Below are 202,832 nucleotides of genomic sequence, written 5' to 3' on the forward strand. Positions count from 1 at the left end.
GTCTCCCAGAGACCCTGACAAGATAAAGAATGTCCATGTCAGTTGGCGATATAGGAACTGACATCTAAGGGACAATAACAAGAAAAGGACTGACCCCCATTGCATTGGGGATGGACAGGAACTGGGAGGAGGAAACTAGAAGTAGACATACTCTGTGCAGTTTTAAAAATATATATTTTTTAATGTGTGGAGAGAGATGGTTCAGGGGTTAAGAGCACTGGCTACTCTTCCAGAGGACCCAGGTTCAACTCCGCATTCCTACATAGCTGCTAGAAAACATCTGTAACTCCAGTTCCAGGAAATCCAATGTTTCCTTCTGGTTTCTGTGAGCATAAGGCTCACACATGGTGCCAAGAAATACATGCATGTAAAATACCATACACATAAAAAATCTTTTAAAAATTAAAATTATATTCGATTATGTGTGCTTGTATGTGTTGGTGGTAGGTGTGTGTGTGTGTGTGTGTGTGCAGATGTTTGTAGAAGCCAGAGGCATTGTTACCCCTGGAGCAGGAAATACCTGTCCGTGTGCTAGAGCCAAATTCAGATCTTCTACAAGAGCAGAGCCTGCTCTCAGCACTGTGCCAACTCTCCAGCATCCCACTCTGAGTGGTTCTGAGGGATAGCACTCGGTAGATCAAGGTCAGAGATTAAAAGGAAGCAGAACATATGAAAGAAAGACAGTAGTGGTGTGAAGAGATGGCTCAGACATTAAGAACAAAGGTTGGTCTTCCAAAGGGTCCGAACTTAGTTCCCTGCAGACATAGTGGCTCACATCTGTAATTTTAGTTGCAGGGGATCTGACGCCCTCTTCTGAGAGCACCAGGCATGATCGTGGTGCAGGACAAACATGTAGGCAAAACATCCATGTACATTAAATAACAAAAATGAAAAAATACAGCACTTTGAATATATATGCATACACACGTAAACACATGTATATACACACTATATATAATAAACAATTTAAGGATAGGTTTATTTAAAGATTTTATTTTATGCATATTAGTACACTGAAGCTATTTTTTTTTGATGCATTTATTGTACACATGTGAATACACTGTAGCTGTTTTGACACATACCAGAAGAGGGCATAAACAATTTAAGGATAGGTTTATTTAAAGATTTATTTATTTTATGCATATTAGTACACTGAAGCTATTTTCTTTTTTTTTTCTTTTTTGATGCATTTATTGTACATATGTGAGTACACTGTTTTGACACATACCAGAAGAGGGCATCAGACCCCATTACAGATGGTTGTAAGCCACCATGTGGTTGCTGGGATTTGAACTCAGGACCTCTGGAAGAACAGTCAGTGCTCTTTACCGCTGAGCCATCTCTCCAGCCCTACGTGTATTTGTGAAGTGGTGGGCTTGTCAGGTCAGAGGAGCTTGCCTGCAGACGGCCATGGGTGAGCACACTGTTCTTCCAATAACTAATACCATGTAGTTGTGCTTCCTTCCTACCTTGGCTCTTACACCAGGGTTGTGTCTTTGTGGACAACAGCCAGAACGCCCTGCCCTGGGCTTATCTTGGAGAAATCTTCACCACACCAGTAATTCCAGGTTGGAGGACTTTCTCCTCTGAGGGTGCCTCTGCATGCGTCATCTGTTAGTCAGGACTTAGCCTAGTGTGGAAGTCTCTCCCAACTTAGTGCAGGTACCCCAAGGCTACGGTTTTACTGACTCTCCTCTGTCTCACCCCTCAGTGTCTCACTCAAGAAGGTACGTGTTGTACAAGGTTTGTCGATGAGTGCTCAAAATCCCAGTACCTAGGAGATGAAAGCAGGAGGGTCGTGAGTTCAAAGTCATCCTTGTCTAAATAGCAAGTTAGAGGGCAGCCTGGGATACACGAGTCCATGTTCTATTATATATATATAAAATCTTATTTAATTTAAGATTCTTATTTATATAGCATACAGTCATTGGATATATAATTTTATTAGGGCTTCTATGGAATTCTTTTTTTTTTTTTTTTAATCTTGGGAGGGAAGGTATGACTAAGGGGCCACAGGATCTGGCCTGCCTCCGAGGTTCTGTGATGAGACACGTGGTACGGAACCTGAAGCTGACTTACCGATGAATAACTGGGGATTACTCAGGGCCGGGTTGACTTACTGCAGTGGACAGAGAGAGCTGCATCTCCTTCTTGCTGCCCCCGAAGAGCCACACATCAGAGAGCAGTCTGGGAGAACGGAAGCCAACAGAACACTCCGAGATATAAAGTGGAGTTACTTCTTTTCAGTCACCGTGCCTTCCCAAGTCCGTAAGGACACCCCTGTGTGTGTGTGTGTGTTTCTTTTACAGTGTTAACCCCTCCTCCCACTCCCTTTCTCCCACTTTGAGGACTCCAGAACCTTCAGGGAGAATGCCTCCCTTGCTTTTCCCTGTGCCCAACAGCACGGCCCTCTCAACATACAGCTATCTTGCGAGAGACCCTCAAGATTGGGCTTGCTGACTGTTGATATTCATGCATTGAAGTGGGAGGGTCATCGACCCTTCACTGGACCCCAGTGACTTCCTCCATCTTCTCCCAGCTCACCGTTGGCAATTTTGCCCTAGCTGCTTGAGGTTTTGTGAGAGTGTGTAGACTATGGAAGTTTAACTGAACTGTGTATGCCATCTGCACACAGCTACGGGGACATCATCCATGCTGGAGTGCGACTTTTTGGCGGTCCCGCTGCTTTGGGGGCCAGCCATGCTTTCTTAGCAAGCCTAATAAACTCATTAGTTTTTCAGACTTTGGGGCAATCGTACTTCCGTTTATCCGGTCGATGGTGCCCTAAAAGGAGGAGATACACGTTTGTTTATATCTCCCCAGGGAAAGTGTTTCGGAAACACCATGGCACCAAGTCCAAATTATTTCTCCTTTTCAGAGCTCTCTCCCTTTGTTGGAGAAAAGGGTGGCGTTCCAGATTGGCTACACACCAGCAGTTCAGAATTTTAAAGTTGGAAGAGCCGCCCAGATTCATTTAGCGCAGTGAGGCCCCCGGATAAAATCTTCTGGGTTCATTCAGCCCTTTCCCTCCAGCTGCAAGCATTTTCGCTGTTGATAAATGATCTCAACATTCTAGGCAGGTAGGTGTCAGTCCTTTTACCAGAAGAGAACCGACTCAGAGAAAGAAAGCGCTTGGCCACGTAAGGGCAGGGACATGACAGAATTCAGGGCTCCAGGCCAGAGCAGAATTTATTGTCTCCTTTCGGGAAACGTGAATGTGGAATAATCGACTTGGGAGTCCCCGCGGAGCATAGACAGGCGAAAGGACCGAGATGAAGACTACAGGATTTTTGCAGTAAATCTCCAGGCTGGGGACCGAACTCTGGGTCTCTCTGCAGTCACCCTTCCTTTGACAGGGTGATCAGGTGGGCTACGGTCTCTTTAAGACCCAGACTCCGCCCCCGGCTCAACGCCGACCTCCTCCCACCTCCTGGCCACAGCTCCGCCAGTTCCAGACTTCCCTCAGCGATGAAGTCATCTCTCAGTTACCTATTGGTTGTGCTATGCTGTCAGTCACAGGAAGTCGCGCCGCCGTACTAGCCTTCCCCGAGCCTCTTCCTTCGGCGAACGCCCCCTAAGCCGGTCCAACCCTGACAGCTCTAGGCTTTTGATTGGTCGTCACGGCTGTCGCTCCCAGGCTGGGCGTGCGGAGGCGGGACCCACTGTGGTGGGAGGGCCCGAAGCTTCCGTGGCTGTGTGGAGCCGGCGGCGGTCGAGTCTGCGGTGTCCCCGGCGGCGAGAACGATCGTCCCATCCTCCCCACCCCCTCGTTCTCGCTCGCCACGCTCCCTCGGCTCGCGCGGACCTCTCCCCATCTTGGTGCAGCCTGACTAGTCCTTGAGGCTCGGGAGGATACGTGAGCGGCTGGCACCGGAGTGGGGCGAGCCGCGGAGCCCGGGCCAGGACGCGAACGAGGCGGTGAGTGAGAGTTCGGGCAGGGTCCCCCTCCCCCACCGGCCCCGCCCCGCTCGAGCATCCTTTCTCCCTGCGACCCTTCCTTGTGCGCCCTGGACTGGCCGGGCGCTGCGGGCTCCGAGCCCCGGACTGCCTCTTGCAGTCCTCCACTCCAGTCCCGCCCTTTCCCTAGGGTCTGGGGTCGCAAAGCCCTGGTCACTCGGCCGGACAGTCGGGTGCGACCGTGCATACCTGTGCACTGCCTTGTGTGGCTGTGCTTGTTAGGGAGCAGCTAGGTTCCCGCCCTGGGTGCTCCCCGAGTGTGTGTAATCTTCCTGGGACCGGTCGGGCGCTTTCTCCCGGCCCTTGTGCAAACCTGGAGGATCCAGGTGCAGTCCTCTGGCTTCTCACGGCAAGGAGGTTCATCTGGACCTGACGACCATATAGCAGCATGGGTGCCTCCAGATCTGCAGGGCTCCGCAGATTTGAAACTTGACCGCCAAAGAAGTGTCCGTCTCGTGTGTGTGTGTGTGTGTGTGTGTGTGTGTGTGTGTGTGTGTGTGTGTGTGTGTGTGATTGTATACTTACCTTTGATGACTTCTGCCCTCTTTGATCCACTAGTACTATAGAGTGTTAATGCTGGAGCTTTTCCTGTTAGATTATCAAACCTACGTTTAGATTGCTTATCTAGAAAATGGAACTAGCAATGCCAATTACATTGGAATGCAGATAGTAAATGAAGGAATTTTCATGAAACGTTTGACACGGTGTTCAGCACATACAAAGAAGGGGTCCAAGAAAGGATGAGTATATGTTGAGAAGAACCGCTGGATGGGTGTGTAAGTACAGCACCGCTTGTCTTTGTCAGGATTTCTCTTTGTTAAATGACATAGCCAAAGGACAGATTGGTGGTCAGTTTAGTGTTTGCCCGCATACTTGGCATAAAGTGTGGGAATACTAAGAATGTGAACCTCATTACTTCAATATGATGACGTTACACCTATGCTTCATGGGTTTGCATAGTTTTAAAATCCATAAAGTGTCTGGAATGTCCCCAAATTGTAAGTTTTTGAGGTCTGAAGCCAAAGCCCGCAGCTCTATAGAAGTACCTTTCACCAAAAAAGTTCACTTATGAAGTTTTATTGTTGAAAATGAACTGCCTTCCAGGGGTAAAATGGTACAGCCAACTGGCCCACAGCCCCATCACTGTAGGGAGGGGAACCCTTGGCTGAAAGTTAAACTGAGTTTCATCTAGTGGTGTTTGTCTCTTTCATAGCAAATCAGAGGGCTTTCTGATAGTTAGCTGATTTTTTTTTTTTTTTTTTTTTTTTTTTTAACGTGGGGGTCTCACTGTGTAGCTGTGGCTGGCCTGGAACTTTCTAAGTAGACCAGGCTGGCCTTGAATCCACAAGAGTACTGCCTGCCTCTGCTTTCTGAGTGTTGGGATTAAAGGCCTGCTCCTTAGAAAGAAGCAGGCTGCTACTACTTTCTTCAGAGAGATATCCAAAGAAAAGTGTCTGTAGTTTAGTGCTAGCCTTTCCTTCAATTGTTCTTCTTTTTTTTAAGATTTATTTTTATTTATGTGAGTTCACTGTAGCTGTCTTTGGACACACACCAGAAGAGCAGCACATCAGATCTCATTACAGATGGTTGTGAGCCACCATGTGGTTGCTGGGAATTGAACTCAGGACCTCTGGAAGAGCAGCCAGTGAATGCTCTTAACCACTGAGCCATCTCTCCAGCCCCCTTTCCTTCAATTCTTTGCCAATACTTTTGAGAAGTGTCCTGTTTAGCAAGGCTTTCCAGAGTCACTCGGGTAAGTTTTTTTATTTAGAGTTAAATCATGAGAGAGAGAGAGAGAGAGAGAGAGAGAGAGAGAGAGAGAGAGAGAGAGAGAGAGAGAGAAATGTGTCTCCCATCATCTAAAGGTATTTATTGCAAACTTTCCATGTCCTTAATACTCTGCCAAATGCTGTGAGGGAGGGAGTCAAAAAAGCATAAAACAGGATCTTAGCCCATAAAGGGCAAAACCATAAAGTTTGGGTCACCCAGTAGTAATTATGGATACTTCTAAAGTAATGACTTCATTTATTCATTCAGTAGACTTTCTGTTCCAGGCATGTAATGTGCCAGGTGTTCTGAGCTGAGATCGAGATAAATCCTTGGTCTGGAGGGGCAGAAAGAGTGACAGGTGGTTGTTTGTAATAAGGTGAAATCAAGTCTAGGTGCAAACTCAGAATTGTAACAGAATGTCAAGACAGCTTTTTTTTTTTTTTTTTTTAATTGAATTGATAGGAAAGCTTAAAGAGAAGATGGTGTTTGAGGTTCATCTTAATCCCACCAAACAAGATAAAAACCACCCCAGATTGAAGGAACTGAGTTTGGCTTCATGACAAAAGGAAGAAAACCTAATGTTCTGTAACAGTGGTTCTCAACCTGTGGGTCTTGCTTGACCCCTTTGGCAAACCGTCTCCAGAAAATATTTACATTACAATTCATAACAGTAGCAAAATCACAGTTATGAAGTAGCAACACAAATAATTTTATGGTTGGGGGGAATCACCACAAGATGAAGAATTAAAGGGTCCAACCATTAGGAAGGTTAAGAACCACTGTTTTATAGCATTTTTGATGCCCACTACATAAAAAGTTATTAGTTCAGGCTCTTTTGCCCCCCTCTCAGGGCTGGTGTTTGAACACACAGCCTCATGCTTGCAAGAACACTCAACCAGCCATTTGGTTAACAGATGTGGAGCCTGGAACTCAGGGCAATCTCCCCCTGCTCCAGACCCCTAAGTGCTGGAGTTATAGGTATGAACCACCATATCCAGCTTCATCTTCTCTCCCTCACACTCCCCGTCTTGAGGAAAGTTCTTGTTATATTTATCAGGATGGGTCTTGAACTAGGCTACCGTCATCCTTCTGCATTAGATTCCTGACCAATGGGCTACAGTTCCCAGATGCTCAGCTTGTTGTTTTCCTTTGTTCCTAGCCTCAAAGGCTCTTCTTGGGACATGGTAGGTGCTCCGAAGAACCTGTTGAATATAAAATTAACATGAATTAAATATTTATTATTAAATATGATTAAAGATAGATGCACACAGGAGGGAAGGTGGTCACTGTCGATGTGAGAGGTCTTAATGCAGTCTGGAGATCAAGGAAACTTGCCGGGCATGGTAACTTGTCCCTAGAGCTCCATAATTCAGAAACCCAAGACAGAAAGATGGAGAGTTCAAGAGCAGGTTTTCTCAAGAAAAATTTGAAAAGCTGGAAAGGTGGTTCAGCAGTAATGAGCCCTTGCTTTGAAAGAAAACAAGAGGAGACCCAGGCTTGGATTTCAGCACCTATGAAACAAGCTGGGCATGGTCCCACCTATGTCAGTAACCCCAGAACTAGGCAGAGGCAGACAGAGGACCACTGGGGCTTCCAGTCTGGAGTGGGGGGAGGGAAGCAAGCTTCATGTTCAAGGAGAGGCCCTGCCTCAAAAGCACAAGGCAGAGAGCAGCAGCAGATCTCGGACAGCAGCCTCTGTATACGTGTGCACCTACTCACTTATGCACACACCACATTCACACATGCATACATATTGAAAAGAGAAAAAACAACTGCAAAACAACCCACCAAACCCCTAAATAAGAAAACTATTTAATTAGTCACTATTCTTTTTTGGGGTATGGGGGAATGTTTCAAGATAGGGTAGCTCTGGCTGTCGTGGGACTCACCCTTTAGACCAGGCTGGCCTTGAACTCATGAGATCTGCCTGTCTCTGCCTCCTGTGAGTCAGGCATTTGGGGACAGCTTGGTGAGTGTGTCAGAGTCTTGAAAGAGACTGCAGTATGTTAGGTGGTGGAGTGGTTATCTGAAAGCTTAACTAAGGTTGGTAGATCCTTCTCCTCTGTTGTGACTACCCATGTAGCTGACTGTTTGGTGCTGTGTGCAGGCTTTCTAGAGAGTTGACTCAACGCCTCATAGGCCCTTTTCTATAGAGGTTTAGAAGTCACATACTATAACGTCTCAAGTATTCTGTTTCTTATACATTGTGGGAAGGGATGATATAGGAAATGAATGCCAGGAGGTAAGGATTCTGAGATGCTGGAATCAGGACCCAGAACTTCATGCGTGCTAGATGAGTAAGTATTGTTCCACTGAGCCACATCCTCAGTGTATATGGACCATTTTAAGCAGTCTATCACCATTAACATTAAGGGCAAATATTTGGTGTTCTCTGTAAAGTGAGGTGGAGTTGTTTGTCTGATACTGGAGAAATACTGAAGTTATCAGAATGATAGACAAGCAGCTGAAGAGTATTAATAGTTAATGTAAATACTGGAGTCAGGCTGGCTGGGCTGGAGCAGTGGCCCCGCTCCTGGTTCTGTGGCTGTTGCTCTTCTGCCTTTTTTTTTTTTTTATGACTCACTATGTGTAAAATGGGGATGAAGATAATATACTCTTGATATTGTTAAAATGGGGTTAAAAAAGTATAAGCTTCTCAGAATAACTTTACATCCCATTGTCATGTGTCATTTCTGTTCTTGGCAGTGGCATATATGTTGACATGAGTGCATGAGGCTGGAGTCTGGAAGATGAATAAAGACTGTTGATTTTTTTATTCAGAAGGGGGCATTTAAATGTCACCTCTTGGTACTTTAGTTTGTTTTTCTAGTTCAACTAGTCTAGATAATTCCTCCCCCTCCCCCCTGTGTGTGTGGTGTGTATGGCCAGGGACAACTTGCAGGGTTTTTTTTTTCCTTCCACTTGTGGATCCTGGAGATTGAACCCAGGTTGTCAAGACTTGGAGGTAGATGCCTTTATCCCCTGACCCATCTCGCTGCCTCCCATAGGATTGATAATTTTGATTTTTGCAAAGTAGAGTGCAGTGTTAGTTTGTTTACTTTATTTGAAACAGGGTCTTGTCCTTGTCCTTGTAGTTAGGGTTGACTTTGAACTCTTAAGAGCCTATTGCTTCTACCTTCTGGGTGTTGGGAATAGAGGTGTACACCACCACACCTGCCTCCCAGCAGCTTTATTGAGTATAACTGCACAGTTAAAGCCAGGGCACAGTTGCTTGCTAAAGGTGTGCATTTCCCTTAGACTGTCCTTTGAATGGCTGAGTCATCCTTCTGCAGAATGGGTTCAGCCAGACGCAGTACTTGGAAGTGCTGGGAAGGAAAATAGAGGTGAAAGAACACAGGATGAGAACAGGTGTGGCAGTGCTTCAGGAGAGGTCAACCTGAGGAAACTTTAAAGGCACAGGAACTTAAAGCAAAAGATGTTGCCAGTACGGAGTGTAGAAGTTAAGGACAGATGGTGTGACACCTCCACCCCCAACCCCACTAAGGGACAAACCCCTCACAGACATTTGTCCTTTCCCATAGGTTGCCTCAGGATGAAACTAACTCGTGGAAACAGAAATGGATTAAATGTTCTGGGTCTTTGACACAAATATATATTTTAAAGTCTAACAAGAAAATATGGGTCACATTTTTATTTTATTTCATTTTGGTGTGACATGATCTATGTACTTCATACATAGACCTGCTGTCATTTCTCCAGTATCCTGTTTCCTAATCCTCCTGCTTCCACCTTCCCAGTGCCAAGATTATAGGCCTGAGCCACCACACGTTAACTCTATCCTTTCCGAACGAAACGGGAAGATATTAGACTCATTGTCTGTAGGTGTTAAGGCAGAAATCGAGTGCCCTGCCTTAGTGTCAGGAGGGGAGCTCCTGAAGTGGTCTCAGTTCTGTAGTTGAGGTATTAAAGTTCAACTTTATCATGGTGTAGTTTCCCAGATGAAATGATTTGAGGGTCCAATGGCTGAGCCTGGGCCGCTCCCCCACCATGGTTATGTGGACCCAGTGATGAGGGCACTGTACAGTCCTTGGAAGGAGTGCTCTGAAAAGTCCCCCTTTCAAATATCTTATTTTTGTGTTTGGTTTGTTGCTCCTCACTCTTGTGTGTGTGTGAGTGAGTGTGAGTGTGTGAGGGGGTATGGGTGTCAAGACAGGGTTTCTTTGTGTAGCCCTGGAACTGTTGACCAGGCTGGCCTGGAACTCAGAGATGCACCTGCCTCTGCCTCTCAAGCTCTGGGATTAAACGGATGCTCCGTCATGCCTGGCTCTCTCTGTTAATATTATATACAATTAGGAATCCCTTTTGCAAATGAGACCTGATGCAGCATAACATAGATTTTTTTTTTTAAAACTCAGATTGGCATTGAAGTTAAAAATATGTCTGAATTTAGCCTTGAACCCAACCCTCCTACCTATGCTTTCCAAGTGCTGGGGTTACTGTTCTAGGAAGTTCATTTGAAACCTAGAGTGTTCTTTGGTTTTTAAATTGAATTTGAATATAGATGTGCTGTTTACAGGTCTTTGTCATCTTGGTGGCTTTGATTCTTTGACATTTTGCTCAAATATTTTTAAAAAATTGAACAATAATGGGTATATTATGAAAAATGTCTGACTCTCCAAGACCAGTAGCCAATAAAGTTATGTCAGAAGTGTAAGGACTGGGGGCCTGGGTACAGGGCTTAGCAATTAAGAGCACTGACTGCTCTTCCAGAGGACCCAGGTTCAATTCCCAGCACCCACATGGTGGCTTACAACTATAACTCTTAAGATCTGACACCCTCCCACTGATATACACACAAGCAAAACACCAAGGCACATATAATAAAAATAAATAAATAATTACAAAAAGCCAAGGGCAGCACTAGATTAACTCTTCCTGGTTGGGTGTCCTGTGATTGTCATCTCTTCTCGTCAACTCTGCCCAGCAGTTCCATGACATAAGAGGTAAGCAGTTTGGACCTTAGTGTCTGAATTAATGAACTATTCCCCCCCCCCCCCCATTCCCCGTCTCTGCATCTTAGTGGGAAATGTCAGAGTGAGAGTTCTCTGTGTCAGTAATCAAGTGTCATAACTTCCAAGACACTCCAGGTCTCATTCTTTGTATGTGTTTAATTGTCATTCCTACAGTGGAGACTTCACATCTTAAACCGCTCAATAAATACTTAACCAAATATGGGCGTGCTATAATGTCCGAATGTTTAGAATATAGAAAAAAAAATACACACACACACACACACACACACACACATATACACACATATTTTGTTAGTGTTTCAGTGTCTTTAATTGTAAGTTGTGTAAGTGACGCCAGGGTCTCTGTCATGGTTAGTTTGTACATATTTTCACTACCACAAAAATGTCCAGGGACTTGGAAGGTTTTCCTCTCTTCATACTTGAGGATATACCATGTTGCCTTGTGTTAATGATGTCTGACACTTCAGTTTTTTCCCATTGTAGTTTTGGGGATTGAACCCAAGGTGCATGCTAGGCAGTAAGCTACATCTGAAGTCTAAATCTTAACCTTTTTAATTTTTTGAGATAGGGTCTATCACAATAGGCCAGGCTGGTGTGAAGCTTGTGTTGGGTAGCCTAGGCTAGTTTAGAAACCCAGCAGTCCTCTTACCTCGGCCTCTCAAGTGTTGAGAGTCCAGACATGAACCTGGCTCTTTTATCTGTAGTAACATAATGGATATTTTTGAGTTTGCCATACGGATGCTGTCTTTCCTTCACAAGGTAGGAGGAAGGAGGTGGGGATATAGTTCAGTTGGTAGAGTGTTTTTTTGGGATGCACAAAGTCTTGGGGCCAGTCCCCAGTAGCACATACATCAGGGCTGGTGTCACAGACTTAGAGTTTTAGTACTGGGGAGAAGAAGCCAGCCTGGGCAATGTGAGGTTCAGAAGGAAAAAGCTGAGGCGAGGCAGAAATTTAGGCATCAAAAATGTGTTTGTTTGGAGGCTGTGGTGCAGGCCTTTAACACTGTAGAGGCAGGTGGATCTCTGAGTTCTCCACAGTGAGTTCTAGGACAGCCAGAGCCCCACAGAGAACAAACAACAGCTACTTTCTTTTAAACTCTTGGTATAAGTGGTGATTACTGTTTTGGATCAACCTTCCTTTGCTTCCTGAATGCTGGGATTAAAGTCTTATGTCCCCACACCGGTTATATTGTAGTTTTATCTTGATTGATTGATTGGGGCAGGAGTTTGCTTCATAGCCTTGGCTGACCTTGAACTTGCTAGCCCAGCCTGGCCTTCAAGTCTGTTTTCTTGCCTCAGCCTCTGGGTGTGAGTCTCAGGTAAAAAAAACTTCACTCTTTCGACCTGAAGGTAATGCCGTTCACTGAAGGCAGTGCTGCTGCTGCTGTTTCTTTCTGCTCAGACTTTTCTTTTCCTTCCTTTTCTAAGGTGAAAAGGGATGGCCTGGAATGGGAGTGCAGCAAATGAAAGCATGTTATTAATATTTTGAAATGAAATAAATTTTAGTAGAGGTTCATAGGATGGTATTTTGTGTCTCTTGATCTCTGTACATTGAATCAGGCAGTTATTCTAAACCAGAAAGGCCGTGACACAGTTACGATGCTTTCTGTTTTAAATGTTTATCTAAAAGCTGATTCTGAAGCTGAAAAATCAAAATGTTTGAAAACTGGACATAACTTTGACAATCTAGGCATTTTATTTTCAACACGTCTAGTTACCTGTTGGGTGCCTAAATAAAACTGAGTTAATTATAGTGTCATTTTTGTTCTGTTTGGAGAGTGGTACGGGATTTTTGAATGCTCTCCAACAGTCCCCTTCATTGAGTGTAGAAAACTTAGAAAGCTCTTCCTAGAGCAGAAGCTGTCAAAAGTTAGCGTTCTCCTTGCTCTCCCACTTTTCTGCATAGCAGGGTTCCCCAGCGATCAGTGTGGGATTACATGCACCTGTTTTCTGTCCTGGCTTTGCTGTTTACCAGCTCTGTGATCGTGGGCAAGGGCACTCAATGCTTAGAATCTCCATTTCCTCATAGGATAGTTGTGAGAACTAAATAGTTACACGTGAAGCATTTGGTGCATGATGATAGTCATTTAATTCATGTTTTTCTTAGCCCCACTAGAGTTTTTTTTTTTTTTAGTAGCACTAGCCACAGTCACTTTTTAAAAGTTTTATTTTACATGTGTGTGCATGTTTGTTTGTATGCTGTATGTGTGTACTTTTGTATGGAGGTCAGAGAATCATGGTCTCATTCCTCAAGTACTGGATTAGATAGGGTTCTCTAGAAGAACAGGACTTAAAATATGAATCTTTCTCTCTGTGTGTGTATATATATGTGTGTGTACATATAATGTATGTACATATACACATGTACATACACATGCATGTATATGTGTACATCTGTACATATGCATATGTGTATATATGAACATATACGTTTATACATGTGTATGTACATATATATATGTATATATAAATCCCCTATACACACACACGCATACACACACACAAAGGGGATTTATTAGAGTGATTTACAGGTTGTGGTCCAGTTAGTCCAAAAATGACTTTATCAATGGAAGGTCCAAGGATCCAGTAGTTTTTTAGTCCACAAGGTTAGAGGTCTCAGAGGCCTTCAGTGTATGCTGGAATCCTGAAGGCGTAGAGTCTAATGCCGGTGAAGGAATACTCTTGCCAGCAAAAGCCAGAACAAGCAGGCAAAGAGCAAAAGCCTCCTCCCATGTCCTTTATATGGGCTGCCAACAGGTGTGCCCAGATTAAAGGTGTATCTTTCCGTCTCAAAAGATCTGGGTTAAAGGTGGGGTTTCCTACTTGAAGTGATTTAAGAAAAATTCTTCACAGGTGTGCCTAGCCATTTAGGATTGAGTTAGTTCCAGATGTAGTCACGTTGACCACCAGGAGCGGCCCACAGGTGTCCTCCTCCTTTTGTTTTCCACCGGGTCTTATTGGTCTGGAACTTTGCCAAGTAAGGCTATACTAACTGGTTAGTGAGCTTTCAGTAGTTTGCCTTCTCTGCACCCAATTTGTACTCTGCTAGGCTTATAGGCATATGTCACTGTACCCAGTTTGTTTGTTTATTTGCTTTTTAAAAATATGGGTTTTGTAGCGTGAACTCTGGGTCCTTACACTGTAGGGTTGTTGGGTCCTGAGTCTGCTCCACCCACAGGGCTTAGCCCCTCGGGGAAGCAGGATGCCCGGAACACCACTTCAGGGGTGGGGGAAGCACAGTCTGAGGAGCGGGACAGAGGAGCTGGATTGGGGGTCCCCGGGCCTGCAAGGAGGCCAGGGTCATCTGGTTCTCAGGCTCTTGGACACCCAGTTGCTGCTGGATGCCACAGAAGAGCTGAGGACAGAGTTGGGGCCCATGGGCTGGATCTGGCCTGGGGCGGGAGAGGGGCTTTGGGGGAGAGAATCCTTGGCTTGATGGTGACTGTGGGCTTGATCTTGGCTTGGTGGTGGCTGTGGCTGGGAACAGAGAGGCCTTCTGCGGGAGATTAGAGGCAGCTCTGTAGGCAAAGGCCTTCTCTATTGCTCCCCACAGCTGATCCCGATGAAAAGAGACAGTCCATGGTTTTAAGGCATTTATTGTCATGGTAGAAAGTGGATGGGTAAAACCACTTCTCAGGGTGGGCCTGAGGTTAAATACCTTTTGTAGGGAGGAGTGTCTGGGAAAGAAGGTTCATTGGCTAAGCCCTCCAGGCCTTTAGCTAACTCATTAAAATGGAGATCTGTCTCGATCCTATGTGACAGGTCATGTCCTGTACAAGTGGAGGGGCTTGGGGCATTGCCCTTATGTGACTAATGACCGCAAATCTATGGAGGGCTGTGGCTAGTGACAGGAGCCTGGTACCCTGGAACAGGCGAAGGGCTTACCATTCCTTCAGGGTTTCTGGGGCTTCAAGCCTTAGGTCAACCAGGAACCAGGCTGCCTTTCACGGTTCTACACTCACACCTTGGAGGCCAAAGGAAGTTAGTTCCTGGAACTAACTTCTAGAGTCAGCAAGCTCTCCCTAGTTAACTTCAGGCTAGAGCCTCGCCCTCTCCTCAGTGTCTCCCACTTCACAGCCAGCCCTCAGCTGTGCTAATGCTGTCTTCAGCACACTCGTGTCCATAGTCACACCACTTCTCCCCTCCCCCACAGTCCCCTGGTGTGAGCAGGCTCTGTTGAGTTACCGTGCTACAGTGTTGGGACAGATCTGTGCACTTGCCGTTCTGACACAGTTCATGGGGTCAGATGTGGGAAATCAGGTTCTCCGGTCAAAAGCTAAGTGTCATAAGGGCCATATTCTTTCTGACGCTTTAGGTCAGCCACTTCTGGTGGCTACTGGCATTCCTTGGTTTGTAGAAGTGTCCAGTATATATTAGCCTTGAAATATTTACTACTTTTCTCTCTCTTTTTTGTCAAAGTTCTTTCTTCCTTCTCTTTTACAGGACCTGTGACTGTTTAGGCTCATGGGCCTACCTGACAGTCCAGGCTGATCTCCCCCATTGCAAACTCTTTAATTCAGTTATAAAGATCCACCTCCTATTTTCTTTGTCCCCTCGTCCCCTTTGACATAAAGTCCTAGGCACTGGTTATAGGAATTTGGATGTGGCATATTTGGAGGCCATTTTCAGCCTTTTGTAGTCTGTTCTCTGGCCTCTAGTAAGTTCTCTCTGTCCCACATGTAAAATGCATTAATTCATTCCAGTGACTCTGAAAATCTGAACCCAGCACAGCTTCAGTCTGAGCTGATGTCTCTGCCATCTCATTTGTGCATCAGCAACTCCGATGTCAGCTCTTTAAAATTGTTACAAATTACCTTTTTAGCATGCATGTGTGTGTGCGAGTGTGCTTGTGTGTGTGCATGTGCTGTGGTACAAATGTAGAGTGCAGAGGCAGTTGGCAGCACATGGTTCTCTCCTTTCACCATGTGGTTCCCAAGAATTGAACTCGGATTGTCAGGTTCTGGAGCAGGTGCTTTTACTTGAGTCATGTTGCAGGACCCCAAAATAAAACATGATGTCATCAGAAGGGAGAAGATGTTTGTTCTCCCGGGACAAGTGTAGTAGGCACAGTATAGCAGTCCTGAAGGATGGAAGTCGGGAGGGAGAGAGAGGGAGAGAATATTCGAGGTTCCCAGGCATTTTCAGAATCTTATAGGGAACCTGACTTGTTAGGTTCCAAAGTCTGGAGTACTTCTCGGTGACTGCCCTTGTGGCCTATGGCTTTGGTGTCCACTCTTTCTCCTCTATTCCTGAAGGGTAGTATATCTTTGCAGCTGAATTGGGTTTTTCCCTCTGTTAAGCAGTAACATAAGTAATATTACTACCAAATTATAATTGCTGAGAAGCAATTAAAATATAGTTAGCATTTACCAGCATCACTATCTTCTAGTGTATTGCTAGTGGTATCAGGTACACTCTTACCATAAAGCGGCTGGCTGTCCGTCACCACCTTCCACCCATGAGCCCCCTTATCTTGCAGGATTGCAGCTCTGTGCCCACTAACAATAACTCCTCTTTCTCCTCTGTCCCCAGCACTGGCAATCAGTCCTATACTTTTGTTATGATGTGTGTGCGCATGTGAGTTGTGTACACACTAGTGTATACAGGTGCTCGTGCCTGTGGAGGTCAGAGGAAGACATGATGTGCCCCACTCTCTCACTTCCCATTCATTCTCCGTATCAGGAGTGATGCTGCCTGCCACAGGGCCAAGTAGTTCTCTTGTCTATACCCACAGTAGTACCAGGGTTGCAGGCGTGCACACATGCAGCTTTTTCTGTGGGCATCGGGGTCTGAAGTTGCATCCTCATGCTTGTATTGCAGGTGCTTTTGCTCACAGATCCATTTCTCTAGCTTTTGTGCTGTAAGTACCTCATATTTATGAAGGCATGTAATATTTGTCTCTTGAGGTTGGTTTATTTCACTTAGCATAATGTATTCAAGATTTACCCATGTCACACTTTCCTCCCTGCTGCTCTGATAGATGGCTCAGCAAATAAAGGCACTTACTTTCAAGTCTAATGGCTTCTATTTCATTTCCAGAACTCACAGGCTAAAGGAGTACCCAGTCCCTCAAGATGTCCTAGTGTCCACACATGCTGTGTCATGAATGCATGCACACACACATATACTAAATAAATGTTAAGAAAAAGTTCTGGGTGTGCTGACTAGTTTTATGTCAATTTGATACAAACTATGGTCATCTGAGAGGAGGGAACCTGGGTTGAGAAAATTCCTCCATAAGATTATGCTGTAGGCAAGCCAGTAGGGCATTTTCTTTCTTAGTGATAGATGGGGAGGGCCCAGCCCATGGTGGGTGGTGTCATCCCTGGGCTGGTGGTCCTGGATTCTATAATTGAGCAAATCATAAGGAATGGGCTAGTAAGCAGCACCCCCTCCATGTCCTGTGCATCAGCTCCTGCCTTCAAGTTCCTGCCCTGCTTGAGTTCTGTCCTGACATCCTTTGGTGATGAACTGTGATCAAAGCAACAGTAACCCTGACTGTAAAACACTGGGCCACAGAGGTGGGTGGGTAACATGGGTAAAGGCATTTATCTCTTTGCCTGATGACCACGTGGCAGAAAGTGAGAATGTATTCCTGAAAGTGTCCCCTACCCCCACATGTATGCTGTGGTATGTGTGCGCCCATATACAAACACAGTCTCATACTACACATATGATAAATATAAATACGTACTCCTTAACCAGCTGGGCAGTAGTACTGTATACCTTTATGCACTTGGGAGGTAGGCAGGTGAATTTCTGAGTTTGAGGCCAGCCTGATCTACAGAGTTTGTTTGGTCTACAGACACAAAGAAACCCTGTTTTTTTTTGGGGGGGGGAAGATGGTGTTCTTTAAATAAAATAGGTCCCTCCTCCCCCTGTTAGTGTTCTGAGTAGTTTCATTGGTCTGGTTCTTCCTTGTAGAATTCTGATAGCCACCCGTGCTGGGTGGAGCCCGTGGAGCTGGAACATGACTGCTCTTCGTTTCATTCTGTCCTTTAAGCTCAAGCTTGCACTCTTTCTGCTTATGAAGCATCTTAGAAACTTTGTGGGTCTCCTGTGTGTAGCTCAGGAATCGTTATTAGTCAAGAGGGTCCCCCATAGAACCCTGCTGGATAATCTCATCTCTGTTCTTAGCGTCTGGTGAGGGCTGGTAGAGGGAATCTATGAGTCACAGTCTTTAACCCTAGTAAAAGGTTGTTCCGTCACGCCCTTCGCTTTTTTTCTCCATCAAATGCTTTCATAATAGTGAATCTCTAATTTTAGCATCTTTTGTGATCAAGAGAAACTGAGACTTTTCTATATCAAGTCCTTTATTTTTCTTTCTTAAAGATAAATTAAAAATTTTAATGTGTATTTGTGTGTCTGTATCATGTCATCTGTGTGCAGGGAGAAGGTAGCCTTGGAGGCTAGAAGAAGGCATCATATCATATCCCTTGCAGCTGGAGTTCTAGGCAGCTGTGAGCTGACCAGCATAGCTGGGAACCAGATGTGGGTCTTCTACAAGAGTAGCACTAGCCAGCACCCAGCCTTCTTTCCAGCCCTTAGTCCTGCTTTTCATTTAACATTTCCATCATCCTTTTATTTTTCCTCTTACATGGTATTGTAAGCAGTAAGATGAAACTAGTCTACAGATTTAGCATATTGCTCAGAAATCTCACTGCTCTGTGTTGGAAAGTTCCACTTCTTACAGGTCAGCTCTATTTTTCTTTTCTGCAGATTGTTTCTCCTCACTTCCTTCTTAGTCTCCTGGAGGTACCCATAACACTCATTTTCTCCTGAGAGTTGTTTATATCCTGGCTCCTCCTGGTGGAGGTGTTTTACCTTTTGTGAGACATGGTCCCACCATGGAACTCTGGCTGGCCTGGAACTCACAAGAGCTCTGCCAGTCTCTGCCTGTGGAGCCCTGAGATTAAAGGCATGTGCTACCGAACCCGGTTAGATGTTTATATGCTCTAAAACAGAGTATGCCTTCTCTGCTGGGCATCTGCTTTCTTGCTTTTGAGCCCTTAGAGAGTCCTTTGCATGCGTGTACTTCAGCAGTCTGTTCAAGGCAGTCTGGACTCTTTCTGTCATGCTTCTGAACATCTTCCCAGCGTCTTCATTTCCAAGTCAAAGACACTAACCATTTTTAAAGTATTTTTTTACAGCAACATCTGACTTGCAGGTACCAAAATCAATTGGTTAGCTTTGGAGAAACCGAACCAGTAAGAGAGATCTCCTGAAAGGCTATGGCAGGGGGCTGGGTCATGTGCTCACAAGGGCTGCCTTTACAAGTTTGATACAGACTTGGCTGTCAGAAGGACAGGACAGAGCTCTTGTCAGGAGGTAAGGCTGCTGCTGCTGTCCAAAGGTGGAATTTTGTCTAAGAACCTCACATTCTGCCTTTAAAAACTTTTATTTTTAGATAGGGTCTTGGTGTATAGCACAGGCTGGACTAGAACTTCTGTCTTCCTTCAAAGCCCTTAAGTACTGGTATACACTTCTCAGTGTTGTCCATTGCAGCTGCACGAGCGTGTCTAGCAGTCTGCTCTTAGGCTTCTCAGTGAATTGAATCCAGTTCATCCAACATTATGTAAGCTGGTTTTCTTTCCCAGTGTTGGCTGATTATGGAGGTTAACTGTCTGCAACCTATCTTCACAAGAGCCTGAATGTATGCTTGAGGAACTGGGAGCTTAAGCTTAAGAGTTCACTGTCAAGTCATCTGTCATCCCAGCACTTGGGAATTAAAGTAAAAAAGATCTTAAGTTCAGGGCCAGCCCAAGCTACATAGCACGATCTATCTCTGAAAACCAGAGGCTGGGGATTTTTCTCACTGGTAGAATGCTTGCCTAGTTCAAGGACTTTGCTGAAATCCCTCATACTTTATAAATCAAACCCCAAATCCTAACCGTATTCATATGAACACCTCACTGTTATTATAATAACTTTCTTTGAACTGGATTGTTCATTTTTCCTCTTGATCTCTGTACGTACGTATACATGTATGTAGTATGTATGTAGTATGTATTTATGTTGGGGAGGTCTCATGTAGCCCTGCAAACCAGAAAACCCAAGTGCAAGAAACCTGATTATACAGAAGTTGTCCTCTGACTTCTGTGTGCCCATGCACACGAGAATACACACACACACACACACACACACACACACTTATTTACAAAAGAGTGATGGTCACACAGAAGTGTAACGGATCAAACTTAATTGCACTTATACATTAAGACTTTATTTTTTAAGGTTTTTAAAATTTATTATATATAAGTACACTGTAGCTGTCTTTAGACACACCAGAAGAGGGCATCAGATCTGATTACAGATGGTTGTGAGCTACCATGTGGGTGCTGGGGTTTGAACTCAGGACCTCTGGAAGAGAAGCCAGTGCTCTTAACCACTGAGCCATCTCTCTAGCCCCATTAAGACTTTTTCATTGTATGTAAGTTATACCTTATGTTTTAAAGATTATTTTTGTGCCAGTACGTGTTTTGATTTATGTATATGTGCACACGTGTTTACATAGTCCAGAAGGGAGTGTTGGCTCTTGTGAGTTAGAGTTACAGGTGTTCGTGAGCCCCCTCATGTGGGTGCTTGAATCTGAACTCCATTCTACTGAAAAGCAGTAAGCATTCTTCTGAGCCATCTCTTTAGTCCTATTCAATAAACCTCAAAGTTGGTTTAAAAATCACTCTGCAGGTCAACACTTTGGACTATTAAAAAAATGTTTTAAAAAATATCTGTGTATATGCACAGGCACGTGTGTATTACAGCACACTGTGATCAGAGGACACCGTTGCATGCTGGTCTCCACCCTCTAACTTATTTAAAGCAGTTTTATTGTTTGCTGTTGTGTACACCATGTGTCCCACAGCCTGGAATTCTCCTGTCTCTGCCTCCCATCTTGGCATAGAATATAGATACATCCAGCCACCTGATGTTATGTGTGTTCTGAGGTTTGAACTCAGGTCTTTACACTTGCTTGGCAAGTGATTTACCCATTGAGCCATCTCCCTAGCCTCATAAAAGATGTTTGTGTGCCATTTGGTTTTGGTCCTGTAGTTTCTAAGAGCTGATTTATACTTACTGCACACGGCCTGTACAGAGACCTCACATCCTACTGAATGAAGGGGTGTGTGAATGACATGCCCTCTTGCAGCTTCATTGGGAGAATGCAGCTTATCCTTGAGTTTTCCAATGCTGGTCACCCTAATGGAGATGTGTAGTTTGGCTTCCTTCAGCATACATGCAGGGACGCAGATAAAACACCCATATACATAAAATGAAAATGAATAAAAACAAGGTGGGTATATCCGCGTGAGACGCTACATAACATGTTCAGAGTCCGTAGAGGATACAGAGTGCTAAGTAACTGTGGACCTGGCCTCTTCTCCTCCACCTTTGCTTGGCACACTTCCTGAAAAGGGAGCCAGGGAGATTAAGAATGGCTCCTATCTGATAATAGCTTAGTAACCTAAGAAGAGGCATTTCCCACGGCTGCAGTTGGGTCCAGTAAACTGCCTTTTCCTCTGCAGTAGTCTGTCTCCACTGACATACATCAGAGGGCCTGAGCGAGAGCGTTAGAACAGGAATATGGAAATGAGGAAGAGAGAGAATGGTGCTGGAATTCTGAATGTGTGTAACTTAAGTACCTCTAATTTACAAAAAGCCATTTGTCCTCAGGATTGTGTCTACTCATGCACAAGCTTAATACCATGCTAAAGGAGGGGGAAATGGGTTCTGTGTTTTAAGTTACCAAGGATGTCATGTCAAGAAATGGCAGAGATTTATGTCATTCAGAGTGTGTTTGATAGTTTCATACCTTGTTATTTTGTGCTATCAAATTGTCATACTACTAAGTGCCCCACAACATTTTCTATAAGGTATCCAGTACTTCCGTTTTGACTCATTACTGTGAAGACTGTAAATGTAGGGAAGGACCGTGTCCATGTTTAGCACTGACACTGAGTATTCAGTAGCTGAAGGAACTGCATTTGGATAGCAAGTAGTGAATGAGTGGAAAATAAGTAGCTCATGGTCAAGACTTGGCTAGACTCTGGCTTACTCGTTAGTAAGATAAATTTGATAATGTCACAAGGAGTGTGTGGGATGAGATGAGCACATACATGTAAAGCACCATTCTCTGAGATGTGGCGGCAGTTATTAGAGAGCTCAGCTGGCCAGTGGATTGTTAGTGCCCTCAGGGTTTAAAATCCTCATTCCGAGGCTGGACAACTTTTTCAGAGAACCAGGGTTCAATTTCCAGCACCAACATGGCAGGTAGCTCACAACCATCTATAACTCCAGTTCTAGGGCATCTGGTATTCTTTCTGGTCTTTGAAGGCTACAGGCATGCATATGGTACACAGACATACATGCAGCAGAGCACCCATGTACATAAAGTAATAAAGCAGAGACAATTCTCATTCTGTGAGTGATAAGCTTTGGGATATTGATATCGTTAAGCGTGTTGCCTGAGTTCTGTGTCTCAGGTGTTTCCTCTGCTCAACTGGACTGTTATGTTTGATGTCTGCTGGGGGCCCTTCTGTGGTTTATATTGATCTTTACAGTTTATTGTACTCCCTCCAGTCATGGCCACATCATGCTGTCTCGGCATTACTTACATAAGAATTGTCAGTCTCAGAATCAATTTCAGAACTATGTAAGTAGTAGAGTTGACTTAAAATAGCTTTATAAAATAATTTTTATTTAATAATTTAAGATTGATTTAAAATTTTTTATAGATTTATGTGTATGAGTGTTTTGCCCGCTTGTATGAATGCGTATAGCTTGTACATTTGGTGCCCAGAGATCAGATGAGGGCATCTGATCCCCTGAAATTGGAGTTAAGTATGGTTGTGAACTACCACGTAGATGCTTGAAACAGAATCTGGGTTCTCTGCAAGATCAACAGCTGCCTTTATTCGCTGAGCTATCTCTCCAGCTCCTATTTGATATCTCATACATATACATACAATAATATGTATATTCATTATCATTATTTTACTCCTTTCATCCCCTCTGCACCCTCCTTCCAACATAGTTTCCTTTTATTTTCATGTCTTTTTTTTCCCCCCTGAAGTAAGTCACTGAGTTTTATCAAGGCTGCTTGCTTGTGCATGGTGTGGTATGGGGTTATTTACTGGGTTACAAATAGTTAACAAGCATATATACTATTGAAGAAAAATGAAAGTTTAAAAGAGTAAAAAATTTGTGAGTATATGTGTGTATTATGCTACTTGAGAGAGAGAGAGAGAGAGAGAGAGAGAGAGAGAGAGAGAGAGAGAGTGTAGGAAAGAACTTAAGAGTCTAGAAGAGGTCATTGGATCTCCTGGAATTAGAATTTCAGATGGTAATCACTGCCTGATGTGAGTGCCGGGAACTGAACTGGTCTCTGAAGAGCAGCACGCACTCCTGCCTGCTGAGCCATCTCTCCAAACCTGTGTGTGATGTGATTTGTTTTGAGACAGTTTCATGTAACCCAGGCTGGATTCCAACTCCTACGTTCCTTGAACTTCTGATCCTTCCTTCACTTCTCAAGTATTGGGACTAAAGGTGTATATTACTGTCACTTAACCTTAAAAATATTTTTATTGAGACAGAATCTAACTCCTTAGTCTTTGCTGAATTGGAACTCACTATGTAGATTGATTGGGCAGGCATCAAACTCTTAGAGATATGCCTGTCTTTCCCTCTCCTGGGTTCTAGGATTAATGACCTGTTCTACAATGCCAACTTTAAGGAAAGACTTCCTTTCTCCCTTCCTCCCTCCCTCTCTCCCTCCCTCCCTCCCTTCCTCCCTCCCTCCCTTTCTTCCCCCTCCCTCCTTCCCCCTCCCTTCCCTTCCTTCCTTCCCTCCTTTAAGGCAGGGTTTTTCTGTGTAGCCCTGGATGTCCTAGAACTTGCTCTGTAGACCAGGCTGGTCTTGAACAGAGATTTGCCTGCCTCTCCTTCCTGAATGCTGAGATTAAAGGAGTGTGCCACCGCTACCACCACCATGCGCAACAGTATCATTTTAAAAGTTAAACCGTTGGTATAAATGAAGCATAATGATTTTTGTGCCAGGCTGTGAATTGGAGTGATCATGGAATTGGAGGAAGCAGGTTGCCATGGTGATTGCAGTGGTAGCTTGGTGAGTTTTTTAAGGGGTGAGGGATGCACAAAATTGAGCAGCAGGCCTTGCACATGTGAACTACATGCTGTGTCATTGACCATTCCTCCACAATTGCTGGATGGTTTTGTAGAGTTAATGTTGGTCTTAATTGTTGAGTAGAGTTGCTTTATCTGTCTATCTGCTGTTCTGCTGATCCGTGGAAGAAACAAAATTCTTAGAGCAGATCTCTGAGTTTTAAGGTGTGGCTAGTAATGCCTTTCATATTCTTTGTAAATGTGGGATACTTTTTCAAATTGTGGGACTAGGCTTGATTGGCCAGTTTGCCCCTTAAATAGAGGTTCGATTTCACCTCGAATTTCTGAAGTTTAGATCTTGGTTGAAATGTTTAATGAGAAGAGTGAAGTAATGTACTGAGGTAATGTAAGTTGTGTCTCTTCATCAGTGCCTGGAGAGACACTGTAGGCTGCTGTGATTGTGTGCTCAGCACACTGAGGTGTTTTGGGTCTTCTCTGCTGGATCTTAGGTGCTTGCACACCAATGGCTTAAGAAGCAAAGCAGTCAGGTGACAAGGTGCCATGAGAAGGGAGTGATGAATGCTGAGGAGGTCACTTAGCTCGTTCAGCAGTGGGTTGTTAGCGAGGCTCCCCCGTATGCTTACCCTTCTAATGCCACTGCATTTTCATATCCAAAAGCTTCTCATTAGAGGCTACCACTGATCTTGGACATTTCCTCCAAAATTGGGAACTAAACACTATTTTTCTTTATAAACAATTTTATTATACCAACAGAAATATTTTCTTTACATTCTATTTTTTAAGTAATTTGAGTAAAATTCTTCTGAGTATGACTTTGTTGGGTTCTTTCTTAAGCTCGTTGAACTTCATGCCCTGAGACTGGCAGTGGAGTTTATTTTTCTTATCATTTGTAAATGCTGTTGGAAATTTATTCTTGTACAGACTTTGGAATGTGAAATAAATTTTATACAGAATTAGTAAGTTTGCTTTAGGCAGCTTCCTGAGATCTTGCAAATTCAGACAAGAAAATGAGAATTGCTTTCATAGTGGAGTCCCCACCTGGAACATAGTTGGCAGAAGCTAGGAAAGGTTGCACAATCGCATTCCTTATCAGCTGTTCAGTGACGCTGTCTTCAAATGCTCTGAAGGAAGTCCCTTGCTCCTTTTCTATCTGTCAAAAAGCTGACTGTGGGAGGGGAGGGGTGTGTGTGTATGTGTGTGTCCAACAATAAGGAAACCTGTTACTGTGCATAGTAATAAAAAAGCAATGGTGATTTAAGGCTAGATAAGTAGATGAAAACCAATTCTGGCGTTGGCGGAGAATTCTTTTTTTTTTTTTATGATGTCAAAACCACAAATATTTTAATGTTTATTTTTATTCTATACACCCAGCACTTGAAGAAAATGACTTCTGGTGTTTTAGAAACAAAACCACTGGATTAGACATAGTTCTTCATGATTATACCTCATCAATACCTCAGAACATACAAGGACACTGTGAGTTAATGACTACAATAAAAAACAATGGGAAATTCTGCATAATTCACAGAAATTCAAGAGGAAATTTTAGGACCTTGATCAGAAGTTTTCGCCAAGTGCCGGTGCCATGTGCTCCTTCATTTCACTAAGTACAGGTGCTATGTACTTCCTCACTGTAGACCAAGGTTCAGGGCAGGCTAAGGGGAAGAATGCTTACCCTCTGAAGACATGATCTAAGAAATGGGGACCAAGCACTTGTGGAGAATTGGTTAGCAATAAAGAAGTCCCTACTAAGGACAGCTATGGAAGCAGCTAGCCGCCTTTAGAGAGCCTGAATCTGTCTTAAAATTACAAAGCCCAAGGAGCAATACTTATAAACACAAGCATGATGAGGTTTTGCCAGTCTATGAATAATCTTCAGGGTATTGGAAGGAGAGTTGGAGAATTCTAAGGGTGGAGTCTAGGCATGTGCACTTGTTTCAGCTTCTCAGAGACCCAAGAGTCACGGCCTGTTGGTTGTAAGCGTTAAACATACAGAAGACAAACTACACAGGTGAAGGCTGAACTAAGTGGCTGTTTGCCTAATTATTATAATTATTAATAAGCAGAGAGTATTATTTCTGCTTATTAGTAAAGTGAGAAACCTCAGATCTTAGAACAGCGATGGATCAGAGGTGATTTCCCACAGCCACGCTCATTTTTAGTGGTTTGGTTTGCTCTTCTAGAAGAAATCTTAAAAAAAACATACTTGTAATGTATTAAGCAAAGATCCCTTCTCCCTTCAGACAGGGTTTTTTTTTATGTAGTCCTGGCTGTCCTGGAACTCACTCTGTAGACCAGGCTAGCCTCGAACTCAGAGACCTTAGAGACCCGCCTGCCTCTGCCTCCCCAGTGCTGGGATTAAAGGCGAATGCCGCCACCACCACCTGTCCATCATCTAGCATTCTCTAAGAATAATTGTTAACAGTATTTATGGTGTGTGTGTGTGTGTGTGTGTGTGTGTGTGCGTGCGCGCGTGTGCGTGTGTGCTCGTGTAGGTACACATGTGCTACAGAGCATGGAGGATGAAGAACAACTTGTGTTTATTTTCTCTTTTTACTATCTGGGATCTGGGGGTTAAACTCAGGTCGCAAGGCTTGCTGGCAGGTACTTCAGCTGCTGAGCCATCTCAGATGCCCCTAAAAAAATCTGACCTTCATAAGCACACATGCATGTGTATATACACATGCTCACACACATGCATACCTGAACGCAGATCGAGCCTATGAATTAAATCATAGCTTTTCTGCTTAAAGCAGTGGCTCTCAACCTTCTGAAGCGACAACCCTTTGATATAGTTCATGTTGTGGTGACTCCCCAACCATAAAATTCTTACTGCATAACTGTTACTGTGCTACTGTTATAAATTGTAATGTAAGTCTCTGTGTTTTTTTAGGCCGTCTCCATGAAAGGGTTGTTCAATTTCCAAAGGGGTTGAGGCCCACAGGTTGAGAACCTCTGGCTTTAAAGCCTCCGCCTCTAGCAGTCCCCGCACTGTCCTTTGTCTGGCATTCAGGCTTCTTCATATGACATCTATGATGTCTGCAGGCCCCACCTCCTCACCAGCCGTCTCTTCTCCCTCCAGCTGGACACATAGTCATTCATGAGTCCTGTGTCTGTTCCTTCAGCGTGGGCACTTTCTGCTGCCATGCTCAGTCTGTTTTCTCTGTGACTTTGACAAGTTTGGAACTAATTTTCTACTTGATGGCATGACTACATCTGTCTGTCTGTCTCCCTGTCTGGACCGGGTCTTACTATGGAGCCCTGGTTGGCTGGAACCCACAGTCTGCCTCTGCCTCCAGAGTGTTGGGATTAAAGCATGTGTCACCATGCCTAGCGGTTTTTTGTCTTCCCGCATCAGAAGTCATGGTTATCCTTTCTGACTAGCACATACTGGCACTTGGTAGGAATCTGAACAGCAGTCTGCTAATTTCTGCATACACTTTAGATATCTGTAACAAAACAGAAAATAGGTTAAAAGACAAAACAAAAAGTTGTTCTGAGGTTAAAATATTTTAGAATTTAATGTATATGTTATCTCCTTCGATACATGTACTTTTTCTGCTATTGTTTTTGAGGCAAGGTCTCAGTCTAGCTCTCAGGCTGCATAGCGTTTCAGACTTGATGTGTAGCCCAGGTTGACTCTCAGTAGCAATTCTCTTGAGTTAGCCTGGGTGCTGGGCTGTAGGCATGTGCACCAGCACATTTATTGGGGGGGGGGTTTCTTTATTGATCATAGTTGGTCTTCTGTTGTTTGTTCTGTGATATTTCTTTATTGATCGTAGTTGGTCTTCTGTTGTTTGTTCTGTGATACTATGTATGTCCCTCACCCATGGCAATGGTTAACATTTTACATAATGGTAAATTTTATGTAATAATGAGTTTACTCCTGGAGGGAAAGGGTTTGGTTCATCTTATCCATAGCTCTGGTTGATCAGTGCTCAAGATAGCTGACCTTATTACTCTTTGTTCAGAGAGGAATAACTGTTGAAATTGAGGTTTATGTTAACAAGCTAACAGCTCTGACTCTGGTAGATTATAATGTTCATTGGTCCCAAGGATCTCATTGTTCCTTACAAGTTTTTAAAATTCCCTAGGTGATGACATTACCTTTGTAATGGGTTTTGTTTTATTCTGTACTGTTCTGTACATGCAGAGTAGTCTGAGTTTTGGGCAATTTCATCCTGTATTCACGGTCTTCTGTTAGAGCTGTCAGCTCTCCCCATTACCTCTGTATTAACCTCCAACTGTGGAGCTAACTTCTCTTTTGAGAGGTGGAAGACTTGATTCTGGGGCTTAAATCCAGTGCTGCCTACTCTCCTGTGGCATGAGTGGCAGTGGGCGACTCCACCACTGAGCCCTAGGATTCCCAGGCCATAAAATTAATTTTTAATCTTTGTTAGGGCAGGGTCACATGTATTCTGGGCTCGGCTGAGCCGTGGTGTAGCTGAGAAGTGCACTGCTCTCGCTCTCCTGGCCTCTGCTTCCCAAGAGCCTGCATTATAGGTCCATGCCACCATGCCTTACCTTCAGTCTGTTATGGAGAAGTAGAGACTGAAGTGATGGACCAGCCTTACCACTGTCTTCGGCGGTGTGCGGCACATGCCAGTCTCATTTAACGCTGTTCCCTCCTTCCTCTTCCATATTTTAAAACAATATTTGTAATCCAAGACATTCTACCATTTCATCTGTAAATGCTTTGGAAAGATATAATCAATTTAAAGACTAGTTAACTCTTGGAAAATCTGACAGAAAAATTCCATTTATCTTCATGAATCTGAGTCTACGTGCCAACTGGTGAATTTCCATGCCTAAACCACTCCCAAGGTTTGACTCACTATTAAAAGTATATGCTCGATTGTACTTGCTCAAGCAGTGTGCAAGAGTATGCTGTGGTGGTTAGGTTTCTGTTGTGTGGAGGGAGGGCACTAATAAGAAAAAGCACACATTTTTCTCTCTGGAGATGTACAAAGACAGATGACAGACAGTCTTTGACATTATGTGTTCTAAATATTTTAAGAGTTGTCTAGAAAACAACAGTGAAATATGCATTGTGGATTTAATAGAGTAAATTCTCATAGTTCTTTGGGGTAAATTCCTGAGAGTCATAATTAGAAGGGAGAATCCAGAAGATCTGGAACTAGAAGGAGTCCTCAGGAGGTAGAACTTGACCCAGAGCCAAATTACACAGCATCTGTGTGATTGTGCTGGGTTGTGTTCTGAGAGTCAGACTTGAGACCTCTGTTAATTGCCTGTAAATGAAATTTGCTGTAGGACGGAAAGTGAAAGCTCAACTTCCCCCCCCATACATTTTTGAGGATTATTATCTTGTAAAATTAAGATGTTGGCATTGAACTAATGGTTGCACTAGGACATTTCCCTGTGGGGAAATGAAGGAGGAATAGAAACAATCGTAGTCAGGTTAGATTAAAAACAAAAACAGCCATAGAGTCAAGTGAGTCATGATTCCAAGAGGCAGCAAGTCCCAGGCCTGCGGAACACAGCTCCGCTGCCCCCTTATCCAGAATTAGCAGGGCTTTCACCTATAAGGTAGAGAAGTGGATGTGGTGATCTTTGGTAATTCCTTAGAAAAAGTACACTTTACTCAGTCTCTGTACTCCTGTAACTTCTAGGTAATTCCTCTGGTAAAGTCTTCATCACACGGCCTTAGGTAGGGGTTTACCACCATTTCTGTGGTCTTAGCATTTAGACCATGATCATTTGGAAAATATTTGTCAACACGCGATAATAACCTTCCAACATTATGATGGTGTGATTTTGTTATTTCTCCTGTGGCCTTGGCCTAAAATGCGCTAATGGTTTTTGTAATATGTAGATTACCTCTTCCTAGAAGTTCTGTTTCTTAGAGTCCGGATTATTCTCTTTGGTGACCTTCCAGAGAACTGAGAGAGAGAGAGAAAAAAAAGTCTGTGTAGAACAACATGAGTGTGTAAACTGGAATTAGTCATTTCTCTTTTCACCAGGGTCCTACAGTGTCAGTAGCAGCTGTAAGAGCTCATTTTGTTTTTTGTTATTGTTCATTTCCTGAGGTTTTAGCCTTTATAACTGTAATAGGGAAATGTTTAAGTCTTAACTCCCATAATATTTACATGATTACCTCTTCAGAATTAATCCCATCAGAACTGTGTACTCAGTCTGTCTGTCTGTCTGCATCACGTTACAGCTGCTGCACCGAGAGTGTGTGGGGACAGTGGTGTCCCACTAGCCTGTGCTTGACCATCTGTCACAGTATTCCAGGGTGAGGGCTACAGCTGTTTGTGATGTATGCAGGAGGCTTTGGGTTCCATCTGATGTATCCCTGCCCCTGAGAATTGTTAAAAATGTGTTACTTTGTCTGGAATGGTGGTGAACTTACACCATGCTCTCACCAGCACTCAGGAGGCAGAGGCAGGTGGATCTCTGAGTCTGAGGCCAGCCTGTCCTACAGAGTGAGTTTCAGGACAGCAGGGCTACGGAGAGATGCCCTATCTTAAAGCAAACAAAAAGGGTATTCATGCGCTTAAACCTCTATGCCTGTTGGGAGAGCTGGAAAACCCTTAACCTCAAAGGGATCGTATGTGAAAGCAGAAGTCCATTACGGCCATCTTCCTTGTCCCAGGGGCTGTGCTCCAAGGTCCACAGTACATATCCATACAACTTTTTAATTTTGCTGTTGTTGTACTGGGAACCTCTCACATGCTAGGTAGGCATTTCACCACTGAGATATATTCCTTTGATAAATTTGATTTCTAAGTTAGATGCAGAAAGGGATTAACAATAGTAATAAAAATCAAATAATTATAACTTTTCCTAAAGTTACCAGTATCAATATTAATGGGCTTGGCATCTTTGCTAAGTTATAAGGATTATTTGACCATCAGCACTAGGACAGCACGGGGAACTAACCAAGATGGTTGCTGAATGACTAACAGATGGATAGCATATGTAAGTGGGTGCCCTGGGCAAGGGGAGAATGCATTTCTTCAGAAGGACAGAACAAAACAGCCTATGATTTTATTACCCTACTCAGAACAAATGGGGTAGTTTAAATCTTATAATTTATTTCTGTAGTTTCTAGTTTTTCTTTGGAATTTAGAGAGTTTTGTTGTATAGTCTGGGTTATTCTTAAACTCTTTAAAGATTTTGTTTTGTTTTGAATTGTGTGTATGTGTGTATGCCTGTGAGTGCAGGTGTCTGAGGATGCTTGGGGCACTGGGTCCCCTGGAGCTGGTGTCACCGGCAGTAACTCCTGCCATGAGTACTGGGACCTGGAACTTGGATCCTCTGCAAGAGTAGTGAGCACTCTTAACTGAGCCATCTGTTCAGTCCTTTAAAGTCTCTACATTTTAAATTTTATTATTGTGTGTGTGTATGAGTTTATGTAAAAAAGCACTCTTGTTGGTACTTTCATAGTACTTAGAGCTAGTACCAACAAAATGGCATATTTAGTTGAGTATACTTCCATTTACACTCTATAGTCTTTGGTCACTCTCCAACATAGGTGATAATAGTTCTCAATTTTGTTTCTTTGAGACAGTGTCTCATCATCTAACATAAGCTGTCCTGCAGCTTCCTGTATAGTTGAAGCTGACCTTGAACTCTTTTTTTTTTGACCTTGAACTCTTGATCCTCCTGCTTTAGCTTCTGAGTGCTGAGATTATAAGATGTGCTACCGTGCCAGGCTCTACCAACAGCAACAACAATAATGATTTGTTATTAATAATAATCGTGAGTGTAGATTAGAAAATCAGCATAGAGAGCCTCCTTGGCTCAGGTCCTGTGACCAATGAGAACATGAGCTTAGATATGAAATCCAGATCTGACCACAGAGCTTGTAGCCAAATGCATTTGTTCACCCTCCTTCCCTCCTTTCTCTATTACCCTCCCTTTCCTCCCCCTCCCTCCCCCCTTCCTCTCCCTCTCCACCAACTTCTCTGTAAACATGAGAGTCTCCGAGCTGGAGATATGGCTCAGTGGTTTAGAGTGCTTCCAAGTTCATTTCTCAGAACCCGCCCCAGGGAACCCAGCCTCTCGTGGCTCTGTGGGCCCTCTTACACTGTGGCATCCACTTGTGCAAAAGGAGAAAGACAGTCCTCACCATGTAGTCCATGCTAGCCTCAGATTTTCTATCCTCCTGCCTCAGTTCTAAAGAGCTAGGCTTACAGGTGTGTATCTTGCCAGATCATAGCCATCTTGACTTATTTGTTAGCTGTTACCTCATGCCTACCATGTTCCAGGCATTGTTGACCGTTGAATAACAATTTATTGTAGATTTTTATTTATTTGTTCTTTTATAACCTTTTTTATATTTATTTAGGTGTATTGTGAGGACACACTTGTGGAGGTGAGAGAACAATTTGTGGGAATTTTCTTGTTCTACTATGTGTGTTTGAAGGATCAAACTCTGGTTGTCAGGTCTGGTGACAAGCACCTTTACCCACTTAGCCATCTTGCCAGCCCATACTGTGGATTTTAATAAAAATATTTTTAATATTGTCTAGGAATATGTGTTATTCCTAGAAATGAGAAAAGTAATGTATTTATCCGTGAACTCTGACTAAATATGGGTGGGAAGGGCTGTTGTCAAATTTTGCTTGTCCAGAGCCTAGACTATTGTTTTCATGCACCCAGCTCAAAACCTGGGGGTGGGTGGGGTAGCAGGGCACATCCCAGGGGAGGAGCCAATGAGAGTGAATGTGGACTAGCTTTAGATGACCGGGAGGAACCAGTGTCGCTGGCAGTTCTAAAAAGATGCGAGGTGCCAGAAGTGCTCTGAGCAGAGGGTTCCTTCACCAGAAGTTGGAATGTATTCATTTAACTGCCACTGTCCAGTTACACATAGCTCTGCATTGCTTTTGAGAAGAAAAAAAACAAATTTTATTTGAGAAAAATTGCAAGCTGGTGTAGCATACTCCTGTAATACTAATACTTAAAAGGTTGAGGCAGGATTTTGAGTTTGAGGCCAACCTGGGATTGTGTAGGAAGACCCTGTCTCAAAAACAGGAAGGGGCAAGTGATAGAGGAAGAAGAGAGAGGAGTACAGGGTAATAATCCAAGGCCTGAAGGAAGCAGTTTTGGGGAGGAGAGAGAGAGTTTGACTCACAGTTCTAGCCCATCATAGGGAACTGTAACCATGGGCTTTTCCATCCTCATCCAACTTCCCAAAATAACAACTCTGAGACTGAGATAATTCTGAATAAATACCTAGGCCAGAAGCTTTGACTCGCTCCCACTAGCTCGTAAATTAGCCCTTTTATTCTGTTCTAAGTTACCTCTCCTCAGATTCATGCCACTGGCTTCCTCAGTGTTCAGTGCATCTGACTCTCTCCCATAATTCCTCTCTGTACAGGAACTTCCACCTCCCTATTTCCTGCCTGAGCTAATGGGCCAATAGCATTTTATTGACAGGTAATGCTTCCATACATTGCAGAAGGATTTTATAGGGAATGGCTCATGGCAGTAAGAGGGTATGGGTAGATTGTGTTAATAACGCAAGGTGCCAAGAAGTGGAGTGAGCTGCCGGGACAAGTCTGTCCCTAGGGATGCACTTCTGCTTGCTGGACCCTGCTTTCTAAAGATCCCGGCTTCCTGAAATTGTGCACCAGTTGGGGATTGAGTCTTCTAACAATTCAGTCTCTGGGCTGGGCAGGGTGGTGCCTGCCTTTCATCCCAGCACTCAGGCGGCAGAGACAGTCTGACCTCTCCAGGCCGGTTGGGACTACATAGTAAGGTTCTGCCACCAAAACAAAAGAGCTTCCAGGTCAGCATTGGCTGACCCTTTCTCCAAAACAAAGCATCACCAAAAACCTTCTGGCCTTGTAATGTGCTGTGATCCCATTTTTCTGTTATAAAGCAAGTCTGCTCAGCACACTGGGCCTCTGGATGGAGTTGAGAGGTTGGATACATTAGGTCCAGAGGCTTTAGTTATAAAAGTTTGACCAGTCCTCATCTCGTCATTTTTCTAAAGCTGATGAAAATAAGAGAAGAACGTTGCTTATATTACTGCTCATATAAAAATAGAATTCACTTCACTATGAAGTGAAGTTCTGAAGAAGCTTAGTCAGTGGGTGACTAAAACAACCTTTACATGAGATGGCCTCACGGTCAAACAGTTCCAAAATACATTCCTTGATAACTTTCAACTAAAACCCAGGATTTCATCTCAAGATGAATGTAAGGAATTTACCATTCGCTTTGTGTTCAGACTTTTGTTAAAGCACATACCCCGCTGTTTAGGAGCAAACCTTTCCAGTCATAGTTTCCAGTGAAATCCTGTTATTCTTAGTCATTCTCCTCTGAGTCCTTCTCCTGTGAATAAAAGATTGGGCTCATACCTTTCCACAAGATCTGGAGAGTATTTTAAGCTTGGCATGTTGAGACCTGGCAGGCTTGATTAATATGTGGATAGACCAGCACATTAGAACATTTTTAAAGTTCCAGGCCACAAACTGTGTTTTAAATGAACATCGGCATGTATAAAATTAATAAGTGGTGAGCAGCACAGGCATTTCAGTGCCTCTTGCACTGGGTGGCTGGCTTTCCTGAGGCTGTTTGCTGGCCCTGCATTTGCTTTACACAGTGCCAGAAGCAGGGCAGCAGGGGGTTTGCTCCTCTGCACTTTGCTGCCCCCTGCCTTCAGCAGGCAAAACGCTACTCTCTAGGTTCTCAAACTTGGCCATTTGGAAAGTCTCTGAAAAGAAACTGGATTGGCTACTGTATTTCTAAATGTGACTCCCACAGTTCCTGGCAAAAACCACCTTACATACTATGGTTGCTGGGAAAGAATCCTGCCTCAACAGGTAAACCCATCACTTAATATACTACCACTTTCCCGTTCAGTTGGCACGGGTGAAGGTTAGTTCTGTTGTCTAGCAAAAAGGAACCAGTCTTCCAGAGTATGTATGGGTTACCTGGGAGGTACAGGGGGAGCCTGTTGAGCCTCAAGGCCAGACTCAACCTCATAGCAAGACTGAGAGAGCTTTCCAACAAACCAATAGTACAGAACGAAAGAAAACAGAAAAACTGCTCAATGTTTTAGTGATCTGTTTAACCTTTGTGTCTGATTGTTGGCTTAATAACGTAGCAGTCATATCCATAAAATTATAGATGTGTATTATATTTTGACTCAGAATTGTTTACATCTACTAAGAAAATAAATCCCAGTGTAGTTCATTTTGTAAATTTGGGCCACTGGGGCCTTCAGTCAACAAGTAGAGAACATCAAGGTTGTGCCTGGCCCTGCTAAGCAGAGGTAGCAGAGGTGTTTAAGGAAGATTGCTGATAGAGCAGTGGTCAGAGCTGTGGGAGCATGGGGGTGGCACAAATTAACTCTAGGGATTTGGAAGGTTTTAATAAACTTGTTTCAGTTGAATCTGAGGTAATACAAATTGTTAGTTGGATGCGGTGGTGCACACCTTTAATTCCTGCACTCTGAAGGAATGGGCAGAATGACCGTGAGTCTGAGGCCAGTCTGGTCTACTTACCCAGTTCCAGGACAACCTAGCCTTGAGTTTTTAACTGAATAATGGTACAAAGAGGCTTTACCTTCTGACAGGGCTTCCATGTCTGAGGCCATTTTTTTTGTCATTTAGTCTGATGTGGCTGATGGGTTGCTCAGCTCCTAGAGGGCAGGCACTGTGTTTTCTTCACCCTGTGTGCTGCTCCACACGTGGCAACTTCAGAAACACAGTGGGCAGATGAGTATGGAGCCTTCTAGATGCCAGCCACTGAAGTATGCCATGGGGGAGGGGTGTAATGGGGAGGGGTGGCGCCCACAGGTCCTTAAAGGCAAGGTTCAGCTTCCTTCCAAGAGTAATTTTCAGAGATAGGACTGGAGTTACCTCACAGGGCTCTATAAGTAAGTGCTGAATTGTTGTTACCTGTCCTTTAACTCCACATGACTGCAGTGACAACAGCTCAGTCCCTGTTGTGATATATAGAGGACAGGAAGGATTTAAGTAGCTGAGGAAATGCCCTTTGTGAGTTGGAAGCACTGCTTATAGTGTATGAGTTTTAATTTTTCTGTTTTAGCAATTGCAGGATGTAATTGGTACCTACTTGAACTTCTGTGAGAATTTTGAGCAGGGTAAGCCCCACGCTGACTTGCTCTTCCCTGCTTTCCTAACCGGTGTGTATGTGATGGTGTTTTCAATTAGATTTAGGTAGGATAGGTCAGATTTGCAATTGTTTAGGGAGACACTATTTTGCAGTTTTATTGAGACCCAGTGACAGTCATGGTTTGTGCAGTGTTGGGTGCTGCATCCAGCACTGAATAGGTAGATGTGGTCACACTCACCTTTAATCTCAGCATTTGGCTTACATATTAGGTTCCAGGAGGGCTACGTAGAGAGACCCTGTCTCAAAACAAAAAAGGATTGAACTGTAAGAAACAGTATAAACGACTTAGAAGTTTAGTGCTGAGAGCAGACTGAAGGCAGAAGCTCTTGTATTGGATTCATTTTATAAACCAATTGAGGTAGGAGTAACAAAGAGGAGTCACGTTAAAAATGTGACTGGTAGATTAAACTGAATAGAGAGAGGGCTTAATACTTGCCAGGCTTGCAGTGACAACTGTAGCCACTGATACAGGTGATGGCTCTATCCACGTATCTGTAACCACCAGTGTTTGATCTGACACAGCTTGCTTGTGTTCCAACGTAGTCCCTGAGATTTTAACAGTATATACCGAATATGACTTTGACTCCTGTATCGTCTTATATCAGATGCTCACAAAGAGTTACAGACAAGGGCTTCATATGGGTCCCCAAACCTTTTTCTACGTGACTAGTTACCATTGTTGTACATGTAGTGTGGGTTTTTGTTATCTTATGTGTGGTAAGACCCATTGGCCATCAGTGTGGGGGACTTTCTAATCAGCGAGCTTGATGTCTAAAACAGCAGTACTTATCCGAATCCCCCAGAGGACCCTGGGAGCTGCCCATGGAGTTCTGTGGGTCAGTGTCTTCGTGCATATACACTTGGAATAGCATAGGCTTTTGTTTTTGCAGTTTTGTTTTGTGGCAGGATCTTACTTCATAGCTCTGGCTGGTCTTGAACTCACAGAGATCCACCTGCCTCTGCCTCCCAAGTTCTGTGGTGTCACCATGTCTGGTATAGCATAAGTTTTAAAAGATTATATTTGAGTATGTGTATGGTGTGCATGCATCTGTGTGTGCATGCTTGCTTGCATGTATGCGTGTGTGTGTTTCTATCTGTTCATGTTTCTACTGTGTGCATGTGCAGGTCACAGGGCAATCATGAGTGTTGGTCTTTGATTTCAGTCAGAGTCTCTCGTTGTTTGCTGCTGTGCTGTGTGTCCTAAAGTACCTGGCTCTTGAGAAATTGTTGGGTGGAAGGGTGGATTCTCCTTCATGTACCTGTATCTCACTGGAGTCCAGGGCTTACAGGCATTCACCACTATAAATAGATTTTATTTCAACGTAGATTCTGAGGTCATCAGGCTGGTGTGACAGTGTTCTTACTCGCTGAGCCATGAACCATCATTTTAGCTCCTAATATAGGAGTCCTTTTTATACTGTAATGTATGTGTACTGGTGTTCACACACATGCAAACCATGTGCACGTGTGCAGAACATAGTACAACTTGTGGGTATTGTTTCTCTCTTTCCAGCATGTAGACCCCTGGGATTGAACTCAGATCATCAGATGCTGCAGCAAGCACCTTTACCTGTTGAGCCATTATGCTGGCTCCCCGGTGTAAATAAGATTTTGTCCACCCCCACGTGCCCCCAGGGTTGGTGTTGAACCGAAGGCTTGCAATGTAGTGGGCAAGTATCCTGTCACCGAACCACTGAGACTGGCTTTCTCAGTCCCACTAAACAAGAACCTTTAGTCCTGCTACAAGGAAGAGTTGTTGAGGTGCTTCCTGTAGCAGGAGGAGCATGCTCTTAGATTAGGAGCTGCTGCCTAGGAAGGGAGAGGGAAAGGGAGATTAAAATTTAACTTCATTGCCTGGTACCTGCTGGTCCGAGAATTTGACTGGTTGTCACTCAGAAAATTGCCTTCTTTGTATTGATCTGCATTTCTATCAGGTAGATAGTAGTTGGGAACTACCTTATGGAAATACTGTAAGGATTAGTGGAAGAGAAAGATCCCTTGGAGCTGAGAGTTAAACAAGGCCCTGTAGCTGTCACATGTCCTGTTTGAATTCTGTCAGGTTAATTGACATTGCGGTGTTTTAGATGTAGTTGGATACTGCTGCTGTGAATGTCAGTGTTGCACTGGTTTAGATGTAGCTATGCCGGTGAAGTATCTGCTCATTGTGTTCTTTTGTGTGTATCTACTAGGACATTGTTTTATAGAAAAGGAAAGAAAATTCCCACATGAGCTAGATTTTTAAAACTTTTGTTTTTAATCTTCTAATCTTGCAACTAATTTAGCCACAGGCAGGGAGGAGGAGCCTCGGAGGTTTGAAATTAGAGACACTGGTGTTTTGCGAAGTTGAAACTCTTGACCCAGCGTTTGCTGAAGTTGATGCAGAAGAGGCCATAGTAGGTTAACATTTTTAGAATTCAAAGTGAGTGTGAATTGGGGTTGTTTATAGGTGTGGTTTACTTCATGTCTGTCTCTTTCGAAAATGGAGTTAGTAAAGTGTAAGACCTCTGTTTTGAGAAACTTTGGCAAAAGTCCCCGAATCAATGCAAATTTATCTCTTAAAAAAAAATACCAAAAAATTTCCCCATTTGGCAGTTGTCAATACACTTGCAAAAGAATGAATATTCACTCAAAGTAATTATAATTGATTTTCTACTCTTAATTTTTTTTCTTGGAAACTCTTCCTTTGTGTCCTTCAGCCACAGGCTTATATGGGATCAGCATGGTTAATCTACCTTGTTACATGGAACCGACTTCAGTGTTCTGTGGTTCTATCTTTAACGATTTCCGACTTGTCGTCTTTCTGCTCTTAGAATGGTGAGCTTTCATTGTAGTTTGAACAAAGTCTACAGAGAATTACCCAGAGACATTAGCCACATTGTGTCCTTTCAAGGACTGGAATGGACATGTTTAATATTTCTATCTTATGAAATTGTGTATGTTTCCTTCTGGCTGCTTCCCTCTTTCACATAAATCGAGAAATGATTAGTAATTCTTCCTTCTTGTTTTGACTAGAAAATACCTAGAACAACATTGTTGAGTCTTTACTGTGTAATTTGCCTGATTGAAGTGTGCATTTCAGTGATGCAACCATCACCACACTCTCCTATCACTTATCAGTGCTGGGACCTGACCAGGCCTTTGGGGTTGAATGGTACTGGGTGGGACACAGTGCCAGACTAAGGCCAAAGACTAATGATCTCTGGCCTTATAATCTTACTATTTGCATTTTAATAAGCAGTAGTTTCCTTTCTTTTACTATTTTTTTATTTTAATAAGTGTTGGTTTCTTTTTCTGTAGCTCTTACTATTTCGTGCTAATAAGCACTGGTTTCTTTTCTCTCTTGGTTCAAGGACCTCTTGAGCTTGGAGAGAGCTTGGAGAGGCTTGTAACTTATTAACTCTTTGTGAACCAGAGGGAAAAGAATTAAAATGTTTTACACAGGCAGTATGCATGGATGCACACTCATACACACATACATAACATACATACATACATATACACACATATACACACATACACACTCTGTTTGGGTCTGACCTCTTATCAATTCCAGGAGTGTTCATGGATACTTCATACCTACATATACATGTATATGTTTGGTGAATGGGGCTAAGCACCAGATGCCACACTTTTTTCTTCCTCTCTGATCTTCTTATACCTTCTTAGACAAAAGTTTTTTACAAAATTACCTCATAGATAAAATGTTACACAAAAGGGAATTACAGAAGGATGTTGATACTAAGTTCAGAGCAGTGTTTTATTCTGTAAGCTCATTATAAGTTCAAATCAATAGTTTCACATGGCCTTGCTTTATCATAGTGCACTCCTGTGGCTTCATCCTTGAACCTGGCCTAGAATAAATGCTTTTCCTTGGTCACAGATTTGTCCCAAGCCTATTCTATTGCTAGTGTAATTGTGAAAGCTCATTGCATTTCTTATTATGAAGCCTTTACTTATTATTCCATGAGGAATGGGCATATTCTGTTCTTGATTCTCTCTTTATTATATCTTTCTGGCAAAGTAACTAAAACCATCTCTTTTAAAACTTTCTAAAATTATTTGAGTCAAATCAGGGATTTTATAAAATTATTATCAGGAATTATGAAGTCACCAATTTGTCTACATAGCATTAGTGCATAATATTATGTATTTGTTGATTTGCAGAAAATCTGCCCAATAGGGTGGGAATCATTAGACTATATAATAGTGACAGGAAAGGCATATCAGTAACAAGAAGCAATCCTAGGATAAAAATCTTTGAAGGCCCTGCAATTCAGAGTTTGCCCATGGAAGCCATGCAAAGCTGTGAGGCATCCAGAAAACTTCCATGCCTTTAGCCTTTCCTAGGTGACTCCTGACATATCAGCATCTGCCAAAGATTGCTTCTGAGTGCTTTGTTTTTGAGCTAGGGTCTCATATAGCTCAGGCTGGCCAGGATCTCTTTGTAGCTGAAGAAGACCATGAATTCCTGTTCTTTCTGTCTCTAGCTCCCAGTACTGGGATCACAGGTGTATGTAACACCACATTTACTTTTCTTTCTTTCTTTTTAAAATTTGAGTCAGGGTTTCTCTGTGTAACAACCTTGGCTGTCCTGGAACTCTCTTTGTAGATCAGGCTGGCCTCAAACTTAAAGAGCGCTGTTGGCCTGCATTTACAGAGATCTGCTTCTGTCTCTGTAACACTGGGATTAAAGGCATTCACTACTAAACTTTCTGTAAATACTTTTCACGTATTTTTATTTTTTTTAAAAAAATGTATGAATGTGTCTACACGTGCACGCACATGCATATGAGTTTGGGTGCCCACTGATGCCAGAAGAGGCATCACATCCCCTGGAACTGGACTAACAGGAGCACACGAGCCTCCGTGTGGTGCTAGGAACTGAACGTAGGTCCTCTGACCACCGAGTTACCTCTCAAGCTCCTGTTTGCTGCTGTTGTTGCCACCAGCACTGGTATTATCTTACTCACCTTTGAGGTAGGATCTTAGTAACCCAGCCTCTCCTCCATCTCACTAAGAAGATGGTCTTCATCTTGTGAGAGTGCTGGGCTCACAGGCATGCTACCGCCTCTGGTTTATGCAATGCTGGGGCTTGAACCCAGAGCCTTAGTGCCAGGAAGATGCTCTACGAAATGAGCTGTGTCTCCAGACCCACCTAAGGTTTTTTTGTTTTTTTTGTTTTTTTGTTTTTAAAAGGCTCATAATGTTGCTTTGTCTCTTTGATGGCGATATCAGTCTCATCATTTAGTTAAGTTCCTACCTAGCCGATTTACTCATTTTAAGCATGCTCCCTCCCAACATATAACCTGTAAGGTGATACTATTTGACACATTTTGATATCTTTTGTGTACAAGGTCCCATAGTTATCAGAGTAGAAATAATGACTTTTCTTTGAGAGTGTTGGGATGCACATCTAGTTTTCCTTGGGTCATGGAATTTTGCTGATAATCATTGCAAATTTCTCTTTATTAGAATATTAACATTTTCTGTACTTTTTAGTCAAACTCTTTTTTATTAACTTTAAAATCTTATTGTATGTATGTATGTATGTATGTATGTATGTATTTATTTATTTAATGGGAGTACACTGTAGCTGTTTTCAGACACACCAGAAGAGGGCATCTGGTCCCATTACAGATGGTTGTGAGCAACCATGTGGTTGCTGGGAACTGAACTTAGGACCTTTGGAAGAGCAGTCAGTCTTAACTGCTGAGCCATCTCTCCAGCTTAAAATCTTTCTGCTTTATATGTGACCTGGAACAATAAAGCTCTTAGTAGGAGCCTGGACATCTCTGAACTTTAATTCTAGTGTAGAAGTTGATCTCTCAAAACCTCAGTATTTTCTTCAGCCTAAGTGGAAAATAGTGGCACCTAATATGCTTACTCCAAGAGTCAAACAGGCATCTTGTCTCTTCTTAAATGACTAAAACTTACCATATAACATTTGGTGATTTCTTTTTCCTTAAATCTGTGCATCCTATATATACACATATATAGAAATGTACTTGGAGTCTTTGCTCAAGGAAATTATCTTTGCTATTTCTTCTCTAATAGTCTCTGCTCTCCCCTTTCTCTGTGAGACTTCATAAAAGTAGATTCACATCTGAGGTAATGCTTTGAGTCCATTTACTAACCATTTCTTGCCCTTTTATCTGTGTCTTCTGCATGATGGATGTATAAAGGGAAGCAAAGGAGGGCAGGGCAGCTGCTAGCTGTGGGTTTATTGTAGATATGAGGGCGAGAACAGCCTGAGGCAACTGGAAGGGTCCATGACCAGCAGGCTGAACTGGGCCCTATGAGGAGGTAGGGAGAGAATAGGGGTGAGTCAGAAACCAAGAGGCCAAGAGAGTGGCATAAGCCCAGATGGCTGGGTTATATAGGGAAGAACAGCTGGGGGAAGGCCAGCCCAACTCTGGGCTGGAAATTTTAGGGTAGGGGGTATGTCAGCCAGGAACTGGCATGCTGAGGGAATCTGGTGGACAGGTCTGCTTTAGTATGGCACCTCAGTTAGCCATATGTCCCTGGTTTGAGACCTAATGCATACCATTTTGAAAATAGTATATGTGGATTCCCTGGTGCTGTGTAGAATCTGGAAAGAGCCTTTCTGTTCCAGGCTGCAGAACCTTACTGCATTCTTAGCATCAAGTTACCAGCTATTACTGCCTTTCATCTCTGCCCCCGCCTCGAATCAGGCTGTAATCTATTTGTTGTTTTACTGTTTGGCTTCTCAAGACAGGGTTTTAGTATTACATTCGATTATTCAGGTGCAGAATTCACAAGCTGCATTTATACAGTTGTCTGGACATACAAGACTATGCAGATGACGGGTTTTGTCAACATCTATGGGAACAGAGGATGGAGATAACCAGGCTTTTCCCGTTTGCTTCGGCAATCATTGTTACCAGATAAAGGTTTTTCATCTTCTTAAAGGAAAGAATTGAGTCAAGAGACAGTTTCCAAAGAGCAAAGAAAACAAAGCAGTTCAGAGGAGGCTAGAGTGGGGTGACCCAGAGGCTGAGGTAAAGTAGTTCATTGCACTGATTATTCTGAAGAAGTTTATGTTGTAAGGGTGTTGTACGTGGGGTAAGGTGAATCTTTTTCCCTCTGCGTTGGAAATCATGGGAAACTAGCTATTCCCTTCTAGGTCATTTCTTCCCATGATCCTCTTGAAAAGCCTAAAGGGATCTTAACCACAATATAGATGATATTATAGTGGACCTGGAGTCTTTAGAGAAAGCAGACACTCCATTAAAGTACATGTGTGGCAACTGGGAGAGTTCCTTTATGCCTGTGTTTCTGATACTATGGCAAGAACCTTTCACCCTCAAAGATGTTCAACCACAAAGTGGCATTCTTCAGGAGACAGAGCTAGCCAAAACTGCAGAGTCGTTAGCTCCCTCACACCTCGCTCTGACTAACAGGAAACACTGAAAGATACCGCTACAGCTTTCTGAGGTCACCTCATGACTAACTCCTTGCCTACAGTGTTTCGGTGTCACGCTCTGCATAGAGAGTCTGTCTTTCCGGCTGTCCTGCAGTGCTCCTCTTGACTTGCAAGGCCAACTCCTTGCAGAATTCCTTGTGTATGATCTTTTGTACCTTGAATGTGTTTGGTTCATCAGAGTTAAACTGTAGGATGTTGTTTGGAGGATTGGAAGTCTTCCTCTTTCATTTCAGGGAGGTTTTTTGTCTGTTTGTTTTAACAAAGAAATACAGCACCGGAGGAGATAAGGCTACCAAAGTTATTATAGCTGCTCAGTTTTTTGAGCTGGCCCTTAGGCCTCATTAAGAAGCTATGGGTTTCCTTTTTTTTTTTTTTTTTTGAAGCTAAGAGCCTGCTTTATTCCTTGGGTAAGTCTCCTGCTCCGACCTTGGCCCCAGCCAGCCATCAGACCACAGAGGCCAGGAGATCCAGCTCCTGTCTGTCCCTGGCTCCCAACACTGCAGCTGGGCAGATCCAAGGGACAGAAGTTAATTCCAACACCCCTGTGCTGTTTGTGGAGGACAGTGGTTCTGGTGGGAGGGGCAAGTATATCTTCTGGAAGGTTCTTCAGCAGTATTGCTCCCATTAATGCATCAGCTTCAGAGGCCTCCCGGAGTAGCAGACATTGTCTTTCAGGAGTTGCGACCCCACGGCCATGCCCACCTTGTTCCAACGGTGGCTTGACGGATTTGGGAGCCCAGTGAGTCAGATAGAGGTTGAGTTTGGGTTTATCCTTTGGTACGCATCCTTCTGGAAGCCTCGGTCTGTGATTTGGGAACAGACCTGTTCAATGAGCCATCTTCACGCACTCCTCAATTTTTCGGTGTTCTTCCCGGCACAAGCCTGTGACCGTGAGCTGACTGAGCAGCAACACATCCTCATAGCTGTATTTGTGCTTCAGATTCCAACGGCAGACGGGGCACTGGCCTGAGGGGTTGGGGGATCTGGAGTCGCCTTGGGAGTTTCTGTGATTCGGCCTTCAATTACAGTCATCTTCCCTTCTTGGATCTTCACTTCTCTCAATCCGCGAGCTGGAAGCCATAACCAGCCGGTCACGGCGGGGCCTGACAGGAACGCTTGGAGCTGCCGACCACAGCCGGACACCAGAGCCCTGAGGGCCGCCATCTTGGAAGCCGCTATGGGTTTCCTTATCACATAGTGTTTCTCACTAAATCGTAGTTTTTTCTCTAAGGTGCTTTGGGGCTATCCTGTCACTATATTTGCCTTCAAGTAACTAGGAGCCTGTCCTAAAACATTGTATTTTCTATGTCCCCATATTTTAGTAGTATAGATTATATAAATCGCTCAAAGGGATATATTTCATACCTGCATCTAATGTAATCTGATGGTATTAACCCCTCTATTGCCTCCTCTCTCCCACCATTCCTAATAGCTTTCCTTTAGCTGGTAAGATGCTCAGTAGTAGACATGCTTGCAGCAGCCTGAGTTCGATTCCTGGGACCCACATGGTAGAAGGAGAGGACCAGTCCTTGAAGGTTGTTCTTTGACTACACACGTGCTGTGACAGACATACACCAAAACTGACACATCCAACAACAGACAATACCTCCCTTTTCATTTCATATCCTTCTTTTCCTCCTCAATTCCACACGAGAAAAAACACACAGCTCTTATCTTTGTGACTTGAATTTGTCTTATTTTGCTTGGTGTAATGATCTCCAGTTCCATGTGGTTTCCAAAAAATGACATAATGCCATGTTTTAATAGCTAAGTCAAACCTGTTTTCCTTGACCATGGGCACCTTGGCTGACCATAGCTTGGGTATTGGAGCTGTGCTTTGATGAGCGTGGGTGCACAGCATCTCGGTGTAAGCTGGCACTGAGTCTTTGGAGTGTGTAGAGAAGGTGGATTATGTGGTGGTTGTATTTTCATTTTTTGATGATCATTTATTGATTTACACCCCCTCAGTGGTGTGCCAGGCTTCTTTTTGCACTTACCCTTGCCAGTGTGTGTTTATGTTTCTTTTTTCTAATTCTGACAGCCATGGATGGAATCTCAATGTAGGTTTTTGTTGTTGTTTTTTTTCCCAATGTGGTTTTGATGTATGTTTATTGGAGATAATCTGTGCTGGGGATGATAGAGTGCTTGGTTGGCATGCATACAGAGCTCTAGGGGTCAATCCCCAGCACCATAAAACTCACCATAGTGGTACATCTGTATGTAATGGTACACACTGAGAAGGCCAAGGAAAAGGGCGAGAAATTCAAGGTTATCCTTGGCTACAAAATGAGATCAAGGTCAGCCTAGATTACATGAGTCAGATAGATGTGTGTGCATGTGCATTCTTGAGAGTGTACACACTGACACATACACACGGACAGGCCTGTGTGTGTGTCTGTCTTCCCCTTGTAAATATATATATAAAACTATCCAGGGATGTAGCTCATAGCAGAATGCTTGCCTGGTATTCATGGAGCTCTGAATGTGAGTTCCCAGTACTGGAAAATAAACAGGTAAAACAATAATGACAAAACTCACACCACTAAAGAATTGCTGTATGAGTTGCATATGTGGTGGATCCACAGGTAATAAATAAATCTTAAAAAAAAAGTTAATTAAGTTCCACTAATACTTACTAAGAAGTTGAACATTTCCTGTGCAAAACACTGAACTACTTAGGAACACAGTGGGCATGGAATCTGGCATTTATGAAGCACAGTTTCAGATAATCGGTTTTCTTTTCAACTTTATTTAAAAAAAAAAAACAGATACATGTACATATTTTTAAAAGCATTTTTGCATAAAACTCTATGAATATATTTTTGTCAGTACTTGATTTTTTTTATCAGATAGTCTTAATTTACGTTAGCTAACCACCTTGTTTAATCCATATAGTGATAGTTCTTAACCAGATATTATCTCATTTTATAGCACAGGAAACAGACATTGAATTTAAGTTTTTACTATAAACAGCAGCTCTGGAATTTGAACCTAATTCTCCCTGACAAACAGCTGTGTCCTTTCCTAATGCACTGTGTTGCTTTTTATATAAATGTGATGTAGTCCTTGTTTCAGGACTTTTGACTTTAGTCTAGGGGTTCCCAGAGATGTATCAGAAAAGTCTGTGATTCACTTTCAGGAAGTCACAGGTTCAAACTAATTTTTCATAATAAGTAATAATAAGGTGCTGTTTCACTGCTGATGTTGAAGCCATCATGGGTAAGGTTCTGGTGTGTCTGAAGACAGTTACAATGTATATAATAAATAAAAAAATAAGAAAAGATTAGCAGAAAACCATAAAAAAATAACCCAACTTTATTTGTTTTATTTTTTTTAATTCTAGGGGGCTGGAGAGATGACTCAGTGGTTAAGAGTGGTTGCTGTTCTTCCAGAGGACCCAAGTTCAGTTCCCAGTATCCACACGATGGTTCACAAGCATCTGTAACTCTAGTTCCAGGGAATCTGGTACCCTTTTCTGGCCTCTGAGGTCACTAGCACACATGTTGTGTACACACACACACACACACACACACACACACACACCCTTATCTCTCTCTTTCACACATACATTCTCACATTCTCACATTCTCTCTCTCTCTCTCTCTGTCACATGCACACATACGCACACACACGGCTCTCTCCTATGATGTCTATTCTAAGGATCAAGCTTGGGTTATCAAGCTTGTCAGCAGCAAGTATCTACTGAGTTGTCTGACTGGCCTTATCCTTTTTTAAAAACTTATTTTTATTTTATATGTATATGTGCTTTGTCTGCATGTGTATCTGTGCACTATGTATGTGGCCCAGGGATGCCAGAAGATGTCAGATTCCCTGGAACTTGAGTTACACAAGTGGCTATTAGTCAGAATGTGGATTCTGGGACTCAATCCCTGTTTCTCTGGAAGAGCAACAAGCACTCTTAACCACTGAGCCATCTCTCCAGCCTCACTCTCCATTAAATCTTTTGTTTTGTTTTGCTTTTCAAGACAGGATTTCTCTGTGTAGTCTTGGCTGTACTGGAACTTGATCTGTAGACCAGGCTGGCCTTGAACTCATATAAAGATCTACCTGTCTTAAAGTGCTAGGATTAAAGGTTTTCTGTGCCACCACTGCCTAACCGATTAAATATTTTTAAAAGTAGCTATACAGAGACAAAATTAACAAACTATGTAATTCCACACACTTAAAAAACTCAATGCTTCTTAGTGAGTTTATAAACATGTACAGCAGCGATCACCACAGAAGATTTTAGAACTTTTCAATCACTTCGTGATGAGCCTGTGCCATTTCCCTTTTGCCCCTCATTCCCCAGATACATCCCTTCCCTACTATCTGCTTTCATTTCTGTGTGTTTTCTTGTTGTGAACTTTTGTAGGATTGGGATCAGACAGTGTATAGACTTTAATTTCTTCTACTTGCTCTGCATCTGACTTCAGCAGCTGTAGTGGCTATAAGATGGTCTTTGTGGTTTTGTTTCATCTTCTGATGTACTTACTTATTGTCTGTTTGTATGATTCATTTCAAAGGTGAGGGTGTTTCTTTTTTAATTCTTAAATCTTAAGATTTCCTTATATATGATCTTACTTTCTTACTAAATGATGCTTTGTATTTTCTCTGTGTGGATTTTTTTCCCCACCTCTGTGGAGCCCTGGCTGGCCTAGAACTCCTTATATAACTTGGATGAAGTTTCTGCCTCAGCCTCCCTGGTGCTGAGGGCCTAGGTCTTTTCATTGCTCTTGATGTTATTTGAGAGTAATCTTTAGAGTGCCGCCGGCTTTTGAATTTTGATGTAGTTCAGTTTATCTATGTAAAAATTTATATTTATTTATCTTGGAGAGGTGTGTGTGTGTGTGAGTGTGTGTGTGTGTGTGTGTGTGTGTATTTGTATGGAGATCAAAGAACAACTTCTGAGGAAGTCCGTTCTCTTCTTTTTTCGCCTTTTGGGTGCCAGAGACTGAGCTCATGTCCTCAGCCTTTGTGGCAAGCACTTTTACCTTCTGAGCCATATTCCTGGCCCTACTTCTTTTTTCTTTCTTTTTTTTTTTTTTCTTTTTTTTAGTGCCATATCTATTAACCTTGCCTAATGAAAGCTCATGATTATTCATACCTGTTTTGTTGGTAGCATTTTTTAGGTGTTGTTTTATATTTTGTCTCTCGTTTGTGTAATGCAGTGTTTCATATGGGTCCGTTTTCCTGCCATCTTACATTGAACAGTAGAGTCTGCCTTCCCAATACCCATGCCAGGATTTTTTTTTCTCCACTGACTTGTTAGTCAGTGTGATCATTTAAATTAGAGATGAGGTCTTAGAGGTTTGTTCTGACCCTAGAGGAGTGCTTCTAGCTGTCTCTCCTGGTTCTCACTGCTGAGCTGGCTACCCTGTGGTTTAGATTGTTGTTCCTAAGTAAGAGGAGCTGTTTTTCAAGATGCCTTTAAGCTTGAGTCCCCACGTCTGTTTAAATAAAAACAGTTCCTTTGCGGAGAACTTGGAGCTTCCTGTGGATAGCCTCTGCTCTTGGGCTGATCTCTGAGTCATTCCTTAGGACACTGTCCAGGGGGTGGTTTGTAGTCTTTTTGATTTGCCCCAGAGTGTGGAATTTTTGCCTGGTGATGAAGCTGGGGCCCCAGCATTTTGAGACTTTAGTTGCTTGGGTTGAACCTCTGTACTGTGGTGCCCTAGGCTCTTTAGTCTCACCAGGAATTTAACCTCTTCATTCTGAAGGGGATGACAAAGACTGGCTACTCTTTCTGGTGTTTGATCTGGAGCTAGAGCAGGGGAGATGGGGTGTGAGCTGGTCAAGGGGATGTTGGTTCACACTCAATTGCAATCTCTCCTGAGGAACATTTGTAGAGCTTTTAAATGGTTGCTTCCCCTAGGTGGCTTTTCTTGGCTTTGCTCATGAGGAGTATGCCTTTTGAGCTCTTGTGAAATCGTGGAAGTAGGACTCATAATATCCTGGTTGGGATCACTTTTTTAAAAAATATTTTTTAAACTTGTTTTTGGAGACAATATTTTGCTGTATTGCCCAAGCTGACCTGGAACTTACTGTATATTCCATAGTAAGGCTGGTTTCCAACCTAGAATTCTCCTGCCTCAGACTCTAGGCATGTGCCACCATGCCTGGCTTTAATATCAGTTCAACTTCAATACCATCTAACTTCCCTTCCATATAACTCCATATTTTTTTCTTTGTGTTGAAATGGTGAAAAATTACAATTTACCCATTGTGTCCTAGTTATACAGATTTAACTCTTGGATTTTGTGCTTTTTATTTTGATAAGACAGAAGAAAACTGTTAGGAAAAAGATAAAGAGAGTGGGGGGGGTATGGTCTATGGAGATGTGGTGAGGTGTGGGTGTAAGAGGGATGCCTCTGGGGGACCCACGTTCGAGATTCCTTCCCCGTGAGATGGTATGGTATAGAATAGAGTTTATTCAGGGCACGGGGAGGGGAGTTAAGAGGGTAGTAGGGGCAAAGAGAGAGAGAGAGAGAGAGAGAGAGAGAGAGAGAGAGAGAGAGAGAGAAAAGAAGAGGAGTAGAGGCCAGCCATGAGCACATGGAGAGACGGGGGTGGGGGTGGGCAAAGGAGGGACAAAGGGGTAAGAGAGTAAGAGAGAAGAACAGGAGAGGAGAGGGAGAGACAGAGACAGACTGGCTGTTGCCAGGTAACTGTGGGGTGGGGCTTACAGAGTCCCAACAGAAAGCAAATTAACTTACACTGCTTTTGTGTTCACGTCTGCCATTCACCTTTCTGTGTTTTGCATTGTTGTGTGTATGCGTTTGGATTGGTCTACAATTTTTTTTTACTTCAACCTGAAGGGCCCCTAGCATGTCTTGTAGGTCAGGTCTGCTAGCAAAAAGTTTCCTTCTTTGTAGAAAGGTAAGTTTTGATAGAACTGTTGGCTTTGAGTTTGTCGTCTGTGTCTGGTGTCCTCTGAGTGAGCAGTCAGCTCTTCACTGTGTTGAAGATCTCTTGTGCATCATAACTGTGTGTGTATATATATATATATATTTTCCTTTGTTGCTCTCCAAGTTTTCTTTCTATTGTTAGATTGAAGAGTGTCTAGGTGTGGATCCTTTACACATACTTGGAGTTTATTGAAATATTTAGATGTGTAGGTTTATATTTCCATCAAAATAGAAAGGTTTTCAGGATCATTTCCTTGGATGTCCTCTCTCCTTTCTCTGCTCTCTCTGAGACTCCACATGGATCAGCAAAGCCATAGTACCTCTAGGTCTCTACGGGAAACGGGTTCTTAGTTATCACAGGTGTCAGTTTCTGTCTTTTGAACTGAAATGGCGGCTCAGCCTTTAGGAACTCAGCCCTATTTGGCCTCAAGAGAGCTATGTGTATTCTCCTCAACCATACTTCCTAAAAGTCTCCTGTGCCACCTGAGCTTAGAGCCCACTGGCCAGATGTCATATCACTGCAGTTGTAAGGGGAGCTGGATATTGTAGTCATTAAGTAAACTAAGGTTGCCCTTTGCCTAGGTTTTTTTTTTTTTTTTTTTGTTTGTTTTTGGGTTTTTGTTGTTGTTGTTAGTAAGAGAGAAGAGGAAAAGAAGTTTAAGTTTAGGGGTCACCAGTGTGTTCCCCTTTTCTGCGATTAGCTTCAAACCTTTTCATCTGAAGTATTTGGCCATTCATGACACTGGTGTGTATGTACCCACTTTTGCTTGTTAGCTACACAATGCTTATTGCCTGCACAGTTAACTTAAATACTTAGTGTTGACTGGTGCTGCTGGGCTTGTACCTTTTTATGAATTTTACAGTAACTGGACTCAAGGGCTGGGGAGTGTAGTTCAGCTAGTTGGAAGAGTGCTGGCCTAGCCTAGCATGCCTGAGGTTGTAGGTTTGACCCCTAGCACTGGACAGAAAAGGTAATAATAGTTGCTGTTATTGCCTGCTATTTTAAAGAGTACTGTTGCTTTATATGTACTGTCAGGGATTCTCAGCAACCTTTCAAAATACTTACGGACTAATAGTGATACTTCACATTTTTTAATTTACATTTTATTTGTATTTTTGTATGAGACAGACAGAGAGCAAGAGCCTGGGGGAGAACGAGAGCAAGTGCACCCATGTTGGTGCACATATGTGGAGGTCAGATGACAATTCTGGTGTTCTCTCCTAAGACTGAGGGGTCTGGGGGTTGAGCTCAGGTTGTGAGGTTTGGTGGCAAGCACCCTAACTTGCTGAGCCATTCCACTGGTCCAGAGTAATACTGTTTACAGCAGCAAGCGGTCAGAAACAAAGAACAGTACGTCATGGCTGTTGTATCTCTAGAAGTACTGTGTTGATCAAAGGTCTTTAATAAGCTGAAAATGAAGGTGACCTGAATATCCAGTCTTCTGTATAGTAGCCTATCATACCAGAGTAAGTTAGTTTAATTAATAGGCTCATTTGGGTCCAGTGAGATAAAGGTGCCTGTCTCCAAGCTAGATAAGAAGAATTTGATACCCAGAATCTACAGGATAGAGGGGCAGAATGGACTCCTCCCATAGATTGTCTTCTGGTCCTTACACTTGCTCCATTGATCTGCATACACACAGATAAAATACAAATTTAAATAAGCTAGTTTTGGGTTGTGGAGATGGCTTAATGAGCAGAAGGCACTGGCTAACTGGCTGCCACATCTGAAGAAATTTGTTTAATGCCCTGGGCCCGCAAGGTGGAAAGAGAAAACCGACTTCCAGAAGTTGTCCCCTGACCATGCATGTGCCATGGCATGTGTGCACACACAGTAAGGGGGGCACTTAGAGCTACTTTGTACAGCTAAACTGTAATTGAAAGAATGATCCGTGACTCCAGCCACAATGCTGCAGTGCAGCCTCACACTGTCCTGATGGTTAGTTCTCTCTCCACACAGCACCCACAGGCGCTCAGGCGCTGCGGGGCTCACTTCCTAGAGTGCCCTCCAGAGGCTAAACACAGCCAAGGGTAGATGCTCCCTGTGTTTTATTTGGATATCCCTTCAAAACTGCAGCAACTCCATTCTTTTTTATGGCAAGATACTTTTTTTAAAGTGCTTGTAAATTTCGGATCAAGACTTTAGGAAACCCCTTGTGGTTTCTTTTGTAGAGCGTGAGCGTGAGCGTGTTCTTGTGCTGGGAAGGAGTTCATTGAGAAACCGAAGGATAAGAGGCTGCTGGCACCGCAAAATGCAGCTTCTCCTTAAATGCTCCATTGTAGTGGGAAACAAAGCGCAGTACTGTAGCTGGCTTCCTTCCTCTGCTAGGTGAGGTTTGTCTCAACAGGTTTTCATTCCAAAGTTACTATGTTAAAATAATAAGTCTCACTCATGTGATTCCCATCTGAACAGGACTGCTATGGCGGATTTTCTGTAGTGCAGGTTTTTCTGTGACCTGGCCACATTTCAGCTTATGCTTGTTTTTAGTTCTGGAGATTTAGTGAGGGAGCAAAATTCCGATCCCGAATGCTTTCTCAGAATAGACCACATAGCTTTCAGGTGAACATAGACACAGAGACTCTGGTACACAGGAAAACATGTCTAAGTCCATGGCTCCATCTCTCATACAAGTCTCCAAAACACAATGGAAATCCCACTTCTAAAAACTGAAGAACTTGACCACCACAGAAAGGGAATTGCTTGTGAGTCATTGGAAGCAAACCTGGGATATTTGTGAATCATTAGGAGCATACCTGGGATATTTGTGGCCATGAATAAAGTCCATGAGAGGATGTGATGAGTTCATCTGCTGAAAATAGTGCTTTAGGTTGAAAGCATTTATTCTCAGAGGGGTGTGTACCAAGGGGTGATTTAATGTAAATTGTAAAATGTATGTTAAATGTTGTCAGCAAAACACCACCTTCTGGTTAATATTTCTGTACTTTTCAGAATACTTTCTTGTTGGACCCTCTATGATAAAAAGGTAGATAACAACAATAGTATCACCAAACATGGTGATGTGACTTATTTAGGTCACACATCATAGCTGTGATCTAAAGAACATTCCATTGTTGTTTGGGGACAGGCTAAATAGTAAATTAGACTTAAAGTCAGAAGCAGGCTAAAGTAAATAGCTTCCCTATGGTCATTTGTTTGTGTACCTTTGTGTACCTGCTAAAGTGGTTTCAGAAACTACAGATCAGGCCTTGCGCTCTGTCCCTGTCATCCCACCTCAGTGCCTTTCGTGTATTTGCTGCTCCCTCTGCATTGCTGTCTGTTTCTTATCTAGTAGAATCAGGCAGAGAGTGTTTGTGTGGTAGTTAGAGGCATAGGTTCTGAAGCTGCGTGTGCAGGGTCTAATAACGTAACCTTTCAGCATCTAGTTTCCTCAACTTTAAAACTGACTACTATAAATACATAGCTCTCAGTGTTGTCCAGATTGAATACAGAGGTAGGGACCTCTTTTATATCAAGTGGTCATTAAGTGTTTTTTTACTGTTCTCAATTCAGCTCAGATAGCATTTCCTCAGACCCCAAGCATACAATGTTTATAGTTTATTTAGATTATCTTGTTGTTTAGCTGTTTACTTTTATTTTAGTTCTATCATTTTGAGATAGGGTCTTATATAGCTTCAGCTGGCCTCAAATTCACAAGAGATCTGCCTGCCTCTGCCTCACAAGTATTATGGTGAATCTCGGTGTACTACCACACCCCCCCCCCCCTTTTTTAAACGAATCTCCTACTATAAGTTTCAGCACAGCAGAGAGTTTTGTTATCTTGATCTTCAGTGCCTAAACAAAGCCTTATGGAGAGTCAGGTCCACCCGTTCTTTAGGACAGTGTTGCTTAGTCAAGGGAAGATGGTGCCTTGCCTACCTAACACCTATAGGGTATACTGTAAGCTGTGATGGGAGTGATGTAATCAGTGGGCCAGGAATTGAACCTGGGGATGGGATACATATTTAACTTCTCTTCTGTTTTTATTTATTTCTGCTGCTTCCAGCTGGTGAGCTTATGCCCTTTATATAAGCCCTCAAGCTTACTCGTGTCTTTACGTTTGGAGACAGCTGGTTCCTCTCAGCATTATAAAGTCACAGCTTACTGCATGTCTAAAATAGTATGAACAGACAGCGCTGATATGTAATTAGATACTCATCAGTATATGATAATTTAGGAGTCTGAGGGATGGCCTGAGTGCCCAAGCAGGCAGTGAGGCTGGGAATGCCTGAAACTTTCAACGGAGCCAACTTTGGTAGTGATTTCACCCTCTTAGCAATTCTGTTACTGATTTATAAACTAAGATCCATTAACCTAATTATCCCCTCTGCCATTTTATACCTGCTTGTTCTCACAGTCTCGCTACCTTTCTGTTGTTCTCTTTTGTTTCTTTCCCTAGGTAATGTTTTTTAGAAGTTATATGTTATGTCTGCCTTATTGAGTTTATGTGCTCCACGTGCATATAGGTGCTCCTGGGAACCCTCTCCAATCCCCTGGAACTGGAGTTACAGACTTAGATGGTGCCCACTGTGGAGACCAAACCCTGGGTCCTCTGCAAGAGCAGAAGCACTGCTGAGTCACCTCTTCCTCTCTTATGTTGTTTATAATTTCTCTTGTGCTACCTTCATTTCCATTTTTTCCTACTCTGATACTTAAAGGAAACCTAGTGACAGTTTTAGAACTTGAAGGGCCCAGAACTCAATGTACTAAGTCAATTTTACCTTTTCCGATAAAACCCCGCCCTTTCTTTGTTTCTCTTAACAAGACTACCTGAATTCTATTCATTCTTTTCTATACAGTGCATTCACTGGTGCCTGGCTTGGTTAGAGTATACAGGAAGACTTTGCTCACATTTCTTACAGCTGTAGGGATGTCTGGAAATGTTAGAGCCTAGTCCTTCACAATTGGTCAAGAACATTCCACATGGAAGCACAGCATGCTTAAGAATCTAAAGTAGAAGCTGCCATTTCTTTTAAATATTTTTGGTTAATTAATTCATTTGAGACAGGATCTAACTACATAGCTCAGGCTGTCCTCAGATTCAGTATCTTTTTGGCCTGTGTTTCCTAAGTGCTGGGATTTTAGTTGTATGACACTGTGCCTGGTCTGCCTGTCCTAAGACCTATGATAAGAATTGGCCTAGTGTTGTTTTACTGTACTCTGCTGGTCAAGGCAGAAGCCAGCTTAGATTCAGGGGGAAGTGACCTCACCAGTCACCCAAAGGGAAGTGTGTCAGAATTTGTAGCTGTGTTTTCTTCTGCCACATCAGTTCTACAAGCTACTTTCCTGTCTCTCTTTCCTTTCCTTTCCTTCCTTCCTTCCTTTGTATCTTTGGTTGGTTTGGTTTAGGTTTTGGTTTTGTTTAATTTTAGACAGAGATTCTCTGTGTAGTCCTGGCTGTCCTGGAGCTCTGTAGACCAGGCTGGCCTCCTGAGTACTGGGACTTGAGGGTTACGCCACTGTACCCCCCCCCCTTTGATTTTGGTTTTCCTGTGACAGGGTTCCTCTGTGTAGTAGTAGCCCTGCCTGGAACTCACTCTGTAGAGTAGGCTGACCTCAAACTTATGGAGATCTGCCTCAGCCTCCCAAGTGCTAGATCAAAGGTATGCACCGCTACTTTTTAAAGATGGTCTCACCACACAACCCAGCCCAGGCTAGCCTGGAGCTTACTATAACTCTCCATCTCCTCTTCCCCCTAAAAATAGTTTCCTTGCTACTTTGCAAAGTATTTATTTCATTAAAAATATTTTTATTTGTGTGTGTTTGATCTGAGGGCACTTGTGACATGGGGTGCTTATGATGGTCAGAGGACAGACAGCGCTGTTTAGCTGGCTCTCCCTTTCCAGGTGTATGTGGGTTTCTGGGGTTGAACTCAGATCTCCAGGCTTGTACAGTAAATGCCTTTAACCGCTGAGCATTTGTGAAGCCTGTGTTGGGTTTGAGACCCTCCTGCCTCTGCTCCTGAGTGCTGGATGACAGTGTGAGCTGTCACTCTAGATTACTCTTCTTTTACTGCTTGTTTTTCACCACTTCCAAAATAAAGATACTTTCTTGACTATTGTTTAGAACTCCTGAGTAGTTTGTCAGTACTGTAGAGATGGTAGGGTTGGAGGTGACAGTAGTAAATGAGACTTGTTTTCCTCATCTTCTCTTGCAACCAGAGAGCATCTCTAGTAAGTTCCCACTGAATACTTGCTAAGGTGATTTGCATTCTTCGTGTCAGATTTTTTATATATGTGTGTATACACACAAACAATTACTTAGACACAGTTTTCTAGATTTGATGTATCATCTTTTAAAGATAACTTAAAAGTGTGAGTCTATTAATTGATTAAAACATTTTCATGCAGAAAAACTGATGCTCAAAAGAGCTGGTCCGTCCTCAGAGGAGCCATAACATTTGGTTGTATGAAGCCAGCTTTGTCACTGGGCGTATAGACTCCACTAGTCTAGTATGTCTGTTTAGAGTTGTCAGCTGTCTCCCCAAGCTCTTCCATACTCTGACACATTTTGTGCTGCTGCTTCTGGGTACATATGTTGCTCAGACAGAAGGCATGCAGCCTGAAAGGGGGTGGGGTTGGGTGGGGAAAGATAAGTGGAACCAAGAGAGAGAACAGATGGGTTGTGGGAGTTGACCCTGCCCCCGTGTTGTTTTTGTTCTAGCTGCTGCTGATCATACGTGAAGCAGCAGGCCAGATAATATTCTTGGATTCCGTAGGATTATAAACTTGCAACATTGAAACATTCAATTTAGGGATGTTAGGAACCAAGAGGACACTGGATCCATAGTGATTACCCCTGCACAGTTTCAGTGTTGTTGTTAATGGTCATGCTGTATTTGGGACTTTCTATACATAAGCTACTTGGCTGCTTGAAGATGGGTAGAGAGTGATATTTGCTAGAGAAGTAAGTCCGTGACTGTGTTTTTATGCTGGAGTTCTTTTTCCTTTGTCATTCCTCATCCTTTACTGATTTCTAGTTTATTTCATATGGTCACGATCAAGGGAACCTCTTATGCTTCTAAGTCTCCCCTTTGCCTATGGAAGATCTTTGTAATCACTATAAAGGGTGCACCTAGGGTGCCTCCTGCAGCTAGATGCTCTACCACAGAAGCTTTGTTTGTTGTTGACCGATTACGTACTCGTACATGCGCATGTGAGCAGGCCAGAGTAGGGCATCAGGTAGCTTCCCCCATCATTCACTGCTTATTCTTCCAAGTCAGGGTTTCTTTCTGAACCTGAGGCTTGTGTTTTCTCAGTCTGGACTACCTGAGAAGTCCTCTCCCTTACCCCTTTACTGGTGTTGCAAGCCTGTGCAAGAATCTTGGCTTATTGTTGTTGAGTATTAATGTTGAAATCTGGACTCTGGTCCTCATGATTGCACAGTGTTTGCCTTAGTCAGTGTTCTGTTGCTATGAAGAGACACCATGACTACAGCAACTTTTATAAAAGAGCATTTAATTGAGGCTTGCTTAAAGTTTCAGAGGTATAGTCTGTTATCCTCATGATGGAAGCATGCTGTATACAGGCAGACATAGAAGCTGAAAGTTCTACATCTGGATCTGCAGGCAGCAGGAAGAGAGGGACACTGCCTGGTTTGGGTTTTGAAGGTCCAAGGCCCACCCTCAGTAACACACATTCTCCACCAAGGCCTTATAATTCTTTCAAATAATGTCACTTCCTAATGACTGAGGATTTAAGTCTACAAGCTTCTGGGGGCCATTCTCTTTCAAACAGCCGCTGAGCCATTTCTCTAGATCCAAGAATCATATATAAACATTTAAATGGGGCCAGGTGCTGACTTGGTAGGTAAAGGCACTTGCTGCTGAGCCTGACAACCTGAGTTTAATCCCAGGATTCTATATATGGTGGCAAGAGAGAACTGACTCCAGCAAGTTGTCCTCTGACCACCACAAGTGCACTGTGGCTTGTTCCTTTCTCCACACGAAACTAAACAAGTGTGATTAGAAAAGCTTAAATATGAGAACATTATCAAGGGAGCTAAAGAGATGGCTTCTGTTAGGAGCACTGGCCACTCATGCAGAGAACAACCTGGGTTTGGTTCCCAGCACCCACCTGGTGGTTCACAAACATCCTTAACTGTAGGGGATTTGATGCCTTCTCACCACCACCGGCACCACATGCAGGTGGTGCACATGCATCTGTGTAGACAGTATGTTATCAGGCATACACAAAGGGAAGAAATACATTTTCCCTTATGACTCAGTCTCAGCAGTTTGTGCTATGCTCATGTTTTGTCAACCTCCATCCAATCTTGCTGCCCCGTGGCCCTTGGGAAAGAATGTTATTGTAGGGCTGGAGAGATAGTTCAGTGGTTAGAACACCGACTGCTCTTCCACAGGTCCTGAGTTCAATTCCTAGCTTCATTCCCAGCAACCACATGGTGGCTCACACCATCTGTAATGGAACCTGATGCCCTCTTCTGGTGTGTCTGAAGACAGCTACAGTGTATTCATATACATATAACTTTTTTTTTTTTTTAAAGAATGTTATCGTGGTATATTCTAATGTGTAAAAAATTAAATCCATTTTTTTTCTTCTGGGCATTTAGTTCCCAGCAATAAATACACTGAGATTAATTATTTATTAATAAATACCTAGACTGTAAGCTTCAGCTTATTCTCTGACTAGCTCTTAACTTACTGTTCCTTTTATTCTAACCTGGGCTCAGCTACGTGGCTGGTTCCTTCTTTTCCTTGTCTTCTGACATCCATCTCCTCAGCTTTCCAGGGCAAATCCCCCCTTTATTCTATCCTGGGTTCAGCTACCTGCTAGTTTACATCTGTCTCATCAGAGATCTGGGGAGAATCTTTCAGTCTGTTTCCCAGAATTCTGTCCATCCCTGCTGGAGGCCCCACTTCCTATTTTCTGCCTCAGTTCATTGGCCATAAGCTTTCTAATTGACAGGTATTGCTGATAAGAGATTCTCTCTACACTAATATGGGCATTTTAAAGGATATATCATGAAACTTGAGAAAATGCCATTGTAACATATCATTTACTCAATAACATACAATAACAAAGTATACATTAATTTTTATTTCAAACACTTAATGGTTCTATAAATGTGGATTGCTTTGTTTTGTTTTCAAGAATTTCTCTGTTTCCTTGGCTGTCCTGGAACTCTGTAGACCAGGCTGGCTTCAAACTCAGACAGAGATCTGCCTGCCTCTGTCTCCTGAGTGCTGGGATTAGAGATGTGCATCACCCCCCCACCCCTGTACACATAGACACGGACCTTAATCCATCACTAAGCTATTAAAATCAGGGTAGGGGATCAAGAAAGCCGGGAATTTGGAGCATTTGGTAGAGTGTTTCCTTCCCACGAATTCAGGAAGCACTGGGTTTGATCTAGTACTGCATAGAACTGGTTGTTGGCAGTATAGACCTATAATCCCAGTACTAAAGAGAAGGACCAGGAGTTCATGGCTTGCCTTTGCTGTATAGCAAATTTGAGGCCAGCTTTTGAACTTGAGACTCTATTTAAAGGGAGAAAAAAAAAAAGAGGACAGAAACGCAAAATATTAAAACCTTGTTAAAACAGTCTTTCAGTTTGCTATGTCTTACTCTACATAGTAAAAAGGCACATTCATGACCCAAGTCACAACAAAATTTGGTAACCTTCATTAGTAATTTGTGTTCTGTGGAATACATCACAACTGTATTCTTTTGTTCTAATATGAAAAATTGGCAATGGGTGTTGTCACACACCTGTGATGTAATCACACACTTGTGATGTAATCACACACCTGTGATGTAAGCTGCTTAAGAGGCTGAATCAGGAGGGTTGAATTCAAGGCCCACCCAGCAGCATAGCCAGACCCCTACTTTCCATCTCGTTAAAAACATAAAAACAAAAGACTGACCTTCAGTTCTCTTTTATGAGAAGCTCCAGTTTTTTTGGGGGTGGGGAGGCTCACTTTCCCTAAAGTTTATTTTAAACATTATACATATGAATGACAGAATTATGAACTCATACAGTCAGCTTCATGTTTTACTGGGGAAAAGTCATGATTTCATAGGATAGATCTTTGTTGTATATTGGGACTAGTAACACACCAGTGTCAAAGCTCAGAATCCTAGCAAGTTGTTAATTTTCTAATCATTTTAGGGAGAGTGGCTCAATTGCTTGCTTGTTCCCCTCTACCCCTGCCCTGTCAGGAAGGTACCTGTATGTAATGTGATGTTGCCCAAGTTGACCTTGAACTTCTAGACTCAATTATAGATTGCCTTAGCCTCTTGAGTTTTACTGTAGGCAAACAGCACTGTATCTTGCAGTAAAATTATTTGCATTTATTTTAAAATGTGTGTGTGTGTATGTGTGTGTGTGTGTGTGTGTGTGTGTGTGTGTGTGTATGTGGGCATGCATGTTCTTGTTAGGAGGGTGTGCCTCTACTGTGTCCCACAGACACCTTCACAATAGTCCCAGAGCTTTACAGGTTCTGTTTATACATCTGTTTCCTCACTTTTTAGAACCAATGTTTTATTCTGTTCTATATCTTCAGCTCCATAAACACTATAGAACTGTATTAAATGCCAACAGAACGAATGAAACGGAGGCCCACTGGCTGTTTATTAAGCCTCTTGCTTCAGTCTTGCCAACCTTGTTTGACTCGAGCCTGACATAACAACCAAAAGGTGGCTCTAGCCAAGACCTGGCTGTATAGCCCTTGCAACCTAGTCAGGATGCAGTTACTAACCCAACTGCTAGGAGCTGTTCTGGATAACGACTGCACAGTAGAGTCATCCACGGTGTAGGTGTTGGACTGGGCATGTGGAGGTCAGAAGACACCCAGTGTGTTTAATCTTCTTTTCTACTTGAGACATGTCTTTATCACCCTGGAAGCCAGAGTAACAGGCCTGCTACACAACTTCCTGTAGGGGGATTACAAACTCTTGTGCTACTATGTTTTATACCATCTTTTATGAATTTAAAACCATATTTGTTTATTTGTTTATTGAAAGGGGATCTCTAAATAGATAGCCCAGGCTGTCCTAGATCTCACTGTGTAGACGAGGCTAGTCCCAAACTCACAAAGATCCACCTGCTTCCTGAGTGCTGGAATTAGAGATGTGTGTCACCACGTCAGCTTAAGTACTTTTAAAGAGGTGGTGTCTTCCTGAGATGCCTAGGCTAGTCTAGTCTAGATCCTACCTCAGCCTCTTTAGGAGATGCACTACAGGTGTGCGTCTCATCCTCTGATAGACCTTGCACTGGGTTATAAAGGAAAGCGCTCTCGAGTTTCCTGTCTTTGTGGTGGCCCAAACTGACTGGGAGAATGTCTGTGTGGTAGGAAAGTTATGTGCTGAGGTGGGAAAAGCCCTTACTGTAATCTTGTTTTGCAGTAAGGAGTTGATTACTTTGAGTCTGTCAGCTGTCACCGTGACTGGCTGCTGACTGCCAGCCCTACAGCACCTGGACTTAAATTTCATAAGTTAGCATATAGAGTACTGAGTTTCACTATGACATATTTATTAAAAGGCCATTATATTTCATCTCACTGCCATCCCTCAACCTTCTCCCCAATTAAAAAAAAATATTTATTTTGAGGCTGGAGAGATGGATCATAGTTAAGAACTCTGGCTGTTTTTCCAGGGAACCTGGCTTCTTTTCTAGCATCCACATAGTGACTCACAGTTGTCTGTAACTCTAGACTCAGGGGATCTAACCCCCTCTTCTGGCCCCCATGGGCATTTGGTACACACATGGTGCACAGACATTTATACAGACAAAAAAATAATAATTTATGTGTATGAGTGTTTGCAAGAGCCAGTGTGGGTCAGAAGAGGACATGGATCCTAGAATCCTGGAACTGGAGTAACAGATGGTTAGGAGCCTCCATATTCATTCTGAGAACTGTTTGAACTGGGAACTGAACTCAGAGCCTCTGGAAGAACAGCAAGTGCTGAGCCCTTCCAGTTTATACCCAGGGTTTTCTGAGCAGAGATTTTTTTTTTTAAACCTAGAATGCCTCTTTCATATATAAAACAACTAAAACACATCAAATTAATCTCTTTCCCCCTTGGCTTTGTTTGTTTGTTTTGGGGACCATTCACTATGCATCTCTGCCTGGCCAGGACTCACTATATAGACCAAGCTGGTCAGGAACTCAAGAGATCTACCTGCTTCTGTCTCCCGAGTGCTGGGATTAAAGTTGTGTGCCAGCACACATAAACCTTCGGTTTGAATCATGTCACATCTGCCGTCCTTGTTGCTGTCATCTTTTCCCCTTTTCAGTCCATTTCATATTCACACGCAGGTAGGTTTCTACCTGTCAGAACGGAACCGCCTCTGAGTTTATTGTGTAGCACTGCAATCTAAGCAGAAGTATCATTTTAACCTTCAAGACCACACACGCTGACTGTTGATGTTCCCTCATGGGAGAGGTCGGGGTTATTGGACCTTCACCTGAGATTCTGTCTGTTGCGTCCTGCACCTCCTGGCCAGCTGTGTGCAATTCCCTAATTGGCAGAACAGTACAGTTGCAACACAGGTTTCTGTGCCCGGTGAGGAGGGGTTGGTGTTTTGTCTCCCTACCCCCGAGTGAAAGAATCCCCACAACAGATGCACTGTTACTTAAAGGTGGGGTAGAATGTGATCTTGTGGTTTTCAGTGCCTTTTAAAATTTGGGGGCTGTCTAGGATTTTACTGGTTTCTAAAGTCTTCACTGTAGTCTCAAGGGCACACCAGTTTCCCTTTCTAGACTAAAACCTAGCCTTTCATTGAAAACCAATATAAGTATTCTAGAAAAACTTGGAATCTATAAGAAAGCAGACAATCATTTTATAATTATATTTGCTTTAAGGCATAATGTGTACATGGTAAATGTATACGATTTAATCTGACTTTAAAATATGTAAATATCTGGGGGAAGAAGAGAACATTAAAACTTTAATAGTATAAGCAAATACAAAATGATCTGAATAACACATTATTCAGAGAAGACATGTGCTCTTTATTTTTTATTTTTTGGTTTGGGGGACAGGGTTTCTTTGTATAGCCCTGACTGTTCTAGAACTCACTTTCTAGTTCAGGCTGGCCTCGAACTCAGAGATCCGACTGCTTCTGCCTCTTGAGTGCTGAGACTAAAAGCGTGCGGCACCACCATCCTGAGAATGCGTGTGTTCTTAGCTGATTCAAACACCAACTCTCATTTGTTGGAAATGCTTGTAGGTTGTATATGTTGTTTGCTTTGTTTTGGGTTCTGTTTTGGTTCTGATGTTTTTGTAGCACTGGCTGAACCCAGCAACTTGTGCATGCATGCTGGTAAGTGTTCTGTTACTCAGCTGTGTCCCTGACCACTTCTTTGATCTTACCTGTTTACTCACTGTGCTTGACATTTGTTGGAGACTAGGTTAAAAAAATTTTTTTTTAAGATTTATTTATTATATATAAGTATACTGTAGCTGTATTCAGAGACACCAGAAGAGGGCATCCAATCTCATTACAGATGGTTGTGAACCACCGTGTGGTTGCTGGGATTTGAACTCAAAACCTCTGGAAGAGCAGCCAGTGTTCTAACCACTGAACCATCTCTCCAGACCTTAGAAGTTTTTTCTTTGTTGAACAACTTGGTCCTGAACTCCTGGGCTTAGTGATTCTCCTGTCTCAGGCTCTTAGTGCTGGGACTACAGGTGTGAACCACTTAGCCAGGCTCTTTGACATTAAAACATTTTGTTGTTTTGTTCTTTGTCATTTTAAAAGATATTTTAATTGTGTAAGGACTTTTGTTTTTGTTTGTCTTTTTAAGCAAAAGATCTTGCTTTTTATTGTTTTCATAAAAAAATCAGCTTAAGACTTGATCACTTGGCCCTTCAAAGGGTTGGAATCCCTTGAATAACCAGCCTTTTAGATCCGTGGTCAGGCTTGACACACTGCAGCCTCAGCCCAGCCATTGCAGTTTTAGCCTTTTTTCAGAAGCTAGACTTAGTCTGCCCTGCTCCTCGCTTTCCCTGGGCATTCAGGCAAACCCTTGCTGTTTTTGTCACTGTGTCACTTTGTGTGGCTGGCACTTGCCATGTTTCATGCAGAAAGTCCAACGGACCTTAGGGCCATTTGCCGTGTTGGTGGAAATGCTATCAGCACAGAAAATGGGATTGTTGTTAATAAGCTGGTTCTGGGTTCTGTGACTGAATGCCCATGTAATGGTTGGCTAACTTTAATACCAATCACCAGACAAATCTCTATAGTTTTTTACAAAGAAGTTTTAACTCCCTACACTAGATATGGTAATGCATTATGCTAATTCAATGGCTATCCAGTCTGTCATTTCTCAGGGCACTTTTTCTTAGTAGCTGGAAGGTAATATTTATTTCACAGCTGTTTCTCTTTGATTAACATTTCCTTTTAACCTATTATATGTGTACATGTGTGTTGCTTTTATTTCAACTGTATGTTGTCCTTCTAATTAGAAGTCGGCACTCTGGGAGTTTAATACCCTTACTCACTCACTTTACAAAAACCTCTTAAACTGGTTGCAACAATGCATGCCTATAGTCCAAACACTCAGGAGGCTGAGGCAGGAGCGTTACAGGTTTGAGCTTCACCTGAACTGTGTAGAGAAATGTTACCTTAAACTTGTGAGCATGTTGGTGATATCCTAGGTCTGTAAGTAGAGCATTTGTATTCCTTGTGTGGTCAGTGGTCCAGTTTCTTCATTGTAACATCTAAACTTGTATTTTCTTTCTCAATTTCTAGGTTGCCATCACGAAAGCCAAGGTGGATTTCTCCAGTGTGGTGTGCCTGCCCCCTTCCATCATTGCTGTGAATGGGCTGGACGGAGGAGGGGCTGGCGAAAATGATGATGAACCAGTGCTCCTGTCTCTGTCTGCGGCCCCCAGCCCCCAGAGCGAAGCTGTTACCAATGAACTGCAGGAGCTGTCCCTGCAGCCCGAGCTGACTCTGGGCCTCCATCCTGGGAGGAACCCCAATTTGCCTCCACTCAGTGAGCGGAAGAATGGTAAGTCCTTAAGAAATTTCTTTATTGCTTGCTTTGAACCAGAGTTCTCTTGTTTATGATGTTACAGATCCTTGCCTTACTTCACATCTGGTAAAAAATTTTTGTTTTAATATTTCTTATAAAATAGAGAAATAGCTTATTTTAGCTATGTGTTTATTATTTATATATAATATTTATATAGAAAATATTTATTATATTCATAGCTTAATTTATCTTACTTAAAATAGCTTAGTTTGGGACCTGGAGAGATGGCTTAGAGGTTGAGAGCACTGACTGCTCTTCAAAAGGTCCTGAGTTCAATTCTCAGCACCCACATGGTGGCTCACAACCATCAAAATGAGATCTGGTTCCTTCTTCTGGCGTGCAGGGCATATATGCAGGTACACTGTACATAATAAATAAATGTTTTAGGAAAAAATTAGCTTAGTTTAGGAATTTATCATTTCCTACTATAGTTGCTGTGGCTGCATTACTTTGGCTTCTTGCTGCTCTGTTGATTCCAACCCATTCTATCCACTAGTTCATCAGTTCAGCAAAGACTGGCTGGTTATCAGCAAAGTAGCATCACCAGCTGAGGACTAAGCACCAGGCACATGCGCCTGTCAGGAGCATTTCACAGCCAAAACCACAATATAACGCAACCTCCCTAGCACATAGCCCCACCTAACTTAGGCTCAGGACACTTCTGTGAGTTTTACAGCTGGGCAGAGTGGCTAGTAGGTTCTCTGACATTGCTCTGCCTTTGCATCACCATAAAGTCAAAAAGATTGTAAGTTGAACCATTGTTAGTTTAGTAACTGTGTATTCTTCTACAACCTGTGTTTGTAGAAGAAATAAATATTTAATAATATAATTTAATAAATATTTAATATATACCTATGAGTTAGTAATGATACATATTTTCTGATTTAGTCTCTTAATCAGTGTGTAATTTGCCTTCAAAATACCAGGCTTATATCTACCTTCTGTGTTGATAACATTGTTTTAATTAGTCTTATCTATTAGGATGGTCTTTCTATGTTTCTTAAATTGTTTTGGCTGCTCTTAACCCTTTAAGTTTCCCATGATTTTAAAGTTGCTTAATTTCTGCAAACAAAATAATGGTAACAAAAGAGATACTTTTTCTCTAAAAAGATATTAAAATATATAATAGAGTTTTTTGATGAAACCTATTTGTCCTCTGCTTAGAGTCCACCACTGCCTTTTTAAGGACCTGTTTTTATTTTATGTGTGTGTTTTGCCTGCATGTATGCATGTGTGCCCTGCGCATGCCTGGTACCTGCACAGGCCAGATGAGGTCTATCACATCCTTTGGAACTGGAGTTGTCGGTGGTTGTGAGCAACCATGTCAGTGCTGGGTCTTCTGCAAGAGCAGTGTGGTAGTTTGAATAAGATCTGCCCCCTTAGGCTCATATATTTGAATGTTTAGTCATCAGGGAGTGGCACTACTTAGTAAAGACTAGGAGCTGCCAATGATACCGTGATGATAGTGAACTATCTCTGGGGCAGAAAAGTCCCAATTAAATGCCTCTTCTATAAGAGTTACCTTGGCAAGAGAGCAGTTCCTAAGAGAAGCAGCACCTGTGCTCAACGACTACACCGCCTCTCCAGCTGTACCCCTGATGTTTTTGGAGGGTGAGAACTGGGAGTTGGACTGGGTCTCATCCTGTGTTGGCCTTTAGCCTGTTGTGATTGCAGGTGTGTGCCACCTTGCCAAGTCCTACCTCACATATTTGTTTGTCCATCTCTTTTACCAACCCACTTTATGTGTCTGATGTACCTCAGTGTAAGGATTCAGATGCTGGCACACTCGCTGTTGCTGAAATGGAGCGTGCGTCTTCTCTGTTGGGTTATCGAAGATTAAACACACTTGTTTGTAAAAGGAATGATTAAACATTGCCAGAGAAGCTCCCCTGTGCCTCTTTCTAACTGTGTTCTATCTTCTTCCTGCCTAAAGGAAATTATCATCGTTCTTTCTGATGTCTATTTTCACTTTGCTCTGTTTAATTACTTGTTTGTTGATTCGGAGATGCTGGTGTCACTATGTTAACCCAGGCTGCTTGAAGCTCAGGCCTCAGGCAGTCCTCTGCCTCAGTCTCCTGAGTGGCTGAGCCTGTGAGCCTGACCTTCTATGCAACGTATTTTACTTGCTTTTATACTTCATTTAGAAATAGAATCATCCTGCGTGTTCTCTCTTGGTGGCTTCTCTGATATGTCTTTGAAATTAATGTTTCTTGTTTACAGCTATAGTTTCTTTCAATAGTGTATAAACATTTGGATTGTTTTAATTTAGGGCTACTATGAACCATACTTTTCTTCTGTAAAACTTATTTCTTTTGGTGTGTATCTCCTGGGATTTGGGGTTAAACTATATCATTTATAAGAAAATGGTAGAATTTGTATTTAAAAATAAACGGATCTTGGGCTACTGACATGGCTCAGTGTGTGGTAAAGATACCAGCTCCCAAGCCTGGGAATGTGTGTTCAGTCCCTGGGACCTACATGGTGGAAGGAGAGAGGACTGACTTCTACAAGTTGGCCTCTGGTCATTATTCACATGCCGTGTACATACACACCAAATAAATATAATAAAAACAATATATATATATGATATATTTATGGCTCTTTCTGTTTATTGATTAGCTTTATCTCTGATCAGAAGTGTTTTCTGGACTATCTTAGTCCATTTTACAAGCTTCTCGAAAAGGATCATGTAAATATATAATTAGATCTACTGTCAGGTATGGTTTTTGGCTTATGTTATAAATGGTATTTTTTTTGTGAGCTATTTTGTTTGAAGCTAGACTATAGAAACGCTAAACTTTTTCAAAACACATTGCCTTTTTTACACACACGTACATACTGACATGGGCTTTCTTCTGCTTTTCCTGATGTTTCTGTTTGTCCTTTGGGATTCTGTTCAGACATTAATGAGGATTCTCTCTGAAGCCATGCTGAAGTCAGGAGCTTCTCTCCATTTTTTTTTTTTTCCTGCTTTAGTCTGTTGATCTTTATTGTCACACCCTGCCCTCTGCTGTAATCAGAATTCTCCACTCAGCAGTGTGAGTGAGCCTTTGAAAGCCGGATCAGTTTTGTACCATTCCCTAAATTCTGCAGTGCCTTCCCAAGAGGTCTGTGGTCAGATTAGATTTCTCCACTGCTGTGGTATCTCTCTGACTGCATTTCTTGCCACTTTGGCCCAGCCACACTGACCTCCTTGCTATTTATTTCCTCTTTCCCACCCACTCAGCCCCTTACTTACATCTGTAGTGCTGGGTGTCAAACTCAAGACCCTTTGCATGCTAGTGAAGTGCTGTGCCGCCGAGACCTCCTTGGTTCTCTTGTTCTTGCACATGTGGACCTGTGCTGTCCCAGCCTGAAAACTTTGCTGCAGGACATCTTCTCTTGGTGTCCTAGTCAGGGTTTCTATCCCTGCACAAAACATCATGACCAAGAAGCAAGTTGGGGAGGAAAGGGTTTATTCAGCTTACACTTCCACATTGTTGTTCATCACCAAAGGAAGTCAGGACAGGAACTCAAGCAGGTCAGGAAGCAGGAGCTGATGCAGAGGCCATGGAGGGATGTCACTTACTGGCTTGCTTCCCCTGGCTTGCTCAGCCTGCTTTCTTATAGAACCCAGGTCTACCAGCCCAGGGATGGCACCACCCACAATGGGCGGGGCCCTCCCCCCTTGATCACTAGTTGAGAAAATGCCTTACAGCTGGATCTCATGGAGGCATTTCCTCAACTGATGCTTCTTTCTGTGTTGACAGAAAACCAGCCAGAACCCTCAGGGGGCCCCTCCTTTCCCCTTTTCTCCTGAATAGCCCCTCCCACTATACTTTGTCCATTTTTAAAAATCAACTCTCATTTAGTATATGTTTATTATTTGATTGCTTACTATTGATAACACATTTTATAAGGGCAGAAACATAGACTGTTAGCTCACAGCGGACATCCAAGTATTTATTAGATGAGTGAATGGTTTATTTCTCTTTTCTAATGGGCAACAACTATTTTTTATTTATATAGCTTTGTTTGTTTTTTGTTTTAAGATGTGGTCATGCTTCCTGTGTATTCCTGGAAGGCCTGGAGCTCCCTATTTAGACCAGGCTGACCTTGCACTCTTTAATTCTGCCTTCCAAGTATTGGGGTTAAATTCACGCACCACCATACCCAGCTGCAACAACTGGTTTTTACATTCATAGTTTTAGCAGAATGTTTGGGAAATAAGGGCACCCACAAGATTTTTGTGTGTTCTTTTCTCATTTCTAATCTCCTGGTCCTAAATGAAACTTACATATTTGACAAGGGGGCGGGTATTAATCTATAAAGAAAGATGGAAGAGAGGAAAATAGAAAGAGGCTAGTGAGATGCCTCATTGCTTACTATGTAGTCATGAGGACTGGATTTAAGATTCCAGCGGCCATGTAACAAGCCTGACAAATCCCTGTGACCAACATGGAGAGATCTGACAGCCTGATGCTCTCCATGCACCTCCACATGTAAATGAAACAAATCTACTTAATACACTAGAAAAGATTGGGGTTCCTGTGGAGAAAAAAGGATCAGCCCTGTGGTGCTGGGGGGGAGTCTGGACTGTGTGTCCTGAGGAAGAAGGAACGGGGAGGGATGACCGTAAAGCCCTGAATGTGGACTGCACGAGGAGGAAGTTGGTGCTGGAGAGGCACCAAAAGTCACCTCAGTGGGACAGAGGACCCCTGGAGGTGTTGGGCTGAGGTGGGGGTAGGTGTGGTGTGCTCAGCCTTGCCTAGCAGATTCTCAGTGCTCCTCTTAGTCACTGTCTCTGCTCTTCACATCCTAGAAATTTCACTGCTACACTTTGATCTGAAAATTGCTCTTCCAGGTTGTCAGTGTTGTTCTTGTTACAGATGATGTAGGCCCTCTCATCCTGTTCTTGATCTCTCTGCAGAGTCTGCCATGGGCAGCCATTCTTGCAGACATTTTAGAGCCTTCCTCTACTAACATTACTCTTGGCTTTTTCATTGCATCTGTCCACTACCTTTTCTGCTCAGACCCTTTCCTCTGTCTTTCTACCTCCTCCTTCCATTGTCTTCTGAGCATTCAGCCCGAGGCAGAGGCTGGGTGTGCTGGTGAGCAGACACTCGTAGGTTTTACACCTTTGAAGGAGGTCAAGGCAGGAGCAGAAGTGGAAAATCCCTGAAGTGACTGTGACGCAAGACAGTGCGCCATTCTAGAGCAGAGGAAGTCTGGGGTCTGAGATGTACACAGCTGTACTGTGTGTAGAGAAGTGAGAACACTGTGTTCTCAGATCTGTCTGTCTTATGTCTTACATGGAAGAGCTGTGGGTTAGAAGGCGTCCTTAAGGGGCAGTTGGTGGTCAAGCTCCTGGTACCTGTTTACTGAAGAGTTAGTTCCCTTGGGTCAGTGCTTCTCAACCTTCCTGATTCTGTGACCCTTTAATACAGTTTCTCATGCTGTGGTGACCCCAACAATAAATTTTCTTAATGCTACTTCATAACTGTAATTTTGCTGCTGTTATGAATTGTAATGTAAGTATCTGACATGTAGGATATCTGGTATGTAACCCTCAAAGGGGTCATGACTCATGGCCATGAGGACCACTAACTTAGTGCCTTTGCTTCACCTAGACCTTGGTTACCTAACTTGGAGATAGCTGGTAAGAAGAGTCCATGGTCTGTTTTCATAGCCCTCTATTATCTACTTTGAATCTGAACATCTAGGTCTAAAAAGACACAGTGTCCACTCTGAGCTCAGAGAAGCCTGGAAAACCTTCCCTGTGATATGCAATCCTGACTCTAGCTCAAGAAGCTTTGGCACCCAGTGAATGAATACATTATAATTTTCTTTTACTAACTATGCTCATTCCTAAATAATATATATTGGTTAGTTAAATATATGTGACTGAAAAGATTTTTTTATTCATTTTTTGCTCGTCATAGCTAGTATTCCATCATCTTGTATATATCTGTGATTTATCCATTTTCATTCTTGGGTATTATATGCTTTCAGGGATAACTATTGCATAACAGAAACATTTGTTTCTGTTTCCCTCATACCCATAGATAGATAGATGGGTGGATGGATGGATAGATAGATAGATAGATAGATAGATAGATAGATAGATAGATAGATCTCATTAATCTGTTCCACAAGATGAGTGTGGTCACACATGCTGTTAGTCCCAGCACTCACCCAGGAGGAAGAAGCCCAGGAATCTTCTGAGTTTGAGGCTAGCCTGGTATACAGAGCCAGTTCCAGGGCAGTCAGGGCTCCACAGAGAAATGTTGTCTCAATAGATAGATAAATAGGTAGGTAGGTAAGTAGATAGATTGATTCCTCTTGTGGATATTTGTGTCATTCTTAGTTTCAGACTGTTGATGCTTTATGTATCTTGATATGTGTGCAAGGATAACTTATACAGAGGACAGACAGTTTATATTTCTCACAATTTGAATTGTGCTAACTGGAATAAGCCATGTTACATGGAAGAAGCAACTCCTACCTTGTTCTTTTCCAAGAGTGAATTTCTCATCTGTGCTTGTTTTTTTTTGCATTTTCTTATGAATTTCAATATTTCTGTAGGGGTTTGGTTAAAATTATGTTAAGTCTGTAAACTAGGAGAATTGTATTTTTAGATTATTGTCCTGTGACTATATTCTCTGGTGTATCAGCGCTTCTGTATGAAGTTCTAAAATTTCCTATGTGGAGATTATAATTTCTTATTTCTTACATGTGTTTTGTTCCATTTACTTTATTTTTGTGGCCCTGAGAATTGAGCCTGGGCGCTGCATGCTAGCTATAGTTTTGGCCCCGCATTTCCCTTTAAATGTTTCCTATATTAAATATGTTGCAACTGTTCCCTTTTCTTTGAGTTCCCTTTTGCTAGTTGATCCCAAGTATTTTCCTGAAAGAGTTAGTCCAGTCTACTTTCTGGGGTGCTGGGTGGGGTGGGGAGAGCCGTGTGAAGGCAGTGCAGGAGAGAATGGGTGGGAAAGGTTATATTTACTCCCTTCCATGTGGCTTTTCCTTCTCTTTGTGAGCGATTTAAGAAGTCCTCATTTCTGTTTTGCATGTTTTTACTGGCAGGGGAGAAAGGGCCAATCTTGCGTGTGTTTCCCGTGTGGGATGCCTGTGTGCTTCTGCACACAGAGCTGCACAGGAGGTACTAATTAATCGTTGAGAGAAGTAAAAATCTTGAGTGGGCAGTTTCAGATCTAAATTATAATATTTTCTTGGGTAAAGAAAAGAGGGTTTTAAAACTATGTTCCTCAGGAAGTCTCAAAGCTTTTCCAGATTTAGTCTCACTTGAAAATGTCCAAGTCTTAAGATTCTTTAAATGACTATTTATAAAGTGACTTAGAGACATTCCTAAAACTACTTTATCCCAGTCTTAAAGACAGTTTTCCATCTCACTCGTCAGCTGTTAAGCCAGGCTCCTAGTGAACAGACACCAGTTAGAACCCCTACTCCAAGAAAATAAGCATTAGAAACAAAAAACCCCGGCTCCTCATAGGTCCACCCACATCCCAGAGAAAGCTGCTGTCAGTGTTTGGGGCGCCTCCTGCGCCATCGCTGCTGATTTTTGTGTTGTGTATCCTGCTTCCATTTAGCCTTGTAGCTTAAGGTTTTTCATACTCTGTTGAATATTTTTTTTTCTCTCTTCTCAGTTGGGTATTTAAAACAGTTTCTACTTTTTACAGTGTTTGACCACTTTAATGTTGAAACATTTATTCCAAGACACTTTTTGACTGAGTTCTAAAGTATTAGAGAATGATCAAGGTAAAAGAGGATCTCATTGTCTAACTTATAGTTAGACAGATAGACAAACAGAGAGATTAAATAAGTTATATAAGCCAATTCATTTACAAATGTTGATAATTCTTTTAAAAGGAAAAACACAAGATGTTAGGATAACAGATCAAACCCCTGGCAAGGGGGCATCTGCACATGTGTGGTGTATTCTCAACAGACACATATCCGTTGAGAAATATAGAGTTAACAAATTTAAACAAATAAGATAAAGCAGAAAAAATGAATGACAGCAAAAGAGTCAGATGGTAACAAGGACTATCTTAATACAGGAAGAGTGGACAGGAACAGCACAGTTAAGAACTTACCTCAGGGGCTGGTGAACACACCTGCTGCCTGAGATGGTTCTCAAGACCAGCGAAGTCCTGCAAGTGATCCTCCGACCTCCATTTAGATACCAGGAAAAGCACAGCAAGTGACTCATGCTTTTCTTACGACCTCTAGGAGGCCGAAGTAGAATTTACAGAGTCAAGACCCTGCCCATAAATGAATAAATGGATGGTTACTGATGTATGGGGAGTGGATGAAGTCCTGAATGTGTGTTGTTGGCTTGGCCATGTCAAGAACCCAGTGCCTCAGACCCATGGGAAAGGTCATGCCTCCTTCTGGTCCAAGTACAAGTGTTTATGAACAATTTTACAATTGACCTGAGTATATAGAAACTACCATAGTTTTTCTCTCCCAGATGTCTGAGACCTGAGACTGCTCTCTATGAAGACCTCCTGAGTGTAGCTAACCTGTCTACCTCCTTGTTCCGTGGCATGTAATACACTTGCCTTCTTGTTCAGCCACATGAATGTGCTAGCTGCTGCTGGGCCTAGAGTGCACAGCCTGTCTAGCTGCATTTGTGTATATGTGTGTCTTCCTTCGTTCCCTGTCACCCCATCAGGTCAGCCCTGCTGTACAGGCTGTGTAGGTCATGCCCCTGTGGCATCGCTGAGACCAGAACTGCAGTTTAAGACATTTCAGCCCCAAGCTTTAACTTAACTTAGATTGGGGCTCTATATGTAACTCAATAACTGGAAATGAGGAGGGATATAGATCAGAATATATGTTTAACTGCAAACTCCAAAATGTAGAAAGCCAGCCTGTATGCAAGACAGTGCAAGATTAAAGAAACATTAGAGACATATAAACGAGAGGAAACATGTTGTCACCTATGAACTCCAATTTGAATAAATCGATTTCTGAAAATGTATGAGGTAACTGGGAAAATTTAAGCACTAGTTAGATAGTTGATTATATTAAGGGATTAGAATATTTTGGTGTGGTATAGTAAAAATTCAAATACCAGTTAGGTGATCATATTAAGGGATTAAAATATTTTGGTATTTCGTTATACTGGATAATTTTGTGTTTTCTATATATGGAAAGTTAAGATGCCGTGGATTTGCTTTGGCATGCCGTGTTGATTGGCACTCTGTGGTGATGGGACTCACAGAAAGTCTAATGGAGCAAGTGGCCACATGGGTGCGAGTTTCTGTGTAAATGATGGGAATGTAAGCAGTTTAATACACAATCCTTTCCTGTCTTTGTAAGTGCTTACATTTTCTGTAAGTTAAAACTATTTGCAGACTTTAGGCAACATTAAAAGGCCTGGAGCGAAGCACTGGTTGAAGGGGTAGAATAAAAAATGGCTGTGAAGAATATATTATGATGTAATCAACTTCATTTCTAACTAATTTTGCATTTTGTAACTCATTAGTGGTTCAGGGCTGGGAGGAGCTTAAGTATGGTTTGGGATCTATGTAATCAAGAAGGGGAAAGTCATGTCTTCCGGGGGCAGTGCAGGGTAATGACACCAGAAGTTTTGCTTTTTGGACGTGTGTGCTTAATTAAGATATCTGGGTAGAAAGGTATAGTTGCGGACTTACAGGCCATGTCACAGTTAGACATGGGCTAAAAGTTTAGTTGGAAGTTAAAAATTTTAGGAAGGGTGAAATAGCCCTGGGCATGTGTAAAAGAAGGGAAGGGTGTCCTGAGAGGAGCAGAGAGAGAGGAGTCATTCGGAACTCTAAGGGGGATGCTGAAGGAGGTAGGGAGAGCACTGATGCTCTCACGGGTATCTGTCTAAAAGCTTCTGGACTGGGCTGCTCTTCTTCCCCTCCCTCCCACACCCCCATCCGTCTGTTTTCTTCCTTGAAGTCACAATCTCACTGTGTACCCCAAGGTACCTTTGACTTTTCAGTCGTTCTGCCTTGTTGCCAGGGTGTTGGGTCCTGAGTCTGTTCTTCCAGGTTTGGAAGAACAAAGGCCTTTGGGGGTTTTGGTATCTGGTGGGGTAGGAAGGAAACCTATATGTACTATGTAAAGTTATTTAACATCCTTTAAATGTTTTAAGGAATTACCAAAGTCAAGCATGTAAGAACTATACTGGTAGTATCATGCCCCTTTAGTGAATTAATAGAGCATGGGTCGTGTTAAACTTGCCTTGCTTAGCTAGAGTGTCAAGATTGGCAAGATGCAAAGCTTTCATTTTATTTCACATTTGGTTGTTCTTCGTCCCCTTGTGGCTCTCGCCTAAAGTAGAGAATGTATACTTCAGTTCTGTATGCTTTATCAATGTATCTTTCAGTTGTTTTTATAAAACATTACCAATTTACAAAAAAATGTGGAACTAAAGCTTTCAATACCTTGAATCCAATACTTTGGAACTGAGGGGCCTTTCCTAAAGTCTGTGTGTACAGGTACTGTGGATGCACAGCAAGAGTGCAAGCAGGCAAAGAGCAAGTTACCGTTTCCATGTCCTTCATGTATTAGGATTCTCTAAAGGAACAGAGTTTATAGAATGAATGAATGAATGAATGAATATCATCCATCTACTATATCTATCTAAAGGGGATTTATTAGAATAGCTTTCAGGCTGTGGTCCAGCTCGTCCAACAATTGCTGTCTACCAGTGGATGGTTTGAGAGTCCCATAGTTGTTCCAGTATGAGGCCTGATGTCCCGGCTGGTGAAGAAGTAGCTTCTAAATGCCAGTGAAGGGACGGGCTTGTTAGCAAGAGTGAGGGAAACAGGCAAAGAGCCAGTCTCCCTTTTCCATGTTCTTTATGTCGGTTGCCAGCAGAAGGTGTGGCCCAGATTAGAGGTGGATCTTCCCACCTGGAGGTCCAGATCAGAAGTGGGGCTTCCTACTCCTGGAAGTAGGAATGGGTGTTCTAGCCATTTGGGTTTTAAGTTGATTCCAGATATAGTCAGGATAACAAGTGAGAGCAGCCATCACAATAAAAGCAAAATCTGTTAGGCAAATATCTTACTTTCTGAGATTTAAAAAAATCATACTTTAAAATTTCTGTTTTAAAAACAGCTTTTCTTTACCGTGTTCCTTTTGTTCCAAGTTCATATGCGTAGGATTTGCTGTAAATAAATGAAACCAGCTGAAACCTGCTGTTCCCATTACTGTCCATCACTATATAACTGTTGGTGTCTCCGGAGGGCTGAACACTGACTGTGTGGCATTGTGAGCACTTTCTAAGGCAGGGAGGTGCGTGTGCAGGAAGGGGACAGGCTGTGCCCTTCTTTTGGCCTCTATGCAGAAATCTTGTAATTTGTAATTTCCTCCAAGTACAGCACTGTGAGTGAGAACTTGCTTCGTATGAAGGAAACAAACCAAACCAACGTCTCCTGGCATATTGTACAGCTCCAGAGGGTCAAGGGGATGACTCGGCCTTTTAGGGATGCCTCTCCCAAAGTTACTCACCTCTGAGCACTCTTCAACGGTCCCAGTTGAAATTCACTCCTTTTTCATATTGGCAGTTGGAGCTTGGTTGCCAGAAGGGGGCCGTGAGAAAGCTGCTGCCTCCCTAAGCAGCGTGCGCCCACACTGGCTGCCACTCCGCTGCCTGTTGAGTCATTCCTCGCCTCTATATAGAGCTGAGCTCTTAAACATGATGTTCTTGGAGTGAGAAAGAAAGAGTTTTTCTTTTGCAAAGAACCTCCCTGCTCCAAATCTGCATTGCCTTCTCTTTTGTGCCTTGCCCTCTTTGTGAAACTGTTCCTTTAAAAGGCCTCCCAGGGCTTTCGGATCACTTGTTTGACTTTGTAGGTATCAAGGCATCCCCTGGGCTGAGACTACCCTTCACCAGCAAGAGTCAGGAATTCTAGATAACCACCCAACAGCTTCCTAGTTTTCTGGTATTTATTAAAAGTCCATCAAATTGCCCAGAAGCATCTTAATATCATGTTATTGTATCAGTTATTTAAAAAAAAAAAACACTGCAAAAGGGATAAATTACCTTTATTGGAGCAAATGAAATAATTTCCATCTGTAATTGAAAAGGATCTTAGGTTTTAGGGTTTTTTTTTTTTTTTTTTTCTCCCTAGGGAAAGAAAAATGCCCTTACCTGTTCTCATTTCTAAGAGCTTCTGCTTGTTGCAGAAAGAGGCTGAGGTTTATCAGGAAAGGGACTCTTCCCATGTGTGCCATACATCCATCGTGATCATAGAGCATTTTAGGAAGGTTATCGGTAACATTCCTCTGTCTATCCACAGCTAGCATGTCCCCCCATGGGCAGTGAGTGGCTCTCCAGTCGGACTGGCAGATGTGAGAAACAGATTACCGCTCTGGCTTTTACAAACATTTTTTTAATTGGAGAGGGGGTGGGGAAACAGTTGAACTGTAGTTAAATAATCAGCTTTCTTACTGTTGCCTATAAATACCACGTATGAAAGGCTGTTAGAATCTTCAGCAAAGTTATGCTGAATATGTGTTTATTTGTATCATATGTTGATGTGTGTCTGATCTCCGAGTGTTTCTTTCATGAGATTGAGTTTGGATTGCAATTGCTTTATTGTCCTAAACTGCATCAGCCCCAGAGTTCCTTTTAGCAGAGTTTTGAATAAAACCTGTGTTCCCATTTTTAAGAGAGGGAAGCAGTTTGATCTGTCTTCTGAAGTCTTTCTATGCCCCTCCCCTCCCCCTAGAGAGGAGGGGAGGAGCCACTGCTCTAACCACGAACTTCAGGTCTTCTCTGGAGCACAGGGCTTCCTGTCTGCACTCACTCAACTCTGGGCCATCTTGCCTTGCCCCGGAGAAGAGCGATGAGATCTCACACTCTCCTCTGTGCACAGGCATGAGACTGAATTTGTAAAGCTTGCTGTGGCCTTTTTAGACTTTCTCTGTGACTTGGACTTTCTGTATTTGTGATCTGTTTCTGTGAAGACTCGGTCATGACTCTGCTGGAGCCTGAGATGCTAATGATGGCTGTGCAGTCAGGTAATTCCCTTATTTCCTGCAATGCTCATTTGCCACAGGCGTCTTTAAGATGGTTGGACACGTTTGTATTAGCACTGGCTGATGTGGGAAGCTCAAACATAAATTATCCTCTATTTTATTTTCAGGGTTTTACTGCCTTTAAATTTGTCTGTAATTGCATTTCCTAGTTATTCACACATAGCTTTGCGTTTGATGCTCACCGATCTGAAGAGTACTCAGCAAGGAGACCTATACGTTTTTCTTTAACCGTTTCATCACTGTTTTGGTAGTGCTTTTAGAGAACGATAATTCAGTTGCTTTTGCTGCTTCATATGGTATGTCTTTAATCAAAACCTACTCTCTATGTCACTGACAGTGTCCTTCCTGGTCTCCTCCACGGTTCTTTCTCTTCTGTGTTAAACCTTTTCATTTCGTCTGTAAGCATCTGTGGGGACACTCTTGATAAAGCACAGGATCGGGGTTAAATTTTACAGATAGAGAAGCAGTTAACAGGAAGTATGCAGGATTTTTGAAATTCTATCTCTAAAAATAGTTTTCTAATTCAAAGCTTCTCTTAAAACATTTTAAAATGCCAGATAGGTTTTTTTTTTTTAATGGTTTCTTTTACTTTTGGTGTTTTTAAAATTTGTAAGTCAGATATCTAAAAATAGAGAATGTTCCCTTTCTTATTTTTAGACTTCTACTAAATTGTAATCTGTAGTGTTTTCTGACAGATGCATACAAGTGGCATTTGTGCCCTCTACCCTGTTCCCTGGCCTCATGCAGAGGAGAATGAAATCTTTGGTAGGGCTGATACAGTCACTGGCATGGTGGTCTCCATTCTCCCGGGGGGGTGCTTGGAGGGAGTGTTCTCAGGCCCAGGGACACATCAGCTGAAGACATTACAGGTTGTGCCTGTGGACAGGAAGGACCAGGGAAGAAGGATCCACTATCATTCTCTTCTTCCCGGTTTACAAACAGCCATAATGAGTCATTTATCATATGGATTTTTCTGTTATGTGCTGTGCATTTCAGGTTCTCTTTCCTTTCGTGCCCACAGATCTCTGGAGCTTTGTGTTCCAAACAAATAGTGTGCTTATCTGAGTGTTTCCATCTGTCTTTGATGATGTCTCAGTAGCTCCCAGGTAAAACTGACTGCATTTTCCCCATCTATATTCCAGTTTCCTGTGTGTGCAAATAAATGTGTATTTTACTTCAGGGGGCAGATTTTAATATTTGAACTCTTTCATTTTGATCATGTTTATTTTTAGTTATCTTAGACAATAACATTTCACAGTGCGAGTTAAAGGCTTCTTTTTCCTCTAAGATAACTTCAGTGTTCCTAGCTCTAAAGGAAGAGAAAGGACTGCTCTTTGTCATTTCTTGTCTCAGAGTAGGTTTCCTATAGCATGTGTTGGGCAGGGCTGGTCACCCATCTGTCACACCAACTACTTCATAAAACTTTCAAAGGACAACCGTGTGTAAGACAAGTGTGGGTGAATTGACAGGCCATGGATACAGGTTGGACCAGGGGTCGACCAACAAGACAATAGATATGGACTTTGTCTTTTTGCTGTGGTTGTAAAAGCAGAGAAACTGCATTCAAGGATGACCTTCCCATTACTTACACTAGGAAAATGTTAAAAACAAACAAACAAACACATTAAATGTTAGCTACTGAAGGTGGGTTTGTGAAATTTACTGTTCTGTTCTGGAGTGCCATAGCCACAAGCCCATTGTAGCAGTAATTCATTTACCATCTTGATCGGAAATGAACAGAATCTGCTATGAAATGTCAGTAAACAGTGAATCTTGTTACAAGCCACACACTATGTTAATCTGTGCCGTCATAGCTTTCTAAGAGACATGCCTTCCACTTCATAAAATAAATCCTTCAGAAAGAACCGAAGATGCAAAATGTTAAGGTATTGGATATAATAGTTTGCGGCACGCTGTGCTCAGCAACAGCTTTGCTCAGTATTTAGAGCTTGGAGACTTTGGCAGGATACTCTTGAGTGTCTGTTAAGGTTTGCCTCCTCCACACTGCCAGAGGTGCTGCCTTTCTGTGGAACCTGTCTTAGTAGGATCCCTCCACCTCCTCTCACTCCTGTGGCCTCCGTGTACCCGGGTATCACTTGTATGTGGCATCCAGATTCGGTCACTAGCTTCTTTGAAAAAGGTTTATGTTTAATTATGGGTGTATGTATATGTGTGTGGCTCTGTCCTGTAAGTGCAGGAGCTGTTGTTACAGGCAGTTGTTTGCCACCGTCATCTGGAAGGCCCCCACTTACTCGTTTCTTAAGAGCAAATCACTCAGCTGAATGTGGATTCCTGCGGCGGCACAGGATAGACACTAATTTATTTTCTGAAGAATGGCAGAATTCTGTTTGACTTCATTTTCCTGACTAATATGCAAAGCCCTTAAGGTTTTTATAAAAGTATTTTGTAATCTTTTCTTCCATAAATAAATTAATCCAGCGACCATCATCCTTTGTCTTACCCAGTCATTATCCAAAGCTTTGTGGCTTTCACAGTTGACATTCTTTTTCCTCTCTGAATTTGTAGTGTACCCTGTCTGTGAGGATGCATGTTTTTATATGAACCTCAGTGTTTCAAACAGGCCACAACTAGAGTTTGTGTCACTGCCATAGGAATCTGTCTGGACTGTCACAGTTAGAAAATGACTTGAATGGCTATTGTAGAATTTCTGAAGCTGGCCCTAAGGGAATAAGTAATATAGGGCCACAGTATTGACTGGTGTCTTCCAGAATGGGGGTGTGGTGCTAGGGCTCAGGCCTGACAGATGGTGTATGTGTGGCCCCAAGCAGGCAGCCCTCTGCCTTTTTCAGCCAGTAACACTCCATCAGTTTATTTCTCTGTAACAATGAGACAGACTTCTGTGGAAGAATTGGTTGAGATGGCCCCCAAGTCTGCTTTGGTCCCATGGTGCATGCCTGTTCATGTTGTTCTGCAATTAGTTGGCTTTTTCTCCTGTTGCTTGTGCACATGTGTTTGTCCCCAAGGCCTCACACTTGCCCAAGTGTAAGCTGACTCAGGGTAAAAGGATGACAGAATCCTGGGAGACTGAAGTGGAAGAGACTTTGTGTTCCATAAAGCAATTGAGTTTTGTTTGAGCTTAACTCTGAGATTGCCATAACTGCAAAGGGATGCCTAGGTCTGCCATAGGTAGATAAACTTTGACACAAACCCATGAATCCTACTACTCAACCTAAGGAGCAGAGCATAGCCCATGTGATCACACTTATTGGTTGTGCTAAAGAAACAAGATTGCTCTTAATGTCCTTTGTTTTTTTTTTTTTTTGTTTGTTTGTTTGTTTGTTTTTTAATGTTTTACACCACTTACATATTGTCTCTTGAAAAAATATCACAAATTTAAAAAGTTTCGCTTCTGTTTCTTAACTTCCTTTTCCTTTGATATCTTTGTACCTAATTCCTAAATATTTCCTTGACTTCTTGTTCCTTGGTCATGGCAGTTTTCCCCTTCACTGTTCCTTTTAAAACAGAATGTGCAGAATAGGGGGAGAGCAGTCACTTCAAGGGAAGCCGGGGAAAGTGCTAAGGCGCAGGGACTAAGCAGACTAAGCCCCGCCCATTTTGGTACATGGTACTCTTTTAGGACCTCCCACCCCCACCTCTTGGAAGTATAGAGAGCGGATAAAAACATCAGAACCTTCAGCCTGGGTCACCTACTTTTAGATTTCTGAATGCTCTCAACACTGTGGGCTTCAAAACACCCTGATTTCTTTTTAAGGAACTACAGAGCTTGAAGGAAACCCTAGGTATTTTCTTGTCCTCTTTTTCTCTTGAAAAGAGGAAATTGGCCTTTGGGGTTAGTTTATTTCCTGAAGTCATGTAATTAATTTGTGACAGAGGTGGGAGGAGAATTTGTGTCTTCACTGTCTTCCCAGTGTTCTTTCTGTTTCAAGATATTTACAAGAAGACACCGAAGATCTCCAGTGTATGAGGCTAGATGTGAACCTCCAGAGATGGTGCCTCTGTTGGTTTAAGAGAGAAAGTAAAAGCAGGATTTGGTGGCACAGGCCTTTAATACCAGCACTGGAGAGCCAGAGGCAGGTGGATCTTTGGGAGTTTGAGGCTAGCCTGACATAGTGAGTTCCAGGACAGCCAGGACCAGATAGATTCTATCTCAAGAGAGGGAAGGAAGGAAGGAAGGAGAGGACTGGAGGAGATAAAAACCTGATGTCTGGGTACCTGCTTCCTGTCACTAGGAAGTAAGGTCACAGTGCCACAGACTTGCCTTGCCGCTCTCCACCCTCCATCTTGCTCTGACTTCTTTGGCCTGAGTAATGATCTCACAAGACAGGTAGCAGACAGACAGCTGTTGTCCTCAGAACTCTGCTTATACTCACGGCCCTCTCTCTGACTCACTGATTTATCTGGGCTCTCAGAGTCAAGATCCAGATCAAAGGAATTAAAATTCTTCCTTCACTTCTCTTTTCTCCTTCTCTTTTGTTTCTCTGGATGAAGCAGGCTGACAAGACTCTGAACCACGATTTTAGCCTCATTATAACAGTGCCAAATTAAACAAAGATGAGCTGTATACACTCTTACTTTTTTGGAGCCTCACTTTTATGAATACCATAGGCATTATTTAAATTTTTTTCCTTTTAATAACAAGGAAAAATACTAAGGGCCTTGTGCTGCTACCAACACGCAAACCCCAAGTTTCTTTGCCTTGTATTTTAGGGTTGTGCTGAGCTCAGGGGGCCTGCTTCTTGTCATGCTGGCACTGAGTACGAGGCAGCAGCAGCGTGAGCACAGAAGGGTTATAGAAGAAGAGAGATGCCGTAGTGAGAATATGTACTGCCACGACCTTGTGTCACATCTGTAAAGGAAACGTGAAACTCAAACGCATGAAGACACGTAGTAAGAGATGGAACACATCTTGGGAGGCCAAGGGAGGTGGCTTCCCAAGTTCAGATCAAGCCTAGGCTACTGTAGTTCCAGGCTGGCCAGAGCTACAGTGTGAGACCCTCTCACAAAAAAAGACCAAAACAGTGCCGGCAAGATGGGTAAGGGAAGCAGCCATTAAGCGTGATGATTTGATTTTGATCTTTGGGACCCACGTTGAAAGGAGAGAACTGACTCCCACAAGCTGACCTTTGTCCTTAGCTTGCATGAAATGGGACTAAATAAATAAAAATGTATTTTTAAAACTCCAACAAAACAGCCCTCTTCATATAAATCCAAGCTGTTTAGATTTTCATGATTCATTTAAAGTTAAGGTCAGATGATCTCCTCTCAGAACCTGCTGGCGGCCATCACTCCGGCTGCTTCTCTCCCTCGCTCATTTTGCACAAACGTGCAGGCTCAGTGTTCCTGCCACCTCAGCCCATGCTAATCTCTCATACTTGGTTCTCCTAAGTGGAACACTTCTCACTTGCTCCTGGCTTCCTCCCTGCAGAGCTTTGCTTAAGCATCAGTTTCTCCGTAAGTCCTTCTCTGGCCAAGAACATAAAAAGCTTGCATCATCTTCTTCACACCATTTATCATTTGACAGACTCACGACTTGTTTATCAGTTTCTTCGTGTGGCTGTCTTGAAGAATGTGTCACCAAGTGGGGGGCTGGTCCTCAAACCCCTGCTCTCTGTATGTGACTGTTGGATATAGTTAGTGTCTTATGGTCTTTAATAAATGATAATAAAAATTTGAAGGGTCTTTTAGACAAGTACGTTCCTCAGAATGTGGCTTTTTTATGAATGTGTTTAGTTGGTGTTTAAAGTAATTGGTTTATTATCATATTTTTATTTAGTATCAAAATACTGACTTTACTCATATTTGCCCCCCTTCCTTCCTCCAAATATCTTTACTTCTGCTGTCATCTGTTTTGTTTTGTATTTAGAGTCTGGGGCTATTTCATTTAGCATTATGATATTCTATTCCATCTGTTTACCTGGTAATGACATAATTCTGGGGCGTGTGTATGTGTCTTCCTTCCTTTCTATTTTGGAGTAAGATCTGTCACTAACCTAGAGCTCACTCACTGAGCTGTACCAGCTGGTCAGAGAGCTCACAGGGATTCTCCTGTTTCTGCCTCCCCATCACTTGAACCATAGTCACAGTTCCTCACTGGGCTGGGTTTCTAAAGGTGCTCATGCTTGCATGTAAACCTCAGTCCTGTTTGGCTGTCCTTGATAGCTGAGTAAAATGCCTTTGTCGTGTGTGTGTTTGTGTGTGTGTGTGTGTGTGAGAGAGAGATCACATGCTTCTTATCTGATCATCTGTTGATGGACACCAGGGCTGGTATCTTAACTTGGTTTTTGTGACTGCCGGAGCATGCTTTTAAATCACTGTGTGACAGGCCCAACTGAGTCTAAAGAGTAGTGTAGTGGCTTTCAGGATGTGGTTGAGGATGCTTTAATGTCCTGAGCTCTTTCAGAGGGCGCAAGATCAAAATGTTTATATTAATTCTAAATTGTGGCTTACCTTTTGTTTCTTAGTGTTATGGTCTCATGAGTGTAAAATACATTTATTCTAAAGCCCCATGATGGAGTTTTTCAGCAGATGAATGCAGAATTAAATGTGAAAGCTAATCAGATGTGAAAAGTTATTGTGCTTTCTGTTTTACATTCTGGCAAGATGAAATACTGATAGGTGTAACCTGCAAAACAAACGCTCTGTGAAGTCCCCAGTGACTAGAAAAGAGAGAAGAAAAATGCCAGGAAGTCGTGAGAAGTGCAAATACAGAGCCCAGGCTGGGGCTGCAGTGCTTGCCTTTCCAGGGTGCAGCCCTCCCTCCTCAGTGTTCAGGCCCCAGCACTTAGGGTCTGGGGGTGGCAGTGATGGCCTGGTTACTGACTCTAAGCTAGCAGCAATGGACATTTATTGGCTTCTGTTCCCGTTACCTCCTTCATAAACTAGGAATGCAACATTGCCTGTCCCAGAGACTGTTTAGTGTGTGAAGTGCTTCTCACAGTTCCTAACACAGAGAAAGTACGGGTGGGTTCAGTTTTATTTAATGTGTATAAGTTTTAATTCTAGGGCTGTAGAGATTACTCAGTGCTCAAGGGCATTTGCTGAGCAAGTTTGGTAACCTGAGTTGGATCCATAGAACCCACTTGAAGGTAGGAAGACTGGATTGACTCCACAAGTTGTCCTCTGACTTCTGCATGCATGCAGTGATGCATGTATCTATATGCACACACACACAACTATAATAATTTGAAAAGGTTTCTTCCTGGGTTTTCTAATAACTTACTACAGCTCCCTTGGTATTTGACAACTCATACATTTAAAAAATGTTATTTTCTTTAGTCTTAAAATACTTTTAAGAAGTTGTTTTAAGGAAACTAAAAGATAGGAAAATACTTGTTTTTTAACAAGTATATTCAAAGTATAGAAAATTTTTTTTTTCATGTTTCCATCTAATTTAAAATAATAGAGGCTTGAGATGTAGTTCAGAGTGTTTGTCTATCGTGGAAGAAACCTGGGTTCAGTCCCCAGCAATGCGGGGAGAAGGGTATTAGCCTCCAATCCAGTCACTGGAGGAGGCAGTTAGAAGGATCACAAGTTTATTATCTTCTGAAGCAACACAGTGAGATAGAGGCTAGCCTGAGCTACATAAGACTGTGGCTTGGAAGTGAGATAGAGGTTTACCTGAGCTACATGAGACCCTGACTTGGAAGTGAGATAGAGGTTAACCTGAGCTACATGAGACCCTGACTTGGAAGTGAGATAGAGGTTAGCCAGAGCTACATAAGACCATAGCTTGGAAGGAAGGAAGGAAGGAAAGGGAGTGTGGGAGGGTGGGCTGGTGGGCTTGCTGGCTCAGAGTCTGTCTACCAAAAACTAACAGATCTTTCAGAAAGTAGGATTTGACTAGAGATTTTCTTTTTGGGCCTTCGTGTTTTCCTGAACCTTTCTGATTTTCTATGGTGTACATTTCTGTTCATATAAATCCCTATAGACGTTCCCGTCTATGTGCATGTGTAGTTGGCAGAACGAGGAAGACATGGCCAGAAAGCAGGATGCCTCACGTTAGCCCGAGCTGTGGGTTTGGGGTGGCTTTGTGAAGTCAAGTACTGCACTGAGCAGACATGCGTGATGCGGGTATGCTGTCTCAACGCTGTGTTCCCACTGACTTGTTTGTATAAATCCCTTTTACATTTTTCCTTTGTTTCTATTTTGTAAGATTTATTGAAATTTATCTCTGCAGTGTTTGTGTTAGGCTGTGTTCTTGGCAGAGCTGTGGATCTTTCCTCTGCATACTAACCTACTCTCATTCAACCGAACCTTTTAGAAGGTTTTGTAAGTTGAAATACATCAAGTTATATTTTAAAATTTTGATGGGTAATCATAATGCAGCTCCTTTTAAGCATAAAATGATGACATTAGTATAATAGGCTTTAATTATTAAAACTGAATTTCCAAATTAAGTGTTGTTCTTTGAAAATCTTTCCCCCCTCCATGAGGCAAGGTCTCTCAAGTAGCCTCAGATGACCTTGAATTTTGATCCTCCTGCTGCTTTTACCCGCTGAGTCCTGGGACTGTAGGTGTGTGCCACCAAGCCCAGGGATGCAGTTCTGGGGATCAAACTGAGCCAACGTCCCCTGCCTGTGAGCTTAAAAATTTTAATCCAGGTGCTTTTTGCCAGAAATCTGTTTTCAGATTGTTTGCCTGTGCTTTGTACGGAATTATAAGGACTAAAACAAGGAATTAAATGTTAATGTTAAGTAAGTTGCCTTCCTTTCTTTTTTTTTTTTTTTACTTTTGGAGGGAGGGGGGATGGGGAGTAGGTCGACACTCATGGTCTCATGTAGCCCGGGCTGGCCTTGAACTCACTGTATTAGAGGAGGAAGGAGATCTTGGACTTCTGTTCTTCCTACTTGGGCATTTTGAATGCTAGAATTACAGTCACTTGTTACACGTTCAGTTATAAAGGATTCTCAAAACTCAGTAAGGAATGGTTAGAACATCTGAACCTAACACTTCAGTGTATATGATGCTGGGCAGGTGTGGGCTGAGGCAGCAGATCTCTGTCTCCACATTCCAGGTGAGGCTGTCCCCAAAAAAGATGCTAACCGTCATCTCTTCAAAGTCCCTAAGTATTATTGGTCAACATAGAAATGCAAATGAGAGCTACAAAAAGAATCCAGTACACACCTACTGGAGTAGGTGAGATGGGGAAGATGTTGATTACAAATGTATGGAATGTGAAGCATTGGGGAGGCACAGTGTGGAATATAAAATGGCGCATAACGACTTGGTTGGGCAATTCAGCACAGTGTTGACTATATTTAGTAAATCACCCAGCAGTCCAATCTCTAGATCTTTACACAAGAAATATAAAACACACATTTGTGCTGAAGGATCATAACAATTTCATTTCCAAGGACTCAGACTGGAAACCATGGCAGTTGGTTGGCAGGTAAGTGACAGTACCAATCCAAACTAGAATACCCCAGTAACAGTGAACAAGTTACCAGTCCATAGGTTACCAACACATCAGTGTTCTATGAATTTAATAAACACTGTATACAATGTAAGGAACCAGATTTAACTAAGTACACACACCCAATTCATAAGACATTCTTAAATGGAGGCTGTGGGACTGGAAAGATGGGTCTTTCAGAGGACCGTCTTTTGTTGTAAAAATTTCCAGTTTATATAACAAAAACAATTGCCCTTAATTCCATTTCTTGGGAATCCAGTGCCTCTGGTTTCTGTGGATACCAGCATATATAAATAAATTAAATATTTTAATTATAATTTTATATTTAAATGGGGGTTTGGCCAGCATGTATGTCTCTGTATCATATCTTTGCCTGGTACGTATGGAGCCCAGAAGAAGGCATTAGATTTGTAGTTACAGATGATTGTGTGGGTGCTAAAAATTGAACCAAGTCCTTTGGGAGAGCAGCTAGTGTTCTTAATCACCACGTCTTTTTTTTTTTTTTTTTTAATATGATAGGACTGGAGAGGTGGCTAGATATTCAAGAGACTTGTTGCTTTTGTAGAGGACCTGAGTTTGGTTCCTAGCACCCATGTAGGACAACTTCAGGTGTACAGTGCCCTTTTCTAGCTTCTGTAGGTATACACACATATGGGCATGTACATGCACAGGCATATATCATCTTTTTGTTTAAAAAAAAATGCTGACTGGGGGCCTGGCAGTGATGATGAACGCCTTTAATCCCAGTGCTTGGGAAGCAGAGGCAGGCAGATCTCTGTGAGTTCGAGACCAGTCTGGTGTATAGAGCAAGTTCTAGGACAGCCAGGGATACATAAAGAAACACTGTCTTGATAGAAACAAAAAATACTGACTGAAATATTGCTTCAAGTTCTTAAAAATGAATGACATATTGTGTGTGTGGGGGGGGAAAGTCCCTATAAGTAACTCCCAAGACAGTTATGGCATGAAAAAAAAGGTACATATTGTATGATATTTGTATAAACTTAGCTTGGTTTTGTTTGGGAGCTGGCCTTGCACTCTTAGAGATCTGCCATGATGGGATTAAAGCCTACACCACCAGGCTTGTCAGAAGTAAGACGAGATTGTGGTTGTCGGAGTCTGAGGATGTAAGGGTATAATTGTACACCATCTGTAGGAGGCCAGGCAGTGAAGGAGGAGGCCTTGTCTGAGTGTCAGTCTCATTGGTCACAGTAGCGCATGTGGCTCTGTAATGTGTGATTAATAGGAAACTGGTGTGGGCCGTGTGGATCTCCCTATTCTTACAAGATCTATAATTAGATCAAAATAAGTTTAGTTTTAAAAATGCAGACAGTTTGGCAGCTTTTCAAAAAATTAAAAACATAGCCCATATGACCTAGCTTCTACGTTCATTCTAAGAAAGTCAAAACATTGTGCAAAAACTTGTACACAAATATTCCCTGCAGGGCTGGCAAGATGGTTCAGTGGGTAAAAGCGCATGTTGACAAGCCCTTGTGTCTCAAGTTTGATCCCTGAAACCCACGTGGTAGAAGGAGAGAACTGACTCCCACAGTTGTTTTCTGACGTCCACACATGTACTACGCACTCATGTATTCAAATTCACACTCACACAGAAACAAGTACATAAGTGTTTAAGAAAAGTTTTTGGCAACATTAATCATATAGCCAAAAGTGGAAACAACCTAACTGACCACTGTGGTAAAAAAGACTGATGTGTGGTCTGACCATGTAGTAGACTGTTAGCCATGAGAAGGAGTGAAGAACTGACATTTGCTACAAAGTCAGTGAACCTTAATGCTACTGTGCCAGCTCTGGGGCGGCGGCTCAGCTGTTAAGAGCACTTGCAGTTCTTGCAGAGGACTCAGGTTCTATTCCCAGAACTCATGTAGCAGCTCACAGCTGTCTTTAACTCCCAATTTCAGTTCCATCGTCTAACTTTCAGGGACACCATGCACATTCTTGATGCAGACATCCATGCAGGCAAATCGCGCATACACATGAAATAAAGTAAATAAAGCTTAAAAAAAAAAAAGTGTGCCAAGTGAATGAAGACAGGTACAAAAGGAGTCACGTTATGACTGTGTTTATATGGAATGCTCAGAATGCATTAAATCCATTTTGTATAGGCTAGTTGAACAGTCGCCAAGCCCTGAGGAGGGCGAGGCTGATTCTCTGGGTAATGAAAGTGCGCTGTGTTTATGACACTTGATGAATTGTGCAGTGTGTAATTAGGCTAGTTTTAAATTCTGTGCCAGCTAGTTTTGGTTCTGGATGTGACTGTAGTCCCAGCTACTTGGGAGGCTGAAGCAGGTGACCAGGAACAGTATGGCCAACACAGTGAGACCCATCTCAAAAGGAAAAAAAAAAAAAATACGTGAGGAAAATTGTGCAGGTTTTCTGGGTAACGAACAAGTGGAAGGAGGAGACAGTTCGGAGCCGGATGAAATGAATGACTCTGAGAGTTACCTGTTGTCCTGACTGTCCTGGAGTTACACAGCCATGCGCATATGGCCATGGGCCCTGAGCTGCAACGTGGGTGGGTGTATCTAAAGTTAAATAAAGTTGATTTTTAAAAATTTATCAGACTGCATAATTGCAAGTTTAAAGTGACCTTTAGGTGGGAACACTCACTCTATCTTTAGGAACCCAAACCAAGGAAAAGTCAGGTCAGGTATGCTGCGTTCTTTCCCGAGTTCAGGGTGGCTGGGGTGTCAGCCCGTGCCTTCTGACTTTGGCCTGGCATGGCTGTGTTGCTCTACTTTTTAGAATCCATGAATAGGTATAGTAGCTCTATTTTTTGTTTTTGTTTTGTTTAGGCTATTTTGTTGCATTCTTTGCCTCTTATGTGCAGGTTGCTGAATATTCTGTTGGTTTAACAAATGGAGGTGGTTGCCTCAGTTAATCTGGGCGCAGGAGGTTTGTTAGAATTTCTTGTGAAGAAAGGCTACGGGTTACACTGCTGGGTAATGTTAAAAACAACCACAGCCAAGTGTGGGAACTTCTTTCCCACCTACATTGCCTCTGGCTCTCACCCCAATCTCTTGCCAAGAAGTAGGCTGTCTAAATAAATGTTATAGAAAACATACCACAGTTTGAGAGGGGTTCTAGAAGGGATCTCTGAGAGCCTCCCGCCTCCCTCCACCCGCCTTCTCAGTTCTTAAGAACCTCTGTGTCCAAGCCCAGGGTAGACTCTGCCGCTGGTGGATGGCTGTTTTCCTTGTTGCCTCGGTGCTGGGGATTGAGTTTAGGGCTTAAGGGATGCTAGGCACAAATCTTGTTTCTGTTGTTTTCCTTACAGGTTTGATGGGTTAAAGACTGCTTTTCTTAAATAGACACCAAATAGGAAAATGCAGAGGCAAGCAAACAGCCTTAAAACACAAGAGGCACATTCTAGAATTAAGTGCACTTTGTTAGGAGTCCCAGCAAGGTCTATAAAACTGTGGTAGCTGGTGCCTAAGTGAAGTTTGCCATGTGTGGGAAGGAAAATCTCACCCTTCCTATATTTCACTTCTCAACACCTGACAACAGATTGAAGGTCCCTGGTTCTCTCTTCCCACAACAACCAGCCACCTGGTTTTGTCCAGCTGCCTAGAGTGAGTATAGACTCCATGAGCACAGAGCTTAGGCCCGCAGACTAACCTCAGTCATGAGTGGTGGGGTTACAGTGTACTCATGGTCTTTGCATAACTTGCCTGTGAATCAGAGATGTCCACAATCCTCTATGCATATTGGATCATTTGCAGAATGGTCCACAGAATTAGGTAAGTCCCTTCACCTACAGTTACATTTATTTAAAAGAATATAATTCAGAAGCAGCTAAAGGAAAGGGTATACAGGACAAGGCATGAGCTGTGTATGAGAGTCCCTGGCTTCACTGGGCATGTCACCTCTCAGCATCTCCATGTGTTTGCCAGCCCAGAGGCTCTCTGACCTTGTCCTTATTCATGGATGTTTGTAGAGGCTTCCTATGTAGGTACAATTAATTAAATCACTGGCTATAGGTGATCCCCCACTCCCACCTTTCCCCCTCAAAACATAAACCTCAGTGGCCTCCAACTCATGATACTCCTGCCTCAGCTTTGCAAGTGTTAAGATTATTGAGGCATGCCACCACACCCAGCTGGCTGTTGGAATACTCTGAATGTGGTTCCTCTAAGACCTAGGGAAAGTCTAGTCTTTTAACTGTGTGGTTGGTTCTGAGTACAGTCAGCCTCCTTCCTAAGTACTGTGCCAGCCTGCACTCACAGCACAGGCTTGCTGTGATTCACAAAAACTGCCTGTACCTTGGTCACTCTTACTGCTTAGGAAATGCCAAGCTCCCATTAATTAGTAGCTCAGTGCCAGGAGTAGGGAATTGAGGGACAAAGTGGGTATGAAACCTATCCAGTGCCACACACCTGGAGAGGTAAGATGGAGCTAAGGGTCTATCCAGGGGATCTGACTTCAGAATCCATGTTCTTTACCTCTAAAGAAAGTGTCTTTTTCCCTTAGAACAAACTTAAACCGCTTTATTCCATTTTATGGTAGCTCTTGCTAGACAGTCCTGATTATCTGGGCTACTTTGCTTGTAACCTGTCTTCTTTTAGACTTCTGTGGCTCCTGATGTATCATCCGACCCCAACACACACACACACACACACACACACATTGTTCCAACCTCCTCTCCGCAAAAGGACAAGCCTTTTTTCTACACTTGAACTTGCTTGGGAATCAGTGGGTATACAACAAACCGTAAGCCTCACTTAGAATGAGGCTTAGAACTCTTTACATGTTCACGGTGAGGGATGATGCTGTTTGGTGAGTTAGCGTTATGTGTTTGAACCTGAACACAGTGCCTGTGGATTGGAAGAGGGGACTTGTCCTGTGTGGGCTCTGGTTAGGAAGGTGTTTCCAGCTTCTTCCCTTTTATCTCAGAAGGCTCTGAGATGCCTCTTAACGGCTGAGTTAAGGAGGGTTGGAAATAACCGTCCATTTTGCATTTAGGCTTTTGGACCTTTGTGATTAAACCTGGCTTTGGTAGTTGGTCTGAGTACTTCTAGAAAAGTCTGTGAATTTAAAGAAAAAAAATATTTTAAATATTAATTAACGAAATTTAAACCATACAGAATATTTATTACATGAAAGGCATTTTGAGAACCTAGAGGATAAAATATGGACTCCACATGCATATGGACTATATTATGGTTGGTTTAGAATAAAATTTTAAACTGAACCATCGTACCTTTAATTGCAGCACCCACGAGGCCGAAGCAAGGAGATCTCTGCAAACCAACCTGGTTTGCAGATCGAGTTCAGGACAGACAGGGCTACACAGACAAACCCTGTCTTGAAAAGAACAAGCAAGACTAAAAATATGAATAATTTCTAGTCTGGAATTTGAGTTCTGACACAGTGAGTTTGCTAGTGTGTGCCTTCTCTGTCCTGCCCACCTCTGACTTTACCTCCTGCTCTCTTTCTTCTTGTTTCCTAGGCTTCATCTCCTTCCACTCAGTTTCCAACCTGTTTATTCTTTCCTGCTTACCTTTTCACCCTCCCACCTTTTCTCCTTCTCTGTTTCTTCATTGGTCACATACTTTGAGACTAACGTTTATGAGATTTTTCTTAAAGGATTTACTTTTAATGTATGCATATGGGTGTCTTGCGTGCATGTGTGTATGTGTACCATACTGGAGCCTGAGGAGGCAGAGGAAGGTCTTTGATCTCCTGGGACTGTATTACAGATGATTGTAAGCCACCATGTGGTTGCTGGAAATTGAACCTGGGCATTCTGGAAGAGCAACAAGTGCTCATAACTGCTGAACCATTTCTCCGGCCCCTTGTTTATGAGATTTTTGTTTCTTGTATATTTTTTGTTTGTTTGTTTTTTTAAGACAGGGTGTCTCTGTGTAGCCCAGGCTGTCCTAGAACTCATTCTGTAGACCAGGCTCAGCTTGAACTCACAGATATGCCTGCCTCTGCCTTCCTGAGTGCTGGGATTAGAGATGTGTGCTACCATGGCCTGGGTGTCGCATGTTTCTTTTCATTTATAAACATTAGAAAGCTCAGGAGGCACCCAGGTATCTTCCTCTCTCCCTATCTACCTCTGCCCTCCTTTTTGAGAAAGGTCTCACCAAGTATCCTTTTGCTGGCCTGAAACTCATTATATAGACCTCAGACTGATAAAGACCCACCTTCCTCTGCCTCTAAGGTGTGTATCACCACACCCTGTTTCTGCTTTATTTTTGCAACAGGAGCTCTCATTTTGTGGCTATGCTTGGCTTTTACATGGATGTTAGGGATTTGAACTTAGGTCTTCTTGCTGTCATAGTGAATTTTAACTGTTTAGCAATCTATTAGGGTTAAACATTATATAAATTTTTATTATGAATGAACAGATTAAACAAAGTATTATAGAAATTGAGAAGAAGAAAGTCAGGTGTCTAACCCAACAGTTCCTATAGAATAATGCTCCCCCAAACACCAATATAAGTTGTCCTGTTAGCAAGGACTCTTTAGTTCATACAGTTGAGAGAAACAGAAACCATTAACTTCTAATTCTATTTGAGAAGCAAGATCCTTGTTTTTTGTGAGATTGTGAAGGTCTCTATATACATAGTGACTGTGCTGGCATTATTAGCTTCATCTCTGCCTGGGCTGAACTCAAGAGCTGACTGTTGTATCCCTAAGACAGTAGTATGTAAGTTCTCGGAAGCATTTTGTGTTTTGATTGGGGCTTTAATAGATCCCTTTGGTTAGGTCTTTCATGGATTTCTTTTCATTGAAGAGTGATGGTACACTCCTTTAATTTTAGTAAAGATAGGAGGAACTCTGATTTTAGGCCAGCCTGGTTTTGCACTAAGCAAGCCCTGGTCTGGGCTAACTAATAAGACTCCATAGTAAGAACCTATTTTTTTTTTTTTTTTAAGTTTCTCTTTTTGACATACTTAAATTTGTCCAGGCCTTGGGAGATCACTGTGGCATATTTAAGTCAAAAGACTTAACAATTTTGATTGATATGCTCTTTTGGAAGCTGAACCATTCATGCTCAAACAAGAGTGTTAATGTCCCATTCCTCTGCTCTGAGTCGGCTGTGGCTCCCCCCAGCATGGCAGAATGCTGCTGCTGCTCGGGATAAGGTCGACACTCTCTGTAAGATATGTGGGGCTCTCGGGAACCTCTGGCTTAGACTGTTTCAAAAGCTGTTTTCACAAGAACACAGGCATCTTTAACTCGCTGTTCTGGCTGTGGATTAGTATGCCACGGATAGGCCTTACTCCTTGGAAAACTTCCCTTTCTTTTAATCCTTTTGTTACTTTAAGCTCTCTAAATTTTCTTTGTCCTTTGGAAGTTCTTCAGAAATGTCTCTTTATAGCAAAAGAGTTACATAAAGTAAGATTTAGAAAATTTCAGTTTAACAAAAGCCTTTGTAAACTAATCATGAAAAGATGGATCAGTTCAAGTTTACAAATTACTCTTAAATGTGGATTGTTGTGGGGTGGTGTTACGAGTTATGGTTTCTTGGCTTTTCAGGATGTTATCCCTTCTAGCCCCAGAGCTAAATATCAAGAGGCTACATGCTCAACCATAAAATGTTAGCCTCTGCCAACATTACATCAGTTCCACAAAACCTCACTGGCAAACTATCCCTTGGGATTGGACATGGATCTGGCAGCTTGTGAAAACTGCTTTTTCCGACTTCTGTCTTCCTGGCTGTGACATATCCCAAAGGAATGAAGTTGAGAAATCATCCTCTTTTCAAAACTCGACCTCTCATTCCCACAGCGGTTCTCATGGCCAGACAGAAAGTTGCTTCTGAACTTGAGGGCCTTTTGTCCATGAATGACGAGCCCGGTCGTGTGTTTGGATGCTAGAGTCTGGCCGAGTTCTAGTGCTTCTGCAGGCTCCGCTTTATACCAAGCCTGAGGAAGCTGGATGGACAGATGCAGACTAGCATCTGTGGTCTCTGTGTATCTGTTGGCTTTGGTGTGAGGGCCGCTAGAGGACTGGTCACTACAGTGAGCATCACTCTTGCCTGAGGACATCCTTTGGGAGGAAGTGCTGTGTGACAGCAGACAGTCCCCTTGAGACCTTTCAGCCGCGGCCTTAACCTGACCCTGACGCACTGCTGACGCTCTCCCTTTGTTCTCTACTTAACTTAAAAACTAAGCATGAGGTAAATTAACTGAAAAATCAGTGAACCACACCTTGTTAACCAAGCTCGGGCCCTGAGCAGAAACTGAGAGAGCTGAGCCAGGTTTGTCTCTGCCCTGCTGCTTGCGGCACCAGTGCTACGGGCAGCTCTCAAGTGTTTTCCACTTTAGTGTAATTTCTTCATATTCCAAGTCCCTGATGGAGATCTGCTCATCTGGCCTTGGATTATTCATTTGCTTGTGAGCTTTGAGGCCAGGGATCCCAGAGAGGGGAAGTTTGTGTTTCTGTGGAAGGAAGAGGGTTTCTCTTGGCATTGAAAATTTTCCAAATAAAAGGGGTTCAAGTGCTAGACAGCTAAACTCTAGGATATCCTCTGCTCAGTAACCGTTTTCCTATCATTCATGGCCGTGGTTCATTCTCAGAGTGTATCCTTGGTCCAGGCCTTGACCCTTGCTGTATGTTTCCTGGGGAGTCTACTTCTGCTTGCCCAACACAGAGCAGTGACAAACTGAGGAAACTGTCCCCTCCAAGTCCAGCTTGGTGAACAGTGAACTTGCTGGGGCTACTCACGCTGGAGCGTGAGTGAGGGGTCATTTGCAGGCACATGGGTGACAACTCAGGAGAGCTGTGTTAGTCCCCTGAACACATTGTAGCAGCTGTGTCACCAGGGGGTCCTCTCTCCAGCAGTTGCATACAGATTATACCACCCTGAGGCTGCAGGGAAGTCTCCTGAGTCCGGTGAGTTTCCTGATCTTTGTTAGGCCAGAGCAATAGCCATGTAGACAATCCTAGCCTACACATTCCCTCTCACCAGACCAGGTGGCATGTGTACCTACGTCTGTGGTCCTGACCTAGTCCTTACTCTAGGCTCGGCTTACCTACTGCTTTTTCCCACTGGACACCTAGATGATTCACAGGCATTTAAAGCTGATGTCACCACTCTGTGACTATCCTGTAATTCTAACTTAGAACCAGTTGCCTACCAAGAGTGGGAGGAGTCATCTTTGATTCCTCTCCTTTCCTGTGTTCTTCACACGGAGTCTGCTCTTTGACCTTTTCGTTTGTTCACTGCCCCAGATCATAGTCTCACTTTGGCTTTTTAGCTCCAATGGTCTTCTGATTGGTTGCTCTACCTAGAACCCAGCTCTGATCTGTCCTTTATACAGCTGCCAAGAGTCCCTCTCTCACCTCCTAGTCTTTGTTTTGTTTGTGTGCCTTTGTTTAAAGTGTGTGTGTGTGTGTGTGTGTGTGTGTGTGTGTGTGTGTGTGTGTATCTAGTCAGAGACAGCCTAGGAGGAGCATTTCTTTGCTTCTGCCATGCAGTTCCAGTGATCAAATGTAGGTTTAGTCTTAGTTCTTGAAACCTTTATTTACCTGCCAGGTCACATGACCAGCCAGTGTTTTGTTTTTAAAATTGTTATTCTTTTAATTGTTTTCATTTCAAGTGAATGAGTGTTTTAACCACATGAATTATATATGAACCACATGTGTGCCTTGTGCCTGAGCAGGCTAGAAGAAGGTGTCAGATCCCCTGTTAGCAGATGTGTGAGTACTGGTGAACCAAAAAAAAAAAAAATCCTCTGCAAGAGCAGCAAGTACTCTGAACTGCTGAGCTCTCTCTGTGGCCCCCGTGTTTGTTCATTTGAGGTAAAGTCTTCCTTTCTTCATTGTTTGCTGGAGACAGCATTTTACTACATAGCCCCTTCTGTCCTGGAACTTGCTGTATAGATGAGGCTGGCCTCAAACTGGCAGAGGTCCATCTGCCTCCTGAGTGCTAGGAATAAAGTCATGTACCACTACACCCAGCAAAACTAACTTCTTAGCGTCTGACAACTTGAACTTTATAGCAGATGAACCTCTGAAGTCTGGGATTACAGGCATGAGCCACTGCACCAGGCCAACATACTTTTCCTAAATACCATTTGACTCTCCTACCCAGAGTTCTTAGGTTTACTGTCAGATTTAACTGTCCTGTGCATGTGTTTAATCTCTTGTTTGGCTATTTCCCTCACAGTCTTTGTGAATATTAACAGCTTTGGGGTCCTGGAACTGCTGGTGCCTTTGCAGTTTTCTGTTCTTGGCCTCTGCCCTGGCTACTCCTTGTGTGCATTATTAGGCTGTTAACATCCACTTGTCCTTCTAGAGCAGGCCTAGCTCTTGAAATGTGTGCTATGTGCCCTCCTCCCACGCAAGTGTGAGAGGTTCTTTCCTCTTCATTTTCCCCCCATTTTTATTTTATGGGTATTAGTGTTTTGGCTGCACATACATCTGTGTACTATATATGCAGTGCCCTAGGAGGCCAGATGATATTGTCAGAGTACTCTGGAACTAGAGTTACAGACAGTTGTGGGGTTATTATATGGGTACTTGGAATTGAACCTGTGTTCTCTGGAAGAGCACCTAGGGCTTCTAAAGCACCCTCCTTGTGCTTTTTTAATAGTTGGTTCATACCATAAAGAACTTGACTAAGTGCATCCTTAGCTGGCCTCATAGTATATAGGAAGCACATTCTTGCAAATAGAGGGGGATCTTGTTTCTGTATCCCTAGGTTCTACCATGTAGGCCTTATGTAATAATTTTATTTAAGGACTGAGGAATAGAAAGCATTTTGAAAAGTAAGGCAGTGTACATGTGTTATGATGTTTGTATAATTGGTATTTCTTGAAAGCATTAAGCATGGTCTGACTTTTAAAGATCTATAGTCTGCAAGTCAATTCCAGGGGAACAGATTTGATCTTACTTCATCCTGTTATCTGAAGGCGGCCAGAAGCCCAAGAACCTTATCAGCCCATCAGCTGTTTTTTTCCCTCTGTGATCGGCTTACGCCTTTCCTTTAGAAGTTGATCAACTCAGGTTTCCTCAGCTTTCCCAATTGTATGTTTTGCTCCTAAACAGTGATTCACCTCATCGTGACTTCCTCACCCTACAACTACCAAGTCAGTCTCTGCTTTGTGTGTTCTAGTGGCGTACATTTTACATGTTACCTACATACTCAAACTGTTAATACCCTGGAAATAGGGAACGTTGAGGCTTACCCACCATCCCTGCTCTGCAGTTACCTTAGTCCCACTCTATGGCTCTCATTTTGTTTTCTGTTTGCACTACAGATCTTGGCAGCTCACAGTGTATAGTTTAAGTTGGCTTTTTTTTTTTTTCTTCTCTTCCCTCTCCACCCCTTGCTCTCGATTTCGATCTTTCTCTCAAGGCTTTGACCACTATCTTGATTTACTGCACTGGGAAGAAAAATTTTTGATTTTTTTTTTTTTTTTTCCTTTTTTTCTGGTTCCTTCTTCTGAAGGAGCCTGCGTCATTGAGAAATGTTTAACCTCATGGCCTTGTGCTAGGGCTGGAAATTTGCCTAAGGGAACTGGAAGCTGGCAGTGTTTTTACTTAAATTCCCCCTTAAGGGGTGGGGGTTTTTAGCAGAATCAACCAAAATAGCTAGATGCCGGGAAATTTTTTAGTAGCAAAGTTGTTGCCATTAGGTTACTGAAAATATTTGAAAAGTTTTCTAGAGATAAGTGTAGACATTTTGGATTCCTCTTAGGGAAACAAAACAAAACCTTAGCTTTTGCCAGGTATGAAGAAGACAAACCCAAGCAGAGGGCTGGCATGGTGGTGCACGCTCACAGGGGAGGCTGGGGCAGGCAGATCTACATAGTGAGACCTTAGCAGAGAAACAGATTTTTTGAAAGGACACTGGGAAGAGACAGTAGCAGCAAAGCTAGTGAGGGACAAGAAAAGGCAGGACCCACATGTGCATGTGTGCATGAAGAAACACGTGTACATGAAAGGCCTTGTCTCTGTGCAGATCTGAAATAACTTATAAGTTAGTAGAAGGTAAGTGTTAGTTTCATCTGTGTGTGGTATTAACAGTAGATTGACCCCCATGAGAGGTACGTCACCAGAGTGAGTTGTATAAACTCACCAACTAGGGAGTAGCCACAGACTGAGGCTTTGGTCTGTGGGAAGAGTTTGACTTTTCTCAACTTTGGAATTGTAGTAAGTGTAGATCATAGCAGGGCCTTTTTTTTTTTTTTTTTTTTTTTAAAAGCAAATCTTGGAACTCTTACTAGTGTTTTGTATTTACAAAGCACTTCACTGATATAAAAAAGATATTTGCTCACACGGGATATTGTGAATTATCTTTGATGTTTAAAAAAGTGAACTGTTTTGGTAATAGGGAAGATATAAACCAACAGATTAAATGTAACTACATGTTACATATAACTTTACATTTGTTTTGTGTCACATATAGACATTTGTCAAATGCAGTCATAAGCTGAGCAGGCACTTGGCCTGAAAGACAGGCATTGTGTAGTTAATTTGCAGTGGCTTTGTGACGTTGCAGAAAATTGCAGGCAATTACATTGTGCTCAGTATAAGTACAGGTTATCTTGACACCTTGAAGGACACTTGGACTCACCTACCAGTTTTCTATTTATACTCCTTTCTCCTGTTGGTGGGAGAAGTGTATGACTGGGAACTGGTGAGGATACTCAGTTATCAGGTTTCTTCTAGTTTAGCAAGTAACAACTCTTGATTGTATCTTTATTCCTATTTATATCTGCTTAACCCTTCTTAGGAATCCCAGCCTCGCTGTACCTCAGGGATCTCTCAGATTCCTAAGGAGTGATTCTAAAACACAAGAAATAAACTTATGTTATTGTTGGATATATGGGAGCCAATAAATAAATAAATAAATAAATAAATGCCTACAAGGTCCTTAGAAAAGATGAATAAGAGAATGAGATCTGGACATTTTGAGGTTAGATTGGCACTAGACCAGAAAATAAGCCAATTTGATAGATAAAAGAGTCGGAGGAAGGAAAACGAACCTAGTGGTGTTGGGATGGGAAGGGAATCCAAAGCAAGCATCTGGGAAGCAATACTCACGGTGTGTGACTGGGAGTAACATTTCCACCTTGATTAGAATAGGAGGTGTTGGAAATTTGGGTTGAAGATGTAATTAATTCAGAGCCTCATACTAAATTAGAATTTGGCCTTGGCCAGTTAAGTCTTTTAAGCTCTTGAATAGTTATTTCTTTTATTAATTTTCAGTTGCTATCTATATTAAGATGGTTACAGAGCTTCAGCAGTCATAAACAATGCATTACTGAACACTCTTAGCAAGGAGCTTAGCCTCGCTTCGAAGTCTTTTTTATGAGGGAAGGGTTGAGTTAGCGCATAGTTTTAGCAGCTGAAAGTCCAGAATCAGGAGGCCCATCAGTTTGGCCTTTGGTGAAGGTCCCTTTGGCTATATGACATCATGGTGGCATGTGGGAGCATATGCAGAAGGGAGAGATCCCATGGTGAAACAGGAAGCCACAGTAATTACCTCTTAAGTGCTAAGCTCATGAAAGTCGATGCAAAGGTCACAGATACATAAACTACTTTTTGAAAATATGCAGAGGAAGGACATTATTTTAAATAAGTCATAACAATAAACATGAAAGTTAAGATGTATGTCATATGTGAAAGATCTTTAGGGGCGTGACATACTACTTTTGGAAGGGAGTGGTCTTCAGTGTGCTTCATGGTGCTGGTGTCATGCAGTTACCCATTGCAGTCCTAGCATACCTAGCTCATGGCAGGTACCAGGGTACAGTAGGCCACCAGCCTGACTTGGTGGGTGTTTGTGCACAGTTGGAGTTTTTCAGTGAAGGCAAGTTAGCCGAAGGGTTTATGGTAAGCTATTCAGACTACTGTGAGAAAACAGGACAGAGACTTCCAAGCAAGTTAGGAAATATTCTGAGAAGGCTTCGAGGGGTGGGGTCCAGTCTTTAACCTGTGACCTGAGAGAGTCTAACCAGGAAGATACGGAGAATGATGATTTGGAGAAAAGTAAAAGAGCTTATTTGAGGGATGGTTGAAAGGAAAAAGAGATATCGGTCGTGAGGAAATCTAATCTCCTCACATGGGGCACCAATGTTGTTAAAAGATGACGTCCCAGGTTTCAGCACCAATGTTAGGAAAAGGATGAAGGGGGGGGGTGGGATATGGCCCATGGAGGTGTGGCCAGGCCTGGGGGTGAGAGGGATGCCTCTGGGAGGCCCATGCTGGGAATCCCTTTCCCCTGAGGGACCAGCCACACGACTAGAGTTTATTTAGGTCATGGAGGAATTAAGAGGGTAGTAGAGGCAGAGAGGAATAGAGGAGTAGAGGAGTAGAGGCCGGCCATGAGCATGTGGAGAGGGGGGAAGGGAAAGAGGAGGGGTAAGGGCAGGAAAGCAAGAGAACAAGAGAGAGAGGAGGGGGCAAGCAGCCCCCTTTATAGTGTCAGGTCACTGGGACAGTCACTGGGACAAAGCACACCAGGCTATTGCCAGGTAACTGAGGGGTGGGGTTTACAGAATCCCAACAATGGTTACAACTGGTAATAGAACAGCACAGTGTAATAGCTACAAGTGAAGCCTCCAAAGGACAGGCGGACACCTGTCCTGACCACTTCCTGGCTGCCCCATATATTTTTGCCTGCCTCATTTTCCCCATCTGAAAACAGGTACAAGAATAATCATTTTAAAGATTAGGGCTAAATAACTGAGGATGTATGTCTTCAGACTGGTGTTTGGGCAAACAGCAAGGGCTCAGTATGCTTTAGTTCTTACTGCTAGGGCAGCAGTAGAAACTGCAAGTGTAAAGTGTGAGAAGACAGTCTGAGACCATAGCTTGGTGATACAAGAGGCATTTAAGATCATTGAGAAGTTGATGCAGGGGATCTTCATTTTAGAGTACTCTGGCTTCAGGGTGGAGGCCAGATTGAAAGGGCTAAAAACAAGCAGCAGAGAGATGAATGCAAAGTCTGTATGAGACATGGTCGTTCAGACGTGCACAGGTGTGCTTTCTAAAATTGTAAGTGTCAGTGCAGGGTATGTGCACACAAGTGCAGAGGCATTGGAGCCCCTGAGTTACAGGTGGCTGCAGGCTGCCTGAAGTGGGTGCTGGGAACCAAACGCCTGGTCCTTTGCAAGAGCAGTGTGCATTCTTAACTGCTGAGCCATCTCCAGCCCCTTGGTGCTTATGCTTTGTCGATGGTGACAGTGGACAAAGATAAAATATTAGTAGTAAGTGCTGGTAAGAAAAACAAAACCGCAATAGGGAATAGATGGAAAACATCTGTAGGTGATTGAGAAGGACCATCAAGGAAGGAAGGGCCTTTGAGAAAGAGCTAATTGAGAAGAGACTGAAGTGAAGGGGAAGGGGTCCTCCATGGTATGAACACGCTTAGCATGGTCAAGGACTAGAGAACATTGTACATGTGGCTCTCCCATCCCACTCACCTGGAGTTAGGGTGAGTGGCTGCTGGCTCATAGTGGGTGTTCTGTGAATGCTTGTTGAATAGACAGACCAGATAGTGACTGCGTCAACAAATGAGTCATGCTCTCTAATAAGCCTGAAATCTGGGAAGGGGAGAGAAACAAGCAAGGCTGGGAGAAGTTGCAGGTAAACTCTGGCTGTGAGAGCTCAAGAGGTTGGTCACTGGAGCTCAACTGGTTGGTCTCCATCCAGCTATGCATACCCTGCATATGTAAACCATGGCAAGTTCCCATCTTGTGTGCCTCAGTTTCCTTTTCAGAAAGAAAATGTGAATAGTCATACCTACCCTCCATAGGGTCCTGGTGTGGTTTCTGAACTACAGCACAGTTGACAGTTGGGTTGAATTTTGGTTGGTTGTTTGACTCGTGGTGGGGAGATGGTGTGCTACCTACTATATACCAGCAGCAGCCTCTAGCTGTAACAAGTAAAAATACCTCCAGATATTCATATATCCCCTCGGGGCAAATTTGCCCAGGATTGAGAACCATGTGGAGAGTAAGAGTGCTGATGGTGCAAAGCACACACAGCAATAATTGGCATGTGTCTGGGTGAGGGTTGGGGTGGGAGTAGGTGGGGGTGGGGTGCTGTCTTTCTACTAACAGCAGTTAAGAGCAATTCACTGTCTTACATTAACTAAATAACCAAATATACGTGTACGCCTATGGTTGTGTGTGTATGCATACATATGTGTGTACACCTATATTTGTGTATATGTATACATATAGACATGTGTGCATAGCCCTGTGTGTGTATGTATACATATAGGCATGTGTGCATAGCCCTAGGTTCTGTTACCAGCACTGCTACAATTAAATAAAGAGGGATGGAGGGAGGGAGGCTATTGGTGTTAAATAAGGAAGGAGGGAGGGAAGGACGAAGGGAGGTTGGTGGTGAACAGATGGGCTAGTCTCAGACTTATTTTTACTCACTGATACCCTCAACTGGAAGTAGTTTTGTTCTTGTTTTTTACTTAAATTTGTCTCTCTGTTTGGAGGATAGAGTCTTGGGGGCCTTATTATGCCTTACTCAGGCTGGTCTTAAACTACTGACTCAAGAGACCCTCAGCCAAGTAGCTAGGACTGCAGGTGTAGGTACCATTGGGTTCTTTAAGGCACAAGAGTATTAGTGATGTGTTCTTTGCATAGAAACCAGGGTTTGGAGCACTTCTAAGATTGCAATTACTTCCAGGTAAACTAGCTTCCAACCACCATGTGTCCTAGTCAGAACACTCCAACCTTAATAAGCGCTCATTAGAGAATAAAATGATAGTATGTTCAACCATACGTATAGTCATTTTGTAGAAAAATCTTTTACTGTGAGCCACTGTGTTTGCTGGCAGAGAGTGCACTGAGCAGCCATGGGTCTTAATTCTGTCTAAACTATGAAGGTTGAGGCTTGGGTTGTTGGTTTTAGAGACACTTTATATAAAACAACAGTTGACAAATGCCACAATCACAATAGGGCAATTGAATAGGTAGTTTGAAGTCATCTTCTTTGCTCTAGTTCAGAGATTGTTACTGTTAAAATTTTTGCTTAAGAAATTTGTATTTATTTATTTGAAACAATGTACATGTGTGTATATATATTTATATACATACACGTATACATGTATACACACACACATACACATATATGTGTGTGCCTCTGCCTGCCTCTGACTCCTGCATGCCAAGTGCTGGGATCAGAGATGTGCACCATTATGCCCAACCAATTGAACTGTTCTTAAAGGGGATTGTATTTTATGTCTTTATCATCTTTCCCTTGGTCTCTTTTCCCTCCTTCCAGCCCTTCCTGTTTCTTTCCTTCCTTCATTCTCCCTCTCCCTTCCATCTTGCAGTGCAGAGGGGTGGTGTAGAGATTCACCAGACCAGGGCCTTCCACATTCAAGGAAGCGGTTGCTCTCTGACTCCATTAAACCCCTAGGTCAGCGTCTGACTGTGTAGTTCAAGTTGGCTTTGAATTCACTGTGTAGCCTAGGATTATGTACTTTCTAAGTGCTGGGGTTATGGGCACATGCCAGCATCCTGGACAGGTTTGTGAACTGCCATATGTATTTCAGTTTAGTGTATCCCTACGACTGGGCTTGATGGGTTGAATCTTTAAGTTCAGAAGATGTTATTGTCAGATTTGGGGCAGGGTCTCATGCAGCAAATTTTTTTTAAATAAAAATTTCAGAAATACAAGAAAAGAGAGACTTTTTTAGCTGCCATACCTCTAATCCCAGAATGTAGGAGGCCGAGGCAGGAAAGTCACTTCAAGTTCAAGGCCAGCCTGGGCTATGTGATGAGATTCTGCCTCAAAGGGGGGAAAATGTAAACACATGGTGTTTATAGCTTTTGGCAACCAGGTATACACAAGAGCCCCTCCCCCTCTTTGCCTGGTGTAGGTATTATACAGTCTTTTCTGTTCTTGGCTGATCTAATGGATGCTAAATCACAACTCATTGTTACTTTATTATCCCTCCAGCCAGGAAGTAGGTAAATCTTAAGAAGAATAAACTTTTAAGAAGACTCTGCCTCTTTGGGCAGTGGCCATGTCTCTCTAAAGTGCCAGAGAGACATGGAGCCTTACTTCTTTTCCTTCTGCTGTGATAAATACTCTGACAAAAGCAATGTAAAGTGGACAGGCATAGTGGCCCAAGCTTCTTACTCCCAGCACTCAGAAGCCAGAGGCAAGTGGATCTCCGTAAGTTTGAGGCCAGCCTGGTCTACAGATCGAGTTCCAGGACAGCCAGGGCTACACAAAGAAACTGTCTCAAAACAACAAAAGGGGGAAGGCATCTTAAGGTAGAAAGGGCTGGTCTTATTTTGGGCCACATTGCATTCCTAGTCAAGAAGCAGAGAAAGATGGATTCTTATGCTCTTCCCGGTTTGTTCTTTGTATACAGGATGATGCCACTCACAGTGGGCGGATCTTCTCACCTCAGCCAATCTAACTGAAATAGAGCATGGGATTCTCTTGGATAGATGGGTTATGAAAGAGATGAGTATGGCTCATACAGAATTGAATACAGTCTTGACATAGTCCACCAGTCTGGGCCTAATCAGTACTGGGGGTGGGTAAATTTGGTCTCTTTCCGCTTCCCTCTGTGGTCCCGCACTGATGGTGTGAGTATTGTTACTAGTGAGAGGTCTGTTGTCAGTGACTTATGCTAGTTCAAAGACATCTGATCAGAGGATGTGGGTTAGAGGATGTGGGGATTCAGTCATACCCTTTGGAAAGAGCCTCATTTTGTTTTGTAACAAAGTAAAGTGAGATACTATGCCTTCCTCTCAGAGAGTTTAGCATTCATGTGCAGATGGAGATAATCATTTGCTACAGAGTCAGGGGAAATAGTAAATAGTAAAGAGTAAGTACATAGTATAGCTATTGGAACTGTCAGTGTTTTGAGCTGAACCAGGGACAGTTTTGTGGAATAGATAGATTTTGATCCAGGGTTTTGTTTGGTGTGCATGAATGTTTTGATTTTTATTATTTAAAAGTTTTTATGTGTATGGATGTTTGCCTGCATGTATGTCTGTATACCGTGTGTGTGTCTAGTGCTTGAAGAAACCAGAAAGGGGTATTGGATCTTTTGGGACTGGAATTAAAGACAGTTGTGAACGACTAAAATGGTGCTGGGAATTGAAGCTGGGTCTTCTGGAATAACAACCAGTGCTCTTAACCACGGAGCTCCCGCTAGGCCCTGAACCAGCTTTTTAAGAAGGCAGACCAGGTACATGACCAGGTAGCAAGACCAAGTTTTCTAAGGGATGACATCATCACAGACTTAATTCCAGTTATGGTTGACTCAGTCTGAGTCTCACTGTGCAACTAGGTCCAAATGATCCTGATGAGCCTCCAGGTAGCTGAAATTGTAGAATAACTAGACAGAGCCAGTATGTGCTTCCAACATGGGTAGAATCTTATGAGTATGACCTTTGTCCTCTGCCCCACTCAGCATAGGGAATGCTGTGATTTGTAGGAGTGCCATTTAAATATAAAGTCTGGACCCAAAGAGTAATTTTCAGTTTTGTGTTTGTCATTGAAAGAAGAGGTAAATTTAAACTGTTTGCATCATTTACCTAGCTTTATTTATCCAAAAGATTGCTGCTTCCCAATGGAAAGGCTGATGCATTGCAGTTCCCAGAACCAGCCATGGTCTGTGTTCCGAGCATATGAGCATTTGTCTTGACATCTTAGAGCTTGAGCTGGAATGTCACAATACATTTAAAACACTGAAATGACTAAATTTCACACAGATGCTCTAGTTATAGTTTTGCTTTATCACTGTGAGTATGTGTGCATAATTATGTGTGGCTGCACATGTGTATGCATGCATGCATGTGTACATGTACATATAGAAATCAGAGGTTGACACTGAGTGCTTCCTCATTAATTTCCTCTCTGTTTTACTGAGGCCAGAGCTTGCCAATTTGTCTAGTCTAGTTGACTTGTTCAGGGAACTGCCTTGTCTCTGTCTCCTGGGGCCTTGGATCTCTAGTGAGCCTTCATGACCACCCAGCATAGAGAGATGTTAGGAATCCAGACTCTGGTCTTCATGTTTGAATGGCAAAGCACTTTACATGCTGGCCCATCTCTGCAAACCCAGTTTTGTTTTAAATCCTGGAAAATGTTAATTTTTTATAAAGCAGTACTTATTCTTTAAGATAAATGTATTCTGTCTTGTTTTGTTTGCATGTATTATGTACACCGTGTTCATACCTGGTGTCTGAGGATATCAGAGTAATACATCAGAGCCCCTGGAACTCAGGTTATGTAAGATTGTAAGCTACTATGTGCATTCTGAAATTAAAACATGGGTCTCTCTCTCAAGACAGGATTTCTCTGTGTAACAGAGCCCTGGCTGTCCTGGACTCACAGAGATCCAACTGCCTCTGCCACTGAGTGCTGTGATTAAAGGTTTGCACCACCATACCCAGTGAATTTTGGTTTCTTTAAAAAACACAAAAATATAAAAAGTATAGTTTCACTTTAATTCCAGGTGTGAGGAGGTCGGGCTGCTTCGTAGCAGCTGACTGTGATTTGCCTCATGCTCTAGCAGAGGTGTGGTTCTGTCAGCTGTAGATAGTTTCTGTGATTGTGTGATGTTTGGAATTCTGGGAACTTTTCAGAGGGTAGATAAAAGATGGGGCCCTGAGAGACGAGGCTGGTGGTTGTTGCTCATTCAGCAGGTGGGTTGTGGTTTGCTAGTAGTCATACTCAAAGAAGAATCAAAAAGAAATTAGATTCAAGGATCTCTTCTCTCTCTCTCTCTCTCTCTCTCTCTCTCTCTCTCTCTCTCTCCTCTATTCTTTCTCTCCTATGTAGTGGTAGGTATTGAAACCTGGGGGTAGGGTGGAGTGAGAGGAGAGGGGGAGATAAAGGGTGGGAAAAAGAAGAACCCACAAATCAGCTAAGCCTGGCTACATGCTGCTCTGGCAGGAAACTCTAGTTTGGCTCCCAGCACCAACATGGCAGCTTACAACCATCTATAACTCCAGTTCCAGGGGACCATACACACTCCTGGCTTCCATGGGCACCAGGCATGAATACAGTGTACATACATATGAGGAAAAACATTCAAGTGCATAAAATGAATAAATATTTTTTAAAAAATGGATGTTGAACTTGAAAACCTGTGCAGATTTCCTTTGCTTCCTAAATTTTTTGTGTTAGAGCTCATGTATCACATGGTTGATTTCAACTCAAAAGAGGAAGTTATAAGGGGAAATTTTAAGTAGAATCAGTTTGGCTTATAGTCCATTTTCTATTACTATAGCAAAACACCTACGTCTGGGTCATTTGCAAAGAACAGAGGTTCTTGTAGCTTATAATTCTAGATTTTCAAGAGCATGGTGCTTACTTCTGTTTGGCCCTGGTAAGTATTTTTTGCAGCTACATTACAACATGGATGATTGTGTGAGTATTATGAGAAAGATACCATAACAAGACAAGACAGAAAGCAGACAAATTTAGGTGTATTTTGTCCTTGGAGGAACTAACCAGAGTCCCATGAAAGCTGCGTCAATCCCCTGTGAAGGTAGCACCCCTAATAATCTATCTTTTACTAGGCCATCTTAGAGCAGTGGTTCTCAACCTTTCTAACAACCCACCCTTCAACACAGTTTTTCAAAGAGTTCTTCAAAGACATGCATAGTGATGCACTTGGGAGGTTGAGGCAGAAGACTGCAAACTTTTGTTTCCCGAGATAAGGTCTCTCTACAAAGCCCTGGTTGTCTTAGAACTCTCTATGTAGATCAGACTGGCCTCAAAGGCACACAGATCTACCTCTGCCTCCGGAGTGCTAGGATTAAAGGCATGAGACCCTCTTCCTGGCTTTAAGAGTGCAATTTTGCAGCTGAACTGGACTGCATAGTAAAACCCAGTCCCACAAAACAAAAATGTCCTTGAGTATGTGACCATCGTGAGGCAGAAGTCTTTTTAATTGTCATTTGCTTAAGAAATGTTAAATTTGTGCTGAGTTTTCTTCTGTAGATGACATACTCCTTTCATCCTGACTTTGCTCTCGGTCTCCATGTGCGGGAAGTGGTCTGTGCGCTGGCAACACTGCTGTACAGGCCTGTGCTCAGAAGGCTTGCCAGTGCCCTGTACTGCCTCTAAAGTGACTCACTGTTAGTCAGAGAAGCAGAACAAGAAATCCCAAGAGAGAGAGTGTGACCAGCTCCTATTTTGGGTGATGTTTTTTCTTTAATTTATTAGGTCATTTGATGTGGGAAGATGTTAACAGCTAGAAAACTCTAAAAGAATGTAAAGTTTCAGGCATGATGTCTTTATGAGGATTGTCATGAATTCACTAAAATATTAATTTAGTGGTGTTAACTCTTTTTTTATGCCTTGTTCTTTCCCTGTTTTCCACTTCATGAACATTTTTGTCTGTGCTGTAGGAGACCATGAGCTGTCGTAAAGGTAAAATGTCAACAATTAAATAAAAGAGACAATTAGTTCAATATTTTTAATACTGTCAATACAGATTATTGGCCAGTTACCTCATTAAATTTACCCTAAAACTATATAAATGTGATGTTCCAGTTTCCAGGTGCAAAAATGATTTAGCTAGAGTCAGAGCTGAGCAAAGGGTACCTGGTTCCCAGTGAAACTCAGCCTCTTGATCACAGTCTTTTGTCCAGTTTCCAAGCAAGATATGACCTGGGCAGGTCTCAGTCAGATGAAGAACAGTGTGCGAGTCTCAGTTGCTCTGCTGTTCGTATGTCTTCCCTCCCCTCCCACCCACCATACGTGTAACTCGGGATATTTGTTTGTTTGGTTTTTGAGACAGGGTTTCTCTGTGTGACTGTGCCTGTCCTGGAACTCACTCTGTAGACCAGGCTAGAACTCAAGAGATCTGCCTGGCTCTGGTGTTTTTTGAATAAACATGTATGTGCAGTTAGCTGTGGAGAGTAAAAATTACTGACATTTCTGTTCGTAAACTTTTGTATGTAGGGACTAAAGAGATGGCTCAGTGGTTGTGAGGTCTGGTTGCAGTTGCAGAAGACCTGTGTTCATATTCCTAGGACCTACATGGCGCTACAACAGTTCCTAACTCCAGTTCCAGGGGAACTCATGCCCTCTCTTGGCTTCTCTTGACACTGCACACATGTACATACATAATTGCAGGCAAAACATTTAAACACATAGATCTAAATCTTGAAATTTGCAACTAAATGCTGAATGTATAACTTTGTAATGTGTGTCTCACTGTTGACATTGTCAGGTTTATTGTAGCATATGTACCTTTATTTCAGTTGGGTTCACATCTTTCCTCAGCCTCCCAAGGGTCTGGATCATAAGTATATGCCACCATGCCCAGTGTGTACAGTGCTGGGGAGGAAACCGGACTTTGTGTGTGCTAGACAAGCCATCTGAGCCACGTCACCAGCCCTCTCTTAGCCTTATACATAAGAAAGAAAAGACATCTTGTCTGTTGTTTCTGGAGATTCCCAGTGGCCTGGAGTGCTGCTTTCTCATTTCCTGACATACCTCTGTCTTCTCTTTCCCGTTTACATCCACGCTGCTGAAAACGCTTCTGTTTCTCTTTGTTCTCCATTCTCAAGTGGTTGTTGTTGCCCCTTAACTTTGTGCATTTCTTTTCCTTTGGTTAGAATGCTCATCTAACCAAAACATTCTGTCTTTTGAGGGTGTTTGTTTTTTGATAAGGGGTCTCACTATATAGCCCTAAGTGGCCTGAAACTCACTGTAGACCAGGCTGGCCTTGAACTCACAGAGATAGATCTGCCAGCTTCCTGCCACTCTGAACTCCTCTCAGAGGTGTCCTCTTGATAGAGGCCTGCTCTGAATTCTCCCAGCATGCAGGCACCTGTTTCTCAGTTCTAGCAGAGTACTGTTAGGTTGAGGGGATGGTACTAGTGGGGACATGTCTTCTTTGTGTCTGTCAGCCTAGTCAACTGTCAGGCATGCTCAGAGTGGGCTGAGGTGTGTTTTTCTGTCTGTGTCCACAGTGCTTGATACTTGATAGGTAGACAGCAAGATGACTTAATGGGTAAGAACACTTGACCTGCAAGCCTGAGGACCTGAACTTAAGCCCCAGAGCCCATGTGAAGGTGTAAGGAGAAAACTAACTCACAAAGCTGTCCTCCAATCACCATACATGCACCTTGGTGTGTGTGCTGCCTGCCCAATCACATATGCAGAAAGTAATAATATAATTAAAATAAGTAATGCAGTTTGCCCAATGCTATGGTAAGTGGGAAGCATTCCGTTTTAGAGACGGGACCCCTTCTTGTTCTAAGCACTCTTTGGAGATGGAGGTGATACCTTAAGAGGCACAGCTGAGCAATAAACAGCCCAGCTAACGCTGAGAACAAGATCTGTGACTCCTACCCAGCTTCCTTTTCTCCTATTTGTTTTGGGGGGGCACCCCAAAAACATGTGTTTAAAAGGTCAGTGCTTCTTACATGGAAATCTGAAGACACATAACAAGGGGAAGAAGAGGAAAAATGAAGTTTTTCTCTTTCTGCCCCAAATGGATCCTTCCTTCCTCTGTGCTGTGCATGGCATGTCTGTGTCCAGGTTACGTACACAGTGACACCAGCTCTCATGTCCCGATGACTATAGAGTGGGCACTGTCTAAGTGCTCCACATGTGCTAACTTGTTGATTACAGTGACCAGAACTGGACTGTCTCATCCCTACTTTATGAGTGAGGAAATGGGGACACAGAGGTGGGAGTATCTCAGGATCTCATAGTTAACAAGTGGTAGATAGGACAGCTAAATCAAGGCTCTAGAGCTTGGTTTTGTTGTTTCGTTTCTTTGTTTTGTATTTTAATACTCAAGAAATGTTTTGTGTACAAGTAATGGGCATGTGTTTTATCTAAACATTCTGGTGTGGTGTTTTGTTATGCTTTCTTATGAGCTTTAAAAGGGAAAGAAGATCACAATAAATTCTGTAAAACAGTCCGATTCAGCTTCTAGGCGGCTGCTAGGAGAAGGAAGGGAAAGACAGTCTTACAGAGCCTGAGTCCTCATCCCACCATTCTGATGAGTAACATTGAGTCTGCTTTGTGAGGAAACAAGAAAAAAAGAAGTCAGCTTCTATGTGGTGGTGATCTTCCCTTTCAGGAATGTAGTTCCGCGGGTTCTGAAACAGATAACCCAGCACTGGAATGGCTTGTGGTTTGTTTGTTTAATTGCTGAATATTTACTATTTCTGTGAATTGGTACACCACATTTATTTTATACCACTCACAAGTCAAAGAACATTTAATTTGTTTCTAGTTTGAAGAAATTGCCAACATGCATGTTCATGTATGGCTCTTATGTGGACATACATTTTTATCTTTCCTGAGTAGGCGCTAGTTTTATGTCAACTTGACACAAGCCAGAATCACGAGAGAGAGAGAGAGAGAGAGAGAGAGAGAGAGAGAGAGAGAGAGAGAGAGAGAGAGAGAGAGAGGAAGGAACAGCATTTGAGAAAAGGCCTTCATAAGATTTGGTTGTAGGGAATTTTCTTTGTTTGTGATTGATGGAGAAGGGCTCAGCCCTTTGAGGATGGTACCATTCCTGAGCTGGTGGTCCTGGGTTCTTTAAGAAGACAGACTGAACAAGCCAGTAAACAGCACCCCTCCATAGCCTCTGCATCAGCTCATCCCTCCAGGTTCCTGCTCTGTTTGAGTTTCCATCCTGACTTCCTTGAGGGATGGACTATAGTGTGGAAGTGTAAGCTGAATAAAGCCTTTTTTTTCTCAACTTGCTTTTTAGTCATGGTGTTTCATCACAGTAGTAGAAACCCTAAGGCACTTAGGAATAGGATTTCTGGCTTGGATAATAGAAAGTTTAAGTTCATAAGAAACTTTTAAACTGCCTCTAGAGGAGCATTTATATTCAAGAACCCTGGTTGTTCCCCGTCCTCAGCACTAGATTATTTTTGGCTTTTTTTATTATGATGGCTGAGTAACCCACAGGTGGTCTTATTGGAAAGGCTGTGGCTGAACTGGGAGTTTCTGATGAGAGGATTGTCTTTGTTCTTCCCGTTCTGATTCACTAATACTTATCAACTTCCATCATGTGGAGTGGAAGAAGAGAGGCTGTGATAGCCCACTTCCCAGCTGTCTCTAGGAGTAGGAGCTGTGGCAAATACAGTGATATATTAGATTCCCGAACTTCCCCTATTTTCCTTCCCCTGGAACAAATTACCTAGCATAGAGGTTTGTGTTCCTATACCGTGGCATGTCTCTGCCAGCCTTACTATCTGACCTGTTATTGTCTCTGTTGGTCAGTGGTTCTCAACCTTCCTAATGGTGCCCCTTTAATACAGTTCTTCATGCCGTGATCACCAGCCATAACATTATTCTTGCTGCTTCTTCATAACTGTAAGTTTGCTACTGTTATGAATAGTAATGTAAATATCTAATATGCCGGATATTTGATCTGCAACACCTGTGAAAGGGTCATTCAACCCCCAAAAGGGTTGCAAGCCACAAGTGGAGAGCCACTGCTATCGGTAGAAATGACAGTAAGTGTCATGGTGGCAGCTGCTTCTACAGTTAGCTGGATAAATATCTTAGTTCATCTTGATGGTATAGCTCTTCTGACCACCTCCTCACAGAATGACTGATGAGACAATTCTGAGTGAGTAAAATCAAGTGATAAGGGAAGGTGAGGGTGACAAGACAAGGTGATAAGTCTCAGGTGTCTCAGGCTGCCATCACTGTCTCAGTCTCTGGTCTCAGACGTAGCCAGCTCTTAAAGTCTTTTATTCTAGTTAGTCATTGTGATGACTTTTCTTAGTTGTCAGTTTGACTACATCTGGAATTAACTGAACCCAAACAGTTGGGCACGTGAGGGATTTTTGTTCTCCTTACTTGAAGCATTTGAAGTAGGAAGACCCACTTTCTGGCTCTTTGAGGTGGGAAGACACAAATGTCAACCCATCCTCAAAGATGGGAAGGTCGCCTTTAGTCTGAGTCTCACACAGATTGGCAGCCTGTAGAAGGGCCACGGAGGAAGGAAGCTCTTCCTGCCTGCGTGTTGCTAAGCACCACATCAGAGTCAGTACTAGGCTGTCTTGAAATCTCCTCTGCCAGTGCCATTAATCCAAAACTCTTCCAGTTAGCCTCAGGCAGATATTCTGTGGAGAAGGGCAGAAAGCTGCTACATTCTTTGTCGGAATATTACAAGAACAGCCGCGAGGCCACTATATTCTTCCCCTCTAAAACTGAACTGGGCCCCCATAGTTCAGATTACTCTCAGTACTGTATTCCAAGACCCCGATAGGATGGCTATCAAGTCCCACTTAAAGTGTCCAACTTCTTTCCTAGTCCAAAGCCCAGAGTCTTCCATATTCTTCATCAAAAAACATGGGCAGGTCTGTCACAGCAATACCTCACTCTCTGGCGCCAACTTCTTAGTTACTTTTCTATTGCTGTGAAGAGACACCATCACCAAGGCAACCCTTATTTATTTATTTTTTTTAAAAAGCATTTAATTTGGGGCTTGTTTACAGTTTCGGGGCTTAGTCTGTTATTGTAGGGAGCATGGTAGTAGGTAGGAGGGCATAATGTTGGAGAAGTAGCTGAGAGCTACATCTGAAAGGTAGGTACATCCTGATCCACAGGCAGAGAGAGAGAGAGAGAGCCTGGTCCTGGCTTAGGCTTCCCATTGACACACTTCCTTGAATATGGCCATCCTTCTAAGCCTTTCAAATAGCACCACTCCCTGATGACTAAGGATCAGATCTGTGAGTGTATTGGGACCATTCTTGTTCAAACCATCACAATCATGGTTGGGTACATCTGTGATCCCTATACTGGGGGCTAAGGATGGAGGGAGTGTTTGTTAGGCCAGCCAGGGATTGCTTTTTTAAAAGGGAAGGTCAGCTTTTGTTTTCTTTTGAAATGAAAGATTAAATATATAGGCTGTCTTGAAAAAGATATATCTTCTTTTATAGTTTATCAGCACAGTGCTCACAGTTTGCTAAGAAATGTCCCTTCATTCATTCACTGAGCACATTCGCCTTAACTGTCCCTTCATTCATTCACTGAGCACATTCGCCTTGTTAACTGTCCCATCTTATCTCATTGCTGGGATATGGCTTTTTTCAAAGCTAGTTCTTTCTGAATTTCTATTCCCAAATTTGGTTATCTCTCTCATCTACAAACATTTTAAACACAATTGTCAAGTAAAATAAAATAGTGCTGTGTTTTAGCTCCTTGTTTTACTTCAGTACAGGCTCTGCACAATAAGGGAGGCAGAGGCGAGAAGAGGGAACCTGGTCATGTGATATCGCTTGTCTGGCCAGAGCCTTTTGGTTCTGAGCAGAGAAACCAACTGTTTACTATTTTGGGTGAATGAGGTTGGGTGGTTGCTACGAGCGTTTTCTCTGAGGGAGCCCTTGAGTCTTCCAGCTCTACACACTGAAACCAATCCCAAAAACCTTTTGGCATTTGGATAGTGGAGGAAGGTATTGGTGTCGAGTCCCAGTGCTGACAGGAAGAAATGTTTTGCCAGGGACTTACTGATTCTGCCCTTCTGCTGTCAGTGCGTTAATGCTCCACTCCCTAAGGGAACCTGGGATCTCTCTGCTCTTGCAGCCCTCTGTACCGCAACCAGTGAAGTGCCCACATTAACTTAAAGAGCAATGCTAATCAAAGCCTCTGCAAATAACAAATGGCTGCCCTAAGGACAACAGACATGGAGACTGGCTGCTTGCAATATTGGCCTCTGGAGTCTTGTGTCTCCAGCCCACTGGAGAAGACCAAGATTTGTCAGCCTGCCTGTAGGATCCTGCCATTCTCATGGATTGTCCTGAAGCCTGGGAAAGACAGCTATTCAGCTGTGTGCCTGACCCCTTACCACAGTTTGCGGGAAGGTTAGCATATTTATCGATTTGGTGTTTGCATGCTTCTCCCCCAGCTTAAATGTACTGCTGTCATTTACCCCTTCCTGTTAATCTGTTCCACTCAAGCTTTAACTTTGGATAGCTTATTCTCCCAGAGTTTGTTGAGCATTCAGCAAATGAGTAACTGGACATAGTCCTGTAGCATGCATCTAAAACCAGATGGGGCAATGATGAGGGTCTCATTCCCCCCCACTTAACAACAGGCGAACCCAGGTTGTAGAAGTAGTGAAAAGCTGCGGCTCCGCCTTTTTGCAGGTCAAGAACAATGTCTTGTCTGTCAGTCACCCTAACTATAAATAGATAGGGAGCAATGGATGATGGCTTCATTGTCTGAAAGAATGATCAGTCTTGTTTCTTAGCTTGGAAATGATCTACAGTCATTAGTTTCTGACATTAGCCCTGTGAGTGTTGTGTTAAAAGCGTAGATGTTTTTTGAGTTCCTGCGCTCTTGTGGGGTCTTTGCTGGCTTCTCACAGGATGACCTGAGTGTGTGGAATCGGCAATGAATGAATCAGCTGAAGAAGGGTTTAGTCTAAAGAAGTGTCCAGTTTGGAAAGAATTTAAAGAGTACATTGAGAGGCAGTTGTTTTGTTTGTTTTTAAAATCCATAACTGTACTGGATCTAAGTGAGAAATACCATGGCCCTACCAGGGAAGATTGCCTGAGAAGCAGGGAGACTTCAGTCATCGGGCTGCTGCGTTCAGGCTCCAGCCTTAGAAGTCAAAGGGAAGAAGGTTTACATTAGTGTGAAAACCTGCACAAATGGGAATGTAGACTTGCTTATAAACAGGTTCAGAGCTGCAGTTGCACACATTCACTCTAAGCACTAGACATCCTATAGCTTGTGGAATTCTCTACATCTATCAGGTGTGTTCAACCTTTTGATGTTGCAACACAACACTATTACCTACAAAGTAAGTCATACTCAAGAACCATACAGTAATAGAATTCTCCCCCCACCTCCAAAAATACCCAAAACCTCACCTCATCTGTAGACTTTTGACTTTGTGTTGGTCTTGCATTACACCACTGGACATGCCTCTGACGACTCAGATCATGTCTACTCTAACTAATGTTTTTATTAAAGCATCATTTTGAAAGCTCAAAAAATAAGTGGATTATGCTGAATGCCCAAAGATACCCAGTAAAAGTGGTGTATTTTGCTTTTGTGTTTTATTATATAGATGATAAATTCCTAATAATATCCATTTTCTTTCCTGGTTTTCTTTAATAGACTTTGGCAAGGATCAGATCTGCCTGGCTACTGTGTTTTAAGGAGTGAGCAGCGTTAGTGATAGTGTGTCCTGGTTTTACGGCACCGTCTGGTACAGCACCGTGTCTGTGCTGCCAGCATGGTGGGTCCAGGGCAGATGTGGCCATTATGACTTCATGTGGGGCTGACATTACTGAGAAACGGAATGTTTCGTTTTCCTTAGATGTAGATAGCAGGTATTGCTGTTGGCTGCTCCTTAAGATGGTTCTCTGCCCTCCCTGGTTCTCTTCCAGCCTTCCCGCCTTTATTCCTCTTCACTGGCTTACTGTTGCAGCTAACCCCGAGTGCTGGCTGTGTTCCTAGTCTTAGAGTACTTCCTAGCTCTTGGCCTTGGCTCTTGCTGTTCATCTCTAGTGTATGAAGTATGTCAAAGGTTTCCAATACACCGCTGCCTCTACGGACAAATCAGAATTCCTTTGTTCTCTAGTAATTTATCTCTGGGCTTATTTTTAAAGATTTTAAACATTTACTTTGTGTGTGTGTGTGTGTGTGTGTGTGTGTGTGTGTGCGTGCGTGCATGCACGTGTGCACGCATGCCAGGACACCACAGTATATATGTGGAGGACACTTTCTTCCACTTGTGGAATCCAAGAGTGGAACACAGGTCAAAAGCATCTTTGTTGCTGTGCTGTCTCACAGCCATTTCACACCTGTCTTCTCCACTGTAATTGTGAGTCCCTTGAGGTCTTGTGTACTTTTGTGGTGTTTTTTTTAAGACATGTTGTAAGCCAGTCCTTTCTCTCTGGTCCTCTCAGGCATTCACACCAAAGCCTTTTTTACATCACCACCCATTTGTGCACATGTAGCGGTTTACTGAGCCTTCTGATAATTACTGTTACTGGGCACTAGAGGGCAGTATTGTATCCCTAGGGAGATGTGTTTATTCTAAAGTAGCTGAGGTTTTTTACTAGTATCCTAGTCCAGTTTTAGTCAGTCTCGTGTGGATAATTCATAAATAATTTGCTTCTATTTATTGTCAGTGATATTAGTAATGTTTCTGTAATGCCTTTCAGCTACATTCAAAATACGAAGTTGGAACAAGAGATGTACAATTTTGTTACATCTGAGAGACGTCAGTCAAGTCATTGGGTGTCATACATTAATATGGTAGGCAGTTAGTGTCTTAACACAGAGCAAATTGTCTTGAACTTGCTGTTCCTTGCCAGTTGTCTGTCTGTCTCTCTCTGTCTATCTCTGTCTATCTCTCTGTCTCTCTCTCTCTATGTGTGTGTGTGTGTGTGTGTGTGTGTGTGTGTGTCTGACTTGCTCAAGCTTAGTAAACCAGTTTCTGATTTTCTAGTGTCTTCAGTCATAACTCAAGAGTCAAATGAGGTCATGTGTGAGCTCTCTGTGAGGTGTGACACATGTGTGAGCTCTCTGTGAGAACTGACACATGTGTGAGCTCTCTGTGAGAACTGACACATGTGTGAGCTCTCTGTGAGAACTGACACATGTGTGAGCTCTCTGTGAGGTGTGACGTGAATTTGTGCTGCTTTTTTTTTTTGCTTCTGTCTTCACCTCTGTATGGAGTGTGCAGAGTAAGAGAAGAGTTGTAACACATATAGCGGTAAGTTTTTGATAACAGGTGTGAAATACAATTCTACCCACCTAAGCTGCATAGTATGGCCAACAAAGCTTGTCTGCTGATGCTACTGCCTCAGAATGAACTCTGTTAACTGTGTGATCCATACCCTTTTGTTTTTAGTTTCAAGTGGATTTAATATTTTAACATCCTCTGCCTTTTTTTATTAACTTCAAATATTCGGAATCAGCCAGTTATTGTAAGGCACCTGGATCATTGTGGAAAACCAGGTTCGAATGTAATTGTTAAGAGAAGGCTGCATTTTGGAAATAAGCGTGAACACACTGTGCTGTGGTGGTTTGTGGTTAGACAAGCAATAGGCTAGCTGTGCCGCAGACCTTCAGTCCCAGAAGGATTAAATCTGGGGAGACAGAGGCAGGTTGATCTCAGAGTTTGAGGCCAGCCTGGTCTACAGAGCAAGTTCCAGGACAGCCGGGGCCGACAGTAAGATGGGGTTTTCATCAGCAGATCCTCCTAGCGTCATCAAATAAAATGTCCAGCTGAATCCATGCAGGTTCACACTTACAGAATCTCTTACCAAAGACAGTTGCAGCATATTATTTACACTGAAATGTTCCTTGCGGGCTTTCAGGTGGGAAACAGTCTGCAGTCCTGTGTAGTCAGTTACAGAACTGCCTGCTGGGAGGGGTCCTAGTGATTATGAGTGGACACCCTGACAAGTGCGGTATGGAGAAGCTTACACCATTCTGGACCTCATCAGAATTAAACGTGCAGATCAGGATGTGCCAGCCTACTCCTTTGGGAGTGATCTGAATAAAGCTCGTCCAGGACATTCAGGTATGGGCTGAACACACTTGGACTTCGGCCCAGGCAGATGGCACATTCCTGCACCAATCTCCTGAAGCAAGCTGGGTTCAAAAGCCATTGGAGGGGGTGAGGTAGACATGGCTGGGGCTGGACATGGCTAAGTCCACCTAAGGATTGTCATATATTCTCACAGACCTTGTGCCTGCCCTGTTGTGGACTTGGTTTCTACTGTCAGTACAACCCTGGGACTGATTCGTCTCCTCTGAAGGATTCCTTTAGACTGAGGTAATTCAAGGCTAGACTTGAGCACTCTACAGCTTCCCTCTCCAATGCCCAGCCTGCCACATTCTCAGGTGTGACTAAGCCTTCCATCTAAGAATAGGGGTGAAGCAGCTTTGGTATAGTCAGTTGCCTCTTCATTAGTTATATCCATCCTGGCTCTAAAGGAAATGTAGGCAAGATACTCTTCTTAGGTTTCACCTCTTTCCTGCCTCCCTACTTGCCTGTTGCCCTTTGATTTTTTAAATCTGATACTCAACCTCGCCTTCCCCCCTCACACTGCCGGAGTCTCCTCAGCTATTTCGGTCGGTTTAATGATCCCCAGCTGTTGCTGCAGCTCTGACTGTTTTCATGTTCACATCAGCAGAGCCAGTAGGGAAGGGCTCTTGCTTGAAGTAGATCTCACAGGTTGTCAAGCAGGTCTCACCCATTTTTCTGAAACCACTAGAGTAAGACTGTTCAGGGATGCTAATACAAAACTGCTCAGTGACACAATAGTGAGACCGTTTCCTCTCGGGGACACTTTAAAAGTAAACAGTCTTCGTAGATATAGTTAGCAACAATACCTTAGATAGACCCAAAGAGGAGGAATTTTGAGTGTTCTCAGCATAAAGAAATGGTAAAAGAGTAAGGTATGCTAATTTACCCAACTACACAGGAGTAAAAACATCACATTTTACTTCATAAAAATGTACAAATCTTGTGTGCCAAACAAATTTTAAAAATGTATGACATTGTTCTGCATTATATTTATGCTCATGATCTGGCCTGTCCCCTTTCAACTGTGCAGTGTGCTGACTAAACAGGTTGGTCTCATGACAGCAGAGATGGAAATCGTCCCTGAAGTGACGGAGGCATCAGTCTCATTTCATGGTTGACCCAAGGCAGGTTTGTTCAGTAAAACTTTGTGTAAAACCTGTAGCAATAGTCTGTTCCCTTTGCAGGTCCAACCACAGAAATATCAAGAAATAGAGCTGTGGTTTTTAATGACGTGAACACCCCTAGGGCTGCACGTGCCTTGGTTCCTTGTCCATCCTTACTAATCATGGAATAGTGCTGTGGGAAATTTTAACAGTTGAATGGCCCAGGCTTCTCCTACATGGGCTTGACTGAGAAGGAGTCTCCTCAGCACTGTTGGCTGCCTGCCGTGTAGGTCTAATCCTCACGCACCACGTGGACGTTTAATTTTACAGATTTTAACTGTACACGTTTTGCTGCAGCCTTCCCGAAAGTTTGTTTGTTTGTTTGTTTGTTTATTGCATCTCCAATTCTTTTCAGTTAGGAAACTAAAATTTTACACTCCCTACAACTTGGGGTGGGGTTCTCATTGTTAATTATACATGTCCCCAAACTTTCTCTGATCAGAAGTTCTTTGAGATGATGCCATCTGCCTTAGCTAAGCAGAAAATAGAATCCTGACTTGTCTGTCCTGCAGTAGCCTGCAGGTGGCATAGGCTTTAAGCTGGCCATTAAACCTGCCTGTGACCTTGTCAGCCTTGGCCACATCATCTGGATGGATGCCTGATCCTTGGCACCAATGATTCGGTTGCTCAAGGAGAATTTTCACGGCACATATAGGTCCATGAACCAGCCCGTGTCTTTCTGCCTGTGCCTTTGAAAGGTGTGCACCACAGAGCCTGGCTGTGTTTGAGTATCGCCATACAGACCCTCTGGAAAGTGAGTCTGATTACACTGAAGTAGTTTGAGTAAATGCATCGCTATACAGAATGAAGTTCTAAGCCCAGATTTGTTTTGTTTTTCCATTAATTTATTTATTCACGTTATATCCCTGACCACAGCCTCCCTTCTCCTCCCAGCTTTCCCCTCACATAGTCCCTCTCCCTTCCCCCTCCCCTTCTCTGAAAAGGGGGAGGTCTCCCCTGAGTACCAACTCACCCTGGCACCTTAAGTCACTGCAGGACTAGATATATCCTTTCTCACTGAGCTCAGACAAGGCAGCTCAGTTAGGGGAACAGGATGTACAGGCCACAGAGTCAGGGACAGCCCCCACTCCAGTTGTTGGGAGACCTGCATGAAGACCAAGCTGCACATGCTACATATGAGCAGGGGGCCTAGGTCCAACCCGTGTATTGGTTTTTGGTTGGTGGTTCAGTCACCGGAAACTGAGGGTCCAAGTTAGCCAACTCTGTTGGGCTTCTTGTAAAGTCCCTCTCCCCTCCAGGTTCCTCAGTCCTTCCCCCAACTCCTCCACAAGACTTTCCGAGCTCTGTGTAATGGTTGGCTGTGGGTCTCTGCACCTGCTTCTGTCAGCTGCTAGGGGGAGCCTTGCAGAGGAAAACTTTTTGGTGTTTTTGAGACAGTTTCACTGTGTAACCCTGGGTGACCTGGAACAACTGACTCTGTAGACTGTACGGGCCTCTGATTCACAGAGATCCACCTGCCTCTGTGTTCTGGAACTCCACTGTGTGTGTGTGTGTGTGTGTGTGTGTGTGTGTCTATGTGTCTGTGTGTGTGTGTGTGTCTATGTGTCTGTGTGTGTGTCTGTGCATGTGTGTGTCTGTGTCTGTGTGTGCGTGTCTGTGTGTGTGTGTCTGTGTGTGTGTGTCTGTGTGTGTGTCTGTGTCTGTGTGTCTGTATCTGTGTGTGCATGTCTGTGTGTGTGTGTCTGTGTGTGTGTCTGTCTGTGTCTGTGTCTGTGTGTGTCTGTGTGTCTGTGTCTGTGTCTGTGTTGATGCCACAATACCCATGTGTAGGTCAGAGACAACTTGGGAGTTTCGACTCTCCATCTACCATCTTCATGTCTGTGGACTGAAGCTGTGGTTGCCAGGATTGGCACAAGCACCTGTACCCAGTGCACTGTCATGCAGCCCATGCCCAGATTTTGGAACGAGTCAGAAAGAGTTTTTACTCACCTGTTATGTGTAATAATGAACATTTTGATTCTGGCAGTGAGTGTGATGTAGTAGAGAAGAGCACAGATCTTTGTGGTCAGGCCAACCTGTATCTTAGCTCCTGCACTGTCTGGCTGGCTCTGCCCAGTCACTTACCTCTTAGTTGCCTTCTTCATCTATAAAACAGAAGTAATGCATGGCTCAAGTAGCTGTACCTGTGTATGGAACCCAGTGACCTCGCAGCCACCCTGTAAGAGTTCTCATTTTGTGTATCATTTTCTTTAAGACAAGTCTTTCCCATGCCTTTGCACCTGCTAGCTCTGCCCTCTGGAACCCAGTTTCTCCGGCCTTATTCCTGGCTTATGTATATTGTAGGCTTCTGCGTGCGTCACGCTGTATTCTCAGAAAGACATTGTTTTCCCCAGTCACTCTCTGCCCTCTTACAATGCTAGATTTTCCTTTTCATAAAGTCCTTCTAGACTTCTGTGTGTAGGAGCCCCTTGAAATGCCTTTAAGATGTGTCCAACATTGTCTCGTTAGAGGATCTTTTTGCAGAGGACTGTGCATGCTGTAAGCCTAGCATCCTATTTGTTGGAGTTTCTTGATCCCCTGATGCATCGTTTTGATTGCACTGATGTGTCATTCTAAAATATAATTAATCCATTTTATGAAGGAGGGAAGGAAAAGTACAATATAGAAATGTGCTTAAGGCTTTGGATTTGGACACAGCTGGCTCCCAGCCTCTGTTCTGTCTATAGTTACTGTGCCCTTGGACAAGTTGCTTAATTGTTTCAAAACTCAAGCCATAAAATGATGATAGTACCCTCTGCATAATTCTCTTAGAAGACTTGGACCACAAGAGAATGTTCTCACCATTTTATAAGTATTATTATACAGCACCGATCTTTTATTTTCCATATTTGCTTAAATTCGTTTTCTTGACCCCATCCTTTACAAATTGCTAGTCTAGGTGGATCAGTAGCCCAGGTTTCTCATCCAGGAGGGAGGGACGCTTCAGCAAAAGCTCTGCTTCATTCCTGACAGTGTCAGATTAAGTGGAAAATACTTATCTCCTTCAGGTGGCTGTTATTTCTGGTTTCCAAATGGGTCTGTAAAAAGGCTGATGGAACTTCTCAGTCAAGTTTGAAATCTCAGTTTGTGAGATACATCTTAGTATTATATCAGGTAGAATTTTTCCACAGTATTGTATTTACAGTATTACATTGTAACTGGTTGTATTTGTTTATGCTACAGATCACGTTATGCTTTAAAGCCTCTAGAACCTGTTATTCTGTTCTTCATAATTAGTTGTTTGTGGAATAGTGATTTGTGTCCAAGAGCTGGCATCAGTTCAATCAGAAAGCCTGACCCTCAGTGTGATCCACTAATTGATTCATAAACTCTTTAGAAGAAATAAGATCCACAGGGTGTTGTTGTTATTTATTTTTTTTGTGTGGGTGTTTGACTACATATACATCTCTGTACTATAATGTGTACCTGGTGCCTGTGGAGGCCAGAGGAGGGCAATGGCTCAGCTAGAACTAGAGTTGAAAACGGTTGTGAGCCACCATGTGGGTGCTGGGAATCAATCTTGGGTCATCTGGAAGAGCAGCTAGTGCTCTTAATCTGCTAAGCCATCTCTCCAGTCCCAGATTACATCTTTTTAAAATAAACTTTTATTTTAGAAAGGTTTTTAGAGTTCCCAAACGAACCCCTCCACACAGTTGTCCCCAATGTAGCCTTTTACATTTCTGTCAGTGTGAGAGATGAACATGCCCTTGTAGCTGTTGGGTGAACACAAGCTTTATAGGGATTCCACCCACTTCCCACTGCTGTCATTTTTCTGTACTAATATCCAGCAATGCATTTAGCCAAGTGACTTTCCTCTCCTTTCCTCCACACACCCCTCCCCTTCTACTGAGTTTCTCTGTGTAGCTTACTTAGTTTGACCTTTCATCCTAGATCCTCCTGCCTCAGCCACTTCGGTGCTGTGATCACAAGCATACTTGGTCACACTCAGTCCTAGCTGAGTGAATCAACAGGACCCCAAAGACAATATGCTTTCATTGTCTTCTGCTTTTTCATCTTTGCCTTCACACTGGGCCTTGAATTCACTCAGCCCTTCTTTCTCTAGCAAAAGATAAATGGATCTTTGTGGGTCCTTCAACCACTACTTACTCACAGACATCTCAGCGTTTTAGGAGCATACTTTGAACATTCACTGTACGTTTAATTTCAGCATTGAATGTTGCTGATACTTCTGCTCTTTTCCAGGTTGATCTGTAGACTTACAAGAGGACTAGAATCTAGGGACAGAGTGCCTTGACCATGCCTTCCAGAGGGAAACAGTGGGTGGCGCTCTGCCCTGCTCTTACCCTTCCTTCTTTTTCTTCCCTTCCCTGCATCTGTCTTTACCCTTCATCCCTTCTCTTTCTTCCTTCCTCCTTCCTTTCACCTCCCACTACCAAGAAGAACAACTTGGGATGTGATTTTTAAATAAGAATGCTTTGTTGGGGCTGGAGAAGATGGCTCAGTGGCTAAGAGTGTTTGTTGCTGGCTGATGTTATATTAATTTGACATGAGCTGGAGTCATTTTAGAGGAGGGAACCTCACTTGAAAAAATGTCCCCACTAAGCTGGCCTGTGGTCAAGCCTATAGATGTATTTTCTTGATTGATGTGGGAGGGCCTAGCTCATTGCAGGGTGTTCTCTCTCTCTCTCTCTCTCTCTCTCTCTCTCTCTCTCTCTCTCTCTCTCTCTCATACACACACACACACACACACACACACACACACACACACAGTCACCGGTACTAAGTTCTATAAGAAAGCATGTTAAGCAAGATAGAAAGAACAAGCCAGTGACACTCCTCCATGACCTCTGCATTAGTTCCTGCCTCGAGTTCCTGTCCTGACTTCTTTAGTGATGAACTGTCATGTGGAACTGTAAGTTGAAATAAACCTTCTTCCTCCTCCAAGTTGTTATTTTGGTCAGTGTTTTATCACAAGATAGAAATCAACTAAGTCACTCTTCCAGAGGAACCAAGGGTAGTTTCCAGACCCATGTCAGGCAGCTCACAATCCAGGTGTTTTCAGTTCCAGAAGATCGGACACCGTCTTCTGCTCCACTTATCTGTGGGCAACAGTATACATGGCCTTTACGCACACAGACACACATTCTAATAATAATAATAACACCTGTAACAAATATTCCACTTGGTGTGGATGGTTCACATCTTCAAATTCCAGTACTCAGGAGTCAGAGGCAGGTGAATTTCTGTGAGTCCAGCCTAGTCTAGACACTGGGTTTCAGGTCAGCCAGGACTACATAATGAGACCCTGTCTCCAAATAAACCATTTATTTCCCCAAAATGGTTTGCAATAAGTAAGAAGACACTTTTATTTTAAATATTGAAGTTATCTTTTTGGAACTGTAGTACCAGCAGTTCTGCTATAAAGAAATCGATCGTTTGAAAGCCTCAGATCCGTTTTGCATGCACACAGTGATTTCCATGTACGTTTGTGGAATTTCAAGGTTTCAATGGGCAGAGATTAGTTTTCAAGATTACATGATGGTAAGAAAACCGAGGCTAACAGAAGTTAAGTGATTTGATTTGCGTAGCAACAGAGTCAGTGCTGCAGTCCACATCTTCTGCTTCTTTAAAGTTTTTTAAAGTCCTTTGACTGCATTTGCTCAGAACTTAAAAATCTTCCAATTAGCTCTCTCTCATTCCCGAAGCCGCCAGCTGCCAATAGTTTCCAACTACAGGTGGGACTTTGTGAGCCCCTCCCCAGTCCACATCAGGACAGTGACGTGCTTGTTCTTCTGCAGGTAACCGCAGCTCTTACGAGGTTGAGTGCAATGACCACACCATCCATAAGATAGTATTTTACAGAGTTCTCCCCATCCTTTCCTCTTCCGTTATGTCTGCTGAGCCGTGGGGGAGCTGAGCACTCACTAGTTTTTGACCCCCAGCACTGTGACTAGTTGAGTCTTCATTAACTGTGCCCACTGCAGAGAGAAGTTTCTCTGACCAAGTCGAGAACAGTTCTAATCTGGAATATAAACAAAAAATATCTCAAAGACCATTTGACAATATGTCTACTTAGTGACACAGTTGTAGCCTCCACCCAGGCCTGTGACCTCCCCCACCATGTGCTTTTGTACAGGTTACAGAAACTTCCTCCTGTGCAGGAGGCCTCACATCCAACCAGAAAGTGATAGTTTCTCCCAAAGCAATCATGGCACGTTGTACCAGGGAGCACTTCTTGTCTGGCAGGTCAGTATTGGACACACTGTGTCTTCAAAAGGCCATTTCATCTTTCTATCAGATCAGCTGTTTTAGGATGGTAGGGAACATGGGAAGGCCAGTGGATTCCATGATCATGGGCCCACTGTTGCACTTCTCTGGCTGTGAAATGAGTTCCTTGGTCAGAAGCAATACTGTGAGAATACCATGATGATGGATAAGGCAAATTCATAACCAGAATATTATATACTCCAGTAAGAACAAAACATTGTCTTTTCCATGGAGGAAGTGGTCCAGTGTAGTTAATCTGCCACCAGGTTGCTGGCAGGTCACCTCAAGGAATGGTGCCATATCTGGGGCTCAGTGTTGGTCTCTGCTCTTGGTAGATCTGGCATTCAACAGCAGCTGTAGTCAGGTCAGCCTTGGTGAGTGGAAGTCCGAGGTATTGCGCCCCAAGCATAACCGCTATCTCTGCCACCGTGGCCACTTTGTTCATATGTTATTGAACAGTGACAGGGATGCCTAGGGAAAGGGGCTGACTGTCCACAGAATGAGTCATCTTATCCACTTGATTATTGAACTCCTCAGCTGAAGTCACCTTTTGGTGAGCATTTACATGGGACACAAATGGGACACACCCTTTGCCCATTCTGAGAGATGTGTCCACGTACTTCTTCCCAAGATATCTTTCTTGCCAATTTTCCAATTGTAATCTTTCCAAGTCTCTGACCAGCCAGCCAATCATTGACTATAGACCATGAGTTAGTGAACAGTTGTACATCTGGCCATTTCTTCTTCCAAACAAACTGTAATACCATGTGTACTGCCCGAAGTTCTGCCCACCGTGAAGATTTTCCTTCACCTGTATCTTTCAGGGTTGTCCCGGAAAGGGGTTGTAATGCTGCAGCTGTCCACTTCTGGATGGTGCCTGCATAGCATGGACCATATCAGACTTGGAGGGTCTGATAGCACTCAGCTCATGATAGGTAGTTTGGGTCACATGGTAACTTGGTGTCCCATTGTCAAATGTCCAGTTTCCGCTAAGGTCCAACACTAGGCCAAGAGCTGTTTTTCAAAGGAAGAATAGTTGTCTGCAGATGATGGTAGAGCTTTGCTCCAAAATCTCAAAGGTCTCTTCTGTGATTCATCTACAGGGGCCTGCCAGAGGCTCCAAACGGCATCTTTATCTGCCACAGATACAAGTACCATTGGGTCTGCTGGATCATCAGGTCCAAGTTGTAGAGCAGCCTGCACAGCAGCCTGGACCTGTTGAAGAGTCTTCTCTTGCCAGTCACTTGGTGAATGGGCCTGAGTAACACACCCAGTGAGGATGTGCTGTCTCCAGAATCCAAAATGGCCCACTAAACATTGTGCTTCTTTCTTGGTTATAGGAGGGGCCAGGTGCAATAACTTACCTTTCACCTTAGAAGGACTGTCTCTGCATACCACACACCACTGTGAAATTCCTAAGAATTTCACTGAGGTAGTTGGTCCTTGAATTCTGGTTGGATTTATTTCCCATCCTCTGATATACATATGTATTACCAATGAGTCCAAAGTGGTTGCTACCTCCTGCTCACTTGGTGTAATCAGCAAAATGTCATCAATATAGTGCACCTTCTAACTAAGTTATGACACAGAGCAGGAGAGTTAATATACCCTTGAGGCAAAACTGAAAAGGTATACTGCTGGTCTTGCCAACTGAAAGCAAATTACTTCTGGTGGTCCTTATAGACAGGTACCGAGAAGAAGGCATTTGCTAGATCAATAGCTGCATACCAGGTACCAGGAGATGTGTTAATTTGCTCAATTAAGGAAACTACATCTGGTACAGCAGCTGCAGTGGGAGTTACTACCTGATTTAGTTTTTGGTAGTCAATTGTCATCCTCCATGATCCATCTGTCTTCTGCACTGGCCAGATAGGAGAGTTAAAGGGAGATGTGGTGGGAGCCTCCACCCCTGCATCCTTCAAGTTCTTGATGGTGGCAGTAATTTCTGCGATTCTTCCAGGAATATGATACTGGTTTTGATTCACTATTTTCTTTGGCAGAGGCAACTCTAAAGGCTTCCATTTAGCCTTTCCAACCATAATAGCCCTCACTCCACAGGTCAGGGAACCAATGTGAGAATTCTGCCAATTTCTGAGTATATCTATCCCAATTATACATTCCGAAACTGGGGAAGTGACCATAGGATGTGTTCAGGGACCTACTGGACTTACTGTGAGACAGACATCAGTCAAAACTCCATTAATCACCTGGCCTCCGTAAATCCCTACTTTAACTGGAGGGCCACAATGTTTCTTGGGATCTCCTGGGATCAGCATCAAGTCAGAACAGTATCCAGTAGACCCTGGAAAGTCTGATTATTTCTTTTCCTTCAGTGTACAGTGAAAGGGTACTTGTAAAAGGCATAGGTCCACCTGGAGAAAGGCTAACAGCAAAGCTTTTAGGTGTCTTACCAAGATCTGTCCTTAGGGGAACGTGGCCACCCCTTTATTCAAGGGGTTCTGGGTCTGCAAAGTGGCTCAAATTTGGAAATGATTCACTGTCTGAGATTGCCTTTTGCCACTACCCAACGCTGCCTTTCTTTTTTTGTTTGAGAAATGTTCTGCTTATACAGATCAAACAGATATGCAGTAGACTTTTTATCTATTTCATGTCTGGAAACACAAGTACCAAAGGTCCGTGTAAATTGTGCCATTATAAAGTTCACCTCCCCTGTGCCACCATCATAGGCTGTGTCATTATGAACACTGTTTAGTCTACACTGCTCTTTATAATAACTGTGAGGAGGAGGAAGAGGAGGTAGAGATAGGGAACTGAGAAGGAATGTAAGATGGGGTGGATAGAGGCAAACACACACACCAGCACCTGGCACAGGAACCTCAAGCAGCCGAGCCGAGAAGGGTGAAGGGTGTAAGCCATGGCTCTGGCTGGCTGGCTAACTTTTTTGTTTCCCCCGAAATGTGTTTTAAACAGCTGACCCTGTAATATCTAGCCAGCAGAGTGTTAGAGGAGAGATGGGCTCAGGCTCTGACTGTGTTGCAGGGCTTCCTGTCAAACATTTATCAGGACTTGGATTGATTTTCTTGTTGTCACTGACGTGCTGGGTCTCCCATTTTCCTTTTTGTTGCACACGGGGCACAGGCCTGTTGTGCAGTGGCTGTACGACTTGCTGATGACCGAGTGACGCGCTCTCTCCGCCCAGCTCCCACTTCCTGCTCTGAGTGTGGATGCTGGAAGGAACACCTACAAGCAGAACTCGGGAACCATCTTCTCAGGGGACCTTCAGCTGCTTCCCAAAGTCATTTATTTTGTTTAGTCTGAAGCAGGATCTCACATGACCTTGAACTGAGTATATATAAGCCAAAAATGACTTTCAACTTTGACCCTCCTGCCTGTGCCCTCCAGAATTCTGGGACTGTCACCACACCTAGTTTGTGTGCTCCTGGGCCTAGTGAATGCTAGGCAAGGATTCTACCAACTGAGCTTCATCCCCAGGCCCCACTTTCTACCCACTTAAGTTTTATTTTAATTGTATTTTATATGTATGGGTGTTTTCTCTGCATTTATGTCAATGTGCCACTTAACATGAGTGGTACCTGAGGAGGCCAGAAGAGGGCATCAGATCCCCTAGAGCTGATGTCACAAGTGGTTGTGAGCCTCCGTGTGAAATTGAGCCTTGGCCAGTGTGCGCAACCACCGAGCCATCCCTCCAGTCCCACTTCACATTGTAAGACTAAAACTAGTGTGTTCAGAGTATCTGGGTCTAAATGATAGGCCGTATGCTTTTATAATTTGAACACCACTAAGTGAATTTAAGGGTATGGGGTCAACTAAGTGTAGAACACATGGATAAAATGGATGTGACTCACTGTTGCAAGGGTGATGCTCTGACTATCACATACTAAGTTCTAAGACTAACTACCAGCTGCTTCTCTAGTCCTTCCCCGTAAAAGACGTTCTCTGGTTTGAAGCTAGAGTGGTGGGGGTGTGCTCTAATAAGCTTGGTGCTTAGTCCACTCACTCCGAGAAATATTTAAAACCAGTTCAAATGATTTGCACATATCCTTAAATTTGTTTGGTGTGTACATGTGTGTGTGTGTAAGAGAGAAAGACAGGCAGACAGACAGACATGGAGTCTTAGGACAGCTTGGAAGAGTTGCTTTTCTTCTTTGGGTCCCAGTGATCAAACACAATCCTAGCAGCAAGTGCCTTTAACTGTGAGCCATAGGTGGTGCCAGTCTGGGGAGATTATGTGGAAATAAGGATTTGTCATACTCTCCTGTTTGACTATGCATCATCTCAATTTAGATCCCTTTATCATTCCCCAGATAAATAAAAAGCCAACAGAAATGCCTGCTGTACACAAGCTTGTCTTTTACCTTTACCATTACCAAATCCCACAAACTTAATACAACATCTGTTTCTATGTGGGATCGTGTGGGCAGCCTGTATACAGGCAAACAAATGCATCCATAGCTCACAGAAGGTGAAGCCGTTGACTGGTTGCCAGAAAAGACCTGGAGGACCCAGCTGGAGAGACTGCCTGTTTGTGAGGAGCACCGGCTGTTTTTCAGAGTATGGAAGTTTGATTCCCGGCACCCACAGTAACTCCAGTTCCAGGGAATCCAGTGCCTACTTCTTGTCTCCACAGGCACTGTGTGTGTGTGTGTGTGTGTGTGTGTGTGTGTGTGTGTGTGTGGTGCACAGATAAGCATTCAGGCAAAACACCCATACACATAAAATATTACAATTTTTTTTTTAACAAAGAATTGGAAGAGAAAGGAAAAAACCAGATTAGAATGGCCATCCCTAGTGCTCCCAGTCTCCCATCTCCTAAACAACAGCACACTTGCCTAGTAACCACGTGACCCTGGCTGTGGGTGCTTCATGAAGGACTATTAATTGGCACTTCAAAATTACCCTTGACTAATAGCTGTTTCACTAATTATTCTTTGTTTGAAATGTTCATGTTTAATTTCGTTGGTTCTCTGCTCTCTGAAATCAAATTAGTTCGTTATATTTAAGCAGCCCTTAATAGTTTATCTTCTGCCAGGTCTTAGGAACACTATAGAAGATGACGGACCTGCCCTTTATCCCAGTCCCGTCTGGCCTGGCTTTCCCTTCTCTTTCTTATGAGTAGGTATTGCGTGCTAAGTGCCCACACATGAAAACTACAGGGCAAGCTGGAACCAGCTTCTGTTCTCTTAGGTTTTGTGGCACAAAACAAAAAATGTAAAGGGCTGTGCTCTAATTTTCTTCTTCGTGATAGGAGGGAAGGATCACGCTGTCTTCGAAGAGCTACCCACCTTCTTTGTCAGTGCTGAGATTAAAACCGAGGGCCTTTCACATGTTAGCTACGCCCCCCTGAGCTATAAGGCCTTCTCAAGTGGTGGTTAAATAAGTTAAAAGCACACCAGTCACTGAGCACAGAAGCAACTGTAACAAACGCAGTGGCGCCTGGAGGCTGCATCTTACTGCTGTGCTGCTGGTGCTTACGTTAACGCTGCAGTCCAGCTCCTAGGTGAGATTCCTCCACTGAAGTTATTACCTCATCTCCTTTGACCCTAATCTGAACCAGTGGTTTCCCTCAGCACCAGATAATGAACCCAGAGGTCTGTTATCTCAGCAGAGCTGACTTGCAGAAAATCTTGGGAGAAACAAAGTTAGGAGCTCAGGTTATGACATCAGATTGTTTGGGTTCAATTTTTGTTCCACCCCTTATTACTGAGACAAACGAGGTGAATTGGTCTCTATAGACCTCACTTTCCTAACCTGTGAGGTGGAATAAACCATCTCCTTAGGGATCTTAGGAAAATTAAGTGATTTTTACAACACATGTGTATAGGACAGAGCCATAGCTTGTGAGCATTTGCCTGCTATTCAGGGCCCGGCCCGGGGTTTGATCCCCATTGTAACAAAACAGCACACACACACACACACACACACAGAGAGAGAGAGAGAGAGAGAGACATGCACACCCCGAAGGTGTGTAGAATAGGGTCTGGCACAAAGCACATGCTATAAATATCAGCCACTGGTGTGGTTGTTGCTTTTATCTATTTAGTTAAGACTTTATTTTAAACAATGTTAATTTGTAAAATAAAAACTTCTTTGTTAGAATCCCAAACCTTGTCTGTCATCATTTTGAGAGTCAATTTAGTTCTCTCCTCCCTCTTTCTTTCTCAAGACAGGGTTTCTCTGTGTAGCTCTGGCTGTCTTGGAACTCAGAGTTCTGCCTCTGCCTCCCAAGTTCTGGGATTAAAGATGTGTGCCAATTCAATTCTTTATAGCCAAGGTATGCTTTGAATTTTTGATATTCCTGCCTCAGTCTTCTGAGTAGCTGCCCCCCAGATTCCTGTCATTAAATGCCTACTGTAATAAAAATACAAATAACATTTGTTTCTTTTTTGAAACAGACTTTTACTTTGTAGCAGCCCCAGGCTGATGTGGAATTTTTAACAATCCTTTGCCTCAGCTTTCAAAGGTTTAGGAGATTCAGGAGATTATAGGTATGAGCCACCATGCTCAGCTTAACAAGGTCCTTAAAAAAAAATTAAACTTAAAAGAGTTTGCAAGAGAGAGAGATTTGGAGGTAACTGCACACAGCAGAAAGCACCACTGTACATGGAAAGTAGCGTAGGTGACCCAAAGGGAATTCTGAATGAAGGGAAGACCAGAGGAAGAAAGTGGCATTTTCAAGGAAAAACAAAAGTTTAAAGGTGGGGGGAAGCCTGTGGTACTTAAGAGTAAAATTTAATGTTCTTGTTGGGGTGTCTCACCCTAGGAATAGAGCCTGAGAGTCACCAATGCAGTCAGATATGACATAAAAGCAGGAGACAAGCCTGCTAACCGGTCAGGGAAAGGAATTTGGAACACAAATCGTAGTTTTGAGAGAAAGAAGTTTTGCTTTGTTCCTGTGGCCTTGAGACACAGGCAAGGGCCCAGACATTGTCTTCCCATCCTTGGGTACCTCTAAAAACCACTGTGTAGAAAAGGCCCGTGTCAGTACACCACTATTCCTAGTTCCCCTCGGATGTGACTTCCGGCCCTGCAATTGAAACCTGTTATACGGAAGGGGACTTGCTTTGAGCTGTGGGATCCGCCTAACCCTCCCTGACATTTTCTTAGCATGGGGACCACAGCTATGCTAATTGATCGTTTGAGTAGTATGTAGTTGTAAAGATGATTGAGGTGTAATCTGATAGAAATCCCTGTTGTTTCATTAAGCAGTGTTGCAGAACAGAGCTGGGAGTGACACCTGTCTCCACTAGCCCGGATGTGCACCAAGTCATCCTCTTGGTTGTCTCATCTCAGCAGAGAAAGGCCTCCGTGAAAACAGACCCGTGTAGATGGCTAGATACCTTGCAGTCTAGAGGAACATGGTGCGTGGTGAAAGTAGCCACAATTTTTAGATCCTGGTCTCTGTGCGAACACTTGCTAAGAACTTACATAGCAACCGGAAGCTCATTGTGCTGCTGTTCTGGGCGCTGGCCCCTTTAGACTTTCTTTGAGCTTAGAATTGGTGTTTCTCAGTCCCAGGAGGAAGGCTGGGTTCTGTAAGGTTTAAGCAAGAGGCAAGACTGGTAGTTTGTGGATTGTTATCACCCTGCAAGACTCTTCGCAACTTCCTCTTGCCGCCCACAGCAGAATGCGGAAACCCTGCTGTGTCAGGCCACTTCTGCAGTTGCCCACGGTTGCAGCTTGGGATCCTCCTCTCCCATCATAGCCTAACTGTTAGACAGTTTCTGCATTTGAGAATGTGTGCTGAGGTGGAATGGCTGACTAACCTGCATCTGTCTTCTCTTCTTGCTACCATGCAGTGCTGCAATTGAAGCTCCAGCAGCGGCGGACCCGGGAGGAACTGGTGAGCCAAGGGATCATGCCGCGTAAGTGTCTCGGCGTTTATACATTTGCTCTTTGTATTAGCATCGCTTCTGTGTGGCACAGGAGCATCCCACAGAACAAGGGTCACAGGTCATCTTTCCAGTCTTACCCGCCTCTTACTTTTCAGTCAGGAGTCCCTGATGGAACAGGTTATCAATCACCCAGATCCATCACGTTCAGCGAAACAAGTGATGTTAGGCTTCAAGCAGGTCGGCAGATAGCCCTTTGTTTTTGCCCCTTTCCTGGGTCTGCAGCGTTCCTTCATGGGAAGAGCAGGGGCTGCTCTGTACACATATACTTTCTCTATGCTCAGATGTTAGGAAGAAACCTCTGCTCTTCCATTGCAGACAGGTACTGTCGGTGAACTACAGCTTATTGTAGAGGTCTGAGGCACCATGGCGGATGTGGGTGTGTGTATGCCTGGATGGAGCTGTTGGTGAGCTGCTCTGACACTGGGCCATTGGCTGCATCCCTGGGGTAGAAATGAAACCAAACCTTAGAATCTGTTAGAAACAAGAAAGCCTGCTTTGAATACTAAGAGCACTGTAGACAGTGAAAGCTGGAACCAGGGGTTCGCTCTTCTGACATGTCTTCTCTAGTTCTCAGCAGACCACACAAGCTTCCGTCCCCTGGTGGAATGTCATCACCACTTGACTCCACCCTGAGAAAGAAGACAGTATACACACACACACACACACACACACACACACACACACACACACACACACCCCAATCAGCAACATCTGCTTTCATGAGAAAACTGGTCCCCCCCCCCACTTTATTGCCTGCTGTCCCACTGCCATCCATGTTGTTGGTCACTCATTCAGGGTAGTAATGTGTACAGTTGACAGTGAATCTGCCCCTGCTTTCAGGAGAGCTGTGCTTAGAAAGACAAGAATGAAAGGGGGATGGAGACAAAGAAGATAAAAGTGCGGTGTAATAAATTAATAGTGGCTAGCAGTCAACAGGAAAAGTTGGAGTCTCTTTGGATAAGCTGGCAAAGAAACCTGTTGCCACAGCTCATTCCTGTAGTTCCAGCATTTGGGAGCTGAGGCAGGAATTTAAGACCAGATTGGGTTATAATGTGAGACTTATGTCAAAACAAAACAAACAAAATAGAAAAGGAATATCAGGAAAGACGGTGTTGGGAGTGTAGTGAGCCGGGAGTAAGGGGCATTGGTCTGTAGGCACAATAGGAAGCCACTGAGGCTTCTAAAGGGTGGAACATGGTATTTGATTCGTATTGTGTGTTGAGCCTTTTGTTCACTGTCCCTGACTATGGTGTGACTCACTTGCTGTTCTCTGTGGTCTGTGAACCTCCAGAGAAGGATTCGCACCCCAGCCCTGACTATCAGACCTCTGCAGTAGAGTCTGTAGTAGCGTTATTGGTAGGGCAACAGTGTGACGAAGCCTCGCACATTACATCACTTCAGACATTAAGCACAGTAGAGTTTGGGTGGCCGCGGTCGCCTGCGTGGAGCTCCATAGCAGCTGCTGTAAGACATCACTCATTCTGAGAGCCTTGACTTTAGGGCTGTAGGAGGCTCAGGGTCAGGAGTGTGTGCAGGAGTGAAATGCCCACATCCCCACATTCTACTTCCCAACTTCCATTATGCTGGGACCATTGTCAGGTAGAGCTGAACAGTCATGGCTTCCCTGCTTGGCACTTCTTTAGTGTGGTGCTCAGAAATTGCAGTTGTCTGTGTTTCTGGCCCTGGATGAATGATGATAGCTGATTGCAAAGTAGGGGTGTGTGTGTATGTGTGTGTGTGTGTGTGTGTGTGTGTGTGTGTGTGTGTCTGTGTGTGTGTGTGTGGTCACAGCATTTGAAACAACCTCAGTAACCTCTCCCATCTCCCATCTTGCTGGGAGCCCAGGTCTCAAGCTGTCCTATATCCCTAAGTGCATGCTTGGGTTGTCTCTGGATTGGGAACGCTAACCTCTGCTGTCTCTCCTCCAGGAGCTCTCCCCTGTGGACAGTTCTGGTTTTCAGCCTTTCTCAGAGGAAAAGGGAGCAAAGAAGATGGGGGGGGGGGGTATAGACGAGTGTCGGGTGTGAGGTGCGTCCCTCACACACGTGCGCGAACACACACACTGGGTAACACTGATATGCCACACAGTCCCAAGAAGTTCATTGTTTCTGCTGCCCGCAGAAGTGAGCAGTAGTTCAGTGCCGCCCTGCCTGCTCCCCTCATCCTCTACTGTGCTGGTGCTCACCGCTCTCCTCACTTACCCCAAGTCTTTTAAGGGAAAGATGGCCGTGCCAGCAAGCAGACTGAAAAGTAACACCTACCCTGAAGTGTCCGCTTACAATCATTGGGGTGGCCTGAGGTGTTTCCACAGAATCCTTGCACTTAAGTTTGTTGACTGAGAAGGATGGCAGTAAGCAAAGCCAGAGAAAGGAGCAAGGCCCCTGGGGCTGTATTTTATTTCTGGTTTATGTCTTAAATCTTTTATGGCTGTGGAAAGGAAAAGTCAAGCTAGGCTGTTTATTTCCCAGAGCACTCTCTTGCAGTTCCCATGTCGGCCAGGCTGCTCCATTGAGCTGGGGCAGCACGTCTGCAGGACACGGTGTGGTCGGTGACTCCTTCCCGACACGGCTGTTCCTGTGCTGCTCAGCACTGAGAGCAGCTTCTCATAGGATCTAAGGGATGAGACTCCTCTAGTTCCCACATACCTTTCTCTGCAGCTCATGTTCCCTGTCTCAGCTGTGGCTATGGAGCTGGTTTCCAGTGTACTCTAAACAGGGCCATTTCCCAGTATCCTTGAATCTCACTATGTAAACACGTCTCAACTATAACACCGCTTAAAACTCGCCAAATACAGAGTGCCAGGAAGTAGGGGCCCATGCAGTCTAGGCTCTGAACTGTCTTTATCTAGTGCTTTCTGAGGAATAGGGAGGACGGCACATGCAGGAAGCAAGCGGGCCTTTCAGCCCAGAACCAGGAATGCCCTTGTGATCAGGAAAAAGACTCAGCCAGGCCGTGTGTGGGCCCTTTGTTTTCCGCCCCTGTGCCGACAGGTCCACACAGAAGAGTGAAGGTCTGAGGTGGTGTTTTGACAGGCCCGCTGTCAAAGAGGCGTACCATTTTCCAAATGCAGGTGTGGATGTTGTCCTGATCTAAGCAAATGACAAGGAACTCCTGTGAAGTCCTGGGTGTGAGAGAAGAGCCACAAGTCTTTCCTTCTCAGCCTATTCCACCGAGACTTCCTGACAGTGAGCAGAGAGGGAACGTTTAATCTGGTGCTGCAGCCGACTCTGTTTATCTGTCATCGTGAGCTAGTACCGAGCAACCATGTTCCATCACAGCAGTGAAGGAATACATCTCTGCCCTTGAAGTGCTCTGGGGGCTCAGCCTGGCCTTCCTGAGCTTTCATGGTTTTTCTCCCTCCCTGCTTCTCTTCCTTCGTTTTTGGTGCTGAAAATCAAACCCAGGGCCTCATGCTGGGCAAATGTTCTTCCTCCTGAGCTCTATCCTAGCCCTGTCCTTTTTATTTTATTTTTTGTGTGTGTGTTTCTGTATGTGTCATGTGTGCATGTATGTCTGTGTGGTGTGTGTTTCTGTATATATGTCATGTATGTGTGTGTGTTTGTGTGGTGTGTCTGTATATGTGTCATGTATGTGTGTGTATTTGTGTGGTATGTGTATGTATGTGTCATGTATGTATGTGTGTATCTGTGTGGTGTGTGTGTATATGTGTCATGTATGTATGCATCTGTGTGGTGTGTATCTGTATGTATGTATGTTTCTGTGTGTGTGTAGATTTCAGGAATTACTTCTTTGCTTCATGTAAATCCCAGGAATTGAATTTACGTCATCAAGCTTGGCAGCAAATACCTTTACCTGCAAAGCCACTTTGTACCATGTCTTAGCATTTTAATTCCTGTTGAGCCAGTGCCATTGGTGACTCTTATGTCTGACTGGTTAGAATTCAGGAATATGAGGACAGCTAGTTGGTGTCACCCAAACACAGCCTCAGCGGTGCTCAGATACACTGGTAAGCGGAAGAGCGACTGGTTCCACCAGCTGGCCATGAATGGTTTTAGGTCTTCGTGTAAATCCTGTGTGTCTCCTGCTGACCCTGCCAAGAATGGTTGTGAGCAATGGATCCTACAGCTCTGAACAAACACTGACCCACCTTTGCTTTCTAGCCCTCCAGTGGCAGTTCGGTCCCATTGTGCATCTTGATCTAAGGACACTGGCTACCTGTCTACACAGGGGCAGCTTGTACTTAGTGCCCCTAGCTAATCTAAGTGATCATTTTGTTAGGCCCCAGTGTTTGCTAAAAAGTTCCTGCTCATTTGACCCAGACGAGATATCTGAGTTTAACAAAAGGTTGCATGCCATCCTGTGAAGCGGTGGCCTTTGTTCTGTATCCCCTTTCCACTCAAGTTAAAGTCTTACAAAAGACTAAGGTAATGAAGTTGTAGGTTTATTTTTTTAGCCATGTGTATTAGTGTTTTGTATGCATATATGTAAGTGCATCACAAGCATGACCGCTGCCCACAAAGGTCAAAAGAAAACACTAATTCCCTAGACCTGAAGTGGCAGGCAGCTTGTGAATGGCCATGTGGATGCTGGGAATCAAACCAGGTTGCAAGAGCAATGAGTGCTCTTAACTGCTGAACCAAATCCCCAGCCCGAGAATACTGATATTGTTAGGGACCTCTGTCTCGGTACATACTTCATAGATTAGTGCCATTGTGTGGGCCAGGAAAGGGCAGACCCTTGTCTGTCTAGGCTTCTGCTGTCCATTTGGAAGGATGCTTTTATGTTAGTCTCAGAATTGCTACCCTATTAACCAAAGGTTTGGCCAAGATATACTCTTTCCAGAAGGAGCTTAGAAAACACCCCACCTCCAACACAGCTTCTGCCCATGGTTAGTTCTCGTTGCCTTAGGCTCTGGCTGCTCCTGGGCCTCTCAGAGCCTCAGCACAGCCCATCTGCGCTCAGATACAGAGGTGATTTTGGCTGAAGATACTCTTCTCTTGTCCGCCCCAACCTGTTCTTCCTTTTCCCTTCCCTCTCTTCCTTCCTCCAATTCCTCTTCTTCATTTTTTTGTTTTTTTGTTAACAAAAAGAACCCTATGAGATGGTGTGTTCTTTCCACAGGAATGTTATTGTTTAACTGTGGTTACAGCCCTAGTTTGTTTGGTTGGTTTTGGGGGCGGTATTTTATGTTTCAGGAATAAGGCTGGACAAACCGTTAGATTTGAAGCCCAGGGAAAATTGTGTTAGGTGTGTGGGCATTTGGTTCCTGAAATGCTTTCTTTTAACTCAGGAAGACCACCTGGACCCATGGCTCCTAGAAGTTTCAGGCTGTGCTCTTGATAGACATCAGAATCCTTGTCTCTCTTCCTACTGTTCCAGCGTGTGTGTGTGTGTTTGTGTGTGTGTGTGTGCGCGTGCCTCAGTGGACACTGACTGGCATAGAGGCCCTCCAGAGCCAGCTGCTCCAAGTCCTAAAATCAAAGTCTGGAGTTCATGTGTGTGCCTAAATCGAAACAACAAAGCAACAACAAGCTTTGCTGAACAAGGTAGAGAGAGTCTTTTTAAAATTATCATTTGTTTATTAGCCAGGCATGGTAGCACACACCTTTAATCGCAGCACACAGCAGGCAGAGGCAGGTGGATCTCTGTGAGTTTGAGGCCAGCCTTGTCTACAGATGAGTCCCAGAACAGCCAGAGGTATATATAGAGAGACACCTTGTCTCAAAAGCAAAATTATTTATTTTGTGAGTGAGTGTGTACATCACAGTGTGGGGGGGTCAGAGGATTGGGAGGAGTTGGGTCTCTTCTACCATGTTCGTCTTAGAGATGAGACCCTGGCCTAGAAATTGCCATGTAGACCAGGCTAGCCTCAAACCTGTAGTGATCTGCCTGCCTTTGCTTCCCTACTGCTGGAATTGTAGGCATGTGCTGTTATGAGAGGCTTCCAGCTAATCTTTTTGGTGAAGTTTTATATATAATTTTAATGTCTTCTTAAAAACAGGAGGGTGGTGTTGCTTTTCACATAATTTGTTCTTAATGTTTGGGGTATAAAGGACAGTACTTTCCGGGGTAATAATGAGTGGGGTATAGCATGTCAGGTCCATCTAACAAAACCCAAGCGATACTAAAGGAAGAAGGGAAGACTGTGAAGCTTCCTCTTGGCTACTTTAATTGTATAGCTCACTGGTAAATGCTTGCCCAGCACCCTCAGCACTACACATGGATAAAAGATAGAGGTCATCACATGCCAAGCAGAGCCCTGGGACATATGATGATGGGGCATGCCCATGTGTATGTGTGCGTGAGTGTGAGCACTCGTGCATGTATTGTCGTTTTGAGGATCCTTTCCAACTTTGAGATTATTCTCTCTCATCTTCCAGTTGCTTGCCACCATGCCTGGCTAAGACTTTTTTTTTTTTTTTTAACTGTTTTGGACTTTACCGAGGAAGGTGTATTAGAACAATAGTCCAGTCTAAGACCTTTGGCTGCAAAATGATGTGAAAGTCACAGGTAAACACCTGTGGCAACCATAAGGACCTAGCACTCTTAAAAAGTTGAGTATAGTGACATGTGCCTATAAACCCAGCCTGGGAAGGTCGAGACTGAAGGATCCTTGGGACTTGCTGGCCTGTGTAGCCCAGCCTTCAGGATCAAGGTTTAACAAGAGACACTATCTAAAGAAAGAAGGCGGAGGGACATCAAGCCGCCTCAGTGAGTAAAGGCTGATGCCAAGCCCGATCACCCATGTTCGACCCCCAGAACCTACAAGGTAGAAGCAGAGAAACCCAGATAGTTGCCTTCTGACTTTTACACACACACCATGCTGTGTGTACCCCCATCACACACACAGTACACAAAATATATAAAATAGAAAAGGGAAAAGAAACTTTAGAATGGGTGAGTGGTTAAGAGCACTTGCTGCTCTTGTGGAGGACCAGGAGGACCACAGTTACGTTTCCTTCGCTCATGTTGGGTGACTCACAGCCAACAGTAACTCTGTCTCCAGGGGCTCCAAAACCCTCTCTGCCCTCTCAGGTGTGTGTGTGTGTGTGTGTGTATTCACAAATAGAAATAAATCTTGAGTTTCTGGTGATAAAACAGTTAAAATAATAAGCTGCAAAGTGGTTGAAGAAGATACTAGATGTCGAACTTTGACCTCCACATTCACAAAGAAATATAACTGCATGTATGTCAAGAAGAAATCTGGAAAACCAATGTTTATCATATTTCTGTTACCATAACAAAATATATAAAATAATCAATTTATAAAATGTCATTTTTGCTCACAGTTTGTTTTAATATGTATGTGTGTTTGCCTGCATGTATGTCTGTGTGCCGCATGTGTGCCTGGTCCCCATGGAGGCCAGAAAAGGACATCAGAGTCCCCAAGAACTACAGATAGTTTCGAGTCACCATGTCTGTGGTGGGAAGCTGGTGTGAGTCTTCTGGAATAGCCAGTGTCGTGGATTCTGAGAGTGACAGGTGGTTGACGGCCTATAGAGACAATGCTCAGGGGTCAGTGCACAGTCTAGCTGTGCTGTTCAGCTTATGCAGCTGGGAAGTGAAGGAAGGAACAGGGGAGGGTCATTATGCTTTCCAAAGCCCTCTGAAGGGTTTGTCACTGGTGGTAGCACAGGCTGAGGACCAAGTCTTCAACATGTGGACCCCAGGAAACACTCATAAGCCATAGGAGTCAGATCCAAAGTGTTTGGCACTGGTGTTTTATCCCTTAGCATACCATACCTTCGACATGTATGTACTAGCCTGTGTACCCCTTCTCCTAGGTTTGGTCTTTCCACCACTGGAGGGTCAGGTGGGAGCTTCTCGAGCACCTCACATCTCTGCTTCTTGCACTTGTCCTTTCTAAGCAAGAGTGTGTGTGTGAAGGGCAGAAGGTTCCTTAGGTTCCAGGGCCTCCCGTCTCCCAGCCCTGGGGTTACAAGCATGAAGCCACTACATTCAGCCCTTTTTTAAAAATGCATATTCCAGAGATTGAATTCATGTTCTGAGAAGCTCCTTACTGACTGGGCCATCTACTACTGCACCCCTTGACCTTCATTTGTGATAGTTGGTTTTTATGCTGGTCTGGGTGGGAGTGGCAGCCAGGTACCAAAACAAGGGTGGCGTCAAGCCTGCATCAAAAACAGGATATGGGTTGATTTGACTTAGTGTGGACCTTACTTGCCTTAGATGCTTGGCTTCTTCTAACTAAGGCTCATCTTTGGTTCTTATGAACTTATTGTCTTCTTCTTACTATTTTTATTGTCATAGTCAGGCCCAAGAGCTGCTGACATGACTCTTTGAGTAATGGCCTTTGTTGCAGATATTTTGATAGTCATAGACAGGTGGCTGAACACAGGGACACAGCGTAGAGGTTGGGCCAAGGTAGCACTCGGATTGCTTCACGCACTTGTTCTCTCCAGTGGGTGAGAAGGGAGGAGACTGCCACAGTAACAGCGCCTTCACCTTAAGCCGGCAGAGAGATGGCGGAACACTTTCACTTTGCTTAATGCTAATAATCCCTGGGTGTGGTGTAGAAAGTGCAGCCACCGATCTGTGGATGGAGACTGAAACCTCGGGAATCACATGACTTGCCTTTAGTTTCACTGTCTCTTAGAAACAGAGGCACACTCTTTTCTAGCTCTAGACCTGCTGGTGATTCCTCAAGGAAACACTTTGTCATGGTGCTTACACACACAGGAATTTTGAATACTTGAAGGGGCTGGGGACGCAGCTCAGCTGGTAAAGTATTTGCCTGCTGTGCGTGAATCCTTGGGTTCAGCCCCAGCAGCACATAAACTAGGTGAGGTAGCGTATGCCTGCCATCCCGGCCCTCCGAGGTAGAGGCGAGGACGAGCAGGAGCTCAAGTCTTCCTCTGCTCCGTAAGGTCAAAGCTCTGAGCTGTTTGAGAAAGAAAGGGCAGGGAAGGGGGTTCCCTGGAAAACTGAAACAGCATCCAGTTGAGGTCCTGCGATTGCTAAGGTCAGGAGGTAGAGGTGAGAACGATTCTTGGTTTTGGCCTTCTGGATTGCTGTCCATGTCTGCTGCTTTGAGAGGCAGAAAGGCTGCTTTCTGCTTCGGTCACGGGGACCTGTAATAAGTCAGGAGCGCTTAGTTTCTATGGATACTTCTTGAGTGTTGCATGTCTGACTGGACAGTCGTCTATGCAAGCACCTGCAGACCTTACATGAGTTCCAAGCCTTCAGAACTGCTCCAGCAGACCTACTGTGCCCTGAATGAATCTCCTGTGCCTGGGACAGTCTCAGAATTATCCCCTTGATGCTCATGTTGGTGTGGCCTTGCTCGAGAGCGGTGTAGTCAGCTCTGCTCTTCTGTAGAATATGAGAGAGGGGCCCTTTCTGTTTCCTTTTTCTGTTCCTCTGCTGCTGGGCAAAAGGCCTGAATGTGATGGCCACAGCCCTGATCCCAGGCAACAGGAGGTGGGTGGGATCTGTCTCAGCAGGAGTGGGTTCTAGCCAGGGTGTGAGGAAAACAGCAACTAGACCAGATTTATTTGTCAGCACTTCATACCCAGTCCAGGACCTCCCGTGTGATAGGCTCTGCTGCTGAGGTGCCTCCACCCAGCCGGATTATTTGACTCCCAGGAATATAACTCTAGAAATTGGAACTCTTTAGCTATGAAGTCAGTGCAGTTGAAATGTCAGCCTTGGCAATCAATGGGCTGGCAGATGTCAAAGGCAGATGGCCCATATTTCAGAGCTGAAAATTCAAGATATACTATGAGAAGGTTAGAGAAGTCCTTCCACTTGTTCATCACTTAGGACTGTGAGAAGACAGACATTGATAAAACCCCCATCTTCTCCCTTGATTTTGTTCTTGGGACTAGTGAAACAGTGATTTCCAAATTTCTGTGGTACCGAAATTGCCAGCCCACCAAAGATAAGACTTGGAGCCCAAGACTCTAGAGGCCCCTGCACTCTACTGGAGTACCCCTGTCTTGAGCTGCACTTGGAAACCCATGGTTTCTAGATTTACTTTGTGGAAGATATTGCTGTTCTTTTCTCCCCTGAGTGGAAGTAGATCCTGTTCAGAGGATTTAAGAGTTGATGGCAAAGGTAACTTTGCTGCTGCATGTGAAAGAGAGAGCGCCTGCACACTTCCCATCCCTCAGACTCCTCCCTTGCCTGTCTCTCAGACCTTGTTTAGTGTCTGTAGCAGTTCTGAAAAAGATTAACTCCCCTCCCTGGAGCTGTGTGATTCAGTTTCCTCTGGGTAGTTTGATTATCCTTTGGCCTCTTGTCCTCTATACTGGCCTCTTCAAGAAAGGGCAAAGGAATAAACTAGGAGACCGCACCTCTGCATTTGCTCAGGCTGAAGTAATAAAATGTCATGGGGTGGGGGGAAGCCAAGAACTCTTAGGGGAAAGGTCTCCTTGAGCTCAGTCCCTAACTAGAGTCACCATTGTTTGTGGTTGGAGCCCCAAGTGGCTCGTCACACTGAACCTACAGTGATGGAGCAGAGAGGAGTTAATCCATGCATGCCTATACTCAGCTGATGAAGCTCAGGATCCTGTGCCTAAGGATGGTACCACCCACAGTGGGCAAGTCTTCTCAACTCAATTAGCATAATCAAGAGACTCCACCCCCCACAGACAGGCCAGCCTGTCATAGACAACCTCTGATTAAGATTCTCTTCTTCCAAGTGATTCAAGATTGTTTCAAGTTATCGATATTAACCATGGGGCCTAGGAGATGTCTCCATGAGTAAAGGCACTTGCCACCAAATCTCATGACTTGTTCAATCCCTGGACTCACGTGGTAGAAGGACCAAACTGATACACACAAAGAATTTAAAAATAAGTGTGATTTTAAGAACAAAAGTTAAAGGGCCTGGAGAAGGAGCTCGGCAGTTAAGAGCACCTGTGGCTCTTCCAGAGGCCTGTGTTCAATTCCCAGCATCCACATGGCTGCTCACAACCATCTGTAATTCCAGTCCCAGGAATTACACCCTCTTCTGGCCTCCAAGGGTACTGCATGCAAATGGTACACAGACATGCAGGTACACTCCTAAACATAAAATAAAAATATTAGAAAGATATTATAAAAACTAAAAACCTAACAATCACAACTAGGGAAAAAAGTTTTGAATACAGAAGTGTACTAATGTGTGTTAGTTACAGCTTACAGCTCCCACGTACAGAGTTGTTAGTGAGCTTGAAGTGTAGCCGGAGCCCAACAGCTGTTGCCTTTCTTCTTGATGTTAGCATCTGTGGAGAGACCCAGGCCCACACACACACACAGACAGACACAAGGTGGGTGGGTCAGGGGGATGAGGAACTGAGCTTGGTGGCTAAGAGCTGTCAGATGAGAAGCATCTCCAGAACTTCCTGGTACCCTAGGAGGCTCAGTAGCCTGGACGGCTAAGTAAATCTGGAACTGGCCCCAGAAGGCGCTGGTTATACGCTTCTTGTTTCAGCTCACGAACAAAGCCTCGCAGGTACCTTGAACACGGCTTTGAGTCTGCCTGTAAGGGTTGGATGGTGTGTTCCTGAGAAAATGAAAATCAGAACTCTTATTTTCTAAATTTGCAAAGGTGCTCATTTAAAGCAGCAAGTTTGCAGAGAGGAAGAAAACAGGTGCTAGCCAGAGGCCCAGAGTATCAACTGGTTACAGCCAGCTGGGGTGGAGCCCGCTGGGACTGAGGCTGTGTAAGAAGGAATGCCACTCTCTTGGCCAGTGTGTCGTCGGTGTCTGAAGCGTCCCTGCTCTTCCTGCTCAGTCTGAGCTGTGCACTTGCCTTTGCTCAGAGGGTCACCAGGTCCCTAGGGCGGAGAAAGGATCAAGAGCTGCCCTTTGCCACCAGAAATGTGTGTTCGTAACAGCTTTGGTGTTTGCATGGGTCATAAGGGGCTTCTCTTCACAGAGACTGCCTTCCTGGAGTTCTGGGAACATGACACTTGGGATGAGTAATGTCCTGGACTTTCCTGGCAAAGCTGTAAGACGGCAAGGAGGGAGGAGAGGGAGTCCACCATGAGCGCATCCCTCCTGGCTGAACACTTAAAGTCTGTACTTTCTAACTTCCAAAGGCCAGTATTTTAAAACCCATTTCTCTTTGCTCTGCCTCCTTGGGTCTAGTCTCCTTGGAAGCTCGGTGCTGTGGGCTCTCCTGTGTCACTTGATCCTGCATCAAAAAAGCCCGGGCTCTACCTCTATCACCACGTCACACACTGACATGCTTTAGCAAATCTGGCTGAACCAGCACTGGAGCAGCCCAGCCTCAGCCCCAGGGACTCTGTCGGATCCCTCCCACATGGGTCTGGGGCAGGGAAGCTAGAAGTCTTCACAGACCTGAAGGAGAAGCCGTTGGCCCTCTCCTCTTGCCTGGAGGAAGTGACTATTGAAATGGCCACGCCTGTTGTCAGGAAGTAGGATTCAGAATGGGAGAGAAAGAACCACAACCTTAGGTAGGCTGCCCACGGGCCACATGAACCAATCTGCTGGTCTGGGTCAGTTGAGGGAAGAAGGGGAGGCGGACAGTGGCCTGGGAGGGATCCACACTCCATGGTGACTGCATATAAAGCTGGAGCTCCTTTGAGACTAGGATGTGTTGTTATGAATGGGTAGGGCCTTGTCGTTGTTGTCGTGAGTTCTGGTCACTCCTCACTCTCCTGCCCAGCCTCCTTCATCCTGGTCTGTCTAGTGTAAGACTGCTCCATGGTGAGCAAGCCCTGGTTTTCAAACTACGGTTTTCTGGGTCTCAGATGGGTCCGCAGGCCCCTGTGTGCCGGTGTGTGGCTGTGGCTGTGGTCAAGCCTGCCTTTCCACACGGCCTACATCTCACTAGAGCCAGTCGGCACAGCCTTGACATGTCACCCCCACTCCCCCCTGCACCAGACAAGTTCTTTTCTGCTTTTTTGAAGAAGTTGAAAAACTAAGCCAGATAAGCAGAATCAGTCAGAAACTAAGTCAGGATAACGGAATTAGGTTGTAACTATGACTGTCATTTTCTAGTTTTTTCTAACTTTTCTGAGCTTATTAAATGGCACATTACCTACCACAGGTGTATGTGCTTCTGTGTGTGCACATGAGATGACATCCTCACGTACTGGCCTCCCCTTTCACCTGGAGCAGTGGTTCCCAACGCTCCTGATGCCGTGTTGTGAGCCACAGCCATAAAACGATTTCCATTGCTCTTTCATAGCTGCAATTGTGCTTCTGTTCTGAACTGTTGTGTTAATTTTAGGAGACCCCTGTGAAAGAGTTGTTAAACATCCCCCAAGGGGGTCATGACCTATAGGTTGTGAACCATTCACCTGGAAGCAGGGTTACCCACTGTTTGCCACTGTGCACTGGGCCCCCAGCCTGTGAGCCTCTCCTATCCTATGTTCCAGCTCACCATGAGGGCACTGGGGTTACAGAGAGTGCTCATATGGGTGTGGGTGTTGAGGACTTGAACTCAGGTCCTTACACATGTGTGGCAAATGCTTTACTCACGAGCCTTCTCTGCAGCTCTCCCTAGGTAAAATGCAGAACTAACTAGCATGTTAAAATACCGGAGTTAGTCGCTGGGCACGGCGCGACATGCCTGTGTTTGTGCCCCAGCACTTGAAAGTTGAGGCCGAATCTAGTTTGAATCTAGCTTAGGCTTACATAGTGAGACCACATCTTAAAAAACAAAACAATCCGGTCCAGTCCTGCCACATGAGCAAGCACTGGGTGGGTATTAGCTTCTGTCTTGCTGATGTGAGAACATGCCCTTAAGTCAGAGGGTTCTGACTGTCCACCATGGCTACTAGACCTCTCACCATCTTGCGCTGGTGGCAACTGTTGTTGGTACATGAAGACCTACCACCCCTTTGTGTACCACCCCTTTGTGCTTGTGAGGCGTGCTTCCAGAGCCACGTTTGTGCATTGCCCATTACCCCTGGGGCGGCGAGTGTAGGATGTTCAGGTAGCCAGGGTTTACATAATCATCTATGGTTGCAGCCCAGGCCCAGCCAGCCAGAGAGAATCAAGCTAGTGACTTGGCTAAGCAGTGCGTTCCAGTGGGTGGGCACGTCCGGACATGTGGGCGTGGATTTGGCTCGTTGTTAGTATGTTGACAGAATCTCTCTACATAACCTGACTATCTCATAACATAACTCACTATGTAGACCAAGCTGTCCTGGAACTCATCGAGACTCTCCTGCCTCCGCCTCCTGAGTGCTGGAACCACCACACTCCGGCCTGATTCTTTTAAAATAAAGTTTGCTGGGCAGAGGTGGTGCAGCACTCAGAGCTAAACAGAGAAACCCTGTTTGGAAAAAAAAAAAAAAATTATAAGTGAGAGGGAGAGACAGAGAGGGGAGTCTGTGTATGTATGTGCACACAGATGTCATGAGCTGCCTGAAGTAACTACTGTTAACCCATCTCTCCAGCGCCCTGATTGGAGTCTTTGTGTCCCAGGAGGTGGGCGGAGTCTCAGTCTCCAAAAAGCAGCCACACCCTGAATCATCTCAGTTGTTAGGACCCAGCACTGGGGTTCAGACCCTTCGACACAGGAACGTTTCCAGGATTCTAACCTGCATCTGAACTCTAGGTCCTGGTTGTCAACATGAGGTTTCAGGATCCAGCACAGACCCCTCCTGCCGCCCCATCAGTGACCATGTAGACACTCTTACAGACACCCACTAGCTACTGAAGGAGTGACTATTAAACAGCTCTGTTGTGTGAGACGTGGTATGCTCCTGCGGGCATGTAGAATGCTGGTGTGCTTCCATGTTCTGACCTATCCTACAGCTAAAGGTGTGTGTGTGTGTGTGTGTGTGTGTGTGTGTGTGTGTGTGTGTGTGTGTCGGGGTCGGGGGGGGGGGGGGATGGAGGGGACTGACCTACCACCCTCAAGACCAGGCTCCGGCTTTCAGGCCCTGAAAGCCAGTTTTGGTACAGCACATCCTTGCACAGTGGGACCAGGAATGAGGGCCTGCTTCTTTCCCTCTGGGCAGCCTGGGTGGTTCTCTGGAATAGGTTCTCTAGTTGTGCAGGTTAAGGGAACCTGTACTGGTTTGTCTTGAGGTTGCCTGCTGAGTCTAGAGCTCCCCCTGCTGTCAGAAAATGGAAGGGTTCTTGTGGCCTTTAAAATAAAGTTTCCTTTCTTATTAGTATTCTAAAAGTTGTCTTTAATTTAAACAAAAATGCTGCTGGGAGGTTGAAGCTCCTCTGAGCATGCTGCTGGGAGGCCCGCCCCTGGGAACTGAGGGGCGGAAGCACAGCGGCCAGGCAGGACAGGTCCTATCTGGGTCTTGCTACTTTTAGCGGCTCCCACCCTGACCCTCTACCACAGGCAGCAGCCTGGAAGGTTATCTTCGCACACAGCCTTACACTGTCTGCAGCCCTGGGCAGAACTGAAACTGACCGCAGCCTTGCACACTTCTCACCTACTGCCATTGTTCCCTAGTGAAGCGAGCCACACACTCCCTGTCCTCCCCAGTGCCTTAAATTGTGATGTGTCACCTTACAAGAGACTTGGTGTGGTCATGATGCATTTTCAGAGGAACTGAGCCTGGGCTTGTCATTAGAGACAGAAGCTGAGGCCCCATGATGGCCTCAAACCCCAGAATGGGATCCAGCCTTCACCAGGGCCAGCCAACAATGACTGGAGTTTTTTAGTTCTCAGAGATAAACTGGAGGGTCATTCCAGCAGTGCTGCTGGTACTGAAGAAGGACGCCACCCCGTGAGGCACTGCCCCTCCGACCGCTGCAGCGCCTAATGAGACGGAAACAGTAAGGTGGCTGCAGCTCACAGTCTGCCTGAGCCAGGTTTAACTGAGACTGAGGATGCTGTCACACTGAACTACTGTCCCCAGGGATCTTAAAGTGACCAGCCATAAAGACACATGCTTCCTGAATGTCAGGTCGCACTTCCTGTCTGGTACCGTCTCTCTTCCGTGGTGGTGCTGTACCTGTACCTGTACTAAGTAGGCACTCTAGCCCGGAGCTAGCCTCAGCCTCTAAATGTAATTCTTCTGTGGTTCTTTTCTCAACAGCTTTGAAGAGTCCGGCTGCATTTCATGAGCAGAGAAGGAGCCTGGAGCGGGCCAGGGTAAGGCTCCGTCCCCGAGGACCTGCCATGTCACCCACCAGCGCTCTTGCTTCCAGTCTGGCACAGCTTTGGGATCAGCCCTCACCTTGTAGCTCTACATGATAGAAACCTCGGCCTTTCCTGTTTCTTCCCTTCCCAGCCACGGTCCCTGATAGAATGTGGACAGAGTCTCTTTTAGTATCTTGGAGGCCTTGCAAAGGTCACCAGAGCTCCCTCCCCAAACCTGGCCTGAAGACCACTCATCTTCCCTCCAGTGGTTCCATTGGGCCTCGTGTAGACGATCTGCACCACCCCTGCCCATGGCAGGCTCTCCACTGGGAGCAGACAGACACTGCCCGCAGCCTTATGGGCACTCCAGTGAGCTTCCATCTCCACCTGCCCCAGAACAGCCAGCATCCACTCAGACCCTTTGGAAAGCAGACCTGGGTGTGTTTCTGCTGTAGCACCTTAGCTGCAGCCTTGTCCCCACCTTTTCAGTTCCCTCTCACCCCAGTGCAGTGAGTGTCCTGCGCGGGGTGTGGGTGGAGATGGGGAAGTGACCAGCTCATGTTTCCTCTCCTGCTCCCACTGGAGGACTGTTGGCTGTGGCTCCCAAAACCCTAATATACTTACTCCTGAGACTGCTTTTTTTCTCATGATTAACTCTGAGAGAGTAGAAAGAATGAAGTCAGGATACTAAGAAACAACCGGTAACAAACCACACATACTGACATGTGCTGGGAGCCAGGCAGATTAGCTCCGGGTGCAGTGGGGCCTGGTTAGAATCCACTGTGCTACTGAGCATGGCTGTGTGTGAGGCTGTGTTCATTTTGTTTTTATCCACACAGGAACCCTCACAAGTTAGGTGCGGCTGCCTTTGGTTTTTGTTTTAGTTTGGTTTTTGAGACAGGGTTTCTCCATATAGCCCTGGATGTCCTGAAACTCATTTTGTAGACCAGGCTGATCTCCGACTCACCTGCCTCTGACTCCTGAGTGTTAGAATTTAAGGCATGTGACCCCACTGCCTGGTGTACCCCTAGTTTTTTAGATGCAGCAGAATCTAATCTGTCCAGCTAGAAAGCAGTAAAGCTGGAACTCAAACCTAGGTCTGTGGAGTCCAGACTTTTTATTACATTTTTATTACATTTCGTGTGCATGCGTGTGTGTACATACCTATATGTGGGGTCAAAGGACAACTTACAAGAGTTCTCTCTTTTCACCATGTAGGTCCTGGGGACCAAACTAAAGTTAACAGGCTCAGTGGCAAGCTTAACTCACTAAGACATTGCACCAACCATATTGCAGCAAGCATATATATGTATATGTGTCTAGCACCATATAAATGTTTGGTTATATGTGCAAAATCATTTTATTTCCTCACATGCACAAAATATATTCATCTAACAAGTGCATATGTTCCACATCTGTTCACAAATGACTTCCAAATTACAATAATGGGCTTATTTAAACATGCACTGAACTGTCTTAATTAAAATATGAAAAATGGGTGTATTGGATTGGTCACTGCATACATAACTCACTTTACTCAATTATACCAATTCAGAGCTTTGAGAAACTTGCTTTCTCAGTAAAAGGCAGCATTATGAGCTTGTGTTCAAGAAAATTCCTTATGTGATTCTAGTCATGTCACTGCTCCTCTGTCTGTAACTCCTGTTCAGACAGTGTCTCGGGGAGACTTCTCTCTGGTGGCTGTAGCCCTGGTCCCAAAGGAGCGCTCAGATGCAGTTCCATGTGGCTGGCTCCTTTCCCATCAGCTGCGTGTTTTCCAGCCCTAGCAATGCCTTCAGTGGCATCAGCTAAAAGTCCTTTCTTTACCTTCTACACCAGGGGCAGACTGGTTCGCTGGCTGTCCATCCTGAGTAATTTCTGGGTAGCCAGGCCTAGCCAGTAAAACATTCCTGGAAGATTTATTGTTACAAAGGCCATGACTCAGAACCATTGAGACAAGAGATGTTTCTGAATGGGTGTGGCCTCTCTGGCGGGTTCTCCCAGCACCTACCTGAGTTCTCCGAGATGAAAATTTTTCCAGCTTTTCAGGTGCCATATCCCACGTGTGCCCAGTATTACACAAGTGCCGAGGCTGTGTGTACAAAGCTGCAGCACCTGATCTCTGCTCTCTACAGATGGGTTCAAGTACACAGAGCCCACAGTTACTTCCTACATCTCTAGGCTCAGGCTCCAGGTCCGCCACAGGGTCCTGGGGCAGCAGCCATCAGGATGAGAACAGGGCTGATCTCTACTATAAATGATGTGCCCTAGTAACTTCTTTTCTACCCTGTTCCATCCTGTTCTGTCCTTTCTTAGGCTGGTCTTGACTTATAATTTGAAAAATGCGGTTGCAGAGGTGAGGGGCACAGGCTGTGCAGTCACATGACTTACAATTAGCTGTAAGCAGCGGGGGCCCAGTGCTGTTGAGGGAAGAATGGTTTAGTTCTCCCAACGCTGCAGCCAGAGCATGTTTTGTGGTCCTGTCCGTACATAAGCTTATATCTCAGCCTTGAGAGGTTATGGTTGTGCTTTTCCACAGACCGAGGACTATTTGAAACGGAAGATCCGTTCCCGGCCGGAGAGATCAGAGCTGGTCAGGATGCACATTCTGGAAGGTGTGTGAGGTTGGAGGTCTTCCCCGGCTGGCTACACCTTGTTTTTTGCGCCCTCCCACTTTCTGCTATTGTCCATCTTCTGCTAGCAAAGGCCAACTGTTGGCTTCATAGTCAGACACAGACACGTATGTAGCTGCCTCTGTCTTATGGGAGTGTGTGAGAAGCATGGAGTCATTTGCCTGGGTTGACATGACCCTTTTCCTGGGTCCACCACCCACTCTATCTGATAGGATGGAGCCCTTTCTGTTCTAAACATTGCAGTTTGTTTGGGGTTCGTTTGCTTGATCGTTCACCCACTGGCATCACCTAAGCTCCTGTGATGGCAGCCACACCCACCTAGCTATACTTTTCCTTTCTATAGTTAGCTATAGTGTTCATTTTCTATAGTTTTTGAAAAGGAAAGGTTTGGGCTCCAGAGAGTGGCACATATGTGCCTAATTTTCGTTTGCTTAGTTTGGGGTCATTGGGAGCCTGGAGGAGACCTTCTCAAGTCAGAATCCCACATTTTGCAACTGAAGTCAGTGAGAGCCAGAACAAAGAACAGCTTGCCTCTGCCCAGGTCTGTGGAGCAGAGCTGTCCTTTCTCTGGTGTCCTTGGCTGTGCAGCCCACCTCAGAAACTCAGGTCCAGCCTGGCTACACTCCTCTGCCTGGGCTTGCTTTTCACTCTGCTTGTGTGGGTTCCTGTTGCTCTAGAGGCCCCATCTCTCTGAACCCCCTTCTTTCCCATGTAGAGACCTCGGCTGAGCCTTCTCTCCAGGCCAAGCAGCTGAAGCTGAAGAGAGCCAGGCTGGCTGACGACCTCAATGAAAAGATTGCACAGAGGCCTGGCCCCATGGAGCTGGTGGAGAAGAACATCTTGCCTGTGGAGTCGAGCCTAAAGGAGGCTCTCATTGGTGAGGAGTCCCCCACGGTGTCGACGGAGTGAAGGGGGAACTTTAGTCTAGACATGGAACAGGGATTCACCAGGAGGAAATGTGAGGAAGATTTCGGGGGAGGCTCTCAGGAGGAAGTGGAGGCCTGTGTTTGTCTCAGACAGGAATAGTGGGGCTGCAGAGGGCCTGGTGTTTACCATACACTCACGGTCATCTGTGCACACACCGTCTCTTCAGAAAAGCTCAACAAACACTCAGCAAAAGTTTCATGTCATTCCTCCCTCAGACCTGAGTGTCTCTTCAGTGTACTATCTGCCCTTTGAGAAGAACTTATGTCCTGCTCCAAAGTCTGTTGACAGCATCTCCCAGAGGGCAGTGCCCACGAAGCTCCAGGACATGGCTGGATGCGGGAGAGGAATAAATAGCATTTGTAGTGCTGGTCTGTACATGGTCTCCATCCTGTCAGCACGGCCAGTGGCTTTCTTAAGGATGAGCCCCCTCAGTGTGAACTACACGCTTATCTGGGCTGGATCACCCTCTTCTTCTGCTTGGCCCCACCCTGCTACTTACTGTCTCTGAATAGGTCCCCGTGCTGGGAGTAAGAAAACTCTTTAAGATTGGCAGCAGAAGGGTGAGCCCCACCCTCACATTCCTAGCCATCAGCACAGTCAGCCAGTGAGAGAGAAGCTTAGATGTTCCTCCTTTGTCCCAAGGCTGTAGAAAGTCTCAGGTCACAGCTAAAGAGGAAGAGGCTGTGGGCTTGTTCCTCTTTTTATCTGAGGTCCTCCCCTCCCAACCTCTTCCCCCAGCTGTGGAGACAGTGGTTGTGACATGCCTCTTGACATATCCTCCTAGCCTGTGTTTCCGTCTTTCCTCCACTGCACTGCCATTCCCAGCCAACTCCGTCAGCTCTGTCAGAGCGGGGCTCTGGGCCAGTCTGGGCACTCAAGGCAGTGGATTGTCCTGGCATATTTGCTGCCCAGGCACTAGGTTTCAGCTTCATGGACCTTTGAACAAGGGCATACCTTCACTGACCCTCCACAGCCTCAGCCTTAGGCTGTTGTGGCCTCTGGGAACTGAGGCCTAAGGAGGAGTGTTTACTTCCTGTCCCCACGGTCTGTCAGCTGTAGGCTCTTGGCCTTCACTGTGTGAGTGTAAGCCTTGGGAAAAACAAAACCGGAGAGTTAATTCAAAAGGCCAGAAAGCCTGTTCCAGAATGCTGACTGTGCTTCTGAGTTCTGCGGGCCCTTCCTGTGTGCTGGCTGTAGGAGTCCTAACACTGGCTTTGCATTTCAGTGGGCCAGGTAAATTACCCAAAGGTAGCTGACAGTTCCTCCTTTGACGAAGACAGCAGTGATGCCCTGTCTCCTGAGCAGCCCGCCAGCCATGAGTCCCAAGGTTCAGTGCCATCACCCTTGGAGTCCCGAGTCAGCGATCCACTGCCCAGTGCCACCTCCATATCACCCACTCAGGTGAGATTTCCTCCTTCTAGATTCTTACTCACACCTGCCACGGCTATCCAGAGTCAGGCCTCTGTCCTGGGCAGGATGGGCAGTTCCTGCTATATGCATGAGGGATAGGTGTGTATGTGTGGCCCTCATTTCAGATGCCAACAGTGGACCCAGTTCTAGCAGCTGAGCATACGGAGAGGCTGGGTTGGGGTCCTGCAACCCTGGCCGCCCACTCTGATTGGCTTTCCTAGCTGGCTGCTCACCCAAGTACACTCAGTTCAGAGATGTGGCTGCCCGCTGTCTGCCCTCTAGCTCTCTCCCAGCCAGCTTGGTTTTGTACCTTGCTCTTACCCCCCCCCCCCCATCCATAAGGATAGCAGGGCAGGATAAATAAACTCCATTTGGGGGTGCCAGGATCCTTACTTCTCCCTTCTTTCCCAGGTTCTTTCTCAACTCCCGATGGCTCCGGATCCTGGAGAGACACTTTTCCTGACAGAGCAGCCTCCTCTGCCTCCCCCACCTCTGCTGCCCCCAAGCCTAACCAATGGAAGCATCGTCCCAACTGCCAAGTCTGTTCCCACACTCATTAAGGTATTTTCTGCCAGCGGCTGTCCTGCTATGATGTCATTCTGGCTGTGGGAACAACTGCAAGGGGTGGGTGTGTACATCTTCCAGTGGTCAAGGACCCGACCCAAGGTGATCTGGGTATTTCTTCTCATCTCCGCACTGCCCATGGTGACACTGACTTACTGTCATAGCCTGTTTTTGTTGTAAGGAACACACAACCACAGCCTGGACAGAGATGAAAGAAAAAGAGGGAAATGGCTCACTTTGATAAGGCACTTGCCACCAAGCCTGGCATACTGAATTTGATCTGTACTTACAGACCTACAAATTGCCTTCTCACCTCCACATGCACCCCATACAACCTAAGAGCTGTCCATGTTCTCTTCTGGTATTGAGTGCTCAATTGCCTGGGCCTTCTGTCTGCCTGTAGCATTCCCAGATATACCCCCTCCCCTGGCCAGCAGCCTCACCTCCTGGACAGGCCTCTTCAGTGGGTACTGCCGCTCTTACATTGTCTTCATAGCCCATGAATGTCACAGATGTCCCCAGCTTTTCATTAGCTCTCTTCACACTACACGGCATCTTCTGACCACACATTTAACAATCTGTCTGTGCTTGTTCTTTGCTGGTGCATTCCTCACTAGCTTGTCTCTTGCTCTCTGATGTCAGCAGTTGGCTGAGCCCCATCCCCTCATAGGTCCTGGCTTCCCACTTGCTTCACTTTTCCTGACTTTCTCTCCCTTGGAATGAGGCTGCCCTTGGCCACACCTTTCATCTGCAGTCTGGGCTCTTGGCTCTGTGGCCTCATCAGACACACTGACAAAGTTAGGACCTCTTCTCGGGCTCCAGACACCCAGCTCCTCACTGCCACATATCCATGTTGTCTTCCTCTAGTGGGCTACCTCTGTCCACACCTTCCTGTGGCCACCTGGTCAAGACTCCACCTGATTCTACCTTTGTCTCAGCTTTGTCTGCTCAGAAGTGTCTAGGCTCCCACAGTCCTCTCTGGCACGCACCCCCCCCCCCCATTATTTGCCTTCATCTATCTCTGCCTGCCCCAAGAGCGTGTGTTTTGACCATGGCCCACTGGCCTTTTTTGGTTGTTGGCCTGACCATCCAGCTGGCCTTAAGGTTGTCGGCTGGGAACCTATGGGCACATGTACAAGATTGTGGCATCCTGGGCTGGATCAAGAACAAAGTCACTGCAATCTTGAGCAAGTAACTTCTGAGCTTATTTCCAAATTGCGATGACACTTCCTTTCTAGATGGACTCTTCAGAGGCCCGCATGGTGCCCTTTGAGTAGCTGTGCTGCAGAACTCAGCTGTAGTTGGCCTCTTTGTTTCTGTTGCTTGGGGCCATATGATACCTGTACAGATCCATCTGATCGGCCTTTCCCCAAGCCTGCCATGTCTGTTAGGATAGGGACAGTCTCGTAGAGTAGGGTGGGTGCTCCTCAGATGATGGGTATGGGCTAGGTGGTGCCTCCTTGGGGTGGCCCCTGATGCACCATCTCATGTTCCCTCAGCAAAGCCAACCGAAATCTGCCAGTGAGAAGTCACAGCGCAGCAAGAAGGCCAAGGAGCTGAAGCCAAAGGTGAAGAAGCTCAAGTACCACCAGTACATCCCCCCGGACCAAAAGCAGGACAAGGGGGCACCTGCCATGGACTCTTCCTATGCCAAGATCCTGCAGCAGCAGCAACTCTTCTTGCAGCTGCAGATCCTCAACCAGCAGCAACAGCAGCAACAGCAACAGCATTACAACTACCAGGCCATCCTGCCTGCCCCTCCCAAGTAGGAGCACAAATCCCCGAGGCTCTTCACATGGGGCCCACTGCCTGCAGAGGTACTGAAGTCATTTGTTTCTGTCTTGCCTCAGGCCTGCGGGTGAGACTCCTGGAAGCAGTGCCCCCACCCCATCACGCAGCCTCTCCACCAGTAGCAACTCTAGCTCAGGCACCCCAGGGCCCGGTGGGCTGGCACGTCAGAACAGCACTGCACTAGCTGGCAAACCGGGAGCCCTCCCAGCTAACCTGGATGACATGAAGGTAGGTGACTGACCCCTTCTCATTGAAGACTAGGCTTTAGGGATGGTAATGGCCCATGACCACAGGATGGAAGGCAGAGCAGGCTCTAGATCTGGTCTGCTCTGAAAGGATCACTTTAGAGCCTTATGTAAGGCCTCTCGGGCCTGTGGTCATAGCAGCATCAGCCCTTGTGTATGCATATGGTGCGGGGGGGGGGGGGGGAATCTCATATTCTCTATATCGTGTGGTAGTCGGTTAGTAGTCTCCTCTGGGAGAGTAGGCAGGGCTGTCAATTTCGCCCACCTCTACTCTGCCAGCAGCTCAGCCTGGGCTCTGCCTGTTTTCTCTACCATTGATCAGAAGGTGGGATAGGCCAAAGTCTTCCCTTGAACATTTGTCCTTCTGTGTCACGACCTGGATCCCCCAGCAAGACTGCATGCATGAGGTCTTGGGCTGAGGGACTCCAGCTGGACTCAAGTCCTATCCTTGCTGCTCAGTAGCTTTATGACCTCAAGGTTGTATTATTCTGTGAGCTTTTCTTGTCCAGTGTAGCCAATGAAGAAATTGAGCTCCAAGCACTGTGTGTGACTGGGGGAGAATACTCTAGGGGAGGGGCTTACAGGGTAAAAGACTCGGGGAGTCATCTGAATGGCCAGTGGGACCCAGATGAAGGACCAATGTACACACTGCTGCCTCCCCATCTTGTCCTTTTAACCCAATTTCCCTTGTCCAGACACCCAGTACCTGGCTGCTCAAACTCTCAACCCCTACAGGTGGCAGAGCTGAAGCAGGAGCTGAAGTTGCGGTCGCTGCCCGTCTCAGGCACCAAGACAGAGCTGATTGAGCGCCTGCGTGCCTACCAAGACCAAGTCAGCCCAGCTCCAGGAGCCCCCAAGGCCCCTGCCACCACCTCTGTCCTGTCCAAGGCTGGTGAGGTAGTGGTCGCCTTCCCTGCGGCCCTGCTAAGCACAGGGTCAGCTCTTGTCACAGCAGGCCTTGCACCAGCTGAGATGGTGGTGGCCACAGTAACCAGCAATGGCATGGTGAAGTTTGGCAGCACAGGTTCCACACCCCCTGTGTCTCCCACCCCTTCAGAGCGCTCACTGCTCAGCACGGGTGATGAGAATTCCACACCTGGGGACGCCTTTGGTGAGATGGTGACATCGCCGCTGACACAGCTCACCCTGCAGGCCTCCCCACTGCAGATCGTGAAGGAGGAGGGTGCCCGAGCTGCGTCCTGCTGTCTAAGCCCTGGTGCACGGGCTGAGCTGGAGGGACTGGACAAGGACCAGATGCTCCAGGAGAAGGACAAGCAGATCGAGGAGCTGACCCGAATGCTTCAACAGAAGCAGCAGCTGGTTGAGCTACTGCGGCTACAGCTAGAGCAGCAGAAGCGGGCCCAGCAGCCAGCCCCAGCCAGCAGCCCTGTGAAGCGGGAAAGTAGTTTCTCCAGTTGCCAGCTGAGCTGCCAGCCCCAGGGCTCTGCCCGTGCCTTTGGCCCTGGCCTAGTAGTTCCTACTACCAACCATGGAGATGCTCAGGCCCCAGCCCCAGAGTCCCCACCTGTGGTGGTGAAGCAGGAAGCTGGGCCATCTGAGCCAGATCTGGCCCCTGGCTCCCAGCTGCTCTTGGGCTCCCAGGGCACCAGCTTCCTCAAGAGGGTCAGCCCGCCTACCCTGGTCACTGACTCTACAGGGACGCACCTCATCCTCACTGTGACCAATAAGAGTGCAGATGGCGCTGACCTGCCCACGGGGAGCCCCCAACAGGTAGCTGAAGAACAGGGACAGGCTGGGGTGGCATGTCCGGGTGGAGAATGAACCCTGTCTTGTGCATTCTGTATTATCAAACTCAGACCCTGGCTTCCTGAAAGGCCCCGCTTAAGGCCTGGTGTTCTGTCACCCTCACAGTCATACTTACCCCATTCAGTATCTCTTCCCTATCCATGAGAACACCCAAAAAAGTTCATTAGCCAGCAAAGCTGTTCTGTGGGCAGTGAAGGAGGCCCTTCTCCACACCGGCAGATTTGGAGCCTTGCCTTGTCCGTACCCCGACCAACAACTGTTTCTCCTATTCTCCCATCCAGCCCTTGTCCCCACCTGGTTCTCCAGCCCCTGGTCCACCTGCCCAGATGGACCTGGAGCACCCACCTCAGCCTTCATTTGCAACCCCCACGTCTCTGCTGAAGAAGGAGCCACCTGGGTATGAAGAGACTGTGACTCAGCAGCCTAAGCAGCAGGTGAGGATACTAGGAGCTGAGGTGCTGCAAGCAAGATTAAGGCACTTAATTCCCTGACACCCAGAGTTTGAGCCTCATGGCCCACATGGTGGAAGGAACAAACTGATCCCTGCAGACTATCCTCTGACCTTCACATATGGCACGCACATACCCTCACATGTATACAAAAAAAAAAAAAAATTAAGGCAGTAGGCCAAACCCCACATGGGCAGTGCCTCAGTCCCACGGGAGCTGGGGGATGGGATTCAGAAGCAGGTCCATGAAGAGCATGGGACACATCCAGTACAAGCCAGAAGCACAAGCTAGGTTGGTGGCATACCTGAGCTTAGATAGTATCTGGGTGCCCATTCTAGACTTTCATGTTCTTTTCTATTTCTGTCCCACAGGAAAACGACTCCTCCAGTCAACACATGGATGATCTGTTTGATATTCTTATTCAGAGTGGAGGTAAAGTCCCATCCTCAGCTGTTCCCTTACCTCTAGTCACAGGTTGGCTATTTGTTTCAGAGCAGCAGGCCTGACACCATCTTGAAGGCCCTGGCAGGCACACTTCCTTAGCTACTTGTCCCCACAGCCCTGCATTTCTACAGAGTGAGGGAAGAGTCATCCAAGTACCTAAGCAGCAGCTTTGTGCCTGGGCCTAGGGCAGCGTGGTCAGACACAGGGTCTTCACTGCTGTGGTGATTGTGGCTATGCAGGAATATTAGGACGGAAGATGACACAGCAGTGAACGGGAGAGGAGCAGCCAGGGCAGTAGTGCTTGGTGCTCAGCAATTCTCAGGCCTAAGGGGAACATCTGGTGCTGGATCTGCCACAGAGCCTGAGTCGCGCCTCTGACAAGTACAGGGAGTTGAACTAGAGTTCGGAAGAACCTCAGGCCTGAGCTTCAGCTGCCACCATGTCCAGAACAAACACCGTCAGGGAAAGCAGGGCAGTACTGCTTGAAGGAGTTATAACCACTGAAATCTGGTGTCTATGGGACGGCAGCTAGAGTACTGGATGTCCCCCAAGGGACACTTGAGGATCCCAGAAAGGGGCAGGTGGTGGTATCTCAGGAAGCAGTGAATAGATACACAGGCAAGAATAGTTGACCAGGGATAAGAGAGACATGGAGGGTTTGTAGTTGTAGTAAGTGTGTTGGCATTGTGTCACTACAAACATTTTCACCTTAGATGAACTGTCCCACCTTGTCTGATTCTGACTGCCCTGTATGTGGACTCCCATGGTTTTGGTCAGCCTGTGAATAATTTTACTTAGCATGCCCTCATCCACTTGTCTATTATTAGACACTTGAACTGTGTGTGAATGCAGCTGCTGTCATATTCTAGTTGGGTGCACACCCACAAGTGAGAATGCTAGCTAGATCATACTGCTTCCAAAGCTGCTGTGAGCTATTTCACCTTTCCTTGCCGTACACATTGGTTCCACTGACCCTACATCCTCACCAACACTTCTGGAACCCTTACACATTAATCTGTTCTCCACTTCTAACCAACACCTCCAGCCCCACCACCAGCTGTGATTGGGCATTGCATTTCCCTAATGACCAGTGATGCCATGAACTGCTACAGCTACGTGTAGATTGTTGGAGAAAACACCTATCCTTTACCACTTTTTGAATATCAACATTTTACAAATGGTTTATATCCTCTGGACTTATGAATTCTCCTTTACCAAATCTGTGACCTGCAGATACTTCCTCCATTCGGTGACATTCTTTTCATTCATTTTATTGTGTGATGTGTGCATGTGTGGTTTAAACCTAAGTCTTCATGTGTACTAAGGAAGCACTGCACCATTCACCCTGACTCCAGCAAAGCTGTAAGTTTTAATTCTTATACTTAAGTCTGTAGTCAGTAGAAAGGACTGTCACTTCACTTTCTTGTGCATATTCAAACCTGGTTTCTGATCTCGTTAACTGTCTCTGTTGGCAGAGATTTCAGCAGATTTCAAAGAGCCACCATCCCTACCAGGCAAGGAAAAGTCACCTCCAGCAGCAACGTATGGGCCTCCACTGACACCACAACCTTCGCCTTTGAGTGAACTCCCCCAGGCTGCTCCTCCACCAGGTTCCCCCACCCTCCCAGGGCGCCTTGAAGACTTCCTGGAGAGCAGTACTGGGCTACCCCTGCTGACAAGTGGGCATGAGGGACCAGAACCCCTTTCCCTCATTGACGACCTCCATAGCCAGATGCTGAGCAGCTCTGCCATCCTGGACCACCCCCCATCACCCATGGACACCTCTGAATTGCACTTTGCTCCTGAGCCCAGCAGTGGTATGGGCCTGGACCTAGCTGTTGGCCACCTGGACAGCATGGACTGGCTGGAGCTGTCATCTGGTGGCCCTGTGCTCGGCTTGGCTCCCCTCAGCACTGCAGCCCCCAGCCTCTTCTCGATGGACTTCCTGGATGGCCATGACTTGCAGCTCCATTGGGATTCCTGCTTGTAGCCCTCTGACTCCCCAGACATGGGCTAGGGAAGGGTCAGAAGTTGGGGAGCCACAGAACCATGTAGCCAGTGTATGCTCCCTGTGACTGTGAGCCTCAACAATCAACAGTCCCTAGAGGCTGCAGCAGAAACCCTATACTTGGCTCACCCCGGGCAGTGGACATAAGCTGTCATGAAACAACTCTGGGCCCATGCTGAGGTTTCAGGAGGTTGGCCAGAGCCAGTTCAATTTTGACCTCCTTTTCTGAGGTCAGAGGTGCACATCTGGGTGAAGCTTTTTGCCCAAGTGGGCTTAACGCCAACTCACCTTCCAAGACTCCCATTCCTTCACTGCAAGGAAGAAACTAGCCAGGCCTCTACTCACCCATTCCCTATTTCAGCCAGTCCCAGGACCCGGCACTCTGCCATTTTAGTCTTGGTGTATAGTATAACCAGTGGTTGGTGGCAAAAATCTGTATAGATGTATATACCTCTATATTATTATATATCAACTTACATAAATACATATATTTTTAGGGGTGGTGGGAAATGGGTGTGGCTACCTCCACCTGCTTTCACACATAAGAAGCCTGGAGGGCTGCTTGGGATTTGATACAGGGTCATTGTGAGAAGTGTGCTATATGACCCAGTACTCAACCTGGCTACGCAGCTGCCCAGGCCCACCCCACACATGTATGTGACATGTAGACAGACACCTGCCATTGCCTACACACCACCCTGCCCCGCTTCCTGGCTCCTTAGTGCCACAAGGGCAGAGGTGCTTCCTCTCCACCCACCCACATTCCATCCCACCTCCTCACTGTAGCCACCCTGGCCTGGGAGTGGGAGTGGGGTGGGACCCAGTGCAACTACTGGGGTTGAGGCATCTTCTGCCCAATTCCAGCTTTGTTCTGTCCTGCCTCAATACAGAGAAGGGATAGAGCCATCAAAAGCAGTGCTGGGACAAAGGTGGGGAAGCTGTGTGAACTTTTTAAAATAAAACAAAAACACTGACTTGCCAGTCTGTTGTATTTGATCCAGCAGGGTTGAGAAGTGTGGCTGGGGTCCTGGGTCTATTCCATGCTGGCATCTAGAGGCTGAATAGTGGCCCTAATTGCATCCGTTGAACTCGAGATAAACATTCAGTAAGGGCCCAGGAGTTAGACCATTTCAGGTGGGATAGCCTTTGTGGAACTCAAGGCTTGGCTCAACAAAAGATGGGAGACTTGCTCTCATAAAAGGTTTATTTACAATAAAGGTCAAGAGGCCTGTATCTGCCATTAGCCTACGCAATTCCTGAGCAGAGACCAGCATAGGTGTGGCTCTCTGCTTCACACGGTTTTTAGTTAGTACACCATATGGCTGGCACGCGGGATTCCTTAAGGACTCTGACAGGACACTTCCCCAGTACCATATTAAGGAGAGCAGCTGAGCTGGCCACCAGTTTTTGCTTTTGCCAATTGTGGGAACCTGGAGGGGCCCAGACATTGATCATGGGTCCTGAGTAAGCTCTGGAGTGTGTCTTTCCCTGAACCTCCTAGCTTGAGGAGGGAGGCCTGAGGCTGGCCAGGGCTCTGCCTTCTTTCTATTGAAGGGAGGAGCCTGTGAGGCAGTCTATGACGGGTAGGCCTGGGCGCCACAGAGCAGCCAGAAGGAGCATCATCCATCTATGTCCCAGCTGAAAAGATGGTGCTTCACCAGCATGTCCTGAACACCCTCCTTCAGTGGCTGCTTCTCCTCCTGTGCACAGAACAGCCCCAGTCATGGGCAGGAACCACCCTGGAACCACACAGGTCACTTCTTCAGCCCAGACTGCACCACAGCCCTCCTGGCAAATCCAATGCCAGGTACCAACCAAGCCACATACTCACCTCTCTCTTAGCAGGAAGCTCCCAGTCCTGGGAGAGGCTGAAGGCAAAGCAGCAGAGGACTCTGGGGACCAAAGGACAGTCTGGTCATACTGGGCTCCTGCCAGCCTACTTTACCACCAAGTTCTAAGCTCTGCAGAGCTGCCTACTCACCGGAGCTCACACTTGATCTGGACCCAGCCAGGGCTGCGTAGGAAGGACCAGGGCTGGTACCACTTCTCCACAGTGGGCAGGCTGGAGCAGAGTACCTCTAGCCACAGGTGTAGGACCTGTTCACTGAGGAGAAACAAGAAGGATGGGGCTAGAGCCTGGAGGACCCCAACTTAGAACCCCTTTGCAGGAGCTCCTGAGTACCCTCTACTCAGGAAAGGTCCAGGAATCATCAATGGGTCCAGAATCCCTGAGGACCTCCCTTGCACACTGGCTCTGCCCTCCTGTATACTTACTTGAGCCCCACACAGATAAGTGAGCGGAGCTTGACATCCATTTGTGCATGTGCTGCATCATGGGTCACATTCACAGACTGCACAGCCTAAGGAGGGCACATTGTCACTTAAGTGCCAAGTGACTGGCCAGAGAGATCTTAAGAATGCTGGCAAGTAACTTACCCGGTACAGCAGCTCTTCAGGGGTCAGAACTTTGCCATCTTCATCTAACCTGCAAGAACAAGAGTGCCATCACTAGCTGCCATGTGGACACTGGCAGGTAGCACAGGCAGTATGTATGTACCTGTATGTCTTACAGAGCACCAGTCGGGAGTACACAGAATCAAAGTCCCTCTCAACTTCCCGGCCTGCTGCCTGTGGTGGACAAGACATAGTGAGTATGAGGACAGGGATGGGTGAGCACAGCCTCTGCCCTACAAGCTCCCTTCGCCTCCTCCAGGAACCCAGGAAAAGATAGAGGTGAGCACCACGGGCCCTGCAGAGCTAGGACTGAGAAGGCACAGGGACCAATGGTAATTACCTCCTCAATAAACAGCCAGGGGTGGCAAGCCCCTCCAAGCAGGGATGGCTTCTTCAGTCCATGTTCAAATAGAGCCTTGAGGGCTGGGCAGAGGGTCCCTCGGACGAGGTCTGTTACTCCCTCAGTCACAGAGTCGTCCCCCGCGATAGAGTACTGAAGGAGACAACATTTGAGAAGCACTAGGCTGACACCTGCAGCCACCCTCTCCTGTCATCCTGCAGCTGTCACAAGCCAGGGCTCACTTGGGACATGGACCTGGATGTGCCCACACTAGGGGTTGCAACAAGGAGCAGCTCCACATTCTTACCTCTTTGCTTCGCTCATCCAGGACCTCCACAAACTTGGCTGGAAACCAGCCTGTGGGGGGAAGCAGCTATGTGGGGAGCCGTAGCAGCTGTCTCAACCCTTCTCCCCAAGGTCCAAGAACAAAGGGCTCCCAAACCACCCAGAACCTTCTTCAAGCAGGCCAGGCATGCCAAGGAGGTCAAGAAAAAAGAAGAGCCCAGCACCCTCAGAGGCTGGGGTCTGCGGCTGCACAGGCTGTGGAGGAGGAAGGACTAGGTCACCTTCCTCGCCAGCCTGCAGCAGACAAAAGCCCTTACCTCTCAAGCCGTTCAGTTCACCCACCCAGCAGTGCTCATCCTTCTGAGAAATGATCTGCAGGGAGAACAGGATGGGGCTCAGGGCCTTCACACAGCAGGCGCACTCAATACCCACCAGGCTGAGGTCAAGCTTGTGCAGTTTGATCCAGAGAAGGTGGGGAGGAGGCAGCAGGAAGCATGCGTGTGAGGCCCCCACACACCGTGATGATGTCGTTTTTGCGGAAGCCTAGCTCATCATCATCATGCCGTTCAAAGTCCAGCAGAGCCTTGGCCCGGCGCCGGTGGCTGCGTAAGCATGCCACGTAGTTCTCATGGTCCCTCTGGTGGCTCTCCATGCTGTAGTCTGGGGTCAGCTCCTACCAGAAAGGAAAGGCCCACAGTGGAGGAGGGGCCTCAGTACCAAAAATGGACTAGGGAGAGCCCCAAGTTGAGGGGAGCTTTCCACTCACCACACTACAGTTCTTGGGATCTGTGCACTGGAAGTGGCGTGCCACACGCAAAATGGCTTCACGAAGGTCGGCTACCAGCTCTGTTTGCTTGATGTTCTTTGCCTTGAGAGCTTCTAGGTCATCCTCTCCTAGGAGGCACACTGGCATAATAACTGGTCCTGCCCAGCCTCCATTCCCCACTAAGAGGCACACAGTAACTGGTCCTTCCCAACCTCTAGAAGAGCCAGCACAAACCCCATACTTGGGCTCACCAAAGAGCAGGGAGGTGATGCCAGACTTTCTCCGCTGGGTCCTGCGCCGTACAACCTGTGGAGAGGGCAGCCAATCAGCAGTGGGCAAAGTAGCCACTCAGAAAGGGAAGACACTAACTTGCTTGTGACTCAATAGTGCCTGGGCATTTCTAATAGGTGAAGCTGACTTCAAGATATGATCAAGCCATATCTTCAGCTCAGCGTATGGATCATGTCCTAAACTACCCAGTTCAGAGTTCAGGAATGCATGTCACCAAGGAAGCCTACATCACCCCCTAGTGGCCGTCTGATGGTCTAACTGGGCCTTTTCAGGCAAAGGCTGAACCAGGTAGGATGGACAGTGGCTCAGCAGGGACAGGCCAGTCTGTTCCCCACACCCCCTCAATCAGGGCTTCCTTGAGAAGGCCATGGTTAGGCAAAGACAGGGACTCCCTACTCAGCCCACCTGAGAGAGGTTGGTGGTGGTGCTCGTCCCCAGGGACTGGCCTTGGTCTGCAATGAGGTAGGCCAGATGTTTGCGGCGCTGGGTCTCCACAGCCACATCAGTGAGGGAGCCAGCCAACCGCATGGCCTCCCCTAGCAGCAGCTCTGCATCATCCATCTGGGCAGGGATGTCTGACAGTGTGTTGAAGATGGAAGCTGAGTTCTCTGACTGTATCAGCTCTTCCTCCTGGGAGTAGGAGAGTAAGGGAGCATAGCACTGGCACCCTCCTCAGAAACCTGTGCCCTTTACATGCCCAGGAAGGTCCCCCAGCATATCCACACTCAGGGCTTCTCTCAGGCAACACTATGACGAAGATTGGACTACTGCAGTGCATCCCCAAAGGGGGACACCGGGGCTACCATATTTGGTGCATGCTTTCCTGTTCTGTCTAGAAGCTAGGTAGCCCTGACCCGTGGACAGGAGACTCTGCAAGCACCTTAAGGCGCAGCATGCCCAGCGTAGTCTGGAACAACACCAGGGAGCCCTCGTAGAAAAACAGGTCCCAGATGCGCAGCAGCAGTCTGATGTGCACCACGCTGGCGAAGGCCGTGAGGAACCAGTGCAATGTGATCAGAGATAGCTCTGCCAATAGACACCAAAGCCACAGAGGCTGGGACCAGGCTGGGACCTGTAGGAATAGCCTGGGCAGGTGTGGGCCAGCTCCCAAAGAACAGCAGAGGGGAGAGGAGGAGAAGGGAAGGGGTCAGAATGCAAAAGACAAAAGCAACATAAACCACATGGGCTGCCTGCAGCCTGGCCATCAGCCTCTGCTGCCTCGAAACCTCAGCTCAGAGTTGGTACTACCATCTTGGGATCCCTGGATCTTGGGGAGGAAGGCAGCCAGGTCTCACCAATGTCATGCTCCTGCAACAGCTTGTCTAAGCGAGGCAGGTACTGGACAATCAGGTGGCGCAGGACACGCTGGTCAGTCTGGACACCCAGCAGCGTGGTGCTGAAGTAGGAGGCAGGCAGCAGGTCCTCAATAATGGCACACATCATCCAGAAGGCATCCTCTTCCTCCAGGAACAGCAGGAGACAGGCAGCCACCTAGCCAGAGAGTGGGACTCCCAGGTCAATCAATCCCTGCCTCCCACCCTCACAGCACCTCGAGGGAAAACACGCCTTACAAGAGCCTGAAGAAGACCCTAATCTATCAGTTGCCTCCTAGGCTACTCACCATGCCTGTGCCCTGGCAGTAGCCAATCTCTGGGTAGAGCCAGGCCAGTGCTCGGAGGACTCTGCGCAGGCGGGGAACCCCGATGCTGTTCACATTGGCAAAGCAGGCGTTGCTGGGCATGGTACGGAGCAGGTCCTTTTCGATCTGTCAGATCCCCACACCACCCCAAAAGACCTTGTTTGATGCCTGTAGACTGATGCCCATGTAATAAGGTAGAGAAGCTGTAGGTGGCTTGCTTCTGTCCCAGGAATAAGGGGTTCATTATAGTCTAGGCCAAGGCTAACCCTCCCTTCTCCAGGATTAGATCCCATCAAGTATAAAATTGAGCCCACATCAGCTACCTAAGAACCCCTTTTCTGATTGCCTGTCTCCTACTTCAGTACCCAGATCTGTACTTAAAACTTGTTGCTCTTCCTCATGTGGAGCCATCTCCATGACCTTCCCACACATGGGACCTTTAGGTAACTCTCCCTGCAGCCCTGAAGGACCTGGAAAGGAGCAAGTTCACTGTAGGCCACATTCTTGAGTAAAAGGGCTACCCACCCTGCCAAGGAGACTAACAAGGGACAGTCTGAAAGGGCAGCACACAGGCTCTGTCCAGCACTTCCTCCTGACTGGCTGTCTGGCTGACCCATGTTACCTGTTTGGCAGCAATGGTCTCATCGTTGGAGCTGTTCTTTACAATCTCACGGTAGGATAACTCAGAGTTTCTCTTCTTCTGCAGCGCTCCAGATAACCGCATCCACAACTGGAGGAGAAGCCATGTTAACACAGTTTCTCTTGTAGCAGACCAGGGCACTCTCAACCCCCAGGAGATCCATCTTACCTGTGGCCTCATGCCATGTGGGATGCCAGCCAGCACTAGGGAACGAAGTTTCTCAGAGCGGGGGAGAGTGACTGCAATCTTGTCCCAGGTGAGATCCCCAACATCATGGTTGTGGGTAAACTCCAGGTGAGCCTGCCAGCGTAGCCTCTGTGGGGGGTCCTCTGCCAGGGGTACACCTGCCATCCGTCTGCATCCAGGCTCAGAACCTTCCACCAAGAGAGCAGAGGAGGGAGGAAAATGTGTTCCTCACTCCACACTACCCACAGTGGCCCAGTCTGTCCTGATGAGTGCTCTTAGAGCCATCTTGAGGCCAGGTGGCTCCTCTGAAATAGACTCCACTGCCCAAAGCCGCCTGGGAGCTCTAGCTCCACAGTCTTCTGAGTGGCAAGGGAGGACCAAGCAGACCCTCTACTCAAAGCATCCCATCCCAGAAACCAGGTCTCCATCCTCCAGAGGCTCAGGAGGCTCCTTGTACCCCAGCATGCTGTATTTTCACTTGATGCCTGTCTCTCCACCAGGATGGGAACTCTGTGTGGTCAAGACCATCTTTGGAAACATAAATGGGAAGAAAGCACAAGGCACCATAGCCTCATGAACCCCATGAATATATGAGGACAAAGTCTGTGGCCAGCAAATAATCTGTGTGGTGAGTCCTGACCACAGAGCCTCCTTGACAGCCATCCTAAGTCAAGCTCTTATCCGAGCTGGCCCTAAAACCCTTAACCGTGTCAACATTACACAGAGAAAATACCCAGGTCCTAAGTGTGCACCTTAATAGCTGTCAATAAACAAAGCCAAACACTGTTCTGAACACTCTCAACTCTAAAAATCTGGTGACATATCGGCATAGATTGATTTCCATCATTCTAGAAAGTCCTCTATGTTCCTCTCAACCTTAATTTTTAGCTTCATCTTCTTGAAAATTGGAAGACCAAGGAAAACCAATGCCTAAATTGGAAATAGGAGTGCTTCAGCTAAGGACTTGCTCCTGCTCTTCCTGAGGACAGAATGTCACAGTTCTGGCAAATGCTCTTCCCAATAAGCACCTCGTCAGATGCTCTCTTATAGAAAAATGGTTATGCCAAGAATGGTAGCACACACTTTCAACCAGAGGCAGAGGCAGATGGATCTCTGTGAGTTCAAGGCTAGCCTCGTCCACATAGTGAGTTTCAGGACTCTATACAAAGGTCCTGTCTTAAAAAAGAAAAGAAAAAAAGGCTGCAAAGACATCAGCACATCTGCTATAATACGATACTATGCAGCCATTTAAAATGTGTTTTTTAAGCATCTTAAGTAACATAGGAAAGGCCCCTGGTGTAATGTGTGATATTTCGCAGTGTCAGGAAAAGAGCACCTCACACAATAGCAGCTTCCTCAAATTGTGGGACTATAGGGTTTTTTTTTTTTTCTTTTGTTGTTGTTTTTTTTTTTTTAAATACCCCCATCCAAGAGAGGGTTTCTCTGTGTAGTCTTGACTCTCTTGAAACTCACTTTTCATTTTGTTTTAATCTTTATTCCCCTTCTGCACCATTTAACTTTTCTACAATATAAATAACATTGATTTTTGTAAAAATCAATAAAATTTATCTTAAAAAAATCAGAAGTTAAAAACAAAACAAAAAGTGAGGTGTGGTGGAGAATATCTTTAATCGAAGCACTTGGGAGGCAGAGGCAGGCAGATCTCTGTGAGTTCAAGGCCAGCTTGGTCTACAGAGCAAGTTCCAGAGAAGCCAGGGCTACACAGAGAAACCCTGTCTTGAAAAAAACAAAAAAACTTTAAAAGTTCCCATAAACTTATATCACCCTCAGATAACTTCTGTCCTTAACTCCTTAAGTGACACCTCCCAAACCTCAGAAGTCACATGCAGAGGAATGCAAGACATGGGGTCAAATTTTTCCCAAGGGCATAAGCAAGCTCACACACAAGGGGCTCCCTCTTACCTTCTTTGTCCACACGGAAACCAAACTCATCATAGCAGGACTCTGGCTGCTCTGAGGATTCTTCCTTCTAGAACCAGGGTAAGGAAGAAGGCTTGTCTATCCTCTGCTATGAAGCAGTTCCAAAACATGACACTTACATGCTGACTGCTGGAACACACCCTGAGAAAGGCTACCCTTCTATGATGCCTTCTCTGACCATCATTCAACTACAACGGCTGACTACTGTCATTCTGTTCTCCCGTGTTTCCAGTTAGTCTTCCTCTTAGCTAGAGACCAATTCCCACAAACCCAAGAAACTCCGATGTGACCTCAAGTACTGAGTCATGACCCTGGGTGAACATGGAGTGAAGCATCCATTCCCAGAATACTTGCAAAGGTAAATCTCATCCTGAAGGCATGGTAACATGGCAGGCCTGCCTAGCCTAACTGTTATACCTGTGAGTATTTTGCCAGGATTTCCTGGGGCCATATGCTTGGAGTCAGGGCAGAGAAAGGGCCACTGGCAGAAGGCATGTGGTTTCCTACAAAGACCAGAGAAAAGAACAATCATGAAAACCAAGAACACCAGGCATGACAGCAGCAGACACCTTCAATCCCAGGAGAGGCACACATATTTGAGTTTGAGGCCAGCCCGGTCTACATAGTGAGTTCTCATTCCACACCAGCCAGGAATACATAGTAAGATCCTATTTCAAATAATAAATGAATGAATAAAAATGTGGAGGCACCATCGAGGTGAGTTCGTCCTCCCTTATCTAAGGGAATCAACATAAAAATGATTGGCTGTACAGAGTGGGCTGAGGAGGCTGGTAAAGAAACCTAAAAATGAACACTGGAAAACCAACAGCATGTCCGACACATAAATGCAGATTGTTTGTCTCCTTCCCTACCAAGTGGAGGATTTACAGGCCAGAAGAGCAGGAGCTAGAGACTTGAACAGAGAAGACAGCATGGGTCATCCACCCAAGAGCCCAAAGCCTTCTCTCTCCCCCTTTCTACTTCACTCATCTAGAAGATTCTTTTCAGTTGTTTGGGTTGTTCTCTGAGAAAAGGCCTCACAGCCCAGGCTGCCCTAAGACCTGCCATGTGTTCAGGCTCTGCCTCAGTGGAAGGCGGATTATGAAATCAGAAGTCGGCTCCTCTCCCAGCTCCTGGTGAGTATGCAGGCCTTGTTCCCACCTGACATCATGTGCTGTGGACGATGGCAGCTCTTCATTGATCTAGGCATAGATTGTCATCAGTGGCATCTCTGACTGTCATGAGGCTCCTCAGGCTTCATCTGCCCTGTCAGGAAAGCAAAGGAGAGGTCACTACATACCACTCCTCTCCTGGAAGTCCCCCCACCCCCCCCCCCGCCAGGGGGAAAAAAAAAAAACAAGCCCTACCATCAGTTTCTCACAGCCATAATATTGAATGGATTGGGGTTTTGTTTTATTTTTTATTGTTAAGTGTTGTGGTAGTGGAGGTGCTAGGTGTTGAACAGCCTTTATATACCATATTCCCATATTCCCATTCTACAACTAATACAAATTTCTCTCTTCATTTTTAAAGTCTTGTCTCTTCTGTCTTGTTTGTTTGTTTAAAGACCCAACAGTAAAAAGGCTGAACAGTGAAGACACAAAAAGTCCAATTTAAAAATATCTGAGTGGGGCTGGAGAGATGGCTCAGTGGTTAAGAGAACTGGCTGCTCTTCCAGAGCTTGGGTTCAATTCCCAGCACCAGCACCAACACGGCAGCTCACAGCTGGCTGTAACTCTAATTCCAGATCTAATGCCCTTTTCTGGCCTCCAAGGGCACTGCACATAAGTGATACCGAGACATACATGCAGGCAAAACATTCACTAATTAATTAATTAGAAAGATGTTTGAATAAACATCTCTCCAAATAAGAGAAACAGCCAATAGCAAGGTGGCTGAGTATCATCAGCCACAAAGGCGATCTAAACTGTGAAGACACACTACTCCACAGCCATGAGGGTAGCTACGCTCAAACAAACACCAGAGACCTCACTCAGCTGGTCCTGTGCTTGCCTTGCACACATGAAACTCTTCAGTCTGAGTCCCCAACACTGTATGAGATGAGGTGCAGTGCACACCTGTAATTCCAGCACTAGGATAAAGTCAGACGTTCAAGAGAATCCTTAGCTACATGAGACCTTGTCTCAGAAAACATTTTTTTAAAAGGGGGCTGGAAAGATGGTTCAGCATCTAAGAACCTCTTTCACAGGACCTGAATTAAATTCCCAGCACTCATATCAGACAGTTCACAACTGCTAGTAACTGCAGCTCCAGAGGATCCATTCACTTCTTCCAGACCCAAAGGCACTTACATGTATACGCACACGTACACGCACGCGCGCGCGCACGCACACACACACACACACACACACACACACGTACACACACACACAAATATATTTCAAATATATTTCCTTTAAAAAGATGTTAGCAAAAAAAAAAAAAAAAGAAAGAAAGAAAAAAAAAGATGTTAGCAAGAATATGGAGAGATCAGCTAGGCAGGGTGGCACATGCTTTTAATCCCAACAGAGGCAGGTGGGTCTTTGTAAGTTCTAGGCTAGTTATGGCTACATAGTAAGACCCTGTCAGAAAAAGAATAAAGGGAGTGGGGTATGGGGAATAAAATATGGCAGAGCAAAAACATGGAGGAAGAGTTTGTTTAAAGTGGAGGATATGACATCTGCTGTGGAGGGTAGACGGGGTTGGAAGACAATTCTCAACAGCAGTTCCCTTTCACCAGCCTCCTACTCACTTGTCACTCAGCAAACAATGACTGAGCACTGAGTAAGGTCAGGCTGCTGCCGTGTAGTAGAAAATTAGATAAGAGACAAAATGAGATGGGACTGTGATTGTCATACAGGGACATTCTGTATCAAATTCAGAAGAGCCTTTGAGAGCTGAGGTCTGAGCAAGGGCCAAAGTGAAGCTAGAGATCAAGGCCTGGACTTGATCCAGGTGCAGGGAGCAGCCAGTGAGCTCAGAACCAAGGGAGGGGGTGGTATATAGAGTGGGAGGAAGCAACAGCAGATGCTAAGGGTACTTCACCCTGAAGACAGGCCTGTGACCTCTATTCTCAGAGAGTAATCAAGAGGTTCTGAACAGCCATGAAGCAAAATCTGCTGAGACTGAACAATATCTCCAGGTGCCCAGAAATCTATGGAGACTGAAGGGTTGGAGCAGATGCCCAGGGTAGGAGATGATGTGGGCTTTGCCTGGGTGCAAGCACTGAGAATGGGTCAGATTGTGGACACATTTTTACAGGCTGAGAGCTGCGATTGCTATTTCATTCATGTTGCATTTATGGACACACATACTTAGGGCTGTCCTTACGTCTCCCGGATGTGATACTGCTGAGCCGGGCAGGCAGGTTTTTCAGCTTCTGATTGCCATGGAAATTTCCCTGAGAGCACACATCTGGGAACTGACAGAAGCAGTTAGAATACGTTGGCTGCCCTTCTCTGTCCTTTAAAAAGAAACCTTAGAAAACCATAACTGATGAAGCCACTTCTGAGTTGCTCTGAAGAAATTGTAATAATTAAATGCACAAGCTTGGGCTGGAGGAATGGTTCAGTGCTTAAGAGAACTGACTGCTCTTCCAGAGGTCCTGAGTTCAATTCCCAGCACCCACATGGTGGCTCACAACCATCTGTGATGGGGATCTGATGCCCTGGGATCCGATGCCCTCTTCTGGTGTGTCTGAAGACACAGTGTACTCATATACATAAAATAAATAAATATTCTTTAAAATGCACAAGCTTAAAAGAGCCAGTTCTGATGCGGTGTGTCCCTCCCTAGTTTACCAATCCCACAATTTCCTGTTAGACAAATGTTTCCACTGCATGAAGGCACAGAGGTCCTCTTCACTTCTAGTCTCCTGACATGGACATAAACCCCTGACGAGGCAGCAGAGTTGCTGCCACACAAGTAGTTTTCTCTAGACATCTTCCAGGAAACACAAAGGCTGAACCAATATAGACAAAAACACTGATTTTTGGTGGCACCTAAGAGCCTAAGGATCACTTTTTTTCCTGTAAAGAAATGAGGTGACTCTGGACTACAGATAACAGATAACCTGGTGAGAATGGCTCAGAGCTGGGAAAATTTTAAAAAGGCTGAAAGGAGGGGTAGGGAGAGAGGGAGAGGGAGAAAAGGGAAAGGAAAGAAAGGGAGAGAAGAGAGGGACAGGAAGGAGAGGAAAGAGGGGGAAGAGAGGGAGGAGAGGGAGGAGAGAGGGGACAGGGACAGGGAGGAGGGAGATGACTAGACCTATGCGAGGAAAGAGAGAAGAGAAGGAGGAATTAGGGCCCATACCTATAATACCAGCATTCAAGAGGCAGAAGCAGGGAATTGCAAATTTAAGATCAGCCTGGCTATATAATAGGATCCTGGCTCAAAACAAACAAAAGGTCATCAAGGCCATGAAGGCCATCTATTGGTCTTGGTTTTGTTGTGTTTTTATATGTTTTTAAATCTGCCCTATGTTGCTCAGGCTGATCTTGAACTTCTGGATTCATGTGATCCTTCTTCCATCTCAGCTTCAAATGCTGGGACTATAGACATATGCCACTAGGCCTGGCTTGGTCTTGATCTTTTATGTTATTTTCTTTGGAAGTACTTAGGACTACAACTCCTTAAGGTTTCACACTTTTTCAGAATTTAGAAAATCTTAGTATCCCTAATTGGAAAATCTGAAACTTAATTTTTTTTATTTATTTGAGACAGGGTTTCTACATAGCCCTGGTGGTCCTGGAATTTGTTATGTAGATTAGGCTGACCTTTACCTCACAGAGATCTGCCTATTTCTCCCTATGCTTGGGATTAAAGGCATGCGCCACCATGTCTGGCCTGAAACTTTTTAAGCATCAGAAACACTCAAAGACACTTAAGAGTTTGTGCTGACCTTCCAGAGGACCCAGGTTCAATTCCCAGCACTCACATGGTGGGTCACAACTATTTGTAACTCCAGTTCCGGGAAATCTAATGCCCTCTTCTGACCTCTGAGGGTACTTTATGTATATAGTACAAAAATATATATTTGGCAAAACACCCATACACAATAACTTAAAATTTAAATATGTTTAAAAATCTATCTTTTTATGTGTATGGGTGTTTTCCTGCATGTATTATGTGTACTATATGTGTCTCTAGTGCCTCAGGAGATCAGAAGAGGTCAGATTCTCTGGTACTAGAGTTTCAGATAGCTTTAAGCCACCAGGTAGGATGGTGGGAGTTGATTCTGGGTCCTCTGCAAGAGTAACAAGTGCTCTCAACCACTGAGGTATCTCTGCAGTCCCAAATAATAATTAAAATTTAATGCTCACTGTGGTGGTTCAGGACTTTAATCCCCATACTCAGGAGGCAGAAGCAGGTAGATCTCCAAAGTTTGAGGCCAGCCTGGTCTGCACAGCAAGTTCCAGGCCAGCTAGGACTTCATAGGAAGACCCTATCTCCAAAGTAATTATTTAACTATTAGAGCTAATATTATAGTATATGTATTATAATTAGAAATAATTACAATGTACTAATTACACTGGAATAGGAGAGGTGCAGGTCTTTAAGCCTTTTCTTCCTCTGGTAACAAGGCTACTTGCCACCTCAAATTTCCTTCTTTGGGGATTTAATGTTTATGCAAAACCAAATGGAGAAGAAGAGGGGAGGAGGAGATAAAGTGCAAATAGCTCATCTGTAACTGTGAAAAGGATCCTTCCCCCTCTCAGTTGTAGGTAACACTTTACTAACACAGCACAGCTTGAATTTGACATCTTAGCAACCTAGGAAAAATGCGCTTCTTAAACCGCTAAACAGTATAGCAGTTACTTTTCAAGTTATTGTAGGAAGGGCTACAACCCAGACAGTCTAAATAACCAATGGGAAATGATCACTGATGCCCTGGAACTAGAGCTGACAAGCCCCAGTTTTATTCTGTAAAGGCTGGACATAATCCCCAGGGACCTCATCTTTCACATGGGGCTGCAGATGATTCCCAGCATGCTGAAATGAAATACTTTTTCAAAAGCAAAAGACATAAAAGCAGCCTACAGGAAAAAAAAAAAGATGATTACCAAAGAGATGAGCAAAGCAGAGCCATCTGCAAAATACTCTCCTAGGGGAAAAGACACCCTTTTCAAACCTATTTTTCACAATGCTTCCCTGTCTCCTGAGTTCTGTGCAAATGCCCACAGGGCCTTCTTATCCACTAGCAACACAGTAAGATGTAAACATAAATGAAAAACTGAAGATACAGCTACTAGACAAATAAGCTCTCTGGTAAAATGTAGGAGGAGGCAAGACAACTGTCAACATGACACAATCTGGGATTACCTGGGAAGGGAGTCTTAATGAGGAACAGTCTAGATCAAGTTGGCCTGTGGCCATCACTGAAGATTTTCACATGGGTTCATTAAGGTACCTCAATATATAAGGTGGAAATAATAATCAAGGAGACCTGATGTCAACTTTGGGCCTCCACACATGCATACCTGCACATGCATACATATACATACACACTACACAGAGATACATTCCCCATTGAACTGTCTTTCAAATTCTAATTCAGATAGGACCTCTAAATAAACCTTTCTGACTCCTATGTCCACCTACCTCCTTCTCTTGAAAGAATCAATCATTGATAGATACTCCTAATATTTCCTACTTCCGACTGTTTATGTACATGTCTTCCTATATCCAGTACCTGATCCAGAGTCTGATATAGGGCAGGTATTGACTGGAGGATAACCTGGTAGCTCCTAATATGGAACATACTCTCTTCAGATCCTATGCCTTGGCTCTATTGCTTACAATACACTTTCATCTGCTCATTCCTTCCTCAGTGCTCGAGCATTAGCTTCTTTCCCTCTGCCTCAGTTTGTGTTTGTCTTAATTGGGGTTTCTATTGCTGTTATGAAACACCATGACCAAAAAACAACTTGAGGAAAAAGGGTTTATTTCACTTACACTTCCAGGAAACAGTTCATCACTAAAGGAAGTCAAGACAGAAACCTGGAGGCAGAAGCTGGCATACAGGCCACACAGGAATGATGTTTCTTGCCTTTTTCAGCCTGTTGTGGAATCTAGGACTGCCAGCCCGGAAGTACCACCCACCTACAATGGGAAAGGCCCTCCCACATCACTAATTCAGAAAATGAAAAGAAAGAAAATGTCCTACAAACTTGCTTACAGCCTAATCCTATGTAGGCATTTGACATTCTCTCCTCTCAGATGACTCTAGCTCGTGTCACAGTGACATAAAAACTAGCCAGCACAGTGTCTAGACATACTTAATAGCTACCATTCACTGCAGGCTTTCTCCATGCCAAGAACACTAATAAGCAGAGCTAGATTAAAACCAGGCATAGTAAGTAGTGCAGCTTCAGTCCCAGCACCAGAGAGGCAGAGACACAGGCAACAACTGTCCGTTGAGGCCATCCTACTCTATACAATGAGTTCTAGGACAGCCAAATGCAGGGGTACCTATCTCAAAAAAAAGTAAACAAATGTAAAAGCATGTAAAAAATAGGGCATTCATTTCACATAAATAGAAGGCAAGGCAAATTGGGCAGTAGGTGTAATTTTACTTAATACTCTTGTATCTTTTTGGTGTGTGTGTGTGTGTGTGTAGTATCAGCGTGTGTCTGTCAGGGACACATGTGTCTGTATCGATGCCAAGTATTTTTCTTTATTTTCACTTTCTAAGGTTTAATTTTTGTTCATGGGAATTTTGCCTTTACATAGGTCCACAGTTTTGCCTGGCTTTTTATGTGGGTGCTGGTGACCTGAACTTGAGTCCTTATGCTTGCAGAGAAAACATCTGAGTGAGCTATCCCTTCAGTCTCTGACTCAGCTAGCATATACAAGCTCAGGTCTATAATCCCAGCACTGGGGAGGCTAACGAAGGAAGACCAAGAGTCTGAGGCCATTTAGGGCTATATAGTAAGTTTGAGGTCAGCCTGGGCTACAATAATAATGATTTAAAAAAAAAAAAAAAAAAAACAGGGATTGGAAAGATGCTTCAGCTGTTAAGAGCACTGGTTGCTTTTCTAGAGAACCTGGGTTTGATTCCCAGAAACTACATGGCAGCTCAAAACCATCTATAAACTTCCATTCCAGGGAATCCAATGCCTGCTTGGGTCTCCAAGGATACCAGATGTGCACAAGGCACACAGACATGCAAGCAGATAAAAATATCATACATATAAAATTAAAACAAAAAAAAATGAACAGGGTTTCTCTGTATAGCACTGGCTGTCCTGGAAACTCTCTTTGATATTGGGCTGGCCTTGAACTCACAGAGATTCACTTTTGCTTCTGCCTTCTGAGTACTGGGATTAAAGGTGTGCATCACTATATGCAACAATAAAATCTTATTTTACAAATAAAATAAAAATAATAAAAATTTTAAAACATCAAAAGCTGAGGTTTGGAAACTAGCCTTAATCAGTAAAGCACTTCCAATGTAATCACCAGGACCTGAGTTTAGATTCCCAGAACTTGAATAAACCAGATACAGCATCTGTCACCCTACCAGTTTCCTAGCTTTTGAAACTGCTTTTATCCCCCCCCCCCCCCGCCTTGGTTTTCCACGACCGGGTTTCTCTGTGTACTTCTGGCTTCCCTGGAACTCCCTCTGTGGACCAGGCTAGCCTTGAACTCACAAAGATCCACCTTCTTCTGACCCCCAAGTGTACACTATCATGCCTGGCTGAAACTTTTTTCTTAAAACCTGATGCTAAAAAGAAGCCAATATTTCCTGTCATCAACATCATTACCAATCTTCCTGGGAGGACCTCTGCCTCCAGTCTTGTCACCTCCCCTATCCACCATCTTACAACCACAGAATCTTTTTAAAAATACAATCAATAATTTCCTTGCACTCTTTAAACCTTTTTGCTTTTCTTCAAAAAAACAAAAACAAAATATTAAATTGCCAAGCATGGTGGCATACACCTTGAATTCTTGAACCCAGCATCAGTTGAGGCCAGCCTGGTCTACATAATGAGTTTTAGGACAGTCAGGGCTAGGTGAGATCCTGCCAATGGGGGGCGGGGCAGGGGCGGGATGTGTGTGTAAATTTGTTGACTTGACTTATACTGGATGACCTAAAGGCCCTGCTACCTATCTGGCTCCCAATATGCACTGTCTTGGCTGCTGTAGTCAATTTCCCCAGACACTAGAGCCTGTGTGCATCTATCTCTTAGAGCATGGTGCTTAATGAAGCCTTGATATAGGAACCGTTTCTGCTGATCTCCTAGAACTTGTCCTCTCCTGAACACCCACTGACCCTTGTTGAAAACATGATTATTCCATCACCTTTTACATGCCCCAGTGTGACATCTGAGGTAATCTCCCACTTCTCAGCAGAGCCTCCCACAGCCAGCATCAGCAGAAGAGCAAAGCAACTTCCTAACCCACTTCCCCTCTAGCTCCTGCTCCTACAGGTTTGCGATTGGGTCCCTTCCTTAAGTCAATATTTCCTTTGTGACCAGGGATAAAATGTTCTTTTAGGCCAGAGAGGTGTGGCCATGTAATATAGAACACACACTGGGCAAACACAAGCCAGGCAAAGAGGAACCTTCCTTGGAGCAGCATGCCAAGGAACAGGCTGCCACTTCCTGCTCAGCAGCTAAGAGAAATGCAGCCCTCCTGTGAAAACTTGCTCAGCTCACAACCATCATGTCTCTAAGGCCTTCTAGTCTCTCCAAGGATCATTCCTCTAATATTTACAGCTTGACACTATCCAGCTGGTAATGCAGGACACAAAGGCAAGGCACCTGCATAGCCCATCTATTCTACCACTGAGGGAGTGTAAATCAAATGTTTTGCCTACCTGAAACTCAGCATTCAGGTAGCCCCCAAAAAACAGCCGGGAGTTTTTGAGGAAAATACAGTTCCTTGATGACTGACTAGGAGAAAGCCCACTTTATTTTAAATGTATAGTAAGACAGGGGGTCTGGTAATGTATGACCCCAATGCCACAGAAAAACAGTCTATGGTGGCTTAAGCTGGTATTTAAGGTCATCTTTGGCTACATTATAGGCTAGGATGGGACAGACATGTATAAGACTCTTGCTAAACAGACAGACGAAAATAAACTAAAAATATAAACTGGCGTTGGGGCGGGGAAGGGGCGACTCAGTCATTAGTGTATGCTGCACAAGCATGAGGCCCGGAATTTGGACCTCCAGGACTCACGCAGAAGGCTAGACACGGCAGTGCTCATCCTATTATTATTCTGCAGGCCTGCCTCCCATAATATCTTAAGCTTTTTGTGACAGTTCTGTATATTTCACATTTGGTATGTGTGATTTAAGTGACCAGGTTGAGGGCTGGGAACCCACATTTATTTTCACTGCTGTCTAAAGCATGCATCTGATTTGCTTTGTTTCTGTTCTTTGAGGTGTCACACTATGCAACCCAGGCTGTCCTGGAACCCAGTAGCCCAACCTGTCTGGAAATAGTGGCAATACTTACTACTCAGCCTCCTATGTGCTGATTATATATCCGAGGCACACGCCTCTCTAACTTTGTATTCTATTTCATTTAGAGCTAATTCAAACTCTTCACAATTTTTAAGACCTCTGGGTCATGGCCTAAGAGAGCTGAGTTGCAATTGGGCTAACAGTGTAGCTATGTGATGGTGGGAAAGGCCCTGTGTTCCATCTTTAGCACTGCAAAAGCAAAACAATAAAAGTGTGTCAGGGGGAGGAGGAGGAGGCTCAGTGGCTGTGCTGGCTAGTTTTATATCAACTTGACACACGCTATAGACATCTGAGAGGAGGAAATCTCAACTGAGAAGATGCCACCAGAAAATCTTGCTGTAAGCAGACAAGACAGCAGGGAATTTTCTTAGTGACATATTGGGGGATGGGGCAGGGGTTCACCAGCATATTGTGGGTGGTACCACCCCTGGGCTGGTGGTCCTGGGTTTTATAAGAAAGCAGAGTGAGCAAACCATGAGGACCAAGCTGGTAAGCAGCAACCCTCCATGGTCTCGGCATCAGCTCCTGCCTCCAGCCTTCTGCCCTGTCTGAATTTCTGCCCTGGCTTCTTTCAGTGATGTATTATGATATGAAAGTGTAAGAGAAGTAAACCCTTTCCTTCCCAAGATGCTTTGGTCATGGTGGTTGTCCCAGCAATAGTAACCCTAGTGGTTAAGAGCACTCGGTGCTCTTGCAGGGGACCCAGCTTGATTCTTAGCACCCACATGGTAACTCACAACCAATGTAACTCTACTTCCAAGGAATCCAGCACCTTCTTCTGAATTCCATGAGCTTTTGCATGGACAGAATAGACATAACTCTACTCAAGCACACATACACATAAATATAAATACATCTCTAATCCTGCTGTGCAGTCTTTTCATTAATTTTTCTGTTCTTTCTCTTTCCTACTTGGAAAAACAGATTCTCCCTTTGCTCATCCACTCTTCCACATACAGCAACCTTTAATCCCAGTCCTTTGTGATATCTTATTCTCCTCCATTACTTTTAAGTGAATACATACACTCAGATCCCTTGAATCCTTAAATTAACAAACCAACCAACCAAAGTGACTGTCACACAAGACTCTTATCTTTCAACCTTTTAATGTTTTTTCAAGACAGGGTTTCTCTGTATAGCCTTTGTGTCCTACAAATCACTTTGTAGGAGAAGCTGGCCTCAAACCCACAGATATTCTACCTGCCTCTGCCTCCCCAGTTCAACAGTTTTTTATCTGCTCTACTGACTGACATATTTTTAAGAGCACTTGCCAATCAACTCCTTTAAACTTTGTGGCTTGGCTTGCTTAACAAGGTTTAGACGCTTTCCTAGTCATTTCATGGATGGAATCTTCTACCTGTGGCCTAACTTGACCCTGTAGCACTGGATTCACCTAACCTTCCCCAGGTTCTTAGAATTCTTTTCCTAAAACTCTGAGGTGTTTTCTTCTCTACTTAGATGTTTCTTTATTGACTGTTCTATTGCTTCATTTCCCAAGTCAGTCAGGTTCTTAAGTGGGATGTAAGGAGCGGGAGAGATGGCTTAGCAGTTAAACATACTGGCTGCTCTTGCAGAGAACCCAGGCTTGTTCCCACCATCCATGGGGCAGCTCAAAATTGTTGATAAATCCGCTTCCAAGGATCTGATGCCCCTTTCTGTCCTCTAAAAGAACAGACATAGTGCACACTCATACATACACAATCACAAAAATTAAAAGCACAGTAGAATTTAGGGTCAGTGAGAGGGCTCAGTAGGTCAAGGACACTTGCTGGCAACCATGACAACCTTGAGTTTAATTCCCAGGACTACTTGTAGAAAGAACTGACTCCTGCAAGTTGTCCTATAACCTCCACACTTTGAGCATGTGAACACATAAACACAAACAACTGTTTTGTTTTTTTAACACTAGAGAGTAGCACACATCTTTTTTGTTTTTGTTTCTTCAGACAGGGTCTCTCTATATAGCCCTGACTGTCCTGTAACTCATTTTATAGACCATGTGGACCTCAAACTCACTTTCATGGAGTGAAAAAAGCCATGCACTTTCACCAATTTCTATGAGATGTTAGCTCTTGTACACATCTACCACACTATGACTTAGGTAAAGTCATAGAAAGGTCATGTATAGGTGCTGTCGGCCAATCATATAGGGTAAGGTCCAGATGGTAGCCAACATTGACACCCAAGACATATAAGAAGCTTTTAAGGAGGGGATAGGGGTGAGATAGAATTTCACACTGTAGGGGTGTCACACTGGAGAGATGTCTCAGAGGTTAAGAGTACCAACTGTTCTTCCAGAGGAGTTCAGTTTGACTCCCAGCACTCATGTGGGGCTTATAACTATCTGTAAGTGCAGTTCCACAGGATCCAACCCTTCTGGCCTCTCATGCACATGGTATATAAATATACATATCCATATGGTAAATATCCATACATACAAAGTATTTTTTTAATTTTTAAAAGAAATACTGGAGAGACAGATTAGTGGTTAATCTTCCAGAGGTCCTGAGTTCAGTTCCTGCCAACCACAAAGTGGCTCACAACCATCTAAAATGGGATCTGATTCCATCTTCTGATTTATATTTATGTAAACATATTTACATATTTATATAAAGACAGCACTCATATACATAAAATACATGAATAAATAAATCTTAAAAACAAACAAACAAAAATACTGACTATTCTTCCAGAGGATCTGGGCTCAATTCCCAGCATCTCCACAGTAGCTCGTAACTATCTATATATAATTCCAGTTCCAGGGGATGTGATACCCTCTCCTGCCCTCTGAGGATACCAAACTCCCACTTAGTACATAGACATACATGTAGACAAAACACACATACACATAAAATAAAAATAATCAAAAAATTAAAGTCTTATAACATAGCCAGGGTGGCCTCAAAGTCACAGAAATCTGCCTCAGTTTCCTAGTAAAGTGCTGGCAATACATGTGCGAGCCGCCAGAGCCTACAGTGAAGAGCCTGTGAAAGACAGGCACTGAAAAAACATTTGCTGACTTAGTAAGTGAAGATCCCAAAGAATGGTAAACAAAGGAGCTTAATACAGGCCACAGTAGATGAATTGTGTACATGTAAATTACATAGCAGAAGTCACTCCGTTAAGGAATACCAAACAAGCCAGGTGGTGGTGCACAGAGGCAGGCACTCCTCTGTGAGATCAAGGCTAGCCTGGGCTACAGAGTGAGCTCCAGGCCAGCCAGGGCTACACAAAGAAGAAAAAAAAAAAAGGAAAAGGAAGAAAAAGAGGAAGGAAGGAAGAAAGGAAGGGAGGGAGGGAGAGAGGGAAGGAGGGAGGGAGGGAGGGAGGGAGGGAGGGAGGGAGGGAGGAAGAAAACAAACAAGGTAGGGAAAAGATCTTGGGAGAAGATCAAGAGTTTGCTACCAAAGAAAAGCCAGGATAAACCCAGGCATGGTGGCACCTGTCTGCAACTACAGCATAGCACATGCCTCTGTGGAGATAAAAGTACAACTCAGTTGTCTCCTTGACATGGAACCAAACTAGTTCATCAGGCCTGCACCTGCTGAGCCAGCTCACCTGTCCTGTACAGCAATGTACAACAATGTCGAGGGCATCAGAACTACAGATGAGACTGCCTCAGAACAGAGAAGGAAGAGAAATGGAAAGAGGAGAAGAGATGAAAGTAGTGCTGGACTTTAACCTTATTCTCAAGTTACACAAGTTAAGGATATTTACTGATGGAACGCAAACACAAGAAGTGGGAAATGACCTGCTGTTTCCTGTCTTCAGAATGTTAGCTAGAAGGCTAACTACACATCTAGAAAAGGCCGGGAATGTCCATGTTATTTTTTTAAAGATTTATTTATTATGTTTATATAAGTACACTGTAGCTGTTTTCAGATCAGATACCATTACAGATGGTTGTAAGCCGCCATGTGGTTGCTGGGAATTGAACTCAGGACCTCTGGAGGAGTGGCCAGTGCTCTTAACTGCTAAGCCATTTCTCCAGCCCCCATGTTATTTTGTTGAGGGAAAAAAATAATCTTTTTTAAAACTTTAATTGCAAATCATGCCTTTTCTAAGAGTTATTTTTATAATCAAGACTAGATCTTCCCCATGTTACTCAGACTGGCCTGAAATTTTCTGGGTTTAAGCAATCTCCTGCCTCAGGCTCCATGGTAGCTGGGAATATAAGCAAGGGTCATCTCCTGTTCTAAGAATGAGGCTTCTGGGGCTGGAGAGATGGCTCAGCAGCTAAGAGCACTGACTGCTCTTCCAGAGGTCCTGAGTTCAGGTCCCAGCAACCACACAGTGGCTCACAACCATCTGTAATGAGATCTGATGGCCCTCTTCAAGGTCTCTGAAGACAGCTACAGTGTACTCATATACATAAAATAAATAGTTTTTAAAAAAGAATGAGACTTCTGGTGATTAATTACTGCTTTCAATTTCAGTTGATCTTATTGAGAATTCATCTAATGAAAGATGAGTCAAAAGAAGCTAACCTATAATATACATCATTAGAGAAAACAACATACATAAAGCTGAGTTCAGAGATGGCATACACCTGTAGTCCTAGTTTTCTTAGGAGGCAAAAGCAGGAGGATCCTAAGTTCAAGGCCAGCCTGGGCTGCATAACAAGACCACATTTAAAACAAAAAAAAAAAAAAAAAAAAAAAAAAAACATATGTAAATATAGCCAGCCACAGTGGCACACACCTGTGATTTCTGAGCCTAGAAGACAAAGGCAGAAGATCAAGAGTTCAACACCACTCTTAGCTATACAGTTACTTTGAGGCCAGCCTAGGCTACAAGAGAACCTTACAAATACAGACTATATAACACAAATGCTTTAAAATGTGGAAAATGTAGAACTGGATGTAATATCACATGCCTTTAATCTCAGAACTCAAGAGGCAGGGGCCATGGATTTCTGAATTTGAAGCCAGCCTAATCTACATGACAAGTTCCAGGCCAGCTAGAGTTATATGGAGACCCAGTCTCAAAATGGGGGTGAGGGGTGGGGAGGTGAGGCCAAGTGGTTATTGTACACACCTTTACTCCCAGCACTCAGAAGGCAGAGGCAGGTGGATCTACAGATTGAGTTCCAGGTCAGCCAGGGTTACACAGAGAAACTGTTTCAGAAAAAAAAAGAAAAGATAGATGTAAAGGGGTGGTAGGAATATGAATATCGCCAGAAGAGAGAAACGATGTTAGAAGACCCAGATAATAGCTAACTGTGCCTACTGAAAAGAGGTGAATGCTTAATTTGTGAATGATGATCATAAGGCAATGAGCTTACATTTTCAAAAGAGGAATGATTTACTTTACATATATAATATTCAAAATACAGTGCCGTCAAAACAGCAAATAAACTGCACAGAAAACTTAGCCTCATTATTTAATCATAATAGCACTCATCCCTACAGTGTTGAGCACAACAATCTCATAAGGCATTGAGCCTCCAAGTTATCAGTCACCTACTGGTGATCTAGAGAGGTAAGGTGGTGAATAAGACAAAGGCCCTACTTTCCAAGAGCTTACACTATAAGCTGGTAACACAAAGACGCATTTGTGGCTCAGATCCTAGTCTGTCAGACTCCCAAGTTTGCTCTTTATATTTGATATCACTTCTCACTGAAGGGGGATGGGGGTTTGATTCTCCCTCAAAGTATAGAGCCACACATGCAGACTAATACTAATGCTACAGCAAGGAATTGTTTCTCTGTTAGTGGTCCAGCGTCTTTCCCCAGTCCCCAAGACTGAAGACTATGATGTAAACATTTAACATACAATACCAACTTCTTCCCTAAAGTCTCGGGCAAAACTTACAGAAGGCAAGATACACAATAGATATTCAAACATGGCTTAATGAAGTTCATGAAGGTGAAAGCCAGAATGTATTACACTAAGGAGTAAATAAAATAGAGGAGTAGAATCTGAACCCCACCTTTGAGACAAAGTTTTGTATCCCTGGATTACCTTGAACTCCTGATTCCCCTGCCTCCACTGGGATTACAGGCAGATACCACCATATACAGTTATGTGGTGCTAACAGGGCTTCATTCATATTAGACAACCTACAAATTGAGCTATATCCCTGGGCCTAGAATCTACTTTTTAATTATAAGAAGAAATTGAGCCTGGTATGGTGTTGTATACCTTTAATTCCAGCACAGGGGAGGCAAAGGCAGGTGAATCTTTTTGAGTTCCAGGCTGGCCTTAACAGTAGAGCTTACCTACCATAGGAGAGTCCCTGGGTTTGACTCCAAGCACTAACTTAAAAGGAAGGAATGGGGACAAGAATGAGGAAAGATGTAAACAAACTTGCTTTTGTTCTTTTGCAGAGCTGGTACTGAATACAGAGCCTTGTGTATAGAAGGTAATTATGCCACATCCCCTATACTTTGAATATACTGCGGATAGAACAATATAAAACACTGTAAAAAGAGGAGGGGTGGTACACATTTGTATCCTAGCACTTGGAGAGTAGAGGCAGGAAGATCCTGGGTTCTGGGTTACTCAGCAAGCATTATGAGAGGGAGAAAAACAGGGTTTTAGAACTAGATAGAGTTGACTAGAAGATGGCTGTGTCACAGTGTTTGTAAGGAGATCACTTAACCTTTAAACCTTATTTACACATATGTAAACCACAATAAACCTACAGCTGACTGCAACAGATACAGGGAAAAGAGTGTCAATGATATTTCTGTAAATAGAAGCGACACTCGTGTGTCTAACTTCTCCCACCTAGCTGTCCTGTCTGGATTTCCTGTCCAAGTTCGTGCTATATGCAATGACGAACAGGATCTTTATTTTTTCTGTGTACCACCCTTTGTGCTATTCCCACTTCCTTATGATAGTCTGCGCCCATGAATGGCTGCTGTGGAAAATTACTGCTGTTATCAGCTGAGAAACAGGCAGAGTCTGGAGAACAAGCTGATTAAACTGATGTAAGTCACCAGATCTGCAAGGTTTTGGGTTTCTGCCACATCTTCACTGATAACAAAGAAGAGATAAAGTGGAAACGCAGAGAACATCTTGTATGACTGAGCCAGTAGGATGCTACTGCAGCCACTCCAGGCACAGGAAGACAGCCATGTGACAGGAGAGATGGTCTCCTCAATCACCTTCTCAGAACTTCCCTCACATGTCACTTCTATGGCATGCTACCCCAGTTCATCCTTCTGTCTGTGTGACAAGTTCCCAAATTCACAAAGAAAGAAGGTGAAGGTGTTTTTATGTGGCAGCAACTACTTGTTCACAATCTTTTTCTTGCTAGGAACTAAGCAAAAGGTCTCACCATTGTAAACCAGCACTCTACCCAAGACACATCCAGGACTTCCCAGAGTCTTATTAATGCTTATCCATGGGTCATATCCACCAACCCAAACACCCCCTTCCCTCACAGACCACACACATCTGTGATTAAAAAGGACACAGGGTTGGGTGTGATGACACATGCTTTAATCCCAACTTCTCTGAGACAGAGAAGCAGGAAGATCACTGAAGGCCAGCCTAGTCTACACAGAAAGTTCCAGACTAGCTAGGAACAAACAACAGCAACAATCAGGGGTGGAGCCATAGCTCTACAGTTAAGAATGAATTCTGCTCTAGCAGAGAACCCAAATTTGGTTCCCAGGACCCATAACTGTCTAACTGCTGCTCTAGCTCCTGGGGATCTAAAGCCATCTTCTGACCTTTGCAGGTACCTACATGCACTCATGAAAACCCACACACACAAAGTTAAAAAAATAAATCTTAAAAGTTTAAAACCAATCAACCAATCAATCCAAAAAAAAAAAAAAAAAAAAATGATGAGGAAGCTACATTAAGGATTTGGGGACAGCTCAGTAGTGGAGGGAGACCCTGGGTTCCGTATGGGATTATAAAAAACAGCAGCTGCAGCACACACAGGTCATGGGGAACAGAGTATGGGAAACAGATAATTAATCCTTGGAGTCAGAAGAGAACTGGAGGTTAACAAAGGAATAAGGAGGAAAAGAACTAGGAAATGTGTGTACTTTAAAACTTAGTCACCAGCACAGTTAGAAAAGCTATAAATAAAAAAGATGAAACTGAAAGTGAGTCCAGTTAAAAATTTGAATTTGGAGGCTTTAGAGTGCACACCTTTAATTCTAGCAACTGGAAAGCAGAGGCAGGCATATCTCTGAGTTTGAGGCCAGCCTGGGCTACAGACAAACATGAACTTACCTAGAAGGATTTCCTTTAAGTAGATAGATAGATAGATAGATAGATAGATAGATAAATAGATAGATAGATAGGACGAACATTACCCCGCCCATCATCTCTAAATATTTCACAAAAAAACAAAAACAACAACAACAAAACCTAAACAAAAAGAAAAACAAACCCACGATGGACCATTATAAATTTCATATGAGACGAGAAGACACGACACAATCTGTCACTGAAAAAGAAACTTTAAAGCATCTGTATTTCCTATTACTGCCATATTAAAGCAGTCAGGATCCACACCTAAATCTGAGTAATTTCAGGAACTCTAACCGGAAGCACATGAGGCTCTCTAGCCTACATGTCCGCCTCAGTTTCCCCGACGCGAACACTCGCTAACACTTGGCAGCTCCCTCAGACTCGGCCTAGACGCTTAAATGAAAACACACCCAAGTCGGCTCTGAGGAAGAGTTGCTACCTGCGGAGACGCCCGCGGATGCCCTACTTCACAGACAGGAGTCCTGCGTCAGGCGCAGTTCCTCCTGGTCGCCCGGAGCCGCCGGAGGGGGTGGGTCTGTCACGCGCGTCCCGGGTCGCCGTGGGAGCAGCCGCGCCGCAGCAGCTCGCCGCCCCCGTCGGAGGTGACGCCTTCCCCGCCACCTTTTCCTCAGCCCGCACCCCGCTGTTTCTACCCAAGGGGCAGGTGAACGTCTGCCTCGCCTCTCCCGAAAACTCGCGCCCCGCTCACCTGTCTCCTGGCCACCTCAGCACCTCAGCTGGTACGGCTAGCGGCTGGCTCCCAGTCAGAGCACAGCGGCCCTTCTGCGCACGCGCGGGCCGTAGAGCCAGCGACCGCGGGGCATGCTGGGAGCTGTAGTTTCACGGAAAGACTGGCCCACTCCGGGTTCCAGGCCTCCTTTTGGAGAAACCTCAAGCACCTGGTCTGTGATGCAAAGCAAATCAAGGTTGTTTTGGAGCAATCAGGATGAGGTCAATGCGCAAAATTCAGAAACTCTTTCTCTTTCAGGCTCACAGAGCTGGCTTCTAGACCAGGTTAATCTAGTTTTCCATCAGTCACAGGCCCTGGGGAAAGCACTAATTGGTTGAGGTCATGACTAAGAATGGGAAGCAGTGTGTGCAACCTGAGGGCCTGTTTTTGAGTCACTCTTAACATTTTGCGCATCCATGGAAACCCAGAACTTAAGGTTTCTGTGAGAACTCAATGGGTATGGGAAACACTTAAACACACTATCAAAGAACAATCCAGAAAGATGACAGCTGATACTGTCACTGCTGGCAAGGAATCTAGTTTGAAACCCCTCTTCCCTCGTTTCAGAAAGGCTATCAACAGCATCAACAACATTAAAGGGACATCTCAGTCAAATCCGAAAAGACACTGACTGAGACCAACACCTGTTCATAGTGTTGGTTTGTTGTTGTGCCCAGATGAATGAAGCAAAGCCTACAAAATACAAGATGGACTCAGTCATAATCTGGCTATACAATATAAGGCTTACAAAGCACATTAGCGGGTTTTTTTCACATCACCCAAGCACAAGAATGGGCTGAACACAGAGTGGATGTTATCATCCTCATTTGTTTCAAAAAAAAAAAAAGAAATCCTTCCCTGAGAGACTTAAAGATCCTCCTTATAAGGCCCCAATGATGAGTTGAAGTACTGTGTCAGTGAATTTCAACCTGGAGAGCCAATGAGCTTGTTAGGATTACTTACACAGGGGCATAGTAACCACAGAGCAGCCATACTGCCGACTTCACCAAAATGGAATATGGCTTCCCCAACAGCTCAGGAGATGGAGCCCCTCTCAACTTCCTGAAGCATATGTGATCTGTCACATCTGGAGATTTTGAGGCCATGGGCAATTAGGGTAGAACTACCTCCAGATGGCTGTGGGGAGCAGATGTAATCTCAAGTTGGGGGAACAGCTCCTCCTTCAACTCTTCTATTCCACGGGGGAAATGACAACAGTCAAAGAGCCCCCACTGTGGTGGCTGCTCGCAAACATGACAGAAGCACTTAGGGGACTGATCCAAATAGCAAGAGCTAGTAAGTGGCAAAATGGAATCTAAATTCATTATCTAAGAAGTCCGTTGGTTTTTTCAGTCACAGCGCCATTTTGTGTAAGACTCGTCCCTAACATACACATTAAAAATTCTAAGATATATGTATTTTATTCTATGCGTCTTAGTACTTTGCATGAGTGTATACCATGTGTATGCCTGGTGCTTGGGGGAGGTCAGAAAAAGGCCTCAAATCTCTTAGAACTGGCGTCACAGATGGTTCTGAGTCACCACCTCGAAGCTGGAACTGAATTCAGGTCCTCCGTAAGAGCAACAAGTGCTCTTAATCACCTAATCACTGAGCTAACTCTCCAAGCCCTCTGTTTTTGTGTTTTAGACATGGTCTCTTCACATTGCTAACCTCGAGTTCCCTGTGTAGACCAGGGTGGCCTCAAACTCCCAGAGATTGCTTGCCTTTGCCTTCCAAGCTCCTGAGGCTAAAGGGGTGTCATCAAGTCTGCCTCATGAAACATTTCTTATTTCAAAATGCTGCACAAGAACTGTGTAAATATGTTTAGGCTACATTAGTCAAAAACAAGAGAAAGAAAAGAAGCAAACAAGAAAACTGTTTAATGCTCCTAGGACAGTCAGTGCCCAGGTCAAGGCTCCTCTTGGTTTCAGCAATGTCAAATACATACAAGATGAAGCCTTGTGTATTGACATAATTCAGCCAAGCTGCACGTGTGTGAGAAAACTGGCACCTGCCTCTTGATACAGAGTAAATAGAAGTTTCACCAGCTACAAAGACTGTCATAGAGTTCTTTGAATCAAAAAATTGTGCCACTTGAAGAGCAGACAGAAGATGGGCGTGGCGGTTTAGTCTTTAATCCCAGCACTCAATAGCAGAGGCAAGCAGATTTCTAAGTTTGAGGCCAGTCTGGTCAAATAGAGTAAGTTCCAGGACAACCAGAGTTATACAAAAAAACCCTGTCTCAAGTCAACAACGAAGTGAGTACATATCTCTCCTAGGCTATCACAAAAGAAATAGAGCTGTTTGTTTGTATGGAGACAGAGCTTCAGAATGCAGCCCAGGCTGTTGTTGAATTTACTATCCTCCTGCCTCGGCACTCCCTAGTGCTGTGATCACAAGCCAAGCTAGAAAAGAATGTGGGGTGTGTGTGTGAATGTACCCAGATCTCATGTAACATAGGCTGGCCTCCAACTCTCTCATGTAGCCAAGGATGACCTTCAACTTCTCATCCTCCTGCCCCATCTCCTGCCGCAGAGACCATTCATGTGTGTGCCGCTATGGCTTTTGAAATGAACATTTTTAAATGCAAAAAAAAAAAAAAAAAGTTTGTTATTCATTTATCCTTGGGGGAAAAAACAATTCATTTACCTAATGAACTACGGGTTAAATTCTTACCTAAACCTGGTCTGGATTTTGCATTACATTTCAGAAGTATTTACCTATAATCTGATAAACAGCACTATCCTAATTAGAACATTTTAAGGACAGCTGCCTTATTAAAATTTAAAAGCGTGGAAGAGGTATTACAGTCACAAGTTCAGAAGACCATTTCCCAGTGCCCCAGGCCATGGCGATGAAAGGCAAGCCCAGGGGAGGGAAACTGCCCTAAGGAAGCATCGCTTCCCCAAACCCACGCTTAATCTTATATTGGATATGGGCCACGTATTTTTTTTTTTTAGGCATTCTCTTATGAAGAGAAAGAATGAGGGTCTCTGAAGTAGTTTTCAAATTCTTATGTAACCTTTGTTCAAGTAGTCACACACAGATGGCCTCGTCTCCTGTGATGGCTTTGAAATTATAGCCAGACATGTAGCTCAGCTTCCTGAGGTACTTTCCTTTTTTCATTTATGCATTTATAATTTTATTTCAGGGCCCAGAGAGATGGCTCAGTGGTTAAGGACACTGGCTACTCCCCCAGAGGACCCGGGTTCAACCTCATGGCAGCTCACAGCTGTCTGTAACTGTATCTGACACCCTCACAGAGATACATGATGGCGAAACACCAATACACATACAATAAATAAATTACATACTAAATAGAGTTTATTTATTTCAGTATATGTGGGGGGGGTCAAATGTCATGACATACATATAGAAGTCAGATGACCAAGTGCCTGAGTTTTCTTCCACCACATGGAATCCAACAAGCAAACTCACGGTAAACTTGGCAGCAAGCACCTGTCCACAGAGCCACCTCACTAGCCTCTGGTGTTTTGGGAAGGGGTCTCATGTACCCCAGGCAGGCTTTGAGCTTCCTCTACAGCTTTGAAAACTGATCCTCCTGCTTCCACCTCCTAAGAGACTGGATTCCAGGTGCATCCCACCCTGGGATGAGCTGACACTTTCCATGAATGCAAATCACCCCCCCCCACACACACACACACAACCCACCACCATGGAACTCTTTCCTTCCTGAAATTGGCTTATCAGCTTTTAGCTCCAGCACTCAGCACTTGTACTAGGTGTTGGGATTCTGTAAACCGCACCCCTCAGTTACCTAGCAACAGCCAGGTATGCTCCACCCCATTGACCTGACATTATGCCCCCTCCCCTCTCTTTTGTTCTCTTGCTCTCTCTTGTGCTTCCCCCCCCTTCCATTTTCCTTCCCGATCTCCCTCTATATGCTCATGTCTGGCCTCTACTCTTCCACTCCTATCTTCTCTCTCTCTGCCTCTACTACCCTCTTAACTCCTCCATGACTTGAATAAACTCTATTCTGTACTATACAGTTGTGTGGCTGGTCCCTCAGGGGCAAGGGATTCCTAACATGGGCCCCTCCAGAGGCATCTACCTTACCCCCAGGCCTCGCTGCACCTCCATAGGCCATATACCGCCCCCCCCCCCCCACTCTCTTCATCCTTTTCCTAACAGTAGGGAGGCAGGGGAAGGTGGATCTCTGAATTTGAGGCCAGCCTGGTCTACACAGAGAGTTCAGATAGCCAGAGCCACAGAGTGAGATCCTGTTTAAAAAATTTTTAAGTCGACTTATTGGAATTTCTTTGTATGTATAGCACTTACGAGGTAATTTGTCGCACTAGATCCCCAGTGGAGAAACAAAATTCTAATTGACGTCTCCAGTCAGAAGCAGCTGAACTTGCAAGGTAAAAAAATGTCCGTTCACTAGAATACATCTGCAGTAAAGGTCATACCTTGTACATAATGTATGTGATTTGCAGTATCTTAAAGTACATGCTACAATGACTGCTGCCAGATGCTGTTCTCTACGCACAGCAGCCGCTGCCATCTTAATCAGAGCAGATGTGAATCAGCCCAATAGATCTCAGATGAGAACCACTGATGCTCCCGAATACAAGTACTGGTCAGGGAGGGGCATTAGACCCTCTCGGGAGAGTCCAGCCATCCTTCCTGCCTCCTCTTCCCAGACACACATCATTCTGCCCCAGCTTCATATAGATTTAAGAGGAACACACAGAGATTGGTAGGTTCACTGAAGTGGGCTCCATCCAATTAGCTACGGGGTAGTTGTCACGTCTGCCGTCACAAGACTTTTCAATGCTGAGGCTATTTTGGGAACTACACACATGCACCACATCAGATCTCATTACAGATGGTCGTGAGCCACAATGTGGTTGGCTGGGAATTGAACTCAGGACCTTTGGAAGAACTCTTAACCACTGAGCCATCTCTCCAGATCCTTAAGATTTCATATGTACTTTACAAAGAGCTTTGATGTAGTCATACCTTAAACTTTATTGTGTACATGGGGTTGAGTTATCACCAAGAAACTTTTTCCAAATTGTACTGTCCTTAAGTTAACCGCCTGGTGTCAGATGCAAGGAGCCTGATCCAACCCCAGCTACTGAGTCATGCTGCACTGGACTTGCTCTCGCCTCATGTGGAGCAACACTGTTGGCGGTGGTGTTTGCAGAGACCCCCACACTATGCAAGCACAAAGGTGTGTATTTTGGCCCTCAGGACCCACAAAAGAGCCAGGCACAGCAGTATGCACCTGGTGATACCAGGACCAGGGGAAGACAGAGACAGGAGACCCTGAAGACTTACTAGACAGTCTTGCTAGTGGAAATGACAAGCGTTGGGTTCAATGAGACTCTCAAAAACAAGGTGGGCAAGGGATAAGGATATCCAATGTGAAGCTCTTAATTCCAGCACTTGGGAGGCAGAGGCAGGTGGATCTGAGTTCAAGGCCAGCCTGGTCTCCAGTGAGTTCCAGGATAGCCAAGGACCAGAGACCCTGTCTTGAAATACAAAAGACAAGACACCCAGTGTCAACCACTGACGGCTATCATCCACACATAAATGCATTTTCCTGAAGAGCTGAGCATGGCCCTGTATGGTTGATGCTTGTTGCTCTTGAGCTGTACCGAGACTTTGTTTTGAAAACTGCCTTCTCCTTTCCAACAGTCACCTCTGGCATGTGTTGCAGGAGGACCCTTTTAGAGGACTCCCTTATTCAAGTCCAGCATAGTTCCACTGGCATTTTTAAAAAAAACAAACAAACAAAAAAAAAAAAACCACTATCTCAATCTGAACACTATGTGGTCTGGAATTACCCCATGGTAATCCTCCTGCCTCAGCCTCCTAAGTGCTTGGGATATCAAGGCACATTGAGATTCTGGATACCTAAGAACACAACTGGAAGAGGTCCAGACTTCCTCCTTAAACACTCCTGACAATGCTGTCTTCTAGCTCCTTCCCAGACAAGGGCTGGGGTAGTAGGTCACACTGTTTTTCTTGGACAATAGACCACGCAGGTTGTCTTCTACTAAACAGCACACTTGCATCTTCACACCCTGAAGGCCAAGGTACAGTTTCAAGGCCAGCATGGAGAAGTCCACATACAGAAGATCTCAAAAGATGCTGGGGTCTTAAAGTCAGATGTTTCTCTTTGGACCTAACCAAGAGTGAACATAATACTGAGTATGGCAAACAGTCAGGTGAGTGTTCAGGACACCACTACCATGTTTCCCGAAACTTAGCTCTGGCTCCAGAGTATAAGGTTTGTTTGTTTACATTTATCCATGCCAGTTGTTAACAAGTTGGTTAATTCTTCTAGTTTTTCTCAAATAAAAATCTGATCAACAAAACCTTCATGTTTTGTGGCAGTGTGTCTGGACTGGCCTGAAACTCACTGTGTGTGCTGGTATGTCTACTGGATGGTAGCTTTGGAGATTTACAGAGCTCTGGCCTGGAAGGAGTGGCCAGTGTTGCACTACTCTAGGGCAGCAGGACACTCCGTGGAGAGGAGGCTAGGAACCAACAAGGTTGGGCCACCTAGTGGGATGCGACCATGGTAGTTTCCAGTGGTAAAAGCTCAGGGAGAACTCTCTACCCAACAATGTTACTGAGCTTATGTGAAGGATCTCCCAGACAACCTTCAGTGAAACAATTCCTGTGCCTTTATTCTTTGTGGATAGGGTCTTAGAGCAGATGCTTTCTATTGGCTTGGTCTGAGATGTTAGGGATTCCTCATGGGCATGTGGAGAGGCTTTGGAGGCTCCTACATGACTGTCAGGGTCCTATCTGAGGGGTGCCATGGTCACACGACAGAGACCTGGTCAGGAGTAAGTGAAACACCTACTGTCCTCAGGTCTGAGGGTACTGGTGTTTCTGAACCCGCTCAACCTTACCAAGTTTCCTGGCATAGTCACTGCCCCACAGTGTAGAACAGGCTGACCTTAAACTTGAGAGAGACCTGGCTGCTTCTGCCTCCTGAACACTGAGATTAAAAGTTGTGTGCTACCACAACAGCTTTTCTCACTTAAATCATTTTACTATTATTAGTGGAGGTCAGAGTACAAGTTTGTGGGGTTTGTTTGCCCCCCTTCACCTTTCTTTATGTTGGTTCCCCAGCACAACAGGCCTTTACTACTGAGCCATTCTGCCAACCCTTCATTTTCATACACATCAAAATATGCAGCCCGAAGCAAGGCTGATGTTTCCCTTCTGGCTGGTCTTTTCATAATTCACCCTTTCTAACTTGTCTAAATAGCTACCAATCTACTTAACAAGGATAAGAGAGTGGGAGGTCCCATAATGTAATCAGTTTACCCAGTTAGCACTGTCCTGAGAAGCAAACCTCTGTAAAAGATGAGCTGAAGGGACCCAAGGACATCCATTCTTCCTGCTCCTGAGCCACAAACATCATTTAACCTGGGCAAAAAGAACTGAAATCAAGGGACCTGATGACTCCAAATCACAGATCCAGGCCATTTTTTGACTTAAACCCATCTCCACAGGGACCAGGAATTTCTTGCTACTTTACAATCAAGTAAATACTTGAAAAGGACTACAGGGAGAGTCTAGCCAGTGTGTGTCAAAGTGTACCCGCAGAGACTCAGTGAATGACCCTAGCCATCTGACTATATTTCTTTTTTAAAAAGATTTATTTATTTTATGTGAGTACACTGTAGCTGTCTTCAGACACACCAGAAGAGGGCATCAGATCTCATTACAGACGGTTGTGAGCCACCATGTGGTTGCTGGGAATTGAACTCAGGACCTTTGGAAGAGCAGTTGGTGCTCTTAACCACTGAGCCATTTCTCCAGCCCCTTGTCTATATTTCTTTTCTTCTTCTTCTTTTTTAAAAAATTATTTATTTATTGGAAGTACACTGTAGCTATCTTCAGACACACCAGAAGAGGGCATCAGATCCCATTACAGATGGTTGTGAGCCACCATGTGGTTGCTGGGATTTGAACTCAGAACCTCTGGAAGAGCTGTCAGTATTCTTAACCTCTGAGCCATCTCTCCAGCCCATTGACTATATTTCTAATAGGGTTTGTTAGGCAATCTTCTCTAACCAGAAGCTACTGTCAGTGTTACGAGCATGTACCAATGTTTGATAGGTGAACTGAACTCCTTTTTTTTAACTTATGAAAGATGAAACAATCTCACTATAAGCGAGGAAATGTTGTAGACTTGAGGCATCTGGAAAGTAAGTATGAGCTACATTATTTGCAAGATTATGCTGCTGTAAACAATGAAAACAGCCAGGCATGGTGGGGCGATGAGGCAGATTTCTGTGTTCCAGGTCAGCCTGTGATACACAGTGAGGCTATCTCAACCACAAAAGACTGGAGAAAACAAGAATGCATGACTATCTGCTGTGAACCCAAGCAACAGAATTTAATGTACACTCTTTTTATTTTTTGAGACAGGATTTCTTTGTGTAACCTTGGCTATCTTAGAACTTGCTTTGTAGACCAGGCTGACCTTGAGCTCAGAGATCTGCCTGCCTCTGCCTCCTGAGTGTGTACCACACATCCAGGAGCCCTTTAGAACACGTTGTTGAGTCCCTACCAATATAATTAGCAAACTCTTTAGTTTTCCCTTCATTCTCTTCTACTCTACAGACACAGCTCAGCTTTCACTGCCATTTCATTTCCGTAGGGCTTTAGCAAAGGGTACACCTCCTCTTCTAGGAATCTGTGGACCTGCCAGGGATGAGCAAACCAAGACAAAGGAAAGTGTTAGTACCTTCTTCAAACCACTCCTAGCACCAAGACCTAGCATGCTAAAGCTTCCTCCATTGAGTGTGTGCTGTCTGTTAGCTATGTCTCCCAGAAAGAAACATGTCAACCCAGGACATGCATAAGGAACACAATGCCAGAGGTAGGCCCTTCTCCTCAGTTGCTCTGAAGTCTGCCAGACACCCACCCTAAAATCATACAATCCTCCATCCTCAGCCCTAGGCTCATCTGACCAGTCTCCAGATACTAACTTTCCCACCCTTGCCTGTACTGACCACTGTAAAGACCCCATGATCTCTATTTTTATTTAAGCTTATGTCTCTGTGTGTATGTGCCTGCATGTGCTGCTGTCAGTGGAGCTGAAAAATGCCCTGGAACCTCTACAGCTGGAGCCAGAAGGAACTTGGCTTTTTGTGGTATGAGTCCTTGTGGCCTAAACAATTTGTTCCTTGCAAATAAAAGCATAGTTTTGATCTTTGAGAAAAGAAAGCAAAACAAAAACTAACTCTTCATTTCAAAAAGCTAAATGAAAGTCCATAACTGACGTCTGACTGGCTGCCATGCTCCAAGCATTCTGACCTTGAGGATACCACAGGGAGGCACAACTCTCTTATCCTTGGGGTAAGGATCTCTACTTTGTTTTAAGACAGGGTCTTTCTATGGACCTAGGCAACCCTGGCTGGCTTAGTAGTCAACTATGTAACCCCAGCTGGAATTAAAGGCCGGTGCCACCATGGCCAGCCTCTACTATACTTTTTCGCCTGTCTAGGGGGCCCCTCCCATGCTCCTCCCATACCCCCAGAGGTTCGGGTTCTGAATCATCATCACAGAGATGGTACTCCTCAGAGTATCCTATTGAACAGTTACCTGCTGGGGTGCTCGGCCAGTGAAAGAAGAAGGGTCCAACAAATGTTCCAACTGTGAGTGAATGGGGCTGAAGTAGGCATCTGCTCGAATTCGTTCTATAAGGTCATTGTCACCCCCTTCCTGCTTAACCACAGCAGCTGCCTGCTGGGAAAGCACTCTGATTTTCTCATGACAGTCCTGGGGAGAGAGTGAGAAGTGTTAGCTCATCATAACCTGTGTAGACCTTACAGTCAGACATCACATCAGAACCTGCCTCCGCTGTGGTGGCTATTCTAGAGCACCTCCTCCAATACCTCCCCTCTGACCACAGCTTAGGGAACACTCAGAGGTAGATGCTCCTCCTCCCCAAAACCTTATGAAGGAGTCTATACTGCCTCTTCCTTTCCAACAGAAGACTCAGACCTTATGATTCACAGATTTTTTTTAGAGTCAGAGTCTCTTTATGTAGACCAGGCTGGCCTTGAACTCTCAGATCCTCCTGCCTCTGCACCCTGAGTGCTGGGATTAAACTATGCACAGCTTGGTTCACCACTGACATATCATACCTGTCGGCTGCCCCCGGCTTTGACCATTGCCATGATGATGTTCTCTGTGGCCATGAAAGGAAGCTCTTGCCGAATGCGCCGTTCAATTACCTAAAAGGGCAAGACAGATGCCCCGACATTATGAAGCCATAGCAGGTCAAGGAAATGCAGAGTGGGCCCATGAAGTGCCACTGTTTACAGAGATGGGTGATTTGGTCCTTTATTCAGGACCGTGTCTTAGTTTTCTTACAAATCCAGATTTCCTCCCTCCCTTCCTTAAAAAAAGGGTTTGAAGTAAACTTTCAGAAGCAGCTTCATGGGACAATCCCTAAACCTACACATTTGGGGCTGGAGAGCTGGCTCAGTGGTTATGAGCACTTGTTGCTCCTGCAGAGGACCTGGGTTTGGTTCCCAGCACCAATATGGCTGCTCACAATCACCTGTAACTCCAGTCCCAAGGGATTTGTCACCTTCTTCTGGTTCTTCACGGGCACTGTACATATATAATGCACATACATACAAGCAGACAAAATATATACACATCAAATACCCTCCCTCCACTTGTTAAATTCTAGTGTCCAGCTTCAACAATTACATCATAAAGATGAATTTATCTGGATCCAGTACCTAAAACAAAGCAATTGACCAGGTATGGTCCTGCACACCTTTAATTCCAGCACAAACAAATAAAAAAGAAAAGAAACCCACTCACAAAACAACACCACAAGGCAACCAGTTCCACCTTCTCTGCTTGGCTACCTGATGTGCTCACAGGTCAAGACAATTCAGTGTTTTCCCCGGTCTCTATCCACATTTGTGAATTCCACAGATCTGGCTCCCTATGCTGTACCTTGAACTCTAGGCTGAGGTCTGGGTAGAACTCTTACTGGTTTGGGCTAGCTATATAGCACCCCAATACACTCACTCCAGAGCACTCCCCTTCCCATATCCAGAGGCCTCTTACTTTGGGGTACACCACCAATCCTTCAGAAATGTTCTGTAGGGTATTTAATATAGTATCTGCAGTGAGAAATGCT

The 202,832-nt window shown here is 44.5% G+C and overlaps 3 protein-coding genes and 1 pseudogene across 12 annotated transcripts in view; 1 reads left to right on the plus strand and 3 right to left on the minus strand.

The window, feature by feature from the left end:
• Window positions 1–44,040: 44,040 nt before the first annotated feature.
• On the minus strand, window positions 44,041–44,580 carry LOC308437864 (large ribosomal subunit protein mL66-like; annotated as a pseudogene). Its single transcript has one exon. The product of its transcript is annotated as a large ribosomal subunit protein mL66-like (transcript).
• A 20,672-nt stretch (window positions 44,581–65,252) lies between these two features.
• Window positions 65,253–164,681, plus strand: MRTFA (myocardin related transcription factor A). 3 transcript variants are annotated; one of them, XM_080939772.1, is made up of 13 exons: window positions 65,253–65,302; window positions 135,383–135,448; window positions 151,426–151,481; window positions 154,009–154,084; window positions 154,818–154,979; window positions 156,255–156,430; window positions 156,851–157,000; window positions 158,503–158,768; window positions 158,854–159,022; window positions 159,775–160,770; window positions 161,088–161,240; window positions 161,627–161,687; window positions 163,175–164,681. In XM_080939772.1, the coding sequence occupies exons 2-13, from the start codon at window positions 135,442–135,444 to the stop codon at window positions 163,687–163,689; spliced, it is 2,787 nt and encodes a 928-aa protein (XP_080795898.1). In that variant the 5' UTR covers window positions 65,253–65,302; window positions 135,383–135,441; the 3' UTR covers window positions 163,690–164,681. The 3 variants fall into 3 exon arrangements, with proteins under 3 accessions (XP_080795898.1, XP_080795897.1, XP_080795896.1); XM_080939771.1 differs by lacking the exon at window positions 65,253–65,302 and adding an exon at window positions 78,245–78,334; XM_080939770.1 differs by lacking the exon at window positions 65,253–65,302 and adding an exon at window positions 116,230–116,521.
• A 231-nt stretch (window positions 164,682–164,912) lies between these two features.
• SGSM3 (small G protein signaling modulator 3) lies at window positions 164,913–191,723 on the minus strand. 7 transcript variants are annotated; one of them, XM_080939018.1, is made up of 22 exons: window positions 191,651–191,723; window positions 173,411–173,515; window positions 172,667–172,752; window positions 172,232–172,298; window positions 170,291–170,496; window positions 170,105–170,212; window positions 169,465–169,608; window positions 169,139–169,334; window positions 168,724–168,869; window positions 168,249–168,473; window positions 167,804–167,858; window positions 167,553–167,680; window positions 167,304–167,459; window positions 167,104–167,158; window positions 166,809–166,858; window positions 166,502–166,654; window positions 166,265–166,335; window positions 166,144–166,192; window positions 165,982–166,067; window positions 165,689–165,811; window positions 165,539–165,599; window positions 164,913–165,407 (listed from the first exon to the last, which is right to left on the minus strand). In XM_080939018.1, exons 2-22 carry the CDS (start codon window positions 173,457–173,459, stop codon window positions 165,327–165,329), a joined length of 2,295 nt encoding a protein of 764 aa, XP_080795144.1. In that variant the 5' UTR covers window positions 173,460–173,515; window positions 191,651–191,723; the 3' UTR covers window positions 164,913–165,326. The 7 variants fall into 7 exon arrangements, with proteins under 7 accessions (XP_080795144.1, XP_080795139.1, XP_080795141.1 ...); XM_080939019.1 differs by having other exon boundaries at window positions 165,348–165,446; XM_080939013.1 differs by having other exon boundaries at window positions 167,553–167,858.
• An 8,313-nt stretch (window positions 191,724–200,036) lies between these two features.
• Window positions 200,037–202,832, minus strand: part of ADSL (adenylosuccinate lyase) — a 17,689-nt gene continuing 14,893 nt past the window's right edge. Inside the window, exons 10-13 of the mRNA XM_080939363.1 lie at window positions 202,760–202,832; window positions 201,817–201,906; window positions 201,272–201,448; window positions 200,037–200,368 (exon numbers count right to left, since the gene is read on the minus strand). The exon at window positions 202,760–202,832 is cut by the window's right edge and continues 18 nt beyond it. Of these exons, the coding sequence (XP_080795489.1) occupies window positions 200,282–200,368; window positions 201,272–201,448; window positions 201,817–201,906; window positions 202,760–202,832 (427 nt within the window). The 3' untranslated portion in view covers window positions 200,037–200,281. The remainder of the gene's footprint in view (window positions 200,369–201,271; window positions 201,449–201,816; window positions 201,907–202,759) is intronic.

The sequence above is a fragment of the Micromys minutus genome (assembly GCF_963924665.1).
Source record: "Micromys minutus genome assembly, chromosome: 27".
Classification (NCBI taxonomy): Eukaryota; Metazoa; Chordata; class Mammalia; order Rodentia; family Muridae; genus Micromys; species Micromys minutus.

Excerpts from the sequence above, each read along its gene's own strand:
- MRTFA (XM_080939770.1), top strand. The coding sequence starts at position 116,320 with ATGGCTGCCCTAAGGACAACAGACATGGAGACTGGCTGCTTGCAATAT. Across the intron at positions 116,522-135,382 it reads TTACCACAGTTTGCGGGAAG|TGCTGCAATTGAAGCTCCAG; the intron begins GTTAGCATATTT and ends GCTACCATGCAG. Across the intron at positions 160,771-161,087 it reads CCACGGGGAGCCCCCAACAG|CCCTTGTCCCCACCTGGTTC; the intron begins GTAGCTGAAGAA and ends TCTCCCATCCAG.
- SGSM3 (XM_080939013.1), bottom strand. The coding sequence starts at position 173,459 with ATGCCTAGATCAATGAAGAGCTGCCATCGTCCACAGCACATGATGTCA. Across the intron at positions 168,870-169,138 it reads GTTGCAGGAGCATGACATTG|AGCTATCTCTGATCACATTG; the intron begins GTGAGACCTGGC and ends GTCTATTGGCAG. Across the intron at positions 166,655-166,808 it reads TGGATGAGCGAAGCAAAGAG|TACTCTATCGCGGGGGACGA; the intron begins GTAAGAATGTGG and ends TGTCTCCTTCAG.